The 288,358-nt window shown below is 38.6% G+C and overlaps 18 protein-coding genes and 1 long non-coding RNA gene across 27 annotated transcripts in view; 5 read left to right on the plus strand and 14 right to left on the minus strand.

Annotated features, from left to right (window-relative positions):
* Nucleotides 1-5,563: 5,563 nt before the first annotated feature.
* Nucleotides 5,564-32,246, plus strand: LOC139142888 (zinc finger protein 493-like). Its single transcript, XM_070713070.1, has 4 exons — nt 5,564-5,697; nt 19,271-19,494; nt 27,197-30,177; nt 30,924-32,246. Exons 2-3 carry the CDS (start codon nt 19,281-19,283, stop codon nt 30,145-30,147), a joined length of 3,165 nt encoding a protein of 1,054 aa, XP_070569171.1. The 5' UTR covers nt 5,564-5,697; nt 19,271-19,280; the 3' UTR covers nt 30,148-30,177; nt 30,924-32,246.
* Nucleotides 32,247-34,927: 2,681 nt separating this feature from the next.
* On the minus strand, nt 34,928-53,657 carry LOC139142889 (snake venom 5'-nucleotidase-like). The gene is made up of 8 exons (XM_070713071.1): nt 52,931-53,657; nt 45,632-45,848; nt 45,006-45,197; nt 43,971-44,174; nt 41,717-41,968; nt 40,190-40,345; nt 38,729-38,929; nt 34,928-38,053 (listed from the first exon to the last, which is right to left on the minus strand). Exons 1-8 carry the CDS (start codon nt 53,285-53,287, stop codon nt 37,866-37,868), a joined length of 1,767 nt encoding a protein of 588 aa, XP_070569172.1. The 5' UTR covers nt 53,288-53,657; the 3' UTR covers nt 34,928-37,865.
* A 4,613-nt stretch (nt 53,658-58,270) lies between these two features.
* LOC139142867 (peptidyl-prolyl cis-trans isomerase-like 4) lies at nt 58,271-68,310 on the minus strand. Its single transcript, XM_070713042.1, has 13 exons — nt 68,111-68,310; nt 67,578-67,645; nt 67,037-67,101; nt 65,544-65,661; nt 64,177-64,319; nt 63,550-63,646; nt 62,716-62,832; nt 62,035-62,159; nt 61,744-61,810; nt 61,339-61,453; nt 60,671-60,740; nt 60,135-60,276; nt 58,271-58,973 (listed from the first exon to the last, which is right to left on the minus strand). Exons 1-13 carry the CDS (start codon nt 68,178-68,180, stop codon nt 58,626-58,628), a joined length of 1,545 nt encoding a protein of 514 aa, XP_070569143.1. The 5' UTR covers nt 68,181-68,310; the 3' UTR covers nt 58,271-58,625.
* A 415-nt stretch (nt 68,311-68,725) lies between these two features.
* LOC139142868 (acetyl-CoA acetyltransferase, cytosolic-like) lies at nt 68,726-78,015 on the plus strand. Its single transcript, XM_070713043.1, has 8 exons — nt 68,726-68,891; nt 71,139-71,273; nt 72,130-72,311; nt 72,908-73,025; nt 73,549-73,815; nt 75,541-75,695; nt 76,111-76,221; nt 76,632-78,015. Exons 1-8 carry the CDS (start codon nt 68,846-68,848, stop codon nt 76,800-76,802), a joined length of 1,185 nt encoding a protein of 394 aa, XP_070569144.1. The 5' UTR covers nt 68,726-68,845; the 3' UTR covers nt 76,803-78,015.
* Nucleotides 78,016-80,541: 2,526 nt separating this feature from the next.
* Nucleotides 80,542-92,144, minus strand: LOC139142869 (histone deacetylase complex subunit SAP18-like). The gene is made up of 3 exons (XM_070713044.1): nt 91,991-92,144; nt 85,611-85,720; nt 80,542-81,831 (listed from the first exon to the last, which is right to left on the minus strand). The coding sequence occupies exons 1-3, from the start codon at nt 92,066-92,068 to the stop codon at nt 81,567-81,569; spliced, it is 453 nt and encodes a 150-aa protein (XP_070569145.1). The 5' UTR covers nt 92,069-92,144; the 3' UTR covers nt 80,542-81,566.
* Nucleotides 92,145-95,074: 2,930 nt separating this feature from the next.
* LOC139142871 (uncharacterized) lies at nt 95,075-145,871 on the minus strand. 4 transcript variants are annotated; one of them, XM_070713048.1, is made up of 5 exons: nt 145,104-145,871; nt 144,618-144,802; nt 109,189-109,318; nt 108,199-108,426; nt 95,075-99,953 (listed from the first exon to the last, which is right to left on the minus strand). In XM_070713048.1, exons 2-5 carry the CDS (start codon nt 144,678-144,680, stop codon nt 99,568-99,570), a joined length of 807 nt encoding a protein of 268 aa, XP_070569149.1. In that variant the 5' UTR covers nt 144,681-144,802; nt 145,104-145,871; the 3' UTR covers nt 95,075-99,567. The 4 variants fall into 4 exon arrangements, with proteins under 4 accessions (XP_070569149.1, XP_070569148.1, XP_070569147.1 ...); XM_070713046.1 differs by having other exon boundaries at nt 99,429-99,956; nt 145,104-145,209; XM_070713047.1 differs by lacking the exon at nt 145,104-145,871 and having other exon boundaries at nt 97,670-99,953; nt 144,618-144,873.
* A 19,407-nt stretch (nt 145,872-165,278) lies between these two features.
* LOC139142890 (TWiK family of potassium channels protein 18-like) lies at nt 165,279-171,626 on the minus strand. The gene is made up of 2 exons (XM_070713073.1): nt 170,350-171,626; nt 165,279-168,740 (listed from the first exon to the last, which is right to left on the minus strand). The coding sequence occupies exons 1-2, from the start codon at nt 170,711-170,713 to the stop codon at nt 168,076-168,078; spliced, it is 1,029 nt and encodes a 342-aa protein (XP_070569174.1). The 5' UTR covers nt 170,714-171,626; the 3' UTR covers nt 165,279-168,075.
* A 3,782-nt stretch (nt 171,627-175,408) lies between these two features.
* On the minus strand, nt 175,409-180,246 carry LOC139142891 (TWiK family of potassium channels protein 18-like). The gene is made up of 2 exons (XM_070713074.1): nt 179,643-180,246; nt 175,409-178,070 (listed from the first exon to the last, which is right to left on the minus strand). The coding sequence occupies exons 1-2, from the start codon at nt 180,151-180,153 to the stop codon at nt 177,358-177,360; spliced, it is 1,224 nt and encodes a 407-aa protein (XP_070569175.1). The 5' UTR covers nt 180,154-180,246; the 3' UTR covers nt 175,409-177,357.
* Nucleotides 180,247-184,740: 4,494 nt separating this feature from the next.
* LOC139142892 (Fanconi anemia core complex-associated protein 100-like) lies at nt 184,741-192,760 on the plus strand. Of its 3 annotated transcripts, none has more exons than XM_070713075.1 (7): nt 184,741-184,930; nt 186,364-186,506; nt 187,376-188,526; nt 189,232-190,137; nt 190,518-190,771; nt 191,734-191,805; nt 192,508-192,760. In XM_070713075.1, the coding sequence occupies exons 1-7, from the start codon at nt 184,754-184,756 to the stop codon at nt 192,628-192,630; spliced, it is 2,826 nt and encodes a 941-aa protein (XP_070569176.1). In that variant the 5' UTR covers nt 184,741-184,753; the 3' UTR covers nt 192,631-192,760. The 3 variants fall into 3 exon arrangements, with proteins under 3 accessions (XP_070569176.1, XP_070569177.1, XP_070569178.1); XM_070713077.1 differs by having other exon boundaries at nt 184,751-184,930; nt 187,248-188,526; XM_070713076.1 differs by lacking the exons at nt 191,734-191,805; nt 192,508-192,760 and adding an exon at nt 191,225-191,727 and having other exon boundaries at nt 184,744-184,930.
* Nucleotides 192,761-196,276: 3,516 nt separating this feature from the next.
* Nucleotides 196,277-226,965, minus strand: LOC139142894 (protein TFG-like). 2 transcript variants are annotated; one of them, XM_070713080.1, is made up of 6 exons: nt 226,795-226,965; nt 219,764-220,008; nt 218,590-218,673; nt 217,680-217,808; nt 213,435-213,575; nt 196,277-199,617 (listed from the first exon to the last, which is right to left on the minus strand). In XM_070713080.1, exons 2-6 carry the CDS (start codon nt 219,975-219,977, stop codon nt 199,424-199,426), a joined length of 762 nt encoding a protein of 253 aa, XP_070569181.1. In that variant the 5' UTR covers nt 219,978-220,008; nt 226,795-226,965; the 3' UTR covers nt 196,277-199,423. The 2 variants fall into 2 exon arrangements, with proteins under 2 accessions (XP_070569181.1, XP_070569180.1); XM_070713079.1 differs by having other exon boundaries at nt 217,590-217,808.
* On the minus strand, nt 198,106-199,023 carry LOC139141678 (calcium-binding protein P-like). The gene is made up of 2 exons (XM_070711263.1): nt 199,020-199,023; nt 198,106-198,605 (listed from the first exon to the last, which is right to left on the minus strand). Exons 1-2 carry the CDS (start codon nt 199,021-199,023, stop codon nt 198,106-198,108), a joined length of 504 nt encoding a protein of 167 aa, XP_070567364.1.
* Nucleotides 205,606-207,077, plus strand: LOC139142893 (uncharacterized). The gene is made up of 3 exons (XM_070713078.1): nt 205,606-206,060; nt 206,408-206,611; nt 206,822-207,077. Exons 1-3 carry the CDS (start codon nt 205,606-205,608, stop codon nt 207,069-207,071), a joined length of 909 nt encoding a protein of 302 aa, XP_070569179.1. The 3' UTR covers nt 207,072-207,077.
* LOC139142897 (uncharacterized) lies at nt 205,725-210,914 on the minus strand. The gene is made up of 3 exons (XR_011554488.1): nt 209,898-210,914; nt 208,452-208,581; nt 205,725-205,863 (listed from the first exon to the last, which is right to left on the minus strand). It is a non-coding gene; the product is annotated as an uncharacterized lncRNA (long non-coding RNA).
* LOC139142896 (uncharacterized) lies at nt 207,696-209,681 on the plus strand. The gene is made up of 4 exons (XM_070713081.1): nt 207,696-207,817; nt 208,093-208,302; nt 208,554-208,737; nt 208,867-209,681. The coding sequence occupies exons 2-4, from the start codon at nt 208,147-208,149 to the stop codon at nt 209,184-209,186; spliced, it is 660 nt and encodes a 219-aa protein (XP_070569182.1). The 5' UTR covers nt 207,696-207,817; nt 208,093-208,146; the 3' UTR covers nt 209,187-209,681.
* A 3,641-nt stretch (nt 226,966-230,606) lies between the features above and the next one.
* Nucleotides 230,607-239,271, minus strand: LOC139142898 (uncharacterized). The gene is made up of 9 exons (XM_070713082.1): nt 239,037-239,271; nt 238,162-238,232; nt 236,494-236,939; nt 235,657-235,706; nt 234,683-234,778; nt 233,880-234,053; nt 233,355-233,545; nt 232,069-232,285; nt 230,607-230,877 (listed from the first exon to the last, which is right to left on the minus strand). The coding sequence occupies exons 1-9, from the start codon at nt 239,086-239,088 to the stop codon at nt 230,843-230,845; spliced, it is 1,332 nt and encodes a 443-aa protein (XP_070569183.1). The 5' UTR covers nt 239,089-239,271; the 3' UTR covers nt 230,607-230,842.
* Nucleotides 239,272-258,044: 18,773 nt separating this feature from the next.
* On the minus strand, nt 258,045-263,578 carry LOC139142899 (uncharacterized). Its single transcript, XM_070713083.1, has 9 exons — nt 263,490-263,578; nt 262,923-263,134; nt 261,777-261,931; nt 260,718-260,767; nt 259,953-260,048; nt 259,392-259,565; nt 258,865-259,004; nt 258,309-258,525; nt 258,045-258,084 (listed from the first exon to the last, which is right to left on the minus strand). Exons 1-9 carry the CDS (start codon nt 263,545-263,547, stop codon nt 258,056-258,058), a joined length of 1,131 nt encoding a protein of 376 aa, XP_070569184.1. The 5' UTR covers nt 263,548-263,578; the 3' UTR covers nt 258,045-258,055.
* A 2,428-nt stretch (nt 263,579-266,006) lies between these two features.
* On the minus strand, nt 266,007-275,954 carry LOC139142902 (uncharacterized). Its single transcript, XM_070713089.1, has 9 exons — nt 275,862-275,954; nt 275,301-275,506; nt 274,693-274,847; nt 273,262-273,311; nt 272,501-272,596; nt 272,023-272,196; nt 270,882-271,021; nt 270,360-270,576; nt 266,007-266,406 (listed from the first exon to the last, which is right to left on the minus strand). The coding sequence occupies exons 1-5, from the start codon at nt 275,917-275,919 to the stop codon at nt 272,562-272,564; spliced, it is 504 nt and encodes a 167-aa protein (XP_070569190.1). The 5' UTR covers nt 275,920-275,954; the 3' UTR covers nt 266,007-266,406; nt 270,360-270,576; nt 270,882-271,021; nt 272,023-272,196; nt 272,501-272,561.
* A 1,740-nt stretch (nt 275,955-277,694) lies between these two features.
* Nucleotides 277,695-283,249, minus strand: LOC139142900 (uncharacterized). Of its 3 annotated transcripts, XM_070713086.1 has the most exons (9): nt 283,174-283,249; nt 282,612-282,817; nt 282,101-282,255; nt 281,019-281,068; nt 280,246-280,341; nt 279,693-279,866; nt 279,005-279,144; nt 278,331-278,547; nt 277,695-278,095 (listed from the first exon to the last, which is right to left on the minus strand). In XM_070713086.1, the coding sequence occupies exons 1-9, from the start codon at nt 283,226-283,228 to the stop codon at nt 278,067-278,069; spliced, it is 1,122 nt and encodes a 373-aa protein (XP_070569187.1). In that variant the 5' UTR covers nt 283,229-283,249; the 3' UTR covers nt 277,695-278,066. The 3 variants fall into 3 exon arrangements, with proteins under 3 accessions (XP_070569187.1, XP_070569188.1, XP_070569186.1); XM_070713087.1 differs by lacking the exon at nt 278,331-278,547; XM_070713085.1 differs by lacking the exon at nt 277,695-278,095 and having other exon boundaries at nt 278,107-278,547.
* A 4,819-nt stretch (nt 283,250-288,068) lies between these two features.
* The window catches only part of LOC139142901 (uncharacterized), a 9,855-nt gene continuing 9,565 nt past the window's right edge, over nt 288,069-288,358 (minus strand). The window contains exon 9 of the mRNA XM_070713088.1: nt 288,069-288,358. This exon is cut by the window's right edge and continues 25 nt beyond it. The gene's annotated coding sequence lies outside the window, so the exon portion shown is untranslated.

Raw genomic sequence — 288,358 nt, forward strand, 5'->3', positions numbered from 1 at the left:
AATTCTCTCAGGTTAGTATACAATGCAAGAGCCTATGGGATAGCATATACACAGTGACTTTCTTTCATACGCGCTATTTTCCCTTTTTTACCACGCTACCAAAAAAATTTGCAACGATACGTTGATGCCAGAATGAACGAGGAAACTGTGAAATGTCATATCATATTTTCATGTGTCTTCTTTGTTTGGCTTAAGGTAGGATTCACCTCGGGGACAGATATTCTGACCCTCAAGTTTTTATGCTGTTTTTCTTTTTGTGTGGGCTCATTTGCACCGTCTTTTTTTGAAAAATCGAAAATGTTATTTATTTTGCACATGCAGTTAATCCTGACAGAGGGTTGGCGGCATTTTTTTGAATGTCGAATATAGGTAAATTTAAGATAGTTTGTTTCTCTGGTACCAAAATTTGGACGGGACCCCTGACTTTCATTCTTGATTTGAAAGAGAATGGTTCAAAGTTTTTTGAGGAAATTTTGAGCAAAATTTTTAAGGCTTTTTGCTTTCGATACGCTCACAATGGAGATGAAAGGCCAAACGTTTTCTCGTGTCGAGAATGTTTGGCCTAGGGTTGGATTTATCGCATAGAATAAGCTTGCTCAATTACTTATTTTAGTAACAAGATTATAGGAATGAACAACAAATTGTGCAAAGATCGTCGTAACAACACACCCACGACCCACTTTGTGTTTCGTATACGGCACGATTGTCGTGCCGGTGATGTCCGCAAATGTCCTTACTCGCACGATCGTATGTTGTTGAACATGCCCTATTCTTGCTGATTGGCACGATTTTCGTGCGAACGAGATTAACAAGCTTTCAAGATGGCCCTTATCTGCACGACCAGAATGTCAATAAACCGATTAGTGGTGCTCATTAGCACCAAGGGCGTTGTGGCTGGCGACGAAAACAGCCATTACTTGCACGATTTGTATATCACTCCGTGTTACCGGCACGAATTATTACACACCAAAACCAAAAACGCAGCCATTATGATCGTGTTCAAATCGATGAGTAAATTATGGCTTCACGCAGGAGGTTATAATCGCACACCTTGAAACTCACCATTTTGTCCTCCCTTTTCTTGTGTATAATATAGCATACAAATTGTAATTTCTTTGTTATACACGTGCCTATATGTATACATTTCACGGATCTATGTCACATCACTTATAGTGATGTGTCGCACTATATTCCATCTGTTTTTTAAGGCCAGATTATCTTTCGTTCGTGTGCGTTATATGCATTGGTTTATATTCACCTCAACTGCCTTAAGCTGTGGAATTAAATTGTCGTCCACTTATAATTTACATGAGGTGACTACTCCTCAATATTACCCCGAAGCTTAGTTGTCGAAACATGCGATATTAGGATATTGAAAGAGGTCGTAGTTTTGACACAATTTCCATTATTAAATGCTTTTAATATTCTGTTTACGTTTTCTTCTTCTCCCTGTGTTGAAAGACAAGATACAATTGAACCAAGTAATCACCACACAGTTTGTACAGTGCACAACATTATTGCTGACAAATGAACTCTGGTTCTGTTCAAGAATTCAGTTTTCAATAAATGACATATGACGTATACTGTACCAAGTTGATCACAAAGCGTTTAACCACGAATTTTAGGGTGAAAAGTGTCATAACAGAACATCTATACTGGAAATGCTTCAAAAGTTACCTTTCAGTTGTAAACTGCATGCACTATAATTAAGTTCCATCTTTCCTATCCGATGATAATACACATGTATACTGGATACACTGAAGTTGACAGGTTCGGAGAACCTACTAGACAAAGTACTGTTATATCAAAAGATATAGATGCGCGCTTGTTGTTTAAAAATTCTTTGATTTCCGTTTGTTAGATAAGGTTTGGCAAATTATTTTTGGGAACATGTTATAAAGGTTCCTGCAGCTAGCCAACTGAAATGGTGATGTATTGTATTTAATGTCAAATATGTTAAAAATGAATACAATCAAAGGGGGATTTCAATTCACCCTGGCAGACTTTATGCCGTGAACGCTCACCTGACGTCTGCGCGACAAAAATATGTAACCGCCTTGTCATACGCGAGACCTGTATTTGGTTTTACAATGTCCATGAATATGTTGATTGGCTCAGTCCTTTGTGTATTTCAAGATTGCCGAAGTGCCGAGAAACATCAACAGCTTGTATTCCCGGTTTTGAGAAAATATCATGAAGACAGCTGTAATTCAGGGTCGGGTAATAGCACAGTTTGAGAATTAGCTCAGACGCATAAGTATTGAGAATAAGAGCCTTTGACACGTCGCTTGTTCACAATGGACCGAGAGCATGATCGAAAGTGCAATGACATTGGACAACGCATGCGCGCTCGATAGCCTTCCCCAGATACGCACGTGTGCGGCTTTGATCTCTCCGCCGCAGTCACGTAGTAATTCTCTTGCCATCACTTAGCTGTTTGGTTCTGCTGGTATGGTTCTGGTAGTAAATTTCATCTCTACACACGTGTACAATTGGACACCAGTCAGAGTTGAATATGATATAACCCGATATCGTCATTTGAAGACAAACAAACAAAATTTGATCATCTACCAGGAGAAATTCAAGAGTTATAAGAGGCGGATTATCGATACTTTCCAGCTGTAACGTGATCACAGAAATGGTCTAAGATTAAATGGTAAATCCGACTGCATTATTCTATCTTCGTACAGTCTTAAAGCCTAAGAATAGTTTGTTTTTATATGTTCTTGCAATTAATAGCCAGTCTACGCGTTGTTTTTAAAACCATGACTTATTTATTGTGTTTTAAGTTATTGATAATTTAAGTTTCATTAAGGCCAGAGAGAAAGAACTTGAAAAAAAAACAATATTCCTCGAAACTTTTTTGGGCAAAGCTACAGAGGCGGCGACCGAATTTAATTTAATAAATTTCTCAATTTTCAAAAAAAAACTAAGTTGATAAAATCTCTATTTATCCAAGCTTCAAAATGAGGCCCCACAAGTGGTGGGTCAGAAGAATGTTATGAAAGCTTTACTGACTAGCTGTCCGAATAAATGTCATCGAGGTGCATCATACCCTAATTACATCCTTACGAAAATGTTCTCGTCACCTGCACGTCGAAAAATGTAGAATTTGGGGGAGAAGTATGAATGTTTTGCCGATGCCGAAAAAGAATATGTCACGAGCCATGGCAAATAAATACTTGCCTTTTAACATGTCTTTATTAACAGTCTGCACGAAGTACATTGTAAGATCTGGGATAGGTCCATATGGGCTTGCACGAATTACATTCTTTACATTTAATACATTTATTGCATGTATTACATTTATTACATTACAGGTCTGCACGAATTACATTGTAAGGTCGGGGCCAGGTCTAGATGGACATGCACGAAATACATTCTAGGCATTTGGTACATTTTACATGTATTACATTTATCACCATTAAAGCTCGGGCCAGGTCTAGATGGACATACACGAAATACATTCTAGGCATTTGGTACATTTTACATGTATTACATTTATCACCATTAAAGCTCGGGCCAGGTGTAGATGGGCTTGCATTAAATATATTCTTTGCATTTTCTACACGTGTTACATTTGTTACATTAAAGGTCTGCACAAATTACATTATAAGATCGGGGCCAGGTGTAGATTGGCTTGCACGAAATACATTCTTTACATTTAATACACTAGTCTTTTACATGCATTATATTAAATACATTTTTTACATTTATTACATTAAAGGTCTGCACGAATTATTAATGAAAAACTGTATTAAATGTAAAGAATGTATTTCGTGCAAGGCCCTTTCAACTCCTGATGATGTACGATAATCGATCTCCGTCGAAGTCCAGATCGTCAAGTAAAAATGTGTTAATGTAATGAGCGAATTTCGTGCAAGGCCCTACCAAACTCCCGATGAAATCCGATCTGCCTTCCCAACGAAGTCCCGGTAATAAAGTGTATTTCGTGCGTGCATTTGATGAAAAGATATATTTTAAATGTAAAAAATGCATTTCTTGAATGAAAAAATGTAAGCGAGAATGTAAAACGTGCAGAATTCTTGACTACCGGCCATGTATGTATTTCAAAGCTTGGGAGGTGAAAAAAGTAATTTACATTTTCAATTTGACTGTACCCTTGCAAGACAAAGTGGTGACTCGGTTATGGAATACTTCAAATGACACTTAACTTACTTGTATACACCATAAACTTGCACGCAAAACTCTATCCGTAACTTAGATATGGTCCAACGCCGGTCAATGATTAGTTGAATACGTTATATACCACACACCACATGAGGCATATTTGCTACTTTTTGATGTCACATTTCTTCCGAACGGTTTTCGACCCTGCCAAATGACTCACAGAAGTACTCGAATTTTTAGAAAGAATCCCCCTGCTGGTTATGACATTTTGGTCTTGTTGTCAAGGTAACAAAACTATCAGAAATCAATTGTGCAAACATTACAGTAATGTGCAAAATAAGTTCAGCTAAAACCTCTGTCACTATAATGTTACAACATTTTTGAAAAAATACACTTATTCTTCATTGCAATAATGCATATATTTTCCGGCAATAATTCTCACAATATTCGGTCAATTCATTCATGCGATAATCACGGGCTTGGTGCCCTCTCATATTATACATGTGTGTAGTGTTTGAAGGAAAACGGTGCATAAGGAGTTGCCAAGCCTAACCTCCCCTATAAACCCTAGGTAATTGCTACCAATTGGCAATTAGGCGGAGGGTTATTGTAACCAACCTGTTACATTGTAACAGATATAAAGAGGATCAGCTGTTAACGAGTTAATTACTCAGAGCAGGGCGATAATCCTCCTCGCATGGCTAATGGGGTAGATTGGGATGGGAAATTAACAGATATGCCCTGTTTCAGCTGTTTCCATTGGAAAATAAAACAAAACTACACGGAGATAGTGAGGGGGTCCGAAAGGCACGTGCTGACACACGTCTTGTTTTATAAAAACATTTCAGCAAATTACACTTATTTTCAGTATAACTGAACAATTTTTAGTTCGCTCGACCCCGTGGTAAAAGCTAAGGTACCTATAAACCACAGTCTCACAGTGATAGAGAGGCTGAGGTTAGACCGAAGGAATAATTCAAACTCTGTGACACGATTATTCTTAGAGAATTCGCCCGCCAAGGTAACAAATTTGCAAGCTCAGAAAATGCTACAAATTAAACTTTGTTTCAGAATAGACCGAAAGTATCGCAGCGGAATGCAGGGTGACAAGTAACAATTATTTTTCTAGTCTTGAGGATGTTTTTGACACTTTGAAAGAAGCACCAAGGTCATGGTGTCATTGTTTTTGTCACTTGAATAAAGATGAATTTACTTTTTCTAGAGTTTGCGTAACTTAGAGAACGATAGAAAATTGTGATAACTTGCTTCTCTTATCGAAAACACGCACGATGATCTCTGATTTATAATGTTGATGACTATCTCGAACAAAGTTTAAAATGCCATTTTCGACTGTCTGCACACAGCCGGCCAGGGAGCGCGGTGCTTCGTGTATTTATTTTGGCGTGCTGGGGAGTCAAAAGCACGTCTGAGCACCAAATACTTCCGGTTTAGGTCGTGTGCAGCGTTGTGTACAGATGCTTGCGCCGTGCCAGGCAAAGCCCGTACAGAAAAGACGACAATACATCGGAAAATGTTTGAAAAGCTCAAGAAAATAGCTCGCACAGGGTGAGTACGGTCCAGATGTTATATTTTCGCTTTCGATCGAGCTGTCAAACGAAGCAGGAGCGATCTATCCCCATTTAAAGCTATCGCACAGTGTACCGTCTGCAGTCGCTGCAAAGTGGTGCCTGGAAACTCCGTGCTGGGCATGCATGCATGCACGTATAAAGTGGCTTCGTCGCAGACATTGTTTGCAGACTAATCCAGGCCACACGCTCACTGCGCTGGGGTAGAATATACTCGCTTTCGCCAGCCCCGAGACACTTTCTAAACAAACCTCGCCAGCTTCTCAACTGCTGCCGAGTACGGAGTTTTGTACGGTGACAGCGAATTGCACGGTTCGGAATCGTGCGTGTCGTAAAGCTGTTGTCAGAGGGCAAGTCTTTCGTGTCTTTGTACGGTGCATGTTTAAACTGGTCACCCTGTGATTTGGATCAATGTTCTGTTGCAATGCAGTCGCAACCCAAAATTTTCATTTAGTTGTACATGCTTATTTACATTTTAAAGTTTCTCTGTTTTTCGGATGCAAACGGGGAATGCGCGACCATCACTTGCGATCGCGCTTTACCTCTGATATTTACGAAACCATAATACAGTTTGCAGTTGCCCCATAATTTCAAAACGGCTGTGCGATTTTAAATAGGTAATGAAAGATCGCCAAAATTGCACGAACTTCTAGAAGTTCTATTCCCAGTGCATTTTATAATATATTCGTAGATATGCAGATTAGTTGTGATTTGGACAAGTTAACCGACAGTTACGACGAGACAGCGAGACAGTAACTGCATAACTGTATGATAATGAATGACGTTGTGCACAAGACAATGGACTGAACAAGTTGCGTATGATTCGAGTCATAACATGCAACGTTAAGTCAAATGCGTAACGAGAATCGAGATAGAAAAATTGACCGTGCTTATTAACACAACTAGCCCGTACTATAATATGCTGTACTGTGCTATGAAGGGGGAAAATCCAACGGTAAAAGTCGTACAACTTATTCATACAACTACATGTACGTCACTAACTAGCCTTCTCACACAATAGCAGTGCGAAAATCTTTTCCGCTACCTTTTGTATAACGGGGCTGGACGTGTTGCGGACCTCCGACTGGCGAAAATCAACCGTATATTCCGTTGCCAGTAGCTTCGTAGACAGATCAACCGACCTTTCTTTACTCTGAATTCGGGCGTTCAACTCTCAAACTGTGTTCATCCAGACTGCAGCAAACAAATTAATCTTTGCCGGAGGTTTTTAGGATAGATTAACAAAGTGTATCATGTTGTACGACAGGGCCCAGGGTGGCAGAGGTTTGATGATTGTGAGAAACTCGACCTTATTGAGAAGCCATGCAGCATGAACTATTAAAAAGTGCAATTGAAATTATATATTATTGTGTAAACAATAATATAGACAGTTAAAGGTTTTTTTGAGGAAACAGTGTATTAAGGTACATTGTCACAGACAAACAAACGATGCCTATGCGATTGTTTTAGACAATGTTTGTATTCCGGCAAAAAATGGATCGCCCCTTGATACTGAAGTTTGGCTAAAGTAAATGAAAATTAACACATTGGTAAATAAATAAATAAATAAATAAATAAATGGATAAGTAATAAATAAAAAAGAAAAGTAAATAAATACATAAATGAAAAACACAAAATGATGCCCTCTTTCAATAAAAGTTCCTAGGAAATGAGACAAAATTTTCCATTTTTTGCTTCTCTGTATCATATTTTGATAACTATTCTCAATATTTTGTTTAAATACAAAACAAAAAGTGCATCAGCTGTTTGAGGAGTTTGTCAAATAGACAGACATTTGAAAAAGGCTGGTTTCCAGATGACTGCCCCAATTCAAACCTACAGGACCCTAAATAATTTTTTTCCACTGCGGCCAGTGAGTTTTGTCAACCAAAACACTCATTTTTTTCTCATTAGTTACTAGAAGTCTACATTGACTTTGTTCTGTAATTGAATTTCCATGTTTGAAAAAAAGGGCAAGAGGAATTAAACTGCAGCATACTAGGAACCAGAGATATCTTTTGATCTAGAAGATTTAGCATGAACACGTTTAGTACTATAGATGTAATGAAATGACAGGAAACAAGAAATTTTTTTGATCTGGCCAACTGTCAGCACAGGCATTTCACTTTAACATATATAATAGAAAGTCCAGGTACAGTTAAAATTCATTCTAGAATCCCGCTGTCCTAAAAAATGATTTCCCTTTTCGATTTTCATGAATCCAAAAGTTTCATTGCTGCATAATCACACAAAATAGAGTAAGACTGTCAATATAGGACAGCATTGATCATTAATCTGCCCAGGGACGGTGCTCCCCAGACACAGGGAACAAAGGTCTACGAAGGGTGCCCTCTAAGTCATGATTCAGTAGAAGTCTTTGCCAGTTTTAGAAATGCGTTCTTAAAATGGATCCTGTACCAGTATATATCAAATTTTTAAACTCAAAGAGAAGATTTTTCAATGCCATGATGCCTTCAAGATGTTTATTCCTGATGAGATTAACCAAGGAACAAAGTGTTTCAACAGTTCAGTGGAAAAAAAAGATTTGAAAGGTGTGAATGAGATAGATCAATGCATAGAACAAAAGTGTACCACATCAAGGAATGTGTGTGTCCCTTTAAAGAGACCGATTTCTTGATTTAATGTACACTTTGATGTGTAAGACCCATTTCTTGATCTAAGGTCCACTTCCTACAAAGTGTTCAAGGTTTAAGGAGACTGAAATGTGCGGCAACCTGAAAGATAACAGCTGAAAAATATGTACATTCTGTTTTTTCGTACTATACTTCTGTACATTTTATTGTATTTGACTAAAAGGCTGAATTTAGTCGCTGATAGTTCTTCCCTGGTGGTGAGTTTTGTACAGATTTGACCCTTTCAGGTTATGATTTTGACCTCATTCTTTCAGGATATTGAAAATTTATCGTCTGAACTCACAGCGAATAAAATTAAACCAGATGTGCCAAAGACCCACAGAAATGTCAAGGACGTATTACCAGGAGTTATTTATCACTTCACTGTAAAAATACTTTTGATGTGCAAATACAGAATTTGCAGTATTATTGCCAACGAGGTTAGGAGCACAAGCTATGAAAAACTTACATATACAGAAAACAAAAGAAAAATATTGAATGTTTTCAATATCATCGTAATTTTCTTGGATGTAAGCAACGTTGAATTACCACGGTGATGGATGACTTTGATGCTAAGCCTATTGATAAGAAAATGTGTCACTAAGTTTTCAATTAATACTGTGTGCCATGTTGTTGATACAGGACTTTTTCTTATCAATGTCAGGGTTCTCAAAAAATTTTGAAGTAGGCGGAAATTAAGAAAAGTAGGCGGTTAGCTTTTGTGTGCAACCAGGTTCCCGGGGCGGGCGGGGGGGGGGGGGGGGGGAACAGTACTGAGCAATTTCATGCATATACAGTCTATAAAAGGCTGTTCCAACATACACACGGGGGGGGGGGGGTTTCAGGGAGGGGATGCCCTCCCTGTGTGCAAGAAATTTTTAAAATTTGAAGACATTTTGTAGTAATTTCATGCATTTTGTACTGTATGAAAGACCATTTCAGCATGAGAGTGTTAAGGATTATTTTTAAATTGAAGACATTTCTGAGTAATTTTATGCATTCTTATACAGTGTATAAAGGCTATTTAAACATACACACAGGGGGAGGGTTTCCCCGTCCCTGTGGACAAGAAATTTTTAATTTTGAAGACATTTTGGAGTAATTTTATGCATTGTACAGTATTAAAGACCATTTCAGCATACAGAATAATCATTATCATTGCCAATTACAACATGTTTTCAAGGGATAAAGTTTTAAAAAAGTCAGAAAAATCAATTTGATATCACTCGGGCCTGTCAACTGCATTCAGTTGACAAGGATAGCAAAATTTCCCCAGACTGTTGTGTAGAATTATATTTAGCTCATGACTTGAACAAACATTTTGAAATACATCATAGAATAGGGCCTAGGGTTTTCACAACCCAGATAACGATCCGCTAGAATCCTGACCAGCCTGGCTGTACAAAGTGTACAGTAAAATAAAAGAGTTTATTCAATTCAATGAATTATAGGAACACAATTTTCAGTGATTTTAATTCACTGTACTAATTTCACAATAAAACGAATCCGCGAGCTGATTATTGAATTTTTGCTGATGTTGAATATAATTGAAAAAGAGAGATAAATTCAGTGTTCATGTTTGATAAAACCTCAAACTAACGACACTGAACGCAAGCCTGTACTACACCGTGTGTGTACAAAGCACCGGTAGTCAATTGTAACACAGTACACACAACGCGATATCGGTCGACCTGAAATTTGACACTGTGATCGACGTAGCGACGTAGCGAAAAGTGAGACCAAGTAATTTTTTGTTTATTTAGATTTGACCTAAACCTCCAAAACCAACAGACAAAGTCAGAAAATCAAAGTTTTCAAGCGTCGACTTTCTCTTCAGCGATGCACACAACCACGGCCCCTCCACAAAATGCGATGTCGATCGACTTGAGTTGAATATTGACATCGTGATCGACCATGGATAGATTGACGTGGCGTTTCGAAAGTATGAAAAATGAGACTCAGTAACTTGTGGTCGCTTTAGATTTGATCAAAAACCTACCAAACCCATCAGACTAGGCCCTACTCTTACGCAGAAAACCAAAGCTCTCAAGCGTCAACTTTCTCTTTCGGGTTTGAGCGAAACAAAAGTCGGCTTCATTCGGAAATGGTCGGCTATTCGCGGGCATAACGTAATTGTATGTCAGTCCAATGTTCGGCTATACCCGATGTGAATGTCGGAATAATTCGGGCTGTGATCGGGCGAGCAAGGTTGCCCTCGAGAGCGATTCCCAGTGTATAGTACAACACGTTCGCTGCGGTACTACAGTGATAGCAACAAGTTCACTGCGTAAATTGCTAGTAGACTACATATAGCCACATCGGCACTTCTGAAATATAATCTGCGGCTTGCAAGACCACCAAAAAATCTAATTATTGTTTCAAAACCAGAATTTCCGGGCCTGAGAGCGAAACAGTGCTGAAAAGTAGCCGGCCAAAATACGAAAGTAGCCGGTCAATTTGGCCGGCATCCGGCTAAAAATGAACACGCTGAATGTCATAGTAGTTTAGTCTTGTTTTAGACTGCTCTGTAAAACTGTAAAGGCATGAAAAAAGAAGGATTCGTGTGTATTACCTCGGAAAGGTACATTTCATGTAATGTACTTGATATAGTTAGTTTTTCATTCCAGTATTGGGCATACAAAATTACCGGTTTTAAGATACCCCCTCGCTCACCATTTTTTTCTGAGATTTTATTTTATCATCAGAGAAGTCATGAATGTAGTTGAGGCTGAGACTCCAAATTGTGTTCACTGTAAGTGTTAACAAGGTATTGACAGAGTTTACATTTTTTCAAGTTCAAAGTCACCATTGCATTCAGGGGTTTATGTCACTTTCATATTTTACGTTGTCCTTGCGATTAATGATTTTTCATTCTGAACAAATTGGAAAAGTATTTTCACATTTTAATGGCTCACTTACAAACACCAACATCCCCAAGCTGCAAGGCCCCCTCCAGGAAGAGCAGGGTGGGGGTGGTGGTGGGGGAGAGTAATCATACGTGTAAGAAGCAAATCTATCATTAATCATGGTCATATGTAATTTAGATCAACTGGAATGATTGAAATAAGCGCAATTATCGGATTTCAGAATATATATATATATATATATATATATATATATATATATATATATATATATATATATATATGGTAAAATATATATATATATATATATATATATATATATATATATATATATATATATATATATATATATATATATATTCAACAATATATTAGCTGTATCTTCAGACTTTTTTCTTTCTATTTTTTTTTTTTTGGGGCTGGGTTTTATCTATTTACAACATCTTCCTCTCTAATGCCTGTACTTTGTAAATGCCAGTGTTTTCCACATCAATACAGCTGTAGATACGGTAGATACGGGTAAAATAACCACTGCTATTGATGGCAAATGAATTCAAGTCTTGACTAGAATTCAATTTTTAGAAAAAACGGCGCTGACAGTACAGTGTTGGTAAGCTAGATAACAGCTGTTTTGTTCTGCTATTGGGGTTTAAAGAAGAAACTGCTTTGATACACAGAACTAGAATACCAAATAAAAAGCTGAAAAGTCGCACCTCATGGACTTACTTGATCTATTTATATGAGTCAATGGTTTCTCTACTGTCTATGGTTAAGAATAAAGTTTAAATCCCTTGACAATATGGCATAAAATATGATCACAATCACATATAAATAATTTTATTGATGTAATATATAACAGTTATATTCACAAATGCTTAGTCATTAGTGTTAGAAATCACGCTTTCATAGAGGTATAGGATTTATTTTATTCTGTTGAAAAGTCTATGCCTGGACTTAAAAAAGCTTATTGAGCATAGGTGCCTGAATGTCTGGAAGATGTGCTGGTGTAGGGAGACATGCTTCTCAATGCAGTCTTTGAAATGGCTTTCCTGATGGTGATAAATAGTCTTATAGCAAAAAGTACATGTACCACTGGCTCTAAGACATTTGATGGATTTATAATAGCTTCATCTGCATTGGAAGAAATACTTTTTGAACGATGTCATTGGTGGAAGGATTTTGCATAAATTATAATTAATTATGCATGCAGGACAAAGTACTTTTCATTATTGTTACGTGCAGAGAAAACGAACAAAAGGTGAACTCAGCAGTTAACGTTTAAACAAAATTTATTACAAAAATAAAACTAATTGCTAAGTCAGGGATAGAGTACAAGCTTTAAGAGTGTACAGATTACTTATCTCAGCTGGGACGGCAAAGCTCCAGTCTCAGAGTTGTAACAGTCAGTCGGATGAATGAACAGTCCTTTGGCTTGCAGGCTTGAAGCTGCACAAAGTTCACAGTATAATCCAGCGTTGACAGTGAAGGTCTTGAAAAGTCTTGAGAATGACTACTGCTGGAGTTTAGTAACACACAAGAGACACGATCCCAAAAGTCTGACTGGAAGCTGAGCACGTCCCTTTTATAAAGGCATATAAGAACAATCTAGAACTTTTATTGACATGCTAATTACTGTTCTAAAATTATCTCCCTTACACAACTAATCAACTTTCCAGAACATTCCAACATGACTAATTGAATTCAAGGTTGTTAGGTCATCAAGGGCAGTGACCTTGAGAATGTTCTAGACTAATTGAACTCAGGTCATGATGAGTGTGGGTAAATGACCTACATAACACACCCCCTCTTCAAAAAAAGAAAATTTTTCAAAGAAAAATCTTTCTTTTACAAATGTAATCTTGAAAAAGATTTAAGTACTCAAATTTTTTTTACTCTAAAGTAAAATTTCTTGAAAGTGAACAACAATAACTCTAAATACGAGAGAGACAGTTTGCAATTAAATTGTCTCTGCCTTTGATATGTCTAATGTCAAGATTAAACTCCTGTAACATTAAACTCCATCTTAGCAATCTCTGATTTTTGCCTTTAAATTTCTGCAGAAAAACAAGAGGGTTGTGATCAATATAAACCACTATTGCCTGATTTGAAGAAGTAACATAAACTTCAAAATGCTGTAAAGCTAATATCAAAGATAAACACTCTTTTTCAATTGTAGAGTAGTTTCTCTGAGATTTGTTAAATTTGTCGTGAAAAATAGCAAACAGGATGATCTACACCATGACTATCCTCTTGCAATAAGACAGCACCAGCAGCCGTATCACTAGCATCCACAGCTAATTTGAATGGCAAAGTGAAATCTGGTGCAGACAACACTGGAGCACTTTGCAGTATGGCTTTAAGTGTATCAAATGCCTGTTGGCATTGCTCTGACCAAACAAACTTTACTTTCTTTTTAAGTAAGTTAGTCAAAGGCTCAGTAATTGTGGAGAAATTTGGACAGAATTTTCTGTAGTAACCAGCCATACCGAGAAAGCGCATCAGTTGTCGTTTGCAGTTTGGTATGGGAAAACTTGAAATGGCACTGATTTTGGCATCAACAGGTTTTACCTCACCCTGTCCTACAGTATGTCCGAGGTAAGTTACCTCGCCCAACCAAACTCAGATTTGGCAAGGTTGACAGTCAACATTGCTTTACTCAGTCTCTCAAAGAACTTCCGCATGAGCTTGATGTGTTCCTCCCAGGTGTCACTATACAGGACGACGTCGTCAACGTAAGCTGCACACCCGTCTAGCCCGGATATGACGTCGTTGATCATCCGTTGGAACGTTGCCGGAGAGTTCTTCATTCGAATGGCATCACCTTGTACTGGAACAATCCGTCTGGTGTAACAAAGGCGGATATTTCACGAGCACGATCCGTCAGAGGGACTTGCCAAAATCCCTTCAGTAGGTCAAATTTTGTCACATACTTGGCTTTTCCACTCGGTCGATGCAGTCATCAATCCTCGGGATTGGGAAAGTGTCTGTCTTTGTTAAAGTGTTGACCTTCCTAAAGTCCGTGCACATACGATAACTGTGATCTGATTTGGGAACAAGTATGCACGGCGAACTCCAGTTACTTTTACTGGGTTCAATAAAGTCATTGTCCAGCAGGTATTTGACTTCTTCCTGGAGATATTTCTCTTTTGTTGGATTCAGTCTGTATGGATGTTGTTTTACAGGCTTACTGTCCCAACATCAACGTCGTGATAGATGACGTTCGTCCTCGTTGGAACATCCTGAAACAGGTGTTTATATTCGTGGAGCAGTTCTTTCACCTGTTGTTGTTGTTCTGGCTGGAGGTGTGCCAACTTTGTAGACTCCAGCTTCTCCAGGATTTCTGAGTTCTGAAGCTTGACCGAGCCCAGCTTTGAGTTTAGAGTATTTTCACTCAAGTCAGTTTCAGTATCACTATCTTCATAATGGCTTGAACTGACTGCACTGACAGGCTGAGTTATAGTAGGATTATCCCTATCCAAATATGGCTTAAGCATATTTATGTGACATAGCTGTTTTTGTTTTCGCCTGTCAGGTGTTATTATGATGTAATTTAAATCACTCAATTCTTATCAATTAGGTATGGCCCAAGTAACGAGCATGGAGTGGTTTGCCAGGAATTGGAAGTAGAACAAGAACTTTTTGACCTGGTTCAAACTTCCGTTTTGAGGTGTTTTATCATATTTGGTTTTCATTGACTGCTGAGATGACTCAAGATTTTCTCTGGCTAATTCACATGCTTTAGAGAGCTTTGTACGAAAATCTGAGACACATTGCAAAATATTCAGACAATCATCATCGTCTGATAGGAATTTCTCTTTAACGAGCTTAAGTGGGCCACGGACTGTATGTCCAAATACAAGCTCAAATGGGCTAAAACCAAGAGACTCTTGAATTGACTCTCTAACAGCAAAGAGCAAAAATGAATTCCTTCATCCCACTGCTTCTCTGTGTCAAAACAGTAGGTCCTAATCATGTTTTCAAAGTTTGATGAAATCGCTCAAGAGCACCTGGCTTTCTGGATGATAGGCGGATGACCTATACTGTTTAATGCCTAGCTGATCCATTACTTGTTGAAAAATTCCAGACATAAAGTTGGAGCCTTGATCGGACTGGACACATTTAGGGAGGCCAATAAAGTGAAAATTTGACTAAAGCTCTCACTATAGTCTTTGTCTTTATATTTCTCAGTGGTATGGCTTCGGGGAACCGAGTTGATGTACACATAATTGTCAACATGTACTCATTTCCTGATCTTGTTTTTGGTAGGGGCCCAACACAGTCTATTAGTATCCTACTAAATGGTTCTTGAAATGCAGGAATTGGCTGTAAAGGGGCCTTGGAATGGTCTGATTTGGCTTTCCTACCATTTGACATGTGTGACAAGTTTTACAGAAATGTGCTACATCCTGCCTGAGATTAGGCCAATAAAAGTGACTGAGAATTTTATGATAAGTTTTCCTGACTCCTAAGTGACCAGCCCAGGGGTTTCATGGGCCAGGCGCAATATTTCAGCACGGTAGGCTTTGGAACCACAATTTGATGTTTTATAGCCCAATCGTCATCAACCAAAACATCTGGAGGTCTCCATTTACGCATGAGAATACCAGACTTTGTATAATAGGAAACAGAGCTATCTGAAGTTTTACCTTCATCATCTACCCTGTCAAACAAAGACAAAATATCTGGGTCTTTGTGTTGTTCTGCAATGAGATTTGATCTAGAAAATGTCTGACTTTGGTCAGCAGAAGTTTTACTGGAAGTTTCAAATCCACGAGGGATAACGGAATGATCCGTGTCAAACACCTGACTGAGAAAGGTGTCATTTAAGTCAAATCTGTGACATTATTTTTGAGAGTATTTTGATTCTCGGAAGTTTCTTTGACATGGCTCGAGTAATGGCACATGAAGGAAATAAATCGGGTATCTCTTGTTCAATTGGCTCTGGATCCTGATCTAACTAGGATTATCAGTCACAAGTGGATTAGTAATGACCTTGTCCCCAGCAAGGTCGTTTCCAAGAAGAAGGTGAATCCCTTCAAAAGGCAAAAAAGGCCTAATACCTAAAGCCACAGGTCCAGAAACAAAGTCCGAAGACAAATAGACATTATGGAGAGGAACAGGAATGTAGTCATTACAATCTACCCCCTTAATAAGAACTTTAGAACCTGAAAATGACTTTTCAGAAAACGGCAGGGTATCTGCCAACAAAAGAGACTGGGAAGCCCCGGTATCTCTTAAAATTTTGACAGGGGTAGCGGAAGAGAAATCACTAGAAAGTGATATAAAACCATTATGAATAAATGGCTCGAAAATACCCATAATGCTATCTTGAGAAGAATTGACCTTGACCTCATTAATTGGGGATAAGAGGGGTTTAACCTCAGAAAATGTGTTGCACACATTATTAGACTCTAATTGAGTTGATGAAGAAATAAAGCCGGTTGGCTTAGATCCACTTTGACCACTTTGACCTTCACGTTTTCTTTTCAATTTGAAACAATCTGACATTAAATGGCCGTCTTTCTTACAATAATTACAAGAAAGTGTACCAAACTGTTTGTCAGAAGGAGATTGAGACTTGGATCTGATGATGTGGGAGTGTTACTTGAACTGTGTGAACTGCTGTCATTTGGTTTCCTACTCTCCTTTGAGAAATTCTTGGATGAAAAGGGGGAGTTAAATTTACCTGCATTGTTTCTGTATGAAAAGGACTGGGATGGTTTGCTGAGAAATGAAGATTTGTGGGTCAATGAATAATCATCGGCCAAACGTGCAGCAACCTCCATGTATCTGCCTTTTGTTCATTGATAAACGTCTTGATGTCACTCCGAATGCACCTTTTAAATTCCTCAATCAAAACAAGCTGTCGTAATTTGTCATAATTCTGACTGACCTTTTCCGAAGAACACCAACGATCAAACAGTTGTTCTTTTGTTCGAGCAAATTCAACATAAGTTTGATCTTTCACCTTCTCACAATCCCTAAATTTCTGACGGTACGCTTCAGGCACCAACTCATAACCCTTGAGAATTAACTCCTTCACAGAATTATAATTTGAAGCCTGCTCTACTGACAACTGAATGTAAATTTCTCTGGCTTTACCACCAAAGCACTCTGCAAAAGCATAGACCAGGACTCCTTAGGCCAATCCAGACTCTGAGCAATTTTCTCAAAATGAAGGAAATATTTATCAACACATCCTTTTCTTGGAAAGGGGGAACTAACCTGAAATGCTTAGTGATGTCAAACTTGTCTGAAGGGAAGAATTTTCCTGACTGTCCAAGCTCTAAACGTCTCATTTCTAACTGTAGTCGATGTTCTTCCAATTCTCTCTCCTTTTCTCTCTGTCTTTCTTCCATTTGTAATTCTTTGTCTTTCATTTGTAATTTTTCCTGCCTTCCCTTTCTTCCATTTGCAATTTTTCCTTTTCTAATTCCAATTTCTTAAGCTCCAAATCTGCCTGTATTTCTAATTCTAATTTTTTGAGTTCGAAGGAAGACTCAGGCTCATAATCTTTTAAGGCAGACTCTTCAAAATGGCCAGAATTAACTAAATGTTTTGCAATCTTGAACTGAATTTCTCGCTTGCGCATAGATCTTTTGACTTCTACTTTAAGGAAATTGGCCAGTGTTATGAGGTCGTCTTTTCTGAGGGAATCAAATGTGTCCTGATCAAGGTCATCCATTTCCTCTGGTTTAAATTCCGCCATGATTAAATTTCGCTGAGTTCACAGTATACAGTAGTTTTGAAAAGGCAGGCAAAATGTTGTCAAACGGCTCAAAATATTCGTCTCCCGGACGAGCCCCCAATTTTGTTACGTGCAGAGAAAACGAACAAAAGGGTGAACTCAGCAGTTAACGTTTAAACAAAATTTATTACAAAATAAAACTAATTGCTAAGTCAGGGATAGAGTACAAGCTTTAAGAGTGTACAGATTACTTATCTCAGCTGGGACGGCAAAGCTCCAGTCTCAGAGTTGTAACAGTCAGTCGGATGAATGAACAGTCCTTTGGCTTGCAGGCTTGAAGCTGCACAAAGTTCACAGTATAAATCCAGCGTTGACAGTGAAGGTCTTGAAAAGTCTTGAGAATGACTACTGCTGGAGTTTAGTAACACACAAGAGACACGATCCCAAGTCTGACTGGAAGCTGAGCACGTCCCTTTTATAAAGGCATATAAGAACAATCTAGAACTTTATTGACATGCTAATTACTGTTCTAAAATTATCTCCCTTACACAACTAATCAACTTTCCAGAACATTCCAAACATGACTAATTGAATTCAAGGTTGTTAGGTCATCAAGGGCAGTGACCTTGAGAATGTTCTAGACTAATTGAACTCAGGTCATGATGAGTGTGGGGTAAATGACCTACATAACATTATGTATACCACAGATGAAGTTGGCAAAGTAGACGATGAAAACGCATTAAAATAACCCTTTGAGTGCTGTAATTGTTCTCACCAAAATTTTAATGCAATATTTTTACTAATTTTTATGAATTTTTCTGTAATTTTTTGACAATTTTGGACCAAATGGACATCACATTTCATTGGCTACAGTTTGTTATCAACATTTTGACAAAAATCTGAAAAAAATTGACTAGAATATATTTTCTAAGGTGACAAAAATCGACTTTGGCACTCAAAGGGTTAACCTTGGTCAATTTTATATTCATAAAAATAGATATCAAAAAACAAAGAGTATACGCTTCTGGAAAGACTTGAGATATAGAACAAATTCTTGGATACTCAAGTAAGGTTGATGATCATCTGTTATTGACAAAAAAATCGCTATGCAGTGCTGTTGTAAAATGCTAATTGTTGTGACAGTATTTTTTGCTACATTTTGAACTCTAAACTTTGCATTGACAGAGCAATCAATCACGGGAATGTTATATTCTACTTCAAATACTCCTTGAGCATTGGTGAAAAGTGCCTTGCCCTTGACACTGAAAGAAAGAACTTGAATTTTCAGTGACCCTGAATGTAGCAACTCTTGAAAAAAAAAATCATTATTTTATGACCCACATCCTGATTCTGTTACTTGCCCTGCAGCTAGCGTTTGATGATGGAAAATGCATGGAATGGGAAAGACGAAGCCATCCGAGTCAACTCCGAGAGCAATTCCAAGAACTACAAAGTCAAAGAGGAACCTATGGATGACTCCCCGGGGGTTTTCATACTGGAAACAGAAAACGGAGAGACAGTAATGGTTGAAAAGCACGGCAACAGAAATAATGATAGTGAGAGGAAGTTACGAAAAGGCTCAGACAGGGAAGGTAGGTGTAAAAGTCACGCCCTTGTATATGCACTGTTGAGTTTGATGGACACTTTCCAAATATGGTAAAAGAGTATTACCACTTGGGAAAAGGTGCCATATTTGGCATAAAGATCTCTGTTCTGTGAAGTGATCTCCATATTTGGCATAACAATTCCAAATTTGGCAAGGGAATCTCCGTATATGGTCAAAGAATAACTGTATTCAGTGAAAATCTCCATATTTGATGCAAAAAATTCACATTCGGCAAAAGAATTTCCATATTTGGTGGTCAAAGAGTGTCCATATTTTGTGAATGAAAAATTTAATTTTTTTCTACGGTTTGTACTGGCTAACTGTATGCTACATGAGTATATCAGCCTGCAGCTTTATGTCTAATAAAGACACTGATTATTTGAAAATTACCAGTTACAACAAATAGATCATTTATCATCTGCTATATAAGTTTCTCTCCTCAAAATATTTTTTCAACAAGTCTTTTTTTGCAATTTTTGGTAGATATTGACATAAACAGTGCGCAAGTGGAATTTATTTTATAGTCTTCAATCAGGATTGAGCACATTGTAGTCAGTGAAAGACCCACATTGTCTCATGTTTGTTTAGGCTGACTGTTCAAACATTTTTAACTCCCAGAGTTTTAAACAATTTATTGCAAATATTTGCTTTCTATGTGTATGTTGTGTTGAATTTCAACTTTATCTGATAAAGAATTTTGATGCGGTCTTGCAACATTAGTCTAGCCTTTTACATGAGTCTAGCATTTGTTCAGTTTTAACCCTTTGAGAACTGTAATTTTTCACACAAAAATTTAGTGCAACATTCTACCAATTTTATGATTTTTTCTGTATTTGTTTTGATAATTTCGGAGCAAAAGGACATCACATGTAATTAACTAGTTTTTTTCAAAATTTTTGAAAAAATCTGAAAAAATTTGACTTTGGTATATTTTGTAAAGGTGACAAAAATTGTTTTTGATGCTCAAAGGGTTTAACCCATTGCTGCCAATTTTACTACAGAGTCTGTCTTTTCTTGGTGCAAATTTGGTCACTCCCAGAGGGTTAATTTGCATATTGTATTCCAAGTTGCAGAATAGGGATGAAAAAATGGTTTCATGTCATGACAAAAAATTAAATCAAAACATACATGTATCATGGGACAAAATTTATTCCAAACATATGCTTCAATGATACCTGCATTGTTCATTATGCAAATCTGGAGGATTTCGTTTGTTGAAATTTGTACCAACCACAGTGAGTTGTCTGTGCATGCTCATGCCAGCAAATATCCTGAAGCACCCAGCACGTGTCAAAGCTTGCCTCTCCATATTTGCATATGTCATTTGCATATCAATAGACCACACACAGGGTGATGAATTTGCAGTGTGACCACTTTTTGTTGTCATGGAAATGCCCTGTCATGGAAATGCAGAACAAAATTCCCGCAGCTTAAAAATCTAAATTCACACTTCTGATTTCATGTTATTTCTCAGTTTTTGATTTTTGTATAGATAAATCTTTGATGTACAGTGCATGTCTCATAAAAGAATTGTTATCAAGATATAAAAATCTTTGCGTGGAATTTGCTTTTGCAAGGTTGTTTACAAACGTGATAAAAAAGTTCAAGAAAAAGAAAAGTGTGTTCGTGATAATGATGCAGACAAAAATGAACACCCATTTACCAGCGTACATGTATGCTCTAATGTTCACAATTCCATACTTAATTATGCATATACTTTCAAAAGGTTTCTTGTTAGCAATTGGTAGTTTGAAGGGATGTACCATAAAGGGCAGATTTCTTCCAAATTCTGACAATATTTTTCCTCACGAAAATGACCATAAATCAAGGTATATTCCTGTGAAATATAGAAAATGTAAAAATTGATATTTGTGATAGATTATTAAAACAAATAGGCTTCAGTATAATTTTCATTAGTCTTGTAGAGATTTTTAAACCAACATGTCATTCCCAGTATTTCAAGCTCTTGCCACTCAATGTGTCAGATGTGAAAGCTGTGATTTGGTGATTAACACTTATGTAATACATTGCTAATCCTTATATCTGTATTATATTTGTCAAAAATGTTTGAATAATTTATCATTTATTGAGTGACATTTTATGCCCTACCGGACAGTCTGCTGAGGATTATACCGCACAACTTCATACCACCACAACAATCAGGTTATTCAGAAATCAGAAATACATTTTCAAGTTCCAAGTACCAGTCCGGGTCAGCTCCAAAATTGGAGACGCTATACATAATATTTTCCCCTCTCATTAGCCAATCAGCGGCCAGCGCGCCATCAGTAAAAACTGTATTTCCTGGCAACCTCCACATGCGTCCTTCGTTACGTACGCCATACTGTGTCGAACTCCCGCGCCGTATTCTGTCATAATGTCGAACAGTTGTGTGGCCACTCTGTCAAAACACAATTTCAAAATCGCGTACCAGTTTTATTCTGGCGAAGACAACCAAACCCCATATATCGCTGTGATTCCTAGACTCTGGCTTGAAGTCCTGCGAAATATAAATCGTGTACCTACACAGATCGTTAAGAATACCCATTTGTATCGGAGATGGCAGCGATACAAATTCTACCGTATATGGGGAACAGTTGTGTGGCCACTCTGTCAACACATTTTCAAAATCGCGTACCATTTTTAGTCTGCGTTTGACAACTACAAAACAGGTATCGTTTTAAAGCTCTGACATTGCTCTTCTTTCTTGCAAAATGTTATACGCGTACCTACACAAATAACCTTTATAACAGTATTTCTAATAGAGATGACGAACATCCACAAGATGATTCTCGGTACTTGAGCGAAATTGATAAACTAGGGGTAGAAATGAATCGTCAATATTTCGAATATTTGTTCACTAATCGGACTCCTTGTTGGACATGACCTTCTGCAGAACACGTGGATTATGTTGACTTTCGAAATTCGTCGAAATTCACAAGACAGGGGCTTAATAAGCGGCCCAAAACTGCCGATCACACTTGGTGGGTAATTTGTGACCCAGCGTGACCTGTACTTTATTAATGATGTAATCTGGTCGATGATTGGCTGAATGCCGGAATACATTATCATAATGAGTCTCCAATTTTGGAGCTGACCCGGACTGTTTACGAAGTGTTGTGTAGAAGGTTGAAGGGTTTGAAGGGGTACTGTATTAGATTTTCATTATTATTATTGCTTTATTAATAAATAAATAAACAAACAAACAAACAAATAAATAAACAGTTACTTGAGAAAATGAAAAAGATAAACAGTAATAAAAGATTCAAAGCCAAAAATATTCAGGGCTAGAAGAATGAGGAAAAAAGAAAGCAAGCAAAAGAGAAATTAAATACATGAATCGTAGATGCACAATCTCTTTGTGGAGGGACCATTCATAGACAGTTACTGCAGTGTTTTATATATTTCTTTCATTTCCAATAGTTTACTCCACCATATTAAATTGCTCACCCCCAGTTCCCAGTAAACAGGTCCTCAATCACCATTGATAACAAGGAGTTTGAGCCAAACCATTCTGGTCAGAGGGTTCATGAAAGGACAGGGTTGCTCCAAAGCTTGAATGGTGAAAACAAAAAAGTGATGAGATGACCCTGCTACCCAAGTACTTGAGTTTAACTGTCATGTATCACGTGGATATTGTTTGGTTTTTAGTCTTGTAGGACCTCCCCAACAAAATGTGGCTCAGTTTCACCATTGTGTATCGTGTTATATTGTTTCATCTTGAATCTTATACAATTCTTCTGGTAGGGGCAAATTTAGATTTTGACTTGAGTTTTGCTTTAAAATATCTTTCACTATATGGTCATGGTCAAAACAGGAGTTTTATTCTTAAAAATTTTATCCCTCCTCTGTGTAATTACCTTACAAGAAAATTGAACTCTGTTCAGACTAAGCTTTGATAAATCAATGATTTGCCATGGGCAACAAGTATCCACCATGAAAACTAAATAATATGCACTTTGCAAAAACATACAGGAATTTCTGTCCATTAAATTCATTCAAAAGCTTTAAATAATCTCGCCTTTCATGGTTTGTATTAATTTTTCTCTGGGAAGTTGACAGCGCTAAAGTTTTATAATCTACATGTTTCAACACAGACATTTTGACCCAATTTCCTCCCTGTTGCTACACATACATGTATATATATATATGGATCCAAACCTGTTGAATGAAACGTCGGGTCAAAGTACTAAAATTCAGGACATGGATCAGGGACGGGGTCAAAGTAGCTGGTTTTAGAATTTGATGTTCTTTCAGAAGATGAATAAATTTAATGTCCTGGAAGATGTTTTAGCAAAATCAGTGATGTGACATAAATTTTGAATTAATGCGTTGTACATTGAGTATGGCACAGCTTTTGCTCCTCAGTTGCAGCAACAAGGCTTTGCAGTTTTACCGTTTTTTGTTCTCATATATCCTCTGTGAAATGTGCTTGTATTGTAAAAACAAAATCAAGGTGTGTTATGAATAACTGTACGTAAGATTGATGTTGAAAATAACTAAGGGTTTATAAAACTGCAAAAAGGTTCTCTCAGGAAAAATATGTGGACTCTATTTCATCAGTTATGAACGTTTCTCAGAAGTGAGAATTACAAATCAAACTAAGTGCCAAATAAAGGACATACATGTAGTTGTCTCTCTCATGCTCACTTTTTATAACCATAGGTCTCATGAAACAGAAAAACAACTATGACAAAATAAATCTGAAAGTAACTACCCAAAAACAGCGACAGCTTCCTTTTTTACTGACTTGACTTTTGTTGAATATGGTCACTTTTGAGCTCATTCTTCAAAGCTATTAGAGTAGGTATGATTTGAAACAGATGGAGAAATATGCTAGAATTTTGTATATGTTGTATGGTTGTAGGGTGATATGGATAAGGACTAACCAAAAAGAAATACCATTCAATTAAATAATGTGTAATATTGATATTTCAAAAACTTACATCTACATTCAGACCCTTGATATACAAATTGCATCTGTGACTAACTATGAGCACCCGTGTGAGAGATAGTTTGAGCAGCAATTTCAGTGCAAATTGAATATGCTTTCAGCGAAATTCAGTCTGTTTATTTCAAACTGTTACCAATTTGGGGTACGGGGTTGAGGATGTTAAAGACTCATTGATCAGCATGGCATGTCTGTTGCAATTCATTCTTGTGTTAGGCTAAGCCATTTGACTGGTGCAACACTGAACATGACAGATGACAACCTTATATCAGAAAAGACAGCATTGATAGCATAGCAACCACACAATATTGGTCAATGATATGTACTCCTAAATTAATCAGCATTGATGGATGTCTACTGGTATTGAAATTTCATGTGTTAGAAAAAAAACAGCAGCAATTACTTAGCTGATTGGGTACATGGACTTCTTGAACAGTGAAGTTCAGTGAAGATCTACAGTATTACAAAGTCAGATGCACTTATTTTGAACATCATATGATTGAACCATCTAATTGATATTCTTTCACACACTCTGCAGCGCATCAAATGAAAACTTAACAATGTCATTCATGACTACTGTCATCCCACGATACTAATAAACGTCCTGGCATCTTTTAGGCCGCTCTTTGACAATTATCAATAAAAAATCGAATGCCTAAATGTATTCATGAAAGCGAATCCTTACATGTTTCCATATTTCAGTCGTCAGTTCCCATTCAGAGTAAATATTTGAAGTTGTGCCGGCACGTTCGTATTCTTTTATGCAACTTGGTGATTCAGCAATGAGTGCATGTTATCGTTATACAAGGCATCAATATTGAAACCACTTCATGCCCATGCATACCCAACCTCTTTCAATCAGCACTAATGTATTCCCAGTTTCCAGCCATTTTATCTTGTCGTTGAATCGCACGCATGCAACACAAAACAAGTTTTTGCAAGCTGTTCATCAAGAATTTATACTCGGTATTGTGTTTGCCACTGGTTGCATTTAATTGTAAAGTGTTTTTATGCTCAGCAACTTTTGCTTGTATGCACTGCCACGCATTTGAATAAGTCCTTTTCTGACTGTTTTGCAAAGTATCATGCGTCTGCATATAGTAATGTCAGTTGAACTGACATACCTATCTCTCTTTTTTGTGCTTGGTAACTGTTACATGAATATTCCCCATATCTCTTTTCCAGAGTCCAATGAATATATGTTTACCATCTGTATAATATGCATGGCTCCAACACATATGGATCAGCACTTCAGATCTCTTGTAAAAGTTTGGCAGTGTACAATATATGTATGATATCCCCCCTTGTAATGAATGTAAATGAAAGTCAGGTACTTTGACAGCTCTCCATGTGTATTGACTGTGTATCAAAACTTTATGCCAGCATGGTCTGTTTGAGTGCAAAGAATTTCAACTTGAAAATTTTTGTAGTATTGTACACAGTTCATTTTAATACATGTATCCCAAAGGTATTACTTGTATGGGCTTACCTGGCTATGTCTCTGGGCTGAATAAAAACACTGAGAGCAACAGTTTCGAGATCAACTTGGCTTGTTTGTTCTGATATCAAAATGTTTCATGGTTAAAAATGCGATTTATATGCTGGTTTTTCCCTTTGAAGGCTAAAGTCAATTTTTGTCACCTTTTATAAAATATAATCCGGACAATCATTGTTTCAAGTCCAAACATACTTTTTTCAGATTTTTTCAAAAATTTTGATTAAAAACTGCAGGCTATGTAAAGTGCTGTCCATTTGGTCCAAAATTATCAAAAGAATTACAGAAAAATTCATAAAAATTGGTAAAATGTTGCACTAAAATTTTGGTGGGAAAAATTACAGTACTCCAAGGGTTAATAGGCTACCTGTATGATTTCTTGATGGTGAAGATAGTTTGCACCTTCGAACTGAAAGAGTTAAACTTTCACTCAAACTTTCCCAAAGGAATCTTAATTTGTTATCTTCCAAAATCAAGAATAAATGGGGGAAAGGGGGTGTTATCATACAAAGTTTGGTACTTGAGAAACAAATTTAATTACCCAAAATTTACTGATATTTGGAATTCAAAGTGGCCACTGTCTTTATGTTAACTCTGTGGGGAAAAATTTAGTTTTTCATTTTCAGAAAAATAAGAAGGTGAAACCATCATTTTCTCCAAGCTTTATAGTCACCCTACACAGCCAGAATACAAACAAAAGTATTGTGAAAATATGAGAGTCCTGAAAACCATCTCCATGGTGCATTGTATGTTTATATAATTTCAGAGAGATTGTAGCAACAAAAAAGCTGTCATAATTCCCATGTGGAATCTGTTGTAGAGAAAATCAAGTGAATATGGCAGAAAAATAGCAAAAAAGATTTGACAAACATCTTTCTAAGACCTTTGTATTCACAGATTTGTATTTCGGTAGAAATGTACAATATTTTTCGATCCTTTTCCCTGTAACACTTTAATTAATTCATTTGTTATCTTGTCATAATAGACTTTATCATGTATGGACATAGATTAGAATTGACGTAGAATCCCTATGTGGTTTTCCTATGTGGTAAACATTTCCATTTCCTGTGCTTCATCAAAGATCTGATCATACTGGTGTAGGTCTTCTTTTTTAGTTGTTTTACAATGGTTTTGTTAGGAATTTTGTTAGAAATTTTTAGTTATTGGAAGAAGGAGTAAATTTTTGTGCCATATGGCAAAATGAGAATAAATTGATAGTGAAACGTTTTGACTTTGTTCCAGGAGCCAGTGACAACAATGGACAGCATGAGAGGACTGGAGCCAGTGATCCAGGAAGATATCAAAACGATGAGAGTGGACAGGCTGTGATCGTTGAACAAGGTAATAGTGCTTCTGCAAACTATGATGATCCTCAGAAAAGTGGCGATGCCCCTCTTGGATATCGATGCCACATCTGCGGGCGGAAATTTTCGGTCTACGAGGTGTACATAGAGCACGAACGCAGCCATGCCAACGAAGGGGAGCGTCCATTTGTGTGTGATGTCTGTTACTTGTCTTTCAAGTCCACCGGAAGTCTGATTGCTCACAAGCGGATTCATACTGGCGAGAAGCCCTTCTCCTGCCTCTACTGCTGGAAGACATTCCGACAGAGCGCCACTCGGAACAGGCACATCAAAGCCATGCATGCCGATGAGAGAAGGAAAAGTCAGAAGGAGACGATGGATAGAATATCACACATCTTATCCCAGCAAGTTGTTCAGTATCAAACAATACCCACTGATAGACATCCTGCGGAAATTGTTACCTCTGTTATTGAGCAACAAGCTCCTGTTGTCCATCCCATTTCCACGTTTACCTCACAACCTGTATTCCCAGGAATGACCCCTCTCAGGATGGAGGTGCCGAGGACTTCCGTAGACATGACAATATCATCCTCGTATCCAACCCATGTTGTCGGCCGTGTGCGAGCCGAGCAGCCACCATCTCAAGATAAAGGATCAATCCTGCATACTGAACAGAGCACTGCAAGAGGTAACAGTCATGAACTTTCTCAAAGTACTCCAGTGGTACGCCTACCTGGACCAGGCCCTCAAGTTGTGACAGTAACCCCACAGAGTACCGACAAGTACTGGCAGTCTTCAAACCCACCACAAAACGCAGCTCCTGTCGGTAGTGGGTCAGCCGTTGGTGGCAGGCAAGAGGACCATCACAGAATTTCCCAGGTGTCCCCGACTGCACAGATACCAGAAACCACCCAGCCAAGAAGACTTGTTCAGAGTGGTGCTTCAGACAGGAGTCATAGTACCCCTTCGACAGCAGGGCCTAGTCATTCACCACCTGTTGCTGAAGAGTCCAAACAAGTTTCAGACACAGATCAAAGTGAAGTGCAAAGTCAGGCAAAATCAGAAGCGAGAATCAGAGATAAGTATATACCACGCCATCATGTGTGCTCCAATTGTGGGAAAAATTTCATCGGCAAAGCAGCACTGAAGATCCACCAACTGGTGAAACACATGGGAGAGAAGCCCTTCGCCTGTGAGATGTGCGACCAGAGGTTTGTGTCAGCCAGTGCTTTGATCACACACAGGCGGCGTCACACGGGTGAGAAACCCTACAAATGTAATATCTGCGGCAGGGCCTTCAGGCACAGTTCAACCATGAAGCGGCACAGGCTTCTGAGGCATATGCCCCAAAGTGTCCAAGTGGCCTATCAGAAGGCACCCCAAAAGTCATCAGCTGATCAAGATCAGGAAGCCTCAGACATCAAGCATGAGATCAAGATGATGCTGAAGAACCAGGAAATGCAGATCTTTGATTGTGGACTCTGCTCGGGGTTTTTCTCCGACCATGCTGACCTGGTCAGGCATAGAATCAGCACTCATCAGGTCACGGCTAAAGACGCCCAGGGAGGCCAGGCCATTCTGAGTGCTTGGAGGCCCAGTGAAGAAAAGCAACAAGACAACATGAAGATGATTGGAGACTTCATGAAGCTGACGCCATCCCAGTACAATGTGTTCAAACGTCCATTTCAGTGTGAGGAGTGCGGAAAGGCTTTCAAAGTCATGGGCCACCTGGTTATGCACAAACGCATCCACAGCGGAGAGAAGCCATACAAATGTAAGGTCTGTGATAGGGCGTTCCGGCAAAAGGGTACCATGTCAAGGCACATGAAGCGCCACAAGGACTGGGAGTTGATGAAAGCGCAGGAGTCGCCCGAGATGGTAGATCAATCCCATGAGTATAGTAACTCTCAGAATGCAGAGAACGCAGGGCCTTCAAGTGTCGGTAATCGTCTCAGCCAGGAGCAATCAGTGAGAGACAATCACATGGAAACGGAGCTTGATGAGGAGGAAGACTACGATGAGGAAGAAGATGAAGATGAGATGGAAGAAGATGAAGAAGAGGAGGAGGAGGAGGAGGAGGAGGATGAGGATGAAGTTCATGATGAAGTGGAGGGTGATTATGAAGAGGAGGAAGAAATGGGGATTGTACCATCATCTGATACGATGAGTAGAACTCTTAAGACTAGCATCATGCAGCCACTGCGAAATAGAAAAGCCAAGCTGTCAGTCAGCTCCCCGATACATATGTCTCCCTACACAAAGTGGAATTGCAACATTTGTGGGAAGACATTTGGCAACCACTGGAGACTGGAACGGCACAAAATGACTCACTCTAACACCAGACCCTTTCCCTGTGAGTACTGCGGGAAATCCTTCCGATTCCAGTCACACCTGGCCGCTCACCTGCGGATTCACACCGGGGAAAAGCCATTCAAGTGTAACTTGTGCGGGAAGGCCTTCCGGCAGAGTGCAACAATGCATCGTCACAGAAAGCTGCACCTCATGAAGTTCATGCCGGCTCTAGGCTTGCAGAGCAACAATATGCAGCATCTTTTGACGTATCTAGAGGGCCAGGTTGCCACTACGTCAAACCCAGTCAGCCAAGGAGCCACGACAGTAACCATGGCAACAACCTCACAACCGAACATGTCTACTGGGATTGCAAATCACTCCGGAATGTTGCAGAAGGACACTACAGAAGCTTATCCCGTTGCTATGGCAATGAGCGAGTCTCCGCCAGGCCCAATAATCACAGGTATAGCAAGTCTCGCAAGTGCAGGCTCAGCAAAAGAAACAAAAGCCCCAGTGAATGACACCAGTGGGGGCAGTGTCAGTAAATCCAAAATGCCACACCAAGAAGAAGAGGCTGCATCAAGTGTAGGAAGCTGAACAAGATTGATGTCTTGAGTCAAAAGAAAGGTACTATAGATCACTTTGCTTTTGCTCTGAAGTCTTATCTTTAAAGTAGTACATGCCTCAAAATTTAAAGACTTCAACTTTTACTCAAACTTTCTGTAACGAATCTTCAGCTCCCATTCAAAATCAAGAAGAAAAATCAAGGGTTGCCATGCTGAATTTGGTACAAGACAATAAATTCCCCAATATACCCTTGAAATTTAAAATGGCTGCATCCCATCCCATATTGCCTCACTACATCTGACCAACCGCCTTAGATTTTAGAAGATTTGTTCAAAACTTGTACATCAGCCAGTCAGACCAGTTGAAAAGATGTTTATTGACCATTTTCACCATTGGACCACAAATCTACTGATAACAATAGCAATTGGCAATGCAATTGCTTAGTACACAGTTTATTTTCGACTTCAAGGCGTCTGGCAAAGTTATATTAACAAAAGTTAATAACGTCAGATTACACAAGATTGGCTTTTACTCAGCCGAAGTGAAAATAAAATAAACGAAAAGTGGGACATTATCACACATCACACACACACACCTGACAACCTGATTGGCTCCTGCAAATCACGATATTTGACCATGATCTTCTGTGGCAATTGGTCAGATGTAGTGAAGCAACTATCAGCAAACAAGAACAGCAAAGAACAAGCAAAGGTGGAATGTTGCGGTATCCATCTCTACATCAGATTTTAATCACATAGATGTACTTCCACAGTTCATTTAGTGACTGTTCATTTTATCCTTGACAGGTTTCTCATCCAACTCTTGAAATGCAAGGACCGGCCATGTCATGTTAACCAAGGTGGCAGCCGCATGTTTTAATCCAGGAAACTGCAAATGACAAGGTTTGCAACGTACACTTTGAACTCACCGCTGTGAATCTTCACTGGAGTCATCGCCAACATTGAGATGAAGACGACGTAGTGTAACAGTGCAGCCGAGAACTTAGAGAGACTTCCTGTGGTGCTATGACAACAGTTGCAGAGTAGTTTACAGACAGGAGTGTTTGACTAAAGGCAGCAACAGAAGTGAGCAATACATACTGATAGCGTATTCAAAATGATTTGGGATTTTACGAGATATTTACCGACGTATAGAATTTTAATCCCTATCAATTCTTTTCATATTTTGACAACGTTAAACATAGCAGATATATTGAAAAAATTTCTCAGAATAGTTTAAGAATAGTTATGAATCACTTTCTACATACACTGGCAATTGAACTGCGTGAAGATTGTTCATGCTCGGAGACCCAATAAAATATCGGTGTTGCAGAGCAGACACTGGGACTTGTAGGGTGTGGTCGGCAAAGGGGCAAATATAAGACTGTATGCCATTTTTCACAATATGTATAAATTTGCATGCAAAATAAATTAATATATTTCAAGAAATAAATAATGTAGCGAAGGAAGTTTTTACAAGAATATTCTGAATCGAAAATTAATTTTAAATCTGTGTAAGAATAGACAATAAATGTACGATAATAACTAAAAAGTTTTCTGTGAGTTGAGAGACGAGAGTATTTTGAGAAATATTTTGAGATTTCTTTGTCCAATATTTCATAAATTGCTGCATCGTTTCAATGATAGTTTTGATAATGTTTTAAAGAATAATTAGAAATCATTTAAAGCTCCATAAGCTGTATCTTTTGGCTATTTTTTAAGAACTTTTGCTTTGTGGTTTCCCTACACTTTCTGCATTGAATCCCTAAACTGTAATTTAATGCCAAGTATTTAGCATATCAACACAACCTATATGAGTATAATCTCTATTGTTATTGTTGAAAATTGTATTCAAGTCCGGACTAGAATTCATTTGTAAACAATAAACAATGATCACTACACACATACAAGCTGTGTTGACAAAAAGAAAACTCGAAATTTCAGCATGACAAACGGATTAGGGTCAGACACGGTAGTTGATATGCAGAAGCAGAATACGGAAAAACTTGCCAAAAGTTACAGCTTATGTCCCTTTAATGTGGTCAGCGTCGATGATACAATGTATCCATTATTTTGTTTTTTTCATTGTGTGCAGTATTACACCTACCTCCATGGAAAAACAATTCTTGTGATATGTAATATTTCGGTTATCTTTAGTTCTTGTTGACATTTTTTTTCAATATTTAGGTGTACTGATCGTCTCCATGTTATATATTTTATTCAGAATTTTATTTACATCATAACGAAACCACCTCTGACACTAAAACTTTTTCAAAATTGATATTATGTTCGCATTTACCGAGCAGGGTCACTGAGAGAATGAGGTCCCCGTCCAAGTTACAAAGAAATATTTAAATCCTGAATAGTGTTTTTATCATGTTACGATACGATCCAATATGGTAGACTGACTGGTGGTTGTTTGTTCCACATCGCACAAAAAGTTGCCCCAAAAGATTCAGTTATGTCAAGATGCTTTGACAGAAACCATGGAGGTCCCGTATGCCCACACACACTTGAACCTTTCAGTTTAACAAAGAATGAACTGGGACAAATTCTGTCTGATCAGTCTTTTCTTTTCAAGTTACCTGTGCAAGGATTTGGTTGTATGATCAAGAAAAAAAGAAATATGATACTTGATGTCATAAATAGGGAAGTGAAATGCTGCCCTCTACAGACTGAGCAGTACAGCAAATTTTCTGGTCCATACAAACAAAATGTGCTGCTCATTTGACCTTTGGATACAGAACAACTATGAATTGTCCTCCATTTTGGATGTGAACTTTGATGCCGGAGGGTACATATAGAAGCTTGTAGAATGATACAGCCTGACTTGCCAACAGTAGATTAACTTGAAAGTCAAGTTCAAGAAACAAGCAGCATCTGTTTCATTGTAAACATTCCTATCTGAATTCAGATTTCGAAGTCAATGTAATGCCTTCACTTTCAAATTATTATCCAATGGTCAATTGAATTTTTAAAAATCTCTTCATACAACTTCAATAAAGTTATTATAACATGATATTTCTAATTGTATGTAAAAAAACCTGAGTAAGTTAACTTGATACATCAGATAATGAGGTTGAAAAACTTGAATTTTTATCAGTGCTCAATGAGTAATATGTGGGCACAAGGATTTTTGTAGTGTCTTTCCTGTATTACATGAATGAAATTTCTGTATCTGGTCTATTGGAGCTGATAGATTATGTGCAAATTTAATTTGGATAAAATTCAGTCAGATAGGGACTCCTTAGAGGCCCTTTAACCTACTTGTGCGGGAGGGACATATCAACAGTAAATGGATATGCACACTCTGACTGAGAAGAGATTGTCTCACGTCCCCAGTGCGCTGGGAGTGTGGAGAACACAGTGTGAGAACAATTTGTTCTCACACTCTGTATTGTTGCGCGACCGAACACCTCGTATGTGAAACGTATGTTGATTGGTCAATTCTTCTCGGCGCCTAGTTCTCTGTACGAATTATTTGACGAATAGAACATCGCGTAATGTACAACTGGCACTATAGGGGACAGACGACTGAACCGCAGAGTGAACAGGTTGTTCTAGATTTGAGTACGGTCAGCGCGGCGTCGGCAACAAATACACGGAGGATGACCGCTTTTATGTTGTAACGGCAGAATTCAGGCCATTACAAACCTATCGGCTATTTACGCTCGTCGACATATTTTCTGGGGAGGAATGACTTGACAGCGATACAGTTAGCGAAAGACTTCGATGAGCGAGCCATTTGCACACGAGGCTGTAGCACTAGCAGACGACAGCTTTCACGCAATGTCATCAACAGATGGCCACCAGAGCTGTTTCGCAACATTTTCCTCAGATGGCCTGGAGAATTTTGTGGCTGACCAACAAAACAAAATTGCCATATCGGTAATATACATGTTAACGTGTTTGATATGCTCATCAATGAACGGAACTTCATTTTTCTTTGCGGAATGATACAAATGAAACAAGTGCAATCGTGTGCTGGTTTTTGATAGTATAAACCTACCACAATAAAATGCAATTTTCTAAAGATATTGGAGGGACGTGAGAAAAATAATCCCACACCCCAATGGCTTGGGATGGAATGTCTCACACTCGTTGGGGAATTCTGTCTCACACTCGCCTTCGGCTCGTGTGAGACAGAATTCCCCAACTCGTGTGAGACATTCCATCCCAACCCGTTGGGGTGTGGGATTCTATTAGTCATTGAGCTTGACATGGTAAGACTGCATTCTCAAAGCCAGTGATATCTTCTGCATGGACAAACCACTTTTGTTGAGATGCTCATATTTTGATGGAACTTTTTGTCAATTTTTGACCCAGATTGAGTGAGATGAGATAACTGTGTCATAGCTGGTGCAAGGTTGGTTCCATGTCATGGAAAGCTACAAATATTTCTGGTTTTTTTTGTTGATGCTAATACAACATATTTGGCAAGGAGACATCAAACAAGTGATCATAATTTATCAAAATTTTATTCATCTGGCTTTTCCATGATCATTTATCATTTCCCCCCCTCCCCCCCCCAATAAAAATATCTACCTCATTCACTGTTTCAACATAAAAACCATAGCAAGGAAAATTGTGTAAATAGGCCCGTAACTATGTGGTTTACTCAAAAACCATTGTCTTCGACCACATGAAAATATGTGTGTAAGAATTGTTGATAATCTTTCACCTAAAGTAGTGTAAATCTTATCAATTTTCTGCACATTGAACAGTGTACCAAATACTGTGAATGTGGCGAACTGTTTGATCCACACACGTACACCTCATTTTGTCTGCTTGATTTTATTATTTTCTTTTTTAAGTAAAATTATTGAGCAAATAATGAATAATGAGAAGTCAATTATTGTATACAGGATGTGACCTTGGAGGTCAAAGGGAATGACCTTACCTTTGGCATTTTTAGGGGTCACATTTTGATTGTAAATAGCATGTAATAAAATCATGACAAGATAAATTTTAGCGTTTTATTTCAAAATATTTTCAGAATTCTGTTACTGGCATTTATTTGTTTTCTTATATCTTACTATTTTTCTGCTTGTTCCTAGTTAATTTGTCATTTTACAATTGTTAATCTGATGAAATCATCTTATTGGTTACTTCCAAGTCATGTGACCTAACATTTGTCTGATTTGAAGCCTGTTAATTGGTCAATCATACAGTGATCATGTGACTTTCAGTCAGCAGCTGGAACTGTGATGTCTAACACTGAAGAATGTTAAAGCCAGAGATTTTATGGTTTTGTTTCTGGGAAGAGCCATTTCCACTTTTTTGTGATTTTTATGTTTTGAAAATTCAAAATATCATACGCAAATACTTTTGCACTATAACATTTCTTGATGCTTAAATTGGTGACCATGTGTTATGATATTATTAAAATTTTATGAAAACAGTATTTAGTGTTTGTTTGTATGCCATAATATAAAATTGCATGACTAGGCATACAGTGCTATAAGAGACATTTTACTGGTTCCTGAAGAAATATATTTTATCACCTCTGCAGTCTTGCCACAAAATCTGGGGAACAACAATTTCTTCTCTCTTGCTTCATCAAAACGTTTGGAGTTGGCTCACCTACACCTCACTCTGTTACAACCTGCCTTTCCAATACACATTTCCTGACAGACATCCCCCGTTCCATTGTTTCTGACTTTTACATTCGTTTCAAAAACTCTGAAAGAGAAACCAAGCTGGTTACAGTGGGAGAGTTAGAACACCTGTGGAACACTGGCCTACATTCTGCTGGTAGAAATCAGAGTATTCTGAGGGTACCTTTCAAGGTGAATAAATACAAACATGCCCCCTAAGATCATAGCTTTACACAGGTCCAGTAATTTTCAGTTTTACAGGAGTCTTCCTTTTATGAATCCACTAGCTTCTCTAGAAAAAACAAATGTACACACATCCTTTTTGTTTAAAATATTACTTTACACTGGCAATGGAAAATCACAAAAATCACCTTTGTAAATTCAAGTAACTGTTTTGTCTTGTGCATACATAAACTTTCCAAGAATAAAATACTTTTTAAATTATTCAACACTATCCTTTTGTTTCTTTTGGTACTATAGAAGATTGTTAATAGGTGGTTTTGTAGTTTTTAGCCATTTCCAAAGCTGTTCTCTCGCAGAGCGGAGATTTTGACTCCTTTCTGAATCCACAAAGTTGTGGTAGAATTGAGGGCGCCCTAACACTAACCCTAACCGCAGATAACAGTTTAAAAAGCTCGCATGTCGCATGTCGTGACGGTCTTCCATAGATATCTGCACATGTTGAGACTGAGTATTTAATAGAATGCTGCTTTCCTACTTCTTTCTGCCAGTGAAAATCCACTTTAAGCTTTTATAGGTAAGATGGAAAGACAACAAATTGTTCCTTGAGATTTTCGTTAAAATTAGCAAATACTTTCACACAGTTTTCATTATTTCAGAGAAATTATATCCAGTCCCCTAACATCAAAGTCAAGGTTACGTCCGCTCAAGCATTAGGCCCACCTAAGAAGTTTAAGGGACAGTAGCTGCTTACCTTATACTTTTTCAGCACTTTCAATTGTAATTTTTCACATTTTTGTGACTTCTCGACAAAAATTTAACTGTTCAACATTCATTTAGTGAAAAAAAAGCCGGACAAGTACACTTCATTACTATCGTTGACATTTGAATTGCTGGACCAATGTGATATGTGTACAGGGAATGCCAGCAAGCTGAATACCAGTCTGGTTCCCTGCCCACTTTCTACCGCTGGCTGCGCTACACTTACGATAAGGGACTTTTTCGTGAGCGTTGCGCAGCCAGTGGGTAGGAAGGGGGCACAGGGAACTAGACCAGTTGAATACTGGTTATTTCCGAATTCCCGGCCTTTGACCTCATTTACCTCAGTACAGATCTATTAAACACTGCCTCAGAGAACCATGGAGTTAAATTCAAAATTGTGGTGGTGAATATAGGTTTAAGCGAGTAGACTATGACGAAACCAGATACAGAAAAAGAGAAAACCAAAGGGCGGAGCTACATAACCTATTATCAGCAAATGTGTTCTTGTATCATTACAAAATGAATAAATCCATTGAAGACAATATTTATTCTTTGTTTCTCGTCAATAACAGTCGTATATTTACTAAACATTCATTGTCTTAAAATTATTGAGTAAGATTCAACGAGATACTTAAAAAAACATTGCCTCGCCAGTTCCGTTGTTTTTCAGGAAAAATCGGAGGAACAACGTTTTTTGTCTGACCTTAATGTCTTCCCTCTTCCAATGTCAGGGTTCAAATGATCGATAGAAGGCCAGAAAGAAATATTGAGGTAGAATGTGTCTCGGAAACAGATATCGGACTCTCAAATTTTGCAATACTTTTTCTGGTTTGTGCTTTGATACATTTTGAAAGAATTCTCCATTTTGGCGATTCTGTTTGAAAATATCTTCGATTTGAAATATTTCAAGTGAAAAATCACTGCTGTGCTCAGATAATTAGTGTAATTTATCATGACATCTGTCACTTGTCAAATTATTTATTGTAGCACGGTTACCAAAAAGGAGACCGTAATTTGCAGTTTATAGTCTGAGTTACGAGGTTAATGTTTGAACAAAATAAACAGCGGGTGACCGGACTGCCCCAGTTTGGCGATAGCAGTCTTTCAGCAACACATGAACATGTGGACTTCATCTGCCATTCACATTGGAATGGTTATCAGTCATTTTTATGGTGCTTGCGGTGGGATTCAACGTGGCATCAGTTGTCTGTCACCAGAGGTCACCACAAATAAACACGAGAAATGCAACAAACAAAATCATGAAGTGGATTGTAGGTATCCGAGCAGATCCGACGGCACACTCGTCCTTTTTCACGAACTGTATCCGATTCTCAACTTTGTCAAAGAGCGGCGATACTTGGCTAATGTATTCCATGATAGTTTCTGAATCCAAGTTACCTGGTGGTAGAAAGGTAACAGTCATGTATGTATATATATATATATATATATATATATATATATATATATATATATATATATATATATATATATATATATATATATATATATATATATATATATATGAACTTGTACTTGTCACTCTACAGGATGTTTCATGCGCTAAGCAATCATCAGGAGAATATATATATATATATATATATATATATATAAATATATATATATATATATATATATATATATATATATATATATATATATATATATATATATATATATATTACAAGTATAACTTCAGGTCAGCTCTAAATTGATCTGCACTACATCGATCGAGCAAAGTGTAGGGAATTATTTACAGCGCGGTAAAATGTAAAATACGACGGGAAAGTTTCCAAAATCAATAAAAGTCACCGTTTACTGTTCTGTTCTCGTATGCTGTTGTACATTTTAAAATGTGGCTAAACGCTTTCTGAGTTGTTGAATGGGATGGAAGGATCACATTGATAAGCAAATGACACTTTTATCTCATAACGTGGAATTATCCCGGCCCTGGTACAGCCTCTGACAGTATTTTCTCTGCTATCACAACAGGGACTATGACGGACCGCATCGAAAAGTGGAAACCTACTTTGTCATTATTTGATTATCTGGGTGGCTCACGCTTGATAACCTTACCGCTTTCATGGAGCAATTTGTTATCGCTTATCATGGTGTAGCCGTCACCACCATTGGCGATGAAGTTTGACGTGATTAGGGTGTACACTTTGTCGACGTCCAGGGGTTGAAATTCTGGCATGAGACACTCGGTGCACAGGACTTCGGCCTCAACCACCCGACTACCACTCGGTTCGTCTACATCATACTTCACATGTATGCCTGCAAAATGTTTTTGAGAGGAAATCATGTCACAAAGAGGGTCTTGGGCACAGGCGCTCGGAAAGATCAGTGTATAAGTAGAAAGGACCTTTTTGCGTATACCATATTGAGCACTTCGAGAGCCTGTGGTCTGGGTTTGCCAGCATTGTGACGAAGTCGACCGATTTCAACACATTCAATAGAAAGTATCCGTTTCTCATGATGTAGCCTTGGAATCAGTGGTATAGTTATGTTGGGAAATTTCATTCAAATTTGGTTTTAGGGTCTTTGAGCAAGGTAATAGATAAATTTGGCAAAGTTTTGCAAGTCTTTGCTTACATGCTGAATAACTGTTCAAGGTAAACAGGTTTTAAAAAAGGAGTCTGGTTTCCGGAACGACGTTTATTTTTATAGAGCTCGTATCCCAAACAGTTTAAAATTATTTTATCAACAACGAGCAGGGTAACCAATAAGCACGCCTGACCAATAAATATTACGGATAGATCAGAGCCTAACGTTGAAAAGTCGCTTTTTAAAAGTGAGGGGTTCCTCGGAAATGCGCCTGTGCGACTTTTTGTAAACAAACAATCTATTTTATGCACGATATCTAGATGTATAACGTCAAAATAGCTGCATCACTTAAATTTTACATGAACGTTAATATGAACGTGTTAAATTCATCAATCGCCAAATCGATATACCTTAGCTACAGTGTTTACGTTGGTCGTATGGGTCCCATACATAGCACAGTTCCGACGAACCCTCCCTTCTTTTGGATCACACAAAAAACCGCGTTCCTAAAAATAGATCTAGTCCAACTACAACCATTGAAGTAATTTGGAAAAGGAGGATGCACAAAAGACTTGAGAAAGTTGGTATAAGATGATTTTTATTCCTTTTCACATTTTCTTAGTCTTACTTGCAGTCACTCATAGATTTTGTTTCATCACCAATTTAACTCTGAAGTCAATTTCTTTGTCGGGATTCCGAAGAATTTGTTTTTTACTAGGTTCAATTTTCATTTCCTTTTGTGTTCAGTATTTTTTAGTTTTAACGCCGAGGGCGGCAATTTGTGTATTGACGAAAACGTCATTTTGAATTTTACATAAAGATCGTCGAAGATTAAAAACACTGATTCATCATCACTTCATATCTATTCACACACACACACACACACACACACACACACACACACACACACACGAAAACCGAATAGACAAACCAAGGAAAAAGTTCTTTTACTGCGAAAGTAGTGCAAGTGCATGTTGCGAAGGACCTCACCAGAAATCTGAAGAAACTCTCCTGCTTGGACCAGTGGACTGTAACGAGACACGGAATGCTCCAAACTCTCAAGTAAGTGTTCCCCCTTCAGCTGGACTATGTCCACGGTATTCCCAAACGGCAAAACCGTCACAACATCCTCCACTGTTATATCACCTGTTAAGTCAATGACGTAACGAAAATGCTTTATACTGTCATGCGCAAATGTTCAAAATTGAAAAAAAAATGTACCGAGGAAGAGAGAGGTATGTTTTTACAATCCTTTGCGGTTTGGGATGAAAGATTTTTGTAGAACTTGCACCAGATAAGTCAAAATTATGATAAGTGTTGGTTCTATCCAGAACAGAGGGCAGTGAATTTAAATATTGTCTTTGAGTTGGTGAAAAGTGAACTATACGATCAGATGGAAGATACTAATCCCGGGGTACTCCCTCAGAAAGTTGTTTGGAAATGTGTCGCTTAAATTAGTCACTTTTCACACGCACAAAATTAACATGGATCGGCTTGTTATGTGGTAAAACCCTAAACATAGGCCGATAACATACATAGGAAATGTCCACATGCTTTAGGAAAACCTTCCCATGATGCCATAGAATAACGGTAAATTACCTGAAGATATTCTCCAAATTTGAAGAAGGCGATAACAATGGGTCAATTTCTTGAGTATACATGGGTAGATGTTTTTAACTTGGGTGGCACAACCCTGTATAAAAATATTGGGAGAACCCCCTCCCCGCCAACCCCCCTCATATCAGTATGAACAGCAAGGGTTACTTCCTTTCGTCAATACTGAAGAAAGACGAAATTGGCAGAACCGAGAACTTACGATCTATCGCTCGGTGCGGCGTCCGAAACTTTGTGATTGACATTTCGGACCTACAGTTATATTATTTTAATGAGCATTATTGCGGCTAGAGAAACCGGATACGCTGATTATATACTGGCGGCAACGGTATGTAAATGGAGCGATACTATGCCTAATGCTACAGTATGATCATTACTTCACTGACTGCATTTATGCATTTCTGTTGGTGTTTATTCCAGTACGGGCATCATGTGAACAGAGCATTGGGACTCTCAGATTTATACAACTCTTTTCTGATCTCCCACTTTTGGGGACGGGGGGGGGGGGGGGAAGGCGCCTTTTAAGATAAATGCACCTCGTCATAACTTTTTTTTCAAAAATCGAAAATTTATTTTTCCTATACAGGGATGAAGTCCAATGTCAGCTATTTTTTTCTCTTATACCAAACTTTGCTCGGTGATCCCTGATTTTTATTACTAATCTCGTTAAGGGAATAATTGAAAGTTTTATTAAGGAAAGTTTGAGCAAGTTTAAGTCTTTCACTTTCGAGACGGCCATTTTTATTTATCGCAGCCAAATTATTAATTTTCACTTGCTCTCACCTTCAACCAGCGCGCCGCCAAAACATGGTCGCTGATGACGACTTGTCATTTGTATGACGCGCCCCTTTTACCAAATATGGTCATACGCAAACTTACGGTGGTCGAATAACTTTAACTCACCCTGTGTAATGGACGCACGTATACCACCGCCATTCCAAATCGCTATGGCAACGTGATTCCACTTCACGTCGTCAGGTGCTCTGATATTTTGATGGAGCATGCCATCTGTTATCATATTTCCCATGTTACACTCCTGCGTTCTGCACACCGCCCTCTCTCCTTGCAGAAACACGTTGGTTCTTCCAATAACCTCGTTCTGGAAGTCAATCAACGGTTCCCTCCATTTTTCGATTTCTGCTAATGTGTCTGGATCTTAAATGATAAGAATACGATCCAAAAAGGCGAAGAAGATTAATATTCAGCACTTGATTATTTGAAAACTAAAGGTTAACCCGGTGATAGAAAAACAAATGTATGTATTTGATCTGCAGGAGTTAAAGAGTTTTCAAAAAAGGGACATAACAACAAAATAATTCCGTTTAAGCCATATATTTCATCGTGCATATTTTTCCTTTAGGAAATGTGCCTATAGCTATTTTGCGGTCATTGAATCAGAGACTGACTGATATAACTTTCTCGCCGACATCCTGATTACTTCATTGCCCAGTGTTTGGGATGAACAAAATGTTGATTGATTGAAATATATAGGAATATAGGCACGAACATTTTCAGCCAAGCGATGAAAGTCCCCGGATGTTCGAGCAGCCATGTTCGTCAATAAAATATCAAAGTTGCCATTTTCACTGAAATTTTCGCTGACATAAATTCCCTATTCACGTAAATATGAAAAACAGCAGAAAAAACACACCCTGAGGCCCTTGTTTCCGTGCTTTACAGCTCTAGCTTTAGAAGATTACAATATACTTCCGAAATATTAGATTATTTGAACTTTGTGGGCACACTCATCTTAATTAATATTCATAAACACGAACTTTACAGATCTCGTTGGATCTTGCCGGACGGTACTCAAAGTTCTTTGTGATGTAATATAGTCCACCACATGTTGCTACGGAGTCATTTCACAGAGGAAGACAGCCGTTCTTGCATCGACGTCATTGCCGAAAAAATATCAAAATGCATTGTCGTAGTTTTTACGGTCGACATTTCGCCCAAGATAGTATACAAACGGCATCTTTATAGTATATACAGAGTGGGATATGTAAAAGCATCTTTTTAAGGTTATACGAAACAATACCTTTCTTGCTCAAGAAATTCTTACTGAGCATGCGTATCCACTTCCTACTGGACTGCCACTGCAGGGTGATAAACCAGGGGCACGTTACAATGTAAATTGCCCACTAAAGGACCCCAACACTCTAGCTACCATAGCTGCTACCGTACATTAAAGAGGCACTCCCACTTGGTAACATTTTTAAAACACGTTTTTTCAATGCCAACGGTCGATATTTGACGTGGCGACTGCACGCGCATTGCGAGATATCGATAAAAATATGTCATTTCCCGAGCGTATTTTTCACATCCCGACGTTTTACGATCGTTTTTGATTTTGACCCGAAATCCCCCGAACGTTTGTTGTTGTACTGATTGACGATATTATAGGGAGTCTATAATAAGTTCGAACGACGTAATGAATTTACTTCCCACTGCAAAGACTTTACATACAGCATTATGCCTTTGCCTCAGGTAAGTTTTTTCAAACTTCTCCTTAGTTTTTGTCGTTTTCATTATTGTAAATAGGTTGTATTATATTTTTAACCAATACCACATAAACATTAGTTTTTACGTGTTAAATATTAGCCGCCTCCGATGACTACATTTTGTCGTCTGCCACACAGTACGTGTGGTTCGCCGCGCGCGTGGTATGCGTCTATGCATACCACGCAGCGGCGCTATGTATCAATCGCACGTAACTGTGCTAGTCACATATGCGAATATTCTGGTGGTATCAGCAAAATTGTTTTTCGTTTTTTCGCCAAGTCAGTAAGACTCAGCTTTCCCCCACGGGGCATGACCGATCACCGACGTGAGTGGTACTGTGGCGTACAGCAGCGTCAGCGTAGACTCGTACTCCATAACTTAGTTGACAATGCCCTCAGTGCCGAACGTCCGATGTTCGGAAGCTGAATTTAGGTGGGCCACCGGAATTCAAACTTTCACTTTTTTGAAGACAGGTTTTTATCGATATCTCGCGATCCGCGCGTAGTCGCCACGTCAAATATCGACCGTTGGCATTAAAAATGTGTTTTAAAAATGTTACCAAGTGGGAGTGCCTCTTTAAAGTGGAGTCTCAGAATACACACTGATGATAATATTCTACGTACTCTTCAACAGAAAGCACGTTCCATAAACATACCTTGGGCAGTACTGTTGTCTAACAGGATTGGATTACCGTCATAGCCGATGACGTCACCATCGTCGTCGAAAACCACCTGTAGCTCTCCGAGGTACTTTCCGTACGCATACGATTGTGCGACCAACACCGTTAAAGAGGGGTCATGGGAAGGGTTGACGACGAGAGGGTATTCGCCTATTGGATCTTCAATTGACGGCGGATCGCCTTTGAAATATCAATAAGAGAAAAAACATTCGGAGAGCTGAGCAGACCAGCGTAACATGCGGGAACAGTTACTGTGATCTCTAGAAACTGTAAAACTCTACGAGTGCTTGGGGCTAGTGAGAGCGTTTTTCAGAATCATTCCGCTCAAGATAGAAAAACAAGAGTTCTGTCAGATTATGATTTATAAAACTTGTCCTCAGGGATTTAGCTGAAAGTTCACCAAAACATGTCAGTAAATGCCCTACATTTATTTCTCCTAATCTCAGTAAACTACAAAAAGCGATTTATTTTTCTAATGAAAATCGACTCCGCTCTCAGCATCGAAAACCATGTAAAACCTTTGCTCTGCTTGGCCCTGGAAAATTTTGAACCACTCGGCTTTGACGTCTTAAGGTAGAATGCGCCTCGGGGGACAGATATTTGGACTCTCAAACTTTTCCTATTATTTTCTGATCCACCACTTATGGGGGTTCATCTTAAAGCTGTTGGTGAGATAAAAGTTTTCATTGTCTTAGTTTTTTGAAAATCGAAAAAAATATTTTTCTCCATAGAGTTAACACAGGGATGGCGGCCTTTTTAATTTATCGGTAACTTTCGATTAATTTGTTTCTCTACGACCAAAATTTGCACGGTGACCCCGAGTTTTATGCTTTATTTTGAAAGGGAGTGGTTGAAAGATTCCTTGAGGAAAGTTTGAACAAAAGTTTAAGTCTTTCACTTTCGAGGCGCATACTACCTAAAGGATAAAGTACACAAACCATTCTTCAAAATGTCGGTGACAGATGCATAATTTGCAACATCCCTCCCGGTTGAGTCACTATTTTTTCTTACCCGTGTACAAAAACGTGTTAGAATGACCGCCGATAACAACATCCACTCCTTGTACTTTATCCGCAATCTCCAAGTCCACTTCAATCCCAGAGTGCCCGAGGGCAATGAACTTTGTTATGGAAGGATCATTGTTTTTCAGTCGATCCAATTCAGCTTGGATCGATTCTATTTCATCTTTGAATTCCAACTTTCCTGGTAAATAAATATGACAATCGGTTCATATAGCATAATATTGTATCTAAAGATTGCATATTCTGTATTGTTCTGCAGCTTATGCAATCTAAACGAAATCATGAAAGAATGAATGAAAGAATTAATAAATAAATTATATAAATACACGTAAATCAATAATGGCGTATAGGACCGCTCTTTTTACCTGTATTACAATGAAGGTCGTTGATTTTCGGTTTGTTTGATGAACCTGCATAATGATATTGTTTTTTGTTTTAAAATACTTGAAAAAGGCGAGCAAAATAATTGACGATTAAAATGCTCGACACATTTTAGAAATATTTCCTCGTAGTAAATAGACTACCTCTGCTGGTCTAACATTTGTGGCAGTCCAGAAATCACAGCCTAGCTAATTACTGGATTGTAAACAACTCTACTATTGGTTCTTTCTTCACCTGGCGAGGAGATCATTGGCGTAGTCACGGTGGTGTAGCCAATCACAGCGATCTTCTCTCCGCCGACGTCATCAAAGACCCATGAGTCCGTGTATTTGCCCTGAATACTTGGCTCCTCGGTGTCGTCGATGTTTGAACTGATGACTGGGAACGTGACGTTGTCCAAGAACGGGACAATTCCTTCGATATTGTTGTCAAATTCATGGTTCCCCAATGCCTAGAATGACATTACAACACCAATTTAAGATCAGGCAATAGTGTTTATACTATAAAGATGCAACATATTAACTTTATATTCTGAATAGTGTGGAATATGGCATTATTATCTTCTAAAGTGCATATTTGGTATTTCGTATTTAAAGGTTGAATGCGCCTTAAGAACAGATAATCAGACTGTCAAATTTTTACGATATTTTTTCTGATCTACCACCAATGTTGATTCATTTTGAAGCTCATGGAGTAGTTTTTCACTACCTAATTTTAGGAGAAAATAAAAATAAATTAATATTTTCTAATAAACTCAACGTAGGAATGTCGGCCATTTTGAATCCGAATATCGGTGAATCTAAGGTAATTTGTTTCAGTCTGTGGTAACAACTTGAAAATTTGTAGAGTGACCTCAATTTTTTATTATTGATTTTAAGAATGGTTGAAAATTTCCCGGAGGAAAGTTTGAGCAATAGTTCAAGTCTTTCAATTTCGGGGGCGCATATTACTTTAATGAAGGGTAAATCTCGGTGTTACAGTAGGTCCCTAAGAGACTTAACTAATTGTATCCAATCCATGTTTGAAACTATCGTCCCATGTCAGAAGTTTGTTAGTCAGGTTAGTACACGTCTGATTCGAGTTTTTGGCGAAATTCGAGGGCACCAGCCTGTCACTAGTACTGGCCTACGGTTTAGACGGATTGCTCACATGGGGCCGAAAACAATTGCAACCCTTGCTACTTTTGAAAAATGTATTCATATAGCTGTTGGCCCGAATTGTTTTCAATCCTACGATGCATGCCGCGCAAATTTTAAAGCGTAATTGTCAGATTTTGGAACGCGAAAACAAACCCACATCGGAATTTTGACCATGCTCTCTAAAGCACTGATCGATGCGATGGTCGATCCCTGACTGGGATTCCACCTGAGATCCCTTGTCGGATCCCTATCCATCTGACTCCCCTTTGAGCCTAATAAGCCAACTACAGGGTTTTATAAAACAAGGTCATATCCTAGTTCATTGCATCCTGATCGCTATCAAACTGTGATCAAATGACGTCATCTTGATGACACATTCTGCTTGGGGAAAGACGGTGTTATCATGACCCGAGGTCATAGCATTAAGTGTAGCCTCGCGCATTACAAGACGAGCGATTAGCATGCTCTTCTAGGGAACAAACTTTACAGGAAACCTGTTGTTGAAAGTTTGGTTCAATCGGCCTCGCCCTCTCAAGGCAGTCATTGAAAAGTTTTCCACATAAAGACAACACAACAACAGTAGTGCACGTTCAATGACAAAATGTCACGTGCTAAGGGAACTGCCCTAATTTTTTAATTATCGATAAGCTTGTCAACATTCTATTGTGCCGGGTCGGTACGTGATTTACGGCGCTCTAAATAAGCAAGTCATTATTTTTACAGGAACTGAGAAGCCGTATTTGCTGCATCTTTTCGCATTTACTTACTAAAAATGTCATCCAATCTTTGGGGAGATCCTCTGGATTCCTGTTATCAAGTCATCTTATTTTTGAAAAGTAACTATTCTGACTATTTCAATCCTTGGTGATGGCTTTGGTCGATTAAATCCACGTATATATATGCGGCGGCCATATTTGCGTTACAAATCGAAAATCATTTAGTTGTTATAATTCAAGTCGTGCGTTCGTCGCCAATGTTTGAAAAATGTCCTGTGGTAACACTTCGGTAACCATTGTTAGTTCAATTGCATTTGATTCCAAACCGTTTCATCGAAAAAATGCAAAAACTTACAGCCAATGGGACTTTAAATGACGGTTTATCTTTCCAATGCCACGCTGATAAGATACAATGTGCATCGAATATAGGTCGGCATGTATGGTGAACGAATCAAAGAATAGTGCCCAAGCACGCAAGCGCGAAGAATTTTCACAAGTATCCTTTATTCGCAATACATTCCGTGTTAAAATGCTAAATTCGAAAGAGAAAGATTGAAACACTTGCTCAAACTCTCGTCACGGAAAATAAACCAAAGCCATTCTCTTTTATTAGCTAGAACACAATTCTAACCCGTGGCACGAACTTTGAGATCAGGAAAGGAAATTGCCCCTGATAAGGCAAAAGCTACAAAAGTCGAGTATATCCTGAAAATTTGAAACCGTCACTGATATTTTCGATTGTTATTTAAATAATAACACATGAGAGCGAGGGCAAGATCACGATTTATTGCCTGCCCAAGGGATGGTGGTCATGATCGAAATATTGATGATGCCCGAGCCGTAGGCTCGGGCATCATCAATATTTACAATAGCTCTCATGTGTTATCTCATGTGTTATTATTTTTATTACACCGAACAAAATTCTTCGAGTACAGTTCGCCTTTCTGCATGAGCCCGGACCTCAGCGTAAAATGTTGTCAGTGCCAAGTCTCAGGTTGCCGCTGAAAGTTTGCCGATCTCATCGGTGGCGTATCCAAATTTGTTGCTTGCATAGTCGCTGAACACAGAAATTGCATTCCGTGTTGCTATTTTCGTTCGTTTGATGTTTACTTGCATCAAAATATCGTCTAACTGTGCCGGTGACAGCTCTGCATGACGTTTCGCAGCCATAGCTGCCGACTGCAAGTAGGCCTACAAGCGAACGACAATTTGTTACGCGCAGAAAGGTTGCGCAGTAAGTAAACTGACGTCATCCATGTAATATCAAATGCAGAGGGCATCATCACGTTCGCAGAGGGCATCATCATGTTCTTTTACATGTCACGTGAGTCGTGTTTAACCAATGGCAGTGCACGCTGAATGAGCGAGGTGTAATAACATCCGATATTGACCATATAATGTACAAAGTTCATAAAGTAATAAAATCTGATTAACAGGAAGGAATGTAGACTTCGAATTCAAATCCCCGTTATTAATTTGGTCATAGACAGTCTACCGCTCATATACGGGCTGTGATTAGGTCAAAATGCCGATATGGCTGGAAATTTGACGTGTCATTCTGATTCACTCAAAAAGCTTCAATTCATTACTTGCACCCATGAAAGTAACTGCTAATGCCGCTAAAAGTCGCTGATATTGACGAGAGGGGGCTGCAGGATCTTACGAAAGGTGCACGTCCAACCATGTTCTGTAGGAATTTTGGTTGAGTCATCATAAGTAAGCGATTTTTGGCAGAGATATTATGCGTGATGTAGCCTACATTACTCCAGATCTGTCTATTGGAATGTCGTGAGAAATCGAACTCTCAGCTGATTGTGTTTTACATCAAATACGACAGATTTTGTCTAATGCTAATGGTAACTTTGAGGAGAAGCAGCTCTGATATGTTCAGTATTTTATGTATTATATTATTCTGTGTTTCAACAATGCTTTGTTACTTTTCAACTGTACAATAAAACCGGCGTTCCAAGCTCATTGACTTCTCCGAATCGACACCCAGGAGGGGAGGTACTCCCATAGAAGGGGTACTGGTATGTGCCACCCAGGAAATCGGTCACTTCTTCGCGAAAAACCCTAAATATTGGTCGACTCTTCATGTCTGACCAAGGTGTGTTTGTAAGACATTATCCGCAGACACTATCTGCAGATAGGAAGATAAACAAAGAGCCTAGGAGCTTCACGAATATCGTTTAGTTTGGACCGTGGCATGCTTCGGATTAACTACACAGATAACCCACTTTCGTGCAAAGTCTGACTTGTTCCCAGGTAACCGACTGGTACGTTGAACATCTCAGTTACAGACAGTTTAACGAGATCTCGAAATGAACGTCGCGATGGTTCCATGATCTTACCGTGTAAGAATGGCTTAATATGGCTTATTTTGATGTGGAATATTGTCAACTAACCCTAAATTAAAAAAAAAAAGAAAAAGAAAAAAAAGAATAGTTCTCATGCATCTGAATTTGGTTCAATTGTATGCATACCTTGTAGTATCTTATTCCAAAAATAGCACATTGGTAGAACCAATTATCAAAGATAACAAACTCTTGTCGTTTAGCGCGTCATTTTTTGCTCGTTATTTTCTCGTTATCAAGACGTACTTATCAATTGTTATCATAGCGTGTTCTGTTTATTCGGACCCCGCTTTTCTGATTCGGTTGTGTCACAGATCGATTCCTTGGTCGCAAAGGAGTCCCGCAGCTGCATCCATTCTTATCCGGGCAAAAAATGAGAAATTTTCAAATATTTATATTCGCAAATTATTTGGCAATTTAAACATGCTCAGTAAAGGCTTCTAAGAAGCTATATATTAAATTTTAAAAGCTGTCAGACCAGTTAACACGATTGGAACTAATTTGGGATAATTGGATCTTCATATTTTTCAAAGGATGAAATTTATCAAGAGTGTTGGGTGCCCTATAGCTGAATGTTGCATCACTACAAAGTACTCATAAAAACAAGTGTGTAACTTAAAAGAAAAGTGGATGAGTTTAAATTTGCAGATTAAATCGACGCTACATTGGGTAGAATACATAATTTACAAAGGTAACAAACTCTCGGCTTTTATCTCGTAATTAACTCATTAGCAAGGTGTACTTAACATACATCATCATAGCACGTTGGAATCAGTTTACGCGCATGCACATTGCCTTCTGATCCGGTCGCGTCACAAGTTAACTCTGTCAAACAGGACTATCGCAAAGGTATCAAGCAGTGTAAATTCTTATCTGTGAAATGGAGTGGAATAAATTCTGCGACTGGGGGCGATATAATTATTGGGGTATCTCTCCAAACATTCTACAGCAATTAAAAGAGTCAAAACGGATACAGGAACGCCACACTCGTCTGTTCATCTCAATATTTGCTGCATGGTATCAATCTTCTCGATGTGTGATACACAATTTGTATTCCAACAAACGTAAACTTTGAAATTGGACCACCTGCTTGCTTTAGAAACACTTTAAAACGACCTTTGACCCGAGGAGATATACATTAAGGCACACTTTTATGAACTCAAAAACAAAAACAAACAATGACAACCAAAATCCTGTCTCTGATGGTTTACTAATCCGTCTGTAATGTATCTGCTGGTCAGCCTTTGAAGGTCGAAGTGCAGTCAGATGTAAATGACTTACAAGTCTTTTCAAAAGAAAGTTTTATAGGGGACAATATTGTCGTAAATCTTGCCAAGGACATGCCACCTGGGCACTAACGGTGAACCCAACAGTATTCTGCTAGTGTGCAACTTGTAATGACTAATTTTGAACTTGTATTTTAATGTCAATTTCACCGTGTTATTTCAGAAGAGCAGGATTGGGACCATTTTTTCTATTCTTGATCATGAAATTGTTTCTAACTTCCCTTAGTGACTTGTCGTGAAGTCGCTTTGTTGTTGCTGCTTTCGTGCATATAAATTAATATGTCGTTTACAGTGAGTACGTCACCATCTTTCGGCTTTATTTTCATTATTTCATTTCATTTTAGTGACTATTCGTTTTCTTTTGCTCGTTGAACAAAATATTGCCTCGATGACATAATTTACGGTACTTACTAGAAATTATGTCGTCATATATTTACAATGCTATGTGTACACACAAGTAAAGGGGTCAGTTAGAGCTGATGATCGATAATACAACATGTTTTGGTCTGAAGAGCAGCGTAAATCATTTCTCTCATGAAACAAAAATAACCCCCATAATTGAAAAGATAGTGACTTTACATTAGCCCCTTAATATTACAACATCAGTCTGGGAGATCAAGATCAAATTGAGAATCGCTGAGATTCATCAGCTACCCATATCTTAAATTTCCTCATACTGAGCTGAACAGATCACGGTAAAATCATTGACAAGATTAACTCATTTGTGTGAGTTCCTCGACGACATGCATGTAGGCCTACCTTGTCCTTAAGTCTCATATTTTATCGCCTTGCTCTCGACGAGCAAATTAAATGCCATATGGACCTAATGATTTATACACAGACAGGAAAAAAATTATGTGATTTAAGTGAACGAATACATAAGCTTACTTTTACACAAGCAAAGACACACATACAGACAGAGATGTACATACATACATACATACATACATACATACATAACATACATACATATATATAAGACATTGACAGTGACCGTAGAATCATGCAATCCTTCTTTCCGGCAACTGACGAAATAAGAGCGCTTGTCCACCTGTGAGAGAAAGTCGCCGGCGAAGCTGTACTCTGCGCAGTGCAGTCGTTATAATTAATCAATTGTGGAGAACATACACTGTGCATAGGAAGTAATTCAACTGTCTATCTCAATGCTTAGGTGAGCACACTCGTATCGATCCGTTATTATCCGGATAGCAGAACGTATTGCAGGAGTTCTGTTTACATAACTAATAAGGGAACATTCAGTTATTATGGCCCAGGTATATGGTCACAGGTTATCGTAATGTTGCTTGGATAGTCGTTCGAGGCGGGCGGCCGCAGGTCGCCGTTTACTTGGAAAATTTCCCAAGTAAACGGCGACCTGCGGCCGCCCGCCTCGAACGACTATCCAAGCATTGCGGCAAGCAACATTACGATAACCTGTGGGTATGGTAGGCAGATTATTCTAATGCATCAGTCGAACCATGCGGAGAGACCTGTTTCCACTTTCCTGATATGTATATGTACCCCAGAACAAATCTTTCAGCTGGGTGAACATATTAGACAATCAAAAGACCTTTACCCGTCTGTACATTATGAAATATTCATGGCCATCTTTTCAGAGCTCCAGTTTCAGATGAACCTACTCGGATTGTGCAAGCCCAGCCCCGGTCATAGTAAACTGCATGAATTCCCCCTAGTGACTCGTATCCTATCTACTCATGTTGGCCAATATATTTGCACACCCGCTGCTTGCCGGTGTTTTAGCATCATCAAACACGTGCATGCATAACTAGAGGGAAGTGTGATGCACTGATGTTAGACACGTGAAGAAACTGTTCAATAGTAGAAGGAAAGAGCGTCTACTCTTCTCTGACCATGGCATGTGTAGAGTCGTCTTCTGCAGATGGCGCTCAAATTTCCATCTACCTTCACTGGTATTAATTGATGTAATGAACGCTTACTACATACCCGCATTCCATTAAACAGGGTTACTCTATCCCTAATAAAAGACACTAAAATACAACTTCTAGGCTATACTTACCATTACATCATATTCAATTAAGTTCATGAAATGTGCGGTGGCTTTTCCTTTGTAGTAATAGAACCACAGAGTACCTTGATACTGGTCACCTCCATCAAGTAACAATACATTGTCGTCTCGGTTCCTTATCTCCTGTATTTTTGTGGCGCGTCGAGCCACGCCGCCGTAACACTCACCGGCAGCCCTTTCGTCCTCTGAGCAGGCACCCGAGTACACGTCGGTCTCCTCGAACCGAGCATGCACATCATTGGTGTGTAGAATAGTCAGGGAGTAGTCGCCAGTCGCGAACGGTAAAACGAATGCAATTGCTAGTAGCGTACAAGTGAGGACAAAAGTGTCCAGCTTCTTAGAAACCATTGTTGTCTCGTCGGTTGTTCCAAAAATTGTCGGCTGAATCAAGCAAGATTATAGCACGGTCCCACGATGGATCGTGGTTAGAGCTAAAACTGCCTCGCACGTACCTGAACGATACCCTAATCTGAAGGTGTTGTGGTCGGATCAGGAGATAGCAGAACAGAATTGTTGAGTTATCAACCAGCTGGTCTCGCTCAGACAATGGTTAAGCAAAACCATGTACGAGTAACACAAGGCATCACAAACAAAAGAAATGAAGCCACTTGTGTTTCCCTCCACGTGCTTTACACATATACAATGTACTTTCTTTGGCTGGCAGTGTCAGCTCTTACAGAACTGCGCCTCCTCTGTGCCTGACATCCAAAGATAAGAAGCCGATACCGGACTCCCCTATTTATAACTTGGTCAACAAGTGATCAAAAATTACAACCAGTAGCTATCAAACAACCAAACGCAGGCGCAGAAATCACTATGTTGGCGCGAAAATGATAAGCACGCCTACATCATGCAAGAATTAAGTAAATGAGTCAAGTATCCTTATGTTATATTTGCTGTATATATAGTGTGAGTAAGTTACCATAGACAGTAGACACTTCTGTCGTCTATGAAATTATAGGCACACTTTAAGTCTGAATACACTTTGGCACAATTTTGATATCACCCATGGAGGTAGGAAAAGATTTCTATGATATGACACAAAGAGCTTTATACGTCTAGTATAGCCAGGACAGGGTCAATGACGGCTGTTATCGATACATGCGTTGCACTTAATAAGGAGTTTTGTCTTCAAAAGACCTGAGAAAGATATGTGCATTTCGCAAAGTTCTAGAAAGAGAACAAGACTGAGAGGAATGGGTCGCAAAGTTGAAATAATTCAGTGAGACATGAGTTGGTGTAGTTCGGATTTTCAAAAACACTGTACCGATCACTCGGTGACGGGGCAGTTGTCATATGGGTTGCATCTTTACGTTTTGAGAGGGGTAGCCAGTATGTGGATCTGAAGCTCAGTTTTTCACCGCACCGAATTCGATGTATTCTTTAAGAGTGGGTAGAGCATGGCTATCCCCCGAAAATCAACACTGTTGTTACGTTCATGTGAATTCAGTATTTTCGCAGTCACGGGGGCAGATCTTCAAGTTCCATTTTTGTTCACTCTTCAAAGCGGTTTACCCCCTCCCCAGGATCTGATGGTTCATTCCTATAGCAAGGGCAAACAACACGTTTGCCCATGTCCAAAGACCATTCAGAAATTCTGATTTGCATCTACCTGACTCACTTTGGGTTTAGTAGCTATTCATTATACCAATCCATTATAGTGGTTTACTGTCACCTAACTGAGAGCAAACAACACTCACTTACTACAATACCGCCTTACGTGACCTTTGACATCAGATAAGAACTTTGTTCATTCAAGTCAACCCAGACGACCTCTCGTCCTTTTTTGGACATTTGCCAACTTGTGACCATGTGAGTGCGTGTAGTCTTTTAGAAGTTACGTCAGAGTTACCGTAGAGCGAAGTTGGAGAGATAAGCGTGGGTGTACATACACAAGAAAATAAGTTTTAAAAGTAGTAAAATGGTATGTGCGGAGGCAAGTTCTGTAATGCAATATGAGTTATCCATTAATTTCGAGGCAGTTCCGCTTTGAAGATTATCAAAACGGGCCAAAGACACCCGTTTTATGTTTTTGCATGTCAAGACAAATAAACCGCTTTAGTAGAAATCAAATTCAATCCAAATTTCGATGCATGATATGCGAAAGTTGAGAAGATGCCGACCAATACGGATTACACATAATCTGACAAAAACTACATGCATAGGCTGCAACGTTTTCTCTGCAAAAAATCAAATTTTACATCCCTGTTCATTTCCTTCTGACAGGAAGATTTGATCAACACCGTGAACTTGAAATACACTAATATTGCTTTGCGTGAGGATAGCAACAACAGAGACCAGAAAAGCTTACTCACTGATGATAACTTTCGCGGGGTTTCAATATAAAAAGTTGTTATCACAATGGCACCGGAGCCGGTAAAGGGGTTATCAGGGCTCGTCAACGCCGGTGGAAGTACACATGATATTTCCCTTCTTCGCTGCAAATGTGACTCACATGAAATTTGAAGAGGGTTAACTGTTCGCCGATGTGGGGTTGTTACTAAATGCATGTAAATAAGCTGCAAGCTCGTGACATTGGACACTGCTGCTGGAAATTCGGACAAATTTTGCCAGTGATGCATGTGATATGCGTTGCTGTTGCAGCTCGTAAACACACAGTCTGAGTCATTATACGTTTTTCTAGTGTTCGCCTCTTCGGTTGTATTTTCGAAGTCTACATTTGTGGACATTTATTTTCTTGGCATATTTCCAGACGTCAGCCCTACTTAAAAATCTTTCAGTATTTGCTGAAACGTGAACTATTGCGCAATGCACGGTATGTGTACAGGGTATTTGTAAATGCAATTCTTGAAAGGTTTCCCAGAGGCGGACATCTCCAACAACAATCTCATTACATCTTGTTTGTATCACTGGTACTCTTAGACTATTATTATCACCTTTCCCTGTCCCCCCCCCCCAACGAAACTTTTCACTGTGCCGCTTTTCTTCCTTCTAACTGAACTTTGATTTGTCCTATAGAAAGTCCACTATGAATAGTTTCTGTTATGTTCGTATCTTTCAAGACTCTCATTCAATTCATATAGCATAATTAACCCATAATTTCTTTTGTATTCGACAGAGAACTTTTTGCAGTGTTTGACGGCACGGATTTGACTCTGAGACTTGGGCATTGTCAACGCGTGGGCATTGTCCGGTTTTGTTAATAAACAGCTTATAGATATAGAGGAACTTGAATAAATTTCCTTTTTTTAAAAAGAAGAAACAAATTAACGGCGTGTACATCGAAATGCCACGCCCTCATTTGCTTCAAACACTGGTTTCACACTGCCTTTCGTCGTCTGTCTCTGTCACGGTCGCAGTAAAATCACCTTTTCATAAATGTTTCCTCCCCACAATGCGGGTCCAATCTAAACTGGTTATGAATGAATGAATGAATGAAGTTTTTATCTGCATCTCAAGGCCATCTACTGCTTTGATGATGTGTATTTTGCATCTTGCTTGCAAATATATATCCCAAAATAAAGAGTTTTCAATGATTGTGTTGTTGCGCTGTCAGTCTCACAAAATTATGAGCACTCGACAAACAATTTCAAACACGACCGGAACTAATTTGGGATAAATGGATTTTCATATTTTGCGTATTTCTCGAAAGTGTTAGGTGCCATATAGCTGAATGTTGCAATATCGCAAATTACTCATAAAAACAGAGTGTAATGAAAAAGGAAAAGCAGATGAAATAACATTTGTAGATTATATCGACATTACTTCACCATCCAATTATCCCAAATTAGTTCCAATCGTGTTTTCAGGACAAATATTCTGGATAGGGAATCCAGTGTGACGTATCGCGGTGTTGCCTGAGGGTGTTGCCTGGTGAGGTTGCGGTTAGTAACGGTAATGCCACTTGTCTTTCAGGGGACCGCGCCTTAATTTCCAGTTACTCGTTGCGTGTAACTTGTCGGATTACTTACCGTGGTTGGTTCTCTCCCCGTGATGGAGTCTTTGACCACCATGGTTAACGTTCACGCTTGGGTGCAGTAGGTGTTCCTCCTCGTAACGACTTTACTCAAATTTTCCAAATGTTAAATAATTTGCATTTTTACTCGGGTTTGCCATACGTTTGAATATTAACAAACGATGATGAGTCAGCATTTTCGGATTTCAATCATCGTGACAGAGGTCCACAAAGCTGTTAAAAAATTCTCGGTGTTACATTCTGGGGAGCCAAAGTTTAATACCCCTCCAAATCTAATGATGACATTGTGCTGTAGAGACACTGTTGCTGCAGCGTGTTGAGCTGACAGATAAAGACTGGTCGAACATATAGGCTTCCTTACGTTGTCAAATTACTTGAATTATTGCAAGTTTGGAAATAAACCTTTTTAGGGTGTGAGTCCAGATTTCTCGTCATGATTTCCAGGTAGATCGCGATTGCAGGTTTGTAAAGGGAAGCTGGCGTAAAAATGCTACATCCGCTGCTACTGGCAGGAATTTGGACAACGTTGTTTTTTTGGCGGCTGTTCATGTTCACTGTGGCAGAGATTTTGGTTGCCGTTTTGAATTATTTCCATGGCAACATCAAAGGGGGGGGGGGGCATGGCGTAATTACTTATGTCAAGAGTGTAAAAAATAATGAAGTTATGATTATGAATACTATTTATAAAAATTTAATATCTCTGGTATTATTATTGCATACCTTCAAACGTACCCTACTGCACTAGAATCATGAATGATGATCAATCAGTGTTTATGCCAAATTGATGCAGTTACAGTATAGACCCTAAGGAATATGGTCAATATAGTTGCAGCTGTAGTATTACACAGTAACTTGATGCGCGGTCACAGTACTGCCCAGGAAGTCTCTTTCAACGCTAAATAAATGGGTTGAGAGAGTCTGCCGAGGCAGTACTGTGACCGCGCATCAAGTTACTTTGTAATGCTACAGCTGTAACCATATCGACCATATTTATGTGGGTCTGTACAACACCTGCGTGAATCAATTTGGCATAAAAATCTGATCATCATTCAGGATTCCAGTGCTGTACGTATTTTTGCAAGTATACAATAATGGCAAAATTATTTATTTTCAATTAAGAACATTCATAATCATAAATGTATTAATAACAGCGTCTGTAATGCAACTGTGTGAATTTGGAATGAATACTAATTGTCATTCAGGACTTGAGTGCAGTAGGTTACTTTTGTAAATATACAGTAATGATAGAAATATAAAAGTTTTATCTATAGTATCCATAATCATAAATTTATTATTTTTTACACTCTTGCTATAACTAATAATGCCTTATTATAACTTATAATTATAACTCTTATCAGCCATGAAAATAACACTCATCTGTATACACAAACAACTTACTATGGAAAAATAAGTTTTATTTCGGTGTGTCATTTCTTCCAACATTATGCTTAGGCAGTGAACACTGACTTATAGAAGTTAGCAAACAACTGTTACTGATCTACTGCAAAGCCATACAATCATGACACAGTCATCTACTTTTCCACCATCATCAACTCAAACCTGGTCAGTTTTGCTTAACAAAATATCTCCCTCAGCTTCATATCCTGTGTTCCTGTCTTCATACTTCTCTCCTTCTTTATAAATTGTCATTTCCAATCATTGTCGAAATCCTCAGGTATGTGTACATCTGTATATTTATGGTAAAACCTATTCCCTCTGCTATAAAACACATAATTTTAATTTGTATATTCAACTGTCACCTTTTGTGCCTGTGTTCTCTGTCCCTGTCCCTACCCCTTTCCCTTCCCCTATCTCTGTCTCTATACCTGTCCCTGTCTCTGTCCCTATCTCTATCCCTGTCTCTTTCTCTGTCTCTATCTCTATCTCTATCCTGTCTCTTTCTCTGTCTCTATCCCTGTCACTGTCCCTGTCTCTGTCTCTATATCTCTCTTTGTCCCTGTCAATCTGTCTGTCTGCTTCCCTTTCCTGATGTCTTTTCCGGTCTCTCTCCCTGTGCTTATCTCTCTTCTGTTCTTTGAGGTGTCGGCTATCTTCATCTCCTGACCCATCTCTGTGGGATCTGGATTTGTGTTTTTCCTGAAAGCAAAGAGGAATGGATACCAGATGTAGGAACTCCAATATGCAAATGCTAAAAAAAACGCTGTACACACTGCATGTCCTCTGAAACCAGTCCATTAAAGGTAGTATGCACCTCAAAAGTGAAAGACATAGACTTTAAAAACAAAAATATATAAATAGTTACAGCCAATGGCACTTTACCTGTCTAACATTTTCTTGATATTTATCAATTTCGTGAGCATTTCTGTCATATAACCACATGATTACACACAGCCATGATAATATAAAATTTGGGCTGTTCTTGCTTTGTTGTAATCTACATGCAGTATTGTCGGTAATAGGTGATGGGATGTACAGTGTGTTTCAATTTGGTGCCACAACTCAGTGTATCAGACAGAACCATTACATGTACAAAACAAACAATTAGCTTTGGTAACACCACACATTTCAAAGTCACCGACTCATTGCTTGATTACAGTAAGGGATGGACCATTAGATCTTGGGAGGGGTGGTCAAAAACAGGAAAAAAATTTTTTCAAAGCAAAAAATTAGGAAAAAGTCTTCAGACTAGTTTGCAAATAAAAAAATCAGAACATAAAAAAATTATGAACCTGACAGTTTACTTAGGAAAAAAATTAGCACAATATGATTCACTTTGAAAAAAAAAATTCAAAAATTCGCAATTGTAAAAAAATATCTGATTGTGACCACCCCCACCTCCCAAGATCTTATGGTCCGTCCCTAAACCAGCCGAGGCAACTCTGTCTGGACTGAGAAATGAACAGTTGATTACACTTGATCTACAATGTAAACTGTTTTTTTAACAATTTCACCTAATGTTGAAGAGCTGAAGAGGTGTTCTCAGCTGAAACAGAACAAATTTTCTTGATTTGCATGATATCCAAGCTAATTGTCTATATTGTACATAAAATATCGTACATACCGAGTTGCGTTACCAAATTAAAACCTACTATAAAATTGCCCTGCTAAACTATCGACCCTTGAAAAGATTGATTAACGTATAAAAGTCAGCCAGTAAACTAAATACCTTGTATAAAAACAAACTAATCAATAAATTGTACAGACCTTACCCCTTTCTATCTCTTTGTTTGTGTTGTCTGCCTATTGAAAATATACCTACATCACAGTATATATTAATAATGACAAAACCCAACTTACTTTGGATTTTTTGTGTTCCCTTTCCTCGCTGTCTTCTCGTTTGTGTTTTCTTTTCTTGCTTTTGTGGCTGTGTTTGCTCTGTTTATCATCACTGGTGAGTTTGGCTGGTCTGTCATCGTCGTCAAATACTAAATCATAGCTACTGGAATAATCTATGTTAGGGAAATGAACTGATGTGAAAATGTAATTTTTTTATTGTTACTGAACTCACTTACTTCAACGCTTCAATCATTTTTTTGTTGAGTTTTTCTCTGAAATTCCACTGAGAGAAAAGTAGCTTAATACAATGTATTTGCCAATAAAAAACCTAAATATGCTTTGTGTGAAAGATTATTTAAGTTCTGTTTCAGCTTTTATACTGAAATTGTAATGCAAATCTCTGCTCTAGATCAGGTATTGAAATCATTACATCACTCATCTCTCTGTAGCAAAATTGACAAAACAAGTTACAGACATTGCATGCGTGTGACTATATACTGGAAATGTTTGCTGTCTTTTCTCCTGTTTCCAAACATAAACAGACTTCAAAAGGATACTCTTGTCTTTTGGATTTATCTTTCACTACAAACTGTGGTCCTTTGTTCTCATTGAATTTCTTACCGCCACCTGAAAGGGAATGAGCGATATTTTAAAATATAAGGTGTTATTAGCATGAAATCCCAATATTTGATAGGAACAGTTATTGATGATTTATTTGCAATTCTATTACAAGCACTTTGCTGGAATACATCATTTAACCTTTTCTCCATCACGGTTGGACCCAAACCCATTGTTATCAATGTGATTATGGACCTGTTCACTGGATATTGGTGTGAACAGGTTAAACAATGGTTACAATGCCATGTGTTTAACTCTACCGGGCAAACAATCTCTGAAGCATCTTTCTTATCACTGATCTCCATGAATTTTATTTGTTTATCTTTTTGTGAACAGAAAGATGACAAAGTGCATGTTTAAAGTGTAGCACGCATGATAATGTTTGACAAAAATGCATGGTAATCACAATGCATTTAGTTTGACTTCTCACTGACTGCAAGCCTTGATGGTTCACCGAGATATCATTAAAATACAACAAAGATCCTATCAGGAATGCTCATAACTTGTGGAGATGTTGAATTTGCTTCCTTGAACAGAAATAATGGCAATATTATCAACTGTTACAGCTTGTGTTACTTAGAATACTTTGCATATGTTCTCAAATTACCTAAATTATACTTGTCCTTCAGTTTTGCAACAGACTGGCTGAAATCCACATGTATTCTCCTGTCATCGATCAAAACATTGTCCATCTTAAAAAAGGCTTCTTCACAATCTTCCTCCTATGAAAGACAGAAGTTTATGATTGGTTAGATTTATACATCATGTGATCTATTAGTTATTCAAATTATATGCAACAAATATGGTAATATTTAAATTAAGCCAAAGTCATTGGCTGGACCTGTCACATGATCACAGGCATTGCAATCATTCACATACAATTTCAAGGGTAAGAACTTGCTTGATGAGTTTTCATCAGGAGTGCACATTTTTTTCACTCATATTTGTCTTATGTGATTAAATTAATACAATGCAGTCTTGTATTTACTAAATTTTTACAGAGAAAACTGACCTTTTCAAATTCAATAAATGCATAACACAGAGAATCTCCAGTCTTCTGGTCTCTTATCACATCACAACTGAAAGGAAAAGAAGTTATTGATGTAATGCAAATGTTGCTGATTATTATACATCTGCTATAAAGGACAATAGATGTTTAGGTGTCCAAAAAAGCCGTACAGAACACATGTTCCAGAGCATTGGCTGTTTCAAGGCCCCCCAAATGCAAGCACAGGAAGAAAAACAGACAGACACGACAAAAAGCACGAAAAGATTTCATGACTTGCAAACGGTTGCTACGTACCTTATAATGGGACCAAATCTTGAAAAGATGGTCTCCAAGTCTTCTGAGGTGGTGACAGCATTCAGTTTGCAGACAAACAGCACGTTTTCAGGGGGCTTGACGTCAGCCTCAGGCAAATCACCAACCTGTCACCAATTACAGATGGAATTGAGGGGAAAAAGTCAGGTTACCGGCACATAATTTAAATATCAGCATGAGATAAAGTAATGTGGTAACTGGTTAACATCAATATTTCCACTTTGCATTCTGAGTGGATGTGAGATGCTGTTGATGCTGAATGAAGATGATAATGTATAAGAGAGCGCTGATTATGAAGTTTGGTATGAACAGCACATTCATTTCCAAAGCATTTTTGGTGTGTGACTATACATAACGATCATAGACACAAGTACATCACGCAAGGTACCGGTGAATTTACTCAGTTCACTTCTTTAATGAGTACTGGTCAAGCTCTTGAAGCTTCTCATGGAAACATTCACATACATGTTGTATAACATGACAAACCATTTCTAATTTGACTTCTGGCAGAACCATTATGTATCCTAAGGCAATGATGAATTCCATTGTACATTTACTGCCAGGTCATTTTCACTTCAGAAACACTAGTCTATACCACATCAACCTACAGAACGTACCATTTCTAAGATCTGAGCCCTAGCTTTAGCTTCCAATAAAACTTACCATTTCTAAGATCTGAGCCCTGGCTTTAGCCTCTCTTGCCTTCACCATTTCCTCAATCTCTTCCATGCTTTTTCCTTTGGTGTCATCAATTTCTTCATCAGCTCCGATTCTTCCAGTCTGTTTTGTTGAATGAAAATCATAGACAGATTTTGCAGTTTATGAATCCATGTTGTCCATCAAACAGAATTCTCTTTCACGCAGTGCACGGTTCTCCTCAAAGAGATTTTGAGGGGTGAGTCACCCCGCTATTTTTTAGCAATCTATGCATATGTTAATAGCTTGCTTTGTTGTGTAAGTTAGATATATCCCTATGCTATCCCATGCTGTGAAGAACACTGGAGTGTGCAAAGAGAGTAGTTTTAACTAATGGAATAAAGTGGTCCCTTTCAGGTGACTTCTAGTACTCTTCTAATATCCCTTTTACTATATTCGTACATGTTTTGGAAGTAATGAATATAAACATTGTAAAAGATTTACAACACCAAAAAGTGGCATTAATGCTGTGAATTCAATATAGAAAATAGCTTTCAAGGATTTGACTTTCAAAGGACTGTCTTGCACATCATGTTATTAAACATTTACCTGATGCCTGCAAAGTTAAAAGAAATTTTAAAATATTACAACTGTAGCAAACGGTTGTGTCCTTAAGATGATCTGTGAAGGTAAAATGTCATTCAGACAGTACAAAAGAATGACCCCTTTATCAGATCGTGTAACTTTCACTAAGGTTTGGTACATTTCTATTGTTCAACACTGTTTAGTTGGATTTACTTACTGGGAAAGGAGAATGATTGAGAGATATATAAAACAAATGGATGGTATGTATTTGCTTACATCTAACTGCTCTTTGGTTGGTTCTGGAGATCTGTCAGGGACTTCTAAACCAGGTGGATCATCAAACGGATCATCCAATATCACTGTGTGATTTACCCTGCAAAATTATCAGAAAGAAAAGTGTTGTCTTGAAATAAACTTTGTGACAGAGGGAAACATAAATAACTGTTGCCGATGTTTGCAGAAAAGGATGAAGTTGGGACTGAACAGCTGTGGAACATATTATTGAAATGCATACTACCGTGTCATCACATCAGCCATTGCAAGATGACACAAAACAAAAAGAATTCCACACAGTCTACAGAGGGCGCTGCTCAGGAAGTTCCATCGTTATATGAGTAGAGGCTATAGATTGCATGCACAACAGAAAGGAAAGGTAATATAAAATATGATATTACAGTGTTCAACTACCTTATTGATATTCTAAGATTTTAAATTGAAATAAAGAAAGGACACAGGCAATCAACAAATTTGTATCCTAATGTCTGTGTGACCTGTGGGTTCAATAATTTGTATGGCATCATATCATGCGTAATCCACAACCAAAAATTCACATTTTTTTAATGTTGACAACACTTTCAAAAGTTTTGTTTTAGAAAATCTCAGAGCTGGCAAGCTGTTACCTACCTTATATCTTGATATGGTCTGTGTTCTTTGTCAACAAAGGCTTCATTGATTTTCATGAGTACATCGATTCCTTCGCTGACTTCTCCAAAAACTGTGTGAACACCATCCAAGTAATCAATATTCTCAGCTGTGGTGATCATGAACTGAAAGGATGATGGGTCAAAGGTCATAGCGGGCAAGGAAATGTAAGACATATGATATCTTATGAACTTTTATTCTAATTCTGTGAAAAAATCTATGATTACCAATGTAACTTAAGGCCACTCAGTATGTTCAATGTTGTAATCTAGGATGTCCAACAATCTATCTCAACTATTTTTCCGTTTTTGAGCGCAAATCAAACATGGGATGATTATCACACAAACCCAGAAAGAGAAGACCGTAGTGTTGAAGTGTTCTAAGACACTGTGATGCAATATCTGAGGCAACTTTTTGTACCAGTGACAACTTAGATCAGAAAAAGCATAGAAAATTTTCAACTTAATAAAACACTGCAAGGTACTGGGCTTTTTCACTGTGCATTATCAATGGGAAAAACTTGACCATTTCTGTAATTATATCATTTTGTATTGGTTCATGGGGATTACAAAGCCATACTAGGCACAAGAAGAGTCCTTAGATTGTAGATACCAGTATGTATGAAGATACTGATACACCAGTGTTGAGGAGAATTTTCTATCAAAGCTGGGTTTTACTTAGCCCTGCGTACCGTGCTGTGTGTTCCCGGCATTATGCAGCCTCCCACCAAAGCCCTGCTGACTCTCATAGGAAACTCCGGCGGACACAGTCCCGATTAGGACTGCGCACGAAAACTACCTTTTCTCTCACTATTTTCGGCCAAAATCAACTCGATTCCACTCTATGCCTACCTGAATAACTCAATCACTCACAGACTGCAAAAAATTTGCTCTCGTGACATTCCAAACCGTTAGTTTACCAAAGATTCACGGTCAAGGGTCCCATGGCTGGTCATATCTTGCTAATGACCGGCCACTGGACCCTTGACTGTATATCGCTGGTAAACTAACAGTTTGGGACGTCATGAGAGCAAATTATTTTGCAGTCTGTGAGCGATTGAATTATTCGGGTAGGCATAGAGCGGAATCGAGTTGATTTCGGCTGAAAATAGTTAGAAAAGGTAGTTTTTCGTGCCGGGTCCAAATTGGGACCGCGTCCGCCGGAGTTTCCTATGAGAGTCAGCAGGGCTTTGGTGGGAGGCTGCATAATGCCGGGAACACACAGCACGGTACGCAGGGCTAGGTTTTACTCTCTATTTACTGTTGGACTGATTGTATTTGACTATTTGATAACTCCCTGTACATCAGTATGATATTCCCTACAGTTCACTTCCAGTGCAGTAAATTTACCTGTGATCCATGGCCATTGCTGCCGTTGTTTACCATGGATACAGCGCCAAGCTTTCTGTGTTTGATTCGTGGTGTGGTCTCCACCTCAAAGTACTTGGCTTGCTCACCGTACAGCTTACTGAAATTGTGGAATGAGAGATACTGAATCAGTCACTAAGGGACGTGGATAACTAAGCCATATACCAATTGCAAATAAAACTTGTTGCATTTGACCTATACCATTTGTCCTCTAACCCCCTCTTTCAGCCATAAACAAACGTTTGACAGTGAAAAAATCCAACAATTTTATGACATGAACTACATCGAAACATGATAACTATGAACTGAGGTTTTTGACGTTGCTGACAGATATTTGAACTATACACAAACAGCAGATTAAAAGTTAAAAATGATCAAGTATGGCAAACAACAGTGCAGAAGTTCATTGACTTCATCGAGTTGCACCTCCATGGAAAGACAGATGTAATGCAGTGTTCTCCCAGGATTTTTTGAGAAGAGGGCGAAGACGTGGTGCGAAGCACCACAAGCGACCGCGTTAGCGGTCGCGGGGGGAGGTCAGGAGGGGGGTGTCCCCCCTCCTGCCGTTGGAGCTTTTGAAAAACAGCGATTAAAATGGTGTCATTTGGTGGCACTTGGGGAGTATTTTTTTCAGATTTTTTTCGTATAAAAAACTCAAAGGAAAGGAGATCTGAGACAGTGTACCATAACTTTATTACAGTTCACTGATTTCAATTATGAAGATTCATTTTTGAAAACGAAACGTAGCGAGAGACATACATTTATTCATCGATGTCAAAATTATCACCATAACACTCAGGTTTGGGGAGCATTTTTTCAGATTTTTTTCGTACAAAAAACTCAAAGGAAAAGAGATCTGAAACAGTGTTCCATAACTTTTATTACAAACGAAAACATAGCGAGTCTAGAGACATACATTTATTCATCGATGGCAAAATTATCACCATAACACTCAGTGTTCTCATCCTGATACAAGTCCGACCGAGCCTAAAATTAGGTTGTTTTGCTTTTGGAAGGAATACACAAACGAAATTCTAACCTCCTATAAAAACTTCAGTGTACTCTGCTGTCCTTGGTTACCCTCAAGCTCCTTGCCATGTTTACTCAGCTAAGTCGGTTACCTAATGCACGGTCCCCATGGAGGGACCGTGGCTAACGTGACGTTACGGACTGAGCCATGCAAATATGGCTGCCTTCGATGAGTTGCGCATGGGCTTATGATCTCGGATGACATCACAAACTCGCGAGATTTGCAAGATCGATGAGAATTACGGTTGCAGTCTGCAGGATCGACGCTCACGCTCGCTTTTGCTTGTAAATCACTGTCAACTTTTTTCCCCGTACATTTTATTGTTTTATTTTTCAAAAAAATAAATCTTTTTCATTTCTGGCAAGGGGGCGCTCGGAATTACAAGAGGGCGCCACGCCCCTGTTACCTTATTCAGGGAGAACACTGTAATGTGTTCAAAGCTCACCTGAAAACAGACTCTCCTCCTCTGCCAGAGGTTGTGGGATCACCTGTCTGTACTGTGAAATTTCTCTGTCAGGAAATAAAGTTTAATCTGATACTGTTAGTGACTATGTATTGAACAATAGACATCTAAATGTACACACTATATGGAACCTTGGCAAGCCAATACTTGAAATAATATTTCAATGTATGTTATAATGCTGTTAAGGTAGTACGCACCTCAAAAATGAAAGAATAGATTCAAACTTTTGCTCAAACTTTCCTCAATGAAACTTTCAACTATCATCTTACCAAATCAAGAATGAAAATAAAATTTCCATGATCATGTTTTTGTTCAGCTGAAAAAGAAACCGTACTCATACTCAGAACAACACTGCCCTGAGTGCCTTGTCTAAATATCATAATCTTTCATCTGGACTGCTTAAACTTTAAGAAGTATGGATAATAAAATATCAAATACTTGGTGAGAAAACTGAAAGAAATAATTTGAAGAGGATGAGTTTCTTAAAAAAGTCTAACACGATAATCAAGGTGTACATACATACCTGCACAGAATGGAAGATGCAATAGTTATAGTACTTTATCTTGCAGAGCTTCAGGAAGTTTAAACAACCTAATAAAGAGAAGTTGCAAAATATTATACAAGCAGCACTTGGCATTACAGTGAAAGGGTTGTTTACTCTACAATAGTCTACGCTAGCTATATCTCTTCATGAATATGGCATATATACAGATCATCATTCTTGATTCGATTGCAGTTTGGTACTTTTGCAAGTGTACGATAATGACAGCAATATAACATTTTTATCAACAGTATTCATGTCTTCAGGGCCTGGGACTATTATTTTGTCGTTTTTTTATAAACAATAGTGTTTTTTAGTATAGAGATATCGACTGATTACACTAATTGGAACAAAAGGTTATTTGTAATAGTTGCATCAGTGACGGTTTGCTTGCATTGAGTCGAATGCATGTGGATTGGTAGGTTAATTTTCTGACGGGCGGTGACGCACAGTAGACCCGTGCCGTGTCGAGTATTGAATTTACGAAATGTCAACGATGGATGTTGATTACTTACATCTGGGCCTCTCCTTCGTATACAAGTCAACAACGATGTCTCCGAGGGTAGTTTCTAGCAGAACTGCCATTTTGAGAATTGGTTCTCGCAAGATTGACGAAACTCTCCGACTTCATGCGAGGAAACGACAAACCTATTTTTGTCAGCTCAGTTTGCACTTGGCGCTGTGGTGGTCGCCATTACGAGAAATAGACACTTTTATTCCAAAAGTGAGATGGGGAACCGTCGAATTCTTAGAGATCGAAAACCTAACTTTTTCATCATTCATTTTGAACTATTCAATAATTTATGAATCATCTTGGAAGTCTAACGTCGATAGATATCGACAAATTCTAACTATTTAGACAGTGCAATTCCTACTCATGCTCTTTAATTGTTACACTACCCTTCTTTATAAATGAATTAGTCCAATCGATTTATTTATAACAACTTGGTCGAAATTTATAAATTGTTTGAAGTTTGACAGAAATTCTTCAAACGAAAATGGAAAAATACTGCAAATATATTTATTATGTTGTTTTTTACCGTGGATAGCGCTTTTAATAGACTATGAAGAGAAATATCTAGACGTTTGCGACAGCAACCCAGACAAACGAACTTTGACCTTTTCAGTCGAACACACAGTATGTAAATTTTACGATTTCACGTTGACTGCTGCAGTGCAGAACGCCGGTGCTTGCAGTCTGCTCGTGAAGCAAGAAATAGTAAGACTTAACTACAGTATACATAAACGAAATGGCTGATCCGATTGTCATAGCATCTGCTGTACGAACCCCAGTCGGTAAGTGCAAGCCTCCTTTCTTTTTTTCTTCTTATCGTCAAATATTTTTCTAAATTTCGATTCGCCGCTGCAAATTAAAGGGGAGGGTGTGTGTGTGCGACTAGTAATAGTATTATAATGAACCGTAGTGCCTACATGGCGTGATGGTGTGACGTCACCGGCTGTCCTTATTCTCCGGTATTGCTAATCCTAAGATATCGTCACGTGTAATTATTTGTCCAAATCTCTCATCTTATGATGAACTAATGATACGAGTTCAGTGTTCTCCCTGAATAAGGTAACAGGGGCGTGGCGCCCTCTTGTAAATTCCGAGCGCCCCCTTGCCAGAAATGAAAAAGATTTATTTTTTTGAAAAATAAAACAATAAAATGTACGGGGAAAAAAAGTTGACAGTGATTTACAAGCAAAATGCGAGCGTGAGCGTCGATCCTGCAGACTGCAAACGTAATTCTCATCGATCTTGCAAATCTCGCGAGTTTGTGATGTCATCCGAGATCATAAGCCCATGCGCAACTCATCGAAGGCAGCCATATTTGCATGGCTCAGTCCGTAACGTCACGTTAGCCACGGTCCCTCCATGGGGACCGTGCATTAGGTAACCGACTTAGCTGAGTAAACATGGCAAGGAGCTTGAGGGTAACCAAGGACAGCAGAGTACACTGAAGTTTTTATAGGAGGTTAGAATTTCGTTTGTGTATTCCTTCCAAAGCAAAACAACCTAATTTTAGGCTCGGTCGGACTTGTATCAGGATGAGAACACGTGAGTGTTATGGTGATAATTTTGCCATCGATGAATAAATGTATGTCTCTAGACTCGCTATGTTTTCGTTTGTAATAAAAGTTATGGAACACTGTTTCAGATCTCTTTTCCTTTGAGTTTTTTGTACGAAAAAAATCTGAAAAAATGCTCCCCAAACCTGGCTCCCAAACCTGAGTGTTATGGTGATAATTTTGACATCGATGAATAAATGTATGTCTCTCGCTACGTTTTCGTTTTCAAAAAATGAAATCTTCATAATTGAAATCAGTGAACTGTAATAAAAGTTATGTACACTGTCTCAGATCTCCTTTCCTTTGAGTTTTTATACGAAAAAAATCTGAAAAAAATACTCCCCAAGTGCCACCAAATGACACCATTTTAATCGCTGTTTTTCAAAAGCTCCAACGGCAGGAGGGGGGACACCCCCTCCTGACCTCCCCCCGCGACCGCTAACGCGGTCGCTTGTGGTGCTTCGCACCACGTCTTCGCCCTCTTCTCAAAAAATCCTGGGAGAAACACTGGAGTTGAGCAAACTTTGATTTTCCCTGGATACCAAGTGTCGCATCCTGTGTGAAAGCCCCTTTCCCAGAATGATAGCAGACGACGTGTTTTGACTGACACTGACACTCCCCGAGTTGCAGACTTGCCAGTGTTGGTTACCAAGGCTGTTACCATGACATTCAATTTCAAATGTTGATATTCACATTACTTTTACGTTAGTTTTCAGAAAACCGCCATAAAGGAATGAAAGCTATATTTTAGTTTGAGCGTATAAACGCGTGCCGTACACGTGTAATCTTAACAATTTGAATAATGTTATGCTCATAGGAATAACCTGTCAAAACACAACCCCGATTTCCGTTTGCATTGTATTGTTGTATTGCCGCTTGTCATAAAAGATGGCGTAACATTTCCTGTCATTTGTAATCTTCATAAAAATAAATGTAGTATAATAGAATAACAATTTCAATCACAGTCTGTATATTAGCACTATTGTATTTATGCCAAGGCTCAAGTAAAGAAACCGAAAGAAAACGTTGTAGGCTGACAAAATTAAAGATTAAAGGAAGATGTTGCAGGTTTTATTACTTTTAATTCTGTCATTGTAAGTATAGCCCGTGGACCGATGGGTTTGGTCAGTGGAACCATACAAATAAGTTTCCATCCTTAGAAAAACACTGACAGCAAGAATGGACAAACTCCTAATGTCTCATCAGACAATGATAAATACATCTTCTTTATCTTCTCATGTTTAAAAATTCTGGTCATTTCATAAACTGTAAACTTTTGTTCTGGTAGGAGCACTCCTTTGGAACTTGTTTACTGTGCACCAACTATTTTGAAAATGATATTAGAGTTGGTTATTCTGTGCAGTCTCATTTCTACAGGTAATGAGATTAAACTTGATTTCATTTCAATATATTCTTGCAAACTTTACTAAATCACATTTCCAGATAAATATTACAATTATTTTGTCACCTTATTAGGTTCCTTCAATGGGGCTCTGTCCTCCCTACCTGCACATGACCTCGGCAAGATAGTGATCAAAGAATCCCTGGACAGGGCAAAGGTCAAACCTGATGAGGTGTCAGAGGTCATACTTGGACAAGTGCTTACAGCAGGTATTGTACTTTGAACATGTTTCTATCAGATTTAATATTTACCAGAAGCTAATAAAACACAAAATGGAAAGCTTTTGAAGTAACTGAAGGTTTTGATACTGTGTTTGTGATTATGAACATGTGAATCAACGTTGCGTCACAGACTAGTTATCAAGATGTTAATTTCTCTAGGTCTCTGTAGTAATCTTGCAGAGTAGAACTAGAAGCTGCTGATGCTAAGTAGTTTACATTGTATTAATATAAGAATTATATAATTATACAGTCAGTGCATTTTGCTAAGTAATATTACAATGTGCAGGGTTTTCTATCAACGGTGCAATTGCGCAAATTGCGCATTTCGAGTCTTTTCTGCCAGCACGAAAATCGCATACAAAACAAAGCAAGCAAATGCGCCCATATGATGGTGACCTAAGTCTGCCCCTAAATTTTGATAAATGGGGCAGAAATTGCCGTCTTCAGTAAACATGCAGAGAAAACACTGAATGTGATTACAGTATGTCTAGACACAGCTTGCACAACAATACATCAGATATTGGCTAGTAAAGGTTTTGCAAAGACGATAAGATGCTGACAAAATGTAAACAGTCATAATCAAACTATCTCAAAATGGAAGAGTTTCCCAACAAATGTCTTTTTTGATATTTAATGCCCAGGTTTAAATACAATTAGTTGTAGCACCTTTAGAATGCTAGATTTATGTGAATTGCCAATCACAAATATTTTGACATTCGTGACACATTTATAAATGAATATATATATATATATATATATATATATATATATATATATATATATATATATTACATTCAAGCAGGCTAATAGCCTGTACATGTTACACCCCTTTGTATTTTCATAGCACAAGGTCAGAATCCTGCAAGACAAGCCAGTATAGCCGCTGGTATACCTAATGAAGTACCAGCCATGGGAGTCAACATGCTATGTGGGTCAGGGCTTAGATCAGTAGTGTTAGGCACACAAGCTATACAGTTAGGCGACTCAAGTATTGTTGTGGCTGGAGGTCAAGAATCCATGAGTAAGGTTGGTAATATAGAATTCTACACATTGTACATTTTGTTCTCACTTGCCAAGAAAATCTTCAAGTGGCAGTTTCTTATCACATTCTAGAATTGTTCCTTTTCACCTATTAGCATCTGCATTTAACCCTATAATCTGCAATCTGCTGAGTATGCTATGTTGATGTAAACATATTGTTTTAATGGGGACAAAATTGAGAATTTTCACGATAAGTACCCTGTAGTCGAGATTAAGATCACATGTACTATGTTTTGCGTTACACTTACACAAACACAAACACAACCCAAGGTGCTAATTTCCATATAACCTATTTTAGTCTTTCAGCATGGGCAGTGAAATGTTGTAAATCTCATTGTCAATGTGGATAATTTGTTTTCTGGTTTATTTCCTAAGTAAACCGCTTCATCAGAGTTTGAATCAACCTTCCCAATTTTGTGTACAAATCAAAACCATGTACACATGTTTACTGTTACCAGAATGTAAGACTACGTTATCTGTATGCTCATGAAAATTGGGTTGATACAGTTCCTTGTACAAGCTGTTGCCACATGTTCGGTGATATATGTTACGGATGTCTGACATTATTTTTTTATTTACAGGCGCCACATTGTACACATGTCAGGAATGGGTTGAAATTCGGTGATGCAAGCATGGTAGACAGTATGTTAAGTGATGGACTGAATTGTGCAATAAATAAATACCACATGGGAATAACTGGTAAGTTTATATCTCTGTTCTGTCTTCCTGAAGTTTAGATCACTATATTTGTATTGGTGATAGTTGTGGATTCTCAAATGGGATGACACCATTAAAAGTTAATGCTGAAATTGTCCTATATAACAAGTGTGTTTCTGTATTCTAGACATAACTTGAAGTATTAAGCCTTTTGATTCCAGAAGGATGAAAATGGTTCAAGCCTAGTTTTTTGATATTATTAGTGTGTACGATAAGTTGCTCGCAACCATTCACTGCCTTTAATGGCTATTTTAAGTTCAGAAAATCATAGTTTTTAATGATCATGATGAATTTCTATTTAGTGTAGTACTTGAAAGAGGTAAAATAAAGATTGGTACATGCTGCTGAAATCAGCTACAAAGTCAAACTTCTAGTGGTATATTTCAAATTTCAGTTTTTTTTCCTTGTCCTGGTATCGTCAAATTAAAAGTTTATTTTGCTTTCCTTTAGTTGCTTTCTTTGGCCAAAAAATTATGTTGACTTTGTTCCAATGATATTTCATCAGCTGAAAATGTGGCAAAACAGTGGAATATCACACGAGAAGAGCAGGACCAATTTGCGTTGAAATCACAATTGAAAACAGAAGAAGCACAAAAACAAGATTTATTTAAAGAAGAAATCATTCCAGTGTTGATACCTTCACGGAAAGGACCTGTCGAAGTCACAAAAGATGAATTTCCAAGGGCAGGTTGTACACTGGATGGGTTCACCAAATTGAGACCAGCATTCATCAAAGATGGCAGTGGGACAGTCACTGCTGGAAATGCATCAGGTATGGATAGAAAGTGTTGGCCATGGTTGCACATACGGGAAAAACTCTTTGTTTCATGTATTTCAGCAAAATCTTTTCCCTACCCTTGTATACAATGTTTCAATCATTGAAGGTAGAAAGCACCTCTGGGACAGATATTCGGACTCTCAAATTTTTACAACTCTTTTCTGATCTGCCTTTTGTAGGAGCTCCTTTTAAAGGTATACAGTCACCTGTAATCTAAATATGCCCATATATGGTTCCTTGTATTCAAAATGCCCATGTGAGGGTACTGTTTTTAAAAAGCAGCCACCCACTTAAAATTTGTGATTGGTTAGATTTTCTCTTTCCATGGTAAATAGCAAACTTGGAACAGGTGACAGTATACCTTTAAAGCTCTTAGAGTAAGAAAAGTTTTCACTGTCTCAGTATTTCAAAAATCCAAAATTTCATTTGTTTCCCATAAAGTTAAACACAGAGGTGGTGGCCAATTTGAATTTCGAACATCAGTAATGTTAAATAATTTGTTTGTGAAGTACCAAATTTTGCATGGTTAACCCCCTGATTTTTATTGGCTCACATTTGGTGTACCAATGTGAGGTTATCGTATAAGCTGAATCAGTTCATTTGCATCTGATTTGCATGTCTGTATGTCTGTATATTTGTGGGTATGTGCGGATGTATGTCCGTCACACACAAAGGCTCCCATACCGCCAAAGCTACCATCTCAGTATTTGGTGTACAGGTAGATGCAGGGGTTGAGATGTGAATTTGTTCAAATGAACACATCAGTGTCAAAAATGTGCAAATGAGGTAAGAAAAAGTGAAATCCTGCAAATGTGCAGGACGCATGCCACAGGCAAACTCCACTGATCTTGACTCATTTCCTGTCATTGTTTATGAACTGTTACATATTAACAGACCAGCTGCAACCATAGACAGTAGATGGGGGAAGACCGTTTATACTAAACTAAGAGGGGCTTGTTTCTGCTATGCATGTTGCTAAAGTTGACCTCCAGTACCTAAAGTTAGACCTTAATTACTTTTGTCATTCTTGTTTTTCTGGTTTAAATATTTCTTGTTGTTTTTCTGGTTGTATTGTGCAGAAATCATTGCCATAACATCAACGTAGAATTTTCCTCCACTGAACAGATAGAAACAACATTTATTGTTGAGCATTGGTAACCCATACTGGTATATACCAATTCTGATCAAATTTTAGCGACATCATATAATTGCGGTATTTTTATTGATTGGTAAGAGAATAGTGAACATTTCATTGAGGAAAATTTCAGGAAAAGTTTAAGTCTTTCACTTCCGAGATACGTACCACCTTAACAAACCAATATTGATTCAGGGAGATTCTACAAACTAACAATTAAATATAAATAATTAGAAGCTGACATACATGTAAAATTAATGAATTTATAGTATTGAAACTTGAATTTGGAACAGTTGACTAATTATTTCCAAGACAAGTCCTACAACATGTTCCTTTGTGTGATTTTAAAACTGATGCATATTAGGATTATAAATAATTTCAGAAGATGCAATCGTTGATGTGAAATGCTTTGATGTTTGAAGTTACCTTGTTGTAACTTAAATAGGGATATTTAGGATTTAAACCGTACCATTCTTTCTAAAACTTCAGAGACAGTCGTAGGTACAATGATAGTGTTTTGCCATCATACTGGCATACCTGACATGAGAATAACAGTTGTCTTTAATGCTATTTTTAACTGACAGGTATCAATGATGGTGCCGCAGCATTAGTACTGATGAAGCAGTCTGAAGCCAGTAAAAGAGGGATTTCACCGCTAGCCAGGGTGGTTGCATGGGCACAGGCAGGTGTAGACCCAGCTGTAATGGGTACTGGTCCAATTCCAGCTGTCAGAAAAGCTGTAAGTCATTAATGTATGGTTTAAGTTAGAATGTGCCTTGGGCAAATATTTAGACTCTCAAACTTTTCTAATTCTTTTCTGATCTACCACTTGTGGGGGTTCATTTTAAAACTCTAAGTGTACGAAAAATTTTTACCATCTTAGTTTGTCAAAAACCCATAGAGTTAACACAGGGATGGCAGCCATTTTTGAATTTCAAATATTGATAAATCTCAGGTAATTTGTTCCTCTAGTCCCAAAATTTGCATGGTAACCCCCCGGTTTCTAATCTTGATTTTGAAGGAGAATGGTTGGAAGATTCTTTGATGAATGTTTGAGCAAAAGTTTGAAGTCTTCACTTTTAAGGTCCATACTACCTTAAAGGACAGAGAATGGAAACGCAAGATATCATTTATTATCATTTATTCTTTTGCAGTTGGAGAAAGCTGGCTGGAATAAAGATGACGTAGATCTGTTTGAACTGAATGAAGCATTCGCTGCACAGTCCCTAGCAGTCGTCAAAGATCTGGGACTTAACCCAGACAAGGTGAGTGACACTTGGCACTGCTGTGAAAATTCAGTGAAATCTTGCATGGTTAAAGTTCGATTAGAGTGAATTAGTCTTGATTTATATGTATTTCTGATCATATTAAAATTTCTACATTTGTTGAATAAAAATTCATCTGTATATCTTTCATGACATGACAATGACATTGACATTCCCTGTTTGCTGAGAGTGATGATCGTAAACTTTGACCATATAGAATGCTACATTGTGGTTGATATTCATCATATTGAGACTTCCAATGATGTATGTTTCATGTTGCCCACAAATATTTCTTATGATAACACAAATGGCCCAAATTTGTTTCAGCCTTGTGTTATCCAAATCCATTGCATGACTTTTGGCTTTCCCTTTCCAACCAACCAAACTCTTTGATTATACTGCCCTCACAGGTGAATGTACGAGGAGGAGCCATAGCTCTTGGACATCCCATTGGTGCATCAGGTGCCCGCATCCTTGTAACTCTACTCCATGCATTGAAGTCCACTGGAGGCAAGAAAGGTGTTGCTGCCCTCTGTGTTGGAGGAGGCATGGGAATTGCAATCTGTGTCCAAAGAGACTGAACTATAATATGACCAGTCTGGTTGGGATTCGGTTCACACCATGACAAATGCAATGCAACACTGTGGCATTGATTGTTACAACTGTTTTTGAATTTGGTGATGACTCCATGTGTACCATTGTGAAAGAACCTCTACTCCATGATTTTGATTCAGCTGAAAGCTTTGTAATGACTAGCAAGTTTGTGAACATTGTTACTGATTATACACACTGCAGAGAAAAAAACACTGATACGGCAGTATGGTTTACAGCTGTAATTGCTTATTCTGTAAAGTAGTTTAACGAACAAAAGCTGATACTGCTGATACTGCACCATGTACCAAACAGTGTTGGTGCCTGACTTACATTGCCATTTTTGGCTACTCTCCAATCATGTGCTTGGAAAGCTTGGAAAGCAGGCAGAGGTATTTGTATTGAGAGAAGAAAGCATTATATTGGCTGTCATTTCATTCAGTTTTGCTAATCATTATGAACGGATACACTGGTTTCTTTGACCGATCATTACTTGTTCTACAATCTATGTCACTTACGCCGAAAGTCCTTTGCAAAACATTTCATACATCTACTTTTTTTCAACCCTTCATTCATTGAATCACTTTACCTTTAATTATTTTCATTGAATTACGGATCATTTTATTTGTCATGTAGGACATCTTAGCCATTAGCAGAATCCAGTCCAAGACTTCCACAAAATTAAAACCTATATGGTCCATGAATGTTTTATCACATAGGTTGCAAGCTGGATGTGTATGTACTTGTAGGATAAAGCACTACTTGACGAACCAAACTTTTCATTTATGTCGGACAAAAACCACTATTTACTTCAAGGTTTTGATATCTTTTCAACTATCATCTGCTTCTTTGTAGGAATTATGTGAATAATTTGCTGCCATCCAAATGTATAGATTCAAAAATTGATAATTCATATGTTTTTGTAATCATGGTAAACCTTCCAATTCTTTAATGAAAAAAGAAAGAAATGGAGTATGATCAACATGTCTTTCCTCAGAGGAAACGAATGAAATGTGACCATCAACGATGACAAACTCCACTCCAAATTACATTTGTCAAACCTCACAATGTAAAAGATTTTCATATGAAATTCTTCAAATCGGGACTAATTGTGTAAATTTTTGCAGTCATCTTAAATTAAGGGAAATCAGAATTGACCTGTTTTAAATTATGGAATAAAGATTAAAACTGTAATGCAATTTATGCAAGTTTGTGGAATGGTTTTTCTTATCTACTCATATGACGTGTGGTTGGATAAGAGGGGGCGCATCTTCAGCTGCTCAAGGTAGGTCTGCGTAAGGACTGACTATAGCACACATCTTGACTGAATAAAATATAAAGTACCTGAGATTATCATGTGCCACTATGCACTTGTACAGGCCAAGGAGATGATTCTATACTTGTGTATTCCACATATGACTATGGCAACGTCCTTGAATTTGAGAAATCTTGAGTGAAGTTCTAGATCCAAGGATATACCATGAATGAATCCTTCCCATCCTGATGTGGCCATGTTGATCTAGCCATAACAGGACTTGTGCAATTCTTGCAGTTGTTTTATCAGCTTTTCACTGGCAGATGTAGTAGTATTCACATACCCTGACCTCAAGGGTTAGACAGGGATACTAGGAGCTGGGGTAATAGATTTGGTAGGCAGGTATATGGAGGGAGACCATACATGCTGATTGGGGGGGGGGGGGGAATTCTACCTGGGACGAAATTTGTCAGTTTGCAGTAGAAATCTCATAATATCCAGATTTACATCATAGTTAAGAATGCTTGTGAAATTTGGAGGTACAAGACAGGTAAATCTCCCTCCCAATTTTATGCCTTGTATTATCAGTATGCATACTTTGTACTACAACGTTTTACAAGTGAATGGAGAAGCAAGTCTGTATATTAGACCACACAGACCTGAAAATGTAAAGTGCCAGCAAAATTTCCAGAACCTCTGATGAGGTACCGGAACTCTCCGTTTCCAAGGACATAAAAGTCTGTTGCATTGACTGTGAACATATCATGGACAAATTCGAATATACACCCAGTTCTGTATCAGAACTTAAAGATCACATTTGACAATATAATTGCTGATTTTTGGGAACATCTAGATATAATATGAAACTGTGAAAATCAAAGGAGCTTTGTGTGCTATCATAGCACCTTGTAATCTCTTTCTGTCAGACAGCCAGTCTAACCTTTTGAACATGGTCTCATAAATTCTTCTGATTTCGGAAAAAAAAAACCTGGTACTGGAGGCATTTATGATACTACTTGCAAAAACTGATGATCATACGACCACATACGGCCACCAAATATCTCTACAGAGCGAAAAACTACATTTCAAACCACAGACTTTTTTGTGGTCTTTGTATCAATTAGAATTAAGTAACAGAAACTTTGCTGATGCCATTTAGTTCTTAGTCTAGTTCGTTGATGATGAATTTTTGCCTTCAGAGATTTTTGGCCTTCGCCCATACTCCAAACATGGGTGAAGGCCAAAAATCTCTGAAGGCAAAAATACTCTGGTGTGGGATTAGGCTATGGAATTCCCAGTTAAAACAGAATATTCAAATTTATGAGACATAAAATGACTGAGGATGTCGCCCCAGATACTTTTAAATCTTTTTATTACACCTCACTCATTAAGCGTGCACCGCCATTGGTTAAACACGACTCACGTGACATGTAAAAGACTGTGATGATGCCCTCTGCGAATGTGATGATGCCCTCTGCGAACTTGATGATGCCCTCTGCATTTGATATTACATGGATGACGTCATTTTACTTACTGCGCATCCTTTCTGCGCAGAACAAATTGTCGTTCGTTTGTTGTACTTTGCAGTTGGCAACTTATGGCTGCGAAACGTCATGCAGAGCTGTCACTGGCAAAGTTAGACGATTATAAACAACACACGAACGAAAATGGCAACAAGGAATGCAATTTCTGTGTTCAGCGACTATGCAAGCAACAAATTTAGATACGCCACCGAGGAGATCGGCAAACTTTAGCGGCAACCCTAGACTCGGCATTGACAACATCTTACGCTGAGGTCCAGACTAAGAAGGCGAACTGTACTCGAAGAAGTCTTTGTGTTTTTGTTTCTTTGCATGTTTGCTTGTTCGGTGTAATAAAAATAATAACACATGAGAGCTTGGGCAATATCACGATTTTTTGCCTGCCCTCGGGCTGGTGGTCATGATCGAAATACTGATGATGCCCTCGCCTACGGCTCGGGCATCATCAGTATTTCGATCATGACCACCATCCCTTGGGCAGGCAATAAATCGTGATATTGCCCTCGCTCTCATGTGTTATTATTTAAAATATTGACTCATGGGAGCAGAACCACAAGATGATACAAGCAGTTTTAAGACTATAGGAACTGAGGAGTCTAAAGACAAGAGTAGAGATCTAGGGAGTTAATCAAGCTGTAACAATGATCACGGAAATTTGCACTGAATATGAAGCTATAATGACAGAGCTACATTTTTGGGTAATTTTATCTTGCTTACATTTTTCTCATATCAATGATTCCCAGCTTTTTCTGAATATGAACACACCATGGCCAATCAGCTGTAAACAAAACACACCATGGCCAATCAGCTGTAAACAAAACACACCAAAGCCATGATTAAACCTGATCAGGTTCAGTCACAAATGCCTTTGAATAAAACTGACCAGCCATGAGTCACATGGATGAAGAATTGCAATAAACACGAATAACACCCTTTTCTGAGTCTCATGTTTTATTTTAAAAAATCTGGCAATGAATGTCAACTTACAAATCTAATGTTTCTATCACATAATGAATAGATGCCACAGATCAAACTATGACACTGTACATGGTTGTATGTCACAGTGAACACAATTTATTGAAAGAAGGCTGCAGTTTACTCTTAAAACGACATATAAATAAAACTAAAGCAGAATTTGCAACTGCATTTCTGCATTCATTATGTGTAATGCAAAAAAATTCACAGGGCGGTGAAAAAGCTGAAGGAACAGCCTTTGTCAGTCAAATATTAATTTGTCAACTTGATTTTGATAAGATTTGCATAAGGCAGGTTGCTTTGTAAAAGCAAAGTGAAAGATCTATCGGAGTGTTTTTTTTTCCAAAAATAACTCTGAAACCTACTACTACACACTGTTGTATTGACAAAAAAAGAGAACGCATGATTCTTCCTCTCAAAGCATAGAAGCCAATATGTTACACTGATGGCATAACCTCGGTGAAGTGAACATTGAAAGAAAAGAACACACCATTGGTTTGGTATAAGATGAAATACAAATCACTGATAGGTCACTGAGAAATATTATCTACTAGCATTGACATGTATCTGAGAAAGAGAGGTTTGCTGGTCATGTAAGCAGAAACTAGAACGACTACAATGGAATGTAGCTCTTTGTCAAATATACAGGTCTGGAACCAAAGTGCTTCATGTGGGTCAGTACTGATGGAAGTTTCCTTTGATGTGGTTGTAGACTGAGAACAAATAAACTGACACAAATTCTGAATCCTGTTTTTCTGAATTGTTTTGAAGCAAGCACACTGCCAGTGTATATTTCTGTCAAGTTCCTGAAGACAACTGACAAGTACATGAGAAAGGTCAACTGGAGCACAAAGTAGCTTGTTGTATGACCAAGCACTTCAACGATATTTCCAATTTCAGTCTGACATCATAAACACAACAGGGTTGTCTGTATGGGGGGCTTGGAGGTTTCAGGGGAAATTAAACTAAAAAAGTTGGCAGCTTTAATATCTTCTCGCTGGCGCTCTCCCTGGAATGGTTATTGCAATGTCTAAGTAGTCCCCTATTTGGAACTGTGTTGAGCCTAACGTGACTGCATCGTCTGTCCCTTTTTTGCCTGAGCATGTGGTCCCGATTTCTCTCATGCGGTATCCTGGCCGACGCAGATCTGGGTAGACAACGGCAAAGTCAAAGAGGGTTCCCCGTCTTCTGGCATCTGGGTTGACTTCTTTGACAAGGCTTGACAGCTCTTTCAGAGACGCATCGAGCCTGCAGACAGAGAAGAAAACTTTCAACTTCAGTTTGGTTTCACTATACAAACTATTATGGTATTGTTTGGCCCTACACATTTACACATTGAATGTTAGGGATTTGAGACAGTGACAGAATTAGGTCAAACACTTATCATAAGTGATACAATTAAACTGTAAAGTTCAAAACCTACACTTCAAGATCAAGCACACCATAACTTTTTTCAAATTCAGCATCAGTCAAGAAACAAAACTTCTCACTTTAATTGCTACAATACGGCTTAAGAGATGGTTTTAATATCTAGCAGTTTTTGTGAGTGATTAGGTCTATTACATCTGAAGGTACTATTGCATGATGAGAAATTTCGCTTTCTATCCAATTTTCCAGAGTGGTGATAATTGCAAAAATTTTATTTTGGTATACTTTTCAAAAAATCTGCTCTTTGCCATCATCCAACAGTAAAGAGATACAGTGTTTGATACCGGTACATGGACTTGTCTTAGCTAGAGTGTCCTGCCAGATAACTTTTACATGAAACTGAATCAACCAGGTACATGTATCTGTGCCTACAAAGAACACTGCACCTTACACGTATCATGGGTATTTTGTTTCAGAAGACACAACATGATGAACGTCAGCATTTTCTCACATTTCAGGTCTATTTAATTACGGAATCAATTAATAGAATCTATTACATATTTACGGTTATATGATAGAGTTGTCATGTGCTTTTTTTGGCCACAACAAAGAAAATAAGGAAGGTTTAATACTTTTCCTGCCAGACAGTACCACTTACCTATCGGCTAAGTCAGTATAAATGCTGTATTGAACCAAAACCAATGTCTTTTCACCCACTTGGGTTAGAATATTGAAGCAGCATTAGTCAGTAACAATCATGTTTACACTATCTATTTTTCCAGGGGCCTTCAGATGTTCAAGTATATCTTAAAATGAAATGTTTGGGACATGTTATCCAGTGTTCTTCCTGAATAAGGTAACAGGGGCGTGGCGCCCTCTTGTAAATTCCGAGGGCCCCCTTGCCAGAAATGAAAAAGATTTATTTTTTGAAAATAAAACAATAAAATGTACGGGGAAAAAAGTTGACAGTGATTTACAAGCAAAATGCAAGCGTGAGCGTCGATCCTGCAGGCTGCAAACGTAATTCTCATCGATCTTGCAAATCTCGCGAGTTTGTGATGTCATCCGAGATCATAAGCCCATGTGCAACTCATTGATGGCAGCCATATTTGCATGGCACAGGCCATAACGTTAGCCACGGTCCCTCCATAGGGACCGTGCATTAGGTAACCGACTTAGCTGAGTAAACATGCCTAGGAGCTTGAGGGTAACCAAGGACAGCAGAGTACTCTGAAGTTTTTATAGGAGGTTAGAATTTTGCTTGTGTATTCCTTCCCAAAGCAAAACGACCTATTTTTAGGCTCGGTCGGACGTGTACGTGTATCAGGCTGAGATGGTGATAATTTTGACATCGACGAATAAATGTATGTCTGTCGCTATGTTTTCATTTTCAAAAAATGTAATCTTCATTGAAATCAGTGAACTGGAATAAAAGTTATGGAACACTCTCTCAGATTTCTTTTCCTTTGAGTTTTTAATACGAAAAAAATCTGAAAAAATACTCCCCAAGTGCCACCAAATAACACCATTTTAATCTCTGTTTTTCAAAAGCTCCAAAGGCAGTCGCTTGTGGTGCTTGGCACCACGTCTTCGCCCTCTTGTAAAATAATCCTGGGGAGAACACTGTTATCCTTTATTGGTTTTCACAAACTTGACCTGATGGGTGACATATGAACTTGGCAGGATAAGCACTAAATTAGTATAGTTAATTGCACGAGTAGGTGTGCTGTTACAGTTGTAATCACCACACTTATGGTCAGGAACTTGTAAACATCACGAGGCCGAAGGCCGAGTGATGCTTACAAGTTCCTGACCATAAGTGTGGTGATTACAACTGTAACAGCACACCTACGAGGTGCGATTAACGACTTATACCACGAAAAACAGGCCAATCTTCTCTAAAATTTGAAAATTACTGTCAATAAATCGTCTACTTTTGATTTGAATACCCACAATGGAATGGAGTGACCCATTGTACGTCGAAAGGTTCACAGAGGTCATCATGCACCTGTCATGCCAGTCCGGGGAGAATGACCTATCCCAGACAAGTAGGACAAGGGCTCTGGTCAACTGCAAATCTGCATTTGAATAAGGGTTACAGAGTGGTATAATGCACCTGTGGAGAAGGAAACTGTTTTAGTCTGATTGGTTAAATAAAATGGCTTGCCTTACTCTATCTTGTTGGCTATTGGCTAGCAAGAAGGAATTCAATCTGTAGATGCATGTGATTGCCTCGTGGATGCATCAGGCTTTCAATACCATTTTCATGTTTTCGACTGGTCAAGATGGACCTTGTCAACTTGTCTGATCTGATGATCCAAGAGACTCCCCAGAGTTCCATGGACGGCCATGTAAAAACAACCAAAGTGGATTTTACATTGGCAAACTGCCCTATAAGAGCAGCCGCTACTACGGAGCGCATAAAATCCACGATGTGTACTTCAACTTATAAAAAAGTACTTGGCGATGATAACACCGGACGGGATTGTACTATTGATGACCCTTGCCAAGGGATAATCAAGTTCTCCTGCCAGGAAATATACGTCTTTACACAAAGCAAATGTGCAAGATGGCTTGGCCAGACTGCCAGCACACTGGATATTCTGTCAAGTTAATTTATTCTGTTACTAAAATATTTATACACAGAACGAATTCTGTAAAGTTATGAAATTAAATTCATTGACCAAAACAATTTGTTGTGTGTGCGGCAGTATCACAGAACTTCTTTCACCTATTCCACAAACGTTACAAAAAGGCTGTACTTATTTCCATGATATTTGTGACATATGTTTTGTGTTTGATAATTTCAGGTCAATGCGGCAACATCTCTGTACCATCAGGGATTCGATGAGCAGCTTATCAAAGAACAAACAGGTCACAGATCAGATGACGGTTTACACGCCTCAAATGTATGTCTACTGCACAACAAAAGCATGTGTCGAATATATTACTACCACCTCCATCTAGTGTTAAATCAGAGGAATCTGTAAGTAAACCAGTTTCTCAAGTTACGACAAAACAATGTAACAAAACAGACAAGATTGGTTCAGCCCAAGAAGACGCCGAATCTAAAGATGGACATTCTTTATCAACAAATCATGTTGCTTACATTGAGCATGGTCCAAAGAAAGTTAAAATTGAATTATAAAATGTGATGCTATAACATATCAGTTGAACAAATTGTCTTCATTTTGTTATTGAATGTGTGTGAAAGCTTTAGAAATCTCGACTTGACCTATTGTTCTCTTGCAAATTAGTAATCAGTCATACTTTTTTTCATATTTAAATAAGTAATCACTACACTTTTATTGATATGATAATGATTTTCTTTCATTAAAGTGTGGTGATTACTTATTTACATATGAATAAAAGTATGACTGATTACTTATTTTGCATCAGAACAATAGGTGTCAGTCGTGTTTTCAGGAATAAATGGATGGCAAGAACAATAGGTCACATGACCTTGAGTGGTATAAAATATTAAAATTGTACGAGTTAATTGTGAACCATTGGGGAATATAAGTACTTGATTGAGGCATCAGCCTGACTGTTTTATTGTGTCATCTCACGGTTAGAACTTTTATTCCCTGCTTGTTCTGTTCTGTCAGAATATCTCACAATTATGTGTGGTGCAAACATGTACTGAAGTTGCCACTGACCATGTGTATATCTGGAGTTCGTTGGCCGGAACCATATTTGCTCTGCCGTACTCTGTCAGTCTGTGGTGGGAATTGTAATTGCAGAAGACACGAAGCAGGAGTGGACATGTCTACAGATTGATAATGTAAAGAGACAAATATAAATCAGAGACAGTAGATGCACTTCTGCTGTCTATGCATAAATGAATAAATACGGCTTGAATGTTGTGGCTGTTGCAATGCTTTGGTCATATTTCGTCAATGATAGTGATATCTTCTGTAGAAAAGGCATACTGCAAATAGTCACTTACATGAAATATGTATTTCCACCATGTGGAACAACTCCATTTGAACTTTTTAATGTCAAAATCATGTCACAGAATTCAACCATTAACACTTTTAAACTACGGTACCGTATTCCTCCGATTCTAAGACCCCCTTTTCAGAACCAAAGGTGACGGAAAAGATGTGGGGGGTCGTATAAACGGATGTCACCGCGAAATCGAACGTCGTACTTAATTTATGCTAATTAATGCAATGTTATGCAAATTTTATGCCAATGTTTTTTATTCATGCTGGGGCTGCAGACAACTCATACTTTGTGATATCGACTCATGGTCATGCTGCGTCGATACTGGCAGTCGAATCTGTACAGTATAAATCAATGGAGATCGACAAGTTTTGAAATTTAGCGTATTTGCCATACCTTCTTTTGCTAAACAATACGATAGTAATAAATCTTTGTATTTCGTGTATAGATAATCACCACAATACTTCGTTGCAACAAGTACGTACGCTCCCCCAGCAGCAGCTAGCTCCCCATAGCATGGCCGCAAAGGTCAGACAATGAGCAAAGGGAAAGTCCCTAAAGTTCCGCTAGCTGTGATTGGTCAATTCACGCAATAGGTCAAAGGTGTCAGTGCATGAGGTCAGGGTAAAATTCTGTTCAGCACATGCATACAGTGTGGTGCGTGGTGTCGTCCAATGTTTTCTATTAGCGATTTTCATTTACCGTACTCCTTAGAATAAACGATCAATTACACGTGAGTTTTATTATTTTGCTCCTACGGTGATTGAAAAAGTCAAACCGATATCTCGAAACGAAATGTGATCTTACGAACAGGCAGGCTCGAACTGATCATGGAGGTACTACCTCCATGAACTGATAAAGTGTTGAAGCATCGGCTGGCCGAGACGAAAGATTGCTACGCCAATCTGCTTACAATTTGATGAACTGGATTTTTGGCAATAAATCTTTGAAGTTTTTTTTTATTATTTGTATCGATGAACGAAATGTCTCTTGATGTGAAATTCAGTCATCTATGATCATCTGTTCGGAATATGGTACGAACATGCACGTTTTTGTTCTAACTGGGTATGTTTCCCTCGCAAGTCTTCGAAAGCATGCATAGCCTAATCTTGAAAATCTGTTACACTATCGCATACTCATTGCTGGGACTATGACACACACAAGCAAGAAATGCCGTTCAAACAATAAATACCTTTATTACGTGAGAAAAACTATGTACAAAATTGATACAACATTAACGAAAGAAATTCAAAGAATTTTCAGTTCATGCGCGGAAGAAACTTCGGATGTCGCGTTTGTCGATGCAATTGCCCTCTTCATCGAATTCAAATCCGTCGAAGTCTATATCATCATCTTCCCCCTCGTCATCAAACACGAGTCCTACGGCTTCATTTGATAAGTCCTCATCGAGTACCGGAATCTCCTCGGAAATCATGTTGTCTTCAGTTCCGTCGAGCGCATTCGCGATACCCGTGGAAAGGAACGATTTTTTCACCACGTCACTGGAGACATCACGCCAAGCCCTGCTCACCCAGTTTATCAGATGTTGACGGGTTGGTTGTTTCAAGTTGCCCTTCTCTGTCTTCTGGCCCTCTTGCATGTAAGCGATCCATTGCCGACGCAGGTTGTCTTTAAATGGTTTGTTAACGGAGACGTCCATCGGCTGCACGATCGAAGTACACCCAGCGGGGATGAACACCACATCGGTCTCCAGTTCTGATGCCGTATCGCGGACCGTCTGCGTCATGTGCTGACGAGCTCGATCAAGCACCAGAAGTCGCCGCACGTCGTCGACATTCTGTCCCCATATGCGTTGATACCAGTCAACCATCAGTGCACCAGTCATCCAACCATTTTCAGTGGCCTGCACCCTGACATTGGAGGGGACGGTGATGTTCTGTAAAACCCGGGGACCGAATCTGCCATTCCGTTCTCTGTTGAAAAGGAAAAAAGTAGAAATTCCAATACCGGTATGTGATCTGCTCTATCGTGATATCATGCTTGATAATTTTGTAAGCTCCTAAATTACAAGTAGTTGCTAACTTTGGTAAAATTTTAATCACGTTTATTAAGTTATTTCAAAACTACGCGTTGGGAATTCACATTGTATTTCCGTCGACATCTTTTTTTTTCAAAACCTACGCAGACCAGATCGAATACACCGACAAATACTTCTCTACGAAACTTGAATGAGACTTACTTGAAAATAATCAGTGCTGGATTTTTTTCTCCGTTAGCACGTGCACTCAAAGCCACCGTGAAACCTTTCTTCTTGGCCCCAGTCGACGCAATACGTATCGATCGCTCCCCTCTAACGTTGTTGGTTGATGATGGACAACTGTCGAAACGAACCATCGTTTCATCCATGTTACCGATGTTATACATGGTATAATCGTGCCGACGTCTCAGATCGTTGATATCTTCTCTGAATGCTGTCAGATGCTCTGTGTAGTCTTCTGGCAACTTCTGGGAGTCATTTGTACCTGAGAAAAAATACACAAATCTCAACATCAGTATGGGATAGGCATGTCGGGTTAGGCATGGGTAACTGAACATACAAGACTTCTACAATAAAATTCGGTTTCGGATTCGGTTTGTTCATAGCTTTGCTTTGCCTTGTCTTTTAAGCATTCATTTCTCCCGTTTCATTTCTAGTAAAATGAGATCTTTTCTACTCAAATCACTGTAATGTTTCTTACCCTTTCGAATGCCAACGTGAAATCGTGCCTTCCATCTTTTCAGCCAGCCGTCGGACGCCTTGAAATCGAGATTGAGAACTCGTCCCCGCTCAGCTGCAAAGGACTGTAGCATCGTGTTCGTTACGACTCTGCCCTCGACTCGCTCTTCGTTGAGAAATTCGAACACTTCGTGGTCGATTTCAGAACTAAGAGGGGGGCGCCCGAAATGGATCTTCCTTTTCTTCTTCTGGCCACCAACACGAAACTGTTGCAGATCGTTGCGCTTTCTCTTCCAATCGCGAATCTGGTTTCGACCAATCTTGAATTGAAGAGCTGCGACATGGAGACTGAGACCTTTATCTTCAATGGTCTTCAAAATATGAAGTTTCTGCTCTACGGTGTAGCTTCGTCGGATAGATTTCATCTTGTTGATTGTCGGGAATAGTACGCAATGTGTAATCTTTTGAAAGATTTTACGATACCAATGATTTATATATTTTTCACTGGTTACTTATACGGTAAAGTTGAACGTAAGAGAAAACTAATTGCAGCCCTTCATAATGATCACAAAAGAAAACTTACGTGATAGAAAACTGTTGAGCAAATCTTTTATTTTAATGGTAGGCCTAGATTTGAACGTAAGAGAAAACGTGCAGCCCAAGCACACCCATTCAAAGAATAACTTTTTCATGTGCCGGTCTTTTGTCTCGGTAGTATGAAAACAAAAGTGTAAAAGTTGAGCAAAGCAAGTTCAAAGCTTTGTGTTGTTCACACATCCCAAATTTTCTATTGATGACGGCGACAAAAGGATTCCCGACATCGTCTGAGGATCCTATAAAAATGCGTCGATTTATCGTGGACTTTATTTTGTGACAAGTCATAAGAGAGTGCATGGTCATCATGGGCAAGAAAAAAGTAATTATTCAAAACATTCTCGCTGTCGGCATGCCTTACTACCGTCGCAATCAGCTAGAACTTGGTTTGCCGTATGAACTTCGCCGTGATGCAGACAACATACACGACCGAAATGCTGTAGCCGTTGTTCAAGATGGTCGCAAAGTTGCAAGTTTGAAGCGAGATGCAGCACGGTTACTTTCGAATATCATCGATCGTGACTTGTCAGTCAACAAGAAGTACTACTTGAAGGCAAAGAAGAAAGCATTCATCCATTCTCCAAGAGTTGGCATGGCACAGAAATGTCACGTCGGTTTTTTGGCGAATGATGCGGCCGTACCTCTGCTAAAGCAATTAGTCCGAGGTACTGTTTTCACTGTACATATTCAGTAAAACAGACCAAATCATGCCGTTGACCAAAAAAATGAAACGGCCCTTTTTAGGGCCACAACAGTTTCCAAAAAGAGAACTACCGATACCCAAACTTGTTTTTGTTTGTGTGCGTGTAAATTGTGGTTGTTTGATCGTGATGAAATGAGCGAATCGTACTTGATCGACACGTTCAAAAACCCGACAATCGTAATGTTCATGTTATGGTAGCCAAATGGCATCGAAATATGCGATTCGTACTTGATCAAGATGTTCAAAAATCTGCTTACTTTGATGGTAGCAAAATGACAGTAACGAAAAGACGACATTGTACTAGATCGAGACGCTAAAAATTCCGACTCTTTTAATGTTCATTTTGGTAGCGAAATCCAAGTGTAGTTTTATTCGCCAGGAACGATAGAAGCGTTCCCGATTGACACGTTCCAAACCCCAACAATAGTGTGCTTGTTTTGAGTTTGATACTTCACTTTGGCACTTGTTTGTGACTTTGATAAGCAGCGCAGGTGTCACGGATATCCTTGTCTCATTACATGACAAAGGCTCTATTGTTCCAGCCAGAATTTGGGTGTACCCCCTGGGGGGTCTTATAAACGAACTAACGGCCAATTACGAATCGATAAAATAATCCTGGGGGGTCTTATAAACGGGCGGGGTCTTAGAATCGGAGGAATACGGTATATCTAGGACAAATTTTCCCAATCAGGAGAATTCTTCATATAAGAGGGAAACTGTAATCGGGATAGCAGTATCAAAATATACATGTGACATTTGTAGGAAGTCTCATTATCGCTCCCCTTTGAACTTGGGGGAATTTGCCTTTAGAAGTGGACCATTTTGATATTTTTTTTTGGGGGGGGTATTCTGGAAGATTAATGAGAAAGCATTTACTTTTTTTACCTTATCCATGATACATTTATTTTTCCCCACTCTACCACCTTTTTTTGTTAAGCATTCTCTGTTTTTTTCAATTCACATTTGCTGGAAATCTGGGTTTTTTTTTTAATCTTCCAGACACCCCCTCCCTCAGGATATCAAAGGGTCCATCCCTTATGTTTTGGTCGAGTGTCCCTTGCTGCCATCTCCAACAATACCGTTTTACGAAAGCCTCTTTGACAGTGTGATACCTCGATGCCTATTTTAAGTTATATGGTGACATTAAGGTAAGTAAAAGAAAATCGCTCTATAATGCACGAGCCCGGGTCCTACTAATTACTGCCCGTCACTGCCCGTCAGGAAATTAGCCTTCCAATTACTGTAATCAGTCGATATTTCAATACCAAAGACCACTACTCTTTGTAAAAACGAACGAAATAATATTCCAAGATCCGAAAAATGTTGATTTTCGAACGAGTAGCAACGCTAATCGTGTGATCGTACATGCATCACCATTGGCCATACATACTGCCCGTCGACGTCCGACCACTGCCCGTCACTGCCGTCGGGAAATTTACCTTTCAACGACTGTAATCAGTTGATATCTCATATCAAAAACATTACTTACTATACAACCAAACAAAATTGTCGTCCCAGACCCAACAACGTTGATTTGCGAACGAGTGGCAACGCTGATCGTAATCGATGTCCGAACACTGCCTATCATCACTGCCCGTCGAGTAGAGTTAACTTAGCGCTCCAATATTCACGTTAGTTCTGAGACAGGACTCGGGCATTTGGAGTAAAACAGACTCTTATTTTGTAGCTTTCTATTATGTAAATGGTCTTTGGTATTGAAATATCGACTGATTACAGTACATGGAAGGTTAATTTCCTGACGGGCAGTCGACGGGCAGCGACGGGCAGTAATTAGTAGGACCGCACGAGCCCCAATGTTTCAATTACCGCCAATGGCGCTGAAGCCATTTCCAATGGCACTGAGCTAAAAGTTAGGTAGCCATGAGGCTGTATGTTCCCGGCGTTATACGGCCTCCCATTACGCAGTATAACGCCGGAATACACAACATCGTACGCGTGGCTAGAATTTAGGAAGTGTACACATTTCAACAAAGTGCGCTGAGTTGACCAACATTGTCTGGGTGTAGAATGTTCTTGATGATTGGTAATTCGTTCTGTGAATCACACTGCCTAATGTTTTATGACTTCATTTTCTGTCAAATATATCTTAGCCTTACCTTTTCTCTATCTACAGATTTTTGTGTTTTCTTCTGAGCATTATCCACTTCCATCACGCGTGACTCGACGGCCGCCATCTTGATATTAGCCTGCAGACGCTGCGCAGCTGCATGCGCAGTGATTCGCGATTGAGTAGTCCAGGACAGCGCCAACTACGACTATGACGCTGGAAAAGGCGCTTGTTGATATATTTCCAAAACCTTGCTACTACAAAGGTGGATAAAAATGGAGATTAATTTTAGGGTCTTCACTAGAGTGTCAGTTTTTCTAGAGTACATCGTTATCTCAATTGTAAACTCCTTGCCTAAAAAGGAATTAACTGTAAAGTGACTGATGACAAGTTCTTTGGGCATTTTCATTTTTATTTTGGTGTTTTGGATTCACAATTGCTGCGAACTATGACTGTGTAGTATGAATTACAAAAGAGGCAGTCTTTCCTCATGTAAGCCCTTCTAGGCCTATTCGAACACGTTTCTCCAATTATCAAACCCGAAACCTTAAGCTGGCAGATAAGCATATTTTCCCTTTGGGAATGATAGATATGGCGTCATAAGTCTGTACAGGAATCAATCTTCGCCAAAGAATATTTCCCCTTATTGTAAATGACCGTATCCTAAACAGTTTCGTACTCCGTAGCAAACGGACTGATTTTCCGAAATGAGGGTGTGATTTTTCTTTACCTATGCCTTATATTTAAGCAAACCTAATTCGGCGAAAGGAATGGCGCGGTTCAAAATGTCATTTTGGGACCTCAATGGCATAATTTTGTTTTGTCGTTGAATGTGTAGGTGGGAAGAAACAAGTTGATGGCAACTTCCTGAGCTATCAATTTTATTTCTCGATGTACATCTTTAAAAACACGTGTCAGGGACATAGAAAACGATAGCTTAAACTCAATTATCACACAATATGCGATACATCAATCAGAAGGACATATTGTGATAATACCGAATATGCGTGGTTGTGTGCCACACAAAAGGTAAAAGCCGAGAAATTGGATATTTGTGAGAATTTCAACCAGTCTCACTTTCCAAGTTCATAGCTTCGGTTTCTTCCTTCCAACATATTTGCAGAAAAATCTCCACTACTTTTACGGTGTGCGCCAATTACACAAAATATGTCGCCTTTGTATATCATATGGTACAAAGTTAGCCACAAGTCGCATAATGCATACAATGATACAAGACTTAGCTGAGACTGTTTTACGGTGAATGATACAGAAAAAATACCTCAATATTAAACGTGCATTTCTGTTTATGGCGATAGGTTTGTTGCACAATGTATGCAATTTTTGATTATGTGTGTTTAACCATGAGTCATCAGGGTAATCGATGTACCGGGACTGATCATTGTTTCCCTCAGAGATACAGTTCAAATAATATTTGAACAAAAAACAAGCTATTAAAATCGCTTTCCCTTGAGAAGTTGCTTGGTAACACGATTTCCTGAATATAATAATCGTTTAGTCGAGCGGCATTTTGAAATAGAAAGGTCATTTATAGGGTAGGGTAGGATATAAGCTGGGGGGAATGTTGTAGACTTCGGCCGTTGAACAGCAAGGTTCCAACTTTGAATATCAACGTGAATTTCCACCAATTTAATCAACATTGAATAAATTCAATTTCACGGTTTATTGTATTTATTAGGCATTTAGAAAAGAAAGAAACTGTTTGGTCAACTTTCGGAAAGTCTACAATTCTTGAATGGACATTACATGAATGGATATATATATATATATATATATATATATATATATATATATATATATATATATATATATATACATGTATATATGTGTGTGTGTGCGTGTGTGTATATGTATATGTTATATATATATATATATATATATATATATATATATATATATATATATATTTATATATATCGGCTATGTGTACCTTGGTATTTCTATGCATTTCTATGCATATACTTATCTGGATATTTATGCTTTCATATATTTGTCGATGTATCTGTACCTACATTACTGTACATGTACGTACTAGGGTGTACGTGCGTGTGTACGCATATGAGATTAATTCTGAGCAATTTTCTTCTCCGCGGTCAACCTCCTAAAAATTCGCCGAGTAAACCATGGAAACCGATAATTGGACTCGACAATATTAGGCTATCCGATCTGCGCTTGCAGCCAGTTCTTGTATATATTTAGTCCTTTTCACGTAAATCTAGACTTATATACTTATCAGTTCGATAATCTATCGAGTGAATACGTCGTCGAAAGTTCGCCTCAAGAAATGTTTGTCGATGGCATTATTAATTCACGCGGCAGTGATAACAGTCGCTTTGTGAGTTCTGCCGAGCAGACGTTATTGTGCCACTGGTAATTTGCGTTCTGAATTTAACGTGTCTGCATATCAACCTATTGTCCACGTCAGAAGCATCAGACTATTAGCTCTCTGAAAAGATACTTTGAAAATGAATATAAAGCCAAAAATTGCTCTCAATTCATTTTCAAGGAGATTCAAGACAAATTTAGAAGTTGGTTTGGCAATTTTCTTTATCTGCAGCGAATTCGTTTGCGTACATGGAGACTTTCGTTAATGCACTGTCATTATTGGTGGCACAACTTTTCGAATCGATGGGTCCCTAAAATACTTAATCGACCAATGTCACGTGATAAAATTTCCTTTGGTTAAAAGTAAAACAAAATATTTTTGCTTGATACTTGAAACCTTCTTAGCTATATTTCATCTGTTCGATGACATGATTCTTATGCCTTCTATCCGATTTTGACTGATTTGGATCAACAACGTGCAGACGATAAGTTTGGCGCGTAAAGTTCAGATGATTAGGTACATGATCTTGTTGCTTTTACGATGAAAGATATTAAACTTCCTCGCGTCTGTTTAGTCAGTCCGATATCGCTCTAGGGTCTATGGTATAATTCAGGATAGCTGGTTTATGTTATATACAGAATAAAATGAAAATATCGATTTTCTTTACCTTCACGCTAAAAAGATATTAAGAATGATAAATGAAGGAGAATGAATGAAGAAAATGCTTTACAGGATGATGTCGTCCCTTGAAGATATGTGAACACGCAGACATTTGCAGTTTCATTTTTTCATGCGTTTTATTGAGACATTCATATGTATACAATATATATGTATATCAAAACCAAGATGGTTTTGAAATGAAAAGAGACGATAATTAAAATGCATAGATACATATTTACAACTTCATTTTGCAATGAGTAAATTAAAATAGTCACCAATATTGAACAGGAAATGAGACTGAAGAATTGTAATGCATTTTAATGCGCCATTAGGCATAAATTTTTACAGTTAATTGAGAATATTCACAAATTTGTCGCCAGCTCAACCATCGTTCACTAAAAGAGTTGCGCATGCTCAGTGTTCATGCTGCTCAGACGAAAGGCAGACAGCAGCAGTATAAGACGGTGGTTGTAAATAGTTGTAACATTGATGGCCCATTTTGAGTATTAAGTGGCTTCAGTTGATGTTTTTACTGTAAGTTATGTATGGCATTGCTGAGGGGCTGTGTTGTTCGGCGGTAACTGGCTGTTCGCTGGGTATACATACATGCAATACAGCTGTCATTCAAGAGATTAAACATGATAGGAATGTGGTTATTGGTAGAAATACTACAGGAAATGACATAAAAATAAATAAATAGAAACTTTTCGCTTCTTTTGGGATTTTACATGGAAATTATCAGGACGAATTACAGCTAATGAAGCATTATGCTAAGGGAGTCTTCTTCATTTACAGGGAGTGGGAGGGCGCGCAATGGAATTTCAGAAACATAGGAAATGTAAAAGTTGACTCCCTCAAAGTATTTATTCCAAAATGTGACACCCTCAATTCGTCAATTGTAAAGTGTGATCCCAGTTATATGATTGATCTGATTAGATTAATAAGAAAACTATAATTTAGCCATTACGTGTCATCAAGACGTGGCGCTAGTGTTTTAAGCGCACAACCACAAATCTTTGCAGTATGGACACTATCTGAAACTTTTGGCTATTTTCAGAATTTTGCCCTTAGTAGTCAACTCCAGTTTCATGTTCTACTTCCCATAGAATCCTCAAATATCCAGTATGATAGTAAGCACAGCCTCCATATGTGGCATGACCATTGTTATTGTTGACAAATTAATTCAAATTCTGACTTGAAGGCAATTTTTGACAATAACAATGCTACTTGCACGCATATTGCCTTTGTTAAGAAGCTAAACACTTGGCATTTCAGTTTGCTGTTGAGAATTTAATTAGGGGCTATTCTATTTCCTGCTTTTGAATTTTTGGTTCTATTTTGGTAATTTCATACGTCTATTCCAATCTTGTAAAATATAAGCTTCATCCTCAAACTTCCTATTTTAAAATTTGACCCCTCTTCCATAACCGTTTTCTAACCCTAACTCTAACTCGCGGTTACCACCGACCCCCTCCCAATAAAAATGAAGGCTCCCTAAAACGTATGCTAATTTACATGAAAACTATTGCGATAAGATATTATGGTTTGCACGCCCTAAAATATGTGTTGTGACGCTCTTTGTTCAAGTGTTAACTTTTCAGGGGTAGCCAGCAAAGCTGTTAGTGCAAAAACGTCGTCCGTAAGCTATTTCTTGGCTGGCAGGTAGGAATTATTTAAACATCAGTGAGCGGAATTTTGTTCAAATTGTACATCATGAAAGGGCCTTAAATATTTTTTGCTAGCGCATGCCCAAACCACTGCTTTACTGTAGCCTTTGATATTTGTTGAAACAAATTCTTGTTACTTATACAGTCGAAGAAAATTCATATAAAACTTTTTTGGGAAAGTTGAGCTGGGAAGACATAGGGTATCATTGTAGTCTAATTGTGAAGACGGTCAATACGAGAAGATTAGGGGCTGCGTATATTCTAGCTTGCAAAGCAATTTGTCGTTTTATAGCAAAAATCAAGTGATTCAATTACGATTTCATTCACTAAACATTAAAATGTTATTCACATGTGTCAAATACTGAGTGTAGATTACACAACCACTTTACCTCATTAAAATCTGAGACCCTGAAATCAAAGCGAAGATGCCAGATGTCCCAAGTGAACAAACCAAACAAACTGCTCAGTTAGTCAAAAGCTTGTCATATGGTGTGCTTATTTTTGCTATGAATTTTTCAGTTTCTGCATAGGCATCGTACAACTTCGTAGTTGTGGCGCTATATCAAACCGTGATATTCATGCTGGGTGAGGGGTAAACTCGATAAGGGGTGACGACCGTAAAGATTGCAATACCATGTATGGTGATGGTTGACGACGGCGACCAACGCCTCCAGGGCGGAAATTTTTGTTCGAGATGTTGTTCACAAACCATACAAGAAATAAATAAACAAAATTCAGAACGTAAAAGAAACGGGCGACCTACATGTAGTTTTTGTCTGTCGAGAAGGTAAACTCTGATGAGATTATCGTTTTAACTGTCACGTCAACTACCGTAGAATCAAATATAAGTCAGCTATTTAAACGTACTTTAGATATGACTAGGCAACTTGCGTTCATTGTGAATTTTACGTACAGTTACTTCAAGGCGACTTTTGTTAAGCTGTCAAACAGAATATACTTATAATGTTCACCGAAGGCGGTTTGATAGACGGGATATGATTGGATCATTAGCACCGCTTGAGGGCGTCATCAAAAAACTGGTTGGTTTTCTTTTTTTGAGACTGAATGTTATCAGTGTACTGTTTTACGTGTGTAGATACTTCGCTACGATACCGAGATGTAGAGATATTGAAATGATGCATAATGAAAGGATACAAAAATAGCAAGAGACACAACCACTGTGAAGTAAACGGTTTTACCCTACGATTTTCTTAGGCCAAATATTGGAATGATTTTTTTCCAAATCGGAGAAAAAAGGGAAAATCTTGTACTCTTTTCCATATTCATTTTAAGTGAATACGAATGCTTATAGGCGAAAGTTGTGAACAATTATTGAAGGCTGAGATAGTGACATGATACTAATCGGAATTTGTCAAAAGTAGTTCAATTATCTTCTAAATCCTTACAATTAGCCCATTTGGGATGGCTTTGGATAAGTTACTGATTGCTGGAGCCATGGTTCCCTGATATTAGTATCATAGCTATTCTCGGTCACTATTCACATATATAGAACAGCTGGGGAGAAAGTTGAACTTGACGCTTGGAAACGGTTTCCACTGACACACTGACCAGCTTTTGTCGGTCTAAAGAATGCCTATGCTCCAGAGAGAGTTAATGAGAGTCCGTAGTCATATTCTTGTGTTCATTTTGAAACTCCTCTCGATCGCATCAGATTTTACTCTCGTTGATAAATTTACAAACGACACATCTTTGAAGAAGACTCCGAGTTCTCGTGTATCATGGACTTCAAGACCATCAAATTTTTCTACGTACGATCCACCTTTTACGGTTACACATCCCGTGATTTCATGCGATGACACTCAGTGAAAGAGACATAATGCAAGAACTCTTGGTCTATGTCTAGTCCTGAATCATAGAAAACAAAGCAAACCCTTCCTCTGTTCTTTAAGATAATCACAACTTTTCGGCAGATCGCAGTCGCGGAATCTCTGCTTTCCAGAAGGCGATCTTTCACTACTAACACTTCTCATCTTATTTTCTCCGCCCAGGGCGTCTCGCCAGTAGGCCTCACCATGAATCACACCCCTCTTCCTGGAAGGAACTGTGTTACAATCAATTCCAGACGTCGCCAACGGCACGTCCAAGCATGAGCTCCCGTCATGTCAAATCACAACTTTTCGTACTAGCCATCTGTCAGCCCATCAAGTAATCTCAATATCATCTCCATGACTGTCAATACAGAAAAGCGAGAATATCGCCATGCAAACACTCAATTGCAGGTCACAGTACGCGATTCCAGCCACATTCGATTGTAAGGATTCTGTCTCGGCGTAATGAAAACTTACACCAATACATTGATAAGATTTGCGTTGTCCTGATAAGATAAATATTATCAATATGTAAATGTCCAGTTTCTTGAAAAGACGTGTTATGGTGATTACGGAATTTCCATGGACAGAAATTGTCTGAAGGACAGGACTTAAATCCAGCAATTAAACTCTATGTTACAACACATTATGTATGTTTTCCTTCGGCGAAGGCTTGAACGACTAACTATATCTATATTTTAATGAACAAGATGTGCGCGCAGGCGCATTGTATCTTTAAATTGACCGATTGCAACAAGGCTTGGCCCGCCACTGTGGCTGCAGGTAGATATTGACCAATTACAACAAGGTTTGGCCCGCCACTGTGGCTGAAGGTACATGGCAATCTTAACTTGCTTTAATCATCACGGCGGCTTATATATAATCACAATGACTCGGTATTTAAGGCGCAAACGATGACAGACGGGTTATTATTATATGTTATAAACTGAATTTTGACCCACATTACCAGTTGAATGAGAATGAAACTTTAAAGTTAAGGCTGAATTGGAAACGATGTCTCGTGGACATGTATGCACAATTTCCGAATTCCGGTAAATACTTTGGCAACGTGTACTAGACGACAATTTACACATTCTTTTGGTAATACACAGTGAGTTCGTGAGCCTTAGCTCAAATCCCGAGCAAGAAGCTCACCAGAGTTCGTAATTCCTTCCACGATATCCTCTGTCTGTGCCTTCATATTATTGACTAGTTCCCTAGCTATTTCACACCGTCTCAAGTTGAGTTTCATAAACTGTTTGGCGCGAAGTTTCTCCCACCATCGCAAGTCCAGCCTGTCCACCACAACGAAGAACTGTTGCTGGTCGTCAAGGAGTTCCTGGAGTCCGGCCGCCGCCCTCGGTGCCAGGTCGAGGACAGCTTGGACCGCTTGACTTAGACCCCCTATTGTGCGAATGGTCTGGTCCACCAGTTGAGGTATCATAGCAACATCGCCAAACACACAAAGTTTAAATCCACCTTGTTCCTTAAAGACTATACAGAGGCGAATATCTTCTGAAACAAATGGGAAATCATGTTAAGGTAATATGCGCTTAGAAAGTGAAAGACTTAAAATTTTGCTCAAACTTTGCTCAATGAAACTTTCGATTATTCTCTTACCAAAGCAAGAATAGAATTCAGGGGTCACCGTGCAAAATTTGATGCAAGAGAGACAAATTACCTAAGATTTCCCAATAAGCTCATTTCAAATTCAAAATGGCCGCAATCCCTGCGTTAACTCTATGGAGAAAAATAAAATTTCCGATTTTCAACGAAGTCGGTGAAAAATTTTCTTTCATTAAGAGCTTTAAAAAATGAGCCCCCACAAATGGTATATAAGAAGAGAATTTATAAAATTTGAAAGCCCGAAGGAGTCGTAAGTTGGGAAAAAAATATATCCATGCAAAGTTATGCAAATCACCTGTATGGGTCCCATACGACCTTTGAGCGCAGTTCCCACCATGGGCAACGAACCACACCTAGCACCAGGAGATCTTGACCAGTTTACGACATATAAACACTAGTAGTCCGTGGGCTAGAAGGGGTCTACGTGCACCCCCCCACAGGATAACAAATCTGTATTTTTCAGAACCCTTGGGATCCCTAGAATACGAAATGGAATTTTAACAGGAAAAATATAGGGACGCAATAGCTGTTATGGTCATGTTTTGAAGGGTACCGCAAAATCACGATTTTCCAAGCCAAATGCATTTTCGTCAAATCTGTCTTCTTGTAAGTCATGTGCTGAGTTAATTTTTTAACATAACCTCATTTGTTTGGTATCATTAGAAAGGAAATTTATTCCTCTTTAAGATGACATATTGCACTATGCAATATCTTCTACAGTTTTTGTCAAATATAACCAAAACTTACCCCTTACCCCAAAATTTAACATTGCAAATTACAGTAAAACTCAAATTCTACCAATTTTTTAGCTAGGCATAATAAAATATGCATTGCTTTGTCTGAAATCTGTTTTATTTGATACAGGGACATGTCAGAAATATGAAATAGACTTTTAACAGAAAAAATATTGGGAATCTACAGCTGTAACAGTTATATTTTGAAGGGTACCGCAAAATAACAGTGTTGCAGATTTGCATGCATTTTTGTTAAAACTGTCTTCTTATAAGTTATCTGCTGAGCTTGTTTTTGAATATAACCTGGCTTGTTAGATATCATTAGAAAGATAATTTACTAATCTTTAGAATGACATATTGTAACATGCAATATCTTCTATAGTTTTCATGATATATAACCAAAACTTACCCCATACCCCAAAGTTTACATTGAAAATTTCAGTCATAGCTAAAACCAAATTCTACCATTTTTTTAGCTTGACACAAAATATCTGGCCGTTTTTGCTATTAAATCTATTTTATTTGGTACAGGGACATGTCAGAAATATGAAATAGACTTTTAACAGAAAAAATATTGGGAATCTACAGCTGTAGCGGTCATATTTTGAAGGGTACCGCAAAATCACAGTGTTGCAGATTTGCATGTATTTTTGTTAAATTTGTCTTCCTATAAGTTATCTGCTGAGCTTGTTTTTGAATATAACCTGGCTTGTTAGGTATCATTAGAAAGATAATTTACTAATCTTTAGAATGACATATTGTAACATGCAATATCTTGTGTAGTTTTCATGATATATAACCAAAATTTACCCCTTACCCCAAAGTTTACATTGAAAATTTCAGTCATAGCTAAAACCAAATTCTACCATTTTTTTAGCTTGACACAAAAAATCTGGCCGTTTTTGCTATTAAATCTATTTTATTTGGTACAGGGACATGTCAGAAATATGAAATAGACTTTTAACAGAAAAAATATTGGGAATCTACAGCTGTAACAGTTATATTTTGAAGGGTACCGCAAAATAACAGTGTTGCAGATTTGCATGCATTTTTGTTAAAACTGTCTTCTTATAAGTTATCTGCTGAGCTTGTTTTTGAATATAACCTGGCTTGTTAGATATCATTAGAAAGATAATTTACTAATCTTTAGAATGACATATTGTAACATGCAATATCTTGTGTAGTTTTCATGATATATAACCAAAACTTACCCCATACCCCAAAGTTTACATTGAAAATTTCAGTCATAGCTAAAACCAAATTCTACCATTTTTTTAGCTTGACACAAAAAATCTGGCCGTTTTTGCTATTAAATCTATTTCATTTGGTACAGGGACATGTCAGAAATATAAAATAGACTTTTAACAGAAAAAATATTAGGACTCTACAGCTGTAGCGGTCATATTTTGAAGGGTACTGCAAAATATTAGTGTTGCAGATTTGCATGCATTTTTGTTAAATCTGTCTTCTTATAAGTTATCTGCTGAGCTTGGTTTTGAATATAACCTGGCTTGTTAGGTATCATTAGAAAGATAATTTACTAATCTTTAGAATGACATATTGTAACATGCAATATCTTGTGTAGTTTTCATGATATATAACCAAAATTTACCCCATACCCCAAAGTTTACATTGAAAATTTCAGTCATAGCTAAAACCAAATTCTACCATTTTTTTAGCTTGACACAAAAAATCTGGCCGTTTTTGCTATTAAATCTATTTCATTTGGTACAGGGACATGTCAGAAATATGAAATAGACTTTTAACAGAAAGAATATCGGTATTCTTTGGCCTTAACAGGCATATTCTGTGGAGTACTGCAAAATCACAGCAGTGCAGACTCGTATGTGTTTTTGTTAACTTTGTCCCATTGTAGGTTATCTGCTGCGCTTGTTTTATTACATAACCATGTTTATTTGGTATCATTAAAAAGCTAATTTACTGCTTTTCTAAATGACATATTGTTATATGCCATATCTGATATAGTTTTCATGGAATATGACGAAAACTTACCCCATACCACAAAGTTTATATCGAAAATTACTTTCGTAGCTATCGTCAAATTCTACCAATTTTCTAGCTAGATATAACAAATAAGGCACAGTCATAGATTTCATACAAATAAATGCCTGATTTTATATGTCTAGGTAAAGAAAATGGTAGAATTTGATTTTAGCTATGACTGCAATTTTCAATGAAAATTTTGGGATATGGGGTAAGTTTTGGTCATATTTCATGAAAACTATAGAAGATATTGCATGTTACAATATGTCATTCTAAAGATTAGTAAATTATCTTTCTAATGATACCTAACAAGCCAGGTTATATTCAAAAACAAGCTCAGCAGATAACTTATAAAAAGACAGATTTAACAAAAATGCATGCAAATCTGCAACACTAATATTTTGCAGTACCCTTCAAAATATGACCGCTACAGCTGTAGAGTCCTAATATTTTTTCTGTTAAAAGTCTATTTCATACTTCTGACATGTCCCTGTACCAAATAAAATAGATTTAATAGCAAAAACGGCCAGATTTTTTGTGTCAAGCTAAAAAAATGGTAGAATTTGTTTTAGCTGTGACTGCAATTTTCAATGTAAACTTTGGGGTAAGGTAATTTTTGGTTATATATCATAAAAACTACACAAGATATTGCATGTTACAATATGTCATTCTAAAGATTAGTAAATTATCTTTCTAATGATACCTAACAAGCCAGGTTATATTCAAAACCAAGCTCAGCAGATAACTTATAAAAAGACAGATTTAACAAAAATGCATGCAAATCTGCAACACTAATATTTTGCAGTACCCTTCAAAATATGACCGCTACAGCTGTAGAGTCCTAATATTTTTTCTGTTAAAAGTCTATTTCATACTTCTGACATGTCCCTGTACCAAATAAAATAGATTTAATAGCAAAAACGGCCAGATTTTTTGTGTCAAGCTAAAAAAATGGTAGAATTTGGTTTTAGCTATGACTGCAATTTTCAATGTAAACTTTGGGGTAAGGGGTAAGTTTTGGTTATATATCATAAAAACTACACAAGATATTGCATGTTACAATATGTCGTTTCAAAGACTAGTGAATTTCTTTCTAATGGTACCTAACAAGCCAGGTTATATTCAAAAACAAGCTCAGCAGATAACTTATAGGAAGACAAATTTAACAAAAATACATGCAAATCTGCAACACTGTGATTTTGCGGTACCCTTCAAAATATGACCGCTACAGCTGTAGAGTCCTAATATTTTTTCTGTTAAAAGTCTATTTCATATTTCTGACATGTTTCTGTACCATATAAAATAGATTTAATAGCAAAAACGGCCAGATTTTTTGTGTCAAGCTAAAAAAATGGTAGAATTTGGTTTTAGCTGTGACTGAAATTTTCAATGTAAACTTTGGGGTATGGGGTAAGTTTTGGTTATATATCATGAAAACTATAGAAGATATTGCATGTTACAATATGTCATTCTGAAGATTAGTAAATTATCTTTCTAATGATACCTAACAAGCCAGGTTATATTCAAAAACAAGCTCAGCAGATAACTTATAAGAAGACTTCTGAAGCCTCAGTACATTGGGTGAGTTAACCTTTGACCTGCGATGTTATCAGACATGATAATTGTACAACACACTGTTGTAGTCTCAGCAGGTGCGTCTCTCGATACTTCCAATATTCTGTTCGAGTGTTACTTTTACTGAACTGCGCAACCTTATAACTCACATACATTCTGAAAGCATCGCCTGTTTGTTCACTTGAAATGCATCCGATCTCCTTAACCAACTCAACAAATTAAAAGAAACAGATAAATTGAACAATCACACGTTCATTTGTTATTTGTTGTGCTGCTGTCTACCACGGAGCAAGCCGATGCAAGTAATTCATGCATCTGCAGAATTGAACGGCTCATTAGCTTGACCTTACGGCTTCTGTGTCGCAAGACGTACAGAGGAAACGTGGAAAGGCCAGTGAAAATGTAAAATATTGTGGATGGCTTTGACGAACTCGTCTAAGTTTCATGAGAAGCTTCCATGGCATTCTCTGTGAAACGGCCTTGCTATCTTACAAATAAGACGCATACAACATGTTTTACGACACAAGTCACTCTATACCGACAAAAGACAGAGGCATTCTGATACTTTTACATCATTGGAATTGATGCACCTCAGAAAATGATCTGGGTTTTTTTGGTGTTGGTCAACCGCTTTACGAATATTGTTTTCACTTACGGTTGTACGAAGAATATTCAATTCAGAACAGCTACCTCCAGAAACTCGATTTAAAAAATACATGACGTATTTACAGATTACCATAGCGACCGAGAAATATGCAGCGACCAAGAATCGAGTCGAGAGGTGATTACTTCCAAGGCAATTAATCAATTTTCTGTACGAATTACTGGAAAGTACACCCGTAATATCTATCAACCACAGCGGTACAATCGGTGAACTGTCTTGAATCGCCAAACAGTCGCCGTGAAAACATGTCACCCCGCTCGGTACGGTCTATTATTTCACCTGCTCGTCAAACGTAATGACTGGCTGTCTTTCCCAACGCATGCAGCATAAAACACATCCGGTAATTGACACGGGGGAATGTACAGTAACGATTGACACCTGTGTGCGTCACATGCAGCTCAGTTTTGATGGCCTTATCGTGGGGTTTACGAGCTCTTCACGTTTGAGCCTGTCTCGATGATCACTTCCTCAGGCTAAATTCTCCTGATACTCAACAAAATCAAATCATGAAAGAAAGAAAAAAATGCGCACAGAAACACAGTTAACATAATTCGTTCATCAACATAAAATGTACGCTCAAAGGGATGTGTCGAGCATAGAAGTTTCTTATCTCGCGAATACATAGAGATAGATAGATAGACAGGTAGATAGATAGATAGATAGATAGATAGCTAGATAGATAGGCAGATAGATAGCCAGCCAGCCAGCCAGCCAGCCAGCCAGACAGTAATCGAATGCATCGAACTGTCTAGAATCGAACCGTCTACCAACAATCGCGAGAAAAAGTTCACTAACCAAAGGCCCTCACATTATACTAGTTATCGACAAAGTTTTAGATCAAATTTCGCTTTGAAACACATTTTCATGTGAAAGTCCTTCATGTGATAAGTTTGTCAGATGTCTTGTTTTTTTAAAGGTTGACTTGAAATCTATCACTGCCACACAAATTCTATATGTTATGTTGACAAGCATCTAAAACCATTCATTTAAGAAAGTATTTTTATAAACATCAGCCATTGGTCATTGTTTGGATATTATATTTAGTTGCTGGACATGTGAAAAACGCTGTTTTCCTTTGCTGGTGATACCTTACGACTCCATAGAATGGAATAAAGTCGGAATATGCATCTGAAACATTTTGGTCTTCCCTCATCCAATATACCTTTTTTCCTGTGAAAACTTATGCAAACTGAAGTATCAGTGACCCTCATCCCAATGAGGCTACTACGATCACCCCTCTAAAGAATAAATGGTTTGTCCCTGTCGCTTAACTTTGATCAGAACAGCTTCTCGAGGAAACCTCGCGGGCTCCCGCGTGACCAGGAGAAAATTATCAGCTCGATTCGTCTAACTCTACAGAGTGATTATTGAGATAAAGGTAATGACAAGATAAGGATTCTTCTTCTATGTGACGTTGTATTGGCTAAGTTGGCGTTTCGGCGTGATCAAACTAGGAGAGGGCGAGACATTCTCCAAGCAAAGAACGTGAAAAGCCTTATAGAAGAAAATATCACAGGGAAAATGTTCGAGAAAGAGCAACTATACGAAGTAACACAAGAAATGTTGAGACGAATGATTATTTTATAAATAGCCATTCTCGGCCGATTTGTTGAAAATAGATTTACTCTTACAGTTATATTGCTCCTAGACTAGCTAGTGAACTGTGCCTGCAGCTTGTAAAATGTGTAGCCGTGCTCTCTTCAAGGTAATACACGCCTCGAAATTGATATCCTTGAACCTTCAATCAAAGTTTTCTCAACTGAGTTTTCAACCATTGTGATGAAAAATCGAGAAAAAAAAGAGTAGTCACCGTGCAAATTTTGGTATTATTCACGTGTTAACTCTATGGCTAAAAACTAGATTTTTCGATTTTCACAAAATTAGGACGCGAACACTTTACGTACTTCAAATGCTTCTAAATAAGCCCACACAAGGGTAGATAAGAAAAGTATTGCACACATTTTAGAGTCTGAATATCTGTCCCCGAGGCGCATTCTACCTTAAACAGACAACTTCGCAGGTGTCTACGTCGACAAGAGTACAATATCCAGCTGGGTATTTAAAGTTATGCACCTGGAGAAAACCTTCCGGCTATACCTGTCGTTAACTGAAGCCCCTAGCTTGCTCTGGAATGTCGGCTTTCTAATTCCACCTTGTGGGCTGACATGACTCCCTAGCTGCGTTAACGGTGTCGCGATCAGCCCCCGGGCCATCACAGTGAGGTATGAGAGTGGACCGCTATAAAAAGTCTGTACGTGCGAGGTGTTTATTACGACTTAAACTCAATAAAATATCGAACGAAAAATTTTCAGCACGTTCTGTTTCTTGGGTCTAAGGTTTCATCGCTCTATAAATCACCGATCTCTAGAAGCAGACGATGCGGAAGTGTGAGAATGTTCGCCAGCGCAATCTTCCTTCAAACAGGAGGACATTTTGGGGAGCGCATCATGCCAAATCGCTGACTAATCACCTGGAAATTCTTACTATAACTTAAAATAGGAGAAAACGTGAAAGTGTCCAATTGAAGATTAGTTATATTCATCATTATTATCGCCATGGACCCTCGAGAAATGGTGCAGTCACATACCTTATCACAGCCGTCCATATGATTTTATTAATGTAAATAAAGCTCGTTCTCTCCTTTATCATTTCAAGGACAGATGAGATAATACAAACAAGGTAATTACACAGCTTGCGCGTCGCTATACTTACCACGTTCGCACTACAGAGTTTAGGTCGCCCCTGAGATGGCCCTGGTTTTAAAACGCCGACGTCAACGCGCTGTGTCGGTATTGGGCCGGTCGAATTTATGTCGGGTCTGAGGGGTGAATTCAGAGCCGACACATATTTTAGACCAGGCCCACACTGTGCGTGTGAACGGGTTGCGTCGCCCCTATGGGTCTAGTTGGTGGTCTAACAGTTAGCCTAGAACGAGGACGAGGTATGACTGAAAGGCGGGAGATTTAAATATATTGTGACCGCAGACAAAGCCCAGGCGCCCCTGTTCGTGCAAACCTAGCAATAAACGCACTTTATAAGGGAGCAGTAATGTTGGATCGATGCAAGTTTGTGTATAAAATAATGCCCACATGTCTATTGTGTTCAAAAAAGGATTTGGCAGAAAAGATAGGCAGAAAAAAAGTGTCACACTTACTGTAGCGAGTTCTAAAATTTAAAAAGCAGGTTTCAAAGGCATCGTCTATGGTGTATCCTACAAGTTGTTTGAAGGTCTTCTCTGATTCCTTCATAACTCGGTAACTCTCTATCAGAGAGTTATAAGGCTGTATTAACTCCAGAAAAACTCTGTCGATGGAAGAAACTTGAATATCTCGTAGTTCTAGTTTATCCACTCGCAGTGCCGTTGAGACCTTGAACTTTCTCACTGGGAAAAGAAAGTGGAATGAATAAGCCGTTACGTTTATTATTAGCAAGGCATTTTCCGTCAAGCGCGACAAACTTGGACAGAAAGTGCAACTAATGCGCATGTGCTCGGCAGGAGATCATGGTGACCAGCCAAATTTTGCATGCATATTTAAAACGAATGTCGGAGCAGTAATAGCCTATTATTAAACGATTTAACCACTGAGCCATCGCGGTGATGTTTGTCCCGCGAATTTAAAGTACGAAATTAAATTGAAAGGGCAGTAGTCGCAAAATGACTGATTATCCAATAAAGTCTGGTGAAAGTAGATTAATTCAGAACAACAGAAAAGCTAATTTATTGGTTTGAAGCCTAGTATTTTAAATTATACATGGCATTAATGTTTTCAGGTATTTCTGACAGCTTTGCAAAGCTTTCATTAGAGTATACTGTCGTATTCTGTACGAAGCGCGAATGATTAACCATGACTGCAACGATCTGCGACATACGCTGTAGATATTTATCGTGCGTCAAATTTACACGCCAAAATTTATCGTTTCAAGTGCTTCAAATGTTTGCCGTTTTAGATAAAGATATATGAACAGAATTGCAGGAAGGTCTCTGTGTTTTATATTTGAAAATCGTGACATCTTTTAACAAGCGATATTTAAAAAAAATGCTATTTTTATTCGATTTTTGTAAACGACATTTAAACTCTCGCGGGAATACAGGGGAACGAGAAATGACATTCGCACCAAAAGATGAATGGGCAGGAGACCTCACCTCTGGCATTGCTCTGCGTTTCCTTGTGTAATTCTTCCCCGCAAGGGGTGACGGGAGTCGTTGGTTCAGATGGTGTGTAGGTAGGAGGTCGGGATTCTCCAATTAGCTGATCATCCTCTCTGGATCTTCGCTGCAAAAACGAAATGAAAAACATTATAAAGAGTGGCACGCGTACGCGTAGAACTTACAATTACTCAGACCGCCGGTCTAAAGTTGCATTCGCGTGATACATTCACGGCCAGACAAAGCAGTAGCCACTGGCGCCGGTCCCAAATGCAAGCCAAACGATGTATTCGCTAATCAAGATGCGATCTACGAGAACGAATTGGTCTGCGAGACATGGCCGGGATAACAGTCACATATCCCAACGGATTTGAACTACGAGACTCGCATACACACTCACGCTGATCACGAATAACTTCAGCTGGAGTTTCCTTCATCAGTTGTTCCCCTATAGAGAAGGCAATAAAGCGGAGAATCTCCCAGTTTGACCTTTACAAATCTAAGACACCGATTATCGCCATCGATTTATCTCCACGAATTTGACCTGCATTCTGAGTCTCAATCAACCCCAGGACACATTTCGATAAGACTTTTCTGCGTCCTCAACGAAACCGAGCTTTATGCAAATCTCTTAGAAGCAGTCACCGATGGGAGGTATTCAAAACTGACATTAAAAATGACCATTCATAACGTAAAGGACGAGGGACAATTCGTAAGAATTTGGTAGATATCGTCATGTACAGATCTCTAGAGTAAATACAATTCTAAAATCAGAACACCTCTGTCAGATACCTAAATACTAAGTTATTACATTATTTCTTATCTTGCTTATTGAAACTTTTATTAGAAATATAAATATGCTCGACCATGCTCTTTGATCTACCCTAAATGGTAGTTTCCAGAATGAATCAATTGTCGGCGCAAAATATTTAAAATTTAAAGATCGTGAGGATGTAAATTCTTGTAATTTAGATTGGTAGCTCTAATGTGGCATGATAAGTGCTAGAATTGCGTCAAACACCCCCCACGTTAATCATGAGCGATGCCCATTACAAATTAAATTCAGCGGCCTTCCTTGAAACACCTTCCTTTACATTCAAGTTTAGTACATTAGCAAGACTTGGAGAGAATCCTCCATAGTGCAGGTATAACGTACTTTATTCCCACGGGCACGATTTTAGCTGCCATGAATAACAAATGTGTCGCTCTCACACTTGTCTTCTCGCTGGCTCAAAGCCCCATATCTTGTCTCCAACGACAGCAGAAGCAATTTGATGAAGAGTGCAGATAAGTGGAAATTATGAGCTATGCATTGTACGTCTTCTGCTTGGCTCTGAGGATTGCAATCACGAAATATTAAGAAGGTGACAGCTGTGAATTAGGAAAAGAATTTTTCGGAAAATAATTTCCACACGTCTTGTTGGCGATTTGCTTTCTGTTAAATAACTCCCGCGTTTGTTTTGCGTCATCATTGACGCCGATGTGCCGTCATATGTTAAATTGAAACAAAACGAATGCAGTCTGTCGTAATTACAGATATATATTGGCGGCTTTTCCACTGTATGTGCACACATGGATCATGGATGGGAATACAGTCTTGGACTTTCTCCATATCATGAATAACAACTGTATAGTAACCGTGAGCGTGAGACACTGGCATTTATTGACTCATTTTATTAATTTATCTACTGATTAATTATAACATTTCTGTATTATTATGATAAGAAATCAAGCAAAATCCAACACTTTCACAAAGCAGTTCTGGAGGATCGCAAAATTTGCCATTTTGCCAGATTGTAAAAGTTTTAGGATCTGCAGCTTGTCAAAAAACTAATACTTTTTTTTTTTTTTTATCTTTTATTGTAAAATATCATCCCAACTGACGGGGGGAAATCCCCATATACAACAAATCTCCTCTTTACATTAATCTATTAATTCTCTCAAAAGCATGCAGTATGTCAACTTTTAAGTGCATCTCTTTAAGAAGATTGTATCTTACATTGAATTCGTTTTTGAAAACAGTCTCAATAGGTACATTTACATTTGCAATCCAGTATTTATGGATACTCCATTTTCCAACTAAAATTAAATATTGTACAGATTTTCTATGTGTGTCAGTAACGGTACTTACATTACACTCTGTGAAAATAATATTTGATGGTGATATTTCAACTTCTTTCCCTACAAATCTTTTAATAACGTTTTTTGCTTTGGTCCAGCATCTTACAGCAATTGAACAATTTAAAAATCTATGTTCCAAGGAATCTATTTCTTGGCAAACTGAACACAGCATTGTATCTTTTATCTTCCAAAAATATAAATATTTGTTACATGGGAGTAGACGGTGCAAAAGCTTCCATTGGAACTCTCTCAGTTTAAGTTCATTTGTAATATCATACACATTTTTCCAAATAAGGTTGATTTCTGATTCTCTAGGAGTTACATTTAAATTGTGAAACCATTTCAAAAGTTGGTACATAGGGGGTTCTGTACGCTTTCGTATGAGAATGGAATACAGTGTCTTACATGTCAATTTGTTCAGTGGAATTTTACTATCATTGGCAGATACCTCAAAATTATCATCTGTAGAAACCATGGAGTAAAAACAACAATATTTCCTAGACCAGCCAAGTAAGAAGTGACGATCTGCATGGTCCACACTGTGATTCACATCATACCAAGCGTTCAAAACATTAATATAGAAAACTGGTAAAGCAGCTACAATGCAGTTTGGGACAACACGCCATAGAGAGTGTTGCTGTAATAAATTTGTGTTATTATCAAGATAAAAGTACGACCATGGTAACGCTGTCCATGTCGTGTCTTTACTTTCCACAAAAAACTAATACTTATGATCATTGAAGCGGTGGAAAGTTGCGACCTACATAAGCCTACATACGTGACTTGAATAGATCATTAGATAAAGAGGCGACGCAACCACAGACTTTGCAAAATCTTTCGCTTGATTTAACCAGATTACCATATACATGTTACCGTTCTATAAATAGACCTTAAACGTCGTGTGTTATCACTATTCTTTGAAGAATTACGCAATTTTACTATTTTGTAATTTATATTCTGTAATATAATTAAATTGTGGCACTTGAAAGTCTTGCTTTTTTCAAGTTACTGTAATATAACGAAAATTTAAAGCATCGTGTTTTGATCCCAGTTCTGCCCCGGAGTTTTGATGCATTACGTCACATACTGCTAGGCTTTAGAGATTGTAATTCATATTCGCCAATAGAATTTATGAGCTGGATGTTTAAAACAGGCAAACTATGATATTCCAAAAATGACTGAGTAATGATCATGTGATAACATTTGCGAACTTTTGATTGCCGAAGAAGTATCCAAACTGCAATTGTACTGACCAAAACATATTATCCAAAAAGGTTTCTAAATTTACTCTCGTTTACCAGATGCAATTTGATCAATTTTGAGTCTTGACGTTGTGATAGTTCACATCATGAATCTGTATGCTCTGCGAATTTTGTCAAAATAAATTTCAGTCCGGACCTAAAACTTGATTCGTAAACATACTTTCGGTAGAAATACACACTTAACTTATCATAATACCGGTTTTATAAAGCACCGACAGACTTAGTAAGTCGACGATTACTAGTGTGTGAATTATTTGATTTGCAGATGACACAGAAAATTTATGTGCCGTGAGCGCATGATTTTTTAGGAAAAAAGATCTTGACGTATAAATATGTCGATAAGTTGTTAAAGGTATACTGTCACTTGTTCCACTTTTGCCACAGTTACCACGGAAAGAGAAAATCTAACCAATCACAGATTTTAAGCGGGTGGTCGCTTTTTAAAAATAGCGTCCTCCCATGAGCATTTTGAATACCAAGGAACGCCCCTTTGACCATATATGAGCATACTTAGATTACAGGTGACTGTATGCCTTTAAATATAGTAAGATAAGGCCCACCTGGCTTAGCGGCAACCTGTTTACATATTCTGAGATTTTTACATGTTATGTAAAACTCTCTCTCTCTCTCTCTCTCTCTCTCTCTCTCTCTCTCTCTCAGACATAGCGAAGCAAGATGTTGAACTCTAAGTCCTCACGTTCATAAATGCAGATGAAATATATAGGACACCGTCTGTTAACCATGCAAAATTGTTGGGCCATGACCTCGTATGTCAGTTACAGTAATCGGGCGAGTTAGCACAAGGATACATAAAATACAGCAGACAGGTTTTCGTCTGTGTTGTCTCATGGCACTCGGGTGTCAAAACCACACATCTGTCAAATGACATGAGGCGAACGACCTTGAATTGTTCTCAATTCATAATTTATGATCGAAATCACCGGAGGCACGTGACTATAATAGGAGAAGATCACAGAAGATTGAGACAGAGGTCAAGAAATCAATAACGGGGTCAGGTGAGATCACAAGTAGAGCTACGGTACACCGTCATTTGAAAGAACGACTCGGTTGATGCCGTTCATCATGAAAAGCATTCTGAGAAAATGAAAGCTAGCTTTTACTGCTTTTTTTATGTTGTTTCCTTTCTCAAGCGAGCGCGATATTTGCGAATTCCCTTCCCCGTCTGCATATTCTGTCAGATTCAATAGTTACACGCAAACAATGCCCTGAGGGCGTAACGGCGTGATTTGCAGCCGTGGGTGTTGTACTATCGACAGGGTTATTTCCCTGACAATCTTCTCTTTCAAATATCGAGAGAAGCTAGTCTCTAAGTCTTCGACCGCCATACGTAGGAAAATAAAAATTAAAAAATCTATTTCTTTTTTGTTAATTGAAGCAAAAATTTGATAAAACTGTTATATCCCTGTCAGTCTGTCTCTTAGTCTATGTCTCTCTCTGTAGTTGTTTCTAAGCGTGTGTCGTTTTTCTGTGTAATATATTTCTGTATTTTCCGCCAAATTTTCCAGAATGGTAATATCTGTGTCTGTCTCTCTTGACACATTGTCAATGCAAGCAACATTTTTTAAAATGTTGATATCTTCATCTCTGTCTGTCGCTTTGTCCGACCATCTTTCCTACTTACGGTCTTCGCCTCCGTATCTCTCAACATAGTTTGTATAAGTAAAGGGGCCACTAATGTTAATTTTTGATGATTTTTCCTCTATTTTTGTTTTGTTTTTAATGTCAACCATAATTTCTTGTTCTATTCCTCAAAACATGTCAATATATACAGTATTCAGCTCGTCAAGTCAGCCTGTACATGAGTAATTACGTTGTTATTGTCGACAAGTGAATTCTGGTCCGGACTAGAATTCAAATGTAAGCAATAACAGTACACTGTGTACTATCTAGACAAGTTAAATAGCAGCTGTTTCAACATGGCCTTTGACAATAGAACAAGAACGTGCAAATGACATACACAATAAAATAATGAAAAATCATCAAAAGTTAGCATATTTGGCCCTTTAATGCTCAAAATTACAAAAATGATATTATTTGCACGCCTCTATCTCTCTAGTTGTCTGTCTGTCTGTCTGTCCCTGTCTCTGTCTGTCTGTCTGTCTGTCTGTGTCTCTCTCTGTCTCTCTCTGTCTCTCTCTCTCTCTCGGCAAATTTCATAGACTTCAGGCGGGTTTTTTACGCAATAATATATCCTTTCCCGGCCCATAATGGATGAAAGGAAACTTAGCACAACGTCATGTACGAGACGACTCCGAGCACATTATGGACATCGGAGTTCAAAATTTGTTCAAGTCCATAATGGACCAGAAGGGGGTACATTATTGCTTTTATTTCAGAGTTTTGGCAATGCCTGTGAATTTGTAGATGTAGAAAATATCCGGGCCACAATAGTGGATACTCTGGATGACGTCACAAAATTCACTGGTATTGACAAGCTGTAATATAATTTCAATTATAGTTTTTTTTTTCATCGTAATTGCTCCCCCTCCCTCTTTATCGTTCAAATTATATCAATGCGCTGACTTATTCATAGCGATCAAACATTAATTTACTGTGCAAGGAAATTGATTTATTGATTAATTCATTTGTTACGGAAAGGAAAAAAATTAAACCCCATTTTTTGCCATACACAATATCTTGCCTCATCACTCGCGTCACATGTCTTGAGGCACGTCAACGATACATCTAGGTGCAATAGCTATTCCGTTTTTTAAAAAAAGATTCACAGTTCACCGCAGAAATCATTGGCAGGTCTTTCATTCTATGGGTTCACAAACATTCTTTCTCTTTAATCGCCGACTGAGAGTCTGGTAGTGTGAAGTTATTGGGGGCCCACGTATGATGAATCGTGATAGCGTGGTGCTGTCTCATTTGAATATGACGGTTTGTTCGGTGAGTAGTTGCATAGTTCGGTGTGTATCAGCGCACATCGTCAAGAATTAAGAGGCCCTGATCACTTGTAAATATCTGCATTTGTTCGGACTAAAAACCCCACATGTATTTGCATATTATAGATTCATGGGCATACTACAAAAGTCAAATACTGTGAAATTCAACGCCTCCGCGAAGAACATACCGTAGTTCCTGCACGCGATATTATCTGTGAAAAATTTATGAGAGGTTACGGCCGAAAGACATCCATTTATCAAGCCCTGTCTGAAATGTTTCTCCGAATCCTCATGAGGGTTCTCTGTTCTAAATGCAAAGGCTTTCGATGGAAATAAAACAGTACTTAACAACTGCTCGTGGTTTTCATACATTTTGAATACAGATTACAAATACAAATCACATAGAATTTTCTGGCATAATGACTATTTGGTTCAGATTCCAGCATTTGCATGGGTGTTTTTTTGTAATGCCTACCTAGGTAACAGCGTGAGGAACTAAATAGCAATATCTGATTGCCGTTTGAGTGAATTTTTGTTGCAAACGACAATTTTTGAAGATTCATAGCGCATGCCGGATGGCAATATGGCGCCAAGTCGTCGTCCGGCTGCATCGTCTAGGTTCAGTGATTTATCAGCCTCTTCCATATTTCCAAGATGTAAATGTGATTCAAACAGAAAATTGCGTCATGAATAGTTTTTGCCTTGACGTATTACCAACGTACAGTACTTCAGTAGTTCTCAGACGTCAGAAGTAAAATAAAAGTGGTCAACTGGGATGAAGTAAGAATTTTACACCCCATTTTATTCATTTATCTACATGAAGCGAAGGAAAAATTAACCATCCATGTAACTAAAGTATGACCCTGACCTATATATGAACTCACGCGCAGCAGTGCATTGTCCTGAACTAAGCGGGGAAATTCCCTGCTGAGCATGTTTATACACGTTCCGAAGGTGTACGGGAAATTCCGTGTGAGTCATCACCATCAAACTAGCCTATATAAAGGAGCCCCGTTGTCAGTCCGGCCGGCCGGTCGCGGAGTCTAGCTGATGTTGAACACGAAGTTCCTATCGGTACGAACTAACTTTCATATCCATTCAATCCATAATATCGTAGATATCGCTCCAGCGGTGGACTAAATCCTTCTTGTTTTTGTATTTCTAGCGCCTGATGAAATATGTCCTGAATAAGTTCTGACCCCGGGGCCTCTGTTGTTGCACCTTTTTCTTGTATTTGTGTAAGCAGCTGTTTATATTGAACATAATAATGTTTATATTTCTCTCGCCTCTTTGATACTCCCGTTTTCCCTTGTATTACATCAATAACGACACCTGGTATAGGAGTTAAGGCTAACAGTACCGGAACTGTTGGAATTGCTGCTATTACAGCAGAGCTTACAAGAATTCCCTTAGTAATATTGAGAGCCATATCAATTCGACCCATTAATTTATAACTTCGTCGATATGCAGCACTTGTTCTTTCTATGTAATCAGCCAATTGTTCAACGCTTTCAACAACTGAGATGTGCATTTTTTACTGTATATGTAAGGGATGATAAAAATAATTGTAGTAATATAGAAAGACAATATGGCAGAAGGAGGAGAAGATATACCACTCCAGGATTTCGATGATGCAAATTTAAATGATGATGACGCTACTGCTGAAACATACTTCATAGACGATGATAATGCTCTCGCAGAAGCCGATCCTTTCCTTGCTAGCCCGAAGGTTGATCGCTTGAATGAACTTAGAGTAGATAAAAAATTAAGTATGATTAGGCAATTCTTAAAGGAGAATAAGATTACTGATCCGGATGCACTAAATGTATTGGCTACGGAATCTGAGATTAGGGATGGAAAGCTGTATTATAAAAACCTCAAGCTGTCTAAAGATAGAGGAGGTGGATTTTATAAGCTCACCACATTAATGAGAGAAAAAGGAGGACATGAATTTATGAGAGATGTACTCGGAGGTCGCTCTAGCGCAGAGCCTGAATATGTGAGTCGTACATTGTATTCTGAAGATGTGAAAAATGATAAAATACCGGCTGAGAAGATGACGCCAGAAGACATGGGTATATACAAAGATGAACTGACAGAGTTACGGCAAGATGCTTCCGGTAATGCAGATAAAATACAAGATTTTGAAAATAAAATCGAACAATGGAACAATCTAAACCCAGAATATATAGCTATTAATGATGAATTAAGGATTGCGAATATGCATCTTGGCGAGCTTAACAACGAAAAAGTTAAAATAAGGCTAGAGAAAAGAGAAGCTGAAAAACAGTTAGAGGATCCTGAAACGAGCACCCAAGGAAAAGGAAAAGCCGAAAAACTACTAGCTGAACTCATAACAAGAGAAGCTAAAATTGACAATCGAATTGAATACGAACATGGTAAGATCAGTGAGGCACGTGAAAGTCTGGCTACGACTAGGTCTCTTCGTGATGTAATTTCTGATCCAGAATTATCACTGAGACTGAAGCTGACTGAGTTATTTAACGAAATGGATTACAATCGCTGCAATACTGACTGCCCTTGGAATGACAATATCAACAATTGCCCTGGCTGTGACTAGAGGAGGAGGAGGAGCGGGAGCAGGGGGAGGAGGAGCAAACGCAGGAGGTTCAGGTCCGCCCAAAGTATATACAAAAGCGAAAGAAATTGTAAAGCAATTTGGCGAATGGTTAAAAACATTGGCTGCAAAAAGTGCTGCTGCAATACCAGGTTTAATCGGTTCCCTCGTCAGTTTTCTATTAAAAACAGCAGGATCGGTTGTCGGATTTGTCGGAGAACAGCTATGGATATTTTTAACTGGTTTAACATTAGTCATTATAAATAAAATTATGTATTAATATATGACACCCCTACGGCATCAACATGTTTGGTGAAAAGAATATTGCAAAGTTTCTTTCAAAAATAAAGACCTGTTTGGTTTCTCTGTCGAATTGGAATGGTGCAAACTCCGGCGGGTAAATCGACATATCCTTCGAGCAAATCCAGGTGTCCGACTCAAAGATGATAATCTATATCATAACATTTTAGCTTTCGTGAAGGAATGTCAGAAGACTAACTTCTTTAAGCGACTAGAATTCATAAACGTCTTTCAGGAGATTGACAATGATGATATGGAAGTCCAACATTTACAAGAATATTGGGTCCTTCGATTGATTCGCGACACAGGCAATCGATTATCTTTCAGGCAGACGAAATATTTAGTAATTTATGTAAAGATGTGATTTTTTCTTCTAAGTCATTATATACACGAAGTGAAACATAAGATGTGATTTATTTTCTTTTTTTCTTCTACTATATACATTACACAGAAAATGGGGTACGATAGAACATTATCACCGACTTTCACCAACCGAATACCGAATGGAACGAAGTCAGAAAGAACTCATCACGTGATTGCTCATAATCCAAGTGAGGCAGATCCAGGCCAGACACTTATCATACGATGTCCGAAGTTAGAAAGCGGAATACTCTTAGTTCCAGATACTTTCGACCTGGTTTTTGATCTCGAAGTAATGGGAGGTGGAACTACCCGTGTAGTACAAAATGTTGCAAAAAATTTGGTGGAGAGTATGAAACTCACATTTGAGGGCCAGGCACTTCCGATTTGAGTAAATATAACCTCATTGAATGCTATCGTGATCTCTTCAAACATAAAAAGGAGAGATCGAACATGACACTGTACGGAATTCAGAACGAAAATCTAAGAAAATTGAGAAGTGGCGCGGCCGATGCAGATGCCGCCGTCGTGGGCGATAATTTACTTTTTGACACATATAAAACAAAATATGCTATTCGTCTCATTCATCCCTCATAACAGGCCATGGAGTTGCATATCCAAAAGCGTTAGGGAGTCATATTGAATGGGAAATTACGTTGGCACCCGCCCCCCAATTACTTGTCAGTAATAAACTGATTACAACCAATTATAAATTAAAAAACATTCAAATGGAATACGAGACAATTTCTGACCTCAATCTCGCGAGGTCAACTGCTGGTTATTACAACGGTGGAAAAAGTTACCTTTACGAGCATATACATTATTTTAGAACAATCCCATTCAAAGAATCGGACACGGTTATCAATGAAAATATAAATGTACCACGACGTAGCATTAGAGGTATCGCTATACTCTTCACTAAAAATCAGAATCAGTCAGAACTGAACAGTGAACTTTTCTTTAACCCATCCATTGAATCTGTGTCTGTAATGATTGAAGGCATTGCAAATAAAGTGTACGCTCAGAAGATGATACCAAGACAATTTTGGCGAGAGGTGCGACGGTATTTTGCTGAAGATAAAGATGGTGTGAAATTGATATAGATGAGGCCGATTATTTGAAGAATAAATTCTGTCTGTTTATCGATCTGCGTAGCTTTAAAGATATTGAGTTTCATGGAATGGTTTAAAAGTAATGAACACAAAGGACGGAATTCAACTTGAGATCCTGAAGAAAGATACCGCGTGGGTTGGCGATGACGCTCACAATGATAATATATTTGCCCACATTTATGTTATCAGTGATGCCCTGGTCTCTATTGAAAATAGTAGATTAAAGTCTTTACAATTTTAAACCGTAACCATGACCCGTCGTCCGTCCTATCGGCCATGTTTCTGCCAGCCATTCGCCTGTGTCTGGATTGTATAACTGCACACGTTTGATATCATTTGGCGCCATCATGATTTTACTACGCTTTTCACTACGGATTTCTCCAGCCTTTTTCCGTACAAACTGTACAAACTGCGCCGGCTCGGGCTCCTTCCCAGTTTCAAATAGATCTTTATAATCTTCAAAGTTCAAATGTTTTCTAACACAAACATCTTTCACCCCTTTATTTTTTTTCGTCTCCGAAGTTGGAGTTCGAAAAGCATACACTTTCGAGCGTATGCCGACAAAATCAAGAATAGGTTCACCATTCAACTCATCTTTAAATTTACCTATCACTTTTTTATTAATCTTCGGAAAGTTGGGGGCCACCATGGGTCCACTCATCCCACTAGTATCATATATAGACTTCTCACCATTCTTTTCAACATCTTCTCGGACTATATCATTGAAAGTTACGTCCGGGTCCGGGGAGGGTATTGGCACACTGTAAACAAAACTATCAGTATCCATGTAGGCTAATCGTATTCCAGGGAACTGGGCCCGAAAGTAATTGTAATGCGTCTCATACATAAGCAGCTTAGAAAGTTCCAGTACTGCGGCGCCGATGAAAACTGTTTTACATATCTATGCTCATCCGTTTTCAGTTCCAGTAGGGCACTGTCGCAGGAATCGCCATCCTCTTCGGAAGTTATGAAAGTTATATGTTTCATCTTTGGATTATACTTCTGAATCTTTTACGTCCACTATCCGTGCCGTTCCAGTCCGAAACAAATTTAAAGTCTCTGTACTTTCGAACATCCTCTATTGTCTTACCGAACATTGCATTATTCATCAGCTTATAGAAATTCTTTTCGAAATCTGTCCTCCCCTTTGCCCTCATTTTAGTGTTAAAGTCAATATATTCCGCGAGACATGGAGCTTCATCGAAAGCAAGCACCCGATAAATCTTTTTCAATCTCATTCCCATCCGAAGATAGAATTCCAGCAACTTGTAGTGTAAGACGTATCTCTCTCTATCCATCACACTTGTAATCAGTCGACCGCCCTGCCTCGGAAATTCATAGTGATGCGGTGCTAATGGCAAATCGCTGTGTTCTTCATGTAATTCGGCTGGGTATTCTAAGTCTACTTCTAGAAAACTTGGTGGAAAGGTGGAACCAGGTCCCCACCCTCCGGCTCCGCCCCCCGCTCCGCCGGCTCCACCCCCTTTTTCCCATTCCTCCCACTCTTCCATCGTCATCCAATGAAGTCCGCCCGTAGGCATTGCCTGACTCATTGCCCAGCCGTAGAGATTGTTTGCATCGAGATATTTTATTTCGGTCACTGGCTTCTCTGGATCGTAATTCCCGCCAGCTTCCCCCTCGGCGACGGCCGGATGATTTGTCTGTAAATAATGAATATTACACTGGCTGATACCGCCTCGAATTCCCCTCTGTACGAAAGTCATCTGCTCTTTATCCTGAATGAGCCCAAACTTATTACCCGTGTAAAGTAACATAGCATCCCATGTCAAGCCGGGCGCTGACATATAGTGGGCTGGATCTAACTTATATGCTTCTAAACATGTGTCACGGAAATTTTCGAATATATTTGCAAGAAGTAGAACGTCAGTCTCACAATAGAATTCCATATAATCACGAATCGTCTTACATCCAACTTCGTCCCACACCTTCAATGCATGTTCGTAATCAGACTCAGAAATCCCCTCTTCCGTCAATTCGCTATAAAATTCCCCCCTCTCCGGGAGCTCACCCTCTTCTAATCTGTCAACCGAGTCTAAATATTCGTAGGGGAAGAAACCTTTCGCCCTTTGAATGTCCGGGTATGAAAGTGGCGCCGCCGTCCACCCGTGGGTCTCTGGCACAGTTTTTGCCAACTTCGCCAATGACCCCATCATCAACTGAGCACTGTCCATAAACTTTATAGAAAATAAACGTCTCTTTATCTCCCTCTTCCCATCGACAACAATTGAGCCACTAAAAATAAATGTTTTCGAGAGACCCATAATTCCACCATTGCTCGTCTTAGCTATTAAATTTGGCTCTTGTCCGGGACCATCATCTATTTCATGTAACTTTTTCAAAATAAAAGAACCATCGTATCCCTTGAGGTTGTGAAAGTAGATAGGAATGGTTCTCGACGGGCGACATCCCTCGCAATAGAAGGTCGCCTCCTCCTTCACTACTCGGTATCCTGCCGGCTCTCCACATGCAATACAGACTGGATCACATCCGTCACGCTGGTAATTAGATCTATCTTTCATCGGTATTATTTTCCAATAATACGATTTCGAATAATACTCGGCCCGTTCTTTCATATCCTTTAGAAATTCTGTAACACAGGAGAGACCTGTGAATGTTCTTTTACCATAAACAGTGGGTCGGCCCGGGCCTCGTTCCGAAGGTCCCCACCCCCGTTCCACCATAACATATGAAAGACAAATTGGAATGTGCCGGCCGGTCCCCTTCTCAATAATTGCCTCAGTATCTGCATAGACGACGTAGGGAGAAGGAACCTTCTTCCGATGTCCTTCGAATTGACACACTTCCTTAGGAAAAACTGGCTGGGCGTCGTCTGTTCCACAGTACACCTGATGTATTTCTAATTCTTCTGTTGACTTAAAACCTCTTTTACAAACCATACAAATACACTTCCGTCTGCGCTCATTCTTTCGATTAGTACGAGAATTACGAAGGCGATTTAACGCAGTAATTGGTATGAAGTGGCACCTTCGGGCTTCGCCAACTATCAGTAAGATATTTGCTATTTGATTCCTATCGGCTCCGCCTTCGGAACGGGCTCCGCCTTCCGTTCCGTCAGGGGCTCCGCTACAGCTACTATATAACACATTTATGCCGGACGGGGGAGCGGGATCATTCTCGTAGATCTGAAATACTTGAAGTTTGACGCTCGGATTTTGCTGCTCGAAGCGCCTGAATACAGTCAGATCGGCGGGCGTAGGAAAGGGAATACCTTCCCAACAGTAGTCAGCCATAAATGGGGCGTACGTATTCCATTTTCTCCTTACCTGACCACATTTCTTTTCACGAAACTCGGGGTCGGTCAACTTTAAACTTGCTACGATGGCGTATTGAAAACAATTCTCAGCCCCCACCGGTAGCACCAGATCGCTAACACAATGCTTATTTTTTAACCATCCGGGAAGTTGGACTGCGCCAGCCCCAGCCCCGAGTAAAACTTCTACTAGAATTACTTCAAAATTAAGTATCTCCTCGAGAACGAGACCAGAACCTCAACATTTTCAATTGTATCAAGCATACGATCGTAGCGATCTATTAATTGTTGCCCCACATCCGATCCCGATCCTCTTACATCTTTTGTGTATGTATCATTTAATTTAACATACAATGAACGCGGTTGTGTATTACCAGTTTTCGGATCCGATAATTTGACTTCCATTTCAGTATAAACAGAGTACATCTTTCGTTCCGTTTCTTTAACCATACCTTCAATATCCACCAGCTCCCCGATATCCTTGACTCGCTTGACTTCAGGAAATTTTTTTGTAAAACTGCTCCCTTGAATGCTGTATGTAAACTGGCCATCTTTATGATATATATACTATCCTAAAATTTTTAAAAATGAAAAATAATTATTCTATGATAGGTCATCAAAATCCACTATAATATTTTTGTCAGCATTTATTTGTTTATATATCTCACCTAATCTTTCTAAGTCGACTAGTTTCTTCCACATCTTGAATTTCTGGTTTATTAGGCGCAGCAACAAAATAACCTCTCAACAGTGAAAGAAAGAGCACGCTTACTTAAGCGCGGTTTAAATGCTAAGAATTCTATCTTACTACCTTTTCGGATATTACGAGGTACAATAGCAGGATTTTCTCGGACTGGTAGTAACGGACTCACTGTTTTAAAACCGCAGTCAATTCTTGAACCATATCAATACATGTAGCGAAATCGTGAGCCCCTCTCCCTCTCCCTCTTTAAACTGAAATTTAAAATACCTCATGCCCGGCTGTGCCTCGCTCCCTCGCTTCGGATACACTTTAGATGGATTGTAAAATCCGATAGTATTCTTGGAGTGAGCGGCCAGGCTTTCAGCATAACTTTTAGCAGTTCTTGCATCGAAACTTTCACCTAAGGTACGGAATACTATTAAATCGGTAAACTTTTGAAGACTCAGTTGCCAACTGACACACACCCCATCGCATGTAGCAGGATCTCCTCCCGAACCGTACTTAAGTCCTATGTTGAAAACTACTTCTAGCTCACTGTCTACGTATATGAAAGGATCTACATATTCACCAAATACTAATTTGCCTCCATCATCAATTTTGATGTTTTCTCCGGTTTCAAGTATTTTTATTGCATCTGAAATAGAAAGGATTGTCATTGTCTTATCGTATATATCTTAATAAAAAAAAAAAAAAAAAAATTAAAAAAAATTTCTATGATATAGTATCCCAAAATGTCATACATATTCATAAATGGACCAACTGGAAGTGGTAAGAGTTACGATGCAGTAAATTTGGATCCGTATCACGTACCAGAATTTGACACTAGTTTTTCCAGCAACATTGCCGACTTTTATAATGGGCGTGTCACCCACGTTTCGATTGCCGATTTTCAGAACCAGTTTATAGAACATACGCTTAGTTTACAATGTCAGGCTGGGAGGAGGAGGGAGGAGGAAACCTCCCCCCTCCCTTCAGAACAATACATTATTTGTGACTCTTCCATAATTCAACATCTGACTTTTTCTCGAATCCGGGGCGTTTCCACGGAGTGGGAAGAAAAAAAGATTGTTTCTAGAGCATTTGACCATTTACCCAGTTTCATTATCATATTCAAAGATATGCCTTGGGATTATTGCAGGCGGAATGTGTTGACTCGAGCCAGGTCGTACGAAATAGCCGCCTTAGAAGAACTAGAAGAGATTCACAACAAGTTCAAACAGACTTTCTTAGAAATTTGCCACGACTACAGACTTCCATGTTTGGTAATTCGGAACGCTCTTACCCCCCTCGTTCTCAAGAATATACTTAATCCAACAATTGATACCGAGACAGTCGGACCAGTAGAATATCCACGAGCTTTTGACTTTGGAATTGCATGGGGCAGCTCACGCGATAGCGGCAGCCAGGATTTTTAATAGACGGTTTCAAGGAGAGGAACTTGAAAAAGCGTACTTCCCACCTGGTCAAGAACAACTAGAACAACCTCGAGTCTCACTAAAGAACCTACACAAACTTCTTAACGCTTGTGAATCTGTGTGTGCTTATAATGCTTCGTTTGACCTACGAGCACTTGACATTATGAAACCCTACGGTTCTGTAACACCGGACTTTGAAGTTACTTGTCTATGGCTTATGTCAGTTGTGTACATTATACTTCAACCAGAACTTATCGATAAAGCTGAACAAGGGGGACTCGAAAGAACGGACTGTGGTAACATGAGAAGTCGTTTTGAAGATCTTGCAAACTTAATATGTGCCTCCGGAGGAACTGAGGGGCCCCCACCTCATCCACATACGGCCGAAAAAGATGCAGTAAGTGAACATTACTTACGACAGTACATGATAAATACTTGGCCAGGTGGGGGGTGGAAGTGGGGTGGTAAACTGACACTTTCGGCTTTCAAGAAATTAAGACTTTTTCCATGGTACTTATTGAATAACTTTCGTAAATACTTACGTTAGTACTTACGTAGTACTTGACAAGTACCATGGACAGGAACTTACGAAGTACTTACGTAGTACCAGCACAGGAACTTACGAAGTTCTAATAACATTTTCCTCCGGCTCCCAACTATTGAAACTTTCTGGATAACCTTTCCATTTTATCAGATAATATTTCTTTCCTCTAATTTTTTTCGTCTTCAAAATTCGTTCTACTCTGTACAGCTCGTCGCGTTCCGAAAGGGCGCTCTGAAGTTCATCAGAATAGAAAGTGCCGAGTATTTCCTCTCCATTCAGATCTTTTATTTTGTAAACTGGTGGCGTTCCCAAGCCAGCTGCGTACACAACTTTTGAAACTACGAAAATCTCCTCTGTCCAATTTGGTAAATATCCTTTCTTAAAAGTGGTCTTGTATTTTGTAATTCGAACCCGTTCTCCCGGCTTGAATTCAGGGTCAACTCCCCCGGCTGCCAACTCAGGACCGAATAGTGTATAAAATGCCTGCCAATCGTTCTCCTCTGTTACGTCCCTGGGTTTCATTTTGATACTTCCGTGAACGGTGTTATTGTAATTCTCGAGAAGTTGTGGTAGAATGGGGAGCCAGGAACGTGTCTGTTTATATGTAAAGTATTTCCACATCATCGTCTTGAGGGTTCGATTAAAACGTTCAACGACGCTAGCTTTTTTGTCACTGTAGGTGTGAAACCAGTGAATTCCCACCTCCTGGAGCCACCCCTGCATTTTCTGATTAGTAAATTCCCGCCCCTCATCTGTCTGAAGTTTGTCGGGTCTTCTCCCAGATTTCTTAATCACATCTTGTAGTGCCTTCAGAGTGTCATCAGCCGTTTTTGACTGTATCGGCCTGGCCCATGCGTATTTACTGAGCACATCGATTACTGTTAGCATGTATCGAATGTTATGGTTCTCTTTTGCGAACGGGGGAGGGAATTCCACGAGATCCGCTTGCCATTGAGAGTCTATCGATGTTACAAAAACGCGCCGGCCGCCCGTAGCATGAGAACGAGGTACCGGTTTATGTAGATTATAAGTTAGCTGAGTTTTTAACCACTCCTGCACCTCTTTCTTGGTCACGGACAGGAGTCCGCTGGCCCGTGCTGCGTCATACAATTTTTGTACACCTCCAAAACCAGTTTTCGGGTTGTAATATAATTCTCTAAGAGTACCTTCGGTAGAACCTTCGGGCGCAGCCATAATTGCTATATTATACGAAAAATTTTATGTCGTACGGTTGCCGTAAACGAAATACTAGTTTACTGAATGGCCTACTTTTCAATTGCTTGATTAGGCCCACGGCTTCCCGTTCTGACACCTCCATTCCATATTCTTTTATAATAGTTTTGTTGTCTATCTTGTTCGGTGTGTAAAATAGTACTAACATCTGTATGTTTTCCCTGAATGGTTTACTAATACTAGTATATTGTTGAGTCAGAACCCAGACAGATAATCCGTCATGTCTTGCGCTGAAACCAAGTTGGACTAAAACGTTACTGCGCTTCTTCATATCTTTGGACGAGGCGCAGTCATCGAGGATTATTAAAGTGTTCGTTCCAGCCCATTCTTTATGCACGTAGGTTAATGTATCATCCACTGCATCGAGTCCGACTGGAAATATAAACACATTATCATCGTCGAAAATGAATCTTCTATTATACGCTTTATTATTCATGAATGTTGGGCAAATGAATATCACATATTCGAATTTCCTTAAGTACGGACCGGTGAGGAGGTCCAACATAAATTCTGTTTTGCCAGAATATGTCGGTCCAGTTATAATCATGTTGAATGGTGGGGTTACGTATATTGACATTTCCTCTGGATCTATATACTGTAAATTAATGAATCTCTTCTAGTTCTTTTAAGTTACTGGTTCGAGTTAGATGAAACCCAGTCACATCGACAGCATCTGAATGAACTATATAGTTAGTGACTTTATTCCAGTACCTACAATAGTAATGAATATTGCTAAAGATAACAAACCAATTTTACCATATTCGTGAATAGGGTCTACGCTGGTCGTAGATGCTGCCCGTTCCGGGGAGGGGAGGGGAGGGGACCGAATCCGAGTCGTGTCATTGTGAGGTGGTGGTGATCCTCCGGGCTCGTCTTGCCACTTCACAGGATCTCCCCCCTCCATCTCGTGTACAGCACTTTCTCGAACTTCCGTGTTTATATCACCGTTCACTCCGAAGGACATAGATTCTGTTGCGTATTGCAATTCATTATTATAACCCGAGATTGCCGGGCCCGAAAGAATGACCATCTCAGACGGTAAGAGAAGTAAATTGGCGAAACTGCCATATCAAGTTTCACACCAGTATTCATTATTGTGTCTTGATATCGCCTATAACTAATTACTTTGTCGGTATTGCGATTTCATCTTCGAGGAGAACGCCGAATTCTTTTCTTACTTGCTGTGCACTGCCAGTATCACCCACTATGGTACTACGAATATTTGCTTGTGCGCCAAGTATGCAATATACGTAGGCTTCAAGACTTTCGTTGAGGCGAGCGAGACCGGCCTTTGTTAGTCCGGAGTCTCCCTTCAGAGGAATGAAACTATTGTATTGACCCTCCGTTCCATCATTTCGGAAGAAATAATAGTGTGGTCTGTCTTTGTCGGGCAGTACATGTTTTTTCTTTCCAAAAATGGTATGTGTATAGAAAACGCCTCCGTCGGCGGAGAGGAAAAAGTCCCGACCGTTGTATATCGCTTTGGCTGTCGAACAGGCCCACGATTAGTGTAATATTCATATCCATAACCAAGACCTTTATTTTGACCTTTTCGATAACGAAAGTCGGACTTCGTTGGACTTATATTTCCAAATTCAGTACATAGAAGTTCATATTGGACGAGATTGTACGGATTGTCGCCCGCTTTGAAGGTGGGGGTATCGTCTGGAAGTGCAACGCCCATTTCGTGAAGGATCCGACGTATTGTAAAGTATACATGGAAACGGCAGAATGATCGTATTTGCGGAGGAAAATCCCCCCTTCGGAACCAAAGAGATGGGCGAATGATATACCACAACCAGTAGTGCTGCACCATACAGCGAAATTCAGTTGCTGGTCCCAGTATTTCATCTTTGGGCTGCCCAGCCAGACATTACTTTCTTTTGCTGTTCTATGAGTGATTACATTATCTTTGAACACATCCGAGGATGGAAAGTAAATTTATCTGTCGGCGTTACATATATTTCTAAGTCCATGAGAATAGGTTTTATTCCCCCGTCCGGTTTGGAAGGAATATCAGCATGCTGTACTGTCGGTACGCTCGTCTTATTCAATTGAAAAGCAACTGGGAATAGGTCTGTACTCATTATTCGTGTTTCTATATACAGATAGATTTAAATGGAGGAGAATTTTCTCGGAATCCCTGTCGGAACGATTTCTTTAGGGGTACTAACATTCCAGACCATGTTAATATTATATTTCGGATTCAGGTTTAAACGAATTTTTTATTTTTTACTAAGAATAGATAACATACTGCAAACAATGGAGAATTTAATAAAGTCATCGGCAGCGGCAAATATGGCAGCGCATTCCGAAGGGGCTTCGGACCTTCGGTGCCTTCGGACGCTCAATCCATAATAGAGACAAAACGTGAAAAAATACTCTGTGTCATCGCAAGTGGTCAAAGTAAGTTATTTTTTGGTAAGGAGATTACAGTTAGAGAAGTGGAAACGTGGAAAGATGAATTCATAACACGAGCCTTTAAAGTCTATGAAGCGAAATACAGTTCTCTTATAAGTGATAATATCACTCAAAGTTTCATAGATCTAGGAGCCCGCGCAATAAGTCAGGTAGTTCCAATCGATGATCGAGATAACTATGCCACTGATCTTAAACAGGATTTTATTCTAAACAGTGAAATAAAACGATTATCAGGACGGATAGCCTACACATGGGGACCCATACTTGCTCTAGTTTCCACCGGTTTAATTACGGGTAAACATTTAAATTTTAAAAAAATCGGGTTTAATATAGTACCTGAAATAAATGGATTCAACTTCGCCGACTCAGCAAACGACTCCGTCAGAAGCCCCGCCGACGACCCCCACACCGCAAACGGCTCCGCCGACTCCGACACAGCGCAACATAGAGAAAGTGACGTTACCGCCGAAGCATCCAGGGAGAGTTGCTTCAGGGAAGCGACTAGCGGAATGGAACAGGCAAAACAGGGAGAAGAAACTAAAAGCAATGGAGGGGGGAGAGGGGGGGAGGGGAATGATGCGGTAGCAGACCTACCGCCTACAATGAAAGAACAGTGTGATAATAATTCACGCTGGTATAATAAATGTTATCTTGTTTTAGGAATTGTGGGAGTTTCATTGACTGCATTAGGGCTATATTGGGGGCGTGCTCGGCATACCCCCTGTCTCCCCGGAAACCGCGGGAACCGCTTCAGAAAGCGAAAAAACAGAGCCCGTAGCGGCTCCCTCCAGAACAGTTCCGAGGGAGGGGAGGGGGAGGGGGAGGGGAGGGGGAGGGAGAGGTTTCCAGCTCCTCTACATTGTATGAGATGGATTAACTCCCATATTTTTTATTTTTTATTTTTCTATTTTATATACTAGTCAGCAATCATGGATATTAAAACAGTTGTAAACACAATGTACGATGGTATTGTAATCGCAGGACTTGCATGGGATATCTTATGATCTCCAGCAAATTTCTGAAAATAGAGGTTGGTGATCCAAGTCGACCAAATTTAACTCGATTGCAAAATTAGGCGGTGCGACTGCTGCCGCGGTTGCGACCAAAGATCTCCTTGAACAGAAAAATATTATTCCTGCAGAACCTTATACTGTGTAATGGCACCTTCGGAATAATAATAATATTCATCGAACACTTATACTTAGTAATATATACAACGTACAACAATGATCATTTGGATTGAAAGCCAAACAGGTGAACCAGTCACTGTTAATTTTTACCCTTGCATTGACACGACACAGTTTACGAAGATAAGACTGCTAGAGTGCGGACTATATAATTCATGGCATAACATAACATCGACGAATAATGTAATAAAATATCAAGAAGGTGACCAACCGAAGAAGACTAAATCAATACGTCCAGGTAACTACAATATCGATACGTTAAACAAAGCAATCGGGTTGAAGCAAAAAATTAATTTTGAAAACATCTGCCGACAAACCATGTTTATCTAACTTTGGCTAAAGATATTAAAGTCTATTTCAATGCTACAGGTAGCTTTGCCAACGTAGTTGGTTTTTCAGATAACCTGAGGACAACCCAGTTATAAAAAGTACTATTAGTCCGAAGAAAGTGGATTTCTTAACAGTCACTAAATATATAGTTCATTCAGATGTAGTCGATGTTACTGGAAATTATGTTTCATTTGGTTCGGGTGCCTCCGGAGGATACATACAGGGGAAAGTATCGAACTGTTTACAAATACTTCCCATCCGGGATACGAGAGAAATAAGTGAAAAGGTTACTTACGATTTTAAAAACGGAGCAATTTCTATGCCATTGAGAAAAGGGGGAGATTACATGAATTCAATGCGTATCTGGATAACAGATCAGGATGGGAACATGATCGATTTCAATAACTGGCCAATTAGCTTTTGTATTGAATTATTGTAGTCCCGAAGCGGGGCCGGTGTAACCCTATCGGAAGATAAACCATCCCACGACCAATCCTCCAGCAATATAGATCATCTCATATTTCTTTTGCTCAGGACTGGGTTGATAATAATCTGAGAATTGAACTGCTTCGCCTTCGGAACGGCTTTGCACCGCTTCTGCTTCTTCCAGGATTTCTGCATCTGTATCTCTTAATTCTGCCGCAGCATGCGCATCCTTTGCTTGATTTTCTCTTTCCCAGTCAGCCTGTAGTAATCTTTTTTCTGACCAGACGTTGCGATCATGTTCAAATTTTTCTAATGCTTTATCATGTCGGACTTTCTCTTCAATAAGAGCGTCACCATTCCCAGAAAGCTTTTGTCCGATAATATTTCCTCCTGTGAATGCCGTTGCATTTAATACAGCACCGAGAACTGTCATTCCTATTGCTGAAGCCATGGTTGTGTATATTACAAGGTATTATTTTAATTTTCACTGTATATAACATAATTATGTCTGATCCAAGTGGCTTCGGTCTAGGTACAATTCGTATGCAAAATCTTGAGCTTGAAGATCTGAGTGATGTTAAAGTTAACAATAATACTAAAATGGCTGCTAATCATAATAAGGATTACGTCCTTCGTTATAAAGACCGCGAAAAATATTTCGTTTTAGCCAATGCCGCGGCGCCACCCCACGAACATGCTGTAGAATTTTCCGAACTTAAAGACATTGATGAAACTGTATTGACGCCACAAGGCTTCGAATGATCCTACTCCTTTTGCTCTGACATGGGATGGGGATAGTCAGAAATTCATGCCTTATAATGTGCCGCGTAACATCTTAGATATATTGGATAGTGAAATTGCAGGAGGTGTTGCTGAACCACCAGGAACTCCGAATGTGATTTATTTTGATAGCAATGTAAACAAATATAAATTGTTAGATTTTCGTAGTTGGCTTACTCCTACGAATCCATACATTGCACTTCTTGGTATACCGATTCACCTTAAAATTAGTCCTCTTAATACAATAATGAAGGCGGATAATACACTAAGAAGGTGGATAAACGAGGGGGAGAATTATTGCTCGTATACAGCTAGCGGAGTTCCAGTTAGATTATTTTGGGACACAACTTTAAAGAAACTGGGTCTGAAAAGTGTTGGTGATGAGGCAGCTGTTCTCACTTTACAGACAGTAAATCAACAGATGACTGATAATATGAAAATACTTCAACATGGTACAGTTCTCATTAGATGTGTAAAGTTAGCTACTGGAGATGAATTTGACGATTTGGTTGGATATTATGCTATGAAAACAGATAACAGAACAACTTGTGATATTATCATAAGTATTGATAAAGATCGGGGAGGGGAAATGAGTATTGAATGTTTTGTTGGTGGGAATAGAATAGAGAACGACTTAGGAACTACATTTGTACGTAGAGATAAAAGAGTGAACACTTTAGATATCAGTACCATTCATCTGAAACGTCTCATATTATTTGAAGTAATGGTCTTCCGTCACATTTTAAGTTCAGAGGAAATTACTAAAATTTTATCTATCAGGTGAACAAGTTCGCACCGATAGGAACTTCATGTTCAACATCAGCTAGACTCCGCGACCGGCCGGCCGGACTGACAACGGGGCTCCTTTATATAGGCTAGTTTGATGGTGATGACTCACACGGAATTTCCCGTACACCTTCGGAACGTGTATAAACATGCTCAGCAGGGAATTTCCCCGCTTAGTTCAGGACAATGCACTGCTGCGCGTGAGTTCATATATAGGTCAGGGTCATACTTTAGTTACATGGATGGTTAATTTTTCCTTCGCTTCATGTAGATAAATGAATAAAATGGGGTGTAAAATTCTTACTTCATCCCAGTTGACCACTTTTATTTTACTACTGACGTCAGAAGATGCAAAAATTCGCAGAAAGAATGGTAACCTAAAGTCTTGATCGAATTATATTGTGTGGCTATGTGAGGCAGCGGAGACCTCACCTGTATCAATTTAGCACACCTGGGTGAGACCAATTCCTAAGAGCCAAAGGATTGGAACTAAATTACTGTAATATTATGCTAAAACTCACTGAATTCTCCGTGGAGATTTAATCAGGGTGGTAATTTTTTTGAATTATTCGTCGAGTAATTCATAAACACTCGCGATCGATAGCGTTGGAAGCGGACGTCAAGCCGATATGCTGCCGAAATTCTAAACAGTGTGTTAGCTGTCATCGCTCAACATGCGAACTATCTGACCCAAAAACGCATGAACTAACACATTTCAGTGAAACTATATTAAAGTCTTTTGAGAACGTCGATGCAAACGTCTTTTAAAACTTAGATTCCTGCCGGAACTACAAGCGAAAGAGCGGCGGGTCGATATGCGTTTAGTAACGATCGATTTCACGGCTTTTCTTCGTTCATTTGAAAACTAATAGCACATGTTTCCTTGTGCTTTGGATCGATATAAGGTCTTGATTTAACATTGCAGGTCTTAACAATGTTATTTGTGCCAGCTCGCCCTCTTCGGTTCCGGAATCGTACATTCATTATTCATCTTCGCGTGCCACTGCCAATATGCGTATGCAATTTCGCAGCTTGATGTGATCAAACTTTTATGGCGTTTCATTATTCTGCATACATTGATTTCCTTACATCTAATACACTCGTTTTTGGTCACCATCTTAAAATACAGCAAGGCTACGGCTCGATAGAATGGAAAACTGGCTAATGGATAAATAAAAAAGCTTGACACTACACAGGGGTTTGTCGTTGGTTGAAAACGATTATCTTGTTTGCTGAAGCACAATGCATAAATTATGCTGTTTCTGCTTCTGATCGCGAACGCAATATCTATTTCAGAAACAACATTGTGGGAATAGTGTCTTTAAAATATTCTTCAAAACTCATGGCTATGTCATGGCTATTTCTGCGTGAGCCACAATCTATTTTATGTATGTATGTATGTATGTATGTATGTATGTATGTATGTATGTATGTATGTATGTATGTATGTATGTATGTATGTATGTATGTATGTATGTATGTATGTATGTATGTATGTATGTATGTATGTATGTATGTATGTATGTTTGTATATGCATATATGTATATATGTATGCCCCTATATCTGTATACAGTACATCTGTATGTTTGTTTGTCTACAAAATAGTCTTGATGAAGATCATATCAGCATATTTATCTTTTTGTACTTATATATTATGTAAATATGGTCTTCGCCAAAGAGTTTTTGTAAGCAAATATACATTCATATACCTACTTACATACCACTTGACAATCAAAATGCATCTTTGTTCTATCATACATATTGACAGCATTGAAAGAGTTCAAAATCACTAAACACAGACAGAAATCGCCTTACTTCATCTTGGAGGGACTGTGGTTTCAATGACAAGTAGTTGCCTAAACCTGGGTCGCCATATGCCTCGCACACAACGTGTATACACCTCAAAGTTAAACAAAATGCGACGTGTGGCGAATGATACCGCGACGGAGATAGGAAAAGCTGTAGAAAATTGGAAGAACATGATTGAGTAAAAAGCAAACGATAGAATCATATACGTTTGTTATTTGAACTTATAACGGAGTAACATGCGGGGAATTTACTTAGTCATAGAGTACATTGCCCGGCAACCGGTGAATTCTTTACACAAGTTCATAAATCTTCTTTGATTTAGCTCTTTCCACGCGGCAAAATCTTACACATCTCGCCGTTGCTTATTTCGATCACCTGGGCGACATCCAAACTGAAATCGATCAAAACGGCGACACGCAGGTTTACAAGCCATACATAGACGAAATAAATCAATCGACAGAGATCGAAATCTTGCACCGGCGGTGAAGTGTTGCACTGTCGCCGGGAAAACCGCAGGTCTCGATCGAAGTCACTAAATACGACGTCAATGCAGGGTCAACGGAATATCTTAAGAAGCAAGGACTTGAAGCCAAGGAGCGTGAGATATTTTCATGACGTACCAGCAAAAAAGGTCGTCTGTGAAGTGTTCAGCACTTTTTCTTCGAGATTATCTTGGCTGACTGATTTTGTATAAGAGCGACGGCGACAACGCCACAAATTTAAGACCAGGAATTTATCTGCAGGCTAGCACATTGGTAATATTAAAAGACCATACTCCAAATAGGGCATGTCGCCATCTTAACACTTTAAAATTCCTAGGGGTGTAAAAGTAGCTGATGGGATTACAATATGTGCAGAAAATTGTAATTTTATACCACCCAAAATAAGTAAAAATTGATATCAGTGATTTGAGATAGCTAAATAGATAGGTATAGATTGTTATGTAATCATTTATTCTGTGTGCAAATCACCTGACCCACTGCTCACATCATGATTTTTGAATATCAGTGACGCTAGACTTTATATAATATGCGCTTGTTCAGGGCGATGAATTTTCCCAACATTACCGTCACATTTCATCCTTGGGTTCCGTGCATGTCACGTTTTTTTATCGAATTTGGCACAAGAAGCCAGAATAAACAAACAAACAACTAAAGTCACTCACAAAATTTACTGAGTTGTGATACTGACCTCGCATCTTGAATATGTTGCATGTGTTTTTCAGTCAATTATTTCAGTTCTTCAATTTATGTTTTCTCTTATATTTGTTTATTATTTGTTATTAGTTTATTGGTTTATATATTTATTTTTGCTTGTTTGTTTATCCCGGCGTCCCTGTGATTTAAGCAGAGAGTAAGACCAGAAAAGCATGAACTTCAATCCTATATTATAAATCTGTGACATTTTCAATAAACACATGTCTTTGCTATCGACAGTCAGCTACTGTCGCCATGTTTTATATCATTTGCACAGCGTACATACCGTACACCAATCTAGACATTAGACCAAACTTGGATTTTGTTGTAAAGCCAGTCAACACTGCAATATACAACTTGTTGCGTGCCAGTTACATCTATCTTTCACATCAATATGTTCCACTTACGATCTCAACCTTTCAACTAAATTTGACAAGGCATGTCTGCACCGACTTGTCAAATCTAAAAATATAATTTTTATTGTTGCGAAAAACCATTATTAATAATAATTGCATACCGATGAATGGCTGCTGTTGGCAATAGGCCAACTGAAGGAAAGAAGTACTCATTCGACAGCCCACGCCTACGTTAATTTCTGAGAGAGAGAGAGAGAGAGAGAGAGAGAGAGAGAGAGAGAGAGAGAGAGAGAGAGAGAGAGAGAGAGAGAGAGAGAAGGGGAGATGGACAGACCGACAGGTATGGACAGACAAAGAACAAAGAAACTTCAACACCTCAGAAGGCGGACGGAAAGAAAGAGGCACTTGTGAAAACAACCTTTGCATGAAAGAAAAAGAACAGACAGACAGACAGACAGTCAAGGGCCGTGAAAGGTTTTACTTTAACACCGGTGTGCGGCACCAGGTCTAACAACACCATAATTAGTTACACATAATTAGGTATGACAAGTGCAAGCACGACAAGGAATCACGACACGCGTGAATAAAATCACTCTTGAAATTTCATCAATGCACACTTCTGAGGAGCCCCGACTCACAGTTCTATAGTTTCGTGGGAATGGAGAGTACTAGAAACCGTCCTGCGTGGCGTCTGCCGCCGTCAAATAAAGACTGTCTAAAGGGCACGATTTTTTTCAAGACACTTGTTGTCGTCAATAGATTTCGAACATTTAAAGGTTTACTCAGCTGAGCCATCTATGGGAATTACGCGCATGCGTCGCAGTAACGTATCAGGCGATAATTGATATGGTGTTACGGAAGTAGCAATTACCAACAAAATCTCGGGTCGTGCGCCAATAGCATTCCGACAACTGAATACTTTCTCTGACTGCTCAAGGTTAAGCGACAAGAAAGTGAAATAGCCATATTTGTTACGGCGATACTGTGTGTAAATACTGAGTATTTAACAAGGTAGACACACGCATGCATCAACTCTTCAATATTGCTGCCTTGATATAAGTGCCACTGTAATATACAAATTTAGACCAAAAGGAATTGATTTTCTTATCTCACTCCGATCAAAGAACTATGATTTCGGTTCATTGTTTTAGATATTGTGTGAAAAAAGATGGACAATTTTTGCGCTATAAAACGGTGAAAAATACCATAGTTTCAACTCACTACTTTGAATCCATAGACTTCAAGTTGATCGTCAGGGATTACGCCAGGGATTACAATGCACGTAGAAGTGTACATACGTATGACTTGTACATAAAAGAGAGGTATAAACCTTTTCAAAATACCTTTCGTTGCTTTATTTGATATATCAACAACAAATACACCTTGCATTGATATACAAGAGATTCGTATTGTTCACTGCACATGTTTAATGAACAGAACTTTAATGACATCTTTCACGCCTAAAAATAGACTTGGTACAAGTTTCTGATTTTTGAATGTTTGAGTGGGGTGAATTTGGCGATGATTTGTGTTCTGTTTTCATGTGAAACGCGTGAGTGGGGTGAACACGATGGGTGGGATGAAACCTATACAGGGGAGTTTCTCCTGGTGAATCCGGCAGAAACTACCTCACTACTGCGCAGACTCAAAGGTGACGCGTTCGATCGCTGGGCAAACCTGGCCTGGGCTGCCAAATTTCAAATAGGTTGGTATGAAATTGGAGAGACCCAAGTGAAACTGTTGGAAATGATTTTATTTTTAAAACGTTAACCGACTTGACTGAACAACAAATGAGTTCAATCACTGAGGATTTGTCGATCACATTAGTGCCTTGACCCCATGCCGTAAATGGTCTCCTGCCTGTCTTGAACTGGAAAGGCAAAAACGGATGCAGATCCATAGTAACCGTAGTTCTGATTAACAAAAAAATCCCTACCTTCCCTGTAGAGCAAGAAAGACGAAGATTCAAACAAGCCATGCTTTTGCAGTTTAATCTACCGACAGTGTTCGCGCTTAAAATGGACAGTCGTCGGTGAAACTGTTGGGGCATATGTGAATTGATTAAATTCCAATGCGAAATTGATGTCAGTCTAAACACGGCCCTTTCTGCCTCTTCTGTCAACCCAATTAGTACTTATAATGGAATTTGAAGATATTGCCATCTACGCTGCTTGTATTTAATTAGTTTACGCTGCAAAATCTCTCTCTCTCTCTCTCTCTCTCTCTCTCTCTCTCTCTCTCTCTCTCTCTTTCTTATTTATCAAACTTAAATTTTGTTTGTAACATAAAAGAAAGATGATACTTGCACTCACAATTTCTGCCGATTCCATCCTCCAAAATTGGATTCCGCTCATTTTGTTTCAGCCGAGTCATAGAGGTCAAATTTGATTAAATAAAGGGGAAAATGAAAATAAAAATACTGCACATGCGCACCTGAACTACGACTATATCGGTCCCCGACTAAAAAAAACATACTGTTAAAACGTTATGTTCATTAGCTTTTTTTCTACTCGAACTTTGACGATAAAAGACACAGCAAAAACTAAATGAGCGAAATTCTGGATGGATGAGCGAGTATCCAATCTTTAATTTTCACGTTTCATCAAGCAACTCAAGTTATTCTCTGCCTTCGAGTATTTCCATTGGGTATGTATGGCCGCCATTTTGAATTTCAAATATCGGTTAAGTTCAGGTAATCTGTTTCAATGGTACCAACATTTCCACGGTGACCCTAAACTTTTATTCCTGATTTTGAAAGAGAATGAGTTGAACTTTCCTTGTGGAAAATTTGAGCCAAACTTTAAGTCCTTCAAGTTAAATTTCGAGGCGCACACTTGCCTAACTTTAATATGACCAGTGTTCTCGCTAAAAGCCGGCAGCCCGCAAAAATAGCTGCCTTGGGAGTCTCAAAAACATGTTATCTGCCGGCTGGTTTCATAGATGTAAAGTACTTAATCTCATATTTTCACTAAAGCCTTGTGTAATTGGCCATAAAATGTCTGAAGTTATGGAAGAAAACGAATTGAAACTTGCCGAAACACGTCCCGATAAAACCCAGACGTCGTACTTCCGTAAACAAAAGAACCTACACATTTGACCTTGCATACGTATGTAACATGTCCAATCAGATTGAACGTTCTTATGTAGGCTTTCCAACACATGAGAATTTACATAGGATAAGATTTGAATAGATGTAATAACTGCGGGGATTGCCAGAAACGTTTACACGCCCTGTAACATGCCTAAGGGGTCATATGTGTATTTTCTTAAACTGCACACGCAATGGCAACGAAAGTTCGAGCGAGCGGAACTGGGAAAAAGAAATCTAACGATATTCAACACTATTTTACTTAAAAAAACCCCAAAAATTAGACAAAGGTAAACGTTAAAGTGAATCATGTGTTTTCGAAATGTAATTAACGTATTTCTTGTACTGGATTGGGAATATGGTCATGTGTAATCTATCAACATCGCATCGTGTCCCTGCAGGCCATTAGCCAAGTTTACTGTAACTGTATAGCGTATCACTCCTACAGGGTCGTTTAAGCCCATTGTCGTAAAACGAATTGTCTGAATCTTATCATGTGCTCGGCATTCTGTTTTATCCCATTTGCTTCATCACCACTACAATAAGGGTTATTTTCTTTGCCAATAATAGTTAGTAGCATCATGCAATCAGAATTTAGAAGACCTAACATGAGCAATGTTTAGAGTAAAACTCCATTTGTGCACGGAAGTAGAATGAGAAATGATTAGTGTTAACCAGTTGAGCGCCAGTCACTTTTTGTCACCTTTACAAAATATAACCTAGTCATTGTTTTTAGTCAAAAAATTGATTAAATAGATGTTGCCGATGAAAAGTGATGTCCATTCGGTCAAAACGTATTTTTCAAATGACAGAAAAATTCAAAAAAATTACTAAAATTTTGACAGGGAAAAACTACTGTAACGGCACTGAAATAGTTAAAGTGTAGCTTTAAACATTGAGTCTAATTTTTTTTTATCTCGTTTCTAGTATGTATTTTTTTCCAATATACTTTATTTTACTTCCAGTGTGTGATGTTTTTTTCAGGTCAATATTTTGTATTTCATTTTTTGTATTTTTTTTAATTACCAAATATTATATTTTATTTCTAGTATGTTACTTTTTCACTTCTTTAGTCCAGTGCTTGTTGATACAGGTTGGCATAGCCACACGTGTTGCTTTGGAAGAAGATTTAGCCACTCGTACTCTTAAACTTTCGAAGTAATTAGCGGACTATTGTGATGATCTTTCAGATGCAGATGGTGGTGATATTGTAATGATGATTACTGATGGAGGTGACCTGAAATTATATGCTACTAAACTTAATTTTGATAAAATCTGTTAACATCTCAGTAAACAAATGGTATGGAAAATCAGGTACTCAAGTGTCACCAAATGATCACAATCACAAGTACTCAAACAAAAAATCTCCAGCAGTTGGGAGGGGGAAACCCACCCGCCAAACCCATTCCCCTCGGCCGCCCCGCTCCCTCACCGTCTGATATATTGTTTTTCAACCACCTGAACTACAACTTAGAGATAACCCTGATGACCCTGTTTATTAATTTCTTTTTTAGCATCTTCCCCCTCTACTGTCTATGGTTTTACATTTCAATTGAAAATATGGAATTTTACAGATTATATCGCCAACGTAAAAAGGACACCGATTTGCTGACGTCAGACAAAATTCAGTTTCGAGTGGTCACAAATGCGCGCAGACGACACCGGCTGAATTTGCGACCTTGGGGTTATGGGACCAACGGCAGACCTTCCAGCGTGCTAAAAATAACAACAGACTCTGACGTCATAGCAACACACGCTCTAAGACGCATGACTATTTTTCTGCTATTGATTATTACATTTTGACGAATATTTTAACAAATATTCTCCTTGGACATACTTGTTAAAGATTTTTTTGACATTTTACTATCAACTATTTCTTCAAGTCTAAAATCGAACCTAAAACCATAGTTATTCAGAATGCTTCAATCACTGTGATCTGTCACTGTTGTCACTAAGACAGTTCAAGAAAATGCGTATATGCGACAATGGCTGGCATGGTTGCATGATATACTAGAAATCAGAACAAAAGTTTTCCTTACGTAATATTATCTCTCATCTTTATGAAATTTTCCTGGTGGTGTCCGCAGTTACATTTTATTGGCATCGCGGCACGGATTGCCTGCTTAGGCCTATATTCGCGCGTATATATGTACGTATGCAAATACCGTACGCTGACAGGTAAAATGGATTGCAGGTGGATTTCGCGAATTCGTTTGTTTGACCTTGTGACCTGTGTTAATATTCTGGCTGATAATAATTCTCGCTGAACCGTCATCAATATTGAAGATGTATGTCAGCTCCAACGAGAACTTGTCGAGTTATTTTGTTAGATTTACAGGGAGGGGGGGGGGGTAAAGTTTGTCACAACTCTGGTGCTATATCGTAACTTTCAAAGGTTCAAAAAGTTGAAATGCCAGTTGCGTCTCTAAATCGCGTGGCTTCGTATAGTATCTATAGACCATGGCAGAACTTCCTGCGACTAAACACAACGCAAGGTGCACCTGTCATTCTTGCCTGGTTGCGTCTATACACACAGAAAATAAGAATAAGCGGAATTAGAAGGAGCAAAATTCAAGATCGAGAAGCAAACGATAGCAAAATATCACAAGATTTTCCTGTCTGCTCGAGTCACGGCTTGCGCATGCTTAAAGACAGAATTGCTATTTTACTGAGAACCTCGAAAGATGTCAACTTTTTCTATAATTAACGTTAAGAAACGCACTAAAATTCTTTTCGTCTGAAACAGTCGGGGATTTAGAGAAGTAGCCTTCCCTATTACACTTACTGTGAAGTGATTCAAATCCCCTTAAGCCTGAAAAAAATCAAAAAGGGAATTTATCAGAGGCGAGACTGAGCGGTGAGTTAACATACTCTTTGCTCTTCATCATTGCATCATGCTGGATGGCGCTATTGTGACGCGATGCGTAGGGTTATTGACCCTGACAAAGGAAGTCGGTATCCATAAAATACCCTTCAGACGTCACACTATCACAAAAATCTCTGACTTCAATATTTTTAACACCATGAAATTATCTCGAGGGAACCACCTGACACGCGAGCAAAAGGACTCTTGGGGAAAGTTACAATTTTACGATTTGGGCTGGTAGGCTTGGGCACGGCACTAAGCGACCATATGGGAAGATATAAAGCTGGTAATTTTCAATATGAGATTTCCACTTTAGGGATTATATTTTGTAATTTATATTTTGAGACTACAACGTCGCAGCGAAAGAGCAAATAATGCCCCGCAAAATATTCTAGTTTTATGATTTCAAAATCGTTAAAAATGGCACAGCGACGAATACCAATTTGAGTAGATCACAAATCAGTCAATCTACATTTTTTTGTGTTAGTGCATACAATTTCCCAGAAGAAGTTTTCTCCTGGAAAGTTTTCTCTTTCCTATTTTGTTTAGAACGCGCCTCGAGGACTGATATTCCCACTCTCAAATTTCTACAATTCTTTTCTGATTAACCACTTGTGAGGGCTCCTTTTAGAGATCTTGGAGAAAGAAAAACTTTAACCGTCTTAGTTTTTCGAAAATCAAATATTTTATTTTTACCCCATAGAGTTAACACAAGAATGGCGGCCATTTTGAATTTCAAATATCGCAAAATGTTTAGTAATTTGTTTCGCTAATTCCAAACTTTGTACGGCTTGATTATTATTGTTATTGATTATTATTGATTATTATTGATTTGGTAAGAGAATGGTTGAAAGATTCATTTGGGAAAGTTTGAGCAAAATTTTAATTCTTTGATTTTCGAGGCACACACTACCTTAAGACAATCGGTTGCGAGAGAAAACGCCCTGTACTATGCGACTAGATGGCTTTTTGCAAATCATTCGATCGACTTGCCACAATGACGACTAAATGACGTATGTCTTCACACTGTGCGAACAAAACAAACGAGCAATTATTAAAATATCGATTGCAGGAGTGTCGTTATAACTAATGTCAAGATGACATGAAAAACGTCTCTTCAAAAGTAAATTAACTTTCGTGATAATTCGTCACGTTTTCAGCACGTCTGTGGCCGTGGGCTAACCAAATACCTTCCCACCTGCTTTTCTGTCGGGACGTGGGACGTGTATACCGCATTGATTTTCAACCCTCAAAAGGATTAACACTAGATTTTCAAAATATGATATGATCAACCCGTTGTCCACTGTCACCGCGGCTTGTGAATGAAAACGGAAGTATCGCTCTCTTCGACGCGCTATAAAAATGTTACTTTTCTCTCAAATTGACATCTTTTATTCAATTGACGTCTTGTATGACGCCCTCGTACGTTAACTTTCGCTTCACTGAGCGAGACGGTGGGCGGATGTGATTCCTCCTGTTTTTACGACAGGTTCTCGCGTGCTCACTTCTTGTGCATAAACTATTCATTTTAGATTTTTACAAAACTAATGTCTAATTGTTCAGAAGACAGGCTGATACTAAATTGGACAGATGCCGAGAAATGAGCACGGCGCAGTCACGTGACGGTGTCCCCCAAGAGGAAAACCCGGCTCACGAGGTCACTGAGATAATAATATAGCAATAATGACGCGGCGGCCAGGCGCGCTTGAAAAGACGAACTGTTACTTCCAATTTAAAATTACACCGCTATTTTGATTAACAAGACTCGACACAAAACTGACTGAAAGCAATAGCGTAATTACGTGTTACAATCTCTCATACGTTGCCGCGGTGCAGGATTGTCTGGGACGACGTCTCGATTGGTAAAACCTCGTAAAACATCAGAAATATTGCAGGCCGGCCAGTCAGTACAGCACCAGCTCTTCGATCGAGCGTCGTGTGTTACATTAAAACAACAGGCTTACGGGATACCCTACAACGACTACCTGTAAAATGTCGTACATGCATGACGAGATTACAATTACTCTATCTAATTACGGTTACTCATTTATAAAATATCTGTAGATAATTGCCTTCATCCTGTATGAGTGTCAACTGCTAGCTTTAAAAAATGTAGGACATGAATTTGATCGTAATTGCCCCAGATCTCTGTAAATTCGCTCAATATGCGAGGCGCTGACCGAATTTAAATGAGCATTCTTTGGCGATGTCAGCGTTGCTGGATAGAAAAGTCAATCGCGGTCTGTATTTTTTTGCATTTGTAATCAGACTGTTCGGTTTTTTCTTCAACCATTATTTTCCAGATCTGCTGTTTCACTGTGTTTGGATGAAATTAAAGAAAGGTTGCTTACCGCGTCTCCAAATGGATGTGGCGCCCCAATACAGCAGAGGATGCGGGATAGAAGCTTGCCCATTGTCCAGAGATGGTGCGGGCACTATTGGTGTGGATTCTAAACAGCAGTTCGGTGACGAGGAAGGCAACGCCTATAGACTAAGGGATAAATCCGTCCAACTACATCTTGGCGGTGTCTACATCCTTCAGAAAGAAAGAAAAAAACGGTCAGTGGGCTGACACACACGCACACGTACATCCACCTCTGCTTGGAACTATACCTCTGTAAGAATTTCCGGCTGTCACAGTGCGCAGAGAGGGTGTGCGCATCGCCTAATTCATGCGAAGTGATCAGAGAATATATTTGACGATCTAAGGTAACAATTGACAGCAGACAGGCAGCCGTCGAGGTCGTCAAATATGTGTATCTCTCAGGAGAAGAAAAAAGGACACAATCGTTCTAAAAAAATTAACATCAAGTTACTAAAACGTCGGTCGATCGCACCTGCCACTCGCTGTTTTCTTGCGTGTCTTCTTACTTTTTAGAGATGAACAAAGATGCTGATGTCAGTAGGGGAAGAGAAAATGCAAAATCGCGTTTTCAACGGTGCTTACGTCACGGAGATCCCGTTGTGTGACGACACAAACACGTCGAATCTTGTCTGTCGACAAAATACAGCGGGCAAAATATCGCGTGTGTGTTTTTTTTTGGCATTCAGCATGGAATACCCGAGGAAGCTCAAAGCACGCGTAATTTACATAAACCATTCTCATAAATGACTCCAGGCTGGATCGATAAACTAGGGCATTTACATGGCGGGGTTTGGATTGCTTGGCTTGCCTCAGAAAATCAAATGAAGTCAGCATCATTGTTGCAGACTGTATTCCGTAAACGTCACCCGCCTTGAACGAGATTCCAGGCACATTCCCGCCCCTTTGTATCGAGCTGGGCACCTAAATAATGCAAAAGCGCATAGTGTTCGCGCAGCATCTCCTTCACGCAGACGATGTTACAAACGAGAATCATTCTAAATGGGCGCACTTATCAGTATCTGCGGTTGCCTAGCAACACCTTCAGGAAATCAGTTTATCAACGTTGTAGATGTTATCAGCATTCATTGGTTATACGTTGTCTCGCGAAACGTTCACCGATAATAAAATGATGAAGAGCTTCCCGCAAACACGAAAATTGCTTGACTCTGCAACCTCTCCAAAGTCGATATCATCGTGACACAAAATCGCTCACGTGTATGGCTCCCATGCCTTTGAAATTATCTGCTTGCAGGGTTGCTTCAAGTTTTAAGAGCAAACATAAATCACACCAGGCTAATATCTAATTCCTTGCAAAAGATTCTGTATATTACTTTTTTCAGCACTACGTGCCTTGTCAAATAAGACAAGTAGGGCTGCATTCACAAACATCTCTGGAGGGGGTATGGGAGAATTGACGAGGGGATTTGAAGATATCAAGGGTATGTTGCGGGTCATTTGAAGGGACTTTGGGGATTTTGGGGCTGAAAGGGGGAATCGGAATGAAACTCTCTCTGATTGAATTGGAATATGCGTTCGTTTACCTCTTAAATAGAAAGTCACAAAAAATAACTTGTGTGGGAAAAACCACATTCTGTGTTGTGTACCTTTTGTTAGGAATACATACACAAACATATAGGTACTTTCTCACACCCATAGGCATTACTGAGCTCAGATCACATGGAAACGCTCCAGCCTCTTTGTTCTGTGTGTCAACAGAAGCATTAAAATTGATTTCAAGTCTCAACCAGCATTCGTTTGTCATCAATAACAATGATTACGGTCTTTACACATGCATAGAGTATGTTTACAAACAAAATATTTGTTATTCTAGCATGCTGTGGGAAGTAAAACAAGAAACTGCAGATGATACACGGAACAAAATGTACTGGAAATCGGTAACAAGGTACAGTTTATGTCTTTTGTATACAATCATCTTAATTGTGTTCAGTTTTCCTGACAGGTGAAAGGAATCATCCTGTTTCAAAAAGTTTTTAAAGTGATCGCTGTTTTTCTGTATTACAAGATGAAGTTTTTCCTTTGGGAGAAAATAGGTTAAAACAGCGCTCTCCTTAACTGGAAGAAAAACACAGACAGACACACACACAAACAGATAGACAGACAGTTAGACCGTAAAATCTGTTCACTCCAAAATCAGGCCAGTTTTATTTTGAGGTGGGATTTCAAAATTATGGTAAATTAGAAGGGGGCATTTGAACGCGTTTTGAGTTTCTTAGGGAATTTTTTTTTTTATCTTTTCTCATTTTATTGTCATTATTCATATTTTACAGAGAAAAGGTATCCTGAAACGGAGAAAAATGATTACATTAAATTGATTATGCTAACGTATTCCTTTAGCTGACTAGCATGTGGATTCTTCAATTTTTCTATTTTGTACCGTTGAATAAATTCATTTTTCAAAATAATCTTTACAGGCATTACTGTGCCTCCAGTTACCCAGTATTTATGGATTGACCATTTAGCAAGTAGAATTAAGAGGTCAACCATGCCACCTTTATCTCCAGATCGAGTCTCACCTAAGTCGCAATTAAAAATAATATCTGCCTTTGATAATATAATATTGTGTCCTGTATAATTACTTGCAATATACGAAACATGTTTCCATAAATTTTGTGCTACATCACATTCAATACTGAAACAAAAATTACAGTACATAAAATCGATTCTTTTCCAGTAAAATAAATATTTGTTACATGGCATGAGTCTGTGTAATAGTTTCCACTGAAACTCTCTCAATTTGTATTCTTTTGTAACTATGTAAATATTTCTCCATACTCTAATACAATTATGTTGGTTTCTTAAACTTGTTGCTTGTAAAGATACAAACCACTTAAGTAACTTATCGTCTGCTCCACGTTTTTGCTTTTCAAATAATCTATAATAAACTCTCGATGTCAATTTATTTACACGAACAAAATTGGACTCTGTTCGTACTCCATACTCTGTGTTACCTTCTGTTGTAATACATGGGTAAAACATATTATATTTATTCGTCCATTTCCATAATACTCTGTTCATCTTAGCATTATCACTTGCTTTGTACCATGCATTGAGAATATTTACATAAAAACTTGGAATCTGTGATTTGACATTTATGTGTACAGAATTACAAAATTGATTTTGCTGCAACAAATCATGAGAATCACCCAGCTGGAAATAGGACCAAGGAATAGCAGTCCATGTGCTGCCTTTACTATCAAGGAGCCTTTGGATCCACATTGCACTGATGGCTTTTAATTTGTTATCTAAGTTAAGATGGTTTACTCCCCCCTGCTCATATCCAAATTCGAGTATTCGATTTTTTATAGGCCGTTTTTTCTTTAAGAAGTTGTCCACGACTATTTTTGTTAAAGATAGGCATTCTCTGGAAGCTGTTTTCGAAGTTATGGATACCTTTCATAGGAGCAGTGGTTTGAAAATGAGTAACAAGAAGACTAAAGCTATGTGGGTTGGGGAAAAAAGGAATTGCAATGAGAAAATTGGAAGTGTAGAGTGGACAAACGACCCAATCAAAACCCTTGGAGTTTACTTTGGTTATGATGAAAAGAAATGTGATTCACTGAATTGGGACGGGAAATTAATCAAATTAGAAAAACTACTTAACTCTTGGGCACAAAGAAATCTAACTATCTTTGGCCGGGTTACAATTGTAAAAGTTTTAGGCATTTCTCAGATAGTTTTTTTAGCCAGTGTAATAGGTATCCCAGGCAATATTAAAGTTATAGTGCAAAATCTTAGGGAAATTTTTTGGACCCCCCATCAGAGGTGTTCGTGAATGCAGCCTAAATTGCTTGTCTTACTAAAACCATTGGTTCATGTATCATTCAATCTAGCCACAGATGCGCATGTACGTGCATACTTATTAAAGTGCGTATCTATTCAAGTATATGTGTCAATATGTATGCTTTCAAAAATTCCATGCACATATCAGTGTCTAGCTGTGTACCAATACTTGCCTTCTCAGCCTACGTATGTATGTATGTATGTATGTATGTATGTATGTATGTATGTATGTATGTATGTATGTATGTATGTATGTATGTATGTATGTATGTATGTATGTATGTATGCATGTATGCATGCATTTCGTCTGTCTGTCTGTCTGTCTGTCTGTATATATGTATGTATGTATGTGTGGTTGCATGCGTACATGTCTTTCTCACTACCTATTTATCTAACTATCCAACTATCTATCTACCGACCCCTCCATCTGTTTGTTTATATTTATTTATTTATTTATTTATTTATTTTATTTATTTATTTATTTATTATTTATCTGTCTGTTTATCTATCTGTCTGTATGTCTATCTATCTACCTATCTATCTCTCTATCTATCTATCTACCTGTTCTACCTGCCTGCCTGCCTGCCTGCCTGTCTGTCTGCCTGTCTGATTATCTATCTATCTATCTATCTATCTATCTATCTATCTATCTATCTATCTATCTGCGATTATTTTGAATATTTTATGAAATACTTTCCTATCCGTTTATTTTCTCTCCAGCTTCTATACATGTAATCTGTCAGTTGAATATTTATCAGAATATTCATTGATTGGTTGGTTTTTATTTTGCATACATTTCCTCTGTCTGAGCTATCAGTCTGTCTGTCTATTCTTCGACCCGTCTTGGACGGACGTACATCGTCTTCGAGGTGTGTTATAAGTCTTTACTGTAAATCCTGGGTCCTGGCATTATTGGATTTAAGTGCTGTTCAGAACGTCATCGGAATGTTAGTTTCCGTTGAATTTCAGGGATAAGCCATTAAATCTTGGAAGTAAAATGATAAGAAACGGAAAAGATAAAATCTTCGAAGCAAAAATGTTGATTACTATGCCGTGCTGCGTTCACTAAGAAGATATTCACATGCTTGATCCTTAAATAAATTAGAAATCTGAAGACAAGTTGAACGCTCTCTAAAATCATAAGGTGTCAAATCCTGGAAGGCGAAAAAAATGTTCACTCGCCGATCAGTACAAGTTCTTTGAAAGCATCTTTACTCGGCCAACCTAGGCAAGCCGCGGCGATCGGAAAAAAGTGGCTATGAATGCATACATCCACAGTGACTGATGACTGGCGCTTACCTGCAAGACGCTCGCAATGTTTGACAAGTTTGCCCCACAATCTTGCTAAACATATTTCCCAAATGCATCGCATCTAACAATGGGTCTGGTCGAGGCTGTTAACATCTACGCTTCCACGTTTTTGCGCAACTTTACTGTCTGTCCATATTGACACACTCACAGTTCCCAAAGCATCAAGAGTTTAACTCAGTTGCCCGTGGTTTTTCGATGCATGGTTCGTGTAGTGCGTATGGGTTTCATGGTACGAGTTTGCTGGGCCTGGCCGGGCTGGAAAAGAAAACTTTGGCAAACGATACTAAAATATCATTGCTTCTTCCATTCTCTGAAATTGTAGATGAAGTAATTATATCGTACAACTTTATGTCGTTCAAGTATAGTTTAACAGACAGGTGACGAGTTTACAGAGGCGTTCAATATCCCGGGCCAGTCTTAACATTTCTGTCGTTGTTTGTTTTCTCAGTGATTGGCACGTGGGTTGTCATGTACATATGGCGAGAGCAGCAAATGCAGGAATGGCATTCGCTTTAGTTTGAAAGGATTCATAGCGTACGCTTTTCAGATACATAATTGCTATATCCCGTTCCTTTGTCAACAATCTTTTATTGTCCACGCGTCGAGTTTACTGAAAAACCCGATTGGAAGATGGTAAACACTGCTTTTGCACTTTGAAAGTGCACTGACATTTCAATATTAGTGAAAATTCCGATCAGAACTCGTTTTAACCAATAAATGATGAAATACTTGTTTAAAAAAAGGCAGATAACAGGAGATGTTAGAGTCTCACTCTTCTTGAGAATAAGTTCGAACGACTACGAACATGTGTGGATGCGCATGCGTTTGTGCGAAATCGTACGATTACATGCTGCCCGAAATTGCCCGACCGGCTAAATTATACAGAAGACTTCGATGTCGTGCCGATTTCAACTCCTAAATTATCTCCAACCGATTCACGTCGTTATCGCGTCCGTCATCAGTATAACTATAATTTGCAATTTCCTATTGTTTGCGCGTTATTTCGTTCTCTCATTTAGCACAGCCATAGTCGTTAACAGCGAAAATACGTGTGTCCATTACGGGGAAAATCAAATTTAATCATACCCTGAATGAACGAACCGTCAGCATCGATAACAGCAGGTTGACCTTTGACCTCATTTTCTTCTGTGCGGTAGTTCTGCAACAGATGCTGCTCGACTGTATATCTCATCAATTGGTTATGATTAATCTAATCGGGTCGTATTTATTTTAGTTACCTTCAACTATCGAGAGTGAAATCTCGTCTATGAGGAATATGAAGTAAATGTTAAAGGTCGGCGGCGTTCTCTGTACATCTTGAACGTTAATATAGGAGAGTCCAATGCGTTGTCTTTATGACTTTATGACCTAGGCATTCCAATACTCAACATTTCCATCTAAGTCATACAGAAAAAAAACATTTGCGTCATTTCATTTCCAACAAATGATGAAGAAATGGATCGTATTGATTCTACTTGGAAATTCAGATTTTCTCGGGATCGCTCTGACCGGGCAGCGTGTTCGAAGACATAAATGCAGAACACCGACAATTCTAGTAGGTGATAAAGTATATTAACCAAAACCCGTTTCACATGATTGGGAACGGTTGTCCTGGAGGCAAGACTTTTATTAATTAAAGAGGGATGCTGTGATTTGTGATTGTATCAACCAACTTCTCTTTAAATCGTCAAATCAGTGAAATTTGTTTTATGGCAGTTTGTTGTTAACTGCCAGTAAAACGCCCTCACAAACTTGAAGATTATCTTTGAATGTGGTCTTAAATTATCTTTGTGAGTTCAAATGTCTAGATTTGTATCAACTTAGCACTTATTCTGAATACAAATGAACTATGCGGTAAAGGCCTAGAAGTACTCGAAAAATCCGAAATCAAATACGGATCTGAAAAAAAAGTTTTGAAGGGAGTAACGATTGGATAAATGGCATTGTCTCTCTTATACATGTGGTCGTCTCAAAATCAATGTTGAATGTAACGTAAATAGTGAAAATTATGGGCGTCGCCGTGGCGACAGACAGAAGGAAGATTCACTTAAGTCGGTAGCATTACGTGCACAGGAACTTAAGATCTATGTGAGTGACGTCAGTCAACAGAATGAGTACTCTGAACCGATGTTAGGAATAATACATTTACAGACTCGATCTACATGCGTTTTCTGTTTCAATTTGGAACACGGTGTTGTCATCAATACGGAGGCCACTGTGCTATTCCCGCCCTCACGTAGTGACTATGTCAGCGACGTTGCTCAGTTGTCTCCAGTCTTCTCTATCACATGCAATGTTGTTGTGACGTAGTTGATAGTCTGGTGAAAACGCGGCGGACAGTCCTTCGTCTGTAGACGTACAATTTACGATGAATTTGGGACTGTGTAAATAAATAGAATCAGGCTAGAATGTCGATGAAGAGGCCACAGTTTTCAACTTTTAACGTACGCCTGATGGCTTTTTGCTTGTCTCCTTGCCCGAATGACGGGCTGATTTCCCGCCAAAATATTGTTCTCACTTTCCTTTTTAGTTAGGCTCACATTCATTAATTTTCATCACATATAACAGCATGCATGGTCGCACAAGAATTTGACGGCATTATTTTTGATCACAGGTACAAAGTGTAACTGAATAAAAATATGCAATAGAAGCAGATGCAATAATTTCGAAGATGACGAATTTGTTTCTATGCTCATACGAGTCAAAAATAACCATGAAGGCATTTTTATGTTTAGGTTGGATGCGTCTCGGGTGATAGACATTCGGTTTCTAAAATTAAGAATTCTTTACCCGTTTTGGGGCTCATTTTAAAGCTCTTTGAGAAAGTAAAAAAATCACCGTCGTAGTTTTTCGAAAATTGTATTTTCCCTATAACTTTTATTAACTCACCAAAAATTTAAGTCCTCCACTTTAAAGATGCGTACTACCTTATGGTTGCGATACCAAATATACGCTTTCAGATTTTTATTTTTTTATCAGTTATAGAAGTCCCAAACCCCAATAAAGTATATATTTTCTGAAAGCCCTGATATTGGAAGCGCGACCGTACACAGTACAAAATCATTACATGCATAATAAAGGTAATATCCCTCAAATCCGTGTCTGGGATTACTTTTATACGCTTTTGTTTTTTTTTCTTTGCACTATTAAAGGTGTTAGACAAAAGTGCTTTCCAGGGAATTGTAATTGTCGCGCCATATAATTTGAATGGAGACTAGGAGAAAAAATCGCAGACATGGATTTGAAGGGTATTGCTAAGATCTGTCAATGTATAAATTTCAACCGGTAATCTTGCAGCGGGAAAACTGATTTTTGGAAGGTTCAGCCTAACGCTTGTCACATGACTATTATGCAAATAATGACTGTGTACTGTGCAAGGTCGGACTTCCCAATATCAGCGCTTTCAGAAAATATATACTTTATTGGGGTTTGGGACTTCTATAACTGATAAAAAAGAGAAAATCTGAAAGTGTCTATTGGGTATGTCGCTACCTTAAGTTTGAGAGAGAGAGAGAGAGAGAGAGAGAGAGAGAGAGAGAGAGAGAGAGAGAGACAGACAGACAGACAGACAGACAGACAGACAGAAGACGATCTCATCATCTTTTGGAGACGTGACTGTTGGTCGGTAATTATACACATATGCATCATGTGTGTATCAATGCTACATGATGCTGCTTTCGATTGCTTGATGACAAAAAACGGCCATCTTGTATGAATAACTTCTGATTCACTCAGTGTTACCAAATGGTTGATAATGAATCGGCAAAGTGTTTTTCGGCGTTATCAGCATGCATTCGAGACTTGGTCAGACTAGTAAAATTGCCACCAAGGGGGCGTACAATAGCCAGGTAAAAATTCTCAAGTTCCTCCATTAATGACCAATGATAGCAGAACATCATTTATGTGGCAGTTCAAATTACTTGGATAATCTTTTAAGTTTAGGAAAAGAGCGTCAATTGTGAGTTAAAAAGATATATGTAAAGAAGGGGCTAACTGCAAAAAATTATGTGCTTTTTGTAGTGGCTCCAAGAATATACATTGTATCATGAGAAACTATGAAGGGTGTTGTCATAATTTTTTAATTATGATGATATCAGTTATGTATTTAAGTTCAACAATAATATCGATTTTCATCACAAAGCTTCCTTCTCGTGAACTAGTCATTAGATTCTTTCAACAATGTGTTCCTGTTCGATAGGATAATCTTTGTCATAGTATTTTTTAAATATTCCATGCTGTATGGATATTCCATGTGGTCAAAAATTTGTTTCCCTGATTTTTTCCTGGATGCCGGTACGTTTGATTCGCATATTCCCAGATTTTCCTGTTGGGAATTGTCAAAATAATGACAAGTCACCAACGGTGTATTTTGACCTTTTATTCTATTTTCGAATATCGTAAAGATCCAGCAAAATCAGTACTCAAAGCAACATGATGTACGCTAGTTTGTGTGGTTGCCGTGAAAACATTTCTGTGCAAAAACATACCGTTAAAACCTTTTATCACCGTTGTTCTGGTAAAACAATAAACTTTCTCTCAAATCTTGGTTATATTCAAACCATTTTTCATAGCTCCGATGACTACCAGAAAATTGTATGTTCTCGATTTACCGCAGAAATTTTCTTTGGAAACTACTGAGGGCGCTGTTCCGTCGGCCTTCAAGACTCATGCAGTTATCAATATACTTTTTGAAGATCCAGTGGTTGACGATCCCTGTATGAGAAATAGTGTTCACGACATATATGCATGAGTAATAGCGGGTGCATATATGAAGTGAACTGGTCAAAACCGAGTGGTATACCGTCGCTGGGTGTGATTTATTGCTATTATATCATAACAGTATATTGAAATTCTGGCATGGAATGTCAAAAAGGGATTTTTGCTCTTGCCGAGAGCTCGCGTGTGTGCCAGCCGTTGTATATCGCGAATATACACGTCTAGACCAATTAGATCGCTGTATTTGAGCCATAAATATACTGGTATGATGTAATAGAGTATAAAACACTCACCTTATGAGCTATTTCGGCCTGTAAGGCCTCATCAAAATTACCTTGCAGATAATTGATGGCGCCCTATGTGCAGGGCCTGAACCACTTCAAAGAAATGGCCATCGAGTAGGAGCTAAGGGAGCCGTCGTTATTTACAGCATTGCGGGGGGGGGGGGTCGAGGAATTTCATTGGAAACTCCAAAATTTCGAGTAATACCTGCCAACCCATGATGATTTTGAGTACCCCCCCCCCTTTAACTCAGAAATTTTGACTGACCCCCCACTTGGAAAAGTTAATACCGATACATGTATTTGTAAAATTTACAAAAACATAGCAATAAGTAAAGACTTTTCAAATCCTGATGTACCCTGCTAGATTATCATCGTTTATCTCATGACGGTTGAAAAAGGTGAAACCAACAAAATGAAATTCAAAGTGACAACAAAATACAGATATAAAAGCTCACGCTATAACCAGTATCCAACCCTGTAGTACTGTTTAACTTTGATGAGTATCATGACAGGGTTTTCACTAGAATATCTGACTGGGCAGCATTTTAAAGTACAGGGCAGAACGAGAGGCCGAGGTAAAAAAACAAAGTGTCAGAGGGGCTGTTCCCTATTTTGCGTAGAAAATTGAGAAATTGATGTGTGCAATAATGGTGCAGCCTGATGCAATCTTACAGTTGTTTTAAATTTCTTTCTTTTTTTATTTTAGTAAAACTGTTAGAACAATCGTGGGGAGAGCACGAGGGGCCACTTCTCGTATCAAAAATTTTGAGGATTTGATCTGTGTAAAGTTGCAATCTGAGAGATGTTTCAATTTATTTTGCACTCGGTAAAATTGTTTGAAAATTACACTGAAATTTTATTACATTTTTTGCGTGATCAGTAGACTTGGTTCAAGTCGGTGAATTTAATAAAAATAAAATTATTTACAATAGTTTTTCTTGTGTCTCTCCTATTTCGTACAAACCTTTTCGGAATTTGGTAGCCCAGGCCAGGTTTTCTCAGCCAGTGAATGCGTTACCTTTGAGTCTGTGCAGTACAGTGAGTTAGTTTCTGCCGGATTCCGGGTGAAACTCTCCTGTATAGCGTTCACCCCAATCATCGCGTCTGCTCCGCTCACGCACACGTTTCACATGAAAGCAAAATACAAATCATTGCGTTCACTCCACTCAAACATTCACAAATCACAGACTTGAACCAAGTCTACGTGATCAGTGTTTGAGTCACAATATTCAACATCCAAACAATGACATTACATTTTGTAAAAAACAGTTCTCAGCTTACCAGAGACTGAAGAACAAAGAATATGCTTGAATGGAAAATCTGTGACCTTCTTGTGTCATTTCTCCAGCTGCAAGCTTCTAATGAAAAGCTTGAATGCGGTATGGTTAAATGTCAAAATGGTCATTGATCTGAAGTCACTTAATACGTTTCTTTGATAAAAAAGGTTGAATTCACAACAGTTCAGTTTTGTCCTAGATCCTGTAAAAAAATTAAGAAATTGATGTATGCAATGGTGCAGTCTGGTGTAATCTGAGATGTGTTCAAGATTTGTCTTTTACAAGTAAAAGTGGTACAATATCCCAAGGGGGGGGGGGAGCATGAGAGGGGGTGCCCCCCTCGCGTCGAAAAGTTTGAGAAATTGATGTATGGAATGGTGCAATCTGAGAGCTGTTTCAATTTATTTCGCACAAAAATTTGAGTAGAACCCCTCCTTCCTCACCACATTTTGAGCAACCACCTTTGAAGTTTTCAATTTTTTGAGTGACCCCTTCACATTCCTCCGACCCCAGGCCGTAAATAATGTCGGCTCTCTAATATTAGCTCTACCAGCTAAGCTGTCAAATTGTCAGTTGTTAATAGAAGCAGAAATTTACTTCAAATCGAATCAAAATCTGAACCCTCCCCTCCATGAAGAATCTGAGCCGTTGTATTTCTCGGCGAACCAAGTGAAGTTGAGCTGTAGTAGCTTCTAAGTCCTTGGCAAGCTTCCGTATTCTTTCATGTTGCTTTCTACGTCTTCGAATGAGTTTAACCTTTCCATTCCCACTTCTGGCCAAGTCTGAACACTTTTGTCACTTGTTCTCAAAACTTTGATGAGAATACTCGCGTCTTGGCTTGTACATCGATTTCCATTTCCATACTGCAACACAACGTTCATGGGTTTACTCGAGAACTTGAAGGTGATACCGACTAAATGCAAGCTCCAAAGCGTTCACCGAAGCACTGCATAGAAAGGCTGCAAACAGGCCGGGGCTGCAAATGAATTATTTAATCACCTGTAATTGGTGAATGATATAAGAAGGCGGGACTAATATTTGCATTGACGTTACCTGAAAGCTATCACTACCATGCAGATACAATATGTGATCACGCGCTTTCGAAAATTCTCGAACTGCCATGCATGTGACAACCATCATGTTTATTCACTCTCGAGATTTCTATAACTACTAATTAAGACTGACCTTATTTATAATGTTACGTGCAGAGAAAACGAACAAAAGGGTGAACTCAGCAGTTAACGTTTAAACAAAATTTATTACGAAAATAAAACTAATTGCTAAGTCAGGGATAGAGTACAAGCTTTAAAAGTGTACAGACTACTTATCTCAGCTGGGACGGCAAAGCTCCAGTCTCAGAGTTGTAACAGTCAGTCGGATGAATGAACAGTCCTTTGGCTTGCAGGCTTGAAACTGCACAAAGTCCACAGTATAAATCCAGCGTTGGCAGTGAAGGTCTTGAAAAGTCTTGAGAATGACTACTGCTGGAGTTTAGTAACACACAAGAGACACGATCCCAAAAGTCTGACTGGAAGCTGTGCACGTCCCTTTTATAAAGGCATATAAGAACAATCTAGAACTTTTATTGACATGCTAATTACTGTTCTAAAATTATCTCCCTTACACAACTAATCAACTTTCCAGAACATTCCAAACATGACTAATTGAATTCAAGGTTGTGAGGTCATCAAGGGCAGTGACCTTGAGAATGTTCTAGACTAATTGAACTCAGGTCATGATGAGTGTGGGGGAATGACCTACATAACACACCCCCTCTTCAAAAAAGAAAATTTTTCAAAGAAAAATCTTTCTTTTACAAATGTAATCTTGAAAGGATGTAAGTACTCAAATTTTGTTTTACTCTAAAGTAAAATTTCTTGAAAGTGAACAACAATAAAATTTCTTGAAAGTGAACAACAATAAACTCTAAATACGAGAGAGACAGTCTGCAATTAAATTGTCTCTGCCTTTGATATGTCTAATGTCAAGATTAAACTCCTGTAACATTAAACTCCATCTTAGCAATCTCTGATTTTTGCCTTTAAATTTCTGCAGAAAAACAAGAGGGTTGTGATCAATATAAACCACTATTGGCTGATTTGAAGAAGTAACATAAACTTCAAAATGCTGTAAAGCTAATATCAAAGATAAACACTCTGTTTCAATTGTAGAGTAGTTTCTCTGAGATTTGTTAAATTTGTGTGAAAAGTAGCAAACAGGATGTCCCATGACTATCTTCTTGCAATTTGTTGTTGGAAACTTGAAATGGCACTGAATTTGGCATAAAGTATGCACGGCAAAGTCCGTTATTTTTACTGAGTTCGATAAAGTCATTGTTCGGCAAATACTTGGCTTCCTCCTGGAGATATTCCGCTTTCGCAGGATTCAGTCCGTCTGGATGTTGTTCCACTGGATTACTGTCGCAGACATCTTCGTTGTGGTAGATGATGTTTGTCCTCGTTGGAACATCTTGGAACAAATGTTCATGGATTGGTTCTTTCAGCTGTTGTTGTTGTTCTGGCTGGAGGTGTGCCAACTTTGTAGACTCCAGCTTCTCCAGGATTTCTGAGTTCTGAAGCTTGACCGAGCCCAGCTTTGAGTTTAGAGTATTTTCACTCAAGTCAGTTTCAGTATCACTATCTTCATAATGGCCAGAACTGACAGTACTGACAGGCTGAGTTATAGTAGGATTATCCCTATCCAAATATGGCTTAAGCATATTTATGTGACATAGCTGTTTTTGTTTTCGCCTGTCAGGTGTTATTATGATGTAATTTAAATCACTCAATTTCTTATCAATTAGGTATGGCCCAAAGTAACGAGCATGGAGTGGTTTGCCAGGAATTGGAAGTAGAACAAGAACTTTTTGACCTGGTTCAAACTTCCGTTTTGAGGTGTTTTTATCATATTTGGTTTTCATTGACTGCTGAGATGACTCAAGATTTTCTCTGGCTAATTCACATGCTTTAGAGAGCTTTGTACGAAAATCTGAGACATATTGCAAAATATTCAGACAATCATCATCGTCTGATAGGAATTTCTCTTTAACGAGCTTAAGTGGGCCACGGACTGTATGTCCAAATACAAGCTCAAATGGGCTAAAACCAAGAGACTCTTGAATTGACTCTCTAACAGCAAAGAGCAGAAAATGAATTCCTTCATCCCACTGCTTCTCTGTGTCAAAACAGTAGGTCCTAATCATGTTTTTCAAAGTTTGATGAAATCGCTCAAGAGCACCCTGACTTTCTGGATGATAGGCGGATGACCTATACTGTTTAATGCCTAGCTGATCCATTACTTGTTGAAAAATACCAGACATAAAGTTGGAGCCTTGATCGGACTGGACACATTTAGGGAGGCCAAATAAAGTGAAAAATTTGACTAAAGCTCTCACTATAGTCTTTGTCTTTATATTTCTCAGTGGTATGGCTTCTGGGAACCGAGTTGATGTACACATTATTGTCAGCATGTACTCATTTCCTGATCTTGTTTTTGGTAAGGGCCCAACACAGTCTATTAGAATCCTACTAAATGGTTCTTGAAATGCAGGAATTGGCTGTAAAGGGGCCTTTGGAATTGTCTGATTCGGCTTTCCTACCACTTGACATGTGTGACAAGTTTTACAGAAATGTGCTACATCCTGCCTGAGATTAGGCCAATAAAAGTGACTGAGAATTTTATGATAAGTTTTCCTTACCCCTAAATGACCAGCCCAGGGCGTTTCATGGGCCAGGCGCAATATTTCAGCACGATAGGGCTTTGGAACCACAATTTGATGTTTTATAGCCCAGTTGTCATCAACCAAGACATCTGGAGGTCTCCATTTACGCATGAGAATACCAATTTTGTATAATAGGAAACAGAGCTATCTGAAGTTTTATCTTCATCATCTACCCTGTCAAACAAACACAAAATATCTGGGTCTTTGTGTTGTTCTGCAATGAGATTTGATCTAGAAAATGTCTGACTTTGGTCAGCAGAAGTTTTACTGGAAGTTTCAAATCCACGAGGGATAACGGAATGCTCCGTGTCAAACACCTGACTGAGAAAGGTGTCATTTAAGTCAACGTCTGTGACATTATTTTTGAGAGTATTTTGATTCTCAGAAGTTTTCTTTGACATGGCTCGAGTAATGGCACATGAAGGAAATAAATCGGGTATCTCTTGTTCAATTGGCTCTGGATCTTGATCTAAACTAGGATTATCAGTCACAAGTGGATTAGTAATGACCTTGTCCCCCAGCAAGGTCGTTTCCAAGAAGAAAGTGAATCCCTTTTACAGTCACAGGTCCTGAAACAAAGTCCGAAGACAAATAGACATTATGGAGAGGAACAGGAATGTAGTCATTACAATCTACCCCCTTAATAAGAACTTTAGAACCTGAAAATGACTTTTCAGAAAACGGCAGGGTATCTGCCAACAAAAGAGACTGGGAAGCCCCGGTATCTCTTAAAATTTTGACAGGGGTAGCGGAAGAAAAATCACTAGAAAGTGATATAAAACCATCATGAATGAATGGTTCGAAAATACCCATAATGCTATCTTGAGAAGAATTGACCTTGACCTCATTAATTGGGGATGAGAGGGTTTAACCTCAGAAAATGTGTTGCACACATTATTAGACTCTAATTGAGTTGATGAAGAAATAAAGCCGGTGGGCTTAGATCCACTTTGACCACTTTGACCTTCACGTTTTCTTTTCAATTTGAAACACTCTGACATTAAATGGCCGTCTTTCTTACAATAATTACAAGAAGTGTACCAAACTGTTTTTCAGAAGGAGATTGAGACTTGGGATCTGATGATGTGGGAGTGTTACTTGAACTCTGTGAACTGTTGTCATTTGATTTTCTACTGTCCTTTGAAAAATTCTTGGATGAAAAGGAGGAGTTAAATTTACCTGCATTGTTTCTGTAGGAAAAGGACTGGGATGGTTTGCTGAGAAATGAAGATTTGTGGGTCAATGAATAATCATCGGCCAAACGTGCAGCAACCTCTAATGTATCTGCCTTTTGTTCATTGATAAACGTCTTGATGTCACTCCGGATGCACCTTTTAAATTCCTCAATCAAAACAAGTTGTCGTAATTTGTCATAATTCTGACTGACCTTTTCCGAGAGCACCAACGGTCAAACAGTTGTTCTTTTGTTCGAGCAAATTCAACGTAAGTTTGATCTTTCACCTTCTCACAATCCCTAAATTTCTGACGGTAAGCTTCAGGCACCAACTCACAACCCTTGAGAATTAATTCCTTCACAGAATCATAATCTGAAGCCTGCTCTACTGACAACTGAATGTAAATTTCTCTGGCTTTACCCACCAAAGCACTCTGCAAAAGCATAGACCAGGACTCCTTAGGCCAATTCAGACTCTGAGCAATTTTCTCAAAATGGAGAAAATATTTATCAACATCCTTTTCTTGGAAAGGGGGAACTAACCTGAAATGCTTAGTGATGTCAAAATTGTCTGAAGGGAAGAATTTTCCTGACTTTCCAAGCTCTAAACGTCTCATTTCTAACTGCAGTCGGTGTTCTGCTAATTCTCTTTCCTTTTCTTTTCCTCTCTTTCTTTCTCCCTTTGTCTTTCTTCCATTTGCAATTCTTTTCTTTCATTTCCAATTCCCTCTCTTTCTGTCTTTCTTCCATTTCTAATCTTTCCTGCCTTTCTTTTTCTTTCTGTCTTTCTTCCATTTGCAATTCTTTTTCTTTCATTTGTAATTGCATTTGTATTTTTTCTTTTTCTAATGCCAATTTTTTAAGCTCCAAATCTGCCTGAATTTCTAATTCTAATTTTCTTAGTTCAAAGGCAGACTCGGCTCATAATCTTTCAAGGTGGATTCCTCAAATTGGCCTAAATTAACTAAATGTTTTGCAATGTGGTACTGTATTTCCCGCTTGCGCATAGATCTTTTGACATCTACTTTAAGGAAATTGGCCAGTGCAATGAGGTTGTCCTTTTTGAGGGAATCAAATGCGTCCTGATCAAGGTCATCCATAAATTCGTCTGGCTTGAATTCCGCCATGATTGAATTTCGCTGAGTTCACAGTATACAGTAGTTTTGAAAAGGCAGGCAAAATGTTGTCAAACGGCTCAAAATATTCGTCTCCCGGACGAGCCCCCATTTTGTTACGTGCAGAGAAAACGAACAAAAGGGTGAACTCAGCAGTTAACGTTTAAACAAAATTTATTACGAAATAAAACTAATTGCTAAGTCAGGGATAGAGTACAAGCTTAAAAGTGTACAGACTACTTATCTCAGCTGGGACGGCAAAGCTCCAGTCTCAGAGTTGTAACAGTCAGTCGGATGAATGAACAGTCCTTTGGCTTGCAGGCTTGAAACTGCACAAAGTCCACAGTATAAATCCAGCGTTGGCAGTGAAGGTCTTGAAAAGTCTTGAGAATGACTACTGCTGGAGTTTAGTAACACACAAGAGACACGATCCCCAAAGTCTGACTGGAAGCTGTGCACGTCCCTTTTATAAAGGCATATAAGAACAATCTAGAACTTTTATTGACATGCTAATTACTGTTCTAAAATTATCTCCCTTACACAACTAATCAACTTTCCAGAACATTCCAAACATGACTAATTGAATTCAAGGTTGTGAGGTCATCAAGGGCAGTGACCTTGAGAATGTTCTAGACTAATTGAACTCAGGTCATGATGAGTGTGGGGGAAATGACCTACATAACATAAAAAAACGAGAAATTTCCCGAAGTTGAGAGACCACACCTTTCCAAAAGAATACATATGCTTCAGCCTGAGGTCGTTGTATTCAGATTTGTACATGTGTTTTCAGTCGAGTTTAGTACACTGTCAGTTTTTGTATTTTCGACCAAAAAATCTGACCTGAAACAAACCCTTTTTCACTTTGGCCATATCTGTGAGAGGTACAATGGTAGGATACTGTCGAAATGAGGTAATAACATGTTAGGGTTATACGTGCTACACAGCTTGTGACCCAATAACCTATTTCCAAAGGGCAGCCTGCTGGTACATTTGGTAACACTACTGGCATTGATTGAACAGAGAATTTTTCCGAGGGTAAAAAAGATACGACCTTTTAAAAGAATACATATGCTTTACAGAGTAAAAGCATACCTGTAACGCTAGTGGGGAAAAAAGACTTTGTTTTTTTGTGTGGGCTGGAAAGACTTCATTCTTTCAGAGAAATGTAGTCTGATTAATCTTCGATTGTATGCACACACAAAATGCATTTTAAGGACTGCAACATGAATACAACAACAAATCAATAGAAAGAGGTTTTCATGATCGTGCACATTACACACGCTCTGTTTCTTGATACCTTTTATAGAACATAAATGCGTGTACCCGCCGGTACAAATATGAACATAGAAGGACCATGGCCGATAGAACTTGTAAGAGCTGCAACAAAACGTTTATGGTTGAATACGCCTCGGGGACAGATATTCGGACTCTCAAACTTTTCTAAATCTTTTCTGATCTACCACTTTTTGGGGTTCATTTTGAAGCTCTTGTTGTAAGGAAACCTTTTATCGGCTTAGTTTTTCGACATTCGAAAATTTTATTTTTCTCCATAGAGTTAACACAGGCATGATGGCCATTTTAAATTTTAAATATCGGTAAAAGTCTTTGGTTATTTGTTTCTTTAGTACCAAATTTGCACGCTGACCCCCAATTTTTATTCTTGATTTTGAAAGAGAATGATTGAAAGATTCCTTAAGGTCTTTCACTTTCGAGGCGCATACCAACTTAAATTTCCGGTTTTCAACCCCTAACACCATTTTCTGAAATCTTGATTTAGGTTCTTCCTGAAATGGTGATAGCATATATTTTTACCGTTAAATTTATAAGTTTGACGAAGGACAAACGTTATACGATGAAGGGTTTCAAAAAGTAAATGTAGAGTTATGAGAGTGGTTTCTATGCTCAATGCCCATTTCAGAAAAAAAATCTGAAATGGTGAGAGGGGTTTGAAAAAGTTATAAATATAAAGTTATAGGAGAATTTTGTATGCTGAAACAAGCCCTTTTTTCTTTTTACTCATTTAATACAGGAAATACGTTTTTTCACACATTACCCACTTTTATTTCACCACAGCGCCGTAGCTACTCATATTACCACAACTAAAGTCCAACAGATAACGTTAGGTCAAACTTTCTTTTCTTTTGTAAAATGATAATTACGTTCATATCACAGTCCTATTTAGCTCAAAGTTCTATATATGTATGTATGCACTGCTATATATTGTATGAAATTATATTCTGTATCATTTCATACAATATTTAGACAATTTTGGGACCAATCCTGACGGGTGTAGCATGCTAGCAGGGTACGCTTACCCATTCCGGACACCTGGTACCACCACTAACTATCAGTGGTTCAGGATGGTCCTACTTAAATTTGTAAATCACAAATGTCCCATGGAATTGGTAATGTATTACCTTGAATGGAAATGATTATTGGACCAGTTTTATGTCATATTGCTATATAGGCCTGTGTTTGAGAGAGTTTGTATAACTTAGTGTTATACATATACATATGCATGTAAATACGTATATAGTATGTATGAGTGAGCATAGAGCGTCCTTAGGGACTCTGGTGTGAACTTTCGTTTGACTTATTCCTATATGAACATCAATTTAACCTCTTTGTTGCAGCAAATACCCAGTACATTCTGCACCTTGCAAATTTGTTGTTCATACCATATGGCAAGTACAGAATTATCGTCCCTCTCCCCGTCTTACTTAGCATGAGATGTTTTTCTAATGGCAAACCAGGTACCCAAGTTTACCCGTGAAGCCGGGAATATCGCTAAAAGAAGGTACAAATGAAATTTATTGAAAATGGGAAACGTGGTTCTTGCGAATGTTTTCATACCTTTATGAAAACAATATCAGGTGTAGGAATTCTCGTTTATTATAAGCATCGAGAGATTGTCTATTGTGAAAATTCCTGGACACAGTTTTCCATGTGTCTAGACACACAATTCCATTCAGTATGTTACTCTTGAAGCGTAACTTCTCCAGTATCCAATAAAATTTAAAATTGCAGCGTCTTTATCAATTCCTGCGACCAACCATCTCGCCAAGTGATAAGAGTACCTAGCCCTATTCTAAACAAAGAAAAAATATTTTAGGTCATCGCTGTGATAACTTCGACACCTAAGGGTCACGCCTTTGTGACTCCATTGTTGGCACATTCAACAAACCAAGTGGTTTATCTCACCTTGATTAGATTTTTAGACAGGATTCAACTGCCCGCGGGCACGAACTGAACAATTCATGAATTATTTATTTATTTCACCGGAAATATGATACAAGTGACGTAAATATGATTAAATACAATATGAACATCAGAACATTGAAAATAATAATAATAAAATCACACACACAAAGTCTGGTGAGGACTAAGAAGGTAATTCTTCAAGAACTAATCTAGTCCTTGGCCCGGACAACAATTTACATGACAAATAAGTTAAAATACGTGCTAGAGGTGGATAAAGTTGAGAAGTAGGATATGGCAAATTAATACATATACATTTTAAATAAATAAAGATTCAGTAAAAAAAATCACAATCGCTCAGAAAAAAGAATTTAGACTCTGCTAAGTAAACAAGCACTTATGACCCGCTTGAAAGATTTTCTAGACCTGCTAGACTTTGTGAAAACTGGGATATCATTCCTGTATTTCGAAATCGAACATGTAATGCTGTTTAAATTTTTGTTCTGAATAAGTTTACTTTTGGATATAAAAATTTTCTATTATTTACAGACCTAGTAAAATGTGAATGACAAGCAGGAGAGGCGTACTGATCAATGTAATATCATAGAGAAAGATAGACTATGTTACTCTGTGGTAATATGCATAATGATTATTGAACAAATAAAAAAATAAATGTACATGTCTGATATTTGCTTAATTTATGGATATCAAGAATACATAGTCGATTAAATAAAGGTGCACACGTCACACAGTTGACAACATCTGCAAAACTTAAAGTTGTTTATTCCATATGAGGAGCTCAGAAAATAGAATACATGTTAAACAGCATACGGTAGCAATCTAAAGCTAGACAAATCTTATTTTACAGATGTGCCTGTGGGACAGCTGATAAACAATTTAATAATGTAGGACCATTCTTAAATAACGCAATATAACAACATTATTCTATACAATGTATACACTTATACCGCGATATAGACACCTCGTTCTGAACAGTTTGCTGTTCCAGGGAAATGTCAGAAAATCTAACCGATATAAATGTTATCGCTACAACAACTATCGAATAATGATATATATGTTTACGATGAGAGCGAGTGATTTACTCATCAACCCCGCGTCGTACAAACACATAGAGCTGAGTCTGTATGTGGCTGTTATTGCCATTCATGTGAAAAATAAAAAAAAAGGCATAGCGAGCCACTACTTCAGTTCCCCAGAAAAACTGTCGACTAAGTGAACCATCATTTAAAGTTCCATTAGCTGTATCTTCTTGCGATTTTTCCGTTAGTTTTGATTGAAATGATCACTGGCTCGTTGTGAATAGCCTGTCAAATAACAGAGAATCGAACATTATTCGGAAACATTACGTGCCCTACAACTAAATAACATGTGATTTTACAACGAAAATTTCAATTTTTGTCCGGACAGAAATACAAACTCTGTTGACTCGCGGATTACAACGTAGGCATTCTTCTGCAACTGCGCGAGCCATTTACAGCAATTTCAAAATAAATATTCATTACTTATGCCCGGCACTTACGTCGTAGTCCATTGTCCGAGCACGTTGCGTAGCCAGATGTCTGGCAATCCACGACGCAATGTTGTTTTGATCCCGCAATAAACGTGAACCATCTGGCGTGATCGCGGCGTCACCATATCTAAGTTCTCCCCAGCACGCTGAGCATGCCAGACGTCAACAAACGAGCTCGGAACGAAGGGCAACACGTTTGAACAAAAATTAGCAGTTTTATGTGGCTATAACATCACTAATCATGTTTGTTTCTTCGTAAAACAACATTTTGCAACAAATATGAGCCTCCAACATGGAATTTTCCGAGGTGAAAAATGGTCAAGAGTTACAAATAATGGCCCTTTAAACGGGCCTCAATGGCTATAAAGTTACATAATATCTTCATAATTTTTGTTTCATAAAAGTATACTTTCGACGACAAATGAATTCCAGGACGGACTTGAAGACAAGTGTAAACAATAACATTGGACATTAAGCACTCATGCCATAATGGTGCCACCACATTGAAAAGTTGATCACCTGACCCTGCGATATAACTTGGGGAGCAGAACAAAAAACTGTTCTTCAGACACGAAAACAATGGAAAATACAGCAAATGATACAGTCGTCGGAACTGCGCGTGTGTGACTTTCTTGTTTGCAAACAATGTATTTCGTGCATGATATCTATAGATGTATCACGTCAACATAGCTGCAACACTTAAATTTTATGATATCCATTGTTAACAAACATATTTTAACTTTCATCAATCGCCAACATACCCTAGATACAGTGTTTACATCGGTGGAAGGGGTCCATTGCAACCTTTGAACACCCTCCTTTTAATATGGACCAAAAATGTGATTTTTACAGACCTAGGAGAAACAAAGTAAAATTAGCCATCGTTTTGCACCTCGCAAATTGATGTTTTTGTGTTGTATGACAATTTCACTTATAGCTTTAGGAACAGACCATCGGATTTCAGAAGGCCAGTGTCGTCAGAACTCTACTAAAAGATTGCCAGGGACTCCTACGACCGATGTGAGCACTGTATCTAGGAGACTTTGGCGATGATGAAATTTAAAAAATGTTTGTTAAATATTAATATCGTAACATTTCAATGTTGAAGCTTTGTTGACGTGATGCATCTAGATATCATGCATGAAATACATTGTAAATGAGAAAGTCGCACATGCGTTCCAACGACACCCTCCCTTTAAAGAATAAAATTGGTAGCAATTGTCACAGATCCTCCACGTGCGATTTATTTGACGTCTGCCAACCTCAACTGACTTGTGCGGGACAAAGCCAAGAGCAGTGACTGTCGTTCTGTATCTCTACGGTCTTCTACGTATGGAGCAACACTCCACGCATCTTGATTCGGTACAACATTTCAAATTGAAAAACCAGTCAGCAAACTTTGAAATTCTCGAAAGCATCAGATTAATGTAGATAGACAGTAAGAGGAGACCGGTGATGATGTAAAACGAAATGAAGAAGTGTTTGGTGTTTGAATCGATGTCCGGAACATAGTCACCAAACCCGACCGTCGTAATGGTTATGACGCTGAAATACAGAGACACCCCGTATGACCAGTCCTCCATAGCGGAGAATATGGCGGCACAGATCAATACATAGACAACAACGACCAGCGTGAGGATAATTACTGGAATTTCACCATCATCCGGAGAACGCTCTGATATATCGTCAGTTTTTAAGTCTTCCTGGTCGGAACTTCGACCCCGCCTCTTTACCCTCTTATCGTCCTCCCCATCTTCCAACTCCTTCAAGTTTCTGTTCGTCCTGCCTGACCCTCTTCCGAACAATGACGAAGTTTGTCGCCTCGCAATGGTACAGCAGCTCAGGTAGACTCTCTTGATGGGAACGGCCAAGAGTTCCCCCAGTTTGAAAATGTAGATGAAAAACAACGGAATGCCCACGACGGTGTAGACTAGCAACAGACCGTAGCCAGCTGAAGTTACTGGTATAAGATGGCCGTAACCTGAAAGTAAGGATGTCAAGGTTGTCATTTCATGACCTTACCGTGCACCGAGTGACCTTGAAGTTCTACCGCTGCTGAAATGTGTTCATATTACGTAGGCAGTCCCCTATGTGTATGAATATAAGTATGTGCCTTATGTGTATAATAATGTATGTATGTATGTATGTATGTATGTATGTATGTATGTATGTATGTATGTATCAGGTGCAGCCAACGGAGCTATTCATCGAAAAAGCTATTCCGGAAGCAACTTTTGAGGGCAGGGGAAATTTTAATTTTGCTAGGGCAGGGGACATATTTTAGGTGGCAGGGGAGCAAATTTTAGTTTTTTTGTAGGGCAGGGCAGATATTGGTTGATTGTCCTGGGGACAGGGCTTGGCGAAAAACGAGGAGAGGGGAAGCTACTTTTAAAACGGGGACAGGGGAATTTCAGCCATGGTGTTTCCGGGAATGGGGACACAGTGCAAGTACTTATACCTTTTAAAAGTTACCCAGACTACTTAGCCTATCGATTGACCCCCACATCTCACTCTATGTACTGCGAGATGGAAACCAAATACAAGGCCACTGCAGTATGTGTCTGCATGGGAATGTTAATTTTCAGGGGAAATTTTTTCTCAGGCAAGGGGAAAATCGACAGTTTTTATTTCATCACAGGGTAGGGTAGCTTCATGTCTGCAGGGGAAATGGAATGACAAACTTTTAAAGGGACTTTTTTCCACGGCAGGGGAAATCGGCAAGTTTTTCTCGCCACAGGGCAGGGGAGCTTCAAACATTCACAGTGGGGAGGGGGAACAGGCAAAAATGTGTGGGGACCGGGTAAAAATAAAGTTTGAGTGCGGCAGGGTAAGTCGGAAAATTTTCAGTGGGAGGGCAAATTATGAACAGCTAATTAATTACCCTCTTGACTTAAAATTAGTCAGTTCATATTACTTGTCATGCACAATATATCTTGTCGTAGTAAAGACCCCTTTAAAAGTGCGTTGTTCGTTGGCTGCACCCGATGTATGTATGTATGTATGACCCTCTTGTCTTGTGCAGAATGTCTGGAAACTTGCGCTCACTGTGTACATTATTTGCAGAATTCCCGAGCACATATATGAAAGCATGGGGATGTACACTATAGTTTTCACCCACCTGTTGCTCTTTTTTAACAAGATTAGAAAAAGTGAACGTGTCTTGTCATGTGCATGTATGCAGGCCACCACTGCTTCTGTGGACTGAAGATATAATTTATGTATTTTTGAGGGAAGGGGATTTAACATTATTTTGAGTTGAAAGGGTACCTGAATAATTTGACTTCATTCGAGAGAGGTGAAGCTTAAAACAAATCGGCAGTTTGATGATTCTCCCCCCCCCCCCGTACTATAGAGCTTTGTGAACACAGCCCGTTTCGTTGTTGTTTGTGTACGTGCAACCTTGTCAATCCAGAAATTCAATTTGCGAGATCAATACAACGTAATATAATTGAGCCTTTCGTCAATTCTGTTTATCGATGTAGAATGAAATTGCACCGAAGAAAATTCGTTTATCCATATTATGAGATTGCAGCCATGAACTTTTATATTTGTAAATTTGACCAGGCTTGCTATCACAGGGGTACACTCACCTATCGAGGTGATCACTGTTAGACAAAAGAAACAAGCGTTGAACCAATCCCTGAACTTACGCCTCGTGTAGTCATCGTCATCAGCTTCGGCCTCGGCGTTCAGCGCGGCTTGGATCTCTTCCACCTGATGATCGTAATTTCTCAAATATTTAACTGCCTCGTCGGTCCAGTTGTCCGGGTCGCTTGTCAAGACATCTCGCAGCGATTGCAGCAGTTCCAGCCTGACCGTATTTATGTCGGGTTTTGTATCGTTGCCTGGCCGGTCAGTGGTGGTACTACTACTGTTGTCTGGAACTGACTCCACCAACATAAATACTGCTCCTCCGAGGAGAACGTAACCGACAATGACCAGCCAAGAGATCATGTACGCCCGAAAACGTCCCAGCGCCCGTTTGCATTTACTCCGACGTGAACGACTATGTTGTCGCCGCCAGCATGACTCTCAATGCGTTCGGCACGATCGTCCGTCGTGAGGTCGGCCATTTTGCTTTTTGTTTGCTTTTTTTGCCTTTCACTTTTCAATGATGAATGCTCACCCCAGACCTGTGAACAGTACTGCGATCATTTCGCATGCAAATATATTAGGTTCGAAAAGGCATCATATACCGTGTCCAGGGAACGCCAATAGCGGACAGTCCTTCAATGTCGTCGATGTTATTTTGAAGGGAACGCACTTCTGTGCAAATCTGTGGGTTTTTTTTGGGTATTATCCTACATGAACTTTAATTTGAAAATGCTGCTATTAAGTTGTTTTGTCGGTATACGATGAAATGTCACTCATACCTTTTAATTTTTTGGTTTTGTGTTTCATTAAGACATATTTTCCTTGAATAAATACCGATAAATATTTGTAACGATAAATTTAGGTGATGAAAGCGGTTGGATAGTAGTATAGTGTTCTTTAAAGATTTCTTACAATGATATTGAAGTCACGCCTTGATGACGCAAACTAATAATGTATGCGACCTTGACCTACGTTTTCAACTACGCTTATGGGCATTTCCGAAGTGCAGGTCAATCATAGGAAATTGCACGTAAGTCCGTCCCCAGGGGAAGGGGTGCTTGGTCTCAGGACAAGGTTCTTCTTGCTATGGTCTATTTTATTTTAATACGCTTGACTATGATATATATTGCCAATAAAGATTTATACCACCAACCTTTGTTTGCAGCTTTGGTGTCTTTGTCTTATGTTAGCACTGGTTTTGTAACGATTTCTTTTTTCGTATTCGTCCTTTGTTGCGTCTATTATCACAGGCGCTTGGCACATTGCTGGGATAGTAAATCGTGTAGAATGTCTATATACGACTTGATTATTCAATAAAAGAATCACCGTACGTGATATTAGTGTAGGCCTATAGGCCTACATGCTGACTGGCATTATACGAATGGCTATGGCTGCCTGGCTCGGGCCCGGCGAACGCACTGCATAATCATCAATGTTTAGAATGTCTACATGACTTGATTATTGATAAAGAATAACGGTACGTGATATTACTGTACATGTCGGCTAGCCTAACCGAGCGGCTGTAGCTGCAGGGCTTGGGCCGAGCTTGGGCCCGTTGTCCACTGCTGCACAGACATAAACTCAAGGTGAGAAAGCTTTTCACAGCCCGATTTCATAAATCAGCGAAATTCACGAACTTTGAGCGTTTCCGGTGATAAAAACTGGTCAACAGTCAGATGGTTGGATAAACAATCGATCGACTGGCCTCTTTTGCCTAAATTCATACCTTACCCTATGCTACTGGCGAGAAATCGTCCTGAAATCGGCTGGGCACACCAACCCAGCGCCGGCCATTTTGAATAAGCTGCATGCAATGTACGCGTCCAATGAGAGAAGAGCAATTGAAAGACAATACGTCATCTGCCAAGGGTTGTACGCACAGGCGCATACATTGCATGCAGCTTATTCAAAATGGCCGGCGCTGGGTTGGTGTGCCCAGCCGATTTCAGGACGATTTCTCGCCAGTAGCATAGGGTAAGGTATGAATTTAGGCAAAAGAGGCCAGTCGATCGATTGTTTATCCAACCATCTGACCATTGACCAGTTTTATCACCGGAAACGCTCAGAGTTCGTGAATTTCGCTGATTTATGAAATCGGGCTGTGAAAAGCTTTCTCACCTTGAGTTTATGTCTGTGCAGCAATGGACAACGGGCCCAAGCACGGCCCAAGCCCTGCAGCAACAGCCGCTCGGTTAGGCTAGCCGACATGTACAGTAATATCACGTACCATTATTCTTTATCAAATAATCAAGTCATGTAGACATTCTAAACATTGATGATTATGCAGTGCGTTCGCTGGGCCCGAGCCAGGCAGCCATAGCCACTCGGTATAGTGCCAGTCCACACGTAGCCTATAGGCCTACACTTATTTCACGTACGGTGATTTTTTATTGAATACACAAGTCGTATGTAGACATTCTACATATTAAATAAGATTATTATCCAAGCAATGTGCCAAGCGCCTGTGTCTATTATCTGATGCCTTTGATCATCTAATTCGCCAAAGCAAGCAAGGGTAAATTACTAATCTGTGGACGCTGTCACTAGATTATCACCAGATTGAATTTGACAAAGTCAACAACGAACGCACCAGCAAGGTATAACAAAAGGCGCGTTCGTTGTTGACTTTGTCAAAGTTAATCCAGTGGTAATCTGGTGACAGCGTCCACAGATTAGTAATGGTTCTACTCCGGAATAAAAAGGGACGCGATGCGTACGCTGTTCTACATACTCAGTACGCCCAAATAATCACGTGATGCCAGTACAAACAAACCCACATGTGTACTAACGCGTATCATACTGAGATGGTAGCTTTGGCGGTATGGGAGCCTTTGTGTGTGACGGACATACATCCGCACATACTTACCCACAAATATACAGACATACAGACGCCACCGACTCATCATATAAGCTATTTCTGGTATTTATAATATTATATAAAACCAAATATGAGCTAAAAAATGTCGCCCTTATGAATCTTCATCGGAATTGAGGACAGACCGAGCATGCTGGTTGAGCTCGGCAGTTGCACAAGCGTGGTACGGTAAGCTTACGGATCTAGCTTCATGAGTACAAGTACCGCCGATCGTACGCACACCAAAACCTATCCCTAAATTTGTTTCACGAACAACCTCTCCTTTTTTAATCAGACGCAGTTAGAAATAAGAAGATGCTTAGAAAAGAGAAAAAATATAGGTTTATCGGCAACGGCGAGCACGTTTCTTTGCGAAGCAAAATCAAAACACGGCAGAGGTACATGAAGTAGGTCATGGCCTTGGACTCTGTGCACGGATCTGATTGGACACTTCGATACCTTTGACCCCCAACTTATTATTCATGAGCACTTCCATATTTAGGGATCGGGGCGAGTGCGTATGGAAATACACCAATCTGATTAAAATCAGATGTAGAGTACGGCGACGTCTTCTTATGCGTACGCGGTATTCTCTCGCTGTCGCCTCTCACTACTGACTTAATTGGACTTCGCATTGAATTGAGGGCCGGGTAAGGTAGTTCGAATTCAGTATGGCGGATACAGGGCAAGTGTGCGGAATCCCCAGGAAGTGAATATTGCCAAATTTCGGCACATGTAACATTTCTAGGCCGGCCATACTGGAGCAATAAACATTTGAAGGTATTTGTGATAGTCGGGGATCATTTATTTGACGCCAGATTGTTTCTTTTGTTTCTTTTAGGCTGCTTATCTGAAATCGGTGTCTGACCTTTCTATTTTTCCAAGTAAACGGCGACCTGCGGCCGCCCGCCTCGAACGACTATCCAAGCAACATTACGATAACCTGTGGGTTCGGCCGAACGATGCAAGCTCCTGTGGAGTGACCATGGTCCATCACATCCGAAAGTTTATTCATCTGTCCAGCTACCACAATAACAAGTAGTTCAAACAAACAATTCATCGGGGTAACTCGCATTCAAGTTCTGTGTCTGTTATCACGCACCACTGTTCACAAAAGTACATATGGTATAGTCACAAAGCTTTCTTCTCATTAACTAATTAGATTCTTTAAACAACGTTTTCCGGTACGAGCTGTTGTTCTCTTTCAAGGTATCTTTCAAATTAAAATATATATCAAGACGCAATTTAAGGATATTCCATGCTGTATATGGTCAAAATTTTTTTGAATGCCTGTACGTTTGATTCGCATGTTCCAAGACATTTCTTTTTAGAATCGTCAAAATAATAGTCTATTTCCAACTCGTCGTAAAGATTCCAACAAAATCATTACTCAAAGAAATATGATATCATTCCCCAATTTGTATGGTTGCCATGACCACATTTCTGTGTAAAGACACTACCGACATACACACTGTTAAAAAGATTTATCGATATTATTCCAAGAAAACAATATATTATGATCAACTTAGTTTTCTATCCACTCATGAAGTTTTTCAAACCATTTCCTATATGATGACTACTAGAACTTGTCTGACATTTCATTGCTGTTTTTTTATCTCGACTCCCGCAGAAAATCTTCATTACAACTACTGAGGGCGCTGTTCTGCATGCCTTCAGTATGCCGACTTCTTAGACTTTGAAAGATTTATCTATCTTTACTTTAATAACTGACAAACAAACTAACAAACTGACTGACTTACTGATTGGCAGACTGATAGACACACAGACAGACAGACACTCACTGACTGACAGAAAACCCCCAAAAGAAAATGCAGTATCTCGCAAGCAAAAAATGTGCAGGTCATATTCTCGTATCTGAGTGGTTAGAGTAAAAGGAAAATGGAGAAAAGAAAATTGCATAATTTTGCAAAGTGATAAGAGAAAGAAAAATTGTATTTTTGCTAAATCAGTTTCAGTGTATCGGGATAATACGCTGCGTTATAGGTAAACCTTCTTTCCCCTCCAAAGATATTGATACGCTGGGCTTCACCGCGCCTCGGATCGTTCTTTTCTTGTCTCGTCGAGCGAGGGCAAACATGCCGCCAGGTACAATACACGCTGACATAAAGCTAGGCATAATGCAACATAACTGGTTCAACGCTGATCAAGTTTATCACTCAAGTAATTCTGATATGCGAGAATCAAGTTCAATACCAAGTTATTTATTTTATTCAAATCTGCCTCACATACAAATTGTTTATCTCACCATGATTAGATTTGTAGACAGGATTTAATCGCCCGCGGGCGCTGTCTAACTGAACACGTCACACGGTTGACAACGTCAGCAAGACTTCAATTTGTTTATTCCATGTTAATAGCGTTGAAAACAGACAATGTTAAACACCATATGACAGCAATCTAAAGCCGAACGAATCTGATACACATTTTAATAATATAGGACCATTCTTAGATAACGCGGTAAAACAATATTATTTTATAAAATGTGTTGTAACGCGATACAGACACCTTATAATATGAGTAAGGAATTTGGAACAGTACCTTGTTCCTGAGAAATGTCAGCCTTTAAACAATTTGGCGTATGTAGTTGTTATTGATACAATTATCGAGAAAATGATATCTATGTTTACGGTGACGATGAGTGACTTGCTCTTCAACCCCGTGACGGTGCTGTTCAGAAATATAGGACTTGAGTCGGAATGTGGTACACAGCTCGACGTGTAGATTCTTGAAATTCGCTAACCATTGCGAAAAATGCAAAAATAATTAGCACAGCTAACCACTTTTCAGTTCCCCAGACAAAGTGTCGACTATTGAAGTGAACTATCATTTGAACGGGCCTCGATGGCTATAGCTTGTCACAATATCCTCGTCGTTTTTGTTTAAAAAAAAGTACACTTCCACAAAAAAATTCAGGATGGAATAGAACTCAGCTGTCAGCAAGTGGGCTCACACATAACGGTGCCACTACATTGAAAGGTTCATCCCCTGACATTGCCATAGAAATTTAAGGGTAGAAAAAGAAAACTGTTTTTCAGACAATAAAATGATGAAAAATACCATACAGCAAACGATACAGTTAGTGAGTTCCAGAATGAACTAAATGTGATTTTACAAACCTCGGACAATCAAATTAAAATTAATCATCATTCTGCGCGTCAGAGAATCGCAAATTAATGTTGTGTGTTGTATTGCAATTTCACTTATTGCTGTAGGAACAGACGATCGAATTTCAGAAGGTCGGAGGCCAATTTCAAAGACATTTTGTTTAAAAGAATAAAATGGGTCAAAACTGTCACAAATCCTCCACATGTGTTGGCAATCGTAAATGAGTAGGGGCCCCGTCGCGTACTTATGTGCCTTCATTACCTGACAACGGTGGTACAAAGTTGCCACCTTGAATTCTGACGATCCATACAATATCGTGATGGTTTGCAATATGGTGTCGTGTCTGCTATCATGCAACAACAAAGGTTGGACAAAAGGACGCCTGTATACCTTGCGTAATTTTGCGATACAACTAGGTAAAAATATAGAAATCGCCGGCTCGAAATGTTCATCTGAGCAAGATCATGATATCTCTCCGAACATGTACGTTGTGGCATTTTATATAGACTCTCATATTTTTTCGTAATTTTAACTTTTGTGTTTGGAAGTCCGAAATCTTTTTTTTATAACTTCACCCGTTGAAAAACCACATCCGTGCGCGTGAGAAAATAAATTTGTAAGTGCAACAAAGTAACAGTGAATGATCTTACACCTGATTATCTTGTCCGCCGAAATGCGAATATAGATGTCAGTAAGATCATAATTTAACTATAACCTAAACGGAGTGTTTTAGCCTCGGAGATTTGGAGTGTGGGAAAGGCAAAAAAACGCTGTGCTAAACTAGATCGTAATTGGCTTTCAGCAATAAATAGTAAAGTTTACAATTTTAAATCAGTTTTTCGCAAAATGAAAATTATCTGACCTAAGCTTGTACGCTTAAATTACCATCACCGAATCAGTATAAAGCGTAGGCGCAAGTTTGCTACTTAATTTGACGTTTGCTAAACTGCAAATGAGAGAGCAAATAGTATCATTCTCAACTGACTCGTGCAGGACAAACGTCGCTGTGTATCTCTACAGCTTTCTACGTAGAGCAACATTTTAAGCACCTTGCTTCGGTACAACATTTCAAATTGAAAAACCAGTCTGCAAACTTTGAAATTCTGGAGAGCATTAGATTAATGCAAATGGACAGTAAGAGGAGACCGGTGACGATATAGAACGAAATGAAGAAGTGCTTGGTGTTGGGGTCGGTGTCCGGAATGTAATCACCAAACCCGACTGTCGTAATGGTGATGACGCTGAAATACGCAGACGCCGCGTACGGCCAGCCCTCCATGGCGGAGAATATGGCGGCACAGATCAAGACATAGATGAAAACGACAAGCATAAGGACAACTACTGGAATTTCAACATCATCCGGAGAACGCTCTGATATATCGTCAGTTTGGAATTCCACCTTGATATTGTCCTGTTCCGGAGCATCAACGCCGAAGTCGTCAGACAAGATGGCTTCTTCTTGGTCGGAGCCTCGACCCCTCCTCTTGACCCTCTTATCGTCCTCCCCATTTTCCAGCTCCTTGAAGTTTCTGTTGGCCCTACCTGACCTTCTTCCGACTAAAGCCGAAGCTTGTCGCCTCGCTAAGGTACAGCAGCTCAGGTAGACTCTCTTGATGGGAACGGCCAAGAGTTCCCCCAGTTTGAAAATGTAGATGAAAAACAACGGAATGCCCACGACGGTGTAGACTAGCAACAGACCGTAGCCAGCTGAAGTTACTGGTATAAGATGGCCGTAACCTGAAAGTAAGGATGTCAAGAGAATGCTATTTCATGACATTACCATGTAACAGAAAACATGTCAAGCAAATAAATTTACGCCGAGTTCTGTGCCCCAATAGTGATATAGCTGCTGTAATGTGTAAATATTAAGCATGTATGTATGTATGTATGTATGTATGTATGTATGTATGTATGTATGTATGTATGTATGTATGTATGTATGTATGTAATACATGTATGTATGTATGTATACGAGAATTTTAAAGGAGAAAGAGCCGCATTTTCATCGTGGATGTAGGTTTTTGCTTATGACGGCTAAACCCGAGGGGTGGAGTCGAACAATTGAAGGGTGCACTGGGACTTGAATAAACTGAGTAACTGACACGGTGTTATTGGGAAAAGGATAATGCTGCTTATTGGAAGTGCCATAATGGACGTACAATGATAAAAAAGCGAGTAAATAAATTTTGATAAAAAATGTGAGCCTGCGTTCTCGGTTGTGTTCAGTGTACATTTTCACATACATAAAGGTTAGCAGAAATCACATAAAACTGTTCCAGCCATTTTGTTGTGTCAAGAGAAAGCTCTTTGTGTAGTAGTACATATAGTGATCAAGATTACAATGACTCTCTCGTCTTGTGCAGAATGTCTGGAAGCTTGTGCCCCCCCCCCGCCCGTGATCAGTTCTGCTCTTTTTTTAACATTAAAAGGTGAACGTATTGCATTTATGCAGCCCACTACTGCTTCTGCGGACTTAAGATATGATTTATATATTTTTGAGGAAAGGGAGTTTTAAAATTATGAGTGGGAAGGGTACATAATCTTTTTGAGTTTGTTCGAGGGAGGGAAACTGAAAACAAATTAGATATTTTCTCTTCCCCTCCCCTCGGAGCTTTGTGAACACAGCCTATGCCGTTCCTGTTTGCGACGTCCAAGCCCATTGTTGTCCGTCTAGAAATTAAATTTGTGGGATAAACAATGAATAAGGAGGCTCCACGCCAATCCTTTATAACGCTACAAATGTTTTTCTTTGAAATTACGCAATGGGTAAGTGCGTCACAAGATCAACACAAAACGCATTAGGTTATTGATGATTATAATAGATATCAGTTGTCGCAACTGTTCACTTATTAAAGCGGTGTGCCATGTATATTATAGTTGACGATCGTTCATATTAACACGGCTGCATTTGCGAGTCCAGTGCGCATGCGGGTATAATATGGCCCATGGACAATAGTAGTGATAGTAGGCCTGTTCGGAATTGGTGTAATTAACATTTATGGAATCGACCTTGCATTAAAGAGGAATTGTTGCGAATGCCAACTATCCGGACAAGATAAAAAAATCGAATTCTGCAAAAGTTAAATGTGGTTGTATCGGATACATTCCCTTTCACTTGAATCAAATACACAATTTTTATTTTCATATTGATGGTTTTTAAGTAACAATAGTGCTAGTGACACGTTGTAACACTACCTTTCGCAGCTATTTTGTTGTTGGGATTTTCTTCGCAACATATTATGAGTTCCCTCCCACCTGTTGAACCCCTGAAAATTTTGTAACAGGCATGCTATTTCACGGTACACTTACCGATTGAGGTGATCACTGTTAGACAAAAGAAACAAGCGTTGAACCAATCCCCGAAATGCCGCCTCGTGTATCTGTGGTTATCTGCTTCGGCCTCGGCGTTCAGCAGCGCCGCTTGGATCTGTTCCACCTGACGATCGTAATTGCTCAAATATTTCACGGCCTCGTCGGTCCAGTTGCCCGGGTCGCTTGCCCAGACATCTCGCAGCGAGTGCAGCAGTTCCAGCCTGACCAGATCCATGTTGGGTTTTGAAAAAGTCTCGGTGTCGTTGCCGGGCCGGTCAGTGGCGGTACTACCGTTGTCCGGAATCCAGTCCCGGGATTCCACCATCATGAATGCTGCACCTCCAACCAGCACGTAGAGGACTATAACCAACCATGATATCATGTACGCCCGAAAACTTCCACAGCGGTCCGTTGCATTATCTGCTGCGACGTGAACGACTCCGTTGTCGCCCCCTGCTTGACTCTCCTCCATGTGTTCGGCATGATCGTCCGTGGTGAGGTCGGCCATTGGGCTTTTTGTTTGCTTTTTCCCTTTCACTTTTCAACGACGCTCAGTAAGCTTATAGACCCGCGAGTGAGCGCTGCAATCATCATTTCGCATGCAAATTGGGTACGAAAGGACAGTGGCATCGTAAACTGTGCTGGGAGAGCGCCAATGGCGGATGATCCCTCAACGTCGTCATTGATATTCGAAGGGAACGCACTTCTGTGCAAATATCTTTTTTAGGATTATATGAACTTTATTTTGAAAATGCTAATACTTAATAAATTGTTTTGTCGAAGTTAGATGAAATTAAATGTCACTTGTTTCTTAATTTATTGGGGGGGGGTTGTGTTTCATCGAGACATTGTTCTCGAATTTAATCGTCCACAAATATTTGGAAAACAATTAGGCGATGAAAGCGGTTAGATGGTTGTTTTGAGTACTTTTTACTATGATCATGATGATATCGAAGACGCGCCTCAAGTGATGACGCAAACCGCGCGTTAACCGGTAATGAGTGCGACTTTGTCGTAATATAGGTACTAACCTGGAGGTCACATGGGTCATACGTTTTCAACTGTACGCTTCTGTGCCTTCCGTAGCGAAATGTCGATGCACAACTCGTGCCACAATATGTTGAGTGACCGTGGTCTATCACACCCTCATGTTCATTCATCTTTCCCAACTACCACAATAACGAGTCTTTCAAACAGACAATTCATCTGGGTACCTCACATTTGTCATGTTTGTTATCGATGAAAGACAGTTACTTGATAATTTTTTTAGTAATTTAATTGTGTAGCAATGTGATAAAGAGAAAGGATGCGTTAATAATATAGTTCTAATGACTACCGTTCAAGAAATATAGATGAATAAAAGCAATAAAATCACACTTGGGACGTGTCACAGTCTTGAATTTCTCACATCGAGCGTATATTTTCCACCAAGTACGGAGTGACAGGAACAGGGTTTTATGATGTTGATTTATGATGCAATATCTCCCAAGTCAGCATTTTACACGTCAGCATCTTTAATTTAAGAAAGTGGCGTGATTGTACATACGTACAGCGCGTGGTGTTTCAACGTGACAATCCAGGTGGCAATAAAAGTGCCGACAATGACAGTAAGTTTGCAGAGTCAACATATCATGAAGAGTCAGCATTGAGTGTATCACGAGATAATGTGTCAATAGAATACAATGTGTATTACCGTTAGAGTAAAGGTAGATTACGTAAGAGAGTAAGCCTAAAATTGTGATAAATGAGAAATGACATTCATTCAGGGAGAGACGATGAGGAGACGATGATGAGAGAGTTTACGTTGTAACTCGGGCTGAGTTCCCGAGCAGTAAAAAAAAAAGCCATCAATCTCAATTCTACCGGCGTGTTCGTCTTCAATTACACAAGTATTACTACGGTCCCGTGGTACCTCGGATATCTGGTAAGGACTGGACAATACACGAATACTGTCCGCAACAGACAGCTTGAGGATATTGCCCAGTAAAACCCAGAGTGAAGCTGAGACAGAGTTACGACAGGACGTAAATAATGATATGCCCTTATGACGTCATGAGGGCAGTACATATCAATACAGTGTTATATCACGATATGCCGACTCTACCCCTCACCGAGGTGAATCCGTGACCATGCCCTAATCTGTTTGACACAGCTGTGTGAAAATGGAGTGTACGATTTAGGCGCGGCAGTGGCTGGCAAGCATTCTCTTATTAAAAGGACAGTAGCTGAATTCGAACACTTTTGATGATAGCATGCTAGGACACATAGCGACAGCAAGTTGAATCAGATGAAGTGTTGCTTAATTATCGCAAACGTACCCGCATCAGTCGATGTCTGCCCGTTGTTCATTTTTCGAATTTCCGGCCGTGAAAATAAAACATACTACTTTTTCCCGCCCACTGACATAAAAGAGATGCTCTCTTTCCCGTCCACTGATGGAACAAAATAATTGCCTTCCTGCTACTCTGTAAACTTTTAACACGATTGGAACTAATTTGGGATAATTGGATTGGCAACATTTCTCAAGAATTTTAGAAACTGTCTAATATACACTACATTTCTTACCATCTTTAAAATCTTATTCAAAATTTACGATGCTGTTGAAATGTTATGAGTAAGAATCAGTGCATGATAGTATCTAATGCAATATTGTTCAAAACATTGAACAATATTCATATTTGAATGAAAATATGAGAGTTTGTCTGTAGTATCTTCATTACTGAAACAGTAGTAATAATCTCAGTTTGTCACTTTTCCTCGACCAAATGAAGATTTTCGATTGATTTACAGTTAAGTCAGTCAGGGTCATTTAAAATGTGCCCTGAATCAATTTAATGTTTATGAAGCCTAAATTTACGAAAAAGTCAGGGGCATTTCAAAAGTGCCCTGACTCAAAAGTCGTTAAGTAGAGAAATTTTAAGCGTTTTGTCTCATTTCTTTAGTACATTTACACAAAAATGAACTATTTTTCATGAAAATGAATCCGATGAAAGAGGTATGCAATAATCGTTGTGGTTTCGTTGTTTTGTTCGATGTGAACAATATTTCAAATTTTACACTATTCTATCATTTTGTAAAATTTGAGCTGTAAAAATTTCGATTTCGTTACATTTTTCTAATAATTACTCTCATCCAATTTTCCCAAATTAGTTCCAATCGTGTTTCTTTTAAACAAACAGCTTTGGCTGACCCTCATACTGTATGTTCTGGTATATTTCCAACTTCTGTGCCGAAATTGACCGTACACAGAATTGTTTTTGGCCACCACTATGCTACAAACCGATAACTTAGAAGTTGTTTAATTCTCTCCTTCTTGGTGTTTTAAACTCATCACATGATCACCATGTTTCGTGTACGTCTTCAGAATTCGTCGGCCGACAACACCGCTGTAATTAACAAATGCCGCACATTCATACGCTTCAATATTTGACGGCTGTGAATTGCTACGTGTCCACTTTGCCCTTTGCACAGCATCAGAAAATGTCATCATGCCGTCGCATGATTATTTTCACTAGAGTTGATGTACAAAGTGTTAAGTCTATTGATGTATCTTGGTGTAAATTTGATCCCAAGTTGATCAATTTACAGGGGCAGCTATGAAGTAAAACGATGTTCGCCAGTGGTTCGATGGCTGGAGGGCATTTGTTCTATGCTATCAATGGGCGGGAAAGAGAGCATCTTTTAAGTTAAGGCGGGAAAAATTGTTGTATTTTTTTATTATTATTATCACAAGTGGGCAATTTAAAACACGAACAACGGGCAGACATCATCAGATGCGGGTACATCTGCGATAAGCAGCACTTCATCAACTTTTTTACGCTTGCAAAAATTGAAGTTTAACATAAAAAAATACATTAATCGCCAGTCAAAGGTTATTGTGAACGAGATTTTTCGGTCCAAAGTAAACTTAGTCCTAGCAAACCTGAAAGATAGCAAACTTTTGTGGGAAGGAAAAAATCATGTGATATAAATGAGAGGGCAAAGAGAAACTTTTGGTTTTGGAAGAGCTCAGGGCACTTGAGAGTTTAAATACTTTGAGGGGAGAGGGGAAATTGTAGGTTGGAGGGAAAGCTTTTCCAGCCGTGATGGGAAGGCAGTTGCGAACAGCTTTTACTTGCCCCTCCAAAGTTTCGTTTAGTCCAAAATTCTTTTACATGCTATATTTACACTTAAAACACAGAAAACGCCCGAGTTAATGAAAATTTATTGAAATAGCCCGATTAGCCGCCTCTGATATAATATGCGACAAGATACCGATCACTTTGAACCCTAGGCCCTGAGGCCTCTCCTTGAACACAGAAATTGGTAAACAAAAGTTTAACATATAACGTCACTTACAATTGGATACCCATGGATATGGATTAGAGTTATAGCCTACTCATCTAACTGTGCCTTTTGAAAACTGCGATTGCAATGCCATACTATTATTAATTTGTTCACAGTGTTTTGTGGACCGAGCTATTTAGGAGCACTGGGACCCAGTTAAATGCTAATTTTCAGTCATTATTCTGATCTTCTAACGGTGTCATCCGTAAATTGCATTACCATAACGAGATAATGGTACTTTTGTGCCTCTCTTCCGCGGCTCCAATAGACCTACTAAGCTTATAGACTCATAACTTGCATAGAAATAGAGAACAATGAAGAACAAAATTGAAACCATTTATCTGAAAAATAAATTAATATAATTCAAAAGCATCTTTCAGCATCCCTGTGAAGGTCAGACATTTATATATCAGTTGATAAAGACCTCGCGAAGTCGACGTACAATTTAATGGTTTTTTTTTGTGTTTTGCAAAACAACAGACCGAGCCGTGCAGTCCATACCGTTTGGGCCTATAACCCTCGAATTTCTTACCAAAGCTATCGTTTTGTGATTTTTGACACTCAGGCTGTTTAAAATTCCGGTAAGTTACCATTTTCGAGAAGTGGGTCTCGCTTTCCTCAAATATCTCGAAACAGTGACACTAGTATTTTGACTCTGGTTATCACTCCTAGCATAGATGACACGTCGCTAAGAAGAGAGAGACACAAATGCAACTGAAATTCAGCCCAGCCCTGCGATTATTCACCTTATCGGACTTAGTGCATTGTGGGTAATTTTCAAGATGGCAGCGCGCGTAAACACAAAATGCGCCGTGCAGTCCATTGATCGCATTTCATGTGATCACGTAGAGTTTAGTAAAGTTGCTGTTTGTAAAGGACAAGGATTTGAAAATAACAAGTCTGTACTCGTCGTCGGAGGGGGTAATTTTATCTATTTATATCGCAATCACCAAAGAAAGGTGAGTCTGTGATCTTGTTGGCTCTTCATTCACCTATTTGTCACGTCCGTTCGGTATCTAGCTCTGCATGGCAGGGCTGTGAACCGGTATGCTAAATGTACTGTGTACCCGCTACGCCTCTCACATACAGCCCTGCCATGTAGAGCTAGTCGGTATCATACTCACGGCAACAGAGTCGCAGTCACTTTTGAAGTTGGGGGCTTCAAGCAAGCGATGGTTGTCACTACGCACCTCACTTCGGGAGGGGGTGGGGCGGAAGAAGAACGTGCCTTTGCGATCGATGATAAAAAATTCTACAAGATATGGTGCTATATTACTAATACATTTCCAGTATGATTTTTGTTCACATGACTGCTCTTGAATTTTTAGTTACTGCAGGTGACATATTCCTATTTTTGATATTGAAGATGTTCAGTAACGTTATCAATATAGAAAGAAAAAAAAAATTGATACCAACACATGTAACATGTGTTGGTATATGCACAGTCCCTCCACGAGGGACCATGGTATATGTAACATTTCGTTGAATCACAGAGAACACCTTCGTCTCAGAGATGAGTCACTTTGAAGAGACATTCCTGATGAGATTGTGCAGGAAGCAATTTGTATCAACAGATTGAACATTTAAATTAAAAACAAAACAAAATTGCAAGCTGTGAATTAAATAGGTACACGTATAGAATGATGTACCACAACAAACAATGTTAGAGCATAGACCCTCGTTTTTCTCAAGGGTGTATGGCTAGAGGGCCGGCAGTCCTCAATCCCAGGTTTCATTGTTGACATTAGGGGACGACTGCATTAACTTGCATGGTACCTGAAACCCGAGTCCTTGCCTGAGCAACTCGGGTGACAAACAGAAGACTTTTAATCCCCAGGGTGTGAATGTTCCATTGTTATGTTTATCTAATCCAGTGGTGCTATTGTAGTGCCATTGTAGGAAAGGCAGGTCTGTGAAATTGATCCTCTAGGGAAGTAGGGTATTCCTAAGTTAATGGAGCCTTCCCGTAATGTGACATTGAGTATTTACATGTTGTCAGTCCTTTGTTTCATTGAAATTTTTATCAAGGCGGTCAATTTGCTTTTAGATAACACTGATAAATATTTAAAAGGGGCAGTCGTCAATCCCTGGTTCACTCAGTGCTTGTAGACTGTAAGATCATTCTGTCAAGGGCATGGCACTCTCTTTGCTCTACAGGGTGAGTGTAGAGAGCGCCCTCGGGCGACGGATCTTTCAGTCTATCAGTGCTTGTTGAGATTGACTATTTCTATGTTGTTAGACCTTTGTTCTCCTTTGGAAGTTGTCTCAAGTTAATCAGTTTGCTTAGAGAGAAAGCCGAAAAGACTTGCCTCATCAAGCAGGCATTCTGCAAGCCTTATCAAAGTGTGACAGCACTTTTGTTTTAAAACAATCAATCTTTTCTTTCCTCCAGGTTATATTCAAATTTGCAGATGCAGTACAAAGCTTTGCAGTGACCCAGTCTGAGCCTGATCAGAGAAACCGACTGTGGTGCTTGACTGGAGGTGGAAAATTGCATTCTGTAGACATAAACAGATATTTGAAGAAAAAGAAAAGGTGCGTAGCAATCATGTTCTGGACCCTGCTTTCTCTTTTGAAACACTCAATTTTACTTTGTCAGTGGATTTGTACTAATCTAAAAACTCTAAAATAGATTACGGTATTAAAAAACAATGGCAGGCATGCATTTAGTTCATATGTTCCATCAGAGACCCTCCACCCACTATGTTTCCATATGTCAGCTCATAGACTCTAGCTCTAGGGTCTATGTTTTTCTCTAGGGTCTATGGTCAGCTAAATAATTTTCATTCAAACAGTCTTAGGCTCTTGAAAGGTCACATGGGCCCCTTATGGCCATGAAGATTAGTAAAAATTTACAAGGTTGCGCCAAATTGTCTTCTGTGCCACATAATGGTTGATTAAAATGCCGTTGCTAACGTGTTTGAAGTAGTACATTCTTAATCAACAAGAAAGTCACCTGACTCATTTGCAAACTTGGTGACAATACTCCTGTAAGGTTATGCCTGGTCATCTGTACAACTCTGAAGCCAATACTACATTTGACTGCACAACTTAGACGTTCCTTCAGTTAATCTTGCTTGCATGAAAAAGTACAAAGAAAATAGTGCCAAAGTGATAAAAATTACTGGTAATGCAATATTTCTAAGTTCACCAGGGAAAGACTGCAATAACTTGCATGGTACCTGAAACCCTTGCCTGACCAGCTCGGGTGAAAAACAGAAGATTCTTAATCCCCTCAAGGTGTGAATGTCCCATTGTTATGTTTATCTTATCCAGCTGGTGCCATTGTAGTGCCATTGTAGGAAAGACAGGTCTGTGAAATTGATCCTCTGCTAAGTAGGGAAGTAGGGTATTCCTAAGTTGATGGAGCTTTCCCGTAATGTGCCTCGCATCTATCTGTACAGAAAACACAAGAAGAAGTCTACAAAGGAAAATGTGACATCAGATGTGAATACTTCAAATCAAGACATCTTCACAGGTCTCTTGGTTGACAGTCCGATGGTCGGAGAGGCCAACGATATTGATGTGGAGATAGAAGTCAGCTCTGATAGAGTGATTGAAGTCGGAGAGAGGAATTTATGTCTGCATATCAATGACATGAAAGACTTCTTGCTGTTTCAGGATTATGTCATAGCTGCAACAAAGAGAGAGCAGAGTCTTCACATTGCAATCTTTAGTTCTGATTCCCTGGTTCAGTGTGATGATGTGGAAGAAACCGCAGCAGCGGACAACAACACTCCTCTGCATAAAGTTGATATCCCATATCCACAATCTACCAATGAGAGAAGCAGTGCATCTTTGTCGTTGGATCTCTTCACCCCATCTCAATCCAAAGATCTTTTCGCAGAAGATGACAGTGGCAATAGTTGTACTGTAGTTGGCATTGTACCTTCTGGTGGATTGGCAGGTACAAGGATGTTTTCTGAACGCATCATCTCTGTGGAACCTGAGCTTTTCACAACGCTGTTTGGTGCAGATAATTGTGTGATTGACAGTCCTGTAATCCTTGTTGGGCTGCATGATGGAAAAATTTACTACTATCCTTTGAAAAACATCGCAAGGACAGACAGACTTATTTCTGAATCTGAAAAACTGAGTCAAATGCCATTTTGTACTTCAACTGTATTCCCCCTGTACAATCTACAACAGTGCCTCATAAATATTCATGGTGTGCATTTACCAAATAAGGCTGAGCAGTCAGACAGCTCAGCCAATGAGGAGACAGGAATTCAGAACTGTTGCAATGCGCTTTTGCTTGTGGGCAAGGACGGCAAAATTGTGGTTGTTTCCACGACAAAAGGAAAATTGGATTTTAAAGAATACATTGTCAAAGGACCGGTCTCCTCATCCTGTGTAAATGGCAAAGGTGATTTGCTCATGTACAGTACACAAGCAGACTTGTATCTTGTTAATCTTGTGAACAGACAGAATGACAGCAGACAAGGGAGTGCAAACAGTGAAAGTAAGACCCAATCAGAAGCTGTTCTACCAAATGTGCTAACACCCTGCAGCACAGGTCTAGCCAGGATAGAGAGTGCTTCATACGATCAAGAAGGTGTGTATTTGACATAAAAATAATCAAGAAGAAAAAAATGTTGATTCAATGCCACAAAGTTTTCCAGAAGCAATTGTTTTCTGTTGCATCAATCTGGAAAGACAAGGATTTATTTTTGATGCTGTGGCTCATGGAGCAGTGTCGCTATATGAAATCTAGTGACTCTGTGAGATATTTAATCTGTCAAGACACTGCATAAACAAGCAGTCTTTCATGGAGATCTCTGGGAGCCAAACAGTTGACAGTAAAACTTTAACCTTCAAAACAATTTTCATATTTTAAGAAAACTTTTGTCTTTATGGTCACACATTAAGACACGTGCAAAACCTTCAAAAGAATTACTGTATGGTAATCTCTCTTGTTTAGTGAGACATCTAAGTTGGTTGTTAAATGAATATGCAAATTATCATATTCATGATGCAATTGATAGATCAATTGTTGTGTCAATGCAAGAAGGTCATCTTCTGAAAATGTATTAACAAGATGTCACTGATTCAAACAAAGGTAAAATCTTTGCACTTTACATGAATTAATATTATGACTATAAGTTTATTTGGCACACCTACCAAATACAGAACTTTGCAGACACAACCTTGTTGCATCAACATGTCAGAATATCAGCTACAAAGTGAGAAATTCGCTTGACATCTTTTAATAACCAACTCTTGGTCCAGTGACTAAAAATTCACCTATTTTGTCCAACAGGTAATGTGTATGCCATCAGGAACAATGGTCAAATTGTCTCCATCACCTTGGAAACTGGGGACCATGGCGATAACCTCTCATTGTCAATGCCACCTTCTGTGGCTGGTCAAAGGATGAAGGAAGTGTTAGCCGGCATAAGTCACACTGCTGAGAAATTGGCCAAAATGAACTTGACCTTGAAGACACAAGATGAAGTCCTCAAAGAGTTGCATCTTGCTGCTGACCTTACATGTTCTATGTATGAAGGAGACAGTAGCAAGACATTAGAATCGCAGTTTCCGTGTACAACACAGTGTGTCATACAGGATATGGGATATCGGTTCAATTATGGTCTGACTGTCAAACTTCAAAATGCATCCAGTAGTGTACTCTCTTCATGGGCATGGATGGTTTGTGTGCAGAGGCATGGAAACTGCAAATCACTCTCCTATCAATTGTACACAAAGACGGTATCTCTTGATCAATTTCAGCCCAGTGATTTCCGTGAAATTTACATTCCGCTTGATGACAGCATGCAGGGCTGTCTTCCTGTGACAGTAAAGTGCTATTTGCACTTTGACCTTCATCATTTACATAACAAGCTGTCCTTGGCCAATGACGTTAGCCGTGAGTCTCACCTGACCCTCACAAGTAATGGAATATGTCTTCCTGTTGGGTCTAGTGAACTTGACATTTTGCATTTGCTCAGACCAGTGGCCAGACAGGGAGCAGGCTCATCGTCCGTTACACTGGTCAGTTGCAGTAGTTGGGGCAACAGGTTGCAAAGGCTGACAGGGCAGCTCAAGGAAATTCAGTCACAGAGACCAGAGTCTGTCAGTGACCTTGAAGAAATCAATTTGGTCAGTACTGTGACTTCCAAAGTCTTGATATCGGCTGGTTATGTTGACCACAGTGGCGTTATCCAAGGTAAATTCTTTGTACATGTAGGGGCAATCTGTATCTTCAATACCGTTACATATGGGAAATTTCTCCATGTTTTCTGTTTAAGAATTAGTGATGCAGCAGAAGACACATTATGCAAATTTATGTATATTTTTACTCATATGTTGCCAATCAGTATTTCACTGAATTGGTCCGATTATAAAATAGTTACTGATAATTTGTACAGAATACTAAGCATTACGGAACGTTTGACCATCATTACTCTTTCTGACAGGCAGTGCAATTATGTAAGGGTACAGCAGAAATTGTGTGTGAGTGTGTGTGTGTACACAAAAGTGTGTGTTCATACATTTTGGTCTCTCAACATGATTAATTTCAACTATTTCACTCTTCCTTGTCACCAGATCAAAACGTAGTCGGCTCTAAAACTGCTGAATCTATGTTGCTACGGCAACTACTCCAAGGAAACCCAAAGGTTGAGGAGATTTTTCCTTCAGATAAATCCACACTACAGTTGGTGGCGCCATCAGGAGACAGTGTAATCCTACAGTGCCACAGAGTGACTGTAGCTGACAGGGAAGTGCTTGAACTCACAATCAGTGCTGACTCCCTACATTTGCTGTGTCAGCTCCATGAGGGCGCTCTTCGGAGAATACAGGTATCAACTCGCTTTCATTAAACTTTATATAGCTTTTCACACCATCTCCCAGTACAGAGACATCCCTGCATCATTGTAAACAGTAAGGTTTTGGAAATGTTCCTGAAGGGCTTGGCAACAAATGATGGGGGAAATGTGTTCAAGTTTGTTAGCTAGTTATCTTTTATTTGTAAATTTTGTACAGGAATTTAATGATACAAGGATCGTTGGGACAGCAACTACCAGGGGACATCAAAATCTGCCGTCAAATCATCACTGATAGTGATAACTCTGAATCATTTTAACAGTCATTTTGGATTATAAAGGTTTGGGTCACTGTGGGTTTTAACAAGCGGTATTCCATAATTAAATTTATAATGTCACCATTGCTATGGCATGATACAAGGAGGTTTGTCCAAATAATAATATTTGCTGGATTCCTGAACACCATGACTTTTGATTTTTCTCCAGCAGTGCTGAATCTGACTTGGCCAGCATATCTTGAAGTTGAGACCGTCAGGGGCAGATGTTGTTCGTGGGCTCTAGAGGGCGACATCCATTCACATGAAAAACCATACAAAGTTGCTAGTATGAGTTCTCTGATCATTAGTTTGTGACGGGAGTCTTTTGCCTCAGGTCTCACCACTTTATTTAATCAATTGAACCTGATTAACTTGACAAAGGCTTACAATAATGAAACAAACTGAGAAGTTCTGATATTACAATACAATGTAAACTGGTATTATTATGCTCTTGATATGGGCAAGTCTTCATGAAAATAATATTTCAGGAGCACTCCAAAGGCTTGTGTATCTTGTCTCTCAGATTGGAAGTAAAAGGCAGTCTAGACACATTTTCATTTCTAGAAAATGGATTCTTGGACAGTGGAGTCTAGGTTTTTCACATTGATTTCACATTGTGGAGTACTAGTTACTTTCTTCAAAGCTTGATTCATTATAGCGCTTTCTTCCTTTCACTTGTAGGTTATCAGAAAAAGTGGAGAGGGTTCATCGGTGAGCATTCATCTGTTGCAGCAAGAATTGAGAAGAATCCAGGTAAATTTTCACTGGAAGGAAATACTGATAAAGTGTATTGTTGGATAATTTACATCCATGTTGAAATGAATTTCGGGAAAAATCTCACGTTGTCGGTATCAGTCGAGCTGAGTGAAAGTAATGACAGTGGTTTGTGTGCACTCAGTGTTGTTTGGTCTTGTAGAAGTGTGATTGTGTGCTTGATGGGCTAATAATATATTCAAAATAATGATAAGTTAGATATCAACAGAAAGAAAATAGTGCTATACAAGATCACGAAACTGGAACACGTAAGAAAACTAATGATTTTCATTGAAGCATACCCACATCAGAGTTCTCCACAAGGCAGTGTTTAGGGGTGGGCCACCCTCTGTTTTTTGGTTTATTCTTTTTACATGTTAATAACAATATAAAAATATATTTTCACAACAAAAGAATATGCAAATTGTACATTGTTACGTAAATTGGCGTCTGTTTTTGTATGCTGTTGAGAACACTGCACATGACAACTTGGCAAGTCTACACTGATCAAGGACATATTGTGTATCTATTGTGTGAAAGGTTTAACAGTGGAAATATAAAACTGAATTGAAGGGTCTTATACTGACCAACACTGGATTGTAAATTATGATTTCATTTGAAAACACTTAAATAAAACATTGGCATACCTTTGTCATCAAAATTTTTTTACACGTTTTCACATTAATTAATTTTTTTTTGCAGAATTTACAACATGAATTACGGAACCTGGAGGATAAATTTTACAGTTGTCACGGCACATCCATGGTAACAGAGGCAATGGAAATCTACAACAAATTGAGACAGAACACATTTCTCGTCATGTAATGATTACGTAGATGGTATTTTGTGAACAGAATAAATTCTGTGACCCTCTTGTATAATAAATTCTGTGACTCTCTTGTATCAAGATGTTCTGGTGGCATTGAATAAAATGGCTTTTGAGATTACAAATGTATACATAGACTTTTCAGATTTATTGTGTAAAGATTTTATCTGTACAACCCCAATTCCCTGTTATGTAAGCAGTCCATGGTGGTATATAAGGATTAATTAGACGTTTAGCCTGGTAATATCACAGAAAGCTAGCGTTTCTTCATTTGAACCCATACTTTCTGGTAATCTATGCCATCATATGTAAATTTCCTCTTAGGACCATGCAGAGAAGGTATTTGTCCCAAGTCAGTTGGCTCATTACTATCATGGTAGATTGAAGTCATGAACTTCAACAGACTGCTGCATGATGGTGGGGCGATCATAAAATAGGAATAAATTCCAGCACACTGTTACCTTGACGGTAGGGTGATTGCAGACACTCAGCAAGCCAATATCTATCCTGTGTAACCAAGCAAAGTTCCTGACAAAATACCAAGTGATCAGTTGTCTAGTTGATGAAATGAAGTACTTAAGGTTGTTTTCAAAAGTCTAGGCATTACATTTATTTCCAGTATTTGCTGTTTTTCTTTCTCTACCCATTACTTTGCATCCATGCGTTCCTCTCAACCATCTTGTTGATATTAACCCTAGAGTGCTGTCATTTTTCACATCAAAATAATTTTAGTGCAAAATTTCACCAATTCTTAAGAATTTCTTTGTAATTTTTTGACAATTTTAGACTAAATGGGCATCACTTTTCATTGGCTAAATTTTGATCAAAATTTTGGAAGATAAAATTGTTTGAATTACATTTTATTTATTTATTTATTTATTTATTCAGCTTTGACATAAAGTCAGGATGAATCGCACAGGTGACTAACACCTATACAAAAGCAACCCTCCACAAAAGCACACATTTAACAAGTTACACATACAAAATAAAAACAGAAAAGACAAACGCAGAATAAAACAATCATAAAAAAAATACATAAAATTTCAAAACAAAACAAAACAAAACAGATAAATTAACAGAGACGGCAATTTTTACAGTGGCACTTTCCCACCCAAGTACAAGTGTTATCAGGATAAAAATTATTGTTTAACAAAACCGTGTAATGTTTTAATAAAATAGACTTGTATGACCTAACACTTGTTGAAGATATGCCATGAAAGGGCATAACACTACTTGAGTAAAAAGCTCTGTTAAATAACGAGTAACGAAAACATTCAGTTTTAAAAAGTGGCATCTTCATTGAAGTGTCATCAGGAGATTTAAATGTGACAAACTGGCTTAAATTTAAGTCATACATACCAGTAAAACATTTAGCTAAAAAGACACAGTCATTTAATTCTCTCCTGTAGCTCAATGGGAGCAAATTCAATTTAATCATACGCTCTTTGTAATCCACCTCCTTGGGATATCCAAGAATATATTTTGTGGCTCTCCTTTGGACACCTCAAGATGAAGCATTGATTGCTTAGTCGTGACAGCCCATGACTGGGATGAATAATCAAGAATACTACGGACAAGGATAAATACAGTTGGAGTTTCATTTTAGTGGAACAGGTGTGGCCACATGTACGTTTAATCAGTCCCAGCATGCGGTTTGCTTTTGTAACAGATATATTGATATGCTTATCCCAAAATTTGAAGAAACTTCGACTCCAAGATCACGGATGCTGTCAACTTTTTCTAGGGAAACACCACGCATTTTGTACAGGATAAAAATTTGACTTTGGCACTTAGAGGGTTTACATGTGAATGTTTGAGTTGCATTTATATCTTTCAATGCTCTCCTAGCTTATGAACCTGGAAAACCTTGAATTTCATTTTTGCGTGCAACAACACCGAGGAGAGGAACCATAATAACAGTGATGGGTTGAAAGTTTGACATATTATGATCTTTGGCATCAATATTCTGGTGTGCAAATGAACGGGATATACCAAGAGGCATGCTCATTCTCTGGGGTGATTTTCTCCATTGTTGACAAAACTGGTAATCACCATAGACTATGATGCTGTTCAAGAACTTGCAGACGACACACTCTTTCTAAGACATACACTTTTTTTATTGACAAAAAAATTTACAATTTTGACTACTGGTTCAAATTACAAAAGCAGACAACATTGAACAAGAGGATCAAGATACAAAAGTAAAATACATGTATTGATAATGATCTACCATACACCCAATCACATTCAAGGAATTCTAGTACAAGGGATTATGGGAAGGGGTCACATGTAAATATTGACCCTAAAATAATGTGTAGCAGACTTCCGCAGTGTATCATATTCAACATGTTGAGAGTTTAGTGAAGAGAAAATACGGTTTGCAAGGGAGCGTGTCTGTCACTGAATTCTATCAACTCTAAGAGTTGCTTTCAAATCTTTTTATCAGTCTTACAAGTTCCTGGCAAGGGTAATCGCACAGTCTTTGCTTTGGTTAAATCTGCTGCTTATTTGAAAAGTTTTCTGCATAGAGATTAACTATGAAAAGCAATGTAAATTATTCGTATTTTCTATTTACCTACTGATATCTTTAAAGAAAGCTTGGTTCAGTCACTGCCAGTTTAGAAAATGTTTGTGGCTCAAGATAACATTGACAAATCAAGTAATAAATTACACACCTCCCCCCCCCCCCCCCTCGAAAGTGCATTGTGATTTTTTTGCCAGGTGCTGCAGATAAAATTGAGAATTGAGAACAGTCCCATTCAGAAGCGAGCCCACCAACTGAAGCTGTTCAGAGTTAAACATCTCATACAGAGGTACTTAATTTACTTATGAAATATTTAGGCACAAGATCGCCAAAGCATGACATTTGTGGACCAACAGAGACAGCTTGGTTGTTGACAACAGTTCATTACAATTGTTAACTCTCGTCAACAAGTGTTATAAAATTAATATGTAAATTTATAGACAAAGGACAGCTTCTGCAGGTTAGAAAAAACATATAGCAGATTACAGGCTTATTATAAATAGTACAAAAACAGGATTATAATGATTAAAAACTTTTTTCAAACATCTCTAATATACCAGTTGTCTGACTCACACCAGCTGACTCCACTAGCTTGTACGAGTGCTTACTTTGGGGGGAAGATTATTTCATCAGGAGTGAGCTATATGATGTGGACGTATAAGTTCTACCCTGCTTGCTGGCTGAGAAGGCAATGGTTCACTTCACCATATCAACAAGACTTTTTGCTATGGTTCAGACCTATTTCATTTCTATCACAAAGAATCTGCAAGAAGAATGATCAGTCTTATGCACTTTTAACATCTATTGTTTTTTATCAGCAGGTACGGAGCATGTCCAGCTTCCACCTCACATTTTAACGTTCTGAATTTGATATGTACTCACACAGATTACAGATGCAATCAGTATACAAAACCAACTCTCTATGCATTTTTCCTGGTCAATAAGGGCTATTTTAGGTGAGGCATAAGCTTGATAAAAATTTAAACTTGCCTCTCAGGCCATAAAAGCACTAACTCTGACAAAACATAATTCCCATACCAGAAGATTGACCAAGACATTGGTTAAGTGATTGTACTTTGGGATATTCTCAAGAAAATTATATATTTTTTTTTTGGGGGGGGGGGGGGGGGGGGGGGATTGGGGAGGGCCTTGAATGTATATTTCCTTTGGCAAAATTATGCTGCTGAGTCAGATAATCCTGTCAAAGGATAAAATTGTCTGTTTCATTTGAATAAATCTTATTTTGAAAGATTCTGATACTGGCATTTCATGTCTTACTCGGGCACCTGTCCAGGAAAACAGGACTGCTCAAAAGACTAAAATTCAGTACAACACAGACCGCTGGTCTCTTGGATTAAAATTCATCACAGGAACATGTCGCTGAAGTTTGTACAGGACAACAAAACTTTACAAAAAGCTGGTTGATGGTAACATTTTTTGAACACATCAAACTTCAGGACAAATGAGAATCAGATTTATCATTATGAAGTCATGGTGGCGCTGTATTTTCAGATGGCATCCCCCACCACATTAACTTGACTGAAGCTTTCCTTCAAATTTAGGTACAAGCTGACTTTCCAATGCATATGTATGCATCGACATAAGAAAATGGAGGTTGACCCTTTCATCCCCATTTCCCTATATATAGGTCCAACAATGCAATCAGGAACTAGGGGCTTGTACCAAATTGTGGTCGTGAAAGGGTTATGGTCAAGATGAAAACCGCTAAGGGGCCGTCGATAATAAAAGCTGACGCACGACAAACGTAATTCTTTTGTTTAGGGGGGGAGGGGGTAAAAGCTCATTTCGTTTTGTGTGCGTCAAAATCGCATAAGGATTTTCTATTGTTTTTGAAGTGCGACGTTGCTGTGAGGACGCAATACTACCTTCGCGTTCATCGAGAACAGAATGACCACAAAATTCAGGGACAGAAAAGACAATGAAAAGACATGAATTTGAAATAAAAACTTGTAGCTTTTTCACGTGAACATGTACGTGAAACATTTTCCTATGTCCGAAGTGTATTAAAATGTTCAATCTTAAAAAGTGAAACGCGTAAAGTGGAGGTTTATTAATTAAAGTGCACTTCCGGTATTTTTCCAAGGGCATGCAGATCGTCGAGGTGCGTGTGGGTTTGTCAGAAACGGCATCATAATATGAAATTGATTTTGCATGAGAAGTTTCGTTTTGAGGGGGGAGGGGGTTTCAAGTAAAACGAAGGAATTACGTTTCTTGTGTGTCAGCTTTTATTATCGAAAACCGCTAAGTGTCAACAACTCATCAGAGTGTAGTATACAGGCAACTGACACACCTATAGATGTCAGTGATTGTTACTTTCTGTCACAATACTCTAGAGCCAACTTTGTGGCGCCTCATTTATAGTTGACGTCCACTCATTATTGACATTCACTTGGTTTCTTGATCATGGCCCTCTGACAGTGAAATGTCTATGGTATTTACAAATACACTAAACACACTACAACGACAGCTACGCTAAACCTACAAGAATTTTGTGTCTTCTACACTCATACCACATTTGTTAGCATACTACATACTTTATTTCCATAAATAATTTTGAAAAGTTTGGAGTAACGTTTTCTTTCATTTTCCATAATTTTTCAACATTGCACACACTTCATTACTAACATAACGATTATTAAAATCATGTTGTTTTTGTCATTAACAGCCTGCCTGACCCTTCTGACAGATAATCTTCTATTAATACTTCCATTTTTTTGTAATTTATTGAACTGATGCTTTATCCTACAAGTCTTTTTTCAAGTTATTTGTTCAAACATGTAGATTTGACAAGTAATGAGCCATTAGGGATAAATGCAATGTTTTCTTTTGAGACACGCTCCCTAACAATCAGATGGCTCTGTACTCACATGACGTTGAAACATGCAAATTTAATGTTGGCCGATCACAGACAGCATATCGGCGTATGTTTCTATTTATGTAAATTACTTGTACCCTGGACCAGGCGTGGGATACCTGGGCCCTGCCGTGTACTGCTGCTGCCCTCTAGAGTACGGGTTACCAGCAGAACTGGCTGGATACGGCTGTGGGTTTGCATAGCCTGGCTGGGGGGGGGTTGCCCTACATAGGGTTGCGGCTGAGATGATGGTGGATACCCGCCATACTGTTGCTGGGTATATGCCTGACCAGGCTGCTGCTGCTGCTGTTGTTGTTGCTGGCTTCCCTGGCTTTGAGGTGGGTACCCAGGTTGCCCGGCTGCACCGTAACCTGGTTGCCCACCGTACCCGGTCGGAGCCTGTTGCTGGGCTGGGTAGCCCGGCTGCTGCTGCTGCTGTGGTTGTTGTTGCTGCGGGGGTGTCTGCTGGTACTGCTGTGCTGGAGGCTGCTGCTGTTGGAATCCTATCTGTGGACTCGCAGAAGGGGACTGTCCGTATGGTGCACTTGCCGGTTGACTAGAGGTCTGTGGCTGTGCTGAAAAAAACAAATTCCAAAACAAATATCTAGTTCACTTTCTACTTCAACCTGTGAAGATGGCAAGAATCTGGAACTGAGCTTGAACTTGTTTCTGTATGTCAATAAGTTTGCAGAATGAACTTGATGATGGTTTTCAGAGCACATGGCTCTTGTGTGTCAGCTACATGAAAACACTTGATAACCGTATGTTAGAAACATGACATATGAATACAGGAGTCATGGCAGATCAAAGGGGCAAACATTAATCAGCATACAGAAACTTTGAAAAGAATACATGTCAAGTCAATATACAGAACATGTGACAATGAAAACAGACACAAACACGCAGCAAGTTAGTGAACAGAAACACATGACAAACACAGTACAGAACACATGTATAGTCTGTATACAGAACACAAGTCAAATCATTACACATAAGGCCAAAAAAAGAAAAAGAAATGTTTCTGGTCAGCGCGCGCGTCACTTGAACAACAGCGCGTCACCCTTTTTTTTCTGTTTGTGGCCGGCGGCCGTGGCTGACACCAAACCAAAATGGCTGAAGAGAAAGAGAAAATTCTGTGGGGGGCATGATCAGTGACTGCATGAACAGTATATATGTGACTATATTGATAAAACTATAAAACTGACCCTCCTCCCTCCCTTGAGGGAAAAAAAAAAAAAAAAAAAAAAAAAAAAAAAAAAAAAAAAATGAAATGCGCGTCGCCGCACCATTTTTTAAAGGGAGACCTGACCAGAAACATTTCTTTTTTTTTTTTGGCCTAACACACAACAAGTCAGAGAGGAATCACAGAACAAAAGGAAATATGAAGAAGAGACTAAGAAAACCTACCAGGCTGTGCAGTTGGATACTGTTGTGGATAGGTTGGCTGCGGTTGAGCCTGTGGCTGAGGTGGTTGCTGTTGATGTGGCTGCTGCTGTTGTTGTTGCTGTTGTTGTTGTTGTTTGAGTTGCTGGCTAGCTGAAGACCCTAAGCTAGACGTACTGTCTGCCGGTGAGCTTGGTCTTGAACCTTAGAATGTTTGAATAATAGGTGCTGTGAGTTTCCTAAAGTGGAACTTTTGCTGGTGTAACAACAGAGAGGCTATATACTGAGTATGACAATTGGAATTTCTACAGATTCTTTGGCTCAGATTCAAAACACATAATTGCAGTCATCTTTCAGGCATAGGGTGTTCATCAAAATCATGCTCACTGCAGGCAATCTATTTATTCACATGAAAAACTTTATTCTTACTCTACAATTCCATCATATATGTGATTATCTACCTTTCAATTTTTCACATCTACTTAATGATTTTCACAATGCTTGGCTTCTTTGAAGCATTTCCCCATCAACTAACCAATACATATTTAACCTGTTGTGGGTAAAGTCTAGACAGCACACGGCAGTTATTTCAAACAAATGGCTGTGTGCGCAAATACATGTCTACACGCTCACAAACAAGCTTATAGAAACTTATTTTTCATTGGATTATAGGGCCGTTCTGACACAGCATTTAACAACGTTGCGAACGCCGTTGTTATGGTAAACAATGACGAAAACCACGTGTGAGAACAGTTAACGACGGTGTGCTGCGACGGCGTCGATCTACGGCGTCGAATTTCGTCAGACCTGCAACGGCGCGCCGACGCAAATTGTGTGTCAGAACGGTTAACGACGGTGTAAACGCCCTCTCGCGACGACTTTTGTCCAAAACATTACCTCTGACCTATCAGCTCGACACGTATGTTTAGTTAGCTGAAAACCGAGAATTAAGTTGTGCGCATGCGCAAGCTAAATTTACACAGGGCAAAGGTCGTGTGCAAAAAAATGTCACCTGATTGTATGTTAATGAGCTACAGAGCTTCGTAGCAACCGGGCGGGGATTTCTTCAAGTTTCTATGGCCTTTTAACCAATAAAAATGATCAGAATGATGTCAAACTAGTGTCAGAATGTTCTTTGGGAACTAATTATATGAATATGTATGAGTTTGGGGCGGTCAGACGATTGTAAACCCGCGAAAATTTGATCGAGTTGTAGGCCCACCTAGCGACTCACGTCTGTCTGCCAGCTGTTGTGTACAGTTTTGAGGTCAAATTTTGTCGGCGATTTTTGATATTTTCTTGAGTTTGTCAACTAATTTCACCAACATAGTAAGTTAAAGCTACTTATTTTTATTACATTCCAACAAAGTTTCACTGAGGCTAATTTTTTTTGGTAAGGTTTTTGAAAAAAAAATTACGTAGTGGTTTAGACTCTGTTTACACTTCAGTTCATTGACCTTCATTGTAATTTACAACCCAGCTGACGGCCTTCTACTTTTTTTCTTGAGTTTGGCATAATTTTTTTGCGGTTTCTTCTTTTTTTGTGTTGTGAAGATGTCTGGTTTTGATTTTCATCTTGCCTGCCTCAGAAAGATGTGCAGAATTTGTGGGGGTAGGGCCCAAAATTCAGTAGATGAGCTGACAGGAAAATGTCCTAAATTATGTTCCAAATATACAGATCAGATTTCTTTTACTTTTGGTATTGATGTAGGGACTGATGAACAGGATGTGCATCCAAACCACATTTGTTATTTATGTTATAAGCGTTTGTTCAATGATTCAGTATTTCTTTTGACAATGATGTATGGGAACCCCACCCAAGAACAGGAGAATGTAATGTTTGTAAAGAATTTAAACAGCAAAGTAAAGGAGGAAAGCCAAAAAAGGTAAAACGGGGCAGACCACCAACAAAATCAAAACAAAATCATGACAGTGACCACCAAACTGATATAATTTTAACAGAGGATGGTAAGGCACACTTAATGCAACAAGCTGAAATGTCACCGACTTTTGATTGGCCTGACCAATTCAAGCCAATACCAATGGATGATGTAAAATGCACCATTTGCCTGTCTGTTTTCACTAATCCATTGGAGACACCGTGTGAACATGTTTTTTGTAGTAAATGTCTTGTTGAAGTATTTCTTACTGAAAATGCCCAGTGTGTCCGTTGTCCATTTTGTACCCAGTCTGTATGTTGTTTTTCTGTCCGTCCTGCCAAGTTGTATTTTATTAATATTTTACGTTCTTTACCAATGAAATGCCAAACATGTCAACAAATTTGCAACTCCTCTGACCTCAATAAACACAGCTGTACACCAAGTCAGATTACAGAGTCAAATAAACAAAGTGAACAAACAGCAGGCATATTGTCGGTATTAGAGCGACCAATAGAATTACCACTCACAAAGGACTTGGAGAAAGTGGCAACACATTTACTGAAAAGTAAACAAAACATGGGGCCCGGGGGCACCGACGTCCTTTGTACCTCCTTACTGTTTATTATTTGCCATAAATGTGAAATTTGGCAAAAAGTCAAATTGTTTGGACATAAATGAAAGTTATTTGAACTGGTTGGTTACTGCTCCAGCATAAGTTCAAGTGTGGATTCTAAGTATCAACAACCTTGATATGTGTGAAAGTGAATTAAGAATAAGAGATGGGACTACATAGGATCAACAATCTCTAAAACAGGAAATGGTGAACTTATATAATACAGAAGGGGGGAAAATTTAGCCACAAACTATTGTAATATAATGGACAATGGCTAATCTAAACCAAATTACTTAAACTGGATTGTTGGCATTGATTACACATGTATTTATTGTCCATCAAATAGGAAATAAATTTGGGCCATTGACTAAAAAACATTTGCTTGTTACACTCACCACACTTGTACTTAGTATTTGGAGTGTACACCTATCTACAATACAATGATAAAAAGTTTGGACTCTGTAGGTCAACAGTGCATCTTTAATGTATGAGAATAAATAAGCTTACCCCTCAAGTAAATGTATAGGCCAAAAACAATATTTTAAATTTTGAATTATGTGGTGCAGGGAAGGACATACAATATGGTGAAAAGCAAACTAAATATAAAAACTGAATATACAATTATATGGAAATGTTGTTCCACAGTCATGAGTATCTGGTGTGTGCCGAGAGACAAATATTAAAATAGGACAGTATCATCCTGACCACAGTTTGTCTGACTGAATGTTTCCTCTGATTTTCTGACACGGTGATAGGTACAAAATATTATGTTATTCACGATAGTTATACAACATGGCTTGCATTTTGTTCATTAGAACTGAGTTTTACATGTAAGATAACTTTCTCATAAACTGTAAATTCTGGCTTCTGGCAGCTCAAACGTCGCAATACTACATTTTGATATGATATGTATGATATGAAGTGACTTGCACACATATGCAATATGCAGTGACAGTCGATATATTCATAGTGAGAGTCTACTACATTCAAGCATAGTGATGTTGACAACTACATGCATGCCAATGCACGATTTCAAAGTAGCCAGGAGGAAATTCTAATGGTCTTTTAGTGGAAATATAAACGACAGTGAAACAAACAACATTAGTTATCGTTACCTTGCTTAAGTGCAATCTCGGATCATGCATGATCTGATGATCATGCCTGAAGTGCGCGTAAATCGGTCAACATAAGCACACACTGTCTTTAGCGATCGAATGATGTCAAAATCAATGCACAACTGTCGAAATTACCCAAAATGGGCAACAGAAAACTAAAAGTTATCGCTGTGTCAAAAGGACAGTACATCAACATAAAACGACGCTAGTTTGTTATGACATGGAGGTAGAAGGATAGAGCATTCCCTCCGCTCTCACCTAGCCCTGCGTACGACGCTGTGTGTTCCGCTACAGCTAATCGCCCCGCTCACCACATGTCACAGCCCTGCAAAGACCCGTACGTAGGGTCGCGGTCAGTCGGTGACTTCAAATCCATTTGGGACTTGACGTAAAAAGCCAAATTACTGCCGAAATTCAGCGTTCTTGGGCCAGGTCGTATCCCTGCCTACCTCAGCTACTCGATCGCTTCCAAAAATGTCAGTCTTTTATTCACTTCTCGTAAATAACCGTCGATGTCGGCAACTCTCTCGCTAGCCCTGCGTACGATGCTGTGTGTTGGCTGCCAACGCACAGCATCGTACGCAGGGCTAGCGAGAGAGTAATAATAAATAAACTCTAAAAACTTTAGAACGTCAAAATTCGCACAAGACCGAGGAACAAGATCGCGTCGGTTTGATTTTTCAGTCTTTGCAAAACAACGCTAACTTGTTATATGCGCATGCGCATATTAAGGGAAGACCCATTTGATTTCGGGGGGGGGGGGGGGTATGCAGGAAGTGCGTATGGGAACTTTTTTTTGGTCAGAGAGACAGCATTTTTTTATTTCAACTGTCAGACCTGCATCAATTTTTTTTATCAAATGGAGTAGCAGTGCAATTTTTCAAATTTAAGCCAGTGTTTCACATATCACAGGATGGTTTCATATATTCATTTTACATTCCAACAAATGAAAACAAAATGGAAAGTCTAGTATATATACAACTTTAAATTATAGAACACATTTTTGGCAAATCAACAATGATCAGTACTATACCTGCTTTTCTTTAAAACAGTCAATTCCTTTTAAGTTCTCAGGGGATATGTTATCTCTTGTGGTCAGAGACACAAGGCTCACACATTGTATTTCATTATATTTGTTGTTCCTCAATTTTTCATTGTCAACTTGTAATCTTTCTAACATATTCATATTGAGAGAATAATGTATTGGTTTTAACACTAGTTTATTGACTCCTGTCTTGTGTTTTAAATTTTCACAATTTACAGAAGTCAAATAGTCCCATATAGATATTGCCTGTACCATAGAGATATTGCAAGAGAAATCCTGAAATATGATTTCTTATATCATAAGTGCTGGAACAAAAAAACACATAAGAATTGCTTGTGGTAAAAACATTTGCGCTGCCTGTGGCAGCATGCTAGCAAACAATACATGAGAATGAAGTTTCCAAAATTTTGTTGTTTTCAACTGCATTGTGACAGTTCCTTTTTTATTTCTGTCTGTTATGAGTATTTTTTTTTTCAAGCCATTACAGGCTTAATTTTTTTCTTTTATTTCACCTGGTGACATTTTTTTTCTCAAAATCCTCCATACCTCCCCCCCAGAAATCAAGTGGTTCTCCCCTAAGTGAGTCCCTGACCTGTACGGGCCAGTGGATTACTTCCTCAGTAGAACTGATATGCCTGCCGGTACCGGTGTTTATCGCCTACGGAGGCCATCATTCTTCAGTCGATAAAAGGCGCCTTTCGTACCAAAAAATACACGACAGCTGCAAAAGTGCATCACTGTCAACTTCATAACTTTAGAACACATTGAAATACACAGTGAAACGTTCAAAAACGTAAAAAATGTGCCCATACCGAGAAACAAGATGGCGTCCGTTTCGATTCTTCAACTCAGATTTTGTCCTACAGTTGTGCGCATGCGCAGACGGTAGCTTTAGCGAAAGTGAGGCAAAATCAAGTAAATATAAAATAAAAATGGATAAAAATATTGTTTAAAAATAATGTAATGCATATATCACCAAATTTTGAACATTTCTGACGGTATTTCAACTATACGAACACCCATGCCAAACATCACAATAATCAAATCAGTGGTTTTGAGGAAAAATTGAAAATAGTGGTTTTCAGAAAAAAGCTAAAAAAGTGACTTTAAAATGATTCAATCGAAAAAAGAAAAAAAACCGTTTGAGATACATGCCCAAGTGACCACCAGACCAAATTTCAGAAAAAGTTACTGAAGCGTTTCTGAGATACCTGCGTCCACAGCTTACGGCCCACTATGTTGGCCATATTGGGCCGCGCCATCACATTAGTACCTTTGTGCCCACAGGGCACAAAGTACTAAAAATCAGCAGATGGAAAAACAGCCATCTACAAAACAGGAGGACCAGTAAGTTTTTTTCTATTTTTTATTGATATTGCAACAATAAAATTTTTAACAGAAAACATACAGAAAGTTATGTGTGGATATTGATCATTTAATGAGTTTACAGAAAACACTAGTATATATGCTGCTGGGCTAGAGTAGATTGTAGTAGATTGGAAAATAACTGCTCATCCAAAGTTTACAACTGAGATAAGAATGAAAAGTCAGTGGTCTTTTACAATATTTGATGATGATATGCTTTGCATTCTAAAATATGTATTTCAGGATATTTCTGCCCAGATAAATATTTATTTCATTCAGCGAGTCAAGAATCCGTTGCAACAAAATCAGTTGTGTACATCATCAATCCTCAATTTATCTTTTCTTCAGAACCTTGTTGTTGTTCAGACACCACAAGCAAGAGTTGCTACAAACACTGCCTGCAGGAGCACCATACGCAAACGGTCCATTTACCTGGAAAATCAAAGAGAGAAAATTAGTAAAGGGTCAACAGATGCGCAACAAACAGATGAAATTAAAGTTGCTGCAAAACAAAGGAGAATAGATGAGTTGTTTGCCAAAATCCCAAAGAAGACGATCAGCGGTGAAGAAATGTTGGCTGTAAAAAGTGATCTTGGAATGTCTTGGAACAGCAACAGGAAATTGAAGAGGTTAGTCTTCGCGTATCCTACTTACCTGCTAGAGAAGAAACACTATAAAATGGAAAAAAATTCAATTAAAGGGTCAAAGTAACAAACACATATTATTGATATTATTTTTGTCATTCTAGTTTCATTGATATTATATATTATATATAAATGAAACCAGAATGACAAAATTAATATCAAAAGTTGTTGTTTGTGTCAAGCCTCACTGAGCAGAACAATATGAATAATATTATTATTCATATTGTTCTGCTCACTAAGGCTTGACACACCATAGCTATACATGGACATAGAACAAAAGTACATGTGTACACTGAAAGTTAACTGGACATTCTTTCTATTGTTTTGCATAGATGGTTCAGTCAGTGGGGTTTGAGAAGTGAAGGTGAACTGAAAATGAGAAGAGAAAAGGAACACATTATTGGTGATAATTTGCTAGCAGAAAGTTTGCGTTTTGTCTTCAATGATGAAAAGGGGAAAACTGTGAAGCCTGCACCCTGTGTGTATGCAAGAAGTCTGCCTGAAAAAGTGTTACAACATCTTGAGGACAATGACAAGTAAGTGATGTAACTGTGCACTGGAATCTAAATTTTGAAATTCATTTCTGATACTGACAATGTGATCATACTCCATAGATCTTTCATTTTTTTTTGTCATCAAAGCCCAGTAACTGTAACTTTGAGTTTTATATGTAGTTCACATGTCAACTAAACATGTAAAGGGTACAGATACTGGGGCTTTTAAGTCATAAAGTCTTTATTTTCCAGATTAAACCTACTGACATGGCATGACGGACACATACCAGAGAATGAACTGTGGATTAAACTAGGTGGAGACAAGGGCGGAGGAAGTTTTAAATCCATGTTCCAGCTAGGCAACGTTCCTCACCCTAACGCCAAACAAAACACAGTTGTATTTTGCCTGTTTGAAAGTGGAGACAGCTTTCAAAACTTGCTCACTGCTCTGGGAAGATACAAAGAACAACTACATCATCTCAAGACACTGACCTGGAAGTGAGTTGAAAATATTGAAAACATTACTTACATGACTTTCAACAGCAACAGCAAGGGGTGGACGATACTCCACAATACTGGAGTATGTGGTCCCAGTTTCCCCTAAATTTTGATGTTTATCTTTCTGTATACACAAAATCAAACTCAAAATGACTACGAATTGTACAACCTTCGTGAGTACGTATGTTAGCGTGTGCATTTGTGTGCATCTCACCAGACTCAGCTGTGTCATAACACCACGCATTGGATTGTAAAAACTTGGCCAGTTGTTGAATTTAGGGTTGAGAATATGGCAGAGCGGTCTGATGTCCCAGCTACGCAATTTGGTGCAGTAGGTGTGGGTTCAAGATCTGGTGGTAAAATATATGAAATTGTCTGCAGAATTCAGTCAAGCTGTTACTCAATGGTCTTCTGGTTTTAAAATACTCACTTTCACTTGTTTTTTTTTTGCATATATTCTCTATATTTCTTCGGGGAAAGACATTCAGGCTGTTTGCTTTCGGAGACTATGAATATCTTTGTAAGATGTACGGTTTGAGTGGACCAAGTGGAAGACATTTTTGTCTGTGGTGTTTAGTAACCCAAGAGAGTCCCAGATACCAAGACAACTGAGAATTTCACAACCCAGGACCCTTGAACAATTTCCAAGGACTACAATGAATTCCTGACCATTGGCAAAGGGAAGTTGTCAAATGCAAAGCACTTCAACAATGCAATAAATGAACCATATTTGACATCCCAATAACACAGGTAATTATGCACTTACTTCTTACTGTATACAGGCAAGACTTGTTATGGGTTTTAGTGCTGTCAATTATACTCATTACCCAACCCAACTAGATGGACAAATTAATCTGTAATATTTACATTTGTATAGACCACAATGTACTCTGTTTTCCTAATCTGAAATGGCAATCTTTATACCGAATTGTTGTGAGAAAAGTTGAAGACCTCTACTTGGGTTTGATACAGTAGGTAAAGACTTACACATCCATATATTTTTACTTCTGTTTAAAAACAATTAGGTGTGTGTGCCGAGTCTTCATCTGGACCTGGGTATTTACCTACGCTTCTACAATATGTTTGAAATGGAAGTTAGTAAGCTGGACAAAAAAATAGATGCAGACGGTCTTCTTGTGCAGACACTTGACAACACTCTGCAAAAAATAAATGTCCACCGGCAGGCATATCATGGAAAGGCATTCGTTGGAAATCATGTGCACAAATGTTTACAGGTTAGTTGACAAACTGTGCAAAGTAAAGTCATGCACGATGTGGGATACAGAATTTGACAAGCACATGACAGAATATACATGTCATCTGCACAAGTTCTGTATCACACACACATTAGGCATTACATTTGGAAATCAAGAAAATGACTTACCTTATACTTGTGGTGATTATCCACTTCTTAACTGACCATTATTGAGCCTACCAAACTTCTTTAAACTTCACACATGCAATATGTTCTCATCCATGCATGTAGGACTGCAACATTGATATGCTCACACAAGCTGTAGTTGATGAAGTGGGAAAGAGAAACCAAGAGATTACTGCTGAAGCCGTGACTGTATGTGAGAAATTCAACAAACTTTTCAAATTGTTTGCCAAGTGCCATGCTGCATACAGCTCATCTAACTACATGGAAGCTGGAGAAATCAACAACTTAGGTAAGGTATACTTCTGTATAGAAACAATCCTATCATCTGGAAGTGGGGTAACTGGTGGGGTAACAAGAGCTTTATGAGTAATTGTGCCAACTGACCATTTTAATTGGTTTGTTTTTTCTCTTTCTCTAGAAGCAAATATAGATGCTCTCATGGCCTACTACAGGCAGCAATTTCCTGATGCCAAGATCTCACCGAAGTTACACATCCTTGAAAATCACACCGTCCCATGGATCAGAAGATGGGGATTTGGCTGCGGTTTTCATGGGGAACAGGGTGGGGAGCATATTCATGCAGACCTCAATAATATCAGATTTAGTATAAGGGGCCTAAAAGACAGTCTCGAAATTGCCAAGAGCCTGATGAAAGAACACTGGATGCAGGCATCTCCCACCACTCAGAAGCACAAACCCGAAATCGTGTGTAAAATTGGAAAGAATAAAAGCCAATAAATGTTATATGTATCGACAAAAATGCTTGTGTACACAGAATGTACTGGTACATGTATATAGTACTGAAAATGTTAATGAGACATTTTATTGGTTTGACAATCTGTAATTTGGTCAGTCACTCGCAAAATCCATTTCTATTTTTACTTTTATTTTTGAAGATAAATGCCATTCAATGCATGTAACTTTTAACTCAAAGTCGGGTTCTTGTACCTGCTCCATAACTGTACATGAACCAAAACATCCTCACAAATGGGTTCATAAGCATCTCCTTCAACATATCATTAGTCTTGCAATCATATCTAATTAGCTTTGATGGAAGAGAATCTGCAAGGGAAACACCATTTTTTGTGTGTATGATACAACAGTTCTCACCATGTGTATATAGTAAATGTTTATGTGATTGATACTTACCTTTTTATGGTGAAGAATGATAAACATTTATGTGATTGATACCAATCTGATTATAATCAGACTTTAGGGAATGGCAAAGTGAATTCTGATGTGTTGTCGTCTCTGACTACAGGCGGCAACACATCAGACTTCACGACGCTGTTCCCTACATCTCAGATTTTGATCAGATTGGATCGATACTTACCTGTTTATGGTGAATAATAAATGTTTACGTGATTGATACTTACCTGTTATTTGTTTCTGTCTCAAGGACATGACATGACAATGACAACTTATGAATATTATTAATATATGACTTGCCTTTTGATTTGTCCGTTGCCAGCTCCCCCTTTTTTCGGATTTTCTATCCACATATCCATTCACCTATCCATGCCAAGCATCACAGCCTGCACACTTTGGTGTGTGAGTTGTCCTATTTTATCCTACAAATAATGCATAAATCACCAGATTGATAATATATCACATCCAATGCACTGAAGTACGTAGTAAATAATATCACGTACATCAAAATGAGATACTTTACCTCAATCATATTTGCATAAGTCAAAATGGAAGTATCATCATCCACTGACATGGAAAAATGACATTATGCTACAACTGTTGAACTGATGTCTAGACAAACCATTTTCAACAATGCTGACTTACTGTGACCTTCGTGAAATTTTCTGATTCCCCATTTGCTATATAGAATTAATCATCCTCTAGTCCACTGTTGACTTGAACCACAGTCGTTTGGAGAGCTATTCAGCGCTGGGACTATTCGCCCCATAGACGAGAGTACAGAAGCGAGAAATACCTCAAGTCTGGAAACAGAATGGCTATAAAAACCACGCCATGTCACATTCCGTGTCCGATTTCACTGTGAAAATTAGCAAGTTCATCTATCATGCAACCGTCGATCGTTCCCTATCATTCTAAAAGTTCATACCTGATACTTTATCTGATTCAAAAACGCTCGTTTCGTGTGATTTTCGGCCGAATTCGACGGACACCTCGCCAAAACCTGGGGGTGAGCAACATTCCGGTCACCTCTTGGGTACCTCCACTTTACTGACGTTGGCGCCGCCTACCCATGAGGGATGACTGGAATGTTGCTCACGCTTATGTTTTGGCCAGGTGTCTCTCGAACTCGGCCGAAAATCACAGGAAATGAGCATTTTGTAAGCAGATGAAGTATCAGGTATGAATTTTCGTGTGATTTTCGGCCGAGTTCAGAAGACACGTCGCCAAAACATAAGGCATGAAAAACCTTCCAGTCACCCCTCATGGGTACGCGGCGCTAATGTCAGTAAAGTGGAGGTGCCCAACGTCCACTGTGAGGTGACCGGAATGTTGCTCACCCCCAGGTTTTGGCGAGGTGTCCGTCGAATTCGGCCGAAAATCACACGAAACGAGCGTTTTTGAATCAGATAAAGTATCAGGTATGAAATTTTAGAATGATAGGGAACGATCGACGGTTGCATGATAGATGAACTTGCTAATTTTCACAGTGAAATCGGACACGGAATGTGACATGGCGTGGTTTTTATAGCCATTCTGTTTCCAGACTTGAGGTATTTCTCGCTTCTGTACTCTCGTCTATGGGCGAATAGCGCTGAATAGCTCTCCAAACGACTGTGCTTGAACCCAAAAAGCTGAACAGCAATATTTTTTATGCAGTGAACGGCAAAGGTCAATAAACTCTACCACCCACGTCTTGGAGATATTTAAATGGCTTCCGTCAGTTCTACTTTGTAGTGGATTTCCAGCTATTCATCAGTCAGGTCACTGTTATTGAGTGAGCACCCACAAATACAAAAGTGTCCAAGTAAGAATTCTGAACTCTTACCATGTCATTTCAACGTGAGCTATAGATCGCCTGCTACGCAATCGATGGCATGTCGACAATGCATGTCATTGTCAGTGTCATGTCACCTGGCATTTCAAATCACGCTAGTCTGTTCAGATGAAATTATAAGCACGTTTCTACCCATTAGACGTAACTGAAATAACTTATTTAATACTATAAGCCATGGCTTTACGCCACAAACACTTCGTGAAAGAGCGGGACCGTGATCATGCCATTTCGAAATCGAGCGTTACTTCCGGTTTCCCACGCTCGGCATGTACAACGTTGATATATGCTTCTACAAGTACGTACTATGCATAAACGATGACCAGATCAGCCCAAGACCAATTTAGAGCTAAAATGAACCAAAACGGGAATATGCCTGAAGTAATATCACTCGGAATTTGTTTCAGTACATAATTTAACGAACTATAGGCTTCGACAAGAGCTATTAATGCATAAAACTTACCTCTCAGTCCGTGAACTACATCGAGCTGTGGCGGCGGCTAGGAAAATTAGCCGCGCACATGGTCGGGTGTGGCAGTAAAACTGAGGCACACACTTCTCAAATCACCATGTGATTTTCTCCGGAAAACTCAAGAACATAATAATATTCATCATCAATGTCTTGGAATTTTCGGAAATTCAAAAATATGACCGTTACGCCAGTATTGTTCGATAAAACGTTTGGATACTACGATTTTCATCCCGTTTTCGCACCAGAACTATCTCTTGTGAAGGAAAACATTATTATGCATTCAAATTATTCATGACGATTTTAGATTATCGGATTTCATTGGTTAAAGTAAGGGGCGGAGTTCGTTGCTAACGACGGTTGCTATGTTATTAACATAATCCGTCAGTGCACAAAGACGCGTTCGCTGGCGCATGCGCACAACTAAATTCACGCCCAAAACATACGTGTCTGAGTGCACAGTACGCATAGCTGGACTCGACACGAACCATGGAACAACAAAGTTTTCTAAAGTTTTCTACCCAATCCCTATTATCCCATGTCTCCAGCACGACTGATTGCCACCAATTATCTGAGCGTTCTCTTGTCCAGAATGCTCGGGCACTGGCGTCAATGCATTGTTTAAATGCTGAAGCAGCATGTACATGAAACGCATGGTCGATCGCCTACGGCGTTCTTGAAAATTTCTTGCGTACTCGTCATGTCAAACTGAAGGACGTTGTGTCCATGTTGCTGGGCATTCCTGAGGCGACGATTGAACTGTTGAATCCGTCTGGATTGCATATGAAGGTGAAATACAGGAGACACGCCGCTACAGTTGCGTCCTGGACATCCGCCATTGTTGTTTATATCCAACCTGTACTATAGACATATATTGAACGTAGAGGGCGCAAAACACCGGTGTTTTCCTCAAAACACCGGAGGAAATTCCGTGTATGGACATAAGTAGAGATTAAGGGTTAATCCACAGGTGTTTACTAATCAAAACCGTTAGTTACCGGCGGCGTTGGTTTGGCTAGTGGGAACACAGTATATCATATGTGTGGTTTTGTATTGGGTATGCTGCAGTTATCAGAATGTCTAACTCAGATTGCTTTAGTCCTTGAACCCTCTCACAATCAAAGATTTGGTGCAGGCCATTGTTTTCAAATGGCATGGGTGAGCCTACATGTACAAAGGTAGGATTAGAGGGATTCTACTTGTTCATGTACATAACTGCATATTCCATGAAAAAAGATCGCAATGTCATCACAATTGAGGAAGTGGTAGATTTGAGTGGCATTGTGCAGCATCTTGGAATCTTGCAGCTTATTGGTTAGCTGAACACATCATTGTCATTATTGATTTGTTTCCAAACAGCCAATCAGGTGCACAACAGCCTTAATTTCAGACTTCATAACTTGCTGTGAAGAATTTGGAGCCACCAATTAAATTTAACCTTCTGAGCCACTGCATATTGGCGCAGCTTTGACAGTGCGAGAGAGAGAGAGAGAGAGAGAGAGAGAGAGAGAGAGAGAGAGAGAGACGTACATACCTCCACCTTCTTTGTTGAGTCCAAATGACTGCATAACAGCCTCAGTTTCTTTCTGTTTGTACGGATCAAATGCCGCTGTGTCGGCTGCATTGACTACATTCTGTGCTTTCACCGGTGATTGTTGCAAGTCTTGCACTGGCTCTGTTCAACAGACATCAGACATCAATTAAATGATGTTAAGTTAGAGTGCGCTGGGAGGGGGCAGATACATGTATTCAGACTCTTGAACTTTTCAATGCTGTTCTACTCTACCACATATTTGGACTCATTTTAAAGATTATGGAATACTGGAGACCTAAGTTTTCACCTGCTTATTGTTGTGAAAATTAAAAAAAACCCCCATTTTTCACCATGGAGATGACATTGGGATAGCGGCCATTTTGAATTTCAAGTGTTTGTAAAATTGGGTAATGTGTCTCTGTAGTGCTAAATTTTGCATGGTGACCCCTGATTTTTATTCTTGATTTCAAAATGAACTGTTTAAGTTTTCAAAAGAAAAGTTTAGGCAAAAGTTTGGGCAAAAGTGTAAGTCTTCAAATTTTTTAGGCCCATACTATGATATTAAACATGTAGAATTCTGATGAAACCCTTCCATTCCTTAAATTCCTGTATAATAGCCATGCCTTGTGACTGCAATTGATGTTGTTCTTTTAGTTTTCTGGTGAATAGTGAAGATGTTACACAGGGGCATACGGCATTATGGGTGACTTTGGCATAAACACTGATCATCATTTAGGATTTGAGTGCTGTGGGTTATTTTGTAAGTATACAATAATGATAGAAAGATTTAATTTTTAATTTATTCATAATCATAGATTTATTTATTTTTTACACTCTTACTATGACTGATAATGCCTTGTGCCCCTGTGGATGGTATTGAGATTCCAGGATAACCACCCTGATAGAAATCTACTAACACAATGTGGATAAAGATGCTCAAGGGAAAACCGCAAAATCAATATCATCAAACAGTGTTTTCTCTCTCAATAAATTCTGTTTTCTGCCCTTCCATTTCACCCCTATCTCCAAATAAACAGGTCTGACTTCACCACACAAAACAATGCAAATGGACAAAACTACTCTTGTGAAAGGGATACGGTCTGCCATAATGTTGCCGAAATAATTACTATCCAGAAGCCAGCACTTTAGCTTCAAACCAAATATAGGTAACATGAGGGATGGAGAAAATATTTTTTCTCCTTTCCTGAAACACTCTTTTGTACATTCTTCCACACAAAACCATATAAAACAAGTCATCGTTGATGACACAGTCCCCACTTGTTAATGGGTACTTTGATTACAGATCCTCAGAGAGGATAGAGTCCTCTTCATTAATTAGGTCTGTGATAAAAATACTTTGATACAGATGGCGCTCAATGGCTAAGAATGAGTTCCATGGTGATGAAAACATAAAACCAATGTAGGCCACCATCCTAAAGTTCAGAAAATGAGTCAACTAGAAATTAATCAACAGGATGTTACAAAACATTTTGCATACAATTCTAACACTTGACAGATTATCATTGGTACCATATTTCATAAAGTTTGATGCAGTATTTACAACACTATGAGATCAACATCTGTATCAAGTTTCATCACATTTGACGTTGTATTAATTTGTGGCTATATCACCCTAATTAGGAAAGTTCATTACTTATGCAATTACAAATTAATTAAAATGACACTGATAAATGTCTTTTTCAATGTTAAAGCAATGTGAGCTTAACATCAGTTAACATCTGTATAAAGTTTCATGAATTTGATGCAGTACGTATTTCTTGACATATCAGCCTACTTATGAAACTTCAATAATTGACATGTTACTGCTACATGACGTGAAACAAATTGACGAACATATGTATGAAATAGGTCAATGTCCTTGTACCAACTTTGAATGATACTGGTGGAAATATGTCTGAGTTATGGCTCTGTACATTTGAAAATTGTAACAAAATCACCGCCATGCAGCGATATTTGATATTACTGTTTAAAAAATCAACATGTATATGTATGACATGTACATGTACCAACTTTGAATAAGATCAGTTGAGACTTGCCAGAGTTATGGCTCTCGACATGAAACAACCATAACAAAATTGCTACCATGTGGCCATATTGGACCATCTCGTGAAACCAATCGACAAACATATGTATAAATAAGTCAATTTCCTTGTACCAACTTTGAATAAATTTGCTTGATACATGTCTGAGTTATGGTTCCGGACATGAAAAAATCGGAAAAAAAATGGCCACACGGCGGCCATATTGGATTGTATCATAAAACAAATCAATGTGCATATGTATGACAAAGGTCAATGTCCTTATACAATGAATAAAATCGGTGAATAAAATTAGTTGAGACATGCCCAAGTTTTGGCTAAGGACACGAAAAAATTGTAACAAAATGGCTGCCATGCAGCCATATTGGATCATATCATGAAACAAATTGACATACATATGTATGACATAGGTTAATGTCCTTGTACCAACTTTGAATAAAATCGGTTGAGATATGCCTGAGAGTATCATGGCTCTGTACATGAAAAAATCTTAACAAAATGACCGCAACGCAGCCATATTGGATCGTATCACAAAACAAATTGTCCTTGTACCAACGTTGAATAAAATTGGTTGAAACATGTCTGAGTTATGGCTCTGTATATGAAAAAATTGTAATAAAATGGCCGCCTGGCGGCCATATTGGATCGTATCACAAAACAAATTGACGTGCATATCTATGACATTGGTCAATGTCCTTGTACCAACATTGAATAAAATCGGTTGAAACATGTCTGATTTATGGCTCTGTACATGAAAAAATCGTAACAAAATGGCCGCCTGGCGGCCATATTGGATCGTATCACAAAACAAATTGACCTACATATGTATGACATAGGTCAATGTCCTTGTACCAACTTTGAATGAAATCGGTTGCAACATGTCTGATTTATGGCTCTGTACATGAAAAAATCGTAATAAAATGGCCGCCTGGCGGCCATATTGGATCGTATCACAAAACAAATTGACGTGCATATCTATGACATTGGTCAATGTCCTTGTACCAACTTTGAATAAAATCGGTTGAAAGATGTCTGAGTTATGGCTCTGTACATGAAAAAATCGTAATAAAATGGCCGCCTGGCAGCCATATCGGATCGTATCACAAAACAAATTGACGTGCATATCTATGACATAGGTCAATGTCCTTGTACCAACTTTGAATAAAATCGGTTGAAACATGTCTGATTTATGGCTCTGTACATGAAAAAATCGTAATAAAATGGCCGCCTGGCGGCCATATTGGATTGTATCACAAAACAAATTGACGTGCATATCTATGACATAGGTCAATGTCCTTGTACTAACTTTGAATAAAATTGGTTGAAACATGTCTGATTTATGGCTCTGTACATGAAAAAATCGTAATAAAATGGCCGCCTGGCGGCCATATTGGATTGTATCACAAAACAAATCAACGTGCATCTGTATGACATATGAAGTAATCTTGTACCAAGTTTGAATGAAATCGCTTCTTGCATCTCTGAGATATCTGCGTGAACGGACGGACGGACGCACGCACGGACATGACCAAACCTATAAGTCCCCCCGGACGGTGTCCGTGGGGGACTAAATAACCCTTTGAGTGCTGTATTTTTTCCCACCAAAATTTCAGTGCAACATTTTACCAATTTTTATGAACTTTTCTGTAACTTTTCTGATAATTTTGGTCCAAATGAACACAACATTTCATTGGCCACAGTTTTTCACAAAATTTTGGCAAAAATCTGACAAAAATTGACTTGGTATATTTTATAAGGTTGACAAAAATTGACTTTGGCACTTAAAGGGTTAAAGAATCATTGCTGTCCTTTTTTGTATAGGCAGAAAAAACTGTGATACAGAACTGTGATAAATGTAGTTCATGATTTTGTTATGTCTTTCCATGATCTCAGTCATAAAACATCAATGTATACACTAAAATTGATAGAGAAAAGTAAATATATGAGATATTAGTATGACTTAGCAGACACCATTCTCTGGGTCAAACAACTTTTCCACTAGAGGTTAGGTCAAAGGTCAGTTGATAGGTTAAAGTTCACCACTAGTCCCTGTGAGTAGCCACCATGCAAAGAAGTCAAAGGTTCTGTGATTTACCTTGCTGTCTGGGTTTTGTAGCTTGAAATGACGATAATAAGTTACTCTGTTTACTCAAATCTTCCCGTGATGGCGGGAAGGGGCTTTTACCTGGGGTCTTGGGTCTGGCAGGTGGCTCCAGGCCATCCAGCAGCTGGTTGAGACGGTTGCGAAGATCTGTGATCTCTGTACGTAAATGCTTGACCTGGTCACTTTCGAGTGGCCTGGGTTGACCATTGACTGTGTATGCAATGATGGATATGAAGGAAGTCATTTTGGTCTTTTGTGATATATATCATACTGTAATATTTTTAACGATATTTCTGAAATATCACACTTGTATTTGCTATCGCCAGATGTTCTGAAAAGAACTTTGTAAGAATTTTGAAATGTTTTGAGGTGAAAAAAGTTCTTGAAAATATTCAACTTGTTGAAAAAGGATTTTTTAAATACATTCTGCCATTTCAAATACACTTACCCTGTATCTACGTTTTTTAACATCACTTATCTTTACAGGCACATTTTGCTTTGTGTTTCGTACAATATAATAATGCACACTGTTTGCCAAGCTGTGGTTTAAATATATTGAAGGCACTGTACTTGTGTCGCTTATGCATGATGAATATTGTGACAATAGAAGCCTTTCAATCTCCTCAATGAGGAGTGACACCCCAACAAACAAACTTCCCTGCGTTAATGATAGAGAGGGTGACCTCTATTTTGATTACGGTACACAGATTTGCACTAATTACATGTCATGGGACATCATCGTGTAACTAGACCACCTTTTACTTTGAGATATTTGTTGTTAAGAAAACTTGTCAGCACTTCCTACAACCTGTTTAAGCAATTTTTCCTGTTTGGAAGAAGTTGATATCATGATTTCATTTGTCACGTGTTGCACTTCCACACTTTTTTCAGGTTTTGAGTTCAATAGTAACAAGATTTCTTTGCCGTGCACCTGTTACAGTCATTCATGGCCCCTACAGCATCAGAACAGAAGATGAAAATTTCCACTCACCAAATAAAGTTAATTTTAAAATTCTGCTACACTGTATGGCAAACGACAAGTCTGAGTTATCACATATCGTAATCAAATCTCCATCTGTTGATAAAAAGAAAAAGAATTTAACATTTTCTTTTACCATGTGGGATGCGCAAGACTGTTCACATTGGAGTATTTTCCTGCCCCGCCTGCATCTATCATCCTGCAAAGTCAGTGACTAGCAGTAATATAACAAACTGGGTGTGCCATGGTAACTTATAGAAATGAGAATGTAACACCAGACCTATTTTTGTGCTCTGCTCGGCAGTTTGAGCACACTATAGACCCATCAAAATATACTGTGTCACTGAACTTGTCTAGCTGGCTTTCATATATTGATACACTGTATTACTGAAATTCATTAACTTGGCAGGACAATGACAGCTTCTAGGAATCTTGAAGAAACTTCCATCAACTTGGTAGGATAAGGGTTAAATACATAATTCTACTATGCAAGTGACAAATAAGTAAGAAGCAAGATACAATATCTGTAATATGATGACTTTGCTTATTCACAAAATACGAGATTGAAGCCTAAGTATGTTGTACACATGTAGTTTCAAGAACAATTATAAAGAATATGAGTGTATTAGAGGACATCAATCCTGGTATTTTGTGAAATACCTTATAATGTTCCATGTACACCTTTACAAAGTTGACTTCTACAAGCAAAGTTGAATAGATAGTGTGTTCAGAATTCCACCAGAATGCAATTTCATAGGTTATACACTCTGGTGTACAATATTACTGATTTATAAACTACTATTATGACGTATGCTCTGACACGTTTGTTCATAAGATGTAAGGGACAACATGTGGACAAATAAATAAATAAATAAACTAAGTACTGTACAATAGATTACTCATTCAATACGTTAGCAAAGAGATCTTTTTTGCATGCTACATGTATGTGATTTTCTGGTAGTAATGAGCATGCAGGCTAACCACAAAGCTGACAGTCTGCATGTTTTGTAATCACTTGTGGTTGCATATTAGTCTTGACCAGGAAACCAGTTTTACTTCTCTGGAACCTTGTGGGATATGCCTTGTCAATGAGTGTGACATACAGACATACAAAGTGGCCCTCAAACAATTTTCAAACTAAAACCACTGAAAGCTAGCCGAGCCTCAGCTCCTTCATCAAACTTACCTTCATCCTTGTACTTGATTCCGACTTCGTCAGTGCTGTTGAGACGGCCACGGAAAACCCTCTGCATCATCAGCAGTAGCTCATCGTAGGTGATGTCTTCATTGTGGATGGGTATGCGTCGTATATCGTCCCCTAGCTGTACCTTGATTATCAGTTTGTTACTAAGGTCTATCTGGGCAAACCCTGTGTCATTGTGTCTGGTATGGGAAGCCATGGTTATCCGGTAATATCACACTGTAAACAGCCTGTACATAAAAACATACACAAATCAATACAATAATTCATTGGACATAAAATGTAAAGTGTGAACAAAATAAAATATCTTCATGTATTACAGTGTAACGTAGAATGCACAACCAAACTGAAAATTTGACACTTATGCTCAACCATATTCTAAGAGTGCTGGATGGCTCATTTATATTGCATTAATTACTAAAGCCCCATTACCTGTATCTTTTAGCATTCTTTATGTGATTTTACTTCTGAACTAAAACAAGTTTTTTGGAATTTGCTCTTTGAGGGGTTGGAATACAAGTATTGTTAACTGCCCAGTGAGACTGCATGTGCAATTTTAAACAAGAAAAATAATAAATATGTGCGCAAACGTCAAATGGCCCCCCCCCCCAAATATAGCAAAACCAGTGTACACCGTGCATATATGCATTTGAATATTCACAGAAACAACAGAGTAGTCCAATGTAATGCAAAGTGTTGAATGTTTTCAACTGGGACATGCTTTGTTTTCTTTTTAGTATGGTGGGAAATAATAATAATGGTAAATTGGTTAAAATGTAAATTTACTTGTCCAATTTTTCACTAAAGAATGTTTTGTAAAGCAGTAAAAGACTATATCCTGTAAATGGGTAGAATTTAAAGAAAACCAGAGAAAATAGGAAGCCTATCTAGGTCAACCAATTTCAAGATTAACAGCTAGTGGGGCTTTCATATTCATAAAAAAAATTCTAACAGTTCATATGTTTGTATGTTTACTTTCTTGGGGCTTAATGTACAAATAATAACAGCCATTTCAATTGTACCTTCAAGGTGTTTTTGCTTTTAAAAGTTTTAACTTATCTATACAGAAAGAAAAAATCTGTAACTATAAAGGAATGTTTTGAAGCTTCTGAAAAATAATGCACTTCTGTTTTGTTTTTACTGCGCTTATATCATACACCAGCCCTATAAAGTTTGGATTGCCATTGCACTATGCAGAGTTCGCGTTTACGCAAAAATCGTGCGTATTTACGCATTGAAATTGACTCTCTACGCATTTTTTTCATCATTATGCGTTTTCTATACGCAAAGGATAACACCAGACGAAATTTGTTGCAACACATTTCTGTCAATCACTCATTTTGTATGGAAAGTTTCGGATTCTCTGGGCGTTGTCTGAAAAATCGGCATCGTAGTCCACACGTTATGTCACGTTAGGCACGTTATCATGTCAGCTGTGCCTATGAATTACGTTGCTAATTTTCAGGCGAGCGATAGTTTCTGAAAGTGAGTGATTGACAGAAATGTTGCGACAAATTATATAAATGCCAACCGTGCACGATCATTGCGTAGTTCCCAAATTTTGATCAAGCACACATGCAGCATGGCGTCGAAGCAGACAAATCTGTTTTAATTTCTTTCAACTTTGCTCTACGAGTCCGTGAAAAATATGATTCATTTGTAGAGCTCGTCGGAATCCCGATAAATTTTGAACACTGCAGAAGTGTCTGGATGGTAACTTGTCGTTCAGGCACCAAGTCGTTTCGGCCCAAGTCGTTTCAGCCTCTCAATTTCCAGTCCCAAGTCACTTCGGCCCAAGACGTTTCGGGTCCAACGGCATCTGTGTTTTGATTTTTTTAAAACTATTAAGTAATTGACTGATCCGTCATATTCGTAAGCGTGACCTTTGCGTTCTGACCAGTACTTTATGTGCATTTTGTGTGAATTTTGCCGTGCTGTTTCCTCACCGCTTTCAAACTTTTTCCGTGTCGGCGGCTATTGATATCGATAAACTTGTGTCACAGATTTGAAAATGATATGAAGTTTTTTCTTACGGTCTCTTCCCATGTTCTCACAAAGATTACGCATGTACGTGAATGTTAGTTGACACTATACTTTTTAGTACTTTGATTTGTAACATTACGCTCCAGCACTAGTTCCCACAGGTAGCCTTCAGCGGTGTCGAAACGTCTTGGGTTGCGGTGCCGAAACGACTCGGACTTGGGGCCTGAAATTGGAAGGCCGAAACGTCTTGGGCCGAAACGACTTGGTGCCGAAACGTCCAGAAACCGTCTGGATAAGCTGCCATAACTCTAACTTTTGGGTTGCCCGATGTGTTGTGACGGTTGCATGTATACCCTTCGCTGTTACGTTTCAACATTGTTCAAGTTGTTCGTTAAACTGTTTTCATTAAAATAATGTTACATCGTACAATCCGAATATGTAGTGTAGGTTTGGTCAACGGCACATTGTATTTTGCAGTAAGTTTTTTCATCAATCGAGTGCGGAAATGAAATTACGCACTCAAATCCAGCCATTACGCAATGTTAGCAGACTAATGCGTATGCCGTATGCGAGGAGAAAAAAGTCACCGCGAACACTGACTATGCCAGTATCCTATGTTTTCTAATAACCTAGGTGGTCTTTTTAATGCTCATGCGCAGACTAATAGAATTAAACCAACAACCTAAAGCGTCGGTGTTTTTCAATGTGTCTTGAAAGCTGAATCTCTCGATGTCAAACTCGCTCCAATTGCTTCTTGAGAGTCATTTTAGAATGGGAAAATTCACAAACAGAGAGGTTGGTCGCCACGGACAAGTAACTTTTGGCTTATTGACCTGAAAATTCAGTCAGTGTTTGTTGAAAATTCAAAGACTTGACCCGTTGACACCAAATATTGCTCATGACTTCATTGCATGCGGTCTTGCCACTGACTTTGCCACTCACTGTCCCTCAACAAGTTAACATTGAAGAGTACGTTTTAGTAAAAGTCCAATTTTATGTGGTGATTTTTAACCACTGGACTTTATTTTTACATTATTATAAACGTTCATACAAAGCACAAAAACCACTGTGTGTTTCTTTTTTTACCGTATCGACATATTGTGAGACACCGTAACTTCACATTATACCTCCATGATGCGATGAACTTTGGTGAACGTACGTTCACCAGCTGAACAGCTTTTTCATATGCAAAATCAGCGTACGGTAATTTATCGGTACCGGTGTATTGTTTGAACTGGATTTTATTGACAGCGATTATATGATTCTTTTCGTCAGCTCTTCATGCAATTTTATGAAAAATCTTATGGAAATGTTCACAATGACATAATATAATTTTTTTTGTTTAAGTCCATGTTCCCTCACCAGAAAATTGCTCTCGTGAATTCGATTTCTAGGTAATTATTATTTGCACTTATCCCGTCGGGCAAGTGGCATCGGAGGTTCACTTGTCCGAACGCAACTTTCACTTGCCCTGGGCAATCGGACAACCCTTAGTGTCTTATCCTGTATAATTTGCAAATATCTCCAATTTAAAATAGCTTTTTTTCACTCAGTTGTGTGAACTCATGAGCTTAAAAAAAAAAAGAAATCTAGCAATGATAAATTTACCATTTATGAAACACAATGTGAATCTCATAGTTATGATGAAACTTTTTTAAACTCCAAAACTTGTCCTGAAATCACAGTGTTCACTTGAAATCCTAGGCTTTAATCTGAGTGGCTGGACAAATTTTACTCAATAAAACTGGATGGAAATTTTTTGCACGAGAAACGTGGATTGTTTTTGCTGACCATTTCTGCTATCAAATTACATATGGCAATTCTGAGTATATATACTGCTCAACCAGTGTTCGAAATACGCCTGTCCGGCAGTCCGAGACTGGCTATTTTTCCACCAGACTGGTAAAATAAAAAAGTTACCAGTCCGTCGGACAGGTTGAATTCAGCGTGGGGTCGACAATTAACTTCGGCCGATTATACTTCATAGACCGTTATGTGATACTGGCCGTCCTGGATAGCGCCACCAACGGTATCTTTGTCCCCTTCCTCAGTTCATGTATTGCAAGTAAGAAACAAGCCGATTGTACAAAATGGCGCATGACCTTGAAAATTAACCAATCAAAGTAGATTTTGCATGAGTTTCAAAGTACTGTAGCAATCGACAATAACACGTAATTGCGCGGAAGTACGTTTTGAGGAATTATGATCCGCTCTTATCTAGGCCTACCAACTCTCTCGACTAAACGAAGAACACCGGAGAAAACCTTACGGACAAACAGGGAGTATGATGCCACGAAACGTAGGAGAACAATTGTTCAGTCATGGAAAATTATATTTAAATATTGGTTAGTTATCGACGATAGTGCTCGCGAGCAGAAGTTGTACTGCAAATTATGCAGAACTGTGTAGGCGCCCATTGCCTAAAACTTGCTGACAAGTACAAAAAATACTCGAATAGTTCATTCGGTAGAGTCTCTACAAATCTCAAACACGGGGCCCTAAAACACATGAAACTTCAGCGGGGCATAAATATGCCAAACAATACCTCGATGCAAAAAAAATGCTGCTCCACGTGACTCGGTAGTGGAAAAGATACTGCAATCAATGAACACTGCAACATTTGATAAGCTGTCTATAAAACTGTTCAGAAACGCTCATGCTAATGCAAAACTGTGTACATTGTGCACCTGTTTCCTCCCAGACTCATGACTTTAAATATATGATTGTATTCTGTTATACATGGAAAATGACAGTACGCATTGTGAATACAAAGTAAAGTACTCACGTATTGTGCAGTATATGTACCTTGCAATTTATGTTTGTTTACAAGTAAAGGTTATTGAAAGAGAAAGATGATTCCATACCATCTCTTACAGACAAGGTAATAGCCTATTACAGTATAGGTAACTCTTAATTGTATTTGATTACGTTTCATTGCAAGGCATAATATCAGGACTGGCAAGTTTTTGGCAGGACAGGCAACTTTTTAAAGTTACCAGTCCTGTTGACTGGTTGATATTTTCCACGAATTTCGAACACTGGCTCAACATGAGCACTTTTCTCTGTATACAGCACCAATATCTTCAGAATATGTGTACAGGTACAGAGTACTGTTAAACATTATGGATATGTGCATAAAAGCTGCATGCTTTTAATATATTTGGATTGCCATTGCAACCAGCACCTTTCAACTTAGCTAAAAGTACATCCTGACCACCTACATGTACACACAGCAAATATATGAAAAAGTTTAAATTAATGGCATCTCACGCCAATAAACAAATTGAGCTAAATTCACTAAACAGGACAATTTTTTTCTATATCATCAACAGGAAATAATGCCATAAGAATGAACAATTGATTATTATCATTGTCATGGTGATTTTTAGGTCTGACTTGTAGATAATTGTGCATTCTTACTACTCAAAATCAGCTTCACATGAGCTGTGTTGCTAAACTGACCCGAATGAGGAATACTTCTATTGTACCTGTAGTAATGCAAGGTACATTGTACATATAGCTATTATTATTGCTATGAGGGATATTGAGGATATTGATGAAAGGGTTGGAAGGTTTTGCGATAAGATGTGACAATAGGCAGAGTTATATAAAAAGATGAAGAAAGATGTTTTACCTCTGGCTGAGAGCCAGATAGCCAAAGCAAGACTACAACCAGTACAACAATGCCAACATGCAATAATGGCACCACCATCCCTTTCAACCAGCAGTAATACCTTCACTTGTGCATACTTGTCTTAAGGTAGAACATCTCGGGGACAGACATTCAGACTCTCAAACTTTTACAATTCTTTTCTGATATACCGCTTGTTGGGGTTCATTTTAAAGTTCTTGGCATAAGAAAACTTTTCATTAGCTCACTTTCTCGAAATTTGAAAATTTATTTTTCTCCACAGAGTTAACACACGGATGGCAGCCATTTTGAATTTTAAATATGGGTGAATGTTGGGTAATTTGTTTCTCCAGTCCCAAAATTTGCACGGTGACCCAGGCCCTGATTTTTATTCTTGATTTTGAAAATGAATGGTTCAAAGATTCCTTTAACAAAGTTTAAGCAAAATCGTAAGAAGTCTTTCACTTGTGAGGTGCATACAGTAAAGTTTTTCAAGTTGAGTCACTCATGGCAGCTACAAAAAAAGACCTCCATTGGGTGATTAGAATTGATTGTCTAAAGATTTAACCAGTACACACCATTACATAATAATAATTACATAGTTATTAATTTAACCAGGGCATAGCATAGCCAGCAATTCAATCTTAAAGGACAATACAAGGCTGCAAAAAGTTTCCTGTATAGATGTTTTTGCAACTTCAACCGTTCCCTTGTTTTTGTGAAACCACAGCACTCTCATCCATAGTCAATGGTGTAGATCCCATTATATAAATACCAGCATGTTGTAACACCCTGATTTTGTCGATATTGATATTGTAGGATCTAAAATAATCAGTCAACCTTTGACCTTCGGAGTTGATTAGCTGACCCATGGAGGTAGTATATGTACCATCTTTTGTTCGTATATACCTCTAAATTATCCACTTTCGATACCCAAAATGAATCAGTAAAAATGCAGGAAGGCATACAACGTTTTGAGTTAAACTTTGGTGTTGACGTCCATTCTAATCAGGGAGTATCTGCACAAGTATGTGTGTGGCCACGTAGCAATCAAGCAGATAAACAGCCTTTAATACATGAATGTGCATCGTGTGTACATGTGGTCAGCTGACCACACGAAATACCACGCCCAACAAAATATCTCCTCACTCCAGAAGAATTGGTAAATTTATCTGGTTTGCGGTCGGTGCTTGTGGTAGAGTAGCATATATTAACGAATATGACTAACGGCAACACGTTGGTGTGCAGTATTACTGGTCATGATTCGCCATATCATGCATGAGATGCATATGCATGACACAATACATGTATATTGTACTAGTAGCGTGCACTACACGTTCGCTCCTGCGACAAAGGTTTAACGCTGACGTTATAAAGTTCCACGGAACATCAAACCACTTACCTATTGTGCCGTATTTAAGCTGCCTTCTAGACCCTAAAATTTTAAGCGAACGATAAAAAAAGGTCCCTTCAGTGGTCGGCCACGGCTTCGATTTCGAAGTCGCCTTTCCCCCAAACAGCCTAGCGGAAGTAGTTTGTCTGTGTGTCCTCCTTCACAGACGTGGAAAGACCCTTTAGCATAATTAACAAGGTTGAGTATGACTGCCCAAGTTCTGCTTTATTCGCACTTTACTTCCTTGCTGCACAGATCCAAACAACCTTGATCCAAACAGACTGTCCGTCCGTGGAGGGACTGTGCTTACAAAACGGTGACGGTCAGTGATCCTATCCACTCCATGTGATGCATACATTTATAACTTTGAGATTAACATAATGTATGCCCCAATTATTATATGCATAGTACGCGGCGGCCGGTACGTATGACTCCACTCGTAACTGTGATAGTGTAGGCCTAATCAATGTCAAGGTAGAGAGTGCCCCGAAAGTGAAAGACTTTTGCTCAAACTTTCTCTAATGAAACTTTAGTCAACCATTCTCTTGCCGAATAATGAATAAAAATCAGGGGTCATGGTGCTAAATTAAAAATACAGAAACAAGTAACCTGATATTTACCGATATTTGAAATTCAAAATGGCCTGTGTTAACTCTATGACGGAAAATAAAATTTTCGAAAGGACAAGATTTTCAAAAAACAAAGACTTTTTAATTTTTTTCTCAGTAATCATAACACTTTTATTGATATGATAATGATTTTCTTTCATTAAAGAGGCACTCCCACTTGGTAACATTTTTAAAACACATTTTTTTAATGCCAACGGTCGATATTTGACGTGGCGACTCCGCGCGGTTCGCGAGATATCGATAAAAACATGTCATTTCTCGAACGTATTTTTCACATCCCGAAGTTTTACGATCGTTTCTGGTTATGACCCGAAATCCCCTGAAAGTGTGTTGTTGTACTGATTGACGATATTCTAAGGAGTCCAAAAACGTTCGAATGACGCAATTAATTTACCTCCTACTGCAATGACTTTATATAGGCCTACATCATTATCAATGCCTTTACCTCTGGTAATTCTTTTTTAAAACTTCTCCTTAGTTTTTGTCGTTTTCATTATTCTCAATCAGTTGTAGTAAATTTTTAAACAATACCACATAGATATCAGTTTTTACGTGTAAAATATTAGTTGCCTCTGATGACTACATTTTGTCGTCTGCCACACAGTTACGCGTGGTTCGATACATAGCGGCCGCCGCGTGTGGTATGCGCGCATACCACGCGGCGGCCACTATGCATACTATGTATCAACCGCACCTATCTGTGCTAGTCACCTATGCGAATTCTGGTGGAATCAGCAAACTTTGTTTTTCGTTTTTTTGCCGAGTCAGTAGGACTCGGCTTTCTCCCATGGGACATGACCGCTCACCGACGAGAGTGGTACTGCTGTGGCGTACAGCAGCGTCAGCGTAGACTCGTACTCCATAGCTTAGTTGACAATGGCCCCAGTGCCGAACGTTCTATGTTCGGAAGCTGAATTCAGGTGGGCCACCGGAATTCAAACTTTAACTTTTTTGAGGACATGTTTTTATCGATATCTCGCGATCCGCGCGCAGTCGCCATGTCAAATATCGACCGTTGGCATTAAAAAAATGTGTTTTAAAAATGTTACCAAGTGGGAGTGCCTCTTTAAAGTGTGGTGATTACTTATTTACGTATGAATAAAAGTATGACCGATTACTTCTTTGCAATAAGAACAATAGGTGGCAGTCGTGTTTTCAGGAGATAAATGGATGGCAAGAACAAGGTCACACGACCTGGGGTGGTATAAATAACGTAGGCCCTATATCTTAAGAAGTAAGATGGGAACGCCTATTTGCATGAGTTAATAAAAAGGCAGTCATGTTCATATCGTGGCATTTGAAGTATAACTGTGAGTATGTGGGGGTATTGTTTGCACCGGGCTTTTCAGTTTTGTACGTGCACAACAAACAAGCGAACAAACACACGATGGATTTTTTTTGCGTGTACGAACCGTTTTCTAAGCGTGCGCGATATGCGCGATATGCAAGCAAATAGTGGACAAACTTTACAAAGACATTGAATTCCCATGCATACACATTAAAACGTAGACTGGCTCAAGTCGGTGAATTTCTAACAATAAAATCAGTTGCTCACGTGTTTCTCCTTTTTTCACTTTTTTCACAAACCTATTCTCGACCGCGGAGTGAAGTTAGTAGGTGAAATGCATACGAGCGCGGTGAATGAGAGATCAGACGATACAGAAGAGCGAATGACACAGAAATTGTGTGGAAAAAAGCAGAACTAAAAGTTATGTCATTTAAGTATATTGAAACTTTGAATATTGTTTTGGTGGTTGAAAAATCCGAACCCCTTCACGGCGCTGTGACGCAAAAATGACGTAAAAAACCGCAAGTACCCGGATGACCCGCGGTCGAGAATTTGGAATTTGGCAGCCCAGGCCAGGTTTTCCCACGCGTGAGGTTTTCCTAGCGATTGCACGCGTTACCTTTGAGTCTGCGCAGACGTGAGTCAGTTTCCGCCGCGGTTCAAAACGATGACGACAACGATGGTGTATCCAATGGCATATTTTTCGAACCTGAACTTTCTTGTATTTTTCTTAAGTTCATTACCAATTCCTGAATTTCTTTCGATGTTCCTTGTCAACCTTGTCTCAAGGGTCCACATGTTTACATGACCTTACTAGTTCGCTCGAATATCGTGAATGACGTGAAACTTACAGATCGAGGTTCGAGATCGAGCGATGCATACGACTTTGTTCACAGTGATGTTGGGGAACAAACTGCATACGATCTCTCGAAACAGCCCAACGGCAGAAAATGAAGTTTGAAATCGGGCGAAGATAAAGTTACGTCACTGCCACACAAAGAAATATTTACCAGTTTCATTTTTTTGAAACTTGCAAAGTCCTTTGTCGGCTTATTTTTGTCTTCAGAATTTTCACATTTTGTTTGGTTTGTTCCTGTTTTTGGTTTGGAGAGCAATTCGTACTTCAGCGAAATTCCTCTGGCACATGTGTCTGACCCTTCGAGGGATACCCGAATGCATCAGTGTTTGCCATGGGGCTTCGAACGTAAACGTCTCGAAATACCCAGTATTGGCCTTGAAAACACATTGCAGTGCGTGCAATGTACAAATTAAGTTATTGTTCAATTATTCCACTCCAGAACTCATCGACGATAACATGAAACATCACACGCTAGGTACTTCGAGACGAGCGTCGGATAAGAAAGAAAGCATTTTGAAGGAAATAAACGAAAATCTCGGAAAATTCATCAAAAGTTACAATTGCTGGCGATTAGAAGATCAGATGTAAAGTTTGATGACATCTTCATCACTTTTGTTCAGGGAAACTAGTGTATTTTCTTATGTTGCTTCGTGTTGACAAGTTGCATGGCACTCAGGCACGATTTTCGCAACAGAGGAACGGCTAGTAGGTCGGCGGAGTATAGTCTTCCTAACCAACCATCGGCAAGCGAATTTTCTGCTAATGTGCAGCGTGGTCGGAAGGTGATATCTGATTGATCGATTGTCACTATTCACAGCAACTTAGGGAGTCTATTCGTATATTTAATTATAACGGTGAGATTCAGCCAACCAATTGGATAACAGCTTTGCACATTGGCATTTTACCAAGGGAATAAAATCGATGGAAAATACTGCGAAAGTTGTCGCCATTTTCCCTTCATTGATCATCAGCATTATCGGAAGGACACGATAGCTGAACATCGGGTATAGTTTGACGTGAAAACAGAAACAAGACAGGCTATAACTTTTTTGTTCTTAAAAGTATTTTAATACAACTTTGCTTTTTCTTCCGTAAAAATCAGATTTTAATTTCACTTATTCTAAAATTGGTTATTTTTTTTAAAAAAAAGGGTTTAAATCACATGGGTTAATGTTCTTGCATGCAGGATGTTGTTAGCAATGACGTCATCACGGGCTTATTTTCAAATGACCAGAAGGTGGTGTCTCATTACATGTGTACAGAAAATCAGCGAGAATCCTTTTACTTGCTGACGCACTCAAAGTCTCCTTTGGCAGCTGTAAGAAGAAAACAAAAAACACAAACATTAACGTTTGAAGTAGTGTGTCCGTATGACTGATCACTATGGAAAACGAAGACAGCATTCTGAGAACTAGTCAGTCTTTCCTTGCAGACCTCGTGCCGATCGATCAAAAGTTCCTAGTGCAAGAGGGGTAACAAACGTAAAGTGCGCCGCCAGCGGTAGCGATGAATATGGCGAGGATCGAAGGTCTTTCTCGCTCAACCTCTAGCAGTGCACTTTACTTTTAATTTTCGAACGGAGCGACATGGTCGTGAGAAAGTGAGAACAGAAACTTGCGCTGAAATATACCTGACGACAGAAAGTGCGAAGAGTCCTTAAAGTATGAGGGCGATGTCAAGAGTTCAATTCGGGTCAAAATATTTCCTGTCGTTTCGGGGTAGGTCGGGTTTTGACACAAAAAGCTTCCCTACGGAAATCGATTTAAAGGGACAAAGTCGGCCATTTTTGATACGAGATACTACTTAATTGTTGGACATGTTGAAAGATACTGAATAAATGGGAAACTATGCATATATTCGACCCCGGTTTTAGACAAATTAAATGAAACCATCGCAAAAATGAATTAATGGTCATGACCATTGATTCATTTTCGCGATGGTTTCATGTATTGTGTCTAAAACTGGGTCGAATATATGCATGGTTTCACATTTATTCAGTATCTTACAAAATGTCAAACAATGTATGTAGGATCTCGTATCAAACAAAATTCATGAATAATGGCCAACTTTGTCCCTTTAATAACCGAATAACCGAAAATCGATTTAATATGTAAATAAAACTGACTGACAAATGCTCCTTTTCCATTGAACAAGTACTAATAGGTGGGAGTTTCGTATTTACTACTTCTCTGACCCAGCCTTTGCATCAAAATGGGGAGTTTTGCTGAATCCGAGAATACGCACACTTATTTTGATATTTCAACATAATGTCATGGGCTCTAGGGGATTGCGCTTGGCATGTGTGTGTGTGTGTGCTTGGGTAGCCTGCAAGAAATGCTTTAGAATCACCAGTTTCGCGTTGATCCACAACTTGGAAATCATATGTTGCGGAGCAAGGCTCTTCTGAGTCTATTGCTAAACTAATGACATCGCCCAAAGTCCTGAGAGCCATGTGCGAGCATGCTCAAAGGTCGTACAGCATAACTTGAAAATTGCGGACTACTTACCGTGTTCATGATGTGATTTGGCACAGAGACCGTAGTATTCACCACTTTCCTTCATCTGGTGTAGATGCGCGCTGAACCATTCAGGCACGTTGCTGTCCTTGCGGGTCATCACGTGGAGGGTTCCACCAAGACCACATGCTACACCTTCGCCGAGTTTCTCAAATCCGTGAGCTTCGGCTTCCGCTGCGCTGAGGTCGATCAGGAAGGCAGCAGCCAACTGAAAATATCAAAATGTAAAAATAATCAAACATCTTTCTATGGAGAAAAATATGAAACTATCTTCGAAGCAGAGCTCGGACAAACAAATCCCAGAAAGATTATGGTTTCCGCGATTCCCTCCATGGAGTGAACGACCTTTGATTTTCTATCGGGAGTATGGGTTGGGCTCAGTATCGTCTCATGTTCATAATCACATTTTTCTTGGCCTTGAGAGAAATCAGTTAACCTCTAAGGAAACGACTCTGTCAGAGACAACATGTCCAGTCTCTGTATCAAGGGAGCACTAAGTATCTTCAGCGCCTAAACTTGCATTAAATTTTAAAACTCCTCAATGGACTTGTCCTTCAAAATGGCCACTAATCCTGTGTGTACTCTATCCATGGCCTCATTTATTTACGCAAACGATCTATTCAAGAGAAAAATATGTTTCAGAAAATCAAGACCGCGAACATTTTGTTTAGTTCAAACGCTTATAAACGAGTCCAAGCTAGAAGCAGCTGGTGAAGTATTGAATACAATTTTAGTGTCCCACAAACCTTTTCTATGGCACATATTCTACCTTTAAAATTGTGGAAATTTAATTTTTTTGGATTTTTTAGAGTTTTTTGGGGGGGTCTGGAAAATGTCATGGTGTCTAAACAGACATCAAAAGATGGAACATCCTTTGACGTAGCTACTGGCTGTTGCCTCCTGTCAGATTTACTTGTGGCTTTGTGGTTTGGAAATGCTGAGCATCAATAAGGGCGTCAAATTGAGTCTATAGCTTTCTTTCTCTGTAGTTTTAAATTTTGTGGTACGCAGTCTTGAGCTTGTCAACTGACCCCGCACAAAATGTAGACTGCATTGTAATTGTTGACAAGGGAATTCTGGCCCGAACTAGAATTACAAATGTAAACCGTAAGTAACAGCAGTCACGGTGAACTTGGCACCCATATACGCTGTGTGTTCACAAGCTAAAAGTAGGTGTGGCAGTGTGGCACGAACTTGCAACTGACATACAAGAAAAAGAATTGGTGAAAAAAATAATAAAAGATGACAGCTACTGGTCCTTGCAAGTGGATACGTACATTTCCACTTTCAACGTTTGTGAAGAGTTCCTTTCTGGTGTCATAGTAGTGGGACTGGTCGGGATGGAGGCGGGCTCCCTTGAATACGTGCTCTTGGGTGTCTTCGTGTCCAAATTCTTCAAGATCTTCTTCGTGACCCTCGGCAACGTGAGCCAAACAGTATTCATCACTAATCCAGCCGTTAAGGAAACCTTTGGATTAAAGGGACAAAAGTACCGGTGCGATTTAATATATATTTGAAATAAAACTCTCTCTCTCTCTCTCTCTCTCTCTCTCTCTCTCTCTCTCTCTCTCTCTCTCTCTCTCTCTCTCTTACATATTCTTGCCCCGGACTCTAGACTGAGAAAGCTTGTACATAGTGAAAACAGCGTGTCTTGGTGTCGTTCAAATTCAATATAGCATCTGTTGCTGCTGCCGGTGCCCGTTGTTTCGACCTTGACATCACACTAGAATACGCCCCATAGCATGCACTCACACGCAAAATCAGGTCTGTACGTTTATATGCACGTTCAATATTATACACACCAATTTGCTTGTCTCCAATATTGTTCATGTCAAAGCCGTCGGGGTTGCCCTTCTTGACGTAGAAGTGAGCGTTGTGTTCGATGTGGGCGAAAGCTTCTGTGAAGGCGACGGAACGCTCACGTTCGTGACTTCTGACCCAGGTCACACAGCCATCGTAGTAGTGGTTCATCAGACCTGTTGAGAATGTTACAGAGAACCTGTTTACTCTCGTATTCCGAATGGTGAAGAGTTGTGCGAATGGTTGCTAGCTTGCACGGTTGTGATTGTTACTTTTATTTTATATTATTTAATGTAGTATTTAAGGAAGAACGCGCCTAAATTCGGATTCTCTACCACTTGTTCGGGTTCATTTTAAAGCTCTCGGTGTAAGAAAACTTTTCAACGACTAAGTTTTTCGAAAGTCGATTTTATCCTCTCCATAGCGTTACCACAGGCATGGCTGCCATTTTGAACTTCAAATATCGGTAAATCTTGGGTACTTTGTTTCTATAGTACCAAAATTTGCACGGTTACCCCCGATTTTTATTCTTGATTTTGAAAAAGAATTGTTGAAATTCTCCTTGAGGAAATTTAAGCGAAAGGTTGAGTCTTTCACTTTCGAGGTGCACACTACCTTAAGTTCACTGTGTGGGTACATTATAGGTTTTACACCAGTTTAAAGATAAACTTTAGTCTTTTTTTATCTTTGCCCTCAGTTATTTTTAAGTTTAATGTGGCATGGTCCTCAACAGACATTTTGGTCAGGCCCATCCTTAGGTCAACTGGTAGGCCGGGAATTGCTTCTAGTGTAAAGTTGTACCTACCATCACCAGCTCTGGAGTGTTCACCGTGGACGTGAGAATAACAGTTGGAGCCAGTGTCGTACATGATAGCGCAGTTCTTACCGGCGTGCTTACAGACTGCAAAAAAAAAAGGAAATTACGGTTAAAAGGGATCATAAACATTGAGTGATTTTTCTCTATGAGAGACCTGACAACAGAGGACGGTCACTTGTCAGGAATCCTTGTATGCCATTATGCTTCTACAGTAGGAAAGTGTCTGAATTGGGCCTGAATGTGCCCCGGAATGAATTTAGGTCTCTCAAACTCTGAAAAAAAACGCCAGTTAACGCCCGTTCTATAATGCCTTGATTTTATAAAATCGAAATCCAATCGTCGTCCACAGAACGGCGGCCACTTTGAAGTAGATTCACTGAGCAGAAGTTTCGATAACGGCCTGGATTTTATCTCTATGAGTTGGAAACCTTCATTCCTAAGTTTGCCGACGGTTTAAATTCATATTCAAGCCCTCTACAGACGTACTAAGCATTTTAAAAATTGACAACAAGAAAATGTATAGTGGGGATAACAAGTTAACAATCGACATGGATATTCTGGCAAACTTTAATTTTGGAGAAGTCATTCGTATAGTTCAATCTCATCGGTTTTTTCGACTTTAGTCAATATTTCATGTTAGCTGTGACCTTTTGATTCAATCGTACAGTAGGTCCTTGGGTTTAGATATACGCGACATCTTACACACGTGGAATCTTTTAAAGATTTTGACTGGGAACAGATCTAAATTTCAGTTGTACCGATTCAACCGTAAAACTTCAATCCATATGCATAATTTGACACACCTGTATAATGTTTTCGTTCCTATAATCAATGGACTTTAGGAATTTTCGCAAAAGTTGCAAAAATTCAAATTTGTATCAGTTGATTCTAACTCCGACTGACATCAAAGCAAGGTCAGAGTTCAAAGGTGAGAAAGGTTTCCGATTCTAACACGAACTTACCTGCGTTGACGACGTCAAGACTGAAACCTCTCATCTCGTTATGGTCATCTCTGAAACAGTAAGAAATCATTGTAAGTACGCAATGGGCCATCTAAGTATTGTTTTAGGTGGTAATATTGACCACATTTAATATTTAGCCCTAACTGCAAAAACACCATGCCCGGTGCTACACATGCCAACACAACGGAAGAAGCCAGCCCAAGGCCCGAGTGTTACAATCATTGCAGTTGTTTTAGCTCTGCCATAAAGTCACTAAAATCTAAAAGCATCTGGTGTAGCTACACATTTTATAAGTATTCTCCAACGTTCATATTTCTATAAACCTACTGAATATTTTCCAAAGTGAAACAGGCTCCGAAAACTTTTTAATAGTTTACAGTTTTTTATTATTCCTGTAAATGATCATTCTGTCCGACGAAGTCTGACGATCCTTCTCTGCATATAACTTGTTACACCCGACGAAGCTAAAGTTGAAAGCCGGGTATGTGCGATCGAACGAACGAAAACCAACACTATTTGTACCAAAAGACCATTTAAGTTGTTCTTTCTAACCCCCAGCGAGATTTTTCGATTTTTGTATCCATTACGAGTTCCTGGACATGGTAAACCTATATCTATTTTGTGCCTGCGATCACCGATCGCCTGACAAGTCACCAGACTAATTATACAATTTGGTTTCTTCTTTTGTTTTTGGCCAATAGCAAAGGAGAGAGACTGAGAGGTTAATCGCTCGAGGGCGCTCTATACACTCCCGCAAGACGGTATCGCATAAAGAACGCCCTCGAGCGACGCATCTTTCAGACGAGAAAGGAGAGAATCCAAGCGATGTTTACTTACATGTATTCTAAGGCACAGTCGCAGCCAAGGGAAGTGGCGAAGGTGTAGACACGGTGGCTTTCTTTAGTATCCTTGACCTCCTTCAAGAATCTTTCTCCCATGCGCTTGCCGAGAAGTCGGAAAAGGAGCATGTTGCGGACAAGGCTGCCAGTTGGGCGTTGGAGGCCGCTCAAAGGTCCGGCGCCGCTTGCACCGCCGAGAATCCTACGGAGGAACATCATTCTTGCGAGGGGCTTATCGGCGAGAGGGCCATCACCTTGTCCACTCAGAAGTTTGCCAATTGGTCCCAGTGCGCTCTGTCGTAATTGTTCCTCTACACTGCTGCTTAAACCGCCCTCTTCTGAGCTGTCGTAGATGTCTTGGTCTCCTTCTTGACTGCTGCTGATACCACCCTCATCGCTACTGTCAGCTTCCTTTGCCATGTCGCCACCATGGCCAAACAGGTTCTTTGGAGAAAGACAAAGAATTATTGCAGAAAAATATACGAAAAAGTACATATATCGAAAAGAGGATCGTAATATAATCTTATGTTATGACATCCATGTAAACGTTGGAAATTGGACATTATAAGATCCGTAGACAACAGGTGTAAGCTTATATTTTGAAAAACACACTCCTTAATGTACGGAATGACCCACCGTCAGGTTGGCGGACAGATTATATATATATATATATATATTATATATATATATATATATATATATATTATATATATATATATATATATATATATATATATATATATATATATATAAAGATAGATAGATAGATAGATAGATAGATATGATATATAGATAGATATAGATATATTATATATACATATATACTTATATATATATATCTATATCTATATCTATATATATATATATATATATATATATATATATATATATAGAGAGAGAGAGAGAGAGAGAGAGAGAGAGAGACAGAGACAGAGACAGAGACAGACAGATAGGTAGGTAGACAGACGATAGACATGCCAAACCTCTGAGTTCATATTCACATAAACCTCTTTTCTCTATACGAATCAAATGGCAAGCAAATAATTTCATACACCGAGAGCAAACGACAGAGGAAAGTCACGTACTTCAAAGGAACAGCGAGTATTTTTTATTTTGAGATGGTTGGGGAGCAACAGTTAATTAAGTCTTGATCAACAAACTCTAGAGGGTGCTATACAACCTATCTATTACTGGAAATTGATCCTGACGGCGGTTTGTCTTATCTTACTTCCGGTGTATGTGATTCGACCGCCAGTCGGCTTATCAGTGATAGATTTATGTCAGTCATCACTATCGGCTTGTCTGTCAATCAGTCCTGTGATACCACTCTTCGAAAGGGTGGTTTGCAAACATTTTGACCCAGAATCCGTTTTTTAATCAATCTGTAATTACTTTGACTGTACCATTCTTTGAAAGGGTGGTGTGCAAACATTTTGATTCCGAACTCTTTCGTGTACTCAGCAATAGTCTGACGCATACATTCAAGGATCAAATGAAAGATTTAAAAAACGACATAGGTATACGAATAAAAGGTGGAATCTTAGTTTTCTAAGATTCTGACCTCGTCACTTCAATTTCTATGGGTTTTTCGCGATACGATAATGCCTGCAAACATTGTTTCAAAACACACAAGGACGAAAACCCGAAGAAAACGAAAGAAGCTTACTTCTAGGGCATGGAAGAGGTCGCCATCAAGAGGTCCCCCAATATCATCTTCAATTCCTATGTATCCATAAGCTGCAATGAAAGTGGTAAATAATAAAACGCAAAATAGCTGAAAGAGAGGCTAGAAGTCGTGCAGCGACGGGAGACAACGCAAGAACGCGCACAGAACGGGCTACCTGGGCAAACGTATTTGATTAAACGCAACTGTGGCCATAGAGCCACAGCTTAGACATAGGGAAGTCTATCTATCAACATTTGAAAAAAAATTGCCCGTCAAACGATGACGCTACAAAACAGAAGTACAGTGAAGTATATCTTCGGGCACAGACATAGCAAAAGACAAATATCATTTTGCATGTATCTTAAAACACATGTACGTACTATAACACAGTAATGAACAGGGCAAAAAAATTTTAAGGGACAATTAATTGTGTTACAAACATTGCTTTTAGTTATTTTTAACTTTTGACGAGAACTATGAAATGTCATCGACTTTGAGCAATGTTTATTGCAATTCATATCCCGGGTCGACTTCTTCATCGCAAAATAAAAAAAAAATGCAAATCAATTTTCAACTGTTGTGATGATACTAAAATTCAAAAAAAAAAAAAAAAAAAAAAAATTCCAATGCATGTAAATGTGCAAATCTTCCAAGGTTGTGAGTACAGGAATTCACACTTGCAATCGGGGTAGAAGGAATGAAAAAGAAAAGTATAGTACTTGCATAAAACGTACACACTGTGCATGCAGTAAGGTAATTTCCGAAAAAAAAAATATCAGAAAAGAAACTTTGTTGGTTATGAGAATGACACATCTCAAAACGTTGAGAAAGCGTCTGCATACAGAGAGTCGCGCTCTATAGAGTCTGTTACTCACCATGGGCCAAGAGGCCAAGGCACATAAGCGCAAGTACGGAGAGACGAGCCATGGTGCTTACAGAACCGGTCCGATGCAAAATGTGCGAAACCTATGGCAGCTACAGGTAGACAACGGCCCTGTGCAGTGATTGATAATTCTTTGTGTGATTTTTTTTATATCAGGCGATGCTTGTTGGAGATAACGGAGTTCCGCTGCTCGACCGGTCTGGTCAAGTGACCACAGCGGTAACAATGGACAGCTCTGTTAATTTATAACTTTTATGACCTGCTCACACGATGGTCGAGGTCAACACAAACAAAAAATACCAGGCCAAACAGAATCTGTGTCTGACCCCTCATTTTTCTTTTGAACGAAATATTTATTGCTCTAATTGATTGATGAACTGGAAAAAAAAATCAGGTCAAGCTTCTGAAGTTTATAGATGAACCGTTATATGCATTACGCTGAGTCAGCGAAGCATATGCTTGAAAAATTTACTAGTATTACACTAACCAGGATAAACTAATATAACAATATCATGTGAATAAAGCACCAGAAATCCATCCAGAACTCTCAAGGCCGGTCAATTTAAATGATCATCGGGATGATGCAGCCAGTTAACGAAGCAAAGGTCGACGCTAAACTTTCAGCCAATCAAAACGCTCGTTACAGAGGCAAGAGCAAGATTCGTTGGAGAGTGGCTCCTGGCCTTGTTAAGGAATGCATCACACAATTATGCCTCAGGTTTTCAAGAGATTTTGGTTTTTGTTCCCGTAAGCGATATTTTGGTCCTTAAACGAAGTAGATTTTTAAATAAATCGCCCAATTAGAGGGCATGTCGAAGTAAAATGCATGTTCAGTTTTAGAGGGCGCTGCATACGCAAGCCGTAAAATACCTGTTAAGTCCGCCTTTCCTATCAAGTTTCTGATGCGTAAAACTGACAGAGCGCCCCCAACCATGCGGAATTGCCATTTGGAATTTTGTACTGAATAGTAAGAAGATTATGACAATCAGCCAAACCACAATCAATAACAATCTGACCAACGCTGGTATCATCAAGTGTATGGTTTCCTGTTTTTAAAGATAAAAATGTCTGACTGTTTTCGTCCGGTGAACTGTCATGCCAAAAGTTTTGGCAAAATGCCCTCTATTGGAAATGCCATGTAGCTAACCTCTCTGATTATCGTCAAGTGTCGGTAATTTCCGATTTCCTCGCCGTATCTCCTGGAAGACGGCCAAGCTTCTGTAAGTTTGGCTGACTCAGCCAAAGAGAGTAGACAATGGATGACCGCTTTGTATGACCTCGCTGAGAGAGCAAGACCATATCGCACCATATTGTAGGTGAGTGTTGTCAACTACTTTAAGCTTGCAAAATGTAGCCAGCTGTATTATTCTAGATTTCTCATTCCCTGGACACCGTCTTGCACAGTAACAGAGTCATGCAAAAGAAATACAGCCATGCGGTAAAATAATAAAAATGGGTATTTTATGTGGTGTCAAGATAACACGATTTAGATCTGTTCTGACCTTGTTTAGTTGTCAAGTGTTTTCAATCTTATAGCTCGAACTCGATCATGGTCAAGGCCATCGAACGTATATATCAAATGTACAAACCCTGACTTTTAAACATGTTATTTTTTGGGAGATCTATCATATTCCATTTGCAGAAACCTCGAGGTCAAACATGTAGAGCACCCGCTAAGAAAAATGGTTCCTTAAGCGGGCGTTTGTTAGAACGAGCAAGGTTTTTCTTAGTGTTTGGCGACCTCATATTTTTATCTTCCTCCATAGCGAGGTGTCCCGGATGACTGATCGAGGAATACAATGCATTTTCTTGAACTCAAAATTTATATCATTTCATATAAGTGACAATGAATTCAAGGTTTATTTATATCGTTCCATATAAGTTACAGTGTGTCGATCAGAAGCTTGGTGTTTTCACAGACATAAAACTGGCATTTCATTTTTATACACAGAAACAATGGAAACGCGAACGCATTGAGTTCCTACACCTCCAGCAAAGTATTCCTAAGAAGCTGTGCCGATAGAGTGAGGCTGTCTCTATTGTCTCCCTTACTGTGAGATAACTCCTTCAACTTTGGGAAACTGTGGTGTGGTGACAACCGCTGGTCAAATTTGACTACAAATCTCTTGACGAGTCGAAAATGTAATAAACTTTATGTCCCTCCAGTCGTTTGTTGTTGTTTTTTACATTTTTGTCGGAAAAGAATGCCAACCGTAATGTTCCCACCTCGGCACTGATGAAACCTTTTCAAGTACGGTGCGGAGCACGACAGAGAAACCTACCCAACAGCTAAATGCTTCTGCGGTGAATGTCATGTATTTACATTGGTAATTCAGCAACGGGTGATATCGAGCTCGGCCATTTTGGAGAGTTGTGGTTATCCAGGGCACAGCACCTGGTTTGCGCCTTTTTGGTCAAAGGTTAGCGGTTTTCAAAACACCATTAAAATAGTCAATGTTGACGTTGGCAACCTCCCTCCAATTGAAGCATGCTTTTACATATTTTGAGAGCTCATACTGTAACAGCAGTCGAAGTCAGTAACGTGACCATATTTCAAATTTTAATAAAGGAATTAGGATATTATTCAAGACTGGACGTTTTCAGAATAAAACTTTTGTCTTGACGCGACTGTTAAAATGTATCATCGATATGGTGGTTACTTTATTTTGAGAGAGAGAGAGAGAGAGAGAGAGAGAGAGAGAGAGAGAGAGAGAGAGAGACTCTCTGATAGGAAAGATTTGATTTCGCTCTTCATGGTATCAACCACAAATAGGGGTGTGTGTTGAAGTCACACAGGAAGAAGGGAAACAGTTTGTCGATGACAAGTACATCGTGTTTTGGTGTGTACAAAATATTTGCTAATTCTTCTGTCAATATTTTGCATGACCTTGTCCCAGGAATTGATCTCGAACAATGGCACAATCGCTTATCTACCCGCGGTTTCTGTTTCTCACATACTCTACCTTGACCATGAGTCATGCATTCAGCTTACCGGGCCGCGTTACATACAGGTACATGCCACAGTTAGTTAGAACTTGAGGCGAAGAAAGGGCATGAGCGCCACCATAATTTTATCTGTGCAATGCAGAACGAATGAAGTCAGAGTTCAGCATGAGCCACAAATGTTACTTATGACGTTATGATCGAGGTATGCGTGCCAGTAACTTCTGGCTAGGGTCTGTGGTAGAGGGAGCAATAGCCATTTCAAGATCGTTCCGTAGTTAAATCATAGATTAAGCAATATTGCGAGTTAATTTTCATGTCTTAATTAGAATGAGTTTTCTCCCGCAACATTTGTTTTTGAATACTGTCACAATTATGTCTTGCAACGGTTTCGTGAGCTCTCAACCCACACTAAAACACAACCCACCTAGTTTTGCCTATAATTCTTGAGGAACGAAGTACATCAACCTTAATAAGTTAAACGTTGTGTGTGGACTTTCAACCCGTACGATCGGAGTTACCGAGATTCAAGGCTGTGCTACATCCATGTTCAGGAGCTGTTGGTCTATACATGCTATTATGTATCCGTCAGCTCTATCATGATAAAACGCGTCTTATGTACAGATATTTGGACTCAAAAGTGAAAGACTTAAACTTAAACTTGCTCAAACTTTCCTTGATGAATCATTCGACCATTCTCTTTCAAAATCAATAATAAAAATCGGGGGTCACCGTGCAAATTTTGGTACGAGAGAAACGAATAACCCAAGATTTACCGATATTGAAAATTCAAAGTGGCCGCCATCCCTGTGTTAACTCTATGGAGAACGAAAAACTAAGCCGGTAAAAAGTTTTCTTTCACCCCAACCTTTAAAATGAACACCACAAGTGGGGCTCATTTTGAAGATCTTGGAGTAGGAAGCTTTCATCGTCCCATCTTTGTGGAAATCTAAACCTTAATTTTCTCCCGTAGACTTAACACAATGGTGGTAGCCATTTTGAATTTCAATGGTCTGTTATTGTTTCCCTATTACCGAATTTTGCGCAGTGACCCCGAGAGCCAACGGGTTAAATTGTAATTACAGACAGTATTTTACTAATAATTCGAGGCGTGAACTATCTAAATTTTGGTCACTGGTTGTTAAGTTTTGAGCAGGCCTACTTGCTCAAGATATAATTTATGTTTACAATCAACGAATCATATCACAGGTTAACTTTTCAGGTATTCAGCGCCCGCAACCACGGGGAGTTCAAAAGATTGAAATAGAAATACATGTAGGCCTAATCGGGCGTTTGTCTGAGTAATTGCAATTACAGTCCACCATTTCCTGAAAGAAAACCGAAGTAACTTAAGAGTTTATACGGCCAGACCATAATAAAATTCAACTACAAAAGCAAAGCCGATAAATTAATCGACTATGTGATGTATTCAAGCCAGCTTTTATTATGTCGTTATATGCAAATTACATTTACACGGATTCTTGAATTATTTCAATAGGATGTGGTCAAGTATAATCAAAGATACTGCTACAGTTTTGGCCAAAATACACGGCCAGATGCACTCAAATTTGCAAAGTAAACATTCCAATGCCGAGGCCAAAGAGGTATCGCTCTGATGTTAATCTTTAGATAGGCGATTAATCGCTATCGGAGCTACAAGAAAATAAATCAAATTCTGATGAAATTTCCGATTTAATAAATTGGCAAGAAGTAATTCAAAGCTACGTCAGAGTTTTCAGGAAGTTACGTCATCATGCAATGTACGCTGGGAGTATTCCAGTCCAATCCGATTTATTCTCACAACACAAAGAAAAATGCGAACTACACACAAGCGATACTTCCCATGTGACCTGAAACAGGATGGAATGATGTCATTTGATTGCTATCGTGCGATTTCACGTCCGATTAGACTTTCAGATGCAGACAGGCTGAGGATACTTTGGCAGTTTGTTGATAGTCACTAGAACAAAGTACATCACAATTTCAGGAATTACGACCGACATTTCTCAATCAAATCTTGGAAAAGCGACATTCTCATCGTGTCGGTATTCTTAGTTTACGTTTGACAGTGTTTACATCCTTGTAGAATTGTCTTTTGTCAGTGTCAGGCTGAAGCCTATACAAAGGTACGCCAACATGTTTTTTTATTCAAACGGAGGAAGATAGACGGTATCTTTGGAGTAACGTCGCCATCGTGGCCTACCGTGTTTTTCTTCTGCCTTGCGACACAAGGCGTAGTATCGCCCGTCCATTTCATCTTGCGCAAAGCATCATTGAACCATGGAACGAGGTTGTCCTTGCGGGTCATGCCGTGAAATTCATTGTCCCTACCACATTTCACCGGTTTTCCTAGCATGTCGAACCCGCGAAGGAATGGCATTTTCCGGAACGTCATAGGCATTGCAAACCCAGCATCGACCTGAAAGTATATGACGTTATCCATCGTTGTCAATTAAATTTACTGACAATAACAATTTAAAACCATCATGAAAAAGAGAACGAAATGGCGGCGTCGTTACACATCTATAACTCTTTATAGTTCTTAATAGTAGAATACAACGTATGAAGACTTTCTTATCGAGTATGATGTAATGGTTTTGGCAAACGAGAATGATTTCTTCGGATTTACTTTGAACAAAACTTGCGTCGTAGATATACCGAATTTGAACCAACGGCTTCCTCGTCATTATTGCACTACTCACATAATTTAGCCCTGGTCCAACAGAAAATATCACAGCTTGAAAATGACGATGCACGATATTGTTTAGATATCATTACCTGGCCACTCGCAATGATAGTGTACATCTCCTCGGCTGTGACATATATAACTTGGGTGACTGGATCCAAAGTATCCGTACCGATGACATCCTCAGCACTCTGTAAGCACTGCAAATCGCTTACCACACCATCGAAGAAGGCTAAGGCAAACATGTAGACAACCAGGGGAAGTGAGATGTGATTGTACGACAATCTACAATAAACCATGGGAATGTTATACAGGTCTGTCATCTACCGGCCGTCTACCGGTATGAAAACATAACTTGTGCACATAACACAGATTAATGGGTGATGGATGGATGGCTTGGTGGATGGATGGATTGAAAAGAAGATAGATAGATAGATAGATAGATAGATAGATAGATAGATAGATAGATAGATAGATAGATAGATAGATAGGTTACATTACATTGCTCTGAAAAAATCACGACTCACCTATTTTCTTGCCGACTATGTTACCAGGGTCAAAGTTGTCAGGATTACCCTTTCTAACGAAAAAGTGTGCTGAACTGTCGTACATCCAATATGGGTCTGTAAACGACACAGACAGTTGACGTTCTGGAGTTTTATACCACGATAAACACACGTCAAAATATCCCGCCAGCAGTCCTGCAAATACACACATTTTTCATTGTTGTTGGAATTCTGGTTCAGCAGCAAAGTTTTACATTGCGTTCGGCAATTTCAAGCACTGCGATAATGATAGTACATCAAAATTGTTATCATAGTCTTTAATCATCATTATCACCACCACCACCACCACCACCACCAACATCGTCGTCATCGTCGTCATCATCATCATCATCATCATCATCATCATCATCATCGTCATCATCATCATCAACATCGTCGTCATCATCATCATCATCATGTATTTTCGTAATCATGACTGGCACCATTATAACCACTGTCAGTCTCATTGTCATTGATGTCATCGACTATCATCAAAGTTGTCGTCATTAAAACATAGTCGCAGTTGTAATTGTCACTGTCATCATCCATTACATCACCAACGGGTAGGCTTCTACCGTACATTCAATAAGAGAGCCATACCGACTCCTACCCGTGTGTGATCTCCATGCTGGTGGGACACACACTGGTAGTCAGGAGCATACTGGTAAGTACACTTCTTCCCGGCTTCTTCACAAACTGTAACAGAAAGATGTGCAAAACTTTGAGGGACAAATGTGTGCATTTGATTTATATTTGGCGTAAGAGGTCGCATGAGTTATTATGGTTTATTCAACTTTCACGGATGTGCGCCCAAGGGACATCCTAAACGAAGAAATTATTCGTGGTACAAGTTAGTGAAATTGATTCCAATCAGTTGTCCATCATATGTTGGACCTTTTGTAGCTTTGCTTTGAAAGTCAACTCTTTTCATTGCTGAGCAAACGCTATACGCTATACTATTTCATCTTAGGCTGAAATCACTAACACTGTTTCAAACGCTTTGGAAATCACAGAAATGTTCTTAAGATTGCAACATCTCTTGAACTCAACTCGTCTTAGGGTTGCACCGTTTGATATATGGAAGTAGGCGTCTGAAAGATTGACAAGGTAGCATTATATTTTACCTGATCAATTGTACACAAATTTTTCCACTCTGCCATCTTTTTTATGTCAAGCCTTCTCTTGCAGATTTTTATTTTCATTGACATTTGCTGGGAATATTTTTCCCGAAAATCTTCCAGATCCCCCCGATATCTTATAATTTACTCACTTTTAGTCTTGTAATAATGCAAATGTAATCACCATTATTACTCAAGAGTAAGCCAATCTGAAAGTAAATTTGCAAATTTATACCTTGAGTCCCTGATAGCAAGATCCTTTATTCTATAGTATTATATGAAGTAAGGTAGCATTTTTTAATCACCTGCATTAAGCAAATCTGGCAGAAAGCCTTGCATTGTGCCATTCTCCCCTCTGTGAAGAAAAATATATCGTTATAGTTTAGAAAAATGTAAAAATCAACTCGTATATGTTACTCAATTATTTTGAGAACATTCTTGACATTGTTTACTTTAATTATTATTATTATTATTATTATTATACTTTATTGTCCTAAAAAGAGTAATCACCTTACAGCTCAGAGGATAGAAATAACAAATAGACAGACATAAAAACACAGAATATGTCAGCAAACACACGAAAAATACACGAAAAACAATTGAAAGTTATTGATTACAGAATGACTCTGAGGTGACTATTGTCACGTGACTTTGAGGTGAAATAAGTAAAAGAATTAAAGCTGCAAGCAGCGTTGGCGGGCCCCAAGCGGTTAACATGGTTAAAGTTCTTGCAGTAATGATATTATGTGCAAAATTGGAACTTGAAAAAGTAGGATTTTGGACATCACCTCTTAGTTACAGTACATTTCACCTGGAATTGCATGTTTTACGGAAAATCCAATATGGCGGCCAAAGTACTTCACCGATCCAATTGCCTATCAGGAACTTCAAAGTGCTCAAACTAAGAAATTATGAGTAAATGTCATTTTATTCGGTGTGTTGGTTCTGGAGAAGAAGATTTTTAAGATTAAATTGCGAATTTCGCAAAATCCAATATGGCGGCCAAACCACGTGACCCATCTAAATGTCTTTCCCAAACTTGAAAGAAATCACTCGAAGGATGACACTAGTAAAATTTCAGATCAATCGGTGATCTATTCTGGAGAAGAAGATATTTAAAGATTAAATTGCTATTTTTTGAAAATACAACATGGCGGCCAAATAACGTGACCGATCTAAATGTCATTTGCAAACTTAAAAAGAATCACTCTAAGGATGACATGTGTAACATTTCAGCCTAATCAGTGTTTTGGTTCTGGAGAAGAAGATTTTTGAAGATTAAATTGCGATTTTTGCAAAATCCAAGATGGCGGCCAAATCACGTGACCGATCCAAACGCCTTTCGCAAACTTGAAAGAGAACACTTTAAGGATGACATGAGCAAAATTTCAGCTCAATCGGTGTGTTGGTTCTGGAGAAGAAGATTTTTAAAGATTAAAATGGTATTTTTCGAAAATCCAATATGGCGGCCAAGGTCACGTGACCGCACGCGATTTTATTTGCCAATTCTTAAGACCTTAGGTCATGCTTGCTATATAAAAAAATTCAAACTGACTAGACCCCTAGGTCAGCAGAAAAGGCATTTTTAGGTTTTCGGAAAATCCAATATGGCCGCCAGGTCACATGACCAATCAAAATTTTAAGGATAATATGCACGAGAACCCATAAGTAGCTATTAGCACTGCAAGTTTGAGAAGTTTCTGTCATGCGGTTTCTGAGATCAAGAGTGACAAAAAAAGGGACAGTAGAAGAAGAAGATGAGGAAGAAGAAGAATATTGAACTCCAGTAAAACCAATAGGGGCCCAGCCGGTAGGCTTGGGCCCCTAATAACACCTTAAAATCAAATGTGAATACGGCTGAAGCAGCTGTACAATTTTAACCAAAAATGCAGGAAAAGGTGTAGAATATCTAGAAGTTTGCAAAGGAAAATTTTGTTACTATTTGAACATCATCAGGTTAACACTTCAACGCACATAGTTAAATAGTAAGCAATGGTGCACAGTAAGAAATAGGATGGGTAGTTTCACAACAATGTTGCTTCGGAAGAAAACGTAAAACTTTGGCCAAAAACCATCATTGCAAATTTCGTCTTCATTTCAAGATCTCTGAATGACGTGAACTCTATGCAGGGACACACATATTCTGATTGGAGACTAGATTTGTAAGAAACCAGCTAATGATTTCATTAAAATAATGTCTTTTCCAAACTTGTGGGAAATTTGCCTCCAAAATATACATTTTCAAACTTTAAAATCATTTTTTGCCATGCCTACATATCACACCTTATGTCGTATTGCTGTCGAGTAGTTTACGAACACATTTTTCAAAAGTCTCTGACAAAAACCGAAGATTATAGTATACAAATGCAGCTACAAGCATGAAGAACTGATGGAAAGGTTTGTATAAGCGTTTATTTTCATCTCAAGAGATTAATAATAAAATTTGATTATCCATATTTTAGTTTTCTGCATTAACTTAAAAAATTTTCTGGCGTTAATTTTCATCTACAGTGATTAATGAAGTTTGAACATCCATATTTTATTTTTTTTCCCCTTCATTTACCTGTACAAACTCTTATTCAATAGCATTTTAGTTTGTTAACATGGCATATGATCTCTTTCACTGTTTGAAACGATCGTAAAATTCGAATATTGTAATTTTGTAGGATTTCTGCTTCAGTTTTGATCATAACATCCGCGAAACCACCCATCGATTGCTTTTAAATTTTACCGAATCATGCTCAGACATGGTTGTTGTTGTGGAAATTATCTATGAATTTAACCAGAATAGTAGTTCATTATTTTTTGTAAACGAGAGGAAAAGAATGGTAACGTTCATAATCTAGGTTGAAGACTTAATGTTATCTGACATACGTGTACTCAAGTGCACATTCACACAGGAAATATGTCGCGAATTTGTAAACTCTAGAGTCTTCCTTCATGGCGAGGGCTCCCTCTATGATTTTCTTCCCCAGCTGTGCTCCAAGTAAACGAAACAGTACCAGGTTACGTGGTGTGTTATCGTTTTGCTGTGGAAAGAGAAATAGCGAAAGGACAACTGCCAAACAAGTCTGAGAGCCTATTGTTCAGATAACGTACAACGAACATCGCTATGTCGTTGTGAAGTCTCCCCTTATTTAGTTTACTGTACATTAAAAAACACTTATAAATGGGAGTGTTGGGTGGGCATTTAATTCGAAGACACATCTTACAATAACATTTATATTCGGAGTAGTGAGCCTTTTTAACGAAAGTTGGTATTTCACAAGTGATCCCCTATCTAACATATATAAAGAAATTGTGTCTGGTTCTGGTCACTGCGCGGAACGACGCTTAAAAACGCTGTGTGTTGCCATACTTTTTATGGTTTTACTGCCTTACGATCCATGATAGATGTATTGGTTTATTTTTAACGCTTTTGATGTCAAGACGGAAATATCGTTGTTGCCTGCTAACTAGATGCAAAATACCCTGCAAATGGTTTATGAAATCCTTATGAACTGTTTTTAGTTTGTTTCCAACACGCATCTCTTATTTACCCGCTCTGTATACTGTGACATCATTGCACGCATCACGGGCAGATGAATCCTAGGTGACATCAAGGCAAGTGCCAAAGGGCCAGGTAAATCTGCCGGACCTTGGAGGTCATTTGTGAGTTGTCTTATCACAAATTCTTTGTTCTGCAGGACTCCACCGAACACACCTTCTAGCGGAGTACCAGGGCCATCAAAGAGACTTGACGCATCGATATCTGAGACTATAGGGAGACGAAACATAAACGTCACAAATTATTCACCGTGTCTTTGAGGTCTGGATTCAGAGTTATTCGTTTATCCATCATCAAATGCGAGAAGAATCCTATGAAACGATTCTAGATTAACTTAATAAGTGGAAGAATATGAAATATTGTCGTCTTCTGTGGTTAATGTATGAGTGACCGTCTCAGTCAATCATGCGCAGATATTTTCCTTTTCCAATTATTTAGAAAACATCAAATTGATATATTTAAAACGACAGAAGACAGAAACGACCTTAGTGGGCAGGTTAACCTCAGCCTAAACGATACTGGCACCAATGCATATCGTACACTTATTTTGCCCACAGCTGGCATACAGTACGTAAAGAACTATACAATTACAATCACTTCCTCAGCAGTTACTGTAACGCATCAAAAAACAAAATCTCCAAAAACACTGTTGAAATTAGGAGTTTGATAAAAGATTGATACCATCGGAAATATGTGACCATGAGGTGTATGCACGTACCTTTGAAGGCACACACTAACACCAGTAAGACTAGACGCGCCATCGTAAACGTTTGAATTGGCCAGGATCGGAGCTGTTGTCCGGTCTACGGTCAATATGGAGTCATGACACATTGACCGGCAGACAAACTTTGTCTGTGATTGGCCAAAATGAAGTTTATCTTATTATGATTTACCTTTGTACCAATTAACGAACAGAGTCCAAAGGAGCTCGGAGAACGTAGTGATGTCACAATGACTCTGCGTTAGTTACTGAGCGATGCATGTACTTGTCATTTTTCAATTCCAAATGCTCGATCAGTCAAAAAGGAAGTATGCGTCCCGAAAGTGAACAACTCAAACATTATTGCTAAATCTTTCCCAAAGAAACTTTCAAGCATTCTTTTTCAAGATTAAAAACTGAAATCGGTGATCACTTTGCAAATTTTGGTACCAGAGAAATATAAAAGAAACCTGTTAGGCCAGATATAAAAAATTGATGGAAAATGCGTGGAGTTTGTGTTAAGAACTCATGAAAATAACGCAATACATTGCAAATAGTGAAAGAAGCAACTTCTTTTTCATATAATCTAAGGTACATACTTGAAACCTGATCTGATGTGATGCAAGAATTCGTTCGCTGCGTCCATTCCACACTGTTTAATGTTAAATTCACTCGAATATATTGTGCTACGTTTATATTCTGTCCTTTTCACATATATACTCACATATGTTTGGTGTACGAAAGGTGCTTTGCGCTATTTTTTAAGGAGATAAACCCACTATAAATGTATAAACAAACCGGCACGAAGGACGATGAATACGCCCATCAGATACAGTCAATAACAATAACAATATTATCACGGCTTTTCATTAAAAGTTATGCGTGTAAGCCTTTGCTTGGAAAATCTGTAGCTTAACCTCCGAGAATCGTGAGTGAAATCGCATGAATGGTAGTCACGATTTATAAGATTTCTTGATTATGGAATACGATTGTTTAACTTTTACTAAAATGAAACTTTGAGCAAATGTTACAACGTCTTTGATGATCAAACAAAGTTGCTGTGGTAGCCGATTTAAATTTTCTGTGCCATAAATTGAAAGGAAACAGTAGCAAATAGAGATAATATACCTGAGTTTGTCCAAGTAACTCAGTGCAGTGCAGTTTTAAGTGTTGACATCGTTCAGATCACGGACAAGACGAAGTATTTCACAGTCCACGTGGGATCTGGCTAGTTTTATTCCACCAAGAAGGATACGTATTTTAAGAAAATGTGTTTGTCATCATGCCATTCATTACTGACTTCAATGGGACCCTTGTGCACTTTTAGAAGCTGCTGACAAGACAATCCCAAAAGGTTTCGGCGCAACCAAACACGTTGTTCCAGGGTGGAATGATTTAGTTAAACAGCATCATGAAAAAGCTCGTACAGATTTTATTTTATGGAAGGATAATGGCTCTCCAAAATATGTTCCTTTTTTTATTTTAAACGGCAGCTAGCATATTGTAAACGAATCGAGAATGAGCTTCGTGCAAATGCTTTAGCTCAAAGTTTAGACAACAACTCAACAGCCTACTGGAAAGAAATAGCCAAACGTAAAGGTAAACCACCTACACCGTCATCTGTTGATGGTTGTCATGGAGATGATGAGGTTGTGAAAATGTGGAAGCACCTGAGACTATTCTGACAAATACTGGTACAGATTGTACACCTGCCTTTCCCAATATTCAGTTCTCTGAAGACATGATTGTGCATCACAGTGAAATTTCTGAATTAATTAGTGATCTTAAAACAGGTGCCTCCTCTGGTATGGATGGAGTTACAGCGGAACACCTGAAGTATGCATCTTCAAAGGTTTGCGTCTTATTAGCACTTTGCTTCTCTGCCATGTTAATTCATGGAATCGTACGAAACATGTCATGACTACTGTTTTGGTTCCCATTCCTAAACACAGGGGAGGGGACATTTGTGATAAGTCAAATTATCGACCTATTGCTGTTGCGACAACTTTATTCTAAAATTCTTGAAGAGTTTGGTTGCACCGCTGTACGGATTCTCTCGTAACCACCGAAATCAGTTCGGTTTCAAGCCTAATCATAGTACAGACATGTCAATTTTTATCTTGAAAGAGACTCTCAACTATTACAAAAATCATAATACCCCTGTGTTTGTTACTTTCATGGACGCCTCTAAAGCCTTTGATTACGTTAGACATGACATTTTATTTGAAAAACTATCAACTAGAGGCGTACACCCATATCTGATTAGATTACTGTCATACCTTTATAGATATCAGGACTTTGTTATCAGATGGAATGGGTGCCTTTCTGAACCATTCCATTCAATAAACGGGGTTAAACAGGGAGGCATTACATCGCCGATACTCTTCACTGTTTATTTAGATAATCTTAGCAAATCACTTGCTTCTCTACCGTATGGTTGTCTCATTGGTGACTTTAAGATCAATCATCTGATATAATCAGATAACCTTGTTATTTTTTCCACCAGTTCTTACGGGCAGCAAATGTTATTAAACGCTTGTGTTCATTATGGCAAAGAATGCCAAATACTCTTTAATGAGAAAAAAAACTGTATGTATGTTAATACAACTGGATGTAAGAAAGCTGCAACAAGCTCCGATATATTTGAATAATAGAATGCTTAACTGTGTTTATGTGTATAAGTACCTTGGACACTTTATAACTTCTGACCTAAAGGATGACGATGACATCCGAGACATTTTATGCGAGAGGCAATGCACTTATTCGAGATTTTAAATTTGCATCGATTTCTGTTACAAACCACCTGTTTACTGTTTTCTGTGATGTCCCTTATTGTCTTTTTAATATCATCTTTGGTCTAATTTTTCTGTTGAATCTTTTTAAGACAATGAGAAAGTTTTTTATCAGGTTTATCGTAAATTGACAGGTTTCACATACAATCATGTGCAAAGTAACAGCCTTTGTTTGTTAACTTATCGATTTTAACATTTGACGAAATGTTTAGAAAAAAGTCAGTGGGTTTTCTCAGTAGACTGCATATCTCTGATAACCCCCTTATTTCAGCAGTTCTGAATTTTTCCATTTTCATATATAGTAAATTATGGAAAAACTGGTGTAATTGGATTTTTTAACTTCATTTCTATTATTTACTTTTTATTTATCTGTTTTTATATATGGGTAATTATATCTGAAGTCAACAATAACAAGGCAGTATTGCTGAAGGCAATGAGTACTTGGGCCGAGATAGAGTAATTTTGAGGACAATATATACTACTATTCAAATATGGTCTTGAATTTCCTCCTGTCAATTAGGCATTTGATTAACTGGTTATTAAACGAAGCAATCGCATGACAACGGCAAAATATGTCTAGCAACTTTTGTGGAGTTTGAGGCAGGGGTTCTTTATTTATAGTGAAATTGCTTAAACTCCTTAAATATTCAATTACAGCAAATTTCTTTTGTTCTCGATGGTAGATGTCTAATATTTAGATGGGCATATTTAGATTTCTACCCTATAGTTATCCCTATATACCAATCGGACATCCAGCTCTATTGGCTTGCTCAGAATAGATATGCACATAATTAATGAGGTACAATATGTGGTGTCATAAGGTGTCCATCATACCAAATATGAAGGGTGTAGCACTTGTGGTTACTGAGTTGTGGACAAATATATATATTTGAGGTCAAAGGTCATTGAGGTCACGTGACATTTTGTCAAAATAATTGTATTGCTAAGTTATTCCTATATACCAAAAATCAGACCTCTAGCTCTATTGGCTCGCTCAAATTAGATATGCGCATAATTAATAAGGTACAATATGTGGTGTCGTATAGGTGTCTTATCACATACCAAATATGAAGGATGTAGCACTTGTGGTTACTGAGTTGTGGACAAATATGTATATTTGAGGTCAAAGGTCATTGAGGTCACGTGACGTTTTGTCAAACAAATTATATTGTTAATTATCCTATATACCACAAATCAGACCTCTAGCTCTATTGGCTCGCTCAAAATTAGATATGCGCATAATTAATGAGGTACAATATGTGGCGTCATAAGGTGTCCCATCATACCAAATATGAAAGGCTTAGCACTTGTGGTTACTGAGTTATGGACAATAATGTATATTTGAGGTCAAAGGTCACCAAGGTCACATGATATTTTGTCAAAATGTCTGAGATATCTGCGTGAACCGATGGACTCACTGATGGACTCACGGACGGATATGACCCAATCTATAAGCCCCCTGGACTTTATCCATGGGGACAAAAAACTGTGTCACTGCATCCTTTAGGCAATATGAATACGATGAGAAACTAAATTTTTATTTTTCTTGGCCTTATACATGAAAGTCTATGGAGAACTGCCTTATACATGGAGTCTATGGAGGTGTAAACTAAAAAGTCCTCTAACACGGCCAAATTCGATCGCATTGTGAAACAAATCGACGTGCATCTGTATGGGGTTGGGTACTATTCTTGTGCAAAGTTTGAAAGAAATTGACCAGGGCATGTCTGAGATATCTGCGTGAACGGACAGACGGACGGACTGACATGACCAAACCTATAACTCCCCCAGGACTTCGTCCGTGGGCACTAAAAACAACGCAACAGTTATTACAGCTACACCGGCGGTAGGTTCATATCCAGAGCCCCGTACGGTCTGCCGACCGTCGCTTGAAAACAATCTCATAACCTGGCCATATGGGCAACTGTGTATGGCAGCTGGATGCTTGACTTCCCGGAGAAGGCGAGCTGTCACGTTCAAGCTCAGGATTATTTGTCGATCAAATTTCAGTAAATTTACCTTACCTAGATGAAATTTTGTCTATAGCTGAAATTTCGCCGAAGTTTGACAAAATTGCATCGATCTTTCAGGTTCATATCCGACATTTTTGAGTTTTGAGTGCAGACAGAAATAAGTTTTGAGGCAACATGGCTGCGACCCCATGTTGACCCTAAACCCTGCGTACGATGCTATGTGCTACAGCTAACACACAGCATCGTACGCAGGGCTAGCGAGAGAGTTGCCGACATCGACGGTTATTTACGAGAAGTGAATAAAAGACTGTCATTTTTGGAAGCGATCGAGTAGCTGAGGTAGGCTGGGATACGACTTGGGCCCAAGAACGCTGAATTTCGGCAGTAATTTGGCTTTTTACGTCAAATCCCAAAATGGATTTGAAGTCACCGACCCTACGTACGCGTACGGGTCTTTGCAGGGCTGTGGTGAGCGGGGCGATTAGCTGTAGTGGAACACACAGCATCGTACGCAGAGCTAGTTGACCCCAAGTGAAAATGTGTTCGCGATCAAATCTTCCTATATTTTTTTCAGAATTTTCGACAAAATCATTGCTTCTTACATCTTTTGTAAAATATAAAATACTAAAATAAAAATGCGATGTGCCATGTCTCCAGATTTCTAAAATATCGTTCGTTGACCGTTCGACGGAATACTCATTTCGCAAACTTGTGACGCAGTTGAAATTCAATACTGACCGCCAAATAATCTTAATGAGACGAGATCATTCTAGACATCCTCCAAATTATCCAACCATTCGCGTTAGAGTTCAGCTCGCTTAGAGGATCATAACATTCTTCGGCCTTCGTTTAGATCGACCCTAATCTCTCCCATTCAGGAAATAAATACACAAGCTACCTTGACAAAATTCGTGCACCATCCAGGACCCAGGACCAAACACACTACAAATCTGTCTTGACGTCATCATCTCCTTACAGGGTAATCGGCATACCGTATTTTTTAGCAAAGGAGACACAGAATACGTCGGAGTATTCAGTTTCAAAACGTATTACATTGTGTGATGTTGTCAAAAAAAGGTAATGTTACTGCAGTGGTATAAATTACAAACACAAAAGTTCAAATCAGTTTATTTTGGACTGGCTTTACCCAACATTTCATATTGTTTCTTATGCCAGATTTGACCACGTGCTTACTGGCGACCCCATTACATGCAAATTTTGTGTCAAATGGTGTGTTCTCCTGGAAAAACAAACGTACGATTTTATATGAAGGAGGCGAAATTTGCCCTCAAAACTCGAAACCACCCCTTTATGGGGTGTACCTAGCTATTTTGAACGAGCTTCTCGAATCTGCAGCTCTATTTCAAATGATGGTCTGGTTTTCTCAGCTCAAGGATAAGTGTTCTCCATCGCTGTGGGCATTACTATTCTCAACTGGGGGTACAGTTTCCAGTCGTAATGTTTTTCATTGTGTCCGGGATATAAAACCTTTCCTTTTCACAATTTTACTTCGATTAACACTAGTCCACATCTTGTCAGCGATTAACATGTTTCAAGTTTAAATGTTAATTCTGGTCTCGAGCCCTCTTGTTCGACCAAACTGAAATTACCCCTCCCACTTTGGCTCGTCCAGTGGGTGTAGCAAGGGTCGTGCCATCGCCTAGGAAACGGAGGGTGCATTAATTGTTGCATTTCGATGCACATTTTGATTATATTCAGAAGATTTTGTGGCAAAAACTCAGATAGAGAAGCATTAATATTCACATCTCACTTATTCAAGACTGGCTGAGAGCAGCACTTCCATTCAGTTAACATCATTACGCCATTTATTATGCCAAGAAAGATGAAGCCAAGACATTTTGCCCTCCCTGGTCTCAGCCAGAAATGGTTATACCTTACAGAGTTTTTTCCCACGGAATGAAAACAAATGTACTTGGGCTGAGGCCCAAGTACAATAATAATAAGCACATATTCTATTGCTGGCAATGCTTATTTACGTCTGGTTTAGTTCATCTAGCTCAGATCTATTTATCTGTCATTTTAGGAAAAAGACAGATCATATGTACCGGAATTCAGGCTTGAATAGAGCCGTCATCTTATGCAGTTCCTTGGATGAACGAGCTTTGGTTTTTCATGAACGTTTATAAAAATTTAAAACAGAATCTTAAATAGTCGGTCTTGCATTACGTCTCATTTGAACTGACTATGTGTATACTGTTAGTCCTTGTCTTATCGAGGCAGCCAACTTGCTTGGAGATAGCGCCAATAACTGAGATGCGACTAAAGATGGAGGCAAGGAGAGTAATCTGATGCCAACAGCAGCTTTAATTATTAATAATTTGCTTACAATGAAATAAAACAGCAAAAGATTATAAAATATATTGCGTGATGAAATATATTAAAACTGATCGCCAAACTTTACACAATGTGATTTTATCGATGTCGAATGTCCATATAGTTACACATAAAATTCAAGATGAAAGGTACTCTTAGATTGTCAAAGAAAGTCAAAACTCCGAAAAACAATATCGAATTAAAAATGACACATGTAACTCAACGACTTAAAGCATTTAAAGATAGGCGGAATTTGTTCCTGAATTCACAGCGATATCAAAGTGACGTAAACGCAATGACGTAATTGTGTACGATACGAATCTTGCGGTCCGACCAATCTTCTTCAAACTTTCTTAGGAGGGAGACGAACGAACTACACGCAGTCGATACTCCCCTTGTGACCTGCAATATGACAGAAAAGGAGCTAAATTACTTGATTGATGGCGTGATATAAATGAACGAAGAGATATTAGAGAAGCTGAAAGTACCAAGTCGGGGAGATATTGAGATATTGCAGGGAGTTGTGGAATGGACATATTGACACGTATGTTATGTGATGAACCATGGTTTCATTTTGTAATATATCACTCGCATCCACAGTATGCACAATTAATGTCCCGGCTCACCGTGTTTTTTCTCTGCATCACGACACAAGCCATAGTACCGTCCGTCTTCTTTCATCTTGCGCAATGCATCATTGAACCACGGTACGAGGTTGTCCTTCCGGGTTATTCCGTGAAGTTCACTGCCCTTGCTGCACTTCAAGGGTTTACCAAGCTGGTCGAATTCATGAGAGAACGGTACGTCGCTAAATGATACTCTCAGTACAAACGCGGCATCGATCTAAAAATGAATAACGGCATGACGAACACGTTATCAAGAAAAGCTATAAAGAAACTGCGAAAGGCTTTGACGACAAACCAATAACACTACACAAATAGCTGGAATAGTTAACTGCTTTCACGTCATCAATAAAAAATAATCACTTCCCATAATACATAGCGGCAGGTGCATATCGTATTTTATTGTAACCTACTTAAAATTAAATCAGGGGTGCAGCGAAAGTATTCACGGATTTTTTCGAATTACTAACATTATTATGTTGCCATTGACTATCAGTTTCCCTGTTTTGTTTACACTTCAATTATTATTTGACGTAGGCTACTGTCTTATTATCATTACCTGATCATTCCTCAAGAGCGTATATATCTCATCTTCCACGACATAATGCTCTTTGATGCCTTGACGTTCAGCGTCAATAGCCGTCATATTATTTCCTTTTAATAAACACGGAAAGTCACTTGCTATGCCATCAATGAAACCTGACATGAAAGTTCAAAAAGGAAAAGAAATTTGAGCGAAAGGAAAAAAACTGGTTTCTTTACTGGTTTTGTTCTATATCAAGTACAAACCCGTTACAAACTCGAATATTTGTACGCTGCAATACAAAAACCCTTAAATTGAGCATGATAAATGTTGTGAAACGGGCGATTAGCAACATGCATACACACACACGTACGTACATACATAGATACATACATACATACATACATACATACATACATACATACATACATACATACATACATACATACATACATACATACATACATACATACATACATATGGGCGGAAAGAAGGACAGACACACAGACAGCCACATAAACAGACAAACAGAAAGACAGAAAGATATTGATATGTGGCATCACCTATTGTCTTGCCCTCTATTTTTTCAGGATCGAAGTTGCCCGGGTTACCTCTTCTAACGTAGAAGTAAGCCGTATTATCAAAGACCCAGAAGGGGTCTGTATACGACACAGACAGTTGCCGTTCAGGAGTTTTGAACCAGGATAAACAGACGTCCAAATTCCTCCCTAGAAGTCCTGTCAACAAATTGAGCCATATGTTCACATTAGTTCACGTGTTAAAGGTGCAGGGAATAACCGTTCATATATTGAATATATTTTTCATGGAATGTTAATGAGTATACATCACTATTGAACAGGATCTTCAAACACCACCACCACCACCACCACCACCACCATCATCGTCATCAACATTATCATCATCACCAAGCCTCCCTACCACCAACATAATTATCAATATCATCATCATCGTCGTCATCATCATCATCATCATCATCATCAACAACAACAACAACAACAACAACAACAACAACAACAACAACAATAACATCATCATCATTATCGCCGTCATCAGTAATAAGGACAACCATGGCTGTCTCTTTGATTTCAACGTCAAAGCCATACCGACTCCTGCCCGCGTCAGCTCCCCGCTTTTGTGTGATAAACATTCACTGTAAGGAGCATATTGGTATGTGCATTTCTTCCCAGCTTCTTCACAGACTGAAATAGAAGTAAATCTCGAAAAAATAAAGCGGAACAACCGTGCCCTTTATCTTGGATACAATTTCAGTAAGTTGTCTACCCAAAGACAAAAACACTACGATCTGAACTTAAAGAGCCAACATTTAGCGTACACAGTGGCCGAGCGAGAGAAATCTTTACGTTTCTGATGCCAGAAACGATAAAAGTACGATAAATACATGCAAAACATGGTAGAAATGCTCCTTTGTCAATCACCGTATCAGTATGAGTAAAGCATAAATATCAAGTGAAAAAATTGCAAAGCATTTTCAAGACACGTTTTGTTTGTTTCTTTTATCTAAATTGACTGAAATTATACAGTTTGGTAGTGGTCATTATTCAGCCTGGGTCAGTCGAAACACGCTTCACTGAACTGCCACAGAGGTCCAATGTATAACAACACAATTTCTTTCGATGAAGGTTCCAAGGCTCTCTTAAGTGAAAGGTGAAGAGTTCAACAGTTCTTCCAGTGAAAACACGTTTGATAGAAAGAGTAGTCTGGTCACGTAGTAATGTAGACTGATTGAACAATTAATGCCAAATTACTGAAAAGGCGAAAAAAGCGTAAAATTCTAAGAAATGTATATGGCGAAACTATCAACTCAATCAGCTGATATTAAAATTTGTCGACGTAGCATTTTCTATTACCTGCGTGAAGTAAATCTGGCAAAAATCCGACCATTGCAGCATTCTCCCCTCTGTGAAGAAATTATATTTTGAACAAGAAAACTTTCAAAGTGAGGTTAGTTTCATCACGTTCATACTTATAGATGAAAGAATTCTGGCGAATATATGTCAATGAAATTTATGCGTAAGCTCTTATGTTATTTTCTTTGCTTTGGATACTTTCTGTCGCGCACAGTCAAAGTGAAATTCTGAGTGAGAGAACAGCTTTCACGAAACAAATGTAACAACTTTGCATATAACTGAATCGAGTACATCCTCATGATCTCAGACTATTTAACCATGAATTAGTTGTGATTCCCTAATGCGCTTGTTAAGGTAGAACGCGCCTTGGAGACAGGGCAGATATCCGGGCTTTCACATTTTATCAATGCTCTCTGATCTTCCACCTTTGCAGGCTCATTTTAAAGCTCTTGTTGAAAGAAAAGTTTCCCCCATCTTAGGTTTTTTTGAAAATCGAAAATTTTACTTTCCCCATAGAGTTAACACAGGGATGACAGCCATTTTGAATTTAAAATATCGGGAAATCATGGATAATTTGTCTCTCTAGTACCAAATTTTGCACGGTGACCCCTGACTTTTATTCTTGTATTGGAAAGAGAATGGTTGAAATTTTCATCGAGAAAAGTTTCAGCAAATGTTAAAGGCTTTCACTATCGAGGCGCATACTACCTTAAGAAAACTTTTGCAGTAAATGTTTCAAGGGTCGTTTTGCCTGATCTCTACCTGGTTTACAAGTACAATTAGGCCAAGCAGCATTCATATTTTAAAAATCTCAAAATTACCTGCTACCCAAGAACACCAACATGATGACGACAAACCTCCTACAAATGCCCAATGCGTCGATGATGTAATTTGTATTCTGTTGCGACATTATTGCTGAAGATCGTTAATGCTAAGGGTATGACAACCAATTCTTGTCACTTGGTTGAATCGGAGTGACTGAAATTCCCTGATTCTTGCACCAATGAACAGGGCATGACGCGATAATTCGGGTATGGAACTCAATACTTCATAACTTACAAGTACTCAAGAGCACAATCACAGTCGAAAAATGTCCCGAAATTGTAAACTCTTGAGTCTTCCTTCATGGCGAGGGCTCCCTCTATGATTTTCTTCCCCATCTGTTCTCCAAGTAGACGAAACAGTAGCAGATTACGCGGCGTGTCATCATCTTGCTGCTAAAAAGAACGGAGTGAAAGAACGACTGATTAACACGTTCTCAATTCGTTGTCTAATGACACATTATTTCTAGTTATTCGTGCCTATCAAAAGCTCCTACCCAAAGACAAAAAGATGTGTTGAAGTATTGCCATGCATAAAAAGATCATACTATCACACCGATATGTATATCTTCTGTTACTCAGAGGTGGTCATCAGGGAGACCAACCATCGGCCTACATTTTCATTGTTTTTTTAAAAGATTTTCTTAACTATTAAAAGAACAATATAGACACTTTAGATACATAATATAACTCAAAATGTAACTAAACAGCATTTTCCGACGATCTGACATGCTTTGCCAATCGTGATACTTCATGCATATAATGCCAGAAGACAAATCAGGACTAGATTAAAGCTCTGTGGCTTGGCAAGGGGAAAGAAGGGAATCAAATCGCTAACACGGACCATCAAAGTAGCTTGACTATAAGTCTCATTAACCCACAAACTTGACAATGCGCTTAAATGTGACCAAGCGCTTGATTTCAATAACTCGCCACATGGGTATTTTGTTCGGGATATTTCAAAGGCTGCAGCCATGGCATATAATGTAATCGTCGGGAAAAGATCCTCATGTTTCTGCCACACATTCTAGGCGCATGCGTTTACCATTCAACTATTTCTATTTGCGTGACATTCGCTCCCGCCTGCTGAACTGACGGAAATGTATTCGGCTGATGTGCAGCTGGCTCGAAGTTATATCTGATTGGTCAATTGTCACTATTTACAGCAACTTAGTGAGTCGGCTGTGTATAATTCAATGATAACGGTAAGATTCAGCCAACCAATTGGATAACAGTTTCCGAGACACTGCACATTAGCCCGAAACATTCGGCCGAATGTTGCCAATGCACTTGAATACTAAATGATACATAGTCTGTAGTTTAAGAAAGGTTTGAAATTTTTGAACCTATTAAAGTCCGATTTTAATCATAGCCTCTTCCTTACCTGCTCACTATATCGTGATAACATTGCACGCATCACTGGCAGAGGAACTCTCGCTGACCCCAGGGCTCGGATTACTGGACCCGGTACACCTGCACCTGTCGAAACTCGGAGTTTATTTGTGAGTTGTCTTAAAAGCGTCGCCCTGAGGATTTGCAGGCTACTGAACGCTCCATCTGGTTGACTGCTCAGACCGTCAAAGAACCCAAAGGCGCCTATGATAATGCGGATGGGAAAAGGTAGAGTTAAATTTCATGCGGAGATAAATACGTAGAAAATACACAAAACACTGTTTCCTTTTGAATTGTATAATTAAACAGGTTATAGCTCAATAGTTGTTTAGAATTTGACAGGAAATTCACCGTTTCGAATAACGAGATTGTGATCGTATATTTAACAAGGTCGTTTGGTCAACGCAAATCCAACCAATGCCAGTTTACTGTCAAATTGTGTGTCAAACACTTACCACATTGATAAATATTTTGAATTGAACCAAAACCTAATCGATTTCAAGAGTTGATTCGGCCCATCATCGGTATTAAGACACGAATAAACAATCTGCACACTTACCTTGAAAGGCAGTTACCAACAGCGGTACTACAAGGACAAGAACGGTCACACATAACATTGTCAGTGTTACAACGGCTTTGTTGTGTGGACTGAAGTCGTCGCCACAGAAAATACCGAAAGATGTGTTTGTCATCCTTATCATTGCGGTCAAAAGATAATCTCAGAAGGTTAGAGATAAAGTTTGACGGCGGCCCCCACTACAGGTAAACATTAACCTGTCGAAACACCTGACATCACTTCTTGGTCTTTTGGCCAGAGGTCCATATATCTTTCTTTCATGAATTTGACTTTGTTTGTGTACCGTCTATTTACTGTCTGTTCTGTGCTGTTTTGTGTGTTTGCGATTATCTGTCTACTATGCAACGGGCACACCTCATGTTTATTTCTACAGCGCCACGTTCTCTTCTCCTAACATAACAAAGAAATCCAAATTAGGCGAAACATGCTGATAAAAACCTTTCGGGTTCACAGTGTTGGGTGCTAAGCCCAAATTATCACTCAGATTAGTCAAGTTAGTGGTGATAATACCACTATGTTTGAGACAGAATATCGGTTTGTGTCGAATACATTAAAATATTCAAATTTATAATTTGACATCTCGTTTACACTACCCATACGCTTACAAAAAGGAGTTACTCTTATACTTTCAAAAGTGGACGGAAAGACTGCATTGTCAATACTAGAATTCAACACAACTCAGAGCGAAAGGTGACTGTCAAGCCAAAGGGTTCGTTTACAAGGCCAAAGTATCAACGGGAGTCAGTAAGGAGGTTAACTCGGCCTCACTCATAACACACTTCGCTAAAGACATGCAATCATTCAGTACCAAGAAGTAAGAGAACCACAATGAACTGTCAAAGTTCATTTGGTCTCTCAAGAACAAGGACCAGGTCTTTGATGTGTCATGGTCAATAATTGACAAAGCATCAATTTACTCTAACACATGCAAGGAATGTAATCTTTGTATATCAGAAAAGCTACACATTATCAATTATGACAAATGTACGCTGTTAACCAAACGCTCTGAGTTGGTTTCAAAATGTCGCTATACCAAAACAAATACTGTTTATCAAATTTTAATACCAGTTAGAAACACATCCAAGCCATATATATATATATATATATATATATATATATATATATATATATATATATACACACATACACACACACACACACATGAGAGTAACAACCTTCACAGTCTAAAACATGATAAAAAAGGATTTCCTTCGCAAATTGAAGTATATGAGTCAAATCAGGAATTTTTATATTTAACCTACTGCGAGTCTTCGTGAGCGTAAATGGGAATAACATACTCAGCGCTGATGGAAACTGCTGTTAACATTTGGTTTACTGTAAATAATTACGAAATCAGTTATAGATTACTTGTTCTTGAAAAGGCAGTTTTGCTGCATTCTTTGTGTTCAATACGTTGTTAGGAAAACTATTTCATTTATTGATGCGAGGTCTAAAATCATTTTCAGATCCTATCCTCACTGAAGAAAATAAAGACCATAATTAAAGGTATGCAAGAGCCACTCTCCATATGGGACTACCGGGTTGTCGTTGGTCACCATGACTCTTTGCTAATACCATTAACTCTGAGGCAGAATAGAATGCGCCTCCGTGATAGATATTTAGACTTTCAAGTTTTTACACAATAATGCTGTTGTGATGCTTCTGTAGACTGAAACATGTGGAGAAAGTCAAATTTTAACCGTCTTGCTTTTGTTGATATCGAAATTTGATTTCCTTAAAATATCCAGATTTGCACATACTGTTATTGTTTTACTTTTATTCTTGCTTATGGAATAGGGTAGTTAAACTTTTCCTAAAATGAAACTTCGAGCAAATGCTGCGACTCCTTTGATGTTGCTGTGTCAGCCGATGTAATTTGCTGTGTCATAAATTGAAAGGAAATGGGAGCAAATAAAAATGTACGTGCGTTTGTCTGAGCAAATCTGTACAGTGCAGTCCTTAATGTTAACATCGCTCAGATCAATGACAAGACGAAGTATTTCACGGTTCACGCGGGGTCCGGCTCGTTTTATGTCACCCAAAAGCACGCGTTACTAAAAAATGTGTTTGTCACTATGCCATTCATTACTGTTACTCGCCTTTATTGTACCGACTTCAATGGGACCCTGAACACCCATTATATAGTTCGCAATGCTTATCAATGTCTAGTCTAGTTCAACTAGCACAGATCTATTTATCTGTGATTTTCGGAAAAAAGACACATCATGTGTACCAGAATTCAGGCTTGAATAGAGCCGTCGTCATATGCAGTTCCTGGGATTAACGACTTTTGGTTTTACATTAACGTTTTTAAAAACGTAAAGCGAAAATCTTCAGTAGCTGGTCCTGCATTACCTCTCATTTGAACTTACTGTATATGCACCGTTAGCCGTTCTAGTTTTTTTGTGGCAGCCTATTTGCTTGGAGATAAAGCCGATAACTCAGATGCGCCTAAAGATGACTCAGATGCGCCTAAAGATGGAGGCAAGAGAGTGTCATCTGATACCAACAGCAGCTTTAATTATTAACAATATGCCAGAATGAAGTAAAACAGCCCAAGATTATAAAGTTTAAAGTGTAGTGAAATATATTTAAAATGACGAGCAAAAGTTAAAAATATCTACATGTTTATCGATATCGAATGTTCATACGTTACAAATGAAATTCAAGAGAAAAGGTATTCTTAGATTGTGGCAGTGAGTCAAAAACTGCGACACAACCAAACTCAAAATGACAAAAGCAAACCAACGACTTATGAGGAATTGATTCCTGAATTCACAGCGACATTAAAGTCACGTAAACGAAGTGAAGTAATAATGTACGATACGAATCTTCCGGTCTGACCAATCTTGTTTAAAGCCTCTCAGGAACTACACGCAGTCGATACTCCCCTTGTGACCTGCAATATGACACAATCGGATTCACGTCAATTGATTGATTGTGTGATTTAAATGACCGAAGGGATGTTAGAGAAGTGGCAAGTCTAGTAGACGAGATTATTGCAGGGAGTTGTGGAAATACTAAAAATGGACATATTGACGAGTAACAAAGTATGTTTTGTGAGCAACCATAGTTTCGTTTTGTAAAATTTCATTTGCATCCGACAGTGTGTACAGTTTATGTCGTGGCTCACCGTGTTTTATCTCTGCATCACGACACAAGCCATAGTACCGTCCGTCTTCTTTCATCTTTTATTTATTTATTTATTTATTTACACTTTTATTTAACGGCCAAGTTACTTGTACAGTAATTTTCATCGGGGCTCAAGCAAAATTACAATAATTACATCTACAGAGGAACATTCATTTTCACATAATCTTTCAAGTCACATTTAAAGGTGTACAGAACAGTAGTTTGTTTGATTTGAATTGGTAAAGCATTCCACAGTTTGGCAGCACGGTATTGAAAGCTACGTTGACCATATTTTGAGAAGCATCTAGGTACATAAGAATCCTGGCGAGAAGTAGACCGTGTATGATGACTATGTACATCACTCTGAACGGTAAACAAATCAGATAAATACTGTGGACCATACCCTTTCAAACATTTAAATGTTTCAATTGCGGTGAAGTAAAATAGTCTTTGTCTGACAGACATGACATTAAGTAATGAAAGTAAATCCACTGAAGGGAAATCAAACGGAAGTTCAAAAAGCGTACGTAAAGCTCTTTTCTGAAGTATAAATACTTTATCAATATTGTTAACTGTTGTGTTCCCCAAACTACACAGCAATAATCAAGAATACTCTGGAATAGACCATAGTATAGTACTATACGCTGATCAAAAGGAATATAAGTACGAAGTTTATGTAAAAATCCAATGCGCATACTCAATTTCTTGCATAAATTATCAATATGAACATCCCAGGATAAGGTTTCATCTAAAGATATACCTAAAATCTCCCCTGAAATAACTTTGGGGATTTTGGTATCAGCTATCTCTATAGACAATGAAACATCGGAATTATTCAAATGACCCAACATAAAAGGTGAAGTTATCAGAATGCACTTTGTTTTCCTTGCGTTTATACGCATATGATTATTGGTTATCCAATTACAAATTGGTAAAATATCACAATTTACAGCATCATTGACTTCACTAATACACTTTCCCTTCGTAAGTAGTGTCTGATCATCAGCATACATGTGGAGGAATCAACAGACAATGACACATCATTAATAAATATCATGAAAAGTAAAGGTCCTAAAATAGACCCTTGCGGCACACCTGTGGTAACACGACAAATGGTCGATCTACTACCCATGTAATCCACAATCTGTTGACGATTTGTGAGATAACATCTAAACCAGTTAATCACTCCATCAGATAGCCCATAAACATGTAGTTTAGCAAGCAAAATGTCATGATCTATTAGATCAAATGCCTTTGATAGATCAAGCAGGAGTACACTATTCAAATAACCACTGTCAACATTACACAAAATTTCATCTGTTAAACGGATTAGAGCTGTTTGGCATGAGTAGTTCTTTCTAAAACCAGACTGAGTATCGAAAAGAAGATTAAACATAGATAAATATTCAAATAAAGTGTTGTACACATGTCTTTCAATGATTTTCGAAAGAGCTGGTAAAATTGAAATAGGACGATAGTTTGACATATCACTGATGTTACCAGACCCTTTGTAAATGGGAACAACTCTAGCACATTTAAAGACTCTTGGAAAAATAGCATGATCAAAGCTCTTATTGAAAAGCTTTAAGGTAAGTAAGAGTAGCTGAAATTACAGGTGCAGCAATTCTTAAGAGCTTACAGTTAACATTATCAATACCCGTGCATTTGGCTTCTTGTAAAGATTTACAAACGAAATTATTCTTCAGTAAAGGAAAACTGAAAGAGGGAACATCACATAATACCGTATTTACAAAATTACGTAATGACTCCAGATTAACAGGTTCATTGGAATCATCAGTACAGTGACTGATACCTATAAAATGCTTATTGAAAGCGTCAGCAATCTCAGAGTGGTTTTCAAAGCAAACCCCATTCGATATAAATGTAGGATCCTTAAAGTTATTTACATTGATCAAATTGTTGTAAACACGCCAGATAGCCGTGGCATTATTGCTACTGCCTGCTATGGAATTTCTAAAATACTGCTTTTTTGCCATTGTAATAAGATGAACAACTCTGTTACGAAGAAGTTTAAAATGATTCAATAGAGTCATAGATGAACAAGATCTGGCGTTTTTTAGAGCTACATCCCGCTCTTTCATAGCATTTAATATATCAGCAGTCAGCCATTCCGGCTGCCTGAAACGTTTAACACGTCGCTCAATAATTGGGCAATGCAAGTCACAAACTCTATTAAAAATCGAGATCCAAGTATCAAATAAGACATTTACATTTTCAATACCATTAAGTCAAATGCCATGGAGCATGCCATCTTGCGCAATGCATCATTGAACCACGGTAAGAGGTTGTCCTTCCGGGATATTCCGTGAAATTCACCACCCTTGCTGCACTTAAAGGGTTTCCTGAGCTGGTCGAATTCACGAGAGAACGGTAAGTGGCTAAATGAAGCGATTTTGAAATTCAAAGCTAAGACAAAGGAAAATTTAAAAGTAATGTCCGTGTACTTGTACTGGTTGTATATCTCTTCGCCGGAGAGATAATAGGCTTGGGTGCCTAGATGAATATTCTCAGCACCAATAACGTCCTCCGCTCCCTGCAAACGTAGCCAATTTGCTCGGAGATACAGCCGATAACTAATACGCGCCTAAAGACAGAGGCAAGAATGTCATCTGATACCAACGGCAGCTTTTATTATTACTAACTGACATACAATGAAATAAAACAGCCAAAGATTACAAAGATAATTGTGTTATGAAATATATTAAAATGAGCGGCAAAAGTTTAGTAAATCTACATGACTTTTGCAATGTCGAATGTCCATACGTTACACATGAAATTCAAGAGGAAAAGTATTCTTAGATTGTCAAAGAAGGTCAAAAACTGCAGTAGTATCAAACTCAAAATGACACATGCAAATCAACGACTTCAATCATTAAAAGCCCGAATAGCTGTGAATGTGCACTAAACCGATCTCAAAATATCCTCATTTTTCCAACAACTTTCTTTGAATAAGACCAATTAAAGAGTGCAAAATGTATTAGAACAACAAAATGTTGGCCATCCTGTGAAGTGCATTCAAGTAAATGGCGTCGTGCACGATCACGATGTGCATGTGCAGGAAATACTGCATTTTTCGTATACAGTAGTTTCTGTACCATGATTATTTTGTACTTTTCCGGGGGGGAGGCGCCATTTGAGTGCGGTAGCTGTTTATTATTTAAGCTGTTAAAACGCGCAGGCATGGTCCAAATCAGCGAGCAGTGATACTTCTATAGTTCTTCAGGTAGCACATTTACACGAACATACTTCGGTTTGAATAAAATCGTGAAAATAATACATAAAATTCGCAGCTATTGGGGTTTTAAAGATAGTTTGAATCGGTCCTTGAATTTACAGCGATACTAAAGCTACGTAAACGAAGTGACGTATTTGTACGATACAAATACTCCCCGGTCCGACCAATTTTGTTAAAGCCTCTCAGTAACTACACGCAGTCGATACTCCCCTTGTGACCTGCAATATGACAGAATAGGAACCACGTCATTTGATTGATGGTGTGATTGAAATGACAGAAGGTATATTAGAAAAGCTGAAAGTGGCAAGTCTAGTAGACGAGATCATTGCAGGGAGTTGTAGAAATACTAAAAATGGACATATTGGCGTGTAAAAAGATATGTAACGTGAGAAATCATGGTTTCATTTTCTAATATTAAACTCGCATCCGAAAGTATGTACACTGCAGTTGACGTCGTGGCTCACCGTGTTTTTTCTCTGCATCACGACACAAGCCATGGTACCGTCCGTCTTCTTTCATCTTGCGCAATGCATCATTGAACCACGGTACGGGGTTGTCCTTCCGGGTTATTCCGTGAAGTTCACCACCCTTGCTGCACTTAGAGGGTTTCCCAAGCCGGTCGAATTCATGAGAAAACGGTACGTCGCCAAATGATACTGGCAGCACAAACGCGGCATCGAGCTGAAAATAAATAAGGCATGGTTATCAAGAAAAGCTATCAAGAAACTGCGATAGGCTTTGACGAGAGACCAATCACACTGCACAAATGGCTGGAAGAGTCAATGGCTCTCACGTCACTGATTAAAATAAAATCACTTTCCATAATACATAGCGGCAGGTGCACAGGGGTGTAGCGAAATTATTCTTATTTTTTCGAATTACTAACATTATTATGATGCCATGACTATCAGTTTCCCTGTTTTGTTGGTACTGTTGTTGGTATTTTGGTATAGATATGACGTAGGCTACTGTCTTATTATCATTACCTGACCATTCCTCAAGAGTGTATACATCTCATCTTCTAAGACATAATGCTCTTTGATACCAAGACGTTCAGCGTCAACAGCCGTCATATTATTTGCTTTTAATAAACACGGAAAGTCACTTGCTACGCCATCAACGAAACCTGACATGAAAGTTCACAAGGGAAAGAATCAGAGCAAAAGTAAAAAATCTGGTTTCTTACTAGTTAGTAATTAGCAACACACACACACACACATACATACAAACATATATATATATATATATATATATATATATATATATATATATATATATATATATATATATATATATATATATATATATATATATATATATATATATATATATATATATATAAATACAAATTATTTGATATATATATATATAAACACAAATTATTTAAAGTACAAAGTCATAAAATATGTTACTTGAGTTTGAGAATTGAAAGGATTCCTTACAGCACTCTCATTTATATGTTTGGGACACACCATTCTATTTGTAGATCGTGTACAAATAGAATGGTATGTACAAAACATAAAAATTGATGGTGTACAGTACAAATAAAATGTTATGTCAAAAACATATAAATGAGAGTGTTGCTAGGAACCCTTTTATATCTGTCTGAAGATTGTTGGATGCACGAAACTTAAGTAACAGATTTCATTACTTTGTACTTGAAGTGATTTGTGTTATTATCTATAACGCTTTTTCTTAGCATCCAGCACTGTAATTTCCCACAAGAACATCTGTATACTTATATATATATATATATATAATATATATATATATATATATATATATATATATATATATATATATATATATATATATATATAGATAGATAGATATAGATAGATAGATAGATAGATAGATAGATAGATACCTACCTACCTACCTACCTACCTACCTACCTACCTACCTACCTACCTACCTACCTACCTACCTACCTACCTACCTACCTACCTATACCTACCAGCATACATACATACATACATACATACATACATACATACATACATACATACATACATACATACATACATACATACATACATACATATGGGCGGAAAGAAGGACAGACGCAAAGACAGCCACATAAACAGACAAACAGAAAGACAGAAAGACATTGATATATGGCATCACCTATTGTCTTGTCTTCTATTTTTTCAGGATCGAAGTTGCCTGGGTTACCCCTTCTTACGTAGAAGTAAGCAGTATTATCAAAGATCCAGAAGGGGTCTGTATATGACACAGACAGTTGCCGTTCAGGAGTTTTGAACCAGGATAAACAGACGTCATAACCCCTCCCTAGAAGTCCTGTCAACAAATAGAGCCATATGTTCACATTAGTTCACGTGTTAAAGGTGCAGGGAATAACCGTTCACATATTGGATATATTTTTCATGGAATGTTAATGAGTATACATCACTATTGAACATGATCGTCCATCACCATCATCATCAACATCATTATCATCATCATTATCATCACCACCATCATCATCATCATCATCAACAACAAGAACAATAGTAACAACAATAACATCATCATCATTATCGCCGTCATCAGTTATACGGGCAAACGGGTGGCTGTGCCTGTTATTTCAATATGAAAGCCATACCGACTCCTGCCCGTGTCAGCTCCCCGCGTTTGTTTGATAAACATTCGCTGTGAGGAGCATATTAGTACGTGCATTTCTTCCCAGCTTCTTCACAGACTGAAATAGAAGTAAATCTAGAAAAAGTTGAAGCGGGACAACCGTGCCCTTATTTTTGGATACAATTTCAACAAGTTTTCCACTCAAAGACAAAAACACTACGATCTGAACTTAAAGAGCCAACATTTAGCCTACACAGTGGCCGAACGAGGGAAATCTTTACGTTTCTGATGCCAGAAACGATAAAAGTACGATAAATTCATGCAAAACATGGTAGAAATGCTCCTTTGTCAATGACTATTTGAGTATGAGTGAAGCATAAATATCAAGTGAAAAAATTGCAAAGTATTTTCAAGACACGGTTTGTTCCTTTCTTTTGTCTAAATTGACTGAAATTATATAGTTCAGTAGTGTCTGGTCGTTATTCAGCCTGGTTCTGTCGAAACACGCTTCACTAAAAGATCAACAAAGATCAAAAGTATAACGCCAAAATGTCTTTCGATTCCAAGGCTCCCTTGAGTGAAAAGTGAAGAGGTCAACTTTTCTTCCAATGAAAACTCGTTTGATAGAAAGAGTAGTCTGGTCGCGTATAACGTAGACTGATTAAAAAGATTAACGCCAACTTACTGAAATAGCGACAAAAATGCGTAAAATTCTAAGAAATGTATATGGCGAAACTATAAACTCAATCAGCTGATATTTGTCGACGTAGCATTTTCTATTACCTGCGTGAAGTAAATCTGGCAAAAATCCGACCATTGCACCATTCTCCCCTCTGTGAAGAAATTATAAATTCGAACAATATAACTTTAAAAGTGAGACTAGTTCATCACGCTCATACTTAGATGAAAGGATTCTGGCAAATGTAACACGATTGGAACTAATTTTCAAATTTTTCAAATTTCTCAAAAGTGTTGGGTGCCCTATAGCTGAATGTTGCAATATTACAAATTACTCATAAAAACAAGTGTGCAATGTACAAAGAAAAGCAGACGAGATTACGTTTGTAGATTCAATCGACATTATTTCACCATCCAATTATCCTGCATTAGTTCCAATCGTGTTATATATGTCAATGAAATTTATGCGTAAGCTCTTATTTTATTTTTTTTGCCTTGGATACTTTCTGTCGCGCACAGTCGAAGTGAAATTCTGCAATAGTCAAGAGGATGTAAACATATCTAGACTCATTGAGCTTCAGAATAATACAGATTAGAAAAAGTACAATCTTCCTTGCCAGAAGAGAATATATTGAAGATATACGTATATTGATAGGATGGACAAATACCTTGTTAGCATCAGCTCATGGACTATACACGTTTAATTGTTGGCTTGAGTGAAAGAACGGCTTTCACAAAACAAATGTAAAAACTTTGCATATAACTGAATCGAGTACATCCTTGTGGTCTCAGACTATTAAACTATGAATTAGATGTGATTCCCCTATGCTTTTGTTAAGGTAGAACTCGCCTTGGAGTCAGGGCAGATACTTTGGCTTTCAAATTTTATCAAACCTCTGATCTACCACCTTTGCAGGCTCATTTTAAGCTCTGGGTGTAAAAAAAATTCCCCGTCTTAGGTTTTTCAAAATCGAAAATTTTACTTTCCCCATAGAGTTAACACAGGCATGGCGTCCATTTTGAATTTAAATATCGGGAAATCATCGGTAATTTGTCTCTCTAGTACCACATTTTGGAGGGTGACCCCTGACTTTTATTCTTGGTTTAGTAAGAGAATGCATGGTCGAATGTTTCATTGAGGAAAATTTGAGCAAAGGTTTAAATCTTTCATTTTCGAGGCGCATACTACCTTAAGTAAACTTTTGCGGTAAATGCTTCAAGGGTCGTTTTGCGTGACTTCTACCTGGTTTACAAGTACAATTATGCCAAACAGCATTCACGTTTTTAAAAGTCTCAAAATTACCTGCAACCAAAGAACACCAACATGACAAACCTCCTATAAATGCCCAATACGTCCGATGATGTTATTTTTACTCTGTTGCCACATCCTTGCTGAAGATCGTTAATGCTAAGGGTATGACAGCCCATTCTTATCACTTGGTTTGAATCAGAGTGATTGAAATTCTCTGAAATTCCATGAACAGGGCATGGCACGATAATTTGGGTATGAAACTCAATCAACACTTCTTAACTTACAAGTACTCACGAGCACAATCACAGTCGGAAAATGCCCCGAACTTGTAAACTCTGAAGTCTTCCTTCATGGCGACGGCTCCCTCTATGATTTTCTTCCCCAGCTGTTCTCCAAGTAAACGAAACAGTAGCAGATTACGCAGCGTGTCATCGTTTTGCTGCTAAAAAGAACGGAGTGAAGAACGACTGATGAACACGTTCTTAATACGTTGTCTTATGAGGAATACGTCGTCACACACTCTATGCGCATGCGTTTGCCAGCCTGAGGTGCATCCACTGTACCATTCAACTATTTCTATTTGCATGACAATCGCGCCCGCCTGCTGAACTGATGGAAATATATCTGCTGATGTGCAGCTGGCTCGGAAGATTATATCTGATTGGTCGATTGTTACTCTTCGCAGCAACTTAGGGAGTCTGCTGTGTAAAATTCAATGATAACGGTAAGATTCAGCCAACCAATTGGATAACAGCTTCCGAGATACTGCACATTAGCCAGAAACATTCGGCCGAATGCTGCCGATGCACTTGAAAACTAAATAATACATAGTCAGTAATTTAAGAAAGGTTTGAAATTTTGAACCCTATTTTAATTAGTGCCTCTTCTTTACCTGCTCACTATATCGTGATAACATTGCACGCATAACTGGCAGATGAACTCTCGCTGACCCTAAGGCTCGGATTACTGGACCCGGTACACCTGTCGCAACTCTGAAGTTACTTGTGAGTTGTCTTAAAAGCGTCGCCCTGAGGATCGGAAGGCTGTTGAACGCTCCATCTGGTTGACTGCTCAGACCGTCAAAGAACCCCAAGGCGCCTATGATAATACAGATTGGAAAGGCCAAGTTTAAACTTCATACGGAGATAAATACGTAGAAAATAAAAGGACACTTTTACCTTACAAATTGTATACTTTAAATAGATTATAGCTAAATAGTTATTTAGAATTTGATAAGAAATTCACCATTTCGAAGACCGATTGTGATCGTACCTTCAACAAGGCTGTTTGGTCTATGAAAATCCCACCACTGCCAGTTTAATGTCACATCGTTTGTCAAACTCTTACCACATTTTTAAACATTTTGAATTGGACCAAAACGTAATCGATTCCAAGAGTTGATTCTGCACATCATCGGTATTAAGACATGAATAAACACTTTTTGCGTACTTACCTTGAAAGGCAGTTACCAACAGCGGTACTACAAGGACAAGAACGGTCACACGTACCATTGTCAGTGTTACAACGGCTTTATTGTATGGACTGAAGCCGTTGCCACAGAAAAGTATCATATATACCAATTGATGTGTTTGTCATCCTTATCATTGCGGTTGAAAGATTACCTCATATCAAAGGTTAAAGATAAAGTTTGACGGCGGCCCCCACGACAGGTCAACATTAGCCTGTCTGCTATGCATCTGACACAATTTACGTGTATTTTTACAGCGCCACGTTCTCTTCTCTTAACAAAACAAAGAAAATCCAAATAAGGCGAAACATGCTTACAAAGACATTTCGGTTTTACAGTATTAGGCGGAGGTTACTGTCGAGCCGAAGGGTTCGTTTACAAGGCCAAAGTATCAACGGGAGTCAGCAAGGAGGTTAACTCGGCCTCACTCATAACACCTTCAAGACGCACTTCGCTAATGACATGCAATCATTAAGTGACAAGAAGTATTAGAACCACAATGAACTGTCAAAGTTAATTTTGGTCTCTCATGAACAAGGACCAGGTCTTTGATGTATCATGGTCAATAACTGACAAACCATCAAGTTACTCCAACACATGCAAGCAATGTTATCTTTGTATATCAGAAAAGTTACACATTATCAATTATGACAAATGTACGCTGTTAACCAAACGCTCTGAGTTGGTTTCAAAATGTTGCTATACCAAAACAAATAATTGTTTATCAAATTTTAATACCAGCTAGAAACACATCTAAGCCATATCAATGAGAGTGTACTCTTAGCATCGAGAATTGTAATTTCCTAGGAGGACATATGTATACTCATATATATATTTTATATATATATATATATATATATATATATATATATATATATATATATATATATATATATATATATATATATATATATACGGCTAGTTTTCAATCGGATTCGAACCCACAACATACGGCATCAGTCGCCTAGCTGAGAGGCCATAGACAGAACCGCTCGGCTAAATCTCCACTCCCAAAAAAGAGTGGTTCAATAGCCGGCTAAGTTGTTACATTTTTCTGACTGAGACCGCTCAACACGTTGTAGAGTTCGTGAAGCACTCACGCACGCATGCTCACTATCATACATCGCACATACACACTTTATCGAAGCGAAGAAACGAATTTCATCGCTATAACTGGGCGAAAGATAACCTCGGGGACAATTCTGTCCACCAGCAGTGTTACCAACCCAGGGTAGAAAATACGGCTAGTTTTCAATCGGATATATATATATATGAGAGTAACAACCTCCACAGCCTAAAACATGATAAAGAAGGATAACCTTCGCAAATTGAAGTATATGAGTCAAATCAGGAATTTGTATATTTAACCTACTTCTAGTCTTCGTGTTTGTCACTATGCCATTCATTACTGTTACTCGCCTTTATTGTACCGACTTCAATTGGACCCTGGGCACCCATTCTATTGTTCGCAATGCTTATCAATGTCTAGTCTAGTTTAACTGGCACAGATCTATTTATCTGTGATTTTCGGAAAAAAGACACATCATGCGTACCAGAATTCAGGCTTGAATAGAGCCGTCGTCATATGCAGTTCCTGGGATTAACGACTTTGGGTTTTACATTAACGTTTTTAAAAATGTAAAGCGAAAATCTTCAGTAGCTGGTCCTGCATTACCTCTCATTTGAACTTACTGTATATGCACCGTTAGCCGTTCTAGTTTTATTGTGGCAGCCAATTTGCTTGGAGATAAAGCCGATAACTCAGATGCGCCTAAAGATGACTCAGATGCGCCTAAAGATGGAGGCAAGAGAGTGTCATCTGATACCAACAGCAGCTTTAATTATTAACAATATGCCAGAATGAAATAAAACAGCCCAAGATTATAAAGTTTAAAGTGTAGTGAAATATATTTAAAATGAGGAGCAAAAGGTTAAACTATCTATATGTTTATCGATATCGAATGTTCATACGTTACAAATGAAATTCAAAAAGGAAGATATTCTTAGATTGTCAAAGTGCGAAAAAAACTGCAACACTACAAAACTCAAAATGACAAAAGCAAACCAACGACTTATGTTGAATTGATTCCTGAATTCACAGCGATATTAAAGTCACGTAAACGAAGTGACGCAATAATCTACGATACGAATCTTCCGGTCTGACCAATCTTGTTAAAAGCCTCTCAGGAACTACACGCAGTCGATACTCCCCTTGTGACCTGCAATATGAACACAATCGGATTCACGTCAATTGATTGATTGTGTGATTGAAATGACCGAAGGGATATTAGAGAAGTGCCAAGTCTAGTAGACGAGATTATTGCAGGGAGTTGTGGAAATACTAAAAATGGACATATTGACGCGTAACAAAGTATGTTGTGTGAGCAACCATAGTTTCGTTTTGTAAAATTTCATTTGCATCCGACAGTGTGTACAGTTTATGTCGTGGCTCACCGTGTTTTATCTCTGCATCACGACACAAGCCATAGTACCGTCCGTCTTCTTTCATCTTGCGCAATGCATCATTGAACCACGGTACGGGGTTGTCCTTCCGGGATATTCCGTGAAGTTCGCCGCCCTTGGTGCACTTAAAAGGTTTCTCAAGCTGGTCGAATTCACGAGAGAACGGTAAGTGGCTAAATGATATTGACAGCATAAACACGGCATCGATCTGAAAATAAATGAAGGCATGAAGAAGCCACCTCTCCCACAACTGGCCTTTGAGGGCCTCAGTTAGTTAGCCAACGGGATGGGTTGAAACAAATGAGTGACTCCACCGTCGTAACAAGAGACTGCATCCTATTCATAGGTAAATCTAAAAGCTATCAAGAAACGTCGATAGACTTTGACGAGAGACCAATTACACGGACAAATGTCTGGGATATTCAATTGTTCTCACATCGTAAATTAAAAAATAATCAGTTCGCATAATACCTAGCGACAGATGCACATCCTCTCTTCTTAAAACAATTTACGATCAAATTGCGGATGTACTGAAAGTAGTAACACATTTTTCGAACTTCTAATATCATTATGACGCCATTGACTGCCAGTTTCCCTGTATTCTTGATAGTTCAATTATTGCTTTAGTATACCCATGACGTAGGTTACTGTGTTATTATAATTACCTGACCATTCTTCAGGAGCGTATACATCTCATCTTGTACGACATAATGACCTTTGATGCCCAGACGTTCAGCGTCAAAAAACGTGATATTATTTGCTCGTAATAAACACGGAAAGTCACTTGCTATGCCATTAAAGAAACCTGACGTGAAAAGAGAAAAGAGATAGAATCTGAGTTGAAGGACAACACTGGTTTCTTTACTGATTTTGTTCTATATCAAATACAGAATTATAACAAACTTGAATATTTTTACGCTGCAATACAAAAGAAAACTTGAATTGAGCATGACGAATGTTGAAAAACTAACACGATCAGGAACAGACATACATACATACATACATACATACATACATACATACATCAAATACAGAATTATAACAAACTTGAATATTTTTACGCTGCAATACAAAAGAAAACTTGAATTGAGCATGACGAATGTTGAAAAACTAACACGATCAGGAACAGACATACATACATACATACATACATACATACATACATACATACATACATACATACATACATACATACATACATACATACATACATACATACATACATACATACATACATACATACATACATACATACATACATATCGACGGAAGGACAGAGACACATACAGACAGACAGACACATAGATAGACAGAGAGACATAAAAATAGACAGACATTGATATATGGCATTACCTATTGTCTTGTCCTCTATTTTTTCAGGATCAAAGTTGCCTGGGTTACCTCTTCTTACGTAGAGGTAAGCTGAATTATCAAAGACCCAGAAGGGGTCTGTATATGACACAGACAGTTGACGTTCAGGAGTTTTGAACCAGGAGAAACAGACGTCAAAACTCCTCGCTAGAAGTCCTGTCAACAAAACAGCCATGTTTTCACATCAGTTCGCTGCAGGAAAGAACCATTCACATATTTGATAAATTTTTCAATAGAATGTTAATGAGTACACATCACTATTGAACAGGATCTTCAAACACCACCACCACCACCACCACCACCACTACCACCATCATCGTCATCAGCATTATCATCATCACCAAGCCACCCTACCACCACCATAATTGTCATCATTATCATCGTCGTCGTCATCATCATCATCATCATCATCATCATCATCATCATCATCATCAACACCAACAACAACAGTAATATCATCACCGTCATTATCGCCGTCATCAGCTATACGGGCAAACGGGTGGCTGTGCCTGTTATTTCAACATGAAAGCCATACCGTCTCCTGCCCTCGGAAGCTCCCCACGTTTGTGTGATAAACATTGGCCGTGAGTAACATATTGATATGTGCATTTCTTCCCAGCTTCTTCACAAACTGAAATAGAAGTCAATCCAGAAATAATGAAAGCGGAACAAAAGTGCCCTTATCCTTAATAATTTCAACAAGTTCTCTATTCAAAGAAAGAAAATACTGCTATATAAACTTAAAGAGCCAACATTTAACCTGCGCAGTGGCCGAGCGAGGTAAATCTTCACGGTACTGATGCCAGAAACGATACAAATGATACCATCAGTTCATGCAAAAGTAAGCAAGGGCGAAATGCTACTTTGGCAATCACTCTCTCAGTATGAGGTGATCAATAAAGTAGCATATGAAGCAAACAAATCACAAAGCATTTTCAAGTAACGGCTTGTTTGTTTAATCTAAACTTCCTAAAATTATATAGTTAAGTAGTGGTCATTATTCAGCCTGGTTCTGTCAAGACACGCTTCACTGAAAGGCCAACAGAGATCCAAAGGACAGCAAAACAATCTCTTTCGATGAAGATTCCAAGGCTCCCTTGAGTGAAAAGTGAAGAGTTTACTGTTCTTCTGACGAAAACTCGTTCGATACTGAAATGGTAGTCTGGTCACGTAGTAACGTAGACTAATTTAAAGATTTAAGCCAACTTACTGAAGAGGCGACAAAAATGCGTACAATTGTAAAATATATATATGGCGAAACTATAAACTCAATCAGCTGATATTTGTCAACGTAGCATTTTCAATTACCTGCGTGCAGTAAATCTGGCAAAAATCCGACCATTGCGGCATTTTCCCCTCTGTGAAGAAATTAGTGTGAACAACATAACTTTCAAAATGAGACTAGTTCATCACGTTCATACTTAGATGAAATGATTCTGGCAAATTTTATGTTAATGAAATGTATGCGTTAGCTTTTACAGTGTTTTCTTTGCCTTGGATGTCACGCACAGTAAAAGTGAATCTCTGCCAAAGCAGCGAGGATGTTATAAACATAACTAGACTCTTTGAGCTTCAGATTAATACAGATTAGAATTGGTACAATATTCCTTGCGCTGAGTGAATATATTGACGATATACACATATTGAAATGACGGACAAATATCTTATAACTATCATGTTGTGGACTATGAGGGCGAGAGCGAGAAAACAGCTTTCACGAAGTATGAAAGGAGGATAGATTTTGACCCGATACTTATACCTAGAAAATTATTGTTTATGGCGAGTATGATTTTGTTTTCTATTTTTTTTCTTTATTTTACTGCTTGCATAAAATTCCATTGACGTAGGTAAGAAGATTGTTATCTTTGATAAAATTGAAAGACATAGCGAAATTGTCATTTTGGGCGTACTATCTGTTGTGTGATTCAGGAGTGTGGGAACAAATGTAGTAACTTTGCACATAAATGAATCGAGTACATCCTTGTGATCTCAGACTATGAAACTATAACTTACAAGCGATTCCATAATGCTTTTGTTAAAGAAACTTATGCAGTAATTGCCCCAGGGGTGGTTCTGCGTGAATTTTTCCTGGTTTACAAGTACAATAATTTCAAAGAACATTCACGTTTTAAAAGTCTCAAAATTATCTTCTACCCACCATCACCAACATGATGACGACATACCTCCTACAAATGCCTAATTCCTCGATTAGATTATTTGTATTCTTTTTGCCATATCATTGCTGAAGATCGTCAATGTTAAGGGTATGGCAACCCATTCTTGTCACTTGATTGAACCAGATTGATTGAAATTCTCTGATTCTTTCACCATTGAACAGGGTATAACACGATAGCTATGGTATGAAACCCAATCAATACTTCCCAACTTACTCGTACTCGAGAGCACAATCACGGTTGAAATATGTCCCGATATTGTAAACTCTTGAGTCTTCCTCCATGGCGAGTGCTCCCTCTATGATTTTCTTCCCCAGCTGTGCCCCAAGTAAACGAAACAGTACCAGATTACGCAGCGTGTCATCGTCTTGCTGGTCAAAAGAACGTGGAAGGATATTTGTTCACGATATTTCAAAAGCTGGTATATTGGCATTTAATGCAATCGTCGGAAATACTTACTTATGTTTCTGCCCGAGGAATATATGTAAACATTTTCTGCGTTGTCATAAATCTTATGCACATGCGTTGGTTCGCCAAGTGCCTTCACTGTTTCATTCAACTATTTCCATTTGTGTGACTATCACGCCCACCTGCTGAACTGACGGAAATATTCGGCTAAATGTCGTCAATGCACTTGAATACTGAATAATGCACAGTCAATAGTTTAAGAAAGGTATAAAATTTTGAACCCATTAAAGTCCGTTTTTAACCAGTGCCCTTGCTTTACCTGCTCATAATGTCGTGATAACATTGCACGCATCACTGGCAGAGGAACTCTCGCTGACCCCAGGGCTCGGATTACTGGACCCGGTACACCTGTCGCAACTCTGAGGTTACTTGTGAGTTGTCTTAAAAGCGTCGCCCTGAGGATCGGAAGGCTGTTGAACGCTCCTTCTGGTTGACTGCTCAGACCGTCAAAGAACCCCAAGGTGCCTATGATAATACAGATGGGAAAGGCCAAGTTCAAACTTCATACGGATATAAATACGTAGAAAATAAAAGGACACTTTACCCTAACAAATTGCATACTTTAAATAGCTTATAGCTAAGTAGTTATTAAGAATTTGATAAGAGATTCACCATTTCGAATACCGAGATTGTGATCGTATCTTCAACAAGGCTGTTTGGTCTATGAAAATCCCACCACTGCCAGTTTAATGTCACATCGTTTGTCAAACTCTTACCACATTTTTAAACACTTTGAATTGGACCATTAACGCAATCGATTCCAAGAGTTGATTCTGCACATCATCGATATTAAGACACGAATAAACAATTTGCGTACTTACCTTGAAAGGCAGTTAACAGCGGTACTACAAGGACAAGAACGGTCACACGTACCATTATAAGTGTTACAACGGCTATGTTGCTTGGACTGAAGCCGTTGCCACAGAAAAGTAGCATATATACCAATGGATGTTTTTGTCATTCTTATCATTGCGGTTAAAAGATTACCTCATATCAAAGGTTAAAGATAAAGTTTGACAGCAGCCTCCACAACAGGTCAATATTAACCTGTCTACTATGCATCGGACACACCTCATGTGTACTTCTACAGCGCCATGTTTTCTTCTCTTAACATAACAAAGAAAATCCAAATTAGGCGAAACATGCTCATAAAAACCTTTCGGCTTCACAGTGTTAGGCGCTAAGCCCAAATTATCAATCAGATTAGTCAAGTTGTGATAATACTACTATGTTTGAGACAGACAGAATAGCGCAATGGCATCTCGTTTACACTACCCACACGCTTATGAATAGAAGTTACTCGGATACATTCAAAAGTGAACGGAAATACTGCATTGTCCGTACTAGAATTCAATACAAATCAGAGCTAAAGGTTACTTTCAAGTCAGAGGTGTCGTTTACAGGTACAGCCGAGGTATCAACGGTAGACGAAGGAAGTAAGGACCTTTACATCGGCCTCAGTGATAACACCTATAAGACGCGCTTCGCTAATCACATGCAATCGTTCTGTGACAAAAAGTATGAACCACAATGAACCGTCAAAGTTCATTTGGTCTCTTAAGAACAAAGACCAGGTCTTTGATGTGTCATGGTCAATTATTGACAAGACATCAAGTTATTTTAACAGAAAAGCTACACATTATCAATTCTGACGAATGTACGCTGTTAAATAAACGCTCTGAGTGTGGCAGTTCGTCTATAGCTGACACGAACACAAACTGTCTAATACCGGCTATCAAATACTATGAAAAATAGTAAATGGCTAAAAAATCACTATCAGTTTTAAGTTGCAAGTAGGATAAGTCTGTGCCTTTGTATAAAATACTATATAAATAGTAGAAAGTGAGCAACCAGCTGAAATTTAGTCAAGGAGACCTTAAACTGTTACACTACGCACTTAGCATCTCATTGTCGGCTAGATGGACTGTGTGCCCTGGGTTTTGGTTTCCAAATGTCGCCATCAAAACAAATATTGCTTGTCAAATTTTAACACCGCCTACAAACACATCCTAACTATATAAATGAGAGTGTAGGGTTAAGGATCTCTTTATTTCTGACTGTTTGTCAGAAGATTGCAGAATGCATGAAACTTACACAGATAATTATTACTTTGTACTTAATGTAATTTGTGTTGTTATTTATAATGCTCTGCTCTCAGCATCGAACACTGTAATTTCCCACGAGGACATGTATATATATATAATATATATATATATATATATATATATATATATATATATATATATATATATATATATATATATATATATATATATATACATACATACATACATACATACATACATACATACATACATACATACATACGAGAATACTGTGGAGTTCATTAGATATTTGTTTGATATTTGGATCAATCTGGCATGTCCTTTACACATACAGTTTGTTTGGTCAGGTAAACACACTTACTATAATTCCCATTTTCTGGGACAGGTTATGTATTTGAGCTCTTCTGTCCATTCACACGCTATGCCGTGTTGCAAGCGCAACCTTCAAAGTCTAAAACATGTCTTAAACATGATGAAAGAAGGTATTTCTTCGAAAATTGAAGTATATGAATCAAATAAGGACTTTGTATATTTAACCTACTTCGAGTCTCTATAAGTAAATGGGAATAGAATACTCAGCGCTGATGGAAACTGCTTTTAAAAATGGATTTACTGAAATGATTACGAAATCAGTAATGGATTACTTATCCTTGAAAAGGCAGCCTTTACCCTACTTTGCGTTCAATACGTTGTCAAGAAAACTATTTCATGTATTGATGCGAGGTTTAAAATCATCGTCACATCCTATCCTCACTGAAGATAATAAAGTCTATAATAAAAGCTATGTAAAAGTTACTCTCATGGGGCTACCGGGTTGTCCTTCGTCTCCGTGACTCTTTTCTATGCAAAAGTCACTTCCATAGGACAGATGGAATGCGCCTCCGTGATAGAAATTTGGACTTTCAAGTTTTTACAGAACAATGTTGTTTTGATGCACGCTTATGTAAACTCATTCTGAAACTTGTAGAAACACGATTGGAACTAATTTGGGATAATTGGATTTTCATATTTTGCAAATTTCTCAAAAATGTTAGGTGCAATATAGCTGAATGTTCCAATATCGCAAATTACTCCTAAAAACACGTGTGTCATATAAAAAGAAAAGCAGATGAGGTTACATTATTAGCTCACGTGTGTAAACACGTAGGCTATTGTCATAGCGATGTCTGTCAGTCTGTCCGTGTGAGTGTGTGTGTGTGTTAGTGTGTGTGTGTGTGTGTGTGTGTGTGTGTGTCTGTCTGTTTACACGTTAACTCAAAAACGCCTGAACGGATTCAAGTCAGATTTGGTACACAGTTACCATATGCTACTTGCAAGAACTGATTAGATTTTGGTTAGTGTGGCTTGCATATTAATGAAGTCATGCAATATTGTTTTTTTCCGTACAATGGTTTCCCTATGGAGACGGTAATGACAGTGTAGACATATATCAAGAAATACTGCACAAAATTTCATGAAACTTTTCACAGATGACAATCTAAGAACATTATGATGATACTGTGAGTGTCATGGCAATTGCCTTCTTCATTTGCATATTTAATGAACTTTTGTTATTAGTGAGGTAACTCTGAAATTCCTGCACCAAACGATGATATTTGCAACAAATATTGATCTGATATATATCTAATTATACTTAGAAGCATTGGACAGTGTCAAGTTAATAAATAGGTCATTTGCATATTTTATGAAGTTTTGTAATTAGTCGTATAACTTCGATATAACTTCACCAAATGTGATGAAATCTGCTGCAGATACTGATCCGACTGATATCTAACTGTAGTGTTAAGCATTCAGTAGTGTGAAATTAATTAAGGGTCCATTTGCATATTTAATGAACTTTGTGATTAGATATATAACTCTGAAATTACGGCACCCAAGTCTTTGATATTGGGTACAGATATTGTTTTGATAAATATCTAATTGTACTGAGAAGCATTTGGCAGTGTCAAGTTGACAAATAGGTCATTTGCATATTTTATGAAGTTTTCTAATTAGTGATATAACTCCAAAATAACGGCACCAAATGTTATGAAATCTGCTGCAGATACTGATCCGCCAGATATCTAATTGTGGTGTAGAGCATTTACTTGTGTGAAGTTAATGACGGGTTTATTTGCATATTTAATGGACTTTGTAATTAGTGATATTACTCCAAAATTACAGCCTTAAATTTGATGAAACTTGCTACAGATGTTGATCTGATAAATATCCAATTGTACTGAGAAGCATTGAACGGTAGCAAGTTAATAATTAGCTTATTTGCATATTTCATGAAGTTTTATAAGTAGTCATATAACTCCGAAATAACTGCATCAAATGTGATGAAAACTGCAGCATATACTGATCTGACAGATATCTAACTGTGTCTTAAAGCATTTAGCAGTGTAAAGTTAATTAAGGGTTCATTTGCATATTTAATGAACTTTGTAATTAGTGACATTACTCTAAAATTACTGCATTAAATTAAATAAAACGTCCTACAAATGTTGATCTGATGGATATCTAATTGTCCCATGAACATTGAGCAGTGTCAAGTTAATTAACAGCTCATTTGCATATTAAATAAAGTTTTGTAATTAGTGATTAAAATCTGAGAGTACTGTGCGATGTTGAAAAAACCTGCTTCATTTAGTGATAACATATATCTTTTTGTTCTGTGAAGCATACTACTATTAATGAACCTGATGTAAAACATGTGAGCATATTCAGTTCATATCTGGTTTTGAAGATGAAATCGACACCATCAAGTTATCCCAAATTAGTTCCAATCGTGTTTAGAGTAAGTGAAATTTTAAGCGTCTTGCTCTTATTGATATCGAAATTTGAATCCCCTTAAATATCCAGATTTTCACATACTGTTATTGTTCTACTTTTATTCTTGATTATGGAATAGGATAGTTTACCTTTTCCTACATTGAAATTTGGAGCAAATGCTACGGCTTCTTTGATGATCAAACAAAATTGCTTGTTAGCCGATTTAATTTGCTGTGCTATAAATTGAAAGGAAACAGTAGCAAATGAAGATAATATACGTGCGTTTGTCTGAGCAAATCAGTGCAGTGCAAGTCTTCATGTTAACATCGTTCAAATTAAGGACAAGACGAAGTATTTCACAGTTCTTGTGGGGTCCGGCTCGTTTTATATCACCCGGATGAACATGTATGAAAAGTATTTGTTTGTCATTAAGCCATTCATTACTGTTACTCGCCTTAATTGCACCAACTTTAATGGGACACTAAACACATATTCTATTGTTGGCAATGCTTATCAATGTCTGGTTTGGCTCAACTAGCACAGATGTATTTATCTGTCATTTTAGGAAAAGACAGATCATGTGTACCGAAATTCAGGCTTGAATAGAGCCGTCGTCACGTGTAGTTGCAGGGATGAACGACTTTGGGTTTTACATGAACGTTTTTTAAAAATTTGAAGCGGAAATCTTCAATAGTCGGTCTTGCATTACCTCTCGTTTGAACTGACTATATATGAACTATTAGCCATTCTAGTGTTATCGAGACAGCCAATTTGTTTGGAGATGAAGCCGTCGTATAACTAAGATGCGGGTAAGATGGAGACAAGAGAATGTCATCTGATATCAACAGCAGCTTTAATTATGAACAATTTGTATATAATGAAATAAAACAGCTAAATATTATAAAGTTCATTGTTTATTGAAATATATTAAAAATGAAGAGCAAACGTTTAGAAAATCTATGTAATTTCTATCTCGGATGTTCATACATTACAAATGAAATTCAAGAGGAAAGGTAATCTTAGATTGTGGCAGTGAGTCATAAACTGTGACACAACCAAACTCAAAATGACACAAACAAATCCATGAGGAATTGGTTCACAGCGATATTAAAGTCACGCCACTAAAGTGAGGTACTAATGAACCATACTAATATTCCAATCTTGTTTAAAGCCTTTCAGGAACTAC

This window comes from Ptychodera flava, chromosome 10 (genome assembly GCF_041260155.1).
Source record: "Ptychodera flava strain L36383 chromosome 10, AS_Pfla_20210202, whole genome shotgun sequence".
Classification (NCBI taxonomy): domain Eukaryota; kingdom Metazoa; phylum Hemichordata; class Enteropneusta; family Ptychoderidae; genus Ptychodera; species Ptychodera flava.

Excerpts from the sequence above, each read along its gene's own strand:
- LOC139142896 (XM_070713081.1), top strand. The coding sequence starts at position 208,147 with ATGTTTGAAATGGAAGTTAGTAAGCTGGACAAAAAAATAGATGCAGAC. Across the intron at positions 208,303-208,553 it reads ATGTGCACAAATGTTTACAG|GACTGCAACATTGATATGCT; the intron begins GTTAGTTGACAA and ends CCATGCATGTAG. Across the intron at positions 208,738-208,866 it reads TGGAGAAATCAACAACTTAG|AAGCAAATATAGATGCTCTC; the intron begins GTAAGGTATACT and ends CTCTTTCTCTAG.
- LOC139142871 (XM_070713046.1), bottom strand. The coding sequence starts at position 144,680 with ATGGGCAAGCTTCTATCCCGCATCCTCTGCTGTATTGGGGCGCCACAT. Across the intron at positions 109,319-144,617 it reads CACATCCATTTGGAGACGCG|CGAAGATCCAGAGAGGATGA; the intron begins GTAAGCAACCTT and ends TCGTTTTTGCAG. Across the intron at positions 99,957-108,198 it reads AAATTTTAGAACTCGCTACA|AAGATATTCGCCTCTGTATA; the intron begins GTAAGTGTGACA and ends CATTTGTTTCAG.
- LOC139142868 (XM_070713043.1), top strand. The coding sequence starts at position 68,846 with ATGGCTGATCCGATTGTCATAGCATCTGCTGTACGAACCCCAGTCG. Across the intron at positions 71,274-72,129 it reads TGGACAAGTGCTTACAGCAG|CACAAGGTCAGAATCCTGCA; the intron begins GTATTGTACTTT and ends GTATTTTCATAG. Across the intron at positions 76,222-76,631 it reads TGGGACTTAACCCAGACAAG|GTGAATGTACGAGGAGGAGC; the intron begins GTGAGTGACACT and ends CTGCCCTCACAG.
- LOC139142890 (XM_070713073.1), bottom strand. The coding sequence starts at position 170,713 with ATGATCTCTTGGCTGGTCATTGTCGGTTACGTTCTCCTCGGAGGAGCA. Across the intron at positions 168,741-170,349 it reads AACAGTGATCACCTCGATAG|GTTACGGCCATCTTATACCA; the intron begins GTGAGTGTACCC and ends CCTTACTTTCAG.
- LOC139142900 (XM_070713085.1), bottom strand. The coding sequence starts at position 283,228 with ATGGTACGTGTGACCGTTCTTGTCCTTGTAGTACCGCTGTTAACTGCC. Across the intron at positions 281,069-282,100 it reads GATTGTGCTCTCGAGTACGA|AGGGGAAAATGCCGCAATGG; the intron begins GTAAGTTGGGAA and ends ATTTCTTCACAG. Across the intron at positions 279,145-279,692 it reads AATAGAGGACAAGACAATAG|GTTTCTTTAATGGCATAGCA; the intron begins GTAATGCCATAT and ends TTTTCACGTCAG.
- LOC139142894 (XM_070713079.1), bottom strand. The coding sequence starts at position 219,977 with ATGGCTTCCCATACCAGACACAATGACACAGGGTTTGCCCAGATAGAC. Across the intron at positions 218,674-219,763 it reads AATCAAGTACAAGGATGAAG|ATGGAGATTTGATTACGATA; the intron begins GTAAGTTTGATG and ends TTTTATCAACAG. Across the intron at positions 199,618-213,434 it reads ACTCAACAAAGAAGGTGGAG|GTTCAAGACCAAGCTCACCG; the intron begins GTATGTACGTCT and ends AAACATTCTAAG.
- LOC139142891 (XM_070713074.1), bottom strand. The coding sequence starts at position 180,153 with ATGGCCGACCTCACCACGGACGATCATGCCGAACACATGGAGGAGAGT. Across the intron at positions 178,071-179,642 it reads AACAGTGATCACCTCAATCG|GTTACGGCCATCTTATACCA; the intron begins GTAAGTGTACCG and ends CCTTACTTTCAG.
- LOC139142902 (XM_070713089.1), bottom strand. The coding sequence starts at position 275,919 with ATGGTACGTGTGACCGTTCTTGTCCTTGTAGTACCGCTGTTGGTAACT. Across the intron at positions 275,507-275,861 it reads GTTGGTAACTGCCTTTCAAG|GCGCCTTGGGGTTCTTTGAC; the intron begins GTAAGTACGCAA and ends GTATTATCATAG. Across the intron at positions 273,312-274,692 it reads GATTGTGCTCGTGAGTACTT|AGGGGAGAATGGTGCAATGG; the intron begins GTAAGTTAAGAA and ends ATTTCTTCACAG.
- LOC139142888 (XM_070713070.1), top strand. The coding sequence starts at position 19,281 with ATGATGGAAAATGCATGGAATGGGAAAGACGAAGCCATCCGAGTCAAC. Across the intron at positions 19,495-27,196 it reads AAAAGGCTCAGACAGGGAAG|GAGCCAGTGACAACAATGGA; the intron begins GTAGGTGTAAAA and ends ACTTTGTTCCAG.
- LOC139142889 (XM_070713071.1), bottom strand. The coding sequence starts at position 53,287 with ATGGTTTCTAAGAAGCTGGACACTTTTGTCCTCACTTGTACGCTACTA. Across the intron at positions 45,849-52,930 it reads TAATTGAATATGATGTAATG|GCATTGGGGAACCATGAATT; the intron begins GTAAGTATAGCC and ends ATGTCATTCTAG. Across the intron at positions 38,054-38,728 it reads CAAATTGCTCCATGAAAGCG|GTAACTTGGATTCAGAAACT; the intron begins GTAAGGTTATCA and ends TTCTACCACCAG.
- LOC139142898 (XM_070713082.1), bottom strand. The coding sequence starts at position 239,088 with ATGGCTCGTCTCTCCGTACTTGCGCTTATGTGCCTTGGCCTCTTGGCC. Across the intron at positions 233,546-233,879 it reads TATTGGAGACAAGCAAATTG|GTTTCCTTAACGGCTGGATT; the intron begins GTGTGTATAATA and ends TTTAATCCAAAG. Across the intron at positions 232,286-233,354 it reads CAAACGTTGAAAGTGGAAAT|TTGGCTGCTGCCTTCCTGAT; the intron begins GTACGTATCCAC and ends TGATATTTTCAG.
- LOC139142893 (XM_070713078.1), top strand. The coding sequence starts at position 205,606 with ATGAAAAGTCAGTGGTCTTTTACAATATTTGATGATGATATGCTTTGC. Across the intron at positions 206,061-206,407 it reads AGCAACAGGAAATTGAAGAG|ATGGTTCAGTCAGTGGGGTT; the intron begins GTTAGTCTTCGC and ends TGTTTTGCATAG. Across the intron at positions 206,612-206,821 it reads CATCTTGAGGACAATGACAA|ATTAAACCTACTGACATGGC; the intron begins GTAAGTGATGTA and ends TTTATTTTCCAG.
- LOC139142869 (XM_070713044.1), bottom strand. The coding sequence starts at position 92,068 with ATGGCGGCCGTCGAGTCACGCGTGATGGAAGTGGATAATGCTCAGAAG. Across the intron at positions 85,721-91,990 it reads AATCTGTAGATAGAGAAAAG|ACATGTCCACTCCTGCTTCG; the intron begins GTAAGGCTAAGA and ends ATCAATCTGTAG. Across the intron at positions 81,832-85,610 it reads GAACTCCAGATATACACATG|GCTCGATGCGTCTCTGAAAG; the intron begins GTCAGTGGCAAC and ends CTCTGTCTGCAG.
- LOC139142867 (XM_070713042.1), bottom strand. The coding sequence starts at position 68,180 with ATGGCAGTTCTGCTAGAAACTACCCTCGGAGACATCGTTGTTGACTTG. Across the intron at positions 64,320-65,543 it reads GCAATGGCCATGGATCACAG|TTCATGATCACCACAGCTGA; the intron begins GTAAATTTACTG and ends TCATCCTTTCAG. Across the intron at positions 62,160-62,715 it reads GGGCTCAGATCTTAGAAATG|GTTGGTGATTTGCCTGAGGC; the intron begins GTAAGTTTTATT and ends AATTGGTGACAG.
- LOC139142892 (XM_070713075.1), top strand. The coding sequence starts at position 184,754 with ATGGCAGCGCGCGTAAACACAAAATGCGCCGTGCAGTCCATTGATCGC. Across the intron at positions 184,931-186,363 it reads ATCGCAATCACCAAAGAAAG|GTTATATTCAAATTTGCAGA; the intron begins GTGAGTCTGTGA and ends TCTTTCCTCCAG. Across the intron at positions 190,772-191,733 it reads GCGCTCTTCGGAGAATACAG|GTTATCAGAAAAAGTGGAGA; the intron begins GTATCAACTCGC and ends TTTCACTTGTAG.
- LOC139142899 (XM_070713083.1), bottom strand. The coding sequence starts at position 263,547 with ATGTTATGTGTGACCGTTCTTGTCCTTGTAGTACCGCTGTTGGTAACT. Across the intron at positions 260,049-260,717 it reads GCCAGATTTACTTCACGCAG|TCTGTGAAGAAGCTGGGAAG; the intron begins GTAATAGAAAAT and ends CTTCTATTTCAG. Across the intron at positions 258,526-258,864 it reads CGCTCTTGAGGAATGATCAG|ATCGATGCCGCGTTTGTACT; the intron begins GTAATGATAATA and ends ATTCATTTTTAG.